At 45.6% G+C, this 278,059-nt stretch overlaps 1 protein-coding gene across 1 annotated transcript; it reads left to right on the top strand.

The window, feature by feature from the left end:
• Nucleotides 1-56,304: 56,304 nt before the first annotated feature.
• Nucleotides 56,305-196,844, top strand: dchs1a (dachsous cadherin-related 1a). Its single transcript, XM_045220398.1, has 27 exons — nucleotides 56,305-58,134; nucleotides 156,347-156,535; nucleotides 158,711-158,942; nucleotides 159,274-159,510; nucleotides 160,546-161,165; nucleotides 161,709-161,852; nucleotides 162,052-162,328; nucleotides 166,899-167,086; nucleotides 167,234-167,330; nucleotides 167,559-167,716; nucleotides 171,502-171,987; nucleotides 172,376-172,739; nucleotides 179,195-179,434; nucleotides 180,504-180,629; nucleotides 180,987-181,196; nucleotides 181,333-181,628; nucleotides 181,884-182,134; nucleotides 182,529-182,661; nucleotides 184,405-184,591; nucleotides 186,403-186,516; nucleotides 186,918-187,129; nucleotides 187,805-187,956; nucleotides 188,268-188,398; nucleotides 189,870-190,156; nucleotides 190,436-191,103; nucleotides 191,227-191,413; nucleotides 191,738-196,844. The coding sequence occupies exons 1-27, from the start codon at nucleotides 56,320-56,322 to the stop codon at nucleotides 193,667-193,669; spliced, it is 9,933 nt and encodes a 3,310-aa protein (XP_045076333.1). The 5' UTR covers nucleotides 56,305-56,319; the 3' UTR covers nucleotides 193,670-196,844.
• Nucleotides 196,845-278,059: the final 81,215 nt, after the last annotated feature.

The following is a 278,059-nucleotide window of genomic DNA, read 5'->3' as shown; positions in this document are numbered from 1 at the left end:
CCTATTCCCTATTTAGTGCACTACTTTTGACTAGAGCCCTATGGGCTATATGCACTATATAGGGAATAGGGTGCCTTTTGGGACACATGCCTGGCCTGATTACAATGTTTGTTCATGTGTCCTTGACTGTATCATAACAGATCTGTCTGTCTGTATACACCATCTGGGTATGACTAATACTGAAACATGACATGCTGATGTTAGGCCTTCCCCTGGGCCCAGTCTCTCTTTATTAGAGATAGGCTACGTCCCAAATGACACTATATGTAATGCACTACTTTTGCACTACTTTTGACCAGGGCTCTGCTCAAAAATAATGCACTATATAGGGAATAGGGTGCCATTTGGGACACAACTTCACTCTAACTCCTACTCCACCCTAGTACCTCTCTTCCTGGCTGCTTCCTGCTTTACTGGGACTTTACTGTTGTCTTGTTCGGTTCCTAAACTTCTCAACGATCGTTTATCTTACGTTCGAAGAATGGGATTTCCTTACTCAATACACTGTTGCATGCAATGTCAAAAGCATGACATTTCACGATATGAAATATACAAGGTCAGGAAGGGCTCATAGTGCTTTGGTAAAAAGTAGTAGGGAGTAGGGTGCCATTTGGGACTAAGATTGATTTGAGTATACAGACAACAGAGATGCTAGGATGTTCTGTTCTGTTGCATTATACAACTCATGGCAGGCCCTGGTGTCATGGTATATTCCTGAGATTCCCACAGTATATAGGGTTACATTTTTGTGGTGCAAAAGAGCACAAATCTGTGTAAAAGTACTGTAAACCTTACTATAATCTGGCAGCGAGATTTAATTTGAAACTTTTCTTTGGAAATGTGCAATAAAAGAAGGTCTATGCATTGTTCAGTTTACAAAACTAGTTAAACAATCGCACATTTTGTGAAGAAAAGTTTTGAATTAAATCACACTGCCAGTTTACTTTGAGTTTTACGGATGTTTTTGCACAGATTTGAACTATTTAGCGGCATGAAAATGTTACCTATATTCATTTCTGTCTAGCAGTAGAGGTCTGATGCATTGAGACCATGCAGCTACAAGGCCACAGAGGGGCTACATCATGCAGCGGAAGACTATGGCCCACTAACATTAAACAAGAGAGACATTGAGGCCCCAATAAGAGTAATTTATTTTCATAGGATTTATAGAATATAAATGTCGTCCATTCAGATCGTGTAGCTATGTGCCACAGAGGAAGCACGTTAATAGAACTTAGACAACATTTTCATTTTCCTGGATGTTGTCTTTGGCTACGTCCCAAATGGCACCCTATTCCCTATATAGTGCACTACTTTTGACCAACCTATGGGCCCTGGCCAAAAGTATTGCACTACATAGTGAATATGGTGCCATTTGGGACACATACTTTGTCCTTGCCCTCAGTTGGGGTCAAACCAGACCCTAGTGGTGTGATTTATTTTTCACGGTAACATGAACAGTATTTTGGTTAGGCTCCATTGGGGATAGGAGGCAATAACAATTATATTACCCAACGACAGCTTTAAGGAGTGATTTCTTTGCCATGTTTAAAGCAAGGAAAATTGATTACTGCTATTTCCTTTAAGAATTGTTGTGGAAATGGGGAAATTGTTATTTATATGTGTGGTGTCAATTGCTCATGAGGTGCTGTCACCTGGAGAGACAGAGAGAGGGAGAAAGAGAAAAGGAGAAAGAGAGAAGGAGAGAGAGCGAAGGAGAGAGAGCAAGAGGACAGAAAGAGATTTAGAGAATTATGGAGAAGATTACCATTACCTGCCAATTACTCCGTATAAGGCCTCCAGTCTCTCTGCTATTTCTACACAACCTCCAGACAACTTTACCATCTGTAACGTCTTTCACCTTACCCTGCTGGAGTCAGAGGCTTAGACTTACAGTCCCACAGTTTACTATAGAATACTATAGTACTTACTATATAATTATGTAGTGAACTGTAGTATGCTCTTGAATGCTATACTCCACACGGTAGTATCCCTCGATCATGTGTGGTACTTACCATATCATTTTGTAGTATACTGTAGAATACTATACTCCACACTGTAGTATGTATCCCTTGATCATGTTTTGCACTTACTATAAAATGTTGTAGTACACTGTAGAATAATATAGTAAATACTACAGTAATGTCCGCAAAAACACTACAAAGTCCGCAAAAACACTACAGTTTTGTAACTATATTAATACTATAGTATTAATTTGCACATACCCCACCCATTCCCCTCCCACACAATCTGACACCCATGAGTGAGAAACCTACATGCCAAATATAGACCATATGTATTGTGTTCCCTACAGATTATAGAAAATAGCAAAAACTCTAAACTATCCGTTCAGACTCCAGTCCTACCTACCTACCTACAGTCTTAGAAAAAAGGGTAATTTGGCTGTCCTGATAGGATAACCTTTTTTGGTTCTAGATAGCACTTTTTTTTCTAAGAGTGTACAGGTTATGGAAAATGTGTTATTTTAGTATTTGTCCAGTAGGTTTCCTCAAGGAGAAACAAAAACACTATAGTAAATACTTCTGTATACTACGTCATGTCCGCAAAAACATTACAGTGAATGCTATATCATATAAATATAGTAATACTATGTATACCATATTATAGTATAGTCTTTTTTCATGCGGGGTATGTGTGTTTCCTAGTGTGCGCGTTCATATCACTGTTGGAGGACGTTAGTAAAGGAAATAAACATAGAAATAAACATAGTTTTTTTAAATGTATTTGATGACAGGTTTAGATGAACTGTAACCACGGATAGAGCTCTTCCTTCCCAGAAACCTTTGGAGTGGTTTGTTTTGATCCTGTTGAGTGGGCGGGACATCATCTGTCTCTGCTCCAGGATTGGACCACAGCAGAGGGAGGAAATGGGTACTGGTACGTAGTGTGTGTGTGCCCGTGTATGCATGTGCTTTCAAACACACTCACACCACTGAGAATGAATGGTGACAAGCTTCAAAGGGTTTTGGGGAGAGAAATTTGCCCCTTGTGCTTTCAAAGGCAGGATGGTTGGGACCGGGCATGCATCCTCCTAACACATACATGAAGGATGGCTGATTTACTGTCTATGCTGCCTACACATTGCAGGCCTACATTGTAGCTCAGGTTCATTGAAGACATCGTTTTTTTTAATGAACTAGAATTAAAAGTGTAATTTCCCCTTGGCATTTGACTCTGGGATTAAATCAGTCAGCCAGGCAGACATTGGTTCAAAAATGATTTGAAATAATTTCAAATACTTTAGCTGGGCTGATTGAGCTTGCCTGGCATAATGTAACCAATAGAATAGTCATAATCAATAGAGATGTGCAAACCCTGCCCACCTGGCACCCCATGCAGGCTAAAGCAACCGCTAAAAGTATCTGAAAGAATGCAAATAGTATTTGAACCCATGCAGGTCTGAAGCCAGGCCATTGTCCCCAGCTGCTCAGTAAAGAGCTATTTATCATTTCTCACCATTCACTCCTTTCATCTCCTCTGTTTCTCATTATGTTAATGTCGGGCCATGACAATGTGTGCATCCTAAATGGCACCCTATTGCCTATAATAGTGCACTATATTGTGCACCCCGGGGGCCCTGGTCAAAGAAGTACACTATATAGGGAATAGGGTGCCATTTGGAATGTAGGCCCGTGTGTGTCACATGACCTGAAAAACAATGTGTTGGTTGGTGAGGTTAGGAAAACAACCCTTCTAGAGGCCTGATGTGTGCGTCTCCTCCCCTTTCCGGCCAGGGATGAAGAAATCTGCATGGGCATTTCTAACACACCAGCCCATTTCTTTCCTTGTGGCCCCCATTATTAGCCAAATAATGCTCAATCTGTACAAAAAAATACATTTAGACTTGCCCACTGGGTTAAAGATGGACCATCCCATCTGGCATTTACCATATTAAATATAGTTGTTGTTCTGCACAATCATATGGGCCTAGTTATGAGGTTAACCACAACCTTATTTACATCTGACTTCTTCCCATTGTTTGCAAAGTAGGGAATCAAACCAGGCCTCTCCTATGGCACGCTCAGAGTGACAAGGTCCGATAGGGTGAGATCAGTTCAGGACAATCTCTATTGTCTTTAATACAATGGCCTACAGATGTAGGTTCTTAATTTGAGCCAGTTTGCTACAGCAGGAAACTAATCCTGCAGCAACAGGAAATGTGAATTATTATGTGGATTATAAATAATGGGAATGTTTGTAGGGGTTGATAAAAAAATGTTGTTAGGGCAAATCAAGTCTGAAATTTCAAAGTGGAAATTACAAACTTTAAAAGCCTTTTTAATCAAATAATTAGCACTATTCTGGGGTGTTATGGTTAGTAGAGATGGGAAGTTCAGCTCTTTTTACTGACTCTGATCTTTTCGACAAATTCTGTTCATTTGAGTCAGTAATGCCCAGAGCACACAGGATCCCCTTCCGACGAACGATGAACCGAAAACTCAAAAGAGTCATGATTCTACAAGCCTCTTGTTCATGTCATTCACCAGGGGGCTTATTGGAGCTGTCATTTGTGACTGAGACTTGTAAAAGTGAGCTTTAAACAATATACATTTGTTGATTGCTAGGCATGGAAATAAGATTATTTCTTGATACATTTGAAACAAGGTCTAGTTTTGGCTGCAACCGGACTAGATTGTGAACGATTCTTGGCGGAATGCGTTGTTTGAATGTCGTTAGCTGACTAAACTTCACTCCATGGTGAAGTGATAAGCACAATATCGTTTGCAAACTGTAGCCCCCCAAACAATTAATTCACGAGTTCGAGTTTGTTGAGCAGAGGCAGTGTATGTGGTCACACTTTAGATAGTCCGGATAGTCCATCTGTAGATGCTCTAACGATGGTCTTACTATCAACAAACTATCTGTTGATAAGTAACTGCTTGCTAAGGTTGCAGTTAGGGTTAGGGTTAGGTTTAGAATAAGGGTAAGGGTTAGAGCTAGGGTTAGGGTAAGTAAGGGTTAAGTTTAGGTTTAGGATAAGGGTTAAGGTTAGGGTAACGGTTAGGGCTAGGGTTAGAGTTAGTAGATAGTTGCAATGTTATTGATTGTCTGTAGATAGTCTGTAGAGCATCTACAGATGGACTATCCAAATAAAGTGTTACCTTGTATGTTTTGGTTCTACAAAGCTGTATCCATCATAACATTCATTAATAATTAATTGCATTAATTCTTGCACCATGCGATCAATTATCAGTTCTAAACATGTATTTTTCTTATCTGCGCTGCCTGCAGCATGATATATTTACCTGCACGCACAGGATAGACAGTTATTGGTCGGAGCACGTCTCTGGAGCCACTGAGCTGGAGGAGCGTGTATCAAGCAAACTACTAAAATGAATGAGTCAGCAGGTCAAATTAACGACTAATGAGTCACTCGAAAAAAACTAATCATCAAGAACGAATCGTTCGTGAACAGCACGTCACTAATGGTTAGGGCCCAGAGTTTTCCCTGGCTAGGAATGTCCTGGCCAGGAAAAACTCTGGGCCCTAGTCATGGTTAGTGGAATTCCAGCAGATGATCCTGAGTGCTTTATATAGGATGATCTGTCCAGTAGCGTGCCCATGATATTGTCGTGTCGCGTCTGCTGTTGGTGGTTATTGCTGTCAACAAAGAGTCCGCTTAGGCTGCACCGTGATTAGAGGCTTTTATTAATATCACACGTTTACAGCATAAGTTACAGACCCGCGGTGTCTGGAGAAGCACCGTCCCAAATTAATCTGAATGCTTCTGACTCCCCCTTTGTCTAGCTCCTACTTATAAACAATGGCAAAAATGGGTTGCTCCCTCTTTCGTCCAATCACCGGTCTCCCCTGGGGCGTCACCCTACAACTGCTACATTTAAACTAAGATAAACAGTTTTTCTTTGTCCCTCAAGACTAGTCATAATCTTCATACACGACATATCCCCCCTTCGAGACTAACTAAAAGTCTCGAAAACAAACAGAATAGGATTATGACCAGTAACAATTTATCTTATTGAGTATCTTTAACATTAAACCAAAAACATTCTCCTCTAGAGTGTAAATACCTTTCTATGAAATATGAATAACTGTTTATGAAATGTGAATACATTACTATGAAATATGAACAAATCTTTATGGAGTGTGAGAGCGAAAAACTGTCCGGCAGCCATCTTTCCAGATATCCATCCATCAATCAAGACAGTAAAATTCTCTCACGGTTCCTCTGCCCCAGGCAACCACCTAGATACTCCCGATAAACTCATAAACCATGTAAATGCACTTGAAACTATGATGCAATTAAATACACATGTAAGCCCCTGCAAACAAAATACTATCCAAAAAATTTCCACTCTAAGGCTGGTCAACCCATTGGACCCTACAGTGGACCTCTCCCTGCCTAGACTCCCTGTCCCTAAGCATCAACGAAATAAACAAAAACATCTAAGATCCCCACATGTATTCAATAACATCAAATATCATTCTACAAAAATTAACACCTAAGAATATGACACAAATTATGTATTACACATGCAAATATGTCTATATTTCATTGCAGACACTGGAATGTAGTCCACTACACTTCATCTCCCCGTAGTCTCGACTTCCAATGGATTGTTGATGATGGAATGGGAACCTTTCCACACCCTCCTTGTTTCATCTCCTCCAGTCATTGTCCTTTCATATTGTCCTTGTTTGAGTATTTCAATCTCCACATATTCCCCCAAATGCTTCTGGAAGAAAAGAAAATACCAAACAGTATCTTTTGCAAAACAACACTTTCAAATTGAACATCAATATCAACTAAGAATATAAAAATTATATATAAATGATACCAATATATAAATGATATCAACTAAGAATATAAAAAATATATATAAATGATGTATGAATCACATTATCCTATTCCCCCCTTTGATTCATAAAATCATACTAAAAATCACACTAATATTTTAAAAAAATGTTGGGGAAAAATGATCAAATAATCAAAAAGGATATTTATCCATTAGTACTCCATCCAGACCCCCTTGTCCATCTTCATCCAGATCAGGAACAGTCAACAACGGCATCTGAGTGTTGTCTCCAGGCATCACAACACCAACCCATCTTAAAATCATAGCTTTCGCAAAGGTCAGTAACAAAGTACAAAAGCAAAACATCACACACAACGCTATCAGAGCTGCAACTAAAATCTGAACCATCACTGCTCCTACTGGGCCTAACTGATCTTGCAACCAAGACTTCGCTGACCATCCAGCTCCTTCAGATCTACCAAATGCATCCCTTATATTCTTCAACGCATCTATAACACTCGTGATATTATCGGAACTATCTGGGATCAAAGTATAACAATCATCCCCCGTCAGATTCATAGCCAAACATAAGCCACCTTGTTTTGCCAAAATATAGTCAAGAGCCATGTCATGTTTCAACAGCGTCAGTCTGTGACTTCTTTGAGTATTTGACAGAAGGTTAAACCCTCTTATTGTTTCATTCGCAAACCCCTGCAAAGTATATGTAATATTATCAATATGATCTGCCAAAAATGTTACACCATACCATGGAAAAAGACCGAGTCCCCACTTCTCTCCCAGACTTATTCTCCAATGGTAGGCTTCAAGACTATGAAACGTAGCCATATCTCTTTTCACCCTATTTTCAACTCTAGTTTCAGATTGATCTGTGTTCGGTGCTACCCCTCTTTTAATGGTAAAAACCTCATATGGAAGCTTCAACGTCGACATGTAACAACATCCTGTCCATCCATAGGGTAAGAATATATATGCTTTATCACCACAAACCCACCAAATATCTCTAAAATTCCCAATAGTTACATTGACAGGCAAAAGCTGATCTTTCACCATCAAAGTCCTGCTCTTCTTACTACCTGGTACATAAAAAGTTACATTATATTTGTCCTCTCTAACCTTATGTTCGTGCTTATCCAAAGTCATCATATAATCATCACAATCTGATATTCCCATGAACATACCCTTTACATCATATGTTTTATTAGAACAAAAACAACTTTTAGCCCTCACTGCTTTCACCTCAAATGCTTCAGGGTTTGCTGTTACCTGACTTTCCTTACCATCCAACAAATTCACATAGGGTAATTCATTTAACCAAGAACACCTAAAACTAGGCTTAAACAAATGTTTTGACAACGACATTACTTTATCTGTCAATGCTCGTTGCTGATACAACAGCCATCTCAACGCATAGGACTGACACACACTTGATAGCGGTTGAGCGACCGTCTCTAAAATGGAACCCCACGTCTCTGGTGCTGGAATTCTCAACAGACATGGACCCTCAAGATTCCTCACTGATCTTACAGAATGAGTTAACTGCTGGAACCAAAGATTTCTCCCTGCCCATTGATCTTTAATCTTCAAAACAGACGAATCAAATCCATATGCTTTCCATTTAGCTTCTCTTTTCCCTAACGAGCGGTATTGATCAGATGTATCTTCTGATGTTATGTTGAACTCAAAGACCTCATCCTGTACCTCCATGATATTATCTTGTACTATTTCAGATGAACTTATATTGTTCTCTACCACTATTTGCTGAGTCATTCCTGCTACATCCTTTAATTTCAGAAAAGTTGTTGTCGGTGTCGGTGTCATACTTCCTACATTTGTTATTGCCGTCGTACCATTAAATCCTTCCAAAGTTACCATTAAAGTAGTTGATTTAGTTGATGAATTAACACCCTTAATTACTTCTAGTGGGAAAGTTACCGATATACTCTGTGTATTATTCATTGTTGGAGTGACTACTGTGATAAACTTATCCTGAACTCCTTTGGTGACCGTGGAGGCTACAACAGACCTCAACTCTTCCATTATAATCGTTACTTTACGAATTACATAGCCTTTTAACCAATAATTCTTAACCGGAACAAATTTTAATGCTTGCACTAGATAAGTACACATATATTCTCCCTGATCTTTCTCTGTAACATTACGCAAAATAAGTGAACAATCACTCATAACCCTCTTCCCCTCCATATTGTTGTACAAAATATACTTCCTTTGACTAGGGGCCACCGCTTCTACATCTGGTCCTGATAACAATACGTCTTCTCCATAATTATCTCTCCATGTGGGAGGAACGTCCCCTCCCCCACTCCATCTCTCACAGCTACACGGAAGATGAGCTGTCTCACCCCTCCTAACCTTAATAACAGTCTTTTCTTCTAAAATTGGTGCTGGAGCTATTGGTTCCCTTGTAATTGAATGCGATATATTTATGGCTTTAACAACTGTCAATGTTGAAAGAGTTAAATTGCTTCCCACTGTTGTTATAACAGACTGAAGTGTTGATGTTATTGTTGTTACTTCATCCCTAGTTTTCGTAACGTTTTGGTCTGAATTTTCTCCTAACTGGTCTAGGCCTACTTTGTCTAACTGAATCACTAGCTTCTCCTGTAACAGAGTTGCCCTTGGTGGTCTCTGCTGCTTCACATTCCACTGAAATATTCCCTGTTGCTTCTGGGACGTATTGGAAATCAATTTCCCCAAAATCCCCTTTCCTTTCCATCCCCTGCGTAGTCATCTCTGGCATCATCAGAAGTGTCACCATTATCAACGTTAACCCCAACATTGACAATCTCTCCCTCTTCCTGTTCTCCCCTATCTCCATCCTCTCTCTCTGCGCGTGGCACCTCTTCTGTAGGTGCTTTAACACAATGTGACATATGATACCACGTAGGAGACCCCTTAACCTGGACAGCTGTTCCAGTACTACGAACCACTTCAAATGGTCCTTCACGACGTTCGTTATACCACTTCCTTCTGAATACCTTTACGAATACTTTGTCTCCCGGTTGTACTGTATTCCTCTTATCCTCCTCAAGCGCCTTCTGCACCTCTTCTTGTCTTTGCCTGTCAGAAACATATGTGGACAACTTTTTTATGAAAATTGGCCATATATGTAACGTACGCTCTCATTTCATCTTCCAACAGAGCCAAGCTTGGACCCTTTCCGCTTGTTCGCAAACAAGGCGTAGGCATCCTTCTTCCTGTTACCAACTCATGGGGTGTCATACGTAGATCACGTAACTCACTTGAGCGACACACCATTAGTGCTAAAGGAAGCGCCGCTATCCAGTTTAGACCTGTATGTTGACAAATTTTCACAATGTGATTTTTCAAGACACCGTTCATTCTTTCACACATCCCTTGACTTTGTGGGTGATAAACTGCTCCAAGACGTTGCTTAATTCCCAATTTTTGCAACATCAATTTAACTGATTTATCCACAAATTCCCTTCCATTGTCCGAGGATATTCGATCGGGTAATCCCCACCTGCTTATGACTTCTTTACACAAGAACTTGGCAACCGACTGAGCATCCTTACGCTTGGTTGGACAAGCTTCTGTCCATCGTGAAAATCTATCTACAACCACCAACATGTATCTTTTCCCATCCACTGGTTTTATCATATCAACAAAGTCAATAACCAACTCACGCATAGGACCCCTTGGTGTAGGAATGTAACCTGGATGAACAGTTATCCCTCTTCGAACATTATTTTTAAGACAGATAGTGCACCTTCCTATCATATAATCAATTTGTTCAAACAAATATGGAGCCCAAAAACCATATTCCTTTGTGATCTTTCTGTTAACCTCCCCCCCTTGCAACATGAGCTAACCCATGTGCTTCTTGAATCATCAGACCTAAGAGGTCTAGAGGCGCTACTATCAACCCCTCATGGTTTCTCCACAGACCAGTAGCATCTTTGACCGCTCCTCGGTCTAGCCATAGCTGTTTGTCGATCATAGAAGCAGCTTCTTGCATCAAAATTACATCCCGAAGCGTAATTTTGTCTTCTAAGTCCACTACATGAGTGACCAGAAAAACCTTTCCCAATTTATCCGCTCCTGCGACGGCTTTTGCAGCTTCATCAGCAGCTTTGTTCCCTTGTGTCACTCTTGACATATCTGTCTTGTGAGCTGCACACTTAGCTATCGCTATCTCTTTAGGCTTCATCATAGCATGCAACAGTTTCATTATTTGCGCATGATGTTGTATCGGAGAACCATCCGTTTTTTTAAACCCTCGACCTTTCCATACTGCCCCAAACAAATGACATACACTATGTGCATATGCTGAATCAGTGTATATGGTTACTCGCTTTCCTTCTGCTAACAAACATGCTTCTGTTAGCCCCACAAGTTCAGCAAGTTGTGCAGACGCAGGCTGTGGTATTACTTCAGCCTTTTCCACAACAAATCCCGTTCCTCTGCCTCTAACTACTGCATAACCAGCACATAATTTATCTCCCACCCGATAACAAGATGTGTAGCATCTTCAGGCCGAACACAGGTGAACGCAGCTCCGCTATCCGCCATCACTTCCAATGGTCGGTTGTTTATTTTCACCTCAATTGTTGGATCTTTTTCCGGTCCTGATGCTACCAGCTGACACCCCCCTTTCGGATCATCTAGGCACCTCTAGAATCCTTGCTCCGGACCCCTGTAGGGGTTCACCGGTCCTCCAGATGATCTTGACTGGCCCCTGTATCTTCCTCTGAAATTCCCTCTGATGTTTCCTCCTGACCAATTGCAGTCCCTGACATAGTGACCACCCTGTCCACAATTATAACACACATCTTGAGATTGCTGGAAGTGTGGCTGAAACCTTCCTTCAAAGCCTTCTCGTCCTCTTCCTCTCCAATTCTGTGTCTGTCCAGAAATTGGCTGTGGATATGAAACAACTGGTGCCGCCATTAGTGGCTGGTACGGTTGGACCGGTTCTGGTTGAAGCTGTGGCAGTGATTGTTGATTTGGTGCACACTGATTCTGCATAACCAAAGCTTGTTTCTTATCCTTTTTATTCTCCCCCAGTTGTATTTGATTGAGTTTTCTGAGAGTTTCTTCGTCCTGTTCTTTTTGATTATGTTCCTTTTTCCTGTACAGATCCACTTGATGGGCTATATGATCGGTATAGACGCCTTTTGTCATGCTTCCAAGTCCAACCACTTCTGCCAGTTTGCTTCTTACTGGTGAGGGCAGTCCCATTTGCAGTTTAGCTCTCAAAATTGACTGCTCAATTTGACTCACATCTGGATCATTTCCAGTAATATTTCTCCACACTTGATGAACTCTTGACACATAGGCTCTCGGATTTTCTTGTTGTCCTAGTGGGTCAATCAGAATATTAACAGGATGCACATTTGTTGGAAATGTATCTTTCAATGCTCTCCACAGACGATTCCTACTTGCAGCCAACAATTCAGGATCGTTCACTGAAGTCCCTACATATCTAATGAGTCCAGCTCTCTGAAAGACTTCTTCCATATCTGGAATCCCAATGAGATTAGCCAACAGTCTCTTAACGTCTCCTATGGCTGACTGTGTTCCCACCGTAATTTCTTCCAATTTCGAAATCCAAGGATAGGCCCCATTTTGAAGAATAGGCAGCTTCTCAAGTATATTTGACATATCGGTATTTTGCAACGGCTTATATTCAAAGTTTTGACCTCGAATGATAACTGGTATCATTTTGCTCGTGGTCTCTTTCCTTGGCCTTAATGCATATTTTGTCTCACCTTTTTTGGATTCTTTTTTCAGCTGTTTCTCCTTCTGTATCCTCAGCGTCTGGAGTTCTTCCTCTAGCTCTCTTACCTCTCCTAAAGTCCTCGCGTTCTCCAGTTCTGATAAGCATCGGTCTATATCTCCTTCTATTTCTTCTGTGCCAGTCTTTGCAGGATAAACTCCTTTCGAATACACAGCACCTTTAGTCTCCTCTTTATCGCTTTCTTCATCTTTGCTTTCCTCAGAACTCGAATATATTGTATCCTTCTTCTTCAAACCTTCCTCAGCACTGTAATATCTTGTATCCTTCTTCTTCAAACCTTCCTCAGCACTGTAATATCTTGTATCCTTCTTCTTCCAACCTTCCTCACCCCTTCTCTCCGTTCTGGCCAACCTCCGTTTGATCACAGGATCATATCCACCCATGATCCCCTCTAAATCACTCTGATCATCATCGTCCTCATCCAGTTTCATCCTACTTAACCTCATTCCACCCTTAGTTTCCAGACTTCTCGTTTTCTTTTTACTTTTGGAGCTTGGATGCATTTTTATGGTCGTTTCTGCTTGTCCTCTCTCTATTATTCGTTCATCTTCATCTCTGATGTAATAATCACCCTGCTGGAGGATCACTGGAAGCTGAGGATAAGCATCCCTAAGCTCTACTTCCTTCTCATAAGGTGGGGGTCTTTTCGCCGAATCCGTATGTGAGAAAGGTATACTGACTTCTACCCTTAGCTTCTCTGTCGACTTCTCTTCCTTTAGCCTTTTCTCCATACCTTTGCTTCCCTTATCGTTGGTATCTTTCATCAGTTTTTGTCCTTCATCTTCAAACAGCTTAAGAACACCCAGCTCCCTTTGTCTCTTTTCTTTACGTCGTTCCTTTTGGTTTCCCTTCTTCTGATCTGCCTTGTAAATTGACAGAAGCACTTTCATGATGTTGATGACGTCAGGGTTAAGAGTCCCTTCCACTGGCCATGGTTGTTCAATGTCAGGCCAATGTTTGTTCCATTTGCCGGATAACCTCGCAATACCCTTAACTAAAGGATTACTATGTTCCACTATATCAACCGGTGTAATAACTTTCATAGCCTTGCTGTCCTTTCTCCCCATTGTAACTACTCTTTTATATTCCTTTATTGTGAAATATTTTATTTTAGCCTATATAGCCTATGGCTTCCCCCCTTTAATTATTAATATAACCTAAACAACCACCCCAAAAAATTTTTTTTTATTTTTATTTAAATAAATCAATAAAAGTATGAATATCAAAAAATTCAATTCAAATTTTTATTCAAAAAATATTTTTTATTAAAAATAAAAAATCAATTAAAAAATCAATTAAAAATTATTAATAATTAACACCAATCTTTTATTTCTACACCTATCTTACCAATTTATCAATTAGTGGCCCACTTACCTTAACCCATCCGGAAAGTGAATACCAGTAGTCAACTTCACAGCAATCCCAAAAACCAACGACTTCCAATCTACAACCCTACCACACTCATAAATTCCATTGTTTAATATGCACCCAAGTATCTTAATTTCACAGAATAATGTCAGTACCTGCTTTCCAACCGAACCCCTAATCAAGCCAAGTAATGTACAGAGACTCCAAAATGCAAATTTTATTCAAATGATCAGTCTGTTGCCAAGCGTCTGCGAAATTGTCATAACATCAAACATCCTGTAGGGGAAGATTTGTAAACAAAAAAGCACTGGCCTGATTTTGACTGATCCTCTGCCTGCGTCACACCTTGTCACGTGACGCACGTCAGCCCCTCCTCTCTCTCTCCTCTGCTCTCGTCCTATCGCCTCTCATATGACAAGGGAACAAAACGGGACAGACAAGCATTTAAAGTTTATACACTTAACTAAGTTATCCACATTCAATATTCCCCCACTCATATTCGCTAAGACTTAACTCAGGACTAAATAGCTCAATAACATTTTTATTTATTTTAATCGTCTTCTAATTCAATTTATTAGAATCCGTCACCATATATCTAATTTATAAATTCACTACATCTCAACAAATAGTTTCCTTTTCGAACAATAGTCACTTTAACGATTAGAAGATTCGTGTCCAAATCTCTCCTCTTTGTGGCTATTTCTCTGTCTCCCCCTGAGCATGCAACCCCACAGAAATATGACCCTTTACCCACAATCCCGTGTTGTAGTTTTAGCAAATCTCCTCGTGTTGTAGTTTTAGCGCCGTAAAATCAAGCGCATGCGTAAATCCATTTAACCATACGATTGCCACACAATAGAACGCCAGCATTCCGCTACAACCTCACTATTTTATACCTTATAATCAAACAATTACACATAACAGAGCTCACATTTGCGTAGAACTCTGAATTCCACACACACAAACAAGTTTAAGAGGCTTATCTCATCGCAATGAGACCTCTAAGGACACCCGTTAGCATGTAGCACGCAACACAATTAGCATTTAGCCTTAGCATTAGCCGCTATGTACAATGTAGCATGAAACCCAATCCAGCATTTAGCATTAACATTAGCCTTAGCCTTTAGCTAACTGTGGCCTACCCCACACAAATAAGCATCCTGCACTGCCCTTTTTCTTTCGACTTATTATCCTACCGTTTTGTGCTACCGTGGATTTAATGACCATTCACCGAGAAATTACACCCAATCGGACACCCCGTCGGATGAAAGTCAAGCAATAATCACAATCAGATAAATTCCATCAACCCGAGTTTTTCTTTAAAAACACACCGACTTGCACATTCTATCGTGCAACCGGATTTGTCGGCCCATTTCTAAATGGCCCCCCTGGGGTCTTAAGCGGTACAGTGCTCTAATGTATGCATATCTGCCTTAATTGTACACCTGCCAATACTTAATTCCTACCGTTTTGTGCTCTAAAATTCCAATTATCTACCGTTTACCAATGGAACCACATTTTAGAATAATTATTACAGACTCTTAGTCGACCACAATAGCACCACATCAACAACGACCCAAGTACTTTTAACTGTACACCTTCAATGCCCTCTCATGAATCAGCGGAATAACTAATGCCCAAATTTTGTGAGTAATCTCACCTTTAAAGCCGGCTTGAGCAGTAGTCAACTCGCGACTCAGGAAGGGAACCAAGAACGATGCAATCAATATCCCGGACGAGCCCCCATTGTGTCGTGTCGCGTCTGCTGTTGGTGGTTATTGCTGTCAACAAAGAGTCCGCTTAGGCTGCACCGTGATTAGAGGCTTTTATTAATATCACACGTTTACAGCATAAGTTACAGACCCGCAGTGTCTGGAGAAGCACCGTCCCAAATTAATCTGAATGCTTCTGACTCCCCCTTTGTCTAGCTCCTACTTATAAACAATGGCAAAAATGGGTTGCTCCCTCTTTCGTCCAATCACCGGTCTCCCCTGGGGCGTCACCCTACAACTGCTACATTTAAACTAAGATAAACAGTTTTTCTTTGTCCCTCAAGACTAGTCATAATCTTCATACACGACAATATCTAAACAGATATCATATTCAGTACTGGTACAGGGAGTGGGCGACTTTGGCTGGGGCCTAATGTCTCTGGGAACCCACATTAAAACAACTCCAACCTCCTCTGTCTGCGAATGCACATAAAGGCTGAGTCCCTTGCCATTTAGGACACACACCAAAACAACTCTATACCAGCCAACCAAAACCATCACAGCTATGACCTCATCACTCCACTCCACTGCTGGTCAGATCTATAACTACATACGAGGTCATTTTTTCGAATAATTAAACTCAGTCCGGGTCTCAAGTTACTGTTGAGAGTTAGAATAGTAGAATACACAAGGTGCAATTTCGAAACTTAGTTGTGCATCAGAAGTTTTCCTCTTGTTATATGTCACTCACTGACAGTCACTCAATTAGCCCATGCCAGTTAACATTTTAAAAAATGTAGAAATTAGTCTAGCCAACTATCTAAACTTGTAGTAGGCCTAATCATGGCCGAATTACCGACCGGGCACGCATGGCACGTGCCCAGGGGCCCTGACCTCCAGGGGGCCCCCAATGATTTTGTTAGTGACTCTCAATCAGATATCATATTAACATGGCATAAGACAATGCAATATCTGCAGAATTACAGGAAATTAGATTTAAAACTGCAAAAATGTCTCCCTACCCAATAGCAAAATGTGTAGAATTGCAGGAAATTAGCTGTTAAACTGCTACAAAAACAATTATCTGTAAAGTAAACTAATTCGTTTACTTTTTCATGATAAAATACATTTCTGCTAACAGATCCCTCTGTATGTATTAAATTATAGTTTTTAATCCCGGTGCTGAGTTAATGTGAGTTAATGTGTAGCAGCTAATTGTATAGCTAATAAGCTATGTGTTTGTAGATCGACTTAGGTGAAGGAAGCTACAGCAACCAATGTGATAATGGCTGAGCTCCAAATAGCATTGGTCTGTCCGGACCTCACTAAAGCTCAGACCCTTGTTACAGCCCTGCTGCTGGTGAAAATAGAGTTTCCATGGATTCATGTTTATTATTGCAGAGCATCCTCTTCCTCCCATAGCATCATCCTCTTCTTCCCTCAGCACGATGCACATGAACACACATCCCAAACATTAGCTGTGGTGGTGAGAGCATCACTGTCTGGAGATCCCCTTGTCTGAATGACTGTAGGTTAGGTCTGTCTATCTCTAAAGATTAAAGGATGGGCCCAAACAAAGGTGTGTCTGAAGTATCCTATTTCCTACATAGTGTACTATGTAGGGAATAGGGTGCTATTTGGGACGCACCCCAGGTCTCGCAGGGATGACCTCATAGGCCAAATGGTGGGTGTTCATTACCATTACCATGTCAACTCCCGTTGTCATGACTTTGTTCTTGCTGATGGACTGAGGAGAATCAGCACTTTCCAGACTCTGTGGAGCAACAATGTTTCAAAGAGTCTCTAGTAATGAGATTAGCGCCATCATTCTCTCTCTGTTGTCTCTGTTTTGGTCGTTGGCAAATAAATATTTACTTGAACAATTTAATGGTTTTTCTAGGGAATTCCTGAGCCAGTCTGTGAAAGGGTGCTTCATTCCAGTGCTAGACTGCTAGACAACAGAATGCATTGCAGGAGGAGAATAAAAGTGATCTGCATCAGAATCGTACTGTTATTTTCAGAAAAAAAATGGATATTTGATTGAAAGTTGATAAATTACCACCAAAGCTTATATCCTTGGACTTCAAGCATAATTTGACTATCCTGAGTGCCAGTCTGTTTTTTCTATCATGCAACTCCCTGTCACTCATTGTAATGTCAAACATGGGTTGACAATGACATCAATGGAGTTGGCAAGAGCACAAAGAAATCTGGGACCAGGTCATCAGTCGATTTTGACTGGACAAGTTGGAGGAGCCTGGTTGGAATTGATCCTGGCTACCTGAATGACTGGCTGTTTTCTGCATCTGAAAACCCCCACAGCCAGTCTGTCTGCCTTTAGGTGCATCACATTATAGCCGCTTCCCTGGACGAGAGAAATCGTTTCCCAGTTCAAATGAAATTAAATTAAATCAATTTTTATTTGTCAAATGCGCCGAATACAACAGGTAGACCTTACAGTGAAATGCATACATACAAGCCCTTAACCAACAATGCAGTTTTAAGAAAGAATACCCCCAAAAAGTCACACAAAATACAATATAAAATAATACGACAAAATACACTGCTCAAATATATAAAGGGAACACTTAAACAACACAATGTAACTCCAAGTCAATCACACTTCTGTGAAATCAAACTGTCCACTTAGGAAGCAACACTGATTGACAATACATTTCACATGCTGTTGTGCAAATGGAATAGACAACAGGTGGAAATTATAGGCAATTAGCAAGACACCCCCAATAAAGGACTGGTTCTGCAAGTGGTGACCACAGACCACTTCTCAGTTCCTATGCTTCCTGGCTGATGTTTTGGTCACTTTTGAATGCTGGCGGTGCTTTCACTCTAGTGGTAGCATGAGACGGAGTCTACAACCCACACAAGTGGCTCAGGTAGTGCAGCTCATCCAGGATGGCACATCAATGGGAGCTGTGGCAAGAAGGTTTGCTGTGTCTGTCAGCGTAGTGTCCAGAGCATGGAGGCGCTACCAGGAGACAGGCCAGTACATCAGGAGACGTGGAGGAGGCCGTAGGGAGGGCAACAACCCAGCAGCAGGACTGCTACCTCCGCCTTTGTGCAAGGAGGAGCAGGAGGAGCACTGCCAGAGCCCTGCAAAATGACCTCCAGCAGGCCACAAATGTGCATGTGTCTGCTCAAACAGTCAGAAACAGACTCCATGAGGGTGGTATGAGGGCCCGACGTCCACAGGTGGGGGTTGTGCTTACAGCCCAACACCGTGCAGGACGTTTGGCATTTGCCAGAGAACACCAAGATTGGCAAATTCGCCACTGGCGCCCTGTGCTCTTCACAGATTAAAGCAGGTTCACACTGAGCACATGTGACAGACGTGGCAGTCTGGAGACGCCGTGGAGAACGTTCTGCTGCCTGCAACATCCTCCAACATGACCGGTTTGGCGGTGGGACAATCGTGGTGTGGGGTGGCATTTCTTTGGGGGGCCGCACAGCCCTCCATGTGCTCGCCAGAGGTAGCCTGACTGCCATTAGGTACCGAGATGAGATCCTCAGACCCCTTGTGAGACCATATGCTGGTGCGGTTGGCCCTGGGTTCCTCCTAATGCAAGACAATGCTAGACCTCATGTGGCTGGAGTGTGTCAGCAGTTCCTGCAAGAGGAAGGCATTGATGCTATGGACTGGCCCGCCCGTTCCCCAGACCTGAATCCAATTGAGCATATCTGGGACATCATGTCTCGCTCCATCCACCAACGCCACGTTGCACCACAGACTGTCCAGGAGTTGGTGGATGCTTTAGTCCAGGTCTGGGAGGAGATCCCTCAGGAGACCATTCGCCACCTCATCAGGAGCATGCCCAGGTGTTGTAGGGACGTCATACAGGCACGTGGAGGCCACACACACTACTGAGCCTCATTTTGACTTGTTTTAAGGACATCAATCAATCAATCAATCAATTTTATTTTATATAGCCCTTCTTACATCAGCTAATATCTCGAAGTGCTGTACAGAAACCCAGCCTAAAACCCCAAACAGCTAGTAATGCAGGTGTAGAAGCACGGTGGCTAGGAAAAACTCCCTAGAAAGGCCAAAATCTAGGAAGAAACCTAGAGAGGAACCAGGCTATGAGGGGTGGCCAGTCCTCTTCTGGCTGTGCCGGGTGGAGATTATAACAGAACCATGCCAAGATGTTCAAAAATGTTCATAAGTGACAAGCATGGTCAAATAATAATCAGGAATAAATCTCAGTTGGCTTTTCATAGCCGATCATTAAGAGTTGAAAACAGCAGGTCTGGGACAGGTAGGGGTTCCATAACCGCAGGCAGAACAGTTGAAACTGGAATAGCAGCAAGGCCAGGCGGACTGGGGACAGCAAGGAGTCACCACGGCCGGTAGTCCCGACGTATGGTCCTAGGGCTCAGGTCTCTCAGTTGGCTTTTCATAGCCGATCATTAAGAGTTGAAAACAGCAGGTCTGGGACAGGTAGGGGGTTTCGTAACCGCAGGCAGAACAGTTGAAACTGGAATAGCAGCAAGGCCAGGCGGACTGGGGACAGCAAGGTGTCAGCATGCCCGGTAGTCCTGACGTATGGTCCTAGGGCTCAGGTTCTCAGAGAGAAAGAGAGAACGAGAGAATTAGAGAGAGAGCATACTTAAATTCACACAGGACACTGGATAAGACAGGAGAAGTACTCCAGGTATAACCAACTAACCCCCAGCCCCCCGACACATAAACTACTGCAGCATAAATACTGGAGGCTGAGACAGGAGCGGTCCGGAGACACTGTGGCCCCATCCGAAGAAACCCCGGACAGGGCCAAACAGGAAGGATATAACCCCACCCACTCTGCCAAAGCACAGCCCCCGCACCACCAGAGGGATATCCTCAACCACCAACTTACAATCCTGAGACAAGGCCGAGTATAGCCCACAGAGGTCTCCACCACAGCACAAACCAAGGGGGGGCGCCAACCCAGACAGGAAGATCACGTCAGTAACTCAACCCACTCAAGTGACGCACCCCTCCTAGGGACGGCATGAAAGAGCACCAGCAAGCCAGTGACTCAGCCCCTGTAACAGGGTTAGAGGCAGAGAACCCCAGTGGAGAGAGGGGAACCGGCCTGGCAGAGACAGCAAGGGCTGTTCGTTGCTCCAGAGCCTTTCCGTTCACCTTCACACTCCTGGGCCAGACTACACTCAATCATATGACCTACTGAAGAGATAAGTCTTCAGTAAAGACTTAAAGGTTGAGACCGAGTCTGCGTCTCTCACATGGGTAGGCAAACTGTTCCATAAAAATGGAGATCTATAGGAGAAAGCCCTGCCTCCGCTGTTTGCTTAGAAATTCTAGGGACAATTAGGAGGCCTGCGTCTTGTGACCGTAGCGTACGTATTGGTATGTACGGCAGGACCAACTCGGAAAGATAGGTAGGAGCAAGCCCATGTAACGCTTTATAGGTTAACAGTAAAACCTTGAAATCAGCCCTTGCCTTAACAGGAAGCCAGTGTAGGGAAGCTAGCACTGGAGTAATATGATCAAATTTCTTGGTTCTAGTCAGGATTCTAGCAGCCGTATTTAGCACTAACTGAAGTTTATTTAGTGCTTTATCCGGGTAGCCGGAAAGTAGAGCATTGCAGTAGTCTAACCTAGAAGTAACAAATGCATGGATTAATTTTTCTGCATCATTTTTGGACAGAACATTTCTGATTTTTGCAATGTTACGTAGATGGAAAAAAGCTGTCCTTGAAACAGTCTTGATATGTTCGTCAAAAGAGAGATCAGGGTCAAGAGTAACGCCGAGGTCCTTCACAGTTTTATTTGAGACGACTTTACAACCATCAAGATGAATTGTCAGATTTAACAGAAGATCTCTTTGTTTCTTGGGACCTAGAACAAGCATCTCTGTTTTGTCCGAGTTTAAAAGTAGAAAGTTTTCAGCCATCCACTTCCTTATGTCTGAAACACAGGCTTCTAGCGAGGGCAATTTTGGGGCTTCACCATGTTTCATTGAAATGTACAGCTGTGTGTCATCCGCATAGCAGTGAAAGTTAACATTATGTTTTCGAATAACATCCCCAAGAGGTAAAATATATAGTGAAAACAATAGTGGTCCTAAAACGGAACCTTGAGGAACACCGAAATGTACAGTTGATTTGTCGGAGGACAGACCATTCACAGAGACAAACTGATATCTTTCCGACAGGTAAGATCTAAACCAGGCCAGAACTTGTCCGTGTAGACCAATTTGGGTTTCCAGTCTCTCCAAAAGAATGTGGTGATCGATAGTGTCAAAGGCAGCACTAAGGTCTAGTAGCACGAGGACAGATGCAGAGCCTCGGTCTGACGCCATTAAAAGGTCATTTACCACCTTCACAAGTGCAGTCTCAGTGCTATGATGGGGTCTAAAACCAGACTGAAGCATTTCGTATACATTGTTTGTCTTCAGAAAGGCAGTGAGTTGCTGCACAAAAAGCTTTTTCTAAAATTTTTGAGAGGAATGGAAGATTCGATATAGGCCGATAGTTTTTTATATTTTCCGGGTCAAGGTTTGGCTTTTTCAAGAGAGGCTTTATCACTGCCACTTTTAGTGAGTTTGGTACACATCCGGTGGATAGAGAGCTGTTTATTATGTTCAACATAGGAGGGCCAAGCACAGGAAGCAGCTCCTTCAGCAGTTTAGTAGGAATAGGATCCAGTATGCAGCTTGAAGGTTTAGAGGCCATGATTATTTTCATCATTGTGTCAAGAGATATAGTACTAAAACACTTAAGTGTCTCTCCCGATCCCAGGCCCTCGCAGATCTGTGCAGATCCAGGACAGCTAAGCCCTGGAGGAATACGCAGATTCAAAGAGGAGTCCGTAATTTGCTTTCTAATGGTCATGATCTTTTCCTCAAAGAAGTTCATGAATTTATTACTGCTGAAGTGAAAGCCATCCTCTCTTGGGGAATGCTGCTTTTTAGTTAGCTTTGCAACAGTATCAAAAAGAAATTTTGGATTGTTCTTATTTTCCTCGATTAAGTTGGAAAAGTAGGATGATCGAGCAGCAGTGAGGGCTCTTCGGTACTGCACGGTACTGTCTTTCCAAGCTAGTCGGAAGACTTCCAGTTTGGTGTGGCGCCATTTCCGTTCCAATTTCCTGGAAGCTTGCTTCAAAGCTCGGGTATTTTCTGTATACCAGGGAGCTAGTTTCTTATGACAAATGTTTTTCGTTTTTAGGGGTGCAACTGCATCTAGGGTATTGCGCAAGGTTAAATTGAGTTCCTCAGTTAAGTGGTTAACTGATTTTTGTCCTCTGACGTCCTTGGGTAGGCAGAAGGAGTTTGGAAGGGCATCAAGGAATTTTTGTGTTGTCTGAGAATTTATAGCATGACTTTTGATGCTCCTTGGTTGGGGTCTGAGCAGATTATTTGTTGCGATTGCAAACGTAATAAAATGGTGGTCCGATAGTCCAGGATTTTGTGGAAAAACATTAAGATCTACAACATTTATTCCATGGGACAAAACTAGGTCCAGAGTATGACTGTGGCAGTGAGTAGGTCCAGAGACATGTTGGACAAAACCCACTGAGTCGATGATGGCTCCGAAAGACTTTTGGAGTGGGTCTGTGGACTTCTCCATGTGAATATTAAAATCACCAAAAATTAGAATATGATCTGCTATGACTACAAGGTCTGATAGGAATTCAGGACATTACATCAAAGTTGGATCAGCCTGTAGTGTGGTTTTCCACTTTAATTTTGAGGGTGACTCCAAATCCAGACCTCCATGGGTTGATAAATTTGATTTCCATTGATAATTTTTGTGTGATTTTGTTGTCAGCACATTCAACTATGTAAAGAAAAAAGTATTTAATAAGATTATTTCATTCATTCAGATCTAGGATGTGTTGTTTAAGTGTTCCCTTTATTTTTTTGAGCATTGTAAAAGTAACAAATAATTAAAGAGCAGCAGTAAAAATAACAATAGCGAGGCTATACACAGCGTACCGGTACCAAGTCAATGTCCGGGGGCACCGGTTAGTTGAGGTAATTGAGGTAATATGTACAGGTAGAGTTATTAAAGTGACTATGCATAGATAATAAACAGAGAGTAGCAGCAGTGTAAAGGGGGGGGGGCAATGCAAATAGTCTGGGTAGCCATTTGATTAGATGTTCAGGAGTCTTATGGCTTGGGGGTAGAAGCTGTTTAGAAGCCTCATGGACCTAGACTTGGCGCTCCGGTACTGCTTGCCATGCGGTAGCAGAGAGAACAGTCTATGACTAGGGTGGCTGAAGTCTTTGACAATTCTTAGGTGCTTCCTCTGACACTGCCTGGTATAGAGGTCCTGGATGGCAGGAAGCTTGGCCCCAGTGATGTACTGGGCCGTACGCACTACCCTCTGTAGTGCCTTGCGGTCGGAGGCTGAGCAGTTGCCATACCAGGCAGTGATGCAACCTGTCAGGATGCTCTCGATGGTGCAGCTGTAGAACCTTTTGATGATCTGAGGACCCATGCCAAATCTTTTCAGTCTCCTTAGGGGGAATAGGTTTTGTCGTGCCCTCTTCATGACTGTCTTGGTGTGCTTGGACCATGTTAGTTTGTTGGTGATGTGGACACCAAGGAACTTGAAGCTCTCAATCTGCTCCACTACAGCCCTGTCGATGAGAATGGGGGCGTGCTCGGTCCTCTTCTTTTTCCTGTAGTCCACAATCATCTCCTTTGTCTTGATCACGTTGAGGGAGAGGTTGTTGGCCTGGCACCACACGGCCAGGTCTCTGACCTCCTCCCTACAGGCTGTCTCGTCGTTGTCGGTGATCAGGCCTACCACTGTTGTGTCGTCGGCAAACTTAATGATGGTGTTGGAGTCGTGCCTGGCCATGCAGTCATGAGTGAACAGGGACTACATGAGGGGACTGAGCATGCACCCCTGAGGTGCCCCCGTGTTGAGGATCATCGTGGCGGATGTGTTGTTACCTACCCTTACCACCTGGGGGCGGCACGTCAGGAAGTCCAGGATCCAGTTGCAGAGGGAGTTGTTTAGTCCCAGGGTCCTTAGCTTAGTGATGAGCTTTGAGGGCACTATGGTGTTGAACGCTGAGCTGTAGTCAATGAATAGCATTCTCACATAGGTGTTCCTTTTGTCCAGGTGTGAAAGGGTAGTGTGGAGCGCAATAGAGATTGCATCATCTGTGGATCTGTTGGGGCGGTATGCAAATTGGAGTGGGTCTAGGGTTTCTGGCATAATGGTGTTGATGTGAGCCATTCTCTCTGCCAGTCCGTGCTGCTGCTGCCAAGAGGAGGGTGCTGACTGAGTGTGAAGAATCAGACCTCAGCAGACAGATGGATGTGCTCACTACAGATGAAGGCTTTATCCCAAATGGCACCCTATTCCCTAAATAGTCTACTACATTTAAGCAGGGCCCATAGGGCTCTTGTCAAAAGTAGTGCACTATATAGGGAATATAGGCCTTGGTCAAAAATGTAGTCCACTATATACAGTGAGGGAAAAAAGTATTTGATCCCCTGCTGATTTTGTACGTTTGCCCACTGACAAAGAAATGATCAGTCTATAATTTTAATGGTAGGTTTATTTGAACAGTGAGAGAGAATAACAACAAAGAAATCCAGAAAAACGCATGTCAAAAATTTTATACATTGATTTGCATTTTAATGAGGGAAATAAGTATTTGACCCCCTCTCAATCAGAAAGATTTCTGGCTCCCAGGTGTCTTTTATACAGGTAACGAGCTGAGATTAGGAGCACACTCTTAAAGGAATGCTCCTAATCTCAGTTTGTTACCTGTATAAAAGACACCTGTCCACAGAAGCAATCAATCAATCAGATTCCAAACTCTCCACCATGGCCAAAGAGCTCTCCAAGGATGTCAGGGACATGATTGTAGACCTACACAAGGCTGGAATGGGCTACAAGACCATCGCCGAGCAGCTTGGTGAGAAGGTGACAACAGTTGGTGCGATTATTCGCAAATGGAAGAAACACAAAAGTACTGTCAATCTCCCTCGGCCTGGGGCTCCATGCAAGATCTCACCTCGTGGAGTTGCAATGATCATGAGAACGGTGAGGAATCAGCCCAGAACTACACGGGAGGATCTTGTCAATGATCTCAAGGCAGCTGGGACCATAGTCACCAAGAAAACAATTGGTAACACACTACGCCGTGAAGGACTGAAATCCTGCAGCGCCCGCAAGGTCCCCCTGCTCAAGATAGCACATATACAGGCCCGTCTGAAGTTTGCCAATGAACATCTGAATGATTCAGAGGAGAACTGGGTGAAAGTGTTGTGGTCAGATGAGACCAAAATCGAGCTCTTTGGCATCAACTCAACTCGCCGTGTTTGGAGGAGGAATACTGCCTATGACCCCAAGAACACTATCCCCACCGTCAAACATGGAGGTGGAAACATTATGCTTTGGGGGTGTTTTTCTGCTAAGTGACGATGGATGGGGCCATGTACCGTCAAATCTTGGGTGAGAACTTCCTTCCCTCAGCCAGGGCATTGAAAATGGGTCGTGGATGGTTATTCCAGCATGAAAATGACCCAAAACACACGGCCAAGGCAACAAAGGAGTGGCTCAAGAAGAAGCACATTAAGGTCCTGGAGTGGCCTAGCCAGTCTCCAGACCTTAATCCCATAGAAAATCTGTGGAGGGAGCTGAAGGTTCGAGTTGCCAAACGTCACGCTCAAAACCTTAATGACTTGGAGAAGATCTGCAGTGGGACAAAATCCCTCCTGAGATGTGTGCAAACCTGGTGGCCAACTACAAGAAACGTCTGACCTCTGTGATTGCCAACAAGGGTTTTGCCACCAAGTACTAAGTCATGTTTTGCAGAGGGGTCAAATACTTATTTTTATTTTATTTATTTATAAAAATGTTGACATGCGTTTTTCTGGATTTTTTTGTTGTTATTCTGTCTCTCACTGTTCAAATAAACCTACCATTAAAATTATAGACTGATCATGTATTTGTCAGTGGGCAAACTTACAAAATCAGCAGGGGATCAAATTCTTTTTTCCCTCACTGTAGGGAATACGGTGCCATTTGGGAAGACTGGAGGAGGGTGTGTGTTTGGGGGATGGGAAGGAGGAGGGGGTTAGCACAAAGGCCCAAAGCAATTTCCTGGCTCCGCCTGGCCTCCAGCCACCTGCAGTCTCCCGTGGATACGGATGGTAGCAACCCAGGGTCGCAGACACCATAAGGACACTAGTTCAAAGCTGGGGCAGAGACATAGACAGAGGTACAGAACAAGGACAGGAGTTAGAGCTTGTTTTTTGTCATTGTAAGTTAACTTCTAATAGTTTCTGAGAATAATAGCACGGTCCAGTAGAACATAACCAATAGACAGTACATTGTATGGTGGTAGGTGTCATTGATAGATCCAGATAAGGAATTTAACACATTTAACACACTATCATTAACAGGTAAATGAGGGAGTAGGATAAAGGTCTAACTTTGCGAGGGGAAATGGGGAACACTATGTCCAGAGGGAAGCAGAATAAAGGGCAGAACACAGCAGCTGACACCGTGTTTATTTATATAGCACTGGATATCTTGTATAAACAGGGAGAGGGTGTTTGATGCATGTATTTGATACTGCAGTCTATAGTCTTTGAAGCCATGCTGGCTGTGGGGACTGGGGAGACCAGTGGTGGGGTTAAGAGGAGATCTGTGTGTGTGTGTGTGTGTGTGTGTGTGTGTGTGTGTGTGTGTGTGTGTGTGTGTGTGTGTGTGTGTGTGTGTGTGTGTGTGTGTGTGTGTGTGATCTCCATATCTCTCTAACTGTAAGTCAACCCTGACTTGGCTCACAACGAGGAACCAATAGTCTCCCTTTTTTCTCCATCCCATAATAACAGATAATACAAGTAATGAAGTTAGTTGGATAGCTGGCATCACAGAGCTGTGGCCCCAGTGAAGGTGTGTCTCTGTGAACGACGGTAGGACCACCCCCCAGGCCGTGTAGATCTTTCATATAAATCTGACTTCCTTTCATGTCCTCCTCTGCTACAGCAGGCTGAAGGAGACATATTTAGTTTGCCCAGGGCAGACTTAGACAAACATTATGGTTGCATCCCAAATGGCACCCTATTCCCTACATAGTACACTGTACCATATTCCCTATATAGTGCACTAATTTTGACCCTGGTCAAAAGTAGTGCGCTATGTAGGGAATAGGGTACTATTTTGGATGCACCCTATGACTCGTATGATGATGGACAGCTAGTCTTTTTTATCCTCTCTGAGGTTAACCACTCTTCAGGGTAGGATTTGGGCCTCTAGCTCTAAAGAAGAAGAAGAAGGAGAAGAAGAAGAAGAAGAAGAAGAAGAAGAAGAAGAAGAAGAAGAAGAAGAAGAAGAAGAAGAAGAAGAAGAAGAAGAAGAAGAAGAAGAAGTATAGACTTGAGGCCACTGTTAGTAAGATATCAGACAACTATCTTGGTGTAGAAATCCTCCAAGTATGTGTTTGTTTTTAAAGGGATGGGTGTTTTGAGTAGGTGGAGTTGAGGTATTCCATTGTTTTGCTGTGTGCACAGAGTTTGTATGTCTAGCACGCTCCTCAGTCAATGGTCAGTCTCCAACTTTTCAGCACGTGTTTAGTAGCTTTCTGTTCACAAAAAATGAGATTTCTTGTAGTATTTTCCAGAGTGCAGGATCCAGAAACCCTAAACAGAGACTCTTTAAAAGCACTTCTTCCTGAAGATGATGAACCAGAAGATGATGAAGAGGCAGGAATGATACACAGCCTAATGGAAACCACCTGTGAACTCTGTTTCTGTCCTTTCCCCTATTACTACACTCTGAAAGCCCACACACACATATGCAAAGCAAGCAAGAAGGCACACACACATGCAGGCACGCAGGCATGCACCCACACACACACGCAACCACACACACACACGCAACCACACACACACGCAACCACACGCACCATAAGTCCACTGATCATGCCACTCCAAAATGTACCTGCTCTGGAAGTTTACTTCACAAACGTGTCGTGCTTCATGTTCATATACTATAGATCCAATTTCTATCCATGCCTATATCCGTGCCGTGTGTGTGAAGTGTTTATATTTCACACCCCAACACAGAGATGAAAGAGCAAGTGTGTGCTGTATTTATCCACACAACCTGCCACACCAATAAGTCTGAGCGTGCATCCCAAATGGCACCCTATTCACTTTATAGTGCACTACTTTTACCCTGAGCCCTACGGCCCCTGGTCAAAGCAGTGCACTATATAGTGAATAGTGTTATTTGGGACACAGACCACATGGTTCTCACAGCTATTAAGAGAACAATAACAGACCCAGGCTCAGGTTGCCTCATAACCAACAGTGTTCTGGGGGAACCAACCGTCCACCCCCTGCTTCTGCTTCGGGTTTCGTCATACAAAATCACACACACACACACACACCATGGTATATCAATAGAGCGGACGGGGGCCCCCAACATCAGAGGGATCAGGAAATAAATTATCCAAAACTGGACTGGGACTTCTCAACTTCTCACCGTAATATAGTGCTGTAGCTAGTCACTGGACTGGAGGAGAGGAGAGGAGAGGAGAGGAGAGGAGAGCGGGGACTCATCAGAACACACTCATAAACCCACAGCTTTCAGTGTCTGCATCCCAAGTGGCACCCTATGAGCCCTGGTCAGAAGTAGTGCACTATATATATACAGAATATATTGGGACACAGACACTAAAAGCTGTGGGTTTATGAGTGTGTTCTGACTAGTGCATGTGCATGTGCAGCCATAGTGTTTATAGGCCAGTTTAATGAACCTGAGAAACAATGAGAAACAAATCCCCAACATGGATAGACTGGCTGACCCACCACCTCTATGGACCTATGAACTTGCTGTAGTTAACCACAGGAAGCATGGAGAAATGTTTGTGGATTGTGTAAACATTTGTCAGTTTGTGTACAACCAGGTGTGTGGGGGTTATAGCAGAGATAGTCTGTTAACAACCTTCTCTGGTTGTAGTTATGATGGAGAACCAGAGAGAGGCATGTGTTATGTTCATGTAGACCCGAATCCAAACTACGTCCCAAATGGCACCCTATTCCCCATTTTCCGCAATACTTTTGTGATGAGTGTGATGGAAGGAGTCAGGCGCAGGAGGGTAATTACCGAATACAGAGTTTATTCCTTCATTACACAAAATACGCTGGAATAGCGACAAACGAAACATGCACAGGGGAAACTATCTACCCTGGCAATACACTGTAACTGTATCTCCATACAATATATAGGCACAGGGGAAATATCTACCATGGCAACAAAATGGTACGAGTAGCTCCACCGAGCTACACTACTCTCACATTCAAACAATCACCCACAAGGACAAGGGGGCAGAGGGAACACTTATACACGGACTAATGAGGGGATTAGAACCAGGTGTGTGTGATTGACAAGACAAGACAAATGTGATGATGATAATTGTGGCGGCAGTGTTAGTAAGCCGGTGACGACAAACGCTGAAGCCTGCCCGAACAAGGAGGGGAGGCAGCCTCGGCAGAAGTCGTGACAACTTTTGACCCCATGGCTTTGGTCAAAAGTAATGCACTACAAAGGGAATTGGGTGCAATGTTGGACGCAGACACTTGAAATGTTGCTAAATCTGGAATGTGCTGAAAACTGCTGTTTGCAAGACCTGTTTTATAGTCATGTTTGGTATTACCCCAAAGACAGAACTGATACAATGTTTGTATACAGCAGGATATAATGTCAAACAACCCAACAACAAACAGATTTTAAAATACATTATAATTGTGTCTTTTCACGCACGGTTTTCTCTAATACAGTCAGTATGTGTTAGCCGGTTCATTTTCGTAACATGTTTGTATTTAGATTTGTTTCATACTGAACTGGTTATTTCCCAAATGGCATCCTATTACCTATATAGCACACTACTTTTGATCAGAGCCCTATGGGCCCTGGCCAAGAGCAGTGCACCAAATAGGGAATAGGGTGCCATTTGGGACACAGACATTGCTAGAAACACTGTTCAAACAGTGCCTGCTCTGTTTCACAGTAAAACCAGTTGACAGAGAAAGGCGGCATATCTCTGTATAGTTCTGCCAAGCGCAGGTTTCCAATATGTGATGATGATCACAATAATATTTGGTCTATTATCTGCTCATACCCCTCTCAAATATAAATATAAAATGACTCAAAGCAACGCTCTGTTTATGGGTTTGTTATGAGGACAATGATATGTACACAAGACAGACTCCAGTTGCCTCCTAAATGGCACCTTTTTTACTATAAAGGGAATACGGTACCATTTGGATCGTAGCCCCCATCTCATTTTACTGCCCAGTCTGAACTCAGGGCTGGTCTGCTCCATGCTATTTCCTCACTGTCAAGCGGCCTGTCTCACGCTTATTAAAGCTACAGTCTGCATTTGGTACATCAATTTTTTTTTTTTGGGCGTTTAAATGTATGATATATAGAGGTTGATTGTTGAAGAATATAGGCTAAACTATACATGCCTCATGTGCTTAGTTCAACTGTCTTACCCCATCAGAACTCAAAATATAAGCTTGTTTTGCAATTGTAAACAAACACTGTATAGCTTTAAAACATGCTTAAAACTATCATTTTGATCTCATGGACGGTCAGTCCTAGCATCCATAGCTCTGTCTATAAACTTCAGAGGGGTTACATTTCTTACATTTCCGCATCCCTCAGTTGTTTACCAAAATTAAGTTGCAGTGCCGCCGGGTTTGTTGTTCTTTCTAATCACAGACTGCAGTTTTAATTTTCTCTCATGATGAAGCTGGCTAGGCTTGCTGTCACGTTCGTTCATTGACGGGTCAGACCAAGGCGCAGCGTGATATACGTACATGTTTATTAAACCAAATAAACACAACGACAAAACAACAAACTAAACGAAACGTGAAGTCCAAGGTAGCACACACACCATACCTTACACGGAACAAGATCCCACAACCCACTAGTGCCAATAGGCTGCCTAAGTATGATCCCCAATCAGAGACAACGAGCGACAGCTGCCTCTGATTGGGAACCACACCGGCCAACATAGAACTACACATACTAGAATAACACCCACTAAATAAACACCACAAAGAATCTACACTCCCTGACTCAACATATAAGAGTCCCCTGAGTCAGGGCGTGACAGTACCCCCCCCCCCCAAAGGTGCGGACTCCGACCGCACCAACCTGACATGACAGGGAAGGGTCCGGGTGGGCATTCCACCTCGGAGGCGGATCCGGCTCCGGGCGTGACGACCACAATCTCCCCGCCCCCCCAATACGCCCCTGGTCCGGTCTGGACCTCAGCACGCTGCTTCCCCTCTCCTTCCTCCCACGATACTCCAGACCCTGTCTGGACTCTGGTGTGAGAGACCCCGAACCTGGAGAGGGGCTGACGTCAGGCTCCGGACTGGAGCCGCTGACCAGAGCTGGACTGGGCACCAGTGGAGCGGACTGCTCTGGCTCCGGAGTGGAGCAGCTGACCGGAGCTGGATCAGGCACCGGTGGAGCGGACTGCTCTGGCTCCGGAGTGGAGCCGCTGACCGGTGCCGGACCAGGCACCGGTGGAACGGGCACGGGCCGTGCCGGACTGGGAACACGCACCACTGGCTTGGTGCGAGGAGCAGGAACAGGCCGGGCCGGACTGGCGACGCGCACCACTGGCTTGGTGCGAGGAGCAGGAACAGGCCGGGCCGGACTGGCGACGCGCACCACTGGCTTGGTGCGAGGAGCAGGAACAGGCCGGGCCGGACTGGCGACGCGCACCACTTGCTTGGTGCGAGGAGCAGGAACAGGCCGGGCCGGACTGGCGACGCGCACCACTGGCTTGGTGCGAGGAGCAGGAACAGGCCGGACTGGCGACGCGCACCACTGACTTGGTGCGAGGAGCAGGAACAGGCCGGGCCGGACTGGCGACGCGCACCACTGGCTTGGTGCGAGGAGCAGGAACAGGCCGGGCCGGGCTGGCGACGCGCACCACTGGCTTGGTGCGAGGAGCAGGAACTGGCCGGGCTGGCGACCCGCACCACTGGCTTGGTGCGAGGAGCAGGAACAGGCCGGGCCGGACTGTGGAGGCGGACTGGAGGTCTGGAGCGGAGAGCTGGCACCACCCGTCCTGGCTGAATGCCTACTTCCGCACAGTATGTGTGAGGCATCAGCACAGGAAGCACTGGGCAGTGCTCGCGCACTGGCGATACAGTTCGTAGAACTGGCGCAGGATATGCGGGACCGAGGAGGCGTACTGGAGACCAGGAGCGTTGAGCCGGCACACCCCGTCCTGGCTGGATGCCCATCTTCGCACGGCACGTGCGTGGTGCAAGCAAAGGACGTACAGGACTGTGCCGGCGCACTGGCGACACAGTACGTAGCTCCGCATAACACGGAGCCTGCCCAGTCATACGCTTCCTCGCGTGAGTAGGGGGAGTTGGCTCTGCTCTGACACTAGGCTCCGCCAACCACCCCGTGTGCCCCCCCAAAACATTTTCTTGGGGCTGCTTCTCGGGCTTCCTCCTCGACCGGCCTCCTCCGTGTTGCCATTGCACCTCTCCTGCCTGGGCATCTACCTTAGCCCATGGTCCTCTCCCCGCAAATATCTCTTCCCATGACCACAAATTGCCCACCTGTGACATGGCTATTCGCTCCGCCTGGGCACGCTGCTTGGTCCTCGTTTGGTGGGATCTTCTGTCACGTTCGTTCATTGACGGGTCAGACCAAGGCGCAGCGTGATATACATACATGTTTATTAAACCAAATAAACACAACGACAAAACAACAAACTAAACGAAATGTGAAGTCCAAGGTAGCACACACAACATACCTTACACGGAACAAGATCCCACAACCCGCTAGTGCCAATAGGCTGCCTAAGTATGATCCCCAATCAGAGACAACGAGCGACAGCTGCCTCTGATTGGGAACCACACCGGCCAACATAGAACTACACATACTAGAATAACACCCACTGAATAAACACCACAAAGAATCTACACACCCTGACTCAACATATAAGAGTCCCCTGAGTCAGGGCGTGACACTAGCTGTGCTTATTATTTCTCTCTGGTACTTCCAGCTGCTCCATAGGAACCAGGCTCTGTGGTCTGCTGTCTAATTCCCGGTCAGAAGACACAGAAATAGCCATCACACCGTCATTACCCCGACCACAGCCCCGTGATGTGGATGACACCGCACTACAGAGTCGAAAAGCAGATCTCTACTCTATTACATTATAGCACCTTGATCTTCCTTCCACAGTGTATGTGTGTGTGCATGCGTGTGTGTGTGATCCTCAGTGATGCAACACACAGCCCACTGCTCCCAATACATCACTGCCTGATCAGGATGAGGCTTCCACTACGGTGGCCCAGCAACAGTCGACCACTAAGGAGCCACCACTATGTATGAAAATGGAACAGAGTATTTATCTTACAGGACGTGCCGTGTGACAGGGGCATCATTTAAAACATGAGTTGTGATGAAAGATGGAGAACCCATCAGTAGCAAAGTGATGAGGATGCAACTGCAACGGCACTGCCTGTCCTATGTTTATACATGATAGTATGCGTCCCAAATGGCACTATACCTATACAGTGCACTACTTTTGTATGGAATATGGTGCCACTTGGGATGCAGTATAGTTTTAGAGAGGCAGAGGCACAAGATTCCCTATTGCAACCTGGGGAGCATGTTAGTACAATAAATATATTCCATATTTCCCCTTAGATTATGGTAATGAAAATATGGTTATTGTAGCAGGTGTATGGAAGGTTGTCAGTACATTTGAATAAATGCTGTTGAGAATATTTGTTTTGGAATTAGTCAGGTCTCAAGGTATTTACAGTGTCACTGGGAAAACACACACTATTGAATGATTTGACAGGACAGCAGAGAGGAGAGAGAGAGAGAGAGAGAGAGAGAGAGAGAGAGAGAGAGAGAGAGAGAGAGAGAGAGAGAGAGAGAGAGAGAGAGAGAGAGAGAGACAGACAGACAGACAGACAGACAGACAGACAGACAGACAGACAGACAGACAGACAGACAGACAGACAGACAGACAGACAGACAGACAGACAGAGAGAGAGAGAGAGAGAGAGAGAGAGAGAGAGAGAGAGAGAGAGAGAGAAAGGAGAGACCGACAGACAGAGAGACAGAGAGACAGAGAGACAGAGAGACAGAGAGAAAGGACAGACAGACAGACAGACAGAGAAACATAGAGAGAGACAGAGAGACAGCAGAGACAGACAGAGAGACAGAGAGCTGAGCCTATTTGGTTGCATTATTTCCCTCCAGTGTTCAACCACATTGTAAACATCTGTTCTCCTCTATCTCCTGATAGATGTCTCCAATCAGATCGCTGTCATCTTACAAACTAACAACAAACCCAACAGGAGATTTATCTGTCGCTGCTGTTGCTCTTTCACACAAGCTTAGTTACCTCCAGTTCTAACTGAGGCATGCAATGGACCTCCCTAATGGTATCCTGTGAGGAGGACGCTAGTCTTTTAAGGGTGTGTACGAAATGGTACCCTATTCCCTACATAGTGCATTACTTTTGACCAGGGCCCACAGCGGCAGCTCCATAGGACTCTGGTCAAAAGTAGTGCACTATGTAGGGAATAGGGTGCCTTTTAGGACGCAATCCAACATGCAGCCCAGTTGTGAGTGGTTCCAGGTTGAGGAGTCTGTTTTGAGTAAAGGTCCCCTCAGTGCAAGGCTCTGACAGGTTGTTGGTAGAGACTAGAGAGGAGAAGCACATAAAATAACTTGGCTGGATACTGTGCTTATTATCCTGGTAATGTAATAGAACAAATATGCAGTGATGTATGTGTGTTTAAGGTCCAAACACAATGATGTGACTTCACAGCGATGGCCCTGTCTCTTGCTAGCTAGGAAGGACTCTCTACCCAGTTATCTAAAGAAGAAGAGTATGCAAAGGAAGTTTAGATGTTACGTTGTAAACTGGTGCAAATGTGATAATGTGTTGATGATTTTGTAACGGAGGTGGTTCAAGGAACTATGTTCACGTGATGAGTAACATTGCCTGAGACCTGGATACTTGTGTTTGTTAGCCTCCCAGAGCTACTGCCTACCTCAGTGGGCTAACAGTCTTGAGGCATGCAGAGGATCTGGGTTCAAAGCCAGTCCGTTGGTTTGTCTATTAGAACAGGGAGGTAGATGACTGTGTAGAGTGATATAATGTTTCGTTGATGAGGATAAATGTAGGAGGATGTTATTGTGTTATTACCGAGTTCAATATGAGAGATGATCTGGTCCAGATTCAGTCTGAAATGTTCATTATTGTCCCACTTGAGTATTAACAAAAATGTATTGAAATATATTTAAAAGAAAACCTTTTGAGTCAGAAGGAGGAAACAATCCTGCATTTCCTGTCTAGCAGAAGACACATCCAAAACGAATAATTTTCTTTATGATCCAACATCCATGAGAATTTACTATACCACTGTGTGTGTGTCTCTTTGTGCGTATGTGTGTGTGTCTGTGTTTGCGTGTGTGTGTGTGAGAAAGAGATTGCCTGTGTGTCGTTGCCAGCTCTGTCTCTCTTCCAAACGCTGTTAATATAAATAAACTGAGCGGTGTGTTTTTCAGGATAACTTCATTTTCTATTTTAATACCCCAAAGCATATAATATCTCAATCTAGTAAACGCATTGAAACATATCCTCTTGATCTCTCTCATGCTAAAACATAGTTACCATCTGCAGACATACCAGGAAGACAGCTGTAATAGTTATTTAAGCCTTTTAGTTGTTCTTGACATGTGGCCAAGCGCAAATTGATCTTCAGTTTCTGTTTTCTGATGGCCAGATAGTGAGAATACGTTACATTTTAATGTATAGAGCCACATAAATGAATGGGAATATATGTGTCTCCATAGTAGGAAATAACTGAAGACTATTTTCACAGTATTGGCAGCTGGAGGAGTTGGGACACAGATAAAAACAGATTCATCTCACAGTAAGGGAAGTGAATGAACGATTAACTCCAACCCATGGTTCCTCGTCCATACTCTTATGATCGGCAGGTTGTGAATGAAGAACGACAGAGGTTTTAGTTTAGCTGTTTCTACTGATTGACAGCACCAGGAAGTGATCCAAGGCCATGGCTCCAGCTCTGTAGAAGATAAAAGCATTGCTCTTCCAGAGAGAACACTGAATCAGGAACATAGAGCGATAACATAGGCTATGTCCCAAATGGCACCCTATTCTCTGCATAGTGCATTACTTTTGACCAGAGCCCAATGGGCCCTGGTCAAAAGTAGTGCACTATATAGGGAATAGGGTGCCATTTTGTATGCATTAACGACTGGAGCTGTAACATGCTCCTCTCAACCAAGCAGTCGCCTAATGGAGAGAAGAACAGGGCTTGGTGACAAGACTCTTAACATGAGTGCTGGGCTGCGTCCCTTTGTAGTGCACTACTTTAGACCAGGGCCAATAGGACTTTGGTCAAAAGTAGTCCTATATATAGAGAATAGGGTGCCATTTGGGACACAACCCAGTAGTCTGGCTCTTTCTTCTCTCTGTTCTTTCTTTTCTAACAGGGCTGTGTCTGTCTGGGCGTCCTACATGTGATGAAAAATATTCCATTGAAGTCCTTCACGCCTTTTATTGTCTGAGAGGGAAACACCCTTCTGTTCTCATAACAATGTCAAACTTGTCATGGAGGTCTACTGGAGCGGAATCTTGGCATGGTCCAAATGTCCCCTTTTCAGTGATGTTGTGTGATATTTGTTGATGGTTATCATAATGACAAATATGTTGCTAATCAATTACATCATTGTGTTTCTGAAGCATTTCATTTAGCCTACTTCACTATGCAAATGAAAGTTAATTTACCTAATACAGGTGGGACAAGTAGCCCAACCAGCTCATCAGGTATGAGATATTTAGAACCAAAAGAAATTCTGATGATAGACCTGTTGGAGGGGCAAATGGACCTGCTTTAACGACACTCCTGAATCGCTATGATCAATAAAATATTTTATTGAGTGTACGTTTAACAGAGCTGAGATTTACTTCAAAGTGCATTCACCTTATTGCTTACAGTGGGGAAAAAAAGTATTTAGTCAGCCACCAATTGTGCAAGTTCTCCCACTTAAAAAGATGAGAGAGGCCTGTAATTTTCATCATAGGTACACGTCAACTATGACAGACAAAATGAGATTCATTTTCTCCAGAAAATCACATTGTAGGATTTTTAATGAATTTATTTGCAAATTATGGTGGAAAATAAGTATTTGGTCAATAACAAAAGTTTCTCAATACTTTGTTATATACCCTTTGTTGGCAATGACACAGGTCAAACGTTTTCTGTAAGTCTTCACAAGGTTTTCACACACTGTTGCTGGTATTTTGGCCCATTCCTCCATGCAGATCTCCTCTAGAGCAGTGATGTTTTGGGGCTGTCGCTGGGCAACACGGACTTTCAACTCCCTCCAAAGATTTTCTATGGGGTTGAGATCTGGAGACTGGCTAGGCCACTCCAGGACCTTGAAATGCTTCTTACGAAGCCACTCCTTCGTTGCCCAGGCGGTGTGTTTGGGATCATTGTCATGCTGAAAGACCCAGCCACGTTTCATCTTCAATGCCCTTGCTGATGGAAGGAGGTTTTCACTCAAAATCTCACGATACATGGCCCCATTCATTCTTTCCTTTACACGGATCAGTCGTCCTGGTCCCTTTGCAGAAAAACAGCCCCAAAGCATGATGTTTCCACCCCCATGCTTCACAGTAGGTATGGTGTTCTTTGGATGCAACTCAGCATTCTTTGTCCTCCAAACACGACGAGTTGAGTTTTTACCAAAAAGTTATATTTTGGTTTCATCTGACCATATGACATTCTCCCAATCCTCTTCTGGATCATCCAAATGCACTCTAGCAAACTTCAGATGGGCCTGGACATGTACTGGCTTAAGCAGGGGGACATGTCTGGCACTGCAGGATTTGAGTCCCTGGCGGCGTAGTGTGTTACTGATGGTAGGCTTTGTTACTTTGGTCCCAGCTCTCTGCAGGTCATTCACTAGGTCCCCCCGTGTGGTTCTGGGATTTTTGCTCACCGTTCTTGTGATCATTTTGACCCCACAGGGTGAGATCTTGCGTGGAGCCCCAGATCGAGGGAGATTATCAGTGGTCTTGTATGTCTTCCATTTCCTAATAATTGCTCCCACAGTTGATTTCTTCAAACCAAGCTGCTTACCTATTGCAGATTCAGTCTTCCCAGCCTGGTGCAGGTCTACAATTTTGTTTCTGGTGTCCTTTGACAGCTCTTTGGTCTTGGCCATAGTGGAGTTTGGAGTGTGACTGTTTGAGGTTGTGGACAGGTGTCTTTTATACTGATAACAAGTTCAAACAGGTGCCATTAATACAGGTAACGAGTGGAGGACAGAGGAGCCTCTTAAAGAAGAAGTTACAGGTCTGTGAGAGCCGGAAATCTTGCTTGTTTGTAGGTGACCAAATACTTATTTTCCACCATAATTTGCAAATAAATTCATTAAAAATCCTACAATGTGATTTTCTGGATTTTTTTTCTCAATTTGTCTGTCATAGTTGACGTGTACCTATGATGAAAATTACAGGCCTCTCTCATCTTTTTAAGTGGGAGAACTTGCACAATTGGTGGCTGACTAAATACTTTTTTTCCCCACTGTACACTTCCCTTTTACATAGCTTGGTGGCACCAGAGTTCTGAAATGTCCACCTCTCCTCTCCTCTGCTCTCTCAGAGGCATCTCTCTCTAGCACGGCGCTGTCAAGCAACATAACCGTACACTTCTGCACGTGTTTAATAAATTAGCACAATCTGAAGGAGGGCTGTCCATAGCCATGGAGAGGTGTCGGGTTTCACTCTGCGCAAGGGGAGGCAGCAGCAGCATCAGCTCTGGAACTAGACGCTCCAGTAACTGTTAGTGTGGATGCTGTCCCGATGCAGAGAAGTTGACAACGTCCTGACTACAAAATTGAAACCATACAAAGGAAACGGTCGCGGAAAAAGTTATTTTTCAATTGCCTATCCCTCGCCACCTGACAAGGAATAGGGTACAGAATAAATCACAAGAAGAGGTTGCTGGAGTGAAAACGCATTCACCATCCAAAAGGATACTTTGTAAAGGATACCACTTTGTCTTTCGGAAATGGATATAATTTAGAAGGTTTTTGACTTTAGTTAACAATTTTTCTCTGCCTTTTTACTCCAGAAGGGATTTGTTTAAAGAAGCGACCGTTATAGTTGGGATATTTGCTAACAGACGTGCGTGCGCTCAAAGAGGCAGAGAAGGAGCAGATGAATGTAAGTCCTCGTTGCAGTGTTCTACTACGGTCAAATGTCTGTCTCACCTCGCTAGCTGAAGACAACGACATAACAATTAGACATTGTGGCGATACATTTGATACATTGTTGCGATACCTTTATACATTGTTATACATCGCACTAGTTGCATGAAAGTTTTATTAGGGTAAAGCTTGAGCGCAAATCGTTGCGTTGTTGTCATGTGCAGAATCGGCTAGTGCATTTGTTATCATGGTCCCTATACATCACACACAGTCAGTCATAAAGTTAACGAGACTATTTTCAAGCTGGGAGGCTTTTAAAGCTGGATGTTTTCGTTTCACTTCTTTTTTTCTTCTTCTTTTTCCCCCCAAAAAATGTCCGGGTCCAAAGTGCAAAAATGAACGTTTTTTTTTTCAAGTGTTTAAAATGTCATAAGTTTTGTATAATTTACTCCAGGAAATGTGTTTAAACATCTTTATTTTGGGTATTTGACCCTGATTAGTTATACAGTTATCAAATATTTTAAGCTTAAATAGATTTATATTTGAGAACTCAGCAGGACCAATGGACAGGACAGCTGTCAGTGATGGATGTTTAGGTCTTGTCACATTATGGATAGGCTAAAGTGTTTATCCCGACTAGTGAAACCGCTATCGACAGGCAGGCAGGACGGTGGAACGGCTGCCTGAAAACTGATTCTCATTATAACCCAAACCATCTGGCCCTGACTGAATGCTCTCCTCTCTGCTACTTGCTGTTCTAACTCTGTGATTTTGTTTCCCTCTGTGGGGGCAAGCACTTCTTTCAGACGGCATAACACTAGTCTGCTGCTGCCAACTCTCCTGGAGGGGGGAGCTTTAAGTCTTGGATGCAGAATGGAGAGAAAAAAAATGGATGGATATGTAGGCTATTTAACAATAGGCACTACATTCTATTGCACTGTATGCGAGAAAAGAGAACATGAGGGAAATTGTCCTCTACCACAGACTGTAAGATCTAGAGCTCTAGCTGAGATCCTAAACTGTAGGCTCTACTAGTTCAACATTTTGAACTTTTAGAAAAACTTTCCAAGCAAACACTAATTATGTAACAAAGAATGACACATTGATAGAACTATATATTTCTGAGGTCAAGCTACCCTTGCGTTGCCAGTTAATATAATTTAAGACATTCTAAAATGAGTCAAAGAGTCATACAACCACACAACCACACACCACTAATATGATTATAACAAAAACACCAAACCTTTAAAGCAATTATTCGTGGTTTTCCGAAATGATTGAGAAATAATATTATGTTTTAGATTATATTTCAAATCTGTGGTAGGCTACCTGTCATGGTCTATACTGTTTTAGAGCACAATTTCATCGGCAACGTCACCATGCAGTCAAAGACAAACAACACAGCATCAATCTCAACCAATTAGCTTAATAATACTCTGTCCACCAGTCAAATAGTTCACTAGGATGTCACTCCACTGTATTTGGTCTGCTTCCCAAATGGCACCATATTCCCTATATAGTGCACTTTATAGGGCTCTGGTCAAAAGTAGGCTAGTGCACTAGGTAGGGAATAGGGTGCCATTGGGTGTTTTTTCTTCCCCCTTTCTATACAAAACATTCCTCTCAAATTGGTTTATCCATGGAATTCTATTGTTGGCTGGGCTGTAATGCTGTGCCATTGTGTCACAATTCATTGTTGATCCTGTAGACTACTACATACTGACAGATGTCAGGAGGTTGTAGTAGGTCATATTCATTACAGCGTCAACAGGGCTCTGTTCATTAGGGTGTGAAGTGAATCACTGTGTTCCTTGCAGTCCTTTCACTAATGTCTAATTAATTAATTTCAACTCAATTGGGTTCCATATCCCTAAACAGGTTGTTTGCACTCGAAATGGCACCCTATTCCTTATATAGTGCATTACTTTTGACCAGAGCCACAGGTCTCGTCTCATAGGCTCATAACCCATATTCTCTGACCATAGGGCTCTGGTCAAAAGTAATGCACTAGATATAGGGAATAAGGTGCTATTCCGGACTCAGCCTCTATCTGTTAGTATGCTGGTTTCCTCCTTCTGTATTATCTTGGAGCACTGTCTGGAATACCAGTACGCTGACGTTCCTCCCTTCTTTTCTCTCTCTCTCCTCCCTCCTTCCCTCTCTCTCTCCACCTATTCATCAGTTAAAACATAATGTTGGGGTTGTCCCTCCTGGGTGTCAGTGTTGTGTCAGAGCACCCTGCAACACTTTGTCAATTTTGAGAGGAGGGCCAAGGCACATTCCTGATCCTCATTGATAATAATTGAATAATAGTTGAGGTAACAATTACAGTCATTAGCTCCCGCTGGAGAGGAATGGCAAATATGTCTCATATCAGTGAAGTTCCAAGTGATAGATAGATAGAGCTCATTGTATCATTTGGTATTCTCTTATAGAAAAAGAGTGCATGCCAAAAGACTATGCTAGCTCACTGAGCTAAAGCCTATAGGGTGTATCTTCGGTAGGCCTGAGTGCTAGGCACATTGTCTGAGTGCTTTGATGATTGGCCCATTCATTTCCTGAATATGATTTCACAAGCAGCCATTGGTTAAATCTGATTTGTTCCAATCACAGGAGGCTAAAGCCAAGGAAAGAGTTGTGCTAAAGCCATTCACAGTAGTGTGGCTGGACTGAGGAGAAAAACTGCATATAGTTTACAAAGAAAACAGTAAAGGAAATGATGCAGAATTGTTGGATGAAACCATTGCCTGAAACCTCGGATAGAGCTTTTATGACAATCCAAGGATTATGTCATCAGTCAAGTCCCAGAAGATCCATGATGAAGTAATTATTTGACTCTATTTACAGTGTGCCTCTGTGCCTGGGGTGATGATGAGGATAAAGGGTTTATAGCATACGGTATGGAGGGGAATGAACACAACAGCACAGCAGAGCCAAGACTTTCTGATTGATTTCCTGGTTGTTGTTTTTTTTACAGCCATAACAGAAGTATATTAACATCGTATGAAGGCTAACTACAGTAATAACAGAAGTATGCAGCTACATTGTACTTTGAAAGTGTCCAGCTCAGTCTTTGATGGTCATATCTACTTGGCAGTCTCTAGTCTTGGTCTGACACAGCAAAGCCAATCATTTATGGATTTTCTGGTTGTTTTTGACAGGATTGTTGTAATAACACAGCCAGAACATTTTCCTCTAAGACTGACCAGGCAGGCCCTAGAATGCGTCCCAAAAGGCACATAGGGCCCTGGTCAAAAGTAGTGCACTAAATAGGTAATAGGGTGCCATTTGGGACGCAGATCTAGTCTTGGCTCCTGATATGGTTTGTCATAGTTTTACTGGCCCCTGGTGTAACAGAGTATGTTTCCCCCAAGGCAGAGAGTTGTGGAGCATCTGCTCAGTAGACAAAGTTGGCCAGTGGAGCCTTCGTGCCAATGGAGCCTTCGTGCCTCTGGACTGGCTTTCCCATCATGGACCAAGGGTGATGGGTGTGTACAGTACACACACAAACACATGCACGCTAGCAGTTTCAGGAGACTTCACCTACATACAATACCTACAGCTAGGTGTTTAAAGGCCCATCATTGTCAGTGTTTCAGACACTTAGACCGAAGTTAAGATTAGGCAATGATTCCACAAGACATGATCTACTTAACATGTGTCTGTTATGATAGTATGACACCAAACATCTGTTAGTATGAACTGTGAATGGTTGGTGATGAGTTCATCTTTAGAACCTCTACCTTTACCTCAACGTCAGCAAAACAAAGGAGTTGATTGTTGACTTCAGGAAGCAGAGGAGGGAAAATGCCCCGATCCACATCAACAGGAAGGCAGTAGAGAGAGTCACAAGTTTTATGTTCCTCAGCGTCCACATCACCGAGGACTTGTCATGAACCAACACCACCACTCTTGTAAAGAGGGCGCAACAGCGTCTCTACTTCCTAAGGCAGCTGAAGAAATTCGTAATGCCGCCCCGGATCCTCTCTAAATACTACCGCTGCACCATCGAGAGCATCCTGACCGATTGCATCACGGCCTGGTACAGGAATTGCTCCTTCCACGACCACAAGGCCCTCCAGCGGGTGGTGAAGATGGCCCAGTACATCACTGGAATCGTGCTCCCATTGAGGACATCTTCTTGAATCAAGGACCCCACACACCCCAGCCATGAGCTGTTCTCTCCCTTACCGTTGGGCAGACAGTATCGGAGCATGAGGTCTGATACCAACAGGCTCAGAGACAGTTTCTATCTTCAAGCCATCAGACTGCTGAACACTTGAACTGGACTGACCACCTGCTCTGATTCTCCGCACCTTAGTACAAATGCACTCACTCATGAACACAACACATACACACACACATATACATTCATGCTTCACACATGACAACTGCTGCTACCAGACTCTTATTATACTGCTCAATTTAAACACTTGTCCCCCATTCCCCTTCCCCAATACACATGTAAATATTGGACTATAAATTGTGCCTTCCTGTATTATACTTATGCTAAAAGATGTATTCTAGTCTACTGAGCAATTAACTTTATGTTCATATTCTTATCTTTTATTATTTCTTATTGTTGTTGCATTGTTGAGAAGGGACCTGCAAGTAAGCATTTCGTTGGATGACGTATACCATGTGTATCCCATACATACGACAAAAAAACTTGAAACTGAAACTGAGAAGATGCTAGAAGATGCACAACAGATAACTTCATCAATTAGTATGACACAGTCTATTACTGTAGTATGAAATACACAGTTTATATTTGATGACGAGATGAGTTCATCTTGTTATTGTGTTAACTAGGGACAATAACAGACCTATAGCAATGTTGATGCAACAGATTACTGTTGTAATAGCTAGTTGCAGTTGAAGCGATACATAGGTAGTCAATGTATTTGAAGTTTAAAGCAAGCTTGTTGTGGAAATGTTGGAATGGAATATGAATACATGGAATTTTTGGTCATGCTACTAACAGTACAGAAGGCCCTGTAGGGTTGACAAGTGAGTCATTCATCTGAAAACAAAACCATAGAAGTTGACCTCTACTCTCAGCTGTTACTGTATGTGGTCAGAAACCAGGCTGCAGCTCCTCTTTCTGATCACTGTGCCCATGTGTTTCTAATGATGCAACCGCCCCAATACACCCACACTCACAGCAATATCAAATCAGACAGGGTCATGTTCAAAGGCCTGAGGAGAAGTGCATGTTTTTCTCTGTTCACTCGCAAGGCATCTTACACAAACACCCAAACCAACAAATACCGTAGGCAGGTCCATCTGATTCTGTCTCCGTTCATGTGGGAAACAGATGATCTTGCTTTTCCTGGACGTGTGTGTGTGTGCGTGTGATGGCCTCACCATGAAAGGAGGCGCCCTGTGTTTTTCCAGCGGTCTGTGTGTTTGTTATGGCCAGGGGAGGGAGCGCATGGATAGCCAGGGAACACACGGCACACACATCAGAGCTCTATGATGGGGATGGCTTTCCCTGGCCCCTTTACCTGCCCCTGTGGAAGCACTTTGTCTGCCGCCCAAATGGCACCCTATTCGCTTTATACTAGTGCACTACTTTTGACCAAGGTCCATAGGGCTTTGCTCAAAAATAGTACACTATAAAAGGAATAGGGTGCCATTTGGGACACATCCCTGACTCTCTTGTCCCCATTACCACAGTACACAGAAATGTGGCACCTCCAAATGTGGCTCCAGACAGCTCTGTTTCAGCCGGGCAACAATATACAGTATTCAGAGTGTTTGTGTAGTTTTACTTCATGCTTGTCATGTTAATATCCAGTCCGTCCGGATTAACAATTCACTCTGTGGTTTCCTTTGTGAACAGACTCTGGCGCCCCAACTTGCCCTGTGCTCCCCTCCCAGCCAAACACTTGGGTCTTCAAGGCTCAGAAGTTTTATTGGAATTAGCTGGAATCTTGACATGGAATTTGAAGCTCATTTTCAGGATTTGTGATCATACAAAGTCCAGGCTGGTGACTAGCTTTGATTAGTCTGTGTCTGTGTCCCAAATGGCACCCTATTGCCTAGATGGTGCACTACTTTGACCAGAGCCCAATCGGCCCTGGTCAAAAGTAATGCACTATGTAGGGAATAGGGTGCCATTTGGAACACAGCCCGTGTGTCAGAGCTACTCTGAGCGTAGACCTTCTGATAAAGCAGCGTTCAGAAACAGATCTGTATTTAGTTGGAACAAAGTGTTTTGAAGAGATACGATGATAATCGGGGGAATATCTTTGGACTTTGGTCTTTACTTTTGTTTAACAAAATATCTCCTATCAAACATCTCTTAAAATGCGGTTAGAGTTTTTCCAAGATTAAATCAAGTTAAATAAGATTAAGATTTACAAGATTAAATAAAGTTCTTATGAGTCTTATTGATCATCTTATTCCCAAGCACTGCTTTACTTCTGCTCAATATTTCACTTTCTTCTTCTCTCCTATGAATTATTCACAAAACGATTATATTTTATTTACAGAGATCCGCCTGTATCACATCTCAGTTGTCTCTGTTTTGTGATTGCAGCATTGAGAGGCTTGATGAGTAATAATAGTATATTCTCCCAAGACTTTGGCTGTTCACGCATACTTACACTGACACCCCAACACACACACACGCACACACAGACACATACACACACACACATATACACACACACACACACACTTTCAGACTCACCACATACGCTGCTGCTACTGTCTATTATCTATCCTGTTGCCTAGTCACTTTACCCCTACCTATATGTACAGTACATAGCTACATCAATTACCTCGTATCCCTGCACATCGACTCGATACCGGTACTCCCTGTATTATTATCATTTTTTACTTGTTATTTTTATTCGTTATTCACAATTCCTCGTGTCACTATTTACATTTCTTTATTACATTTTTTATCTTTAACTCTGCATTGTTGGAAAAGGACACGTAAGTAAGCATTTCACTGTTAGTCGATACCTAAAATCTGATTTGAAATGGCACCCTGTTCCCTATTTAGTGCACTACTTTTGACCAGGGCACATAAGGTTCCCCATAGGGCTCTTGTCAAAAGTAGTGCACTATATAGGGAATAGGGTACAATTTGGGACACAGCCGTGGTTCAGGAGATGAAACAGGCTGGTAGTGGATCGGCCATCTGGGATTGTTTCATCTGTGGGCAGCGCTGTCTATAATGTTCACTATGTTTGACATGGCCTTTATTTCAGATTGTTTAGCTCTAAACTTTAGAAATGTCAGAACTCTGGCAGCCTTCTGTGACGTGGCGGCTCAGGCTAATGGAGGAAGGCAGCAGCGTTTGTTTAGACAGATTATGTGTCTCAGAACTGCGTCCCTAATGTCACCCTAGTCCCTATTTAGTGCACTACTTTTGACCAGGGCCTCTCAAAAGTAGTGCTCTACGTAGAGAATAGGGTGCTATTAGGGATGCGTCAGAATATAACCCCCTCTCACTGAAGGACCGCGGCACAGCAAAGACTCATTCTGCTTTTAAGAAAAAATACGTTCAATTGGTGCGAACAGGTTAATAACACTTGAAGGTTATTTAAAAAACCTGCTTTGATTTGAACAATGAGGCATGTTTTACATTTGCACATTGCCGCCCAGAGCAGATATTGCGGCAGCTAACAAAGTAGCCGTGTACATATTTTCTTTAGCCTTGAACTGGGTCATTTTCTATAATTAGGGGCCACATGTGCTCTGTGAGTGTGTGTGTGTGTGTGTGTGTGTGTGTGTGTGCACGCTCTATAAGTGTGTTGCTTTGCTGTGAGGTTAGACAGCAACAGTTGAAATGGAGTCAAAGGATCAGCTGAAAAAATAGGTGGTCATTATTTAACAGGTAATGTTGAAGACTGAATCAAGATATAAAATACGTAAATGACAATTTTTTAAAAAAAGTAGACAAAAATACTTAATTGGCCAAAATAGTCATATTATCTTAACTTGAAGACAAAGGCTAAAGTGCCTCAACCACAGGGCAACCACCCATGAACTCACATATCTGAGTATAATATGTCAGAGCTACAGTACCAGCATGTTACCTAGCAGTGGCGTACCGCAGTTTCTCGGGGCCGCCTGCAATGACTGAGCATTGTTTTGGGGGAAACAGCTAACTTCCTGCAATTCTATACATATTTCAAAAATCTGCAATTTTATAACTAATCTCATGTTATTCTACACATTTTGCCATGAGGCTGAGAGAAAATGTTGCTGTTTTGAAGCATATTTCCTGCAATTCTACACATATTGCCATGAGGCAGAGAGAAAAATGTGCAGTTTTATAGCTAATCTCATGCTATTCCAAACCAGTCTAATTGGAATGAATGGCAGTAAAGGCATAATCCTGATCATACTTATGCAGGAAAATAAAACAAAGGCATGTGATGTCAGAAATTGTGTAATAGAGTTATTGTAAACCTAAAATATTGTCATATAATCATAGATACAGTTTATACAGGTCAGTGGAGGTTGCTGAGGGGAGGACGGCTCATAATAATGACTGGAATTGAGTACATGGAATGGTATGAAACACATGTGTGATACTATGCCATTCACTCCATTCCAGCCATACACGCCATTCCAGCCATTATTATGAGCCGTCCTCCCCTCAGCAGCCTCCACTGATACAGGTTTTATACAACTGTTCTGTATAAATAGACTCTAAAATATATGTAAACAGACCATAAATGTCTAAATGTTTTTCTTGGAAAGATGAAAGTGCTATTGTATGATACAATATCAGTAGCCTATTTGTCGCATTTACAACTTGTCTAAGCCCTATCATCTACTACTGTCTGGCTAGTTAGCTAACAAACATACAGTGCAGATAAATTCTTCAAATTCATTATTTTACACAATATCCTATCACAGCACTGGCAAACCATGGTTGACCATCTCCCTGACCATCTCCCTTTATCCCATCCTAAGAAGGTTCATGTCTATTCTAGTATTTTAATTCCTTATTATATGGGGGCGACCTCCAGTGAGCCCCCAACACCCCACTTTTTTTTTTATTGGGGGCTGCTGGGTGTGTGGTAGCCAGTGTTATCTAAAAAGCAGTTTCCATAGAGATAGATAGAGGACTCATCTTTATATCTGTGCCATTATAGCATCTGTGACAACATCGGCAGCGGCGTTGAGGCTAAAACCCATAGGAATTCCCACCCAGTTTACTACTTTGACTATTTTAAAATGGCAGAAGCATGATGAAAGCCCTCAATGGGCTTACCATGCTAAAACTACCTTTAGGCCAATAGAGGCCTCTATCATTCTCTATGGCAGCTTCCCAGAATGAGGAGACAGCATCCTAAAAGGACCTGCCCTAACCTGGCATTTAAACCCATGCATCACCTAAACAGGTACATTCTCAATAACAGTGTTTAACACACTTGAAAGGCAATAGTATGGCACTCGTTTTACATAATAATGGCCAACAATTAGCACGTTACTAGAAACAATGACATACTATGCATAAACACTAGAGTTTACAATAAACAATGAAAACACCCCGAAACGGGAGAAACCAACTAACGTGAGTGGCGCAACCTTTACCAGCGATCAACCTAAACCTTTGAACACGACGGTGCGCACTCACCTAGGAAACCAGTTCAGCAGCCATGGTGAGTAGGCCTAGAGAAGTTGGCTATACCAAACAAAAATAAATACAAACGCAAAATATTTCTAAATAAATGAAATGGTAACCAGATTCTTGCTTTTGTGTTCTTATATAATACAAAGCATAATGTTTGAAGGAATATCAGGTTAGGAAATGTTTGGAGGCTACCAAAAAATCAGGCCATTTGTGTGGGGAGAAATGGAGGGAAACGTCCCCACGTGGGGAAAGCTCTCAGGCACATCATCACACTCATTAAGTAATACTCAGTGATATACATTACTAGATCAGAGGTAACGTTTTATAAAGTTTGGAGTAGCTAAGTGTTGTTGGTGAAGGCTAAGTGGCTTTGCCTGGAGGTTGTTGAATGTAGGCCATTATGATTTTGTGGGTGATTTGAGTAAGTCTTCCAGAGTAAGTCTTCCAGAGTAAATCCCTCCAGTGAACTCAGAGAGTGGTTCTGTTTAGCATATATGCCTACTAAGACTCAGAGACCATGGCAAACCAGGAACCAGAAAAGTAAAGCTCTGTTAGAGAGAGAGAAAAAGAGTGCGCGTTCCAAATGGCACCCTATTCCTTACATAGTACACTACTTTTGACCAGAGGCCTATGCACTATATTGTGAATATGTCTGGTCAAAAGTAGTGCACAATATAGGGAATATGGTGCTAATATGCAGCCAGGACCTGCTGACACGCTTGGCTCAGTTGAGGGGATTTAAAGGGACCTGGGTTAAAACAAGCCTGACCAACTGTAAACAGACTTAAACACAGTACATGAAGTATCAGCATTAGTAGGGTTTTAGGGCAAAGTTCACACACACACTAATGCTATTAGACATGATACGAGTATTGAGTCAATGTTTTGTTAAATTGGTGGGTTTGAATGGACGTACTGTATAAGGTATTTGTCTTAGGTTATGTCCCAAATGGTGCCCTGTTTCCTACATAGTGCACTACTACTGACCAGGGCCTGAACACTATATAGGGAATATAGTATATATATATATATATATATATATATATATATATATATATATATATATATATATATACAGTGTTGTAACAATGTGCAAATAGTTAAAGTACAAATGGGAAAATAAATAAACATAAATATGGGTTGTATTTACAATGGTGTTTGTTCTTCACTGGTTGCCCTTTTCTTGTGGCAACAGGTCACAAATCTTGCTGCTGTGATGGCACACTGGTTTTTCACTCAGTAGATAAAGGAGTTTATCAAAATTGGGTTTGTTTTCAAATTCTTTGTGGATCTCTGTAATCTGAGGGAAATATGTGTCTCTAATATGGTCATACATTTGGCAGGAGTTTAGGAAGTGCAGCTCAGTTTCCACCTCATTTTGTGGGCAGTGTGCACATAGCCTGTCTTCTCTTGAGAGCCAGGTCTGCCTACGGCGGCCTTTCTCAATAGCAAGGCTATGCTCACTGAGTCTGTACATAGTCAAAGCTTTCCTTTAGTTTGGGTCAGTCACAATGGTCAGGTATTCTGCCGCTGTGTACTCTCTGTTTAGAGCCAAATAGCATTCTAGTTTGCTCAGTTTTTTTGTTAATTCTTTCCAATGTGTCAAGTAATTCTCTTTTTGTTTTCTCATGATTTGGTTGGGTCTAATTGTGTTGTTGTTGTTGTTGTCCTGGGGCTCTGTGGGGTCTGTTTGTATTTGTGAACAGAGCCCCAGGACCAGCTTACTTAGGGGACTCTTCTCCAAGTTCATCTCTTTGTAGGTGATGGCTTTGTTATGGAAGGTTTGGGAATCGCTTCCTTTTAAGTGGTTATAGAATTTAACGGCTCTTTTCTGGATTTTGATAATTAGCGGTTATCGTCCTAATTCTGCTCTGCATGCATTATTTGGTGTTTTTCGTTGTACACTGAGGATATTTTTCTGCTCTCTCCCTCTGCTCTCTCCTCTCTGCTCTCTCCCTGTCTGCTCTCTCCTCTCTGCTCTCTCCCTGTCTGCTCTCTCCCTCTGCTCTCTCCCTCTGCTCTCCCCCTCTGCTCTCTCCCTCTGCTCTCTCCTTCTGCTCTCTCCCTCTCTGCTCTCTCCCTGTCTGCTCTCTCCCTCTGCTCTCTCCCTCTGCTCTCCCCCTCTGCTCTCTCCCTCTGCTCTCTCCTTCTGCTCTCTCCCTCTCTGCTCTCTCCCTCTGCTCTCTCTCTGCTCTCTCCCTCTGCTCTCTCCCTCTGCTCTCTCCCTCTGCTCTCTCCTCTCTGCTCTCTCCCTCTGCTCTCTCCTCTCTGCTCTCTCCCTCTCTGCTCTCTCCCTCTGCTCTCTCCCTCTCTGCTCTCTCCCTCTCTGCTCTCTCCTCTCTGCTCTCTCCCTCTCTGCTCTCTCCCTCTGCTCTCTCCCTCTGCTCTCTCCCTCTCTGCTCTCTCCCTCTGCTCTCTCCTCTCTGCTCTCTCCCTCTGCTCTCCCACTCTGCTCTCTCCCTCTGATCTCTCCTCTCTGCTCTCTCCTCTCTTCTCTCTCCCTCTGCTCTCTCCCTCTCCTCTCCAGACTACAGGGAGGGAGAAACATCTTTGATCAGCTAGGTAGCTCTCTGTTTGTCTAGCTAGCAGCTAGTAGAACCCAAACCGCTTATCCCTGTCAGTCAGCCAGTGGGGGAAACCATACGTGTTTTCCACATACCATTATATATTTAATAGAGCATTTAGTACAAGAATAAGGAACATTGTTAGAGCTATAAAGCCATAGTACTATGCTGAGTTAGTGTGTCGTTTGTGACTTTATGTTGGGCTTAATATGGCATCATACAGTTAGAGCTATAGTAGAGCTGTAGGACCCAGGCTGGTGGCTGGGTCTGCTAGATCTATTAGGCTGCAGCGGAGTGGTCCTCCAGCCGCAACATACACACACACACACACACACACACACACAGACACACACACACACACACACACACACACACACACACACACGACCAGACCAAGACCAGAGCCTGCATTATTTCTGCTGTGGCATTCGAACAAAGATCCCTGCCTCCTTGAAAAGTCATCCTTTGTTCCTTTGAAAAAACACCTAGAAGTCCTGCCTCAGCATTGCTATAAAGTAAATCATTATTACTTGAAAGTACTTCCATGTTGGCAGCACAATGGAAATCTCTGTGGACTTGAATTGTACCTAATATATGGAGCTACCCCAGACTCTGCCATTAGTGGAGAATTAGTAGTGAAAGCTTTTAAAATCCTGGCCAACTAACATCGCTGTGCCCCATTGTTGAGCTTCAGCTCTACAGTATAAACCATTGAGATTAGGTCTCTGGTCAAACATAGTGCACTATGTAGGGAATAGGGTGCCATTTAGGATGGATCATAGGCAACAAATACATGGAATGGATCCATGTTGTAAACTGCTTCACTGTCTTACCAGGCACTCAACTAGATTAACTTACAAGACATGCAGAGATAAAGACATGTAAAGCAAAGGGTTGAGCATGTCAAATTCAATATTTTAGCCATAGAAAGAGTGAAATAAACAGGAGGCTACAACTTCATAACTCTGCTGTCTACACACAAAAGCTGTCACTTAAGAATGTCCTCACTGTAGGTTTTCACCACAGAACTAGAATGAGTTCTGTTTTTATTTCACTCCAATTCCACTGTTTTCTTCCATCTTCAGTGTGTACTGTGTTTTTGTATGACGGCTCACAATCTGACTGAAATTAGCCTTGGAATCCCATCTGGTGGAGGCAGGCTTCCAGCACCCATGATTAGAGCCAAGCCAGGAGAGAGGAGAAAAGAGGGAGGAGATGAGAGGAGAAGAGAGGAGGGGAGAGGGCAGACTGCAAGGAGCCCTATTACTCTCCTCCTTTGCTCTCCGCTCCTCCTGTTCTCCTCTCTCTGCTCTGTTCCCTCGCTCACTATGTCGCACTATGTCACCACCATGGGCCAGACACACACACGCACGCACGCACGCACGCACACACACACACACACACACACACACACACACACACACACACACACACACACACACACACACACACCACACACCACACACACACACCACATTGTGGCTTGCGACACACACATAGGCTACTCACAAAGACACGCATATACACAGGCATGAATCCCACACGCATGCACACACAATACATGCATGCACAAATCCACGTTCTAAAATACATGCTCACATACTCCTAGTCACTCACAGACACACACATGTAGGACTGTACAGTCTGCAGCAAGGATATTTCCCTGAATGTTGCAGTACTGCCACTAGGGGGAGTCTGGTAGGCCTCTAGTAATATTCTCCTACAGTAAAAAACATAATTCCTCAACATCTAATAAACTCCTGTTTTCATGTTCATAGTTTTCTAGGAGAACATTGAAGTTGATTTTATTTCCGCAAGACAAAATAAATTAGTTATGAATTGGATTTTGTTTAACAGAACCACTGACAACTGGAAATAAAAAATGAGTATCCTCTTGTTATTAGAGACAGACAATAATTACTTGTTTGCCAGAGACGCATTTAGTGGTTTTGGACTATTCTGCAGACGGTGACAGTCAGCTCAGTCAGACAACCCACATTGCTTCATTGTGTCTCACAACAAATTACAAGTCATCAACAGTTGGGAGATTCCCTGCCAAAGCTGTGTCATCTATAATGTGAAACAGTGTCGTCATCCCAAATGGCACCCTATTCCCTATATGGGCCCATAGGGCTCTGGTCAAAAGTAGTGCACTATGTCGGGAATAGGGTGCCATTTGAGACAGACAGTGTAATTGCTCCATTACACAGTATCTCTACTTCAGTGTTTTAGAAATCCTATTTTTGTGTGGCAATCCACATCATCCTCATTCTAACTGTTCAACTTTGTGGTTGTTCAAATGTAGTGCTCTCTTGGCTGTTATGTCTTAAAGAATCGGAGAACTACAGAGAGCGTCAGTACGTATTGTTAAGGATGTCCCCCTGCATAGTTAACTGTACTATCAAAAGTTATTTCTGTCCCTTAGACAGACCTCTGTTATGTATACATTAGAATATATCTGATGACTTTCCACAATTTCTAACTTCCACTTTTCCACCTTTTATGTCAAGAAATACTCAGCTCAGAAACAGAGATTTGGCCCCTTTTTGCCTTCCATGCACTTTATTTAACAATATTTCTTTCAAGTATTCTTTGTTTTTATTTCATACAGAGCCACCATGGAGTTAACCATTGAGTCTTGTAAAAAGGTTAGACCCATCACAGAGACTAAGGCAATAGCAGAAATGTGCTCCCAAATTTATGAACTCGGAATCACTTGCGCGTAATGAAATATAGGTTACAGGAGCCAAGAAGACACTTTCACTTCTGACATAATTACCTGATTTGCCAAAGGTATAATTTATGAAAGGCGGCTGACCGACATTTCAGAAGTTTCATGAACCATTTTAAGGGCATATATCACATGGAAATGGCAGGAGTTGTATGCTTTCAAAACACCACCTGTCTCCACTCAGCTTCCATTCTCCATTAAGACAGGGGAGTTTTACGCCTCTCAAAACAGGTGGATAAAGTAGAGTGTTTTCTCTCTGACGCTATAACACATCTTTACTTTTCTGGGCCCTGGTTTACTCTCCACACATTGAGCTGGGGAGGACATTCCTCAAGTTAACATCCCAATAGAAATATGGGCTCAGGGACCACTCAATATTGTAAAGAGCTTTTCAAACACGGTCCCTCTATAAGAGCTCACACCCAACATTCTCGTAAATTCATCAGTCTCCCTTCCCCTTAACCTGGTTTCATACGTGCAAACACATACCCTGGTCCTAGATGTGCATGTGCTTTAGCAAACTGGCTAAATAAAGATGATACACACACACACACACACACACACACACACACACACACACACACACACACACACACACACACACACACACACACACACACACACACACACGCACACACACACACACACACACACCCACAAGCTCCAGAGGATAGTGTTACAGACCAGAGAACCTGGCTGCATTTGGACCTGTCTCTCTCTCTCTCTGATTAGAACTGAATGTTGAGACCATAAAGCGTCTCCCTCTGTGGCTCTAGCGTACGCCTGTGGGAGATCTGGGTTGAAATACTATTAAAAATAATTTCAAATATTATATATTTACTTGATTGAGCTTGCCTGGCTTACTGGACCAATAGAATTGTACCAGAATGGAAAACCATGCCCACCTGCTGTTCAAGGCAGGCTAGAGCAAACGCTCAAAGTATTTAAAAGATTTAAACCCAGGTGGTCTGGTCTGTGGTCTGGACAGTTCTCTAGTAAAGGGAGGGTTCTCTGTTATGCCAAAGGAACAAGGTGTTGACTTATTAGGTGAGTGGAGGGAGGGGATGAAAATGACGTGATGCAAGGGATCTATTATATGCACTGTGGCTGGGACCACAGCCTGTAGAGCATATGGAAAAACTGACCTTAAGGCATTTTCCTTCATTTTTACACAGCTCACCAAAAGGACAGAAAAAGCCTGTCCCCTCTCTTTGTTATGCCAATAAAAAGCACTAGCTTTTGTTGCTGGATCAGGTCATAAGAGGAGCCAGGAATGTTTCCTGACTACATGACCTGACCAGGACAAACAGCCTAGAGGTTTTCTTGGGCTAACTCCCAAAGGGCACCTTGACTCTGGCACCTTGACTCTGGTCAAAAGAAGTGGACTATGTAGGGAATATGGTGCCAAAAGGGACGGACACATTGTCAGGAAGTAACGATCAGTACACTACACTCTAACATATTTCCCATCTCTCTGTGTTTAGGTTTAGGAAGAAACCGTCAGAATGAAGACCGAGGCCAAGGGTTTTGGGCGGTCTGTGTCGAGGTCGCTGCAGGGTGATGGCCGGTGGAGCCGAGAGGTCCTGTTGCTGGCCTACATCCTCCTGGAGCTGATCACCGTCCACTCCTCCACCGTCCTGGGGAACCTGGAGCTCCAGCTGGACGAGGAACAGCCTGCCGGGACCATCATAGGGGACATCAGCACTGGGTTACCGCCTGGCGTCACCGCAAGTCTTTACTTTATTTCAGACCACGAGGGCACCGGGGTGGGGAGTGACCTGGAAATAGATGAGAGCACGGGCATCATCAAGACAGCCAAGGTTTTGGACCATGAGCTGAGGGACCGGTACAACTTCATTGCAGTGACTATGACGGGCGTGACTGTCGAAGTGACCATCACGGTGAATGACATCAATGACCACGCTCCCACGTTCCCCCGGAGGAGAGCGGCGTTCAAGATCCCGGAAATGACGGCGGTGGGAACCAGGTTCCCCCTAGAGCCGGCGGTGGACGGGGACAAGGGCCAACTGACTACCCAGGGATACCTCATCAAAGACGGGAACACCGGCCAGGCTTTCCTCCTGGAGACCCGGAGAGGATCCAACCAGGTTCTCTATCTGGACCTGGTGGTCAACACTCTTCTGGACAGCGAGACCAGACCGTCTTATACGTTATCCCTGGAGGCGTTCGATGGAGGCTCCCCTAAGAGGACTGGTCAGATGGTGCTAGATGTGACGGTTCAGGATATCAACGACAATGCTCCAGTCTTCAACCAGAGTCGCTACCACGCCATTATCTCAGAGAATCTGCAGCCGGGTAGCAACATCCTCCAAGTCTTTGCCTCCGACGCCGACCAGGGAGACAACGGCCTGGTTCTCTACGAGATCAACCGCAGGCAGAGCGACCCGGAGCACTACTTCGTCATCGACTCTCGTACGGGCGTCATCACGCTCAACAAGCCGCTGGACTTTGAGATGCGGAGGGTCCATGAGCTGGTGGTCCAGGCAAGGGATAACGCCACGCAGCCCGAGGTTACCAACGCCTTCGTCACAATCCACGTCCGGGACTACAATGACAACCAGCCCACCATGACCATCATCTTCCTCAGTGAAGACGGCTCCCCACAGATCTCCGAGGGCGCCCAGCCCGGCCAGTACGTCGCCCGCATCTCCGTCACCGACCCGGACTACGGAGAATACGCCAATGTCAACGTCTCCTTGGAAGGAGGGGACGGGAAGTTTGCTCTGACCACCAAGGACAACATCATCTACCTGATGTGTGTGGACCAGATCCTGGACCGAGAGGAGAGGGACACATACGAACTCAGGGTGATGGCTACAGACGCAGGCACCCCTCCTCTCAGGGCTGAGTCCTCCTTTACGATACAAGTCACTGATGTCAACGACAACCCTCCTCTGTTTGATCAGCAGGAGTACAGACAGGTCATACCTGAGGTGGTGTTCCCAGGAAGCTTCGTATTGCAGGTCACGGCTAGAGACAAAGACCAGGGGCCCAATGGAGACATCACATACAGCCTCCTCCAGGATAGCCAGGCCGGCCTGGATGAGAACCAGGCCCAGTGGTTCACCATAGACCCAGTAACAGGGATCATCACCACGCTCTCCCAGCTGGATTACGAGTCGCAGCCCAGGCCGAATGTGACAGTGGTGGCTACAGACGGAGGGAGGCCTTCCCTGTCCTCCACAGCTCTGGTCCATGTGGTACTGCAGGATATTAACGACAACGAACCTGTGTTCGGTAGCAACTTCTACAACGTATCCATCAAGGAGAACACGGCTGCTGGGACCTGCATACTACAGGTAGGATATTGTCTATTCTGTTCTTCTAGTCAACCTGTCGACAGGTTTATCTCGCAATTGAAAGTTTCAACAATTTTACAAGTCTCGAAAGACTTATCTCCTGCATTTTGTTAATGTGAAGTCCGATATCTATAACTTGTACGTATGCATGCTGCTAGTTTTTTGGTATATGAACTGGGAAATACCAAATGCCAAATTAAGACTACATTGGAAAGAAAACTACGCTCGAGGGTTGAGAGGGGTCTGAAGTTCTGCACTCATTTTGAAGGGATATGGCGAGACCATTACCAAGAGGAGAAATATTACACCGATAGAAAAGGGATTTGTTGGATTTTGCTGCTGTATTGTCAGGCATTAAGTGTTATTTTAACGTTCAAGCTGTTTAGATTGGATTGTAGAGGATAAGAGAGTTTAGAGTGGAGAAAGTGGAGTGAGGGGGTTTAGGTTGGAGAAAGGCTAAGGATGTGTCCCAAATGGCATCCTATTCCCTATTTATAGTGCACTACATATAGTGCCCTACATAGGTAACAGGGCGCCATGTGGGACACATCCTAAGTGAGGAGTTTACCTGGTGTCTACAGAGCTGGAGGATCTCTTCTCTTCTGGCTGTCCTCTCCTTCACCTCTCCAAGGTTTCCAAGGTAACTGATACATTGCAAAGCCCCCTGACAGCTCAAGACAAAAGAGGCTTCCACTTTATTCACCTAATTCAGCTGCAGGAGGACATGGTATGGCTTTATCTGAGAAAACGACATGTCACATGTCACACCTCAACAAAAGACACCTCAAAACAAATGGGTATGGTATACAAAAAAAGAAGAAAACCATTGACAAACCACAGGCCCGCCAAATTTGCTACAGGGCCTCCAGGCCAGATCCCGCTGCGGGGTCAAATCCATAATTACGCCTCATTAAGAGGTATCGTTTTCTCTGGTTGTTGTTGCGTCTGTTATGTTGTTTTCTGCTTTTTATCATCAGTGGCTGTTTCTTCCAGACTTCAAAGCTGCTGCTGCAGCAATCAGACCCTCTAACATACAGGAGCTCTGGGGGAGAGAGGGAACTGTTTCTAGAGACCAGCATTACAGTTAGAGTTTCATTTAATTCCTGCTTCACAAGCATCTGTGTGCCTGAGATGGGGCTGGGGCTGAGACGGCCATGGTTTGGATGAGTTGGAGTTGGATTTAGGGGAGAGGGTTTGGGGATGGGGTTGAGATGGCCAGGGTTTGGAAGCTCTCCGCTGGGCTAACAGAGGGCTGTGCAGACGGGTTCTTGGACCAGTGACTGCCCCAGGGAGAGGGAGGGGTGAGGGGGAGAGGGAGTTAGATTTGTAGGGGAGAGGGGGAGATGGAGGCAGGGAAGTGTGGGAGTGAGGGAACTAGAGGGAGAGAGGGGGATGGAGGGAGGCCCAGTGCTTGAGTTGGGCAGGAGCGCACAGGGGCTGAGTACCGACACCTCACATTTTCTACTGCTTGAGCTCCTATTCCTCTTATAGAATATTAGCTCAAAAGTATTGTGGAGCTCCTGCACCTAAATATAAACAGTACCGGCACCCAACATGAGTACCGGCACCTGTTTCAGTCTGGGGAGGCCTCAACAGAAGACTAAAAGCTGAGACAGAGGCAGTGGTTGTATGGGAGATCTGTCTCTCAATTATACAACTATTGGCAGTAAGGATGAGTACAGAGAAATAATGTACAAGGAAATAGTTAAGAATATTTATGTCAAGCACTTCTATGTTATTCTATCATATTTTCCTTTATGTGTTGTTGAGCAGACTGTCCCCCCCGACCTCGCCAAGCAAACTGCCACTACCTGTCTGTAGACTACAGAGCCCTCTGGGTAGGATGTATACCGCTCGGCCCTCTGGGTAGGAAATGCTCCATCAGCAGCCTCCAGGCTCCCAGCATGCAACACTTCTTCAAAGCCAGCCACTCTCTGCCCGGTCTGTGTGTATGTGTGTGTGTGTTTGTCTGTGTGTGTGTGGTGCCTCCCTGGCCTGTCTTAGTCCTGTTTGGCGGCTGTAGACGTGTACTTGGCGTGCCATGTGATGCCAGACGGCTTGGCTATGGGTGTGTGGGTGTGTCTGTGCATGTGTGTGTGTGTGTTCAGGGTGCCAGCAGCTCCACATCCCAGCGTCTCAGCGAGACATCTGACGACCGACCGACTGCCTTTTCTCTCTGTGCAAGAAATTCCCACAGCCCATTTTTCCACACACTCAATTCTGTCCAACAGCCATTATAGGGGTATTGTAATCATCAGTCCAGCATTTTGAAGTGGGTAAGGTTTAGGGTTTCTGTTCCCTCAATGTTTCTCTAACAGCAGTTCATGATTAGTCTTAACACACTCTGGCACCACACTCTCTCTCTCTCTCTCTCTCTCTCTCTCTCTCTCTCTCTCTCTCTCTCTCTCTCTCTCTCTCTCTCTCTCTCTCTCTGTGACACTCTGGCTCCATGGACTTTGATATTTGAGCCAGGGTTGTTCATTGTCATTGGTTTGGGTGTATTTCATTTGGTGGTGTTGGGGATGGGTGAGTTTCATTTTGTTTGTGTCTAGTGGTGATTGGTCTATGACTCCCAATCGGAGGTAACGAGTGTCAGCTGTCGGCTCGTTATCTCTGATTGGGAGCCATATATATTCTGTGTGTTTTCTCCTTTGTTTTGTGGGTTATTGTTCCAGTGTTGTATGTTCTGTCGGTGTCACAGAGGACTTCACGTATCGTCATTTGTTGTTTTTTCGTGGTTGCTTTAATTAAATAAAGTCATCATGTTCACTCCACGCGCTGCGTATTGGTCCGCTCCTTCAGACGAGCGTGACAGAATAACCCACCAAAAAAGGACCAAGCAGCGCGTCCAGGAGCAAAGGGTCTGGACATGGGAGGAACTGTTGGACGGTAAAGGGTCCTGGACGTGGGAAGAAATCCTGGACGGCATGGATCGCCGTCCATGGAGCGAAACAGAGGAGAGGCGACGGAGAGAGGAGCAACGGCGTCGGCAGAGCCAACGTCGGAAGGACGAGAGGCAACCCCAAGAAATTTTTGGGGGGGGGCACATGGCTTGGGCGACGGAGCAGCAGGAGGCTGCCACAAGGCAGAGTCAGAGGGCTGCCAGGTTAAGGGGGCTGACGGAGGCAGAGAAGGGACGGATTCAGTGGGCTACCAGGTCAAGGGGGCTACTGGGTAAAGCAGGGAAGGAAGGTGTTGAGGCACGGCGTGAGGTACTGGGGTGTGTAACCAGTTCGGTCCGGCCCGTTCCTAGTCCCGAGGTGCAGCCAGTAGTGTGTGTTCCCCGTACGGTACGGCCTGTTCCGGTCCCTCGCACTAAGTGTAAGGTGCGCGTCGCCAGCCCGGTTCGGCCTGTTCCTGCCATACGCACCAAGTATGCGGTGCGCGTCGCCAGCTCAGCCCGGCCTGTTCCTACTCCACGCACCAGGGATACGGTGCGCTTCGCCAGCCCAGCCCGGCCTGTTCCTACTCCACGCACCAGGGATACGGTGCGCTTCGCCAGCCCAGCCCGGCCTGTTCCTACTCCACGCACCAGGGATACGGTGCGCTTCGCCAGCCCGGCCCGGCCTGTTCCGGCCACTCGCACCAGGGATACGGTGCGCGTCGCCAGCCCCGCCCGGCCTGTTCCTGCTCTCCGCACTAGGCGTGAGGTGAGTCCCCAGGGTCCAGCATGCCCTGTTCCGGCTCCCCGCACTAGGCGTTATGGGAGTCCCCAGGGTCCAGCATGCCCTGTTCCGACTCCCCGCACTAGCCCTGAGATGCGTGTCCTCAGCCCGGTACCTCCAGTTCCGGCACCACGCATCAGGCCTACGGTGCGTCCCCAGGGCCAAGCATGCCCTGTTGCTGCTTCCCGCACTAGCCCTGAGATGCGTGTCCTCAGCCCGGTACCTCCAGTTCCGGCACCACGCATCAGGCCTACGGTGCGTCCCCAGGGTCCAGCATGCCCTGTTGCTTCTCCCCGCACTAGCCCTGAGATGCGTGTCCTCAGCCCGGTACCTCCTGTTCCGGCACCACGCACCAGGCCTACGATGCGCCTCAGACGGCCAGAGTCTGCCGTCTGCCCAACGGGGCCTGAACTGCCCGTCTTCCCAAAGCCTGCAAAGCCGCCCGTCTGCCATGAGCCATCAGAGCCGTCCGCCAGACCGGAGCCGCTAGAGCCTTCCGCCAGACAGGATCAGCCAGAGCCTTCCGCCAGACAGGATCAGCCAGAGCCTTCTGCCAGACAGGATCAGCCAGAGCCTTCTGCCAGACAGGATCAGCCAGAGCCTTCTGCCAGACAGGATCAGCCAGAGCCTTCAGCCAGCCATGAGCAGCCAGATCCGTCAGCCAGCCATGAGCAGCCAGATCCGTTAGCCAGCCATGAGCAGCCAGATCCGTTAGCCAGCCATGAGCAGCCAGTTCCGTCAGCCAGCCATGAGCCGTCCAGCCAGGATCCGCCAGAGCCGTCCAGCCGGGATCCGCCAGAGCCGTCCAACCGGGATCCGTCAGAGCCGTCCAGCCAGGATCCGCCAGCCAGCCAGGATCCGCCAGAGCCAGCCAGCCAGGATCCGCCATTTAGTCAGGTGCTGCCCCTTAGCTCGGTGTTGCTCCTTATCCTGTTGCTGTCCCTTATCCTGGTGCTGTCCCTTAGCCTGGTACTGCCCCTTAGTCCGGTACTGCCCCTTAGCCTGGTACTGCCCCTTAGTCCGGTGCTGCCCCTTAGTCCGGTGCTGCCCCTTAGCCCGGTGCTGCCCCTTGTCCCGGTGCTGCCCCTTATCCCGGTGCTGCCCCTTATCCCGGTGCTGCCCCTTAGGCCGATGCTGCCCCTTAGTCCGGTGTTGCCCCTTAGTCCAGGTGGGGTTAGTTGGAGGGTGGTCATTGGGAGGAGGCTACCGAAGCAGGTTGTGACTGTGGTGGGGTGGGGATCACGACCGGGGCCAGAGCCGCCACCGTGGACAGACGCCCACCCAGACCCTCCCCTAGTCCTGATATTGGTGCGCCCGGAGTTCGCACCTTTAGGGGGTACTGTGACACTCTGGCTCCATGGACTTTGATATTTGAGCCAGGGTTGTTCATTGTCATTGGTTTGGGTGTATTTCATTTGGTGGTGTTGGGGATGGGTGAGTTTCATTTTGTTTGTGTCTAGTGGTGATTGGTCTATGACTCCCAATCGGAGGTAACGAGTGTCAGCTGTCGGCTCGTTATCTCTGATTGGGAGCCATATATATTCTGTGTGTTTTCTCCTTTGTTTTGTGGGTTATTGTTCCAGTGTTGTATGTTCTGTCGGTGTCACAGAGGACTTCACGTATCGTCATTTGTTGTTTTTTCGTGGTTGCTTTAATTAAATAAAGTCATCATGTTCACTCCACGCGCTGCGTATTGGTCCGCTCCTTCAGACGATCGTGACACTCTCTTTCTCTCTCTGCCTAAGCGAGGCTGTCACTTGCTGCAGTAGAGGAATACTTATATAGTTATAATTAGGTGTTGTGTAAAAAGAATCATGAATGAAAATAATAGTTTTCCACCTCAATTAGAGTGACAGGTCTTAAACCTGTTAGCAGCCGTCAATCTGGTAATGTAATAGGTCACATCTATGGGGGGGATAGGTCATCTCAAGGAGGGGAAATAGGGAATGACATGAGGAATACCATGTTACAAACCAAGAACTGCATTATGGACTGGACTCCGCTTTATGAGGTGACATTATTTCCATTTATTTTCCCCTATAAGCATCATGCCCTTATTGGTACCTGCTTTCAACTGTGTCTGTGTGGCAAATGGCACCCTATTCCCTATTTAGTGCACTAGTTTTGATCAGAGCCTATAGGGCTCTCCGCAAAAGTAGTACATTGTGTAGGGGATAGGGTTTATTGGGATGCACATTGTGTCGTCTTTATAAGGTAGTTGGTGATTGGAGAGCGTGAAACATACAGTGATTGGCTATACCTACAGTAGGTCTCTATGTTATGTAGGGTCCACAACAATAATGAGGATTGTAATAATGAATTAGATTTATATAGCGATTTTCCACCAGGTGCTCAAAGTGCTTTACATTATAGGATAGAAACACATAGGTAGGTTACACATCTCAGATGCTTATTTAATCCCCTTGTATTCCATAATGGAACATTACCAGGCTAGAGCTTTGTCCCAGCAGGGGGAAGGAACACATGTAAGCTACCACTCCTGAGGACACACACACACACACACGCACACGCACACACACACACACACACACACACACACACACACACACACACACACACACACACACACACACACACACACACACACACACACACACACACACACACAAACATACACTGTAGTGGCTGGATGAAAGGGCTGCAGAATGGGAGCCAAACAGCCACAGTGGCACTGTATTCCCCTGCAGCCGGAGGTGCTTGTTTGTGGAGGACTCTTCACTGTGACCATGGTCTATTCACACGACTCTCTCTCAGACAGGACATGAGCCTGGGCAGTGGGGGTCAGCTCCACTCTATACTGGAGACTTAATAGAAGTAGAAAGAGCTCTTTCAGTTTTAGCAGCTGCAGAATTGTTACATTTGATCAAGATTCCCTTTCTTAATAAATTGAATGGAGGGTGGCAAGAGTGGATGGGTGCTTGTTAGCCCTTTGAGTCTTGAGTACATCATTAATCTGGACCAAGGCTGTGTTCCCAATGGCATCATATTCCCTATATATTCCCTATCGGTCCTGGTCAAAAGTAGTACACTATATATAGGGAATAGGGTGCCATTTGGGTTTGTGTTTGACAGAGAGATGTTTTATTTGATGCATATTTCATCTTTCATGTTTATTTTGGACTGATTCTGTTGGTAAATAACCAGTACTTCACAAGAAGCACAGTGCTGTTCTATTGGATCTGTCTCTCTCTCTCTCTCTCTCTCTCTCTCTCTCTCTCTCTCTCTCTCTCTCTCTCTCTCTCTCTCTCTCTCTCTCTGTCTCCCCCCCTCTCTCTCTCTCTCTCTCTCTCTCTCTCTCTCTCTCTCTCTCTCTCTCTCTCTCTCTCTCTCTCTCTCTCTCTCTCTCTCTCTCTCTCTCTCTCTCTCTCTCTCTCTCTGTCTCTCTCTCTTTCTCTCTCTATCTATCTCTCTGTCTCGGCCCCCTGTCTGTGTGTTTTTGGGAGGTTAGAATTAGGGTTGGGGTTTTGGGGGGTTGGTATGGCTCCAGCGGTAAGACGAGAGGGGGTCCCCTGGCAGCGCGAGGGGAAATGAGGCCCAACGAGCGCCGGCCGCTGGCACAGTTGGCGGAGGTGACACAGGCAGGGGGGCTTCCTCGTCTGTCTCTCCTCCTGCCTCTCTCCATCCCTTCCTCCATCTATCCCTCCCTCCACCCCCCACTCTCTCCATCCTCATTCTCTCCATTGCCTGCCTCCCTCCCTCCTTGTCTTTTTCACTTCCTGCCTCCCTCCCTCCGTCCCTCCGTCCCTCCATCCCAACCTTTATCTGATCTCACTTCAGACCTCATTAACTGGGTGTGAGGACAGGCTAGACCCACTCCACCCCCCTAGAACCACTCCACCCCCCATCACCACCCTGGTGGTTTAGCCCACCACCCCCAGACAGAATGGTGTGTCTGTCATCGCAAGGGCCCCCCTCAGCAACCCCATGCAAACTGAGAAGACCACTGATCGCTGTTGGATTGGCGCTGAGCTGAGAGTCAAAATTGTGCTTTTATCAGTTTCCTCTGCAGCCAGAAAGGGTTCCAGTCTGAACCGTGCTTTGGCACCCGTCCGCCGGTCGGAGTCAGAGTGAACTCACAGGCCTCCCTTCTCACTAGACCTGGCCTTGAAAAGACATCACTGATACGCTGGCCTGCCATGTCTCATCCCTTGGATCTGATTGGTGTGGTTCGATAGACAAAGCTCACAGTGATTCTGAATAGGAAACGTAATAGCTAGCCTTACATCTATCTGCTTCAAGGATTTTCCAATGAGTATTTTTGGTTCAGGATGATTAGAAATGTCACTCATTCCACTGACTTGGAAGAGAGGAAAGGAGGAGAAGAGAGGAGAAGAGAGGAGGAAACAGGAGAGGAGATGAAGATAGGAAAGGTGAGGAGAAGGGAGGGGGAGAGGAGAAGAGAGGAGGAAACTGGAGAGGAGATGAAGATAGGAAAGGTGAGGAGAAGGGAGAGGGGAGAGGAGAAGAGAGGAGGAAACAGGAGAGGAGATGAAAATAGGAAAGGTGAGGAGAAGGGAGAGGGGAGAGGAGAAGAGAGGAGTAGAGAGGAGATGATAGTCTCAGTGAAGTCCATGCCTGGCAACATAAAAACACACCATCTGTGGGAAATTCTATGGGAGAACTATACCGTTGAGCTTCATTCATCAGAGCTCCACTGCACTGAGCCACTATATGGGGCACTGATACGTTGATATTTCAAAGTGGGTTCCTCAGTGTTAGTGTTTCCCCCAAAGCCACAGATGAAATGCAGTTAGGTATAGTGTCACAGTGGGCTGTGGACTGTAACCTGATGGTTGGATCAGGACCACAGAGCCAGGACCAGACCTGATGGTTGAACCAGACTGTAGTGCTAAGTGCCAGCCAGGCAATATATGGTTGATTAGGTACAGCCCACCCTACCATATGGTCCTGGAAGGCTCAGATCAATCACTCCATCTGCGTTTTTCACATCTGATTTGATTCGGTAGAAGCTTCTTGTTTCTCGGCAATCTGCAGATGCTTTCATTCAAAGCAATGTCTCTGTTTCTAAGTACTTGAACTTGGTGCTTCAACGCTTTTTGAACTCCTCCTCAAACCCACAGATTCTGTTTTCAATGTCTCGGTCACAGTTCTTTAGCTGGGACAAAGGACCAGCCTCTCCCAGCTGGATTTAGTCTCCAGCTAACTTTTCACTCCGTGACAAGAGTCACTGACTCAAAGCCACAAGAGGGTAGAACACAAGTCCCTTCACTTTAACAGGAATAGGGTGCCATTTGGGACATAGACACTGTGTTGAATGGAAGCAGGCTTTTTGACTTCCAGCCTGCCTCGCTCACTCTCTGCTGCACACACAAAAACAGAAGTCTGGCTGCACCTGGAGTCTAGCAAACCAAAGCAGCCTTGTCCAATGCAATGAATAGGAGGCTTTGAATAAGACACCTGGACAATCCATCATTTCCCCCAGTCCTCCTGTCACTCTCTCTTCTCTTCTTTCTCTTCTCTCTGTACTGGAATGGGTTCAACCCCAGTAGGCTTCATGTTTTACTTATATTCTATTGTCCCCAGGATACAACCTGTGGGCTAACTGTATTGTCTACTGTAAGATTTACTTACGTAAGACCAGTGGTAGGCTGGTATTTTTATACATGAACTGTGTAATCAATTTTCCAACTTTAGTTTTTCTGAAGAGGGCCAGTGACAATCTAAATGTGTAGTTATCTGTTTTAATGTCAGTGTTTTCTAGTCTCCCTGTGAGGCTGGTTTGAGGCTGGGTTAGCCCCAGGCTAGCTGACACACACGCACACACGCGCACACACACACACACACACACACACACACACACACACACACACACACACACACACACACACACACACACACACACACACACACACACACACCTAGACTAGCTGACTTTTGCTCCCATTTCCCCTGGTAACCACTGTGCTGCTCTGTGGTGACTGGCTGTGTGGTTTCACACAGTATTTACAGGGAAAGGACAAAATTGCAGGAAACTGGGATGTACTACTTAATGTGTTTGCAAATGTAATACTTCCTCGAGCACTTTAGTCCTGGGCCGAACGGAGCGGTGTGGAGCTGTAGCATTGGCGCGAACATAAACAATGATGCACATCTGGAATGTGTGAATGTGTCTGTGTGCGTGTGTGTATGTGTGTGTAGGTGTGTGTGTGTGTTCAGGTCACAGTTCCAGCTCCACTAGAGACAGATGAGTGCGTTTCATGGTGCTCAGACGTCCATCAGCCTTATTCAGTCTGGCCAATGCTACAGGAAGAGGAAAAGGTTGTGGTAAAATGTTTAATGTTCTATGGTTGTGAACAGAAGCACTAGACGCTAGACTAGATTGTTCATTAGTGGCTAACTGCCACACACACACAGAGAGAAAGAACGCAGAGAAGGGAAGAGAAGCATGTGGACACAGAGGTGTAGTTCTCTATTCCTTGTGCTATATCATCTACATACACAGTACCATTCATAAAATGGTCCTTGGGAGGCCAGGCTTGGTCTTTACCAGTTTTACACTGGTGGTCAAGTATACAGGTCTTTGCAGTGACTACCAGTTTACAGTGTTGGATGTTGGATACAGTCTGACTCTGCTTTTAGGCTGAGCCTTGTGAGGGCCAGGGTTGTGATGCCAGGGGTCTGCTGGAACAGAGTGGTTTCCTGCTCACAGGAAGGAGAGGAAGATGGTCTGATCCAGAGGCCTCTCTCAGGGGAGACCTACCTTAGAGCACACTCATTCTGTTTTTATCTGTCTTTGTCTCCAGGAGGGCAGTTTTCATTAGACAGAACAGTCTGTCTGTCTGTCTGTCTGCCTGTCTCTGCCTGCCTGTCTCTGCCTGCCTGTCTCTGCCTGCCTGTCTCTGCCTGCCTGTCTGTCTGTCTCTCTGTCTGCCTGTCTGCACTAGAGTTCTCATCGGGCCTGAAGATCGAGCCCGGTCCGACTCAAGCCCGGTGAGCTGAAGCCTGAGCCTGGCCTGGTCCGACATCACAGAAATGAAATGAGCCTGAACCCGAAAAAAAGCCAAATTTCTAGAAAACAGTATATTGATTTAAACTGGTGTTGAGAAAATGTGGCGGAGGCAGGTGGCAGATGAGTGGGGAGACGATGAAACAGCCATTGGGCCTAGAAAAAGCACAGAGAGGAAAACTCACCTTAGTTATGATCGAGTGAATGACGAACATATTGGAATAAAGTAGACTAATGCAATTGAAGGCATCAAATTGTTGCTTATACTGAAACTCCCAAAGTAATATCCAACCGTTATAAGCTACTAATTTAAAGCAATAGTCGTGTGTGGTCACCTAGATGATCATTTCAGCACCGTTTGGATTGGGACAGCGCTTTTGCTCTGCTTTGGGACTCGTTTTGATAAATCAATCAATGTCAGATTTTAGTTTTCACTGAATCTCCTTTTGGATATTTGGTTACCATTAGGAAATGTTAGCTAAGTTGAGGTGAGTGCTAATGATCATCTTTATTCTAGTTTGCTCATATAATTTATTAGCTGATCAGAAAATGTTTCTGCATGTTACGTAGCTTTTCAAGTGGATTTTGCTCTTCACTCGCGTAGTAGCATGTCTTACTCCCGAACCAAAAGCCTGTGACTTGTCTGATATTCAATCAAATAGATTTTGTTTCACTGAATCTCTGTGTGTATATTTGGTTCATTGATCTGAAACTGAGATGCACTGCCTGTCGTTTTCTTGTGGATCATCATTCCCCCGAGTGCTCTTCAGCCTATTCGTATTACAATTTGAAACATTTCAATCATCAGAAAAAGACGTTTCATCATGGCCACATTCTCTGGATCAGACAATATTGGAAACCTGGCGCTTCTAGTGTCTGCAGCTGCTGCAGCCTAGAGAGCCATAATAGGCTAAAAGGGTTTTCTTAACAGAGCAATTCACAGAATTTAAGTTTGATTTTTTGTCTGCGCTGATGCAGTGTCTGTAGAAGGGTGTGAACCAAGGCTGTGAAAGAGAAAAGAAGAGAGGAGAAGAGAGAAAGAAATCAGAGAGGTGTCCCCAGAGGGACAGCTAGCCCCTGGCAGCCGGGACAAAATCTCAGAGTCAGCGGCTGGATCCAGCTGTGGAACCTTCCTCCTCCGTCTGCTCTGTTTCTCCTCTCCTCTGTGTGAGGTGAATGAATGGAGAGAGGGAGGAAGGAAGGGAGGAAGGGAGGAAGGGAAGGATCCCCTTTATTCCCCCCTCTCCCTTCCTCTCTCCCCTTCTCCCTCTCTCTGCTCTCTTCTTTTCCCTTTCCACTGAACTTTCCTTCTTATCTCTTCCGCATTTCCTTTTCCCCCACCGTATAGTGTCCTCTCCACCCCTCCTCCCTGCGATCGTATTACAGGGATCCACTTCAGACGTGTATCTCCAGGGTGGTGAGCTGGGGAGGGAGCAGGTGAGAGGGCCATCTGCTGGCCCAGGATAGTGAGCCCTGGCTGGGGGAGAGGTCAGCACACCTCCCCCTGGGCCCCAGCCAGCCCTGGAGGTGAATTAACCAATTAAGAGCCCCAGGGTTGGGGATGGGGTGTAAATGACCACAGAGTGAGGTCAGACTGCAGGTGTGAATATCAGGAAACTTTCCCACAGTGTTGTGTTCTGGCTTTACAGACGGAGACTCTTGTGTTTGACCTTGATGAAAAGATAGGGTTGGTTCACTGTGCTCACTGTCGTCGTCCTCCTCCTCCTCCTCATCCTTCTCCTCCTCTGAGAGGCTGGGACAGGGAGAGACTGGCATGGCTAAGGACTGCATGCCAAGCCCTTCTGTTCTAACAGCCAGTTGTAGTCCTCTAGTACATGTGTCAGGTAGTTGGCAGTGGCACTGTGGAACACACTGGGGGTGAGGAAGCCTTGTCTGCTCAGCATATCCATCCCCTCCTCCCTAAAGCAAATATGTGTTAAACCCTCCCTCCATCCATCCAGACTGAGACTAGAGATAGAACAAAGAAACCATACCAGGGAAAAGTCAAATAATAGCCAACTGTACTGAGGTATGTTGATGAAGTGCTAGTCTTGGGATGCATATAGGAGAATATGTTATTGCAGGCATATTGGGTTCTGTGTTCATGGCAGAACTAGCCTGTCCTACAGTATGTGCTATGTATAGGCTGGCCTAAAATATCTCAACCGCAGAACAGCAAATTGTCTCCATATCCAGAAGTTGACTGTTAGAAAGAATGCATCCCTGACGTGTGCCAGCAACCTCAGCCCCCATCAGCCCCCGCTCTACAGCTCTGCCAGTTGAAATAATGAGGCAGAAGAATGTGTGTGTTTGTGTGTGCAGTGCGTGTGTTCGTGTGCTGCAAGCAGCAAGCCTGTGGAAACAGGGACAGAGCATTCAGCCAGAGAAGGGTGTGATCAGATCATCTTCTCTCTGCTCACAATTAGATGAGTGAAGGGTTTAGAACTAATTTAGACTCATTATGTCTGTAAAGGTGGCTGGGAGTAAAGTAGTTAGTCAGTGGTCTAATCCATGGTAGGGAGAGGTGGTGGGTGGGGGACTATCATCAGGGAGGTACACACATGCACGCGCACACACACACACACACACACACACACACACACACACACACACACACACACACACACACACACACACACATACATACACACACAAAAACACAGAAACACAGTATGAAGCGCCTGTAAACATTCCTTAGTGCAGCCTATCTCTCTGTGTGGTCATGCTAACAGTGTGGGACCAGCATGTAACACTGTTTAACTGTAAGATGTTCCACACATCCTTGTTAACTGTAATAACACTATGAAATAACCCACCTTCTGCTCAACATATTGTCATGGCATCCTATTCCCTTTATATGGTCAACCATTTGGAACGCAGACATTGGTTCCCAGTGATTATCATACCTGATCTGGTCTTTCCCCAATCTTCATTAGTCCACTGTTGTCTCTCACAATGGCATTGGGGAACTAACTATTCTGGTTCTTGTTGTCGGTCGGTACTATTGGACTAGTGAGTAGCCTGTTGGATTGTTTTATAGATGATTTAGCTACTGATGACTCATTAAGATGTGAGGCAGATACACACATACATAGAGAGAGAGGGAGGGAGAGAGAGAGATAGAGAGAGCTAGAGAGAGAGGGAGAGAGATAAACCACACAGAAAGGGAGGCTTTGGGAGATACATTGAGTTTTAAATTGTGGCTGCCCTACTCTCTGTCTCTCTTAGCTTCAGACAGAGAGGTACCTAGCCCTCACTCCTCCCTACACAGACACACACACACGCACGCACGCACACACACACACACGCACGCGCGCACGCACGCACGCACGCACGCACGCACGCACACACACACACACACACACACACACACACACACACACACACACACACACACACACGCACGCACAGCGCACGCACGCACGCACGCACGCACGCACGCACGCACGCACGCACGCACGCACGCACGCACACACACACACACACACACACACACACACACACACACACACACACACACACACACACACACACACACACACACACACACACACACACACACACACACACACACACACACACACACACACATACACACTCACTCCCAATCTGTTGCACCACTGTTGCACAGTGGTCCACTCATCTGATTGTCAACCCACTATCTACCTAAAACCTCCCCATCATATAACCGCTAGGCTGCACCATCTGTCACTTTGTTGGGAAACTAACTTTATCCTCCATTATCGCTACGCTAAGCATTGTGTTTCCACTACAGATTAGAGTTGTAGAGTAACTATCTGTCTTGTTGGAGAACTGATTCCCTGTGAGTCTTCAGATGAGATTTAAAGATTTCATTCTCAGAGTACAGCCTAATGATCGTGGGTGCTTCTGCTAAATCACATGCTTCATCCATAGAATTAGAACGATCTTGGTCCGGTGCTGTCGAGCTGATACTGCTGACAGTGTCACTGCTGTTCTTGTCAAACTGTTGAAAGGCTAAATGTGTGTTAACGTTGTTGTGAGGAGCATCGAATACAGTGGAGCTGTAGGCAGAGGTTGTGTCCCAAATAGCACCCTATTCCCTATATAGATCCCAATGGGCCCTGGTCAAAAGTAGAGCACTATAAAGGGAATAGGGTGCCAATTGGGATGCAGTCAGAGAGTGAGTGTGAGCTGGATTATAACTGCTGTAATTAGGGCTGGTCGGTGCACGGTGTAGCAGGGCCCTGGATTCTGTCTCCCTGTGTGATGTGGTATCAGAGAGGGGAACAAAGAGTAAGGGGGTGAGGAAGAGAGAGAGAGAGAGAGAGGGATGGATGAAGGGGAGGAGAGGAAATGCAGTAATCGCTGCCCTAGATGTAGTTTCAGATTGCCTCTCTAGTGGAGTGCACCTGTGGGATCTGAGGCGTTAGCCGAGAGGGAGGGAGGGACCAGGAGGCAAATTTACAGCTCCCTGCGCCCCAAACGTGCATCAAGGAAAATGTTCCTGTACTGTTCTGCTGCTTCACTGCCATGAGCCCTGTTCCTCTCCTCTCCTCTCCTCTCCTCTCCTCTCCTCTCCTCTCCTCTCCTCTCCTCTCCTCTCCTCTCCTCTCCTCCACCATGGAAGGACCACTTTCGGTCTTATCTTGGAATGTGAGAGGAAACCATTGACCTCACATTCCCTTGTTTTTCCTGAGAGCAATCTGTCCAGGGGCTCTCTTTAAGGGCCGGTGTGTGTGTGTGTATGTGTGTATATGTGTGTTTGCGTGCCTCAGAGGATGTATCAAAACTGCTTCATGGTCCAGTGCCTAGATCAGAGGCGTTCCTCATTGAGCTGCTGTCTTTCTAGCCTTTCTCTGTGTGTGTGTGTGTGTGTGTTTGTTGGTCTGTCTGCATGTCAGCTTCATCAAAGCCCCATTCACCACAGATCTGACAGGCCCAACACGAGGCAGTAGCAGAGATGATGGAGAAACAAGAGATCCCGGGGGAGGGGGGGGTTTAAGAAGCCAGCGCCTGCTGTAAAATCATAGACTGTAATATTACCTGGGAGGAGAGGAGAGGTCTCCAGACATCTGGTTCTGGCCTGCCTCCACTCCAAACTGGCTTGGCCAACTCTGTCTGTCCGTGTCCCAAATGGCACCCTATTCCCTTGGGCCCTGGCCAAACGTAGTGCGCCATAAAGGGAATAGGGTGCCATTTGGGACAGATTAAAAGTGGTTTAATGTATTCTCATCATCGTCCCTCGGATGGAATTACAGCACTATTTAAATCCTAGTAACACACACGCACACACACAGACATAGATCTGTCATCCTGTAGCATCTGTTCTTTGAACCAGCGTTATATTGGATGGATCTGTGCTTCTTTACAGCCCAGCCACCTTTACAGTTCAATCATCTAGCTCCTCACCGGTCCGCGAGCTAGCCCCATCACAACACTACTGGGCATACCTTCCACAGGACGTTGTTTCTCTGTGTGTGTGTGTGTGTGTGTGTGTGTGTGTGAGTGTGTGTGAGTGTGTGTGTGTGTGTGTGTCAGTGAAAGGGGCGTGAGGCATAAGGAAAAAAGATTGGTTCTCCCGTGGCTTGGCTGTGGATGATGACGTGTTATCTCCTTCAACAGGACTCTTTGTGTGTGTGTGTGTGTGTGTGTTCGTGTGTGTAGATATGAATGAGCTCAGCGTGTGTCTGATGTCCAGACAAGGACTCCTGCGTCTATGATTGCCAATTTCCACTATCAACCACCGGCTCAACTACAGGCTCTTAGAGTCTGATTGGGCCTGAGTGCAGAGCGGATACCGTGTGTGTGTGTGTGTGTGTGTGTGTGTGTGTGTGTGTGTGTGTGTGTGTGTGTATGTTTGTGTGTGTGTATATAGATACCATGAGTAATAGACAACGTGATTTCCGCTTTGTTTGAAGTCAGGGCACACCAGAGAACCATTGGCTCTTTCAGTAAGAAATGCCCTTGACAGACATGACAGCATTGTTCGAAACAGGACACGTTTGCTCTCTCACAGGCTGTAGTCTGAGTAAGAAGTGCCCTGAATGATTGGTTGGCTTTACACTGACGTCTGAGTAAAAACTGCCTTGATTGGACAGCTTGACAGACATCTGAGTAAGAACTGCCCTGATTGGACAGACGTGCCAGTATCCTCCCGGTCCAGCTGAGATTCAAGACTTTGATCAAATATGAATAGTATTTTTAATCCCCTCGTCTGCCCTGATGTACAATAACACTTAAAGATGAATGATCTCAGTATAGAGTCTAGTGGGTTAACAGTGATTGAGGTGAGGTGTGTAGCGAAGAGAATGTGATGAGACAGCTGAAGAGTATAAGAGATACTGTATATAAGATGTAACACTGCAGGTTGCTTGTAATTCACAGCAGCAGATAATAGTCTGGGTTTTATGTTGCAGGAGCCAGCAAGGCTGTGCCAACTAGGATGAGTCAATGTGGGTTAAATCATTGTCAGCTCCAATCTCTCTCTCTCTCTCTCTCTCTCTCTCTCTCTCTCTCTCTCTCTCTCTCTCTCTCTCTCTCTCTCTCTCTCTCTCTCTCTCTCTCTCTCTCTCTCTCTCTCTCTCTCTCTCTCTCTCTCTCTCTCTCTCTCTCTCTCTCTCTCTCTCTCTCTCTCTCTCACTGTGTGACTCCAGTCTCAGTCTACTCCCTGCTTCTGTCAGGTTCCCTGTCATCACAGCCAGTATTATCTTCATTTTATAGACCTTTCTTTCTTCATTTGACTTCAACTGTGCTAGTCTTATACTCCTAATTGGTCTAGTAATGTGTCTATGTATTTGTTATTCTCTGAAACTATTTAAGATGTGAATAGTCTTTGAATTACTATGTTCTATCTTATTCATGTAGAAATCATCAAGCCTCATTCGGTAAAGTCAATTGAGGTTTGGTTTAGCTAGATTTCTCTCTCTCTCTCTCTCTCTCTCTCTCTCTCTCTCTCTCTCTCTCTCTCTCTCTCTCTCTCTCTCTCTCTCTCTCTCTCTCTCTCTCTCTCTCTCTCTCTTCCTCTCCCCTGAGGGAACATCCACTTACTCCCCACATTTCACATTCTGGTTTCAGTTGGTCACCTTGCTTCAACTGCACATTGCCTAAAGAACTCAAACGAGAAAAAAATGCTGCAAATACAACCAACTCCCCTTCTCTCCGCTTCTCTCAGTAGGAACGTTATCAATCTAAGGAATTCTGCTGCTGTAGTGTTTACTTTGCCTTTCACTGTGCCCACAAACTATAGGCTGTGTCCGGTCTGAGATAATGTCTATGTGTGTTAGTTCACAATACTGTTGTATGTAAGAGATAAGGTATATGTGTGTGTGTGTTAGTTTAAGTGTCTGGATGGTACAGTGGTCTGATTGGACTCAGTCTGAGGTACAGGGGGATGTAAGAAGGGATACAGGGGAGTACAGGGGCGATGTAGGTGTGGGATAGCTGCCTGTGTTTCTAGAAGGAAGTGTTTTCTGTGCTGATAGCTCTCTCCTCCCTGGTGGAGAATGGAGGGTAAATGGAATCTAATCGTGCTGGCAGGCACTTCATTAGGGCAGCCCTGGTCAGTTATCAGGACCCCAGAGAGAAGGGTTACAGGGTTAGCTAGGGCTGTGTTTCAAACGACACCCTATTCCCTAGATAGTGCACTAGTTTTGACCAGAGCCTTGGTCAGAATTAGTGCACTATATAGGGAATAGGGTGCCGTTTGGGACACATACAGGGTTAGCAGGGTGAGCTGAGCCAGGGGAAGTCCCTACTGCCCAGAGCTACTGCCAGACACAAAGCAGAGACACAGCCCAGAGGGAGGATTGGAGAGAATGAAAGAGGGAAATAGAGAGAGGGGGAAAGAGGGAGTAGAGAGATGGTGGCCTACACTCTATGTGTACCACTGACAGTGTGATTGTGTGTGTGTGTGTGTGTGTGTGTGTGTGTGTGTGTGTGTGTGTGTGTGTGTGCGCGTGTTGAAATAACATTGTCAGTTCTCTGTTTCACCCCCACAGACCTCCTCTAAGCTCACTACTCAACAGTGATAGAGTATACAAGATTCAGCTGATAGCTTAGTTTATAAACACTCTGTTTATGAATAAATGTGCCTTCTCTTGCACGGAGATGTGTCCATGGAGATGTGTTCATTACCAAACAGAGTTGTATATAAAGTCTTCTGACACACAGAGCCCTGAGGGACGTAGCCTGCTGGGCTAACACTTCACTGCTCTCTACACTGAGAATCCCATCCTGCTGCCACGCCGAGCCGCCTTACCATTCAAATCCACAGGGTTCTTCTTCATTCCTTGTTTTTTCCTTCCTTCCTCATTTCCCCAGTCACCATGGAAACCACCACTTCAACTTCAACTTCATCCAGCTTTTCTCTTTCACACCATGAGGTATAACCCCCCCTTCCCACTCCCTTCTCTCCCTCTGTCTATCTCTGTCTCCTGCTCTCCATCTTCCGCTCACTTTCTCTCTATTTGTCTCAATCACGTTCCAGTCCAATCACTTCATCAACTCATCTCCACTCCAGAGTGTGCCAGCCACTCATCCCTCTTTCCTGTTCTTTGTTCTCTCTCTCTCTCTCTCTCTCTCTCTCTCTCTCTCTCTCTCTCTCTCTCTCTCTCTCTCTCTCTCTCTCTCTCTCTCTCTCTCTCTCTCTCTCTCTCTCTCTCTCTCTCTCTCTCTCTCTCTCTCTCTCTCTCTCTCTCTCTCTCTCTCTCTCTCTCTCTCTCTCTCTCTCTCTCTCTCTCTCTCTCTCTCTCTCTCTCCTTTCCCAGTTTGCATCCAGAATCTTCAAAACTCATGTTGTCTTTTGTTCTGTGGCCCAACGCTGGTCTCTCACCATGGTGCTCCCTGGGCCTGCAGAGTGTGTGATGATGAATGACTGTCATTTGATACGCGGCAAACATAGATGAATGGTCACATTGGAAGCCTTCCTATCCCTGACAGCTGTACAGTAATTGTTAGGCTTTAAATCACACTGCCGTAGTCTTGTCCACCAGCTACAGTCTAGCCCTTTCTCTGTCTTTGTCTTTAAAAATCCACTTATTGGTTGTTTTCCTCTGAGTGATCCAGTCCCATGGGAACAGTGGGGCACTTCCCCCCATAGATTCAGAAAGAACATACAGTATGTGTCTGTGCCTGCGTGTGTGCTAAACTGGGGAGGAAACAACAGGGTATGGGGTGACTTCCCACTTAAACAGCCTGTTTAAAATTTATTTACAGGATAGCAGTGGGAGAGAGAGATACAGAGAGAAGAGAGAGAGAAAGAGAGAGAGAAGGAGAGAGGGAGAGAGAGAGAGGCAAACAGGCCCCACAGTCCCTATATATATATATATATATATATATATATATATATATATATATATATAGAGAGAGAGAGAGAGAGAGAGAGAGAGAGAGAGAGAGAGAGACAGAGAGAGAGACAGAGAGAGGGAGAGGGACAGAGGCTGTGCAGCAGCTTGCATGCCAGTCAGTCAGTATGTTGTGTTTCCTCCCTGTGTATAGAGGAGGTGGTACAGAGCTGCAGGGTTTGCCTCTGATGTTTCTGATCTGGATGCAGTAGGAGAGGGTTGTATGAGGATGGGGCCAACACACACAAACTGACATGATTTCTAGTATGGGAAAGCTAGCTAGAGACAGCTTCAATCCAGGTTCAAAGGACGTCACGCTGCTTGCTTAGCGAGTACCACTTCCTCCCGATTCGGACCATTACTAGCGTGAACTCGGGACCTCTGCCGTGCTAGCACACGTGATCGCTCTTCTGAAGCGTCTTAGCAGTCGGCACCACGCGAAAAGCGAGCTATTCGCTGGCGCAAGTGGAGAAAATGAAGGCTGAGGAGTACGTTTCACACATCCCCATGTGCTACATGTGCACCGTTTCTGTCTGAGTGGAAATGGAAATGTCTTGCAGGGGGAAAATCCCATCCACTGTGTGTGCGTGAGTGATATGGTCTTTCAGTTATTGTCCAGATGTCCTGAGGCATTGCACAAACAGCATTCTCCTTTATGACCCTCTAATCTATAAATCCACCAGCCTACCAGGGCTCCATCAGGATTACCAAGACTGTATCCCAAATGGCACCCTATATAGTGCACTACTTTTGACTAGGACCCATCAGGCTGTGGTCAAAAGTAATGCACTATATAAGGGATAGGGTGCTATTTTGGACACAAACCCTGTTCTGGTGGTGATTCTACATGGGTTACCCTCCTCGTTTAATGTTATATCTCGCCTGGGAGGGAGGAAGGTCGTAATTCTGTCCTCTAGGTGCCTTGGAAGGTTATGCTTTCACAATCACTTCTTCTACAGTAGTTAGGAGTGTTGAGAGTCCCCTTCAGCTAATATATGCAGCATAACACCACACAGAGCTAGAAGTATGTCCCAAATGGCACCCTATTCCCTACATAAGGAATAGGGTGCCATTTTGGACGTAACCTAGCATTAAATACCACATAGGAGTAACATTTAAGGGTCCAGTGAGCCCTAAGAGTGTCTGAGACTAGCTACTAATTGTGTGGCATAACATTTTCCACTATATATGGCTTAATATTTTTTACATACTCACAATTGTTTTCAATAGCCCTGCGACTCTCTTTCGTGATGGCAGTTAACTAAGTCTGTGTCCCAAATGGTACACTATTCCCTATATAATGCACAACTTTGACCAGAGCACTATAGGAATAGGGTGTCATTTGGGACGCATCCTAACTGACTGGCCTGCTGTAGCTGTAGCTGCAAGGAGCTTTGATATAAGTTGTGTTTTACTGCCGTGGCTCTTCAGCGTGAAGCAGAGTTACAGCCTTGAGTTTTTTCACCGCCAGCCGTGCGTCCCTCAGTCTGTGAAGTTCTTCTCTGGTCTATGTAATGAGCCTCGTTAAGGAAGAGACCTCTGGTGGTGGTGGTGGCATTAGACCCTCTGCTGCAGGGGGACCAGGCAGGTCTAGTGTGTGTGTGTGTGTGTGTGTGTGTGCGTGTGTGTGTGTGTGTGTGTGTGTGTGTGTGTGTGTGTGTGTGTGTGTGTGTGTGTGTGTGTGTGCGTGTGTGTGTGTGTGTGTGCGTGCACGCGCACGCATGTGTGTGTCTAGTGTAAGTGGGTCTCCCCCAGGCCTGGCTAGTGTTGTGAAAAGGATCAGCCATCTGACGTCAGAGATCTCCAACTGGAAAGAACGGTGTGGTGTGTGTGCGTTCAGACTGGCCTGGGTTGGCTGTAAGTTACAGTAGTTTCCACTCTCTGCTGTAGGCAGCCTGGAAGTCTGTCTTTAGAAGTGGGCAGGGTAGGACGCCAGGGGAAATGAACTCCATGGCATCACTGTGTGTGTGTGTGTGTGCGTGTGTGTGCGTTTAGCATCACTGTGTGTGTGTAAGAGAAGGTATGACAGTGAGGAAATTGCAGCTCAAACTGCTCCAACTAATTCCGGGCTTTCAAATCACATCCAGACTCACTGAAGAAGACAGCAGTTCTTCCTATCTCAAATGGCACATATTTCCTACATAGTGCACTACTTTTGATCAGGGTCCATATGACTCTGGTCAAAGGTAGTGCAGTTTATAGGGAATAGGGTGCCATTTGTGACACATAGCATGTTTGTCTATCAACAGGACACGCTTTTTTTGTGCATACTGTAAAAAAGAGGGAAAGTGCTATTGGCCGGTGTCACAGCAAATGAAGCAAACATTTCCTAGTTGTAAATGCCATTCTCCTGAGAAAATTATTCAAATGTATTCAGAATCAGTCATTCAGGATGTCCTCCAAATGTGTGTGTGTGTGTGTGTGTGTGTATGCCCTTCTCCAGAATACCTAGTGTCTCAACCTTATTGAGACACCGGGCTCATTTGGTTATAGTTCTCAGGGTAACCACGGGTGATGCTGGGAGGCTTTTTCTACAACAAGTCTCAAGGCGTGTCCTTGTGACTCTGCATTATGATAAAATATTCTGGGCTGAAAAGAAAGTTGCTTATTATGATAGCCTTCTTATTTGATGTAAATTACATCCTTCACTATGAAATGATATCATTTACTTTTGACTTCAACCTTTTGCATGCAAGTCCCATTGCAATGTGTCAACCCATGGTTCGGTGCACTCTCAAGCCTTGTTGCATGAGTTGTATCTCCATCCTAAGTCTTGCCACTTGAAGCTGTAACATGCTCAGTTAGGCGCCAGGAAGGTAGATAAAATTCCCTGTTTTTCTGGTATTTTTTTTCTCTGTCGATGTTGATGTGATGCAAGGTTCTTTATTCTGAACCAGTCTAGACCCTTTTGACTCTCTGAGCCGGTTTTGTTTCCAAGCTGTTTGGAGATGTCAGAGAGGCTGCCATAGTGTTTGTTAGTAGAATGGCTTGGATGCTATGCTAGCCTGTTCTGTTCTCTAGTAGAATAGCCTATACCACCACCGCACGTCTTGTCTTCGACTGTGTCCCAAATGTCGTGGAGACTGTTGACGTGAGACATGGTCTTTGTGATGGTAAACTGCTTCCTGAAAGCTGAAAGCTGGGGACCCCTGCTAGACAGCCAACAGATCCACATTGTAGCACATTGTACGTGGACTGACTCGACATGTGGGATTAGCTGGTTAAATACAGCAATCTTTTCCCTTCTAAAGTAAAATGGTGACATTTAGAATACACACATCAGAATACAGACAAAGCCTTTTCAACTCAACACTCCGCTCAGGCTTCTTTCTTCTCCCAGAGCACACTTGACAACCTGTGAAGAAAACACAGTCCTGCATGTTGATCAGGAACACTGTGAATACAGAGAGGTTTCTCCAGGGCATTTAGTATCACACTATTCCATATAGTGCCATTTGGGATACAAGTACTAGTTTTCCCTATATAAGGGAATATGGTGCTTCGTTTGATGAAGGAGTTTATTGAGTTGTTACTGTAAAGGAAAGTCCATGGCCACATGATGCAGAAGGCTTGAGATGAGTTAGAATGTATACACAGCACAACCACTCACTGCCAAGCCAGAGACACACAGAAAGAGATAGAGAGAGAGCCCTTGCTGTCTTGGCAAGTGTTGCTGCAAAATAAATACTGCTGAAAAGAAGGGGGGAAAAGAAAGAGAGAGAGAGAGGGTTGGGATCCAAACCAGAAACCGAAGGCTGTGTTGTTTTTTTCTGTCACACAGAGGCTGAATCACGGCTGAACGGCATGAAAAAGAAAGACAATAGGAGAGCGGGAGAGAGAGGTAGAGAGACATAGAGAGAAGGGAGAAGGTATATAGAGAGAGGGGAAAGAAATAGATAGGCGAGAGAGAGAGAGAAAGAGAGAGAGAAAGAGAGAGAGAAAGAGAGAGAGAGAGAAAGAGGGAGAGAGAAAGAGAGAGAAAGAGAGAGAGAGAAAGAGAGAGAGAGAGAGAGAGAGAGAGAGAGAGAGAGAGAGAGAGAGAGAGAGAGAGAGAGAGAGAGAGAGAGAGAGAGAGAGAGAGAGAGAGAGAGAGAGAGAGAGAGAGAGAGAGAGAGAGAGAATGGAATAAAAATAGTCAGGGAAGGGAGCTGGTGTCTGGATGAGGCCGCCCACTAACCTCGACGGCGCCACACTCCCTGGCTCACCCCGGGTCTCCATAGGGAGGGGCCCCACCACACAGCCATCTGGCTGCAAACGCTGCTCTCTCTCTGGGTACGGGGGGTCGCAAGGAGGGTGCCTCTGGAGACTGCTCTCTCTCTCTGGCTCTGGGGCCACTGGAGACTTAACATTGGGAAGTGACAAATGATGCGTCCCAAATGGCACCCTACCCTTATGGGTAAAAAGTAGTGCGCTGAGGTGACGAACTCTGTGTGAGACTCTCACAACTAGGCCCACAGATAGAGCTGGGGAGAGAGGAGTTAGTAGTTAGTTAGTTAGTTAATTACTTAGTTAGTTAGCTAGTTAGTTTAGGTGTGTGGTAGGTAGTGTCCACAAGCAGCAGTGCCAGGTTCATAACCAGGTACTGTACGTGGTGTGATGAGATGTCATGTGTTACTGACTGGAGGGTGAACTAGCTGGCCTGTTGCTGACTCATAGGTTATGTCCCAAATGGCACCCTATTCCCTACTGGCACAGTAGAATAACTTCTAACCTGGGGAGGCAGCACTGCTGAGGACTGGAGGGGGTCTTACATAAAGCACACAGCAGTGTGTGTGTGTGTGTGTGTGTGTGTGTGTGTGTGTGTGTGTGTGTGTGTGTGTGTGTGCTGTGTGTAAGTAGGACTGTAGGGTCGCAGTAGCGAGGGGCCAATAGAACAGACACACACCTGGCAGGACACCACTGAGCTCAGAGACACATTCCTTTATAACACCGTCACTTCCTGCTTCAGTTCCCTGTAGGACTCACACTGAGAGAGTGCACAGGAAGGACACATCACCTCAGTTGCGTCCCAAATGGCACCCTATTCCCTTTACAGTGCACCGGGCTCTGGTCAAAAGTAGTGCACTGTAAAATGAATAGGGTGCCATTTGGGACACTACCTCATCCCACAGAGGTCTCAGAGAGCAATGCACCTGACCACTAAAACAGACTACTTTACCCCATGAAAATACCTACATAAAACATTGAATCCATTTAATTATAAGCCATACCACAGTACTTATAGCCATAGTAAGTACCCTATACTGATTATATGACTATCATACTCTGTAGCTGACGCAGCCATGGTTTGAGATGAACATGTGCTGCATACTGTAGACGCTGAAAGACAGGAGGAGGGAAGAAGAGAGAAACAGACAGACAGATAAAGGAAGAGAGGAACAGACAGACCCCAACATGCTTCTTCATCTGGAGTGCATTCCAAGGAAAAATATTTCCATAACTGTTTGAAATGTTAGATTTTAAGTGGATTAAGGAGACTGTACACAGATTTTTATATATTTTTTATTCTTCAGCTCCAAGAAATCTGGATTGCATTCATTTTTTATGGACACTATTTCATTTCTCTGCGTTTGTCATCTTTCTGTTGGAGCTAGGGGTCTATGCAGTACTGTATGAGTACAGTCAGAGATGGCGGTTAGAGATTATTTTTTATTTCCCTCTGAAAAATGAGGCAAGCACATGCTGTATAATTAAATGGTGAAGAAACGGGACATATATTTTGCTAAACCACAGGGAATTTGCTGAAGAGTCTCAGTGCACAGTTCTTCTGTGTTAAAGCTTTGTAAACTGAGCTTACTCTTTGTAACCAAATGTCTGCTAGCTCACAGACTTACTTCTTGAATCTTTATGAATGCACTTTCAAATGTGCTCTAGTAATATTGACCTCTTTCCGTCTCTGCAAAAAAGAAAGGAAATGTTCAAGTTGGGAAAGTGAAACAACTTGTAGGACATATTGGTTACGTCCCTAATAGCACCCTATTCCCTATATAGTGCCCTAATAGCACCCTATTCCCTATATAGTGCCCTATTGGCCCTGGTAAAATATAGTGCACTATAAAGGGAAAGGAGTGCCATTCGGGATGTACAGATTGTAACCCAGCTCCCCCATTCCCAAGTCCCAGTTTCTCTATTTCATTCATTAAAAACTCCTCACCTCCCCTACCTCCACCAGCCACCACCTCCAACATGGCTGTATGACGTTTTCTCTTGTTGATGTTGCATTTACGCTCAAACTTAACCAGCCTCTAAAGATCCATTTCTCTCTCTGCTGTCTGTCTCTTAATGGCTGGAACTGTTCAACTGTTCAACCACATAATTACGCTTTTTGGGCGACTAGGCAAAGGAGGCTCTTTGTCTCCGCTAACATTCTCACTAAATGTGTTACTCTGCGTCCCAAATGGCACCCTGTTCCCTTGATAGTGCACTACTTTCAACCAAGGAATAGGGTGCCATTTGGGATGCATCCACTGTGTTACGACGCTCCACTCAATGCTTAGCTCATGGCCGGAACATTAAGAACATTAAGAGTGATTGAGATAAATCATGAGATCATGTGATGTTATTGTTCTTCATTTGGAGTGGTCCCTGATATCACTACTGCACTCAACTCCATTCCTCTCCATGGTGAGTAGAGAGTTGCAGCTTCATCCCAACTCACCCTGCTGCCAACACTCTAACACCCCTCATCTGGTAACAATCTCCCCAGCTTTGACCACCCAAAACCCCATCTATCACGCAGGCAGGCACGCACGCATTCACACACGCACGCATTCACATACGCACGCATTCACACACGCACGCATTCACACACATTCACACACGCACGCATTCACACGCGCGTATTCACGCACGCATTCACACACGCACACATTCACACACGCACGCATTCACGCACGCACGCATTCACACACGCGCACACACACACACACACGCACACACACACACTCACACACACACACACACACGCACACACACACTCACACACACACACACAGACACACAGACACATTCATCAGCCACTGTCGTGTTGGCTGAGGGTGAAATGTAAAAGGGCGAGTGTAAACCCTGAGAGAGAATAAATGTTCTTTTAAAATGGAAAATACTCAGTTCAGTTCAACCTTGGTTTACACACACTGTAATTGCATTTAGGAAGAACAGAAATGAATCAGTTGTAAACGCTGTGCATTTATGTTGAGATGAACGCAGCAGAGCTTTTAAATGAAACACGTTTTGTTCTGTTGGAGAAACTGTTGGCTACGTCCCAAATGGCACCCTATTCCCCATATAGTGCACTACTTTTGACCAGGGCCCATAGGGCTCTGGTCAAAAGTAGTGCACTATATATTGAATAGGGTGCCATTTGGGACACAACCACTGTCTGCTCATTACTCCTATGATAACAGTGGAATTAGGGCTAAATGAGAATTCATACACACAACATTGGTTCTGATTGCTCTGCCTTTCATGTCCAACCAGACTGTCACCGCACTGTGTTTGGTTTAGTAGGAAAGAAAACGAACACCAGATTGTTGAAGGCCCAGTGCAAACAGTATCCTAGGTGCTGTAGTGTGTATGCATGCATTGGGTATGATTGTTGCCAGATCAGAGAACATGTATGTTTGACTTCAAAGGACTAGACTGAATGTCTATGTGTGGATGCTTCTCAAAATCATCACTCATTGCAACCATATTTACTGATGCATGCATTGTGAATGATTGTTGCCAGATCAGAGACTTTGTATGTATTGCTTTGGAGCGGATGGGTTCTTCTCAAAATCATCAGGCATTGCAAACATACACTACATGACCAACAGTATGTGGACACCTGCTCGTCGAACATCTCATTCCAAAATCATGAGCATTAATATGGAGTTGGACCTCCCTTTGCTGCTATAACAGCCTCCACTCATCTGAGAAGGCTTTCCACTAGATGTTGGAACATTGCTGTGGGGACTTGCTTCCATTCAGCCACAAGAGCATTAGTGAGGTCGGGGCTCTGTGCAGGCCAGCCAAGTTCTTCCACACCGATCTCGAAAAACAATTTCTGTATGGACCTCGCTTTATGCACGGGGGCATTGTCATGCTGAAACAGGAAAGGGCCTTCCCCAAATTGTTGCCACAAAGTTGGAAGCACAGAATCGTCTAGAATGTCATTGTATGCAGTAGGGTTAAGATTTCCCTTCACTGGAACTAAGGGGCCTAGCCAGAACCATGAAAAACAGCCCCAGACCATTAGTCCTCCTCCACCAAACTTTACAGTTGGTACTATGCATTGGGGCAGGTAGCATTCTCCTAGCTTCCGCCAAACCCAGATTCGTCCGTCGGACTGCCAGATGGTGAAGCGTGATTCATCACTCCAGAAAAAGTGTTTCCACTGCTCCAGAGTCCAATGGCGGCGAGCTTTACGCCACTCCAGCTGACCCTTGCCATTGCGCATGGTGATCTTAGGCTTGTGTGCGGCTGCTCGGCCTTGGAAACCCATTTCATGAACGTCCCGACTAACAGTTCTTGTTGCATGGCTGTGTGCTCGATTTTATACACCTGTCAGCAACGGGTGTGGCTAAACTAGCCGAATCCACACATTTGAAAGGGTGTCCACATACCTTTGTATATATAGCGTATTTACCTACCCATGCATGCTAGCTCACTGATTCCATGCTGTCTGACTCCTACGGATGTGGATAGATGACTGTAATAATGCAGGTTGAAGAGAGGATGAGACGGCCCTCAGCTATCTACAAGACATAAAAACAAATCATATCCGCTCATATTAGAGGACTTAAGAACACCGATAGAAAGTAATACTAGCAGTCTGTCTGAACAACAGATGAAAAGAAAGCTCTGAGCACTCTATCGTCCGGTTTCGCACTCACACATACACACACACACAAACACACACACGCACACACACACACGCCACAAGCTATTCTCTCCCTTACTGTCGAGCAGACGTTATCGGAGCATGAGGTCTGATACCCACAGGCTCAGAGACAGTTTCTATCTACAAGCTATCAGACTGCTGAACACTTGAACTGGACTGACCACCTCCTCTGATTCTCCGCACCTTAGTACAAATGCACTCACTCATGCACACAAGACATACACACACACATATACATTCATGCTTCACACATCACAACTGCTGCTACCAGACTCTTATTATACTGCTCAATTTAAACACTTGCCTCCCATCCCCGCTTCCCCAATACACATGTAAATATTGGACTATAAATTGTGCCTTCCTGTATTATACTTATGCTAAAAGATGTATTCTATTCTACTGAGCCATTTACTTTATGTTTGTATTCTTATATTTTATTATTTCATATTGTTGTTGCGTTGTTGAGAAGGAACCTGCAAGTAAGCATTTCGTTGGATGAAGTATACCATGCGTATCCCATACATACGACTATGAAAACTTGGAACTTAAAACTTGTAACACACACACACACACACACACACACACACACTGCCATCCTGCCTCCTGTCCTGAGCCCTGCGCTCGGAGTTGTCCCGTCAGGAAGTTGGAGGTCAGAGGTCAGGGCAGGCCTGGCCCAGGGGATTTTGGGATGCTGAATGTCTCAGAGTCCTGGTTGTGTCCCAAATTAATTGCCATTTGGGTTGCAACCTGAGAGCCCTGCCTGGCTGCTGGCCGGTCTGACAGTCAGGAGGAAATTAAGAGTGTCTCTATAAAGCCAGCTATAATGAGTCAGACGAAGACAGCAGGCGAGAGCAGGCCAGGGAGGCTTTCACTCCCTCACTCCCCGTGTCAACAGGCCAGACAGGAGATGGAGTGATAGAGATAGAGAGGGGGAGAGAGAGAGTGAGAGGGAGGACAAAGTGACAGACAGAGAGGAGGACAGAGAGAGAGAATGTGGGAGGACAGAGAGAAAGTAAGAAGGGGAGAAAGAGAGAGAGAAGAGGACGGAGAGAAAGAGAAAAAATGTGGGAGGACAGAGAGAGTGAGAGGGGGAGGACAATACCTCAGCTGTTGAAACATGAGTGGTCTGTCAGTTTTCTGTGCTTATTCAATATCTCCAGTGGAAGTGTGAGTGTGAGCTCTGGGGGGTTAGACTAAGCTGTGACAGACAATATGAGACTACACCAACATGAACCACACCAGCTCTGGAATCTTCTCTCTCTTCCAATGGATCCTTTTCCCTCTCCCGCTCTACAGTCAGTAAAATAAAGCAATGTCACTCCACATTGTTTAAATTGTATTTTGTTGTCAATTAATTTATTATTTTATTTTATCAAATGTTTGTTTTTATTTTGTATTATCTCTGCAACCCAGTGGAGGCTGCTAATGGGAGAACGGCTCATAATAATGTCCGGAACGGAGCAAATGTAATGACATCAAACACCTGGAAACCATGTGCTGCATCCTTGTAGCTTTCATTCAGGTCGGTGTGGTTCTCTTATAACTCGAAGAGCTCAAGATGTGAAACATCCCTGTAAAAGGCCTATGACACTAACCGAACACACTGACCAGACCGATCCAATCAATCCTACTCTCTAACCTCCACTTTCTCTCTGACCAGTACTGTAATCCAATGCCTTCCACTGCCAGCCAACTTCACTCTGATAATCACAACAATTTGTCTTCAGTTTATAATTTGACTCAATCTTGGCTGTCTGCTTACCTTTCTCTATTGCATCAGTGAGAGTTGCATATTCACACAAACAACTGGTTTGTATCCAACAATGGCTGACTTAAGAGAATGAGGGAGAGGGAGAGAGAAGGAGTGAGAATGAGGGAGAGGGAGAGAGAAGGAGAGAGAAGGAGAGAATGAGGGAGAGGGAGAGAGAAGGAGAGAGAATGATGGAGAGGGAGAGAGAAGGAGAGAAAGGAGGGCGAGGGAGAGAGAAGGAGAGAGAAGGAGAGAGAAGGAGGGAGAGTGAGAGAGAAGGAGAGAGAAGGAGAGAGAAGGAGAGAATGAGGGAGAGGGAGAGAGAAGGAGAGAGAAGGAGGGAGAGTGAGAGAGAAGGAGAGAGAAGGAGAGAATGAGGGAGAGGGAGAGAGAAGGAGAGAGAAGGAGGGAGAGTGAGAGAGAAGGAGAGAGAAGGAGAGAATGAGGGAGAGGGAGAGAGAAGGAGAGAGAAGGAGGGAGAAGGAGATGGAGAAAGAGAGCATCTGTCCGGTGTTTCATGTCCAACAAACTGTTTGACCTCTTCTTTCATCAGTTATTAGTTTCCGTTCTGTAATAACACGACTGAGTGGATGGAGCAGGGTTAAGTCTCTCTGGAGGAGTCCCGCACAACGCAAGTGCTCTCTGTCTCTCTCTCAGTGAGTGTGTCTGTGTGCTTCACGGAGTGTAGTTTTGATAGGGTGTTACAGTATGTATCTGTTCTGTGTTCCAAATGGCACCCTATTACTTACATAGTGCATTACTTTTGACCGGGGCTCGCAGATTATGTGTCAGGCTGGTTATGTTATGGTTCTACGGCTGCAGGTGCTGAGTGTCCCATTAGTTTCAACATGCAACAGTTAAAGCAGCCCAGCAATGGCACATAATCTAACTCTGTGCAAACACACACACACACACACATACACACGCACACGCACACGCACACGCACACACCCACATACACACACACACAAACACACACACACACGTACACACGCACACACATACACACACACACACACATACACACACACACATACACACACACACACACACACGTACACACGCACGCACACACACATACACACACACACACACACACATACACACACACACATACACACACACACACACACACACACACACACGTGCACACGCACGCACGCACACACCCAAACACACACACACACACACACACACACACACACACACACTCACACACACATGCATGGACCTACACACTGATGCACACTTTAGGCTATTTCTTGCCAATCAAAGATCTGCATGTGACTGATTAACAGAAAATCATTTAGAAACTCAACAGAATTAGTTTGAGTGAGACACCACGACAAAGCTGTGTAGTATCTAGGTATTGTTCCTGTGTTATGTGACTGTACTCTGATACAGAAGCATTGGGCCTCTCAGTGAGCACATTAAGACCCTGTCCCTCCGTCTCCAGTCAAAGCCCAGAGGAAGGCTTGTCTGTGTACCACAGTGTGTAAGTTCACAGCTAATGGAAAAACACTGTCAGGATAAATGAGACCTTTACACCGTTGCTTTACCTCCTGTTTCAACATGACATCTCTATTTCCACTCAGCTCTACCTCGTTAACAGATCTCTGTCTCGTAGTTTCTGCAATCTGCTCTGTTTCTGCTTCTTCTGTCTCCATGTCAGAGTGAAAACCTCTCCTCTCTTCTGTTGTTTTGGCTTCAGTCACATCTTCTCCATGTCCCTGTGGTGTGTCTCTAAGTATGTGTCTGTGTGTGAGAGAGTGTGTTTGTCTGGGTGTGTGTGTGTGTGTCTGGTCTCCTCCACTTCCCCACATCCTGCCTGGCGGTCCTCAGGTTGTTTGTGAAACAGAAGGAGACCAGGAGTCCTGTGGGACGAAACAGAGAAGAGGAGGGCTGCACCTCCCCCCTCACCTCCCCCCTCACCTCCCTGGCCCCAGTGGTCCCTTATGGCCCCTAAAACACTGAGCTTCTTCTCCTAGAGTGTGTGTGGGTGTGTATGTGCTTGCGTGTGTGACCATGCATGTGCCTGTGTGTGTGTGTGTGTGTCTGGGAGGTAGATGTCACACTGAGTTAGTCCAGGAGACTGCTTGGGTCCGGCTAGACCGGAGAACAATATTATTCTTAGATTGTCCCTGAGTGGTGGTAGCCTGTGGAAGGGGATGCTGGCCTAGCTCCTTTACAGTCCCCCTTTATTTCTCCACCTCTACCTCCCTCCAACTCTACCTCTCCATCCATACCTCCCTCCACCTCTCATCTCTCTCTCTACCTCCCTATCCCCATCTCCATCCCTCTCTCCTGCTCTTTCTTTTATTCCCCCGTTCCACTCACATTTTTCAAAAACTTCAGCACCAGCAGTGCTCAATGAATACTACCTATTTTTTCTCAGGCGGCTCCTGAGTAGCTTGTGCCATGGTGGCAGGCTTACTCTACCATGCCTACTGTTATCCTGTATCTACAGGATGCACCAGTCTGACTGTCTGTGTTCCCAGTGCAGCTATAGGAGGGAACGTGACACATTTCAGTGTACCAGAGCAGCTAGAGGGTTAGCTGTGTGCTTTTTTCAGTGTACAAGGTCTTATCTTCAGGTATGTGACTCCTGCACCACTAATAGCGGTAATAGATTTCAATTGTGTTTCAGGGCTCTCACATTACCTTCTATTGGAGTTTTTCTCTCTGTCCCGAAGCTGTTGTGCCTTTCAAACTTGTTAGAGCAGAACTGAGGCAGCTATACTGTTCTGGAATACATTAAAAATCCATTGACAACAATAACCAAATGTTTTCTTGGAAGGAGAGCGAGGCAATGTTTCAGATGAGTGACGTTTTTTCTTGCCTAATGTGTTCTCAACAAAAATATCTGGGATGTCCCACATCTACTGCCAAGCCTGGGAATACCATAGCATGTAAAATCAAAGAACAAGAGACTCAGCCCCCCCACCCCTCTACCCCATCTTGCACACCCACCCTCCCACCCCTCCACCCCTCTTCCCTCAAACCTAGACAACCATGCTATGAAATCCAATAACTCCCTTGCATGGTACATTACAAAATATTTTCATTCGGCCCATGTAGGAGCAGTGAGAAAGGTGTGAATGGTGTCGTGTGATATGATATGGGTTGTAGACTGCTGAGAGGCTGGGTGGTGGGCTGGGTGGGCTCTCTAGGCATGCAGCTGTCTGGTGGTGGTCTCTCTTGCGTTCTCTCTCTCTCTCTCTCTCTTTCTTTCTCCGCCTTTTCTCTCTCGTTCTCTCATTCTCTCTCCCTCTTTTCTCTCTTCTCTCCCTTCTCTCTCTTCTCTCTCTTCTCTCTCTTCTCTCTCTCTCTCTCTCTCTCTCTCTCTCTCTCTCTCTCTCTCTCTCTCTCTTTCTCTCTCTCTCTCTCTCTCTCTCTCTCTCTCTCTCTCTCTCTCTCTCTCTCTCTCTCTCTCTCTCTCTCTCTCTCTCTCTCTCTCTCTCTCTCTCTCTCTCTCTCTCTCTCTCTCTCTCTCTCTCTCTCTCTCTCTCTCTCCTCTCTCTCTCTCTCTCTCTCTCTCTCTCTCTCTCTCTCTCTCTCTCTCTCTCTCTCTCTCTCTCTTTCTTTGCCCATGACTGCCTTTAGACTCTGTCCAGGTGGGAGTATCTGTGAACTCGGCACTACGAGGGGTGCAGGGGGATCGGGGGGATCGAGGGGAGAGGGACACACTTCGGGTGCCAGCTTTAGCAGGCATTCCATCAACACCAGCATGTCTGCTGTCAGCTGGACTAATCTGCAGCCAACTGTTGTAAAAATAGGGAGTTATTTTTCCCCTGGATCACCAGTGGGATAGCTGGGTCTGAGTCTAGGTCTCGGGTGGGCTGGTGGGAGACTGGAGAGGGAGAGCGAGGGGGGAGGGGGGGAAGGGGGGTCTGAGGGGGAGACGGGGGAGTTGTGGGGTATAATCCCCCAGTTGTTCCCCTGATTGAAAAGCAAATACATCTTTCATCGCTGCTGTCATAAAATCTACCGCTTCTCAAAGCCCCATAATTAACAGTTCTATAAATAATAGTACCTCTGTCTACCAAATGGTACCCTATTCACTATATACTGCACTACTTTCTGGTCAAAAGTAGTGCACTATATAGGGAATAGGGTGCAATTTGGGACGCAGCCTAGGCTGATATTGATTATTGATATGATTATTAATGTGAGTTTCAATTCTACTGCTGCTACTACTGCTATGAATGGTACAGTAGCAGTAGCAATATCAAATCAAATCAAATCACATTTTATTTGTCACATGCGCCGAATACAACAGGTGTAGACCTTACCGTGAAATGCTTACTTACAAGACCTTAACCAACAATGCAGTTCAAGAAATAGAGCCAAATATTTGCCAAATTAAAAATTAAATAAAAGTAACACAATAAGATGACATAACAATAACGAAGCTATATACATGGGGTACCGGTACCGAGTCAATGTGCGAGGGTACAGGTTAGTCGAGGTAATTTGTACATGTAGGTAGGGGTAAAGTGGTAGGTGTAGTAGCTGTGGGGAAGAGAGTAAATATACTGCATATTTTATGTTCTGGAAGACACAGGCAGACAGACAGGAGGATTTGGAGTTTAGGATGTGATGATGTTTAGGATGTGATGATGTTTAGGATGTGATAATGTTTAGGATGTGATAATGTTTAGGATGTGATTATGTTGAGGATGCGATTATGTTGAGGATGTGATAATGTTTAGGATGTGATAATGTTTAGGATGTGATAATGTTTAGATGTTTAGCATGTGGTAGCAGAGCAGCTTTAAAAGCTCCTGTTATCTAGTCCTAGATCACCATGCAAGGTGGACAGGGGGTTAGGGTTTAGAGATCAGGGGCTGGCCAGCAGTAGGCCCATTGACTCTACTAGCCCTGTGGAACACCACTAAATCAGAAGGCCATTCTCTAGAGTTAACCAGGCAAGGCTAGACTTCTCTAGTGCTGTCTCTATATATCTCTGTCCACAATGAAACCCAATTAGCTCAATTTCATGGTAGAGCATTCTGGCCTTTGTGAGTTTGTAAGTTACATATCAGCATAAATACAAATTATTCAAGCCAGGCCAAGCCAAACTGTATGTAAACTGAAGTGGCCCCAGTGTAGCTCAGTTGGTAGCGCATGGCGCTTGCAATGCCAGGGTTGTGGGTTCGATTCCCACGGTGGGCCAGTATGAAACAAAAAATGTATGCACTCACTAACTAAGTCGCTCTGGATAAGAGCGTCTGCTAAAGAGCGTCTGCTAAATGCCTAAAATGTAAGTGCTTAAAAAGCAATTTTAGAGTAGAAAGGCTAAGATGGCAGTTTTTCCTCTCGTGCTCTCGCTCTCCCTCTCTCCTTTCATTTCTCTCTCTCTACCCCATTCTCTATTCCCCCCCTCTCTCTCTCTCTCTCTCCCTCTCCCTCTCTCTCTCTCACCCCATTCTCTCTTTCCCCTCTCTCTCTCTCTCTCTCTCTCTCACCGCCCCTCTCGCTCTCCCTCTCTCCTTTCATTTCTCTCTCTCTCACCCCATTCTCTCGCTGCCCCTCTCCTCTCTCTCTCTCTCTCGCTCTCGCTCTCGCTCTCCCTCTCTCTCTCTCTCTCGCTCTCTCACCAACCCTCTCCCTCTCTCCTTTCATTTCTCTCTCTCACCCCATTCTCTCTCCCCCCCCTCTCTCTCTCCTCTCACTCTCTCTCTCTCTCTCTCTCCCTCTCCCTCTCCCTCTCCCTCTCCCTCTCCCTCTCCCTCTCCTCTCCCTCTCCCTCTCCCTCTCCCTCTCCCTCTCCCTCTACCTCTCCCTCTCCCTCTCCCTCTTCCTCTCCCTCTCGCTCTCTCACCGCCCCTCTCGCTCTCCCTCTCTCCTTTCATTTCTCTCTCTCTCTCTCACCCCATTCTCTCGCTGCCCCTCTCCTCTCTCTCTCTCTCTCGCTCTCGCTCTCGCTCTCCCTCTCTCTCTCTCTCTCGCTCTCTCACCAACCCTCTCCCTCTCTCCTTTCATTTCTCTCTCTCTCACCCCCATTCTCCCCCCCCTCTCTCTCTCCTCTCACTCTCTCTCTCTCTCCCTCTCCCTCTCCCTCTCTCTCTCCCTCTCGCTCTCTCACCGCCCCTCTCGCTCTCCCTCTCTCCTTTCATTTCTCTCTCTCTCACCCCCATTCTCTCTCTCCCCCTCCTCTCTCTCTCTCTCTATCAAATCTTATTAGTCGCATACACATATTTAGCAGATGTTATTGCAGGTGTAGCGAAATGCTTGTGTTTCTAGCTCCAACAGTGCAGTAATATCTAACAATACACAACAATACACCAAATATAAAACATATAAGCATGGAATTAAGAAATATAGAAATATTAGGACGAGCAATGTCAGAGTCCGAAATATAAATATATATGTATATGATGGGATGTATAGACATTATGGACAGTATATGGATAGAATATGTAGCATATCTGAAGAATACGCAGGATAGAATAATGTACAGCCATAGTTAAATAGGATAAGCCATGACTAGAATACAGTATATACATATTAATTGGGTAAAACTGTATGTAAACATTATTCAATTGACCAGTGTTCCATGACTATGTACATAGGGCAGCAGCCTATAAGGTGATGGGTTGAGTAACTGGGTGGTCGCTGGCTAGTGACAATGACTAATGTTCAGGGCAGGGTACTGGGAGGGGGCCAGCTAGTGGGGACTATTTAACAGTCTGATGGCTTTGAGATAGAAGCAGTTTTTCAGTCTTTCGGCCCCAGCTTTGATGCACCAGTACTGACCTCGCCTTCTGGATGGTAGCGGGGTGAACAGGCCATGGCTCCTTGATGATCGTCTTGGCCTTCCTGTGACACCGGGTGCTGTAGATGTCCTGGAGGGCAGGCAGTGTGCCCCCGGTGATGCGTTTGGCAGACCGCACCACCCTCTGGATAGCCCTGCGGTTGCGGACGGTGCAGTTGCCGTACCAGGCAGTGATACAGCCTGACAGGATGCTCTCAATGGTGCATCTGTAGAAGTTTCTGAGGGTCTTAGGGGCCAAGCCGAATTTTGGGGGGTGGGGATCAGAGAGGGGGGTTGGTGGGGGCTGAGGTTGAGGGGGTGTGTCAGTCACGGGGCTCTGGGTCTTATTCTATTTCTCAAAGCACAGACATCTGTGACAATTAATGCAACTAAAAGGGGAATATCTCTTGAATAAATAGTGCTGGCTTTGGACGGAGCTACGATGCTGAGAAGCGAGAAGGAGAAACGGAGAGAGGTGGAGATGGAGAGAAGAGAGGTAGACACGGATGGAGGTGGAGATGGAGAGAAGAGAGGTAGACACAGATGGAGGTGGAGATGGAGAGAAGAGAGGTAGACACAGATGGAGGTGGAGATGGAGAGAAGAGAGAGACACAGATGGAGGTGGAGATGGAGAGAAGAGAGGTAGACACAGATGGAGGTGGAGATGGAGAGAAAAGAGGTAGACACAGATGGAGGTGGAGATGGAGAGAAGAGAGGTAGACACAGATGGAGGTGGAGATGGAGAGAAGAGAGGTAGACACAGATGGAGGTGGAGATGGAGAGAAAAGAGGTAGACACAGATGGAGGTGGAGATGGAGAGAAAAGAGGTAGACACAGATGGAGGTGGAGATGGAGAGAAGAGAGGTAGACACAGATGGAGGTGGAGATGGAGAGACATACGTGCTGAGATAAAGAGAAGAGGAAGACAGGATGGAGAATGAATCAAGGGACCCTGGAAGAACAGATGACTTCGCCAGAGAAAGAGAGGGGAGATGGAGGTTAAGGGAGAAAAGAGGGGATAGATTGAGGTTAGGAAGCCTGTGCTGTTCAGGAGACTGTGTGTCAGAATAAAATGATAGGCTCTTTGAAAGATGTTCTTTCCAGCACTACTATACAAGCAATATGTGAATTCAATGACTCATAGGGTATCATCTGCAGTCATCATCCACAGGTGAAAGAAGAGGTTAGAAAGTTCATGTGAAATTATTTTAAGACCATGTGACTTTTTCTAACTCTACAGGTATGTATTCATAAAGCGTCTCAGACTAGGAGTGCGATCTAGGATCAGGTCCCCATGTCCATGTAATCATATTCATCATTATTTAAAAGGCAGAACTGATCCTAGATCAGCACTCCTATTCTGATACGCTTTTCCATTTGATTAGTTTGTTATTTCTTCCACCTACCCCCTTCCCTTCAGTCCCCTACCAATCTCCTATCCCTCCCCTTCCCTACAGTCCCCTACCATTCTCCTATCCCTCCCCCTTCCCTCCAGTCCCCTACCATTCTCCTATCCCTCCCCCTTCCCTTCAGTCCCCCTACCATTATCCTATCCCTCCCCCTTCCCTCCAGTCCCCTACCATTCTCCTATCCCTCCCCCTTCCCTCCAGTCCCCTACCAATCTCCTATCCCTCCCCCCTTCCCTCCAGTCCCCTACCATTCTCCTATCCCTCCCCCTTCCCTCCAGTCCCCTACCATTCTCCTATCCCTCCCCTTCCCTCCAGTCCCCTACCAATCTCCTATCCCTCCCCCTTCCCTCCAGTCCCCTACCATTCTCCTATCCCTCCCCCTTCCCTCCAGTCCCCTACCAATCTCCTATCCCTCCCCCCTTCCCTCCAGTCCCCTACCAATCTCCTATCCCTCCCCCTTCCCTCCAGTCCCCTACCATTCTCCTATCCCTCCCCCTTCCCTCCAGTCCCCTACCAATCTCCTATCCCTCCCCCCTTCCCTCCAGTCCCCTACCAATCTCCTATCCCTCCCCCCTTCCCTCCAGTCCCCTACCATTCTCCTATCCCTCCCCCTTCCCTCCAGTCCCCCTACCAATCTCCTATCCCTCCCCCCTTCCCTCCAGTCCCCTACCATTCTCCTAAACCTCCCCCTTCCCTCCAGTCCCCTACCATTCTCCTATCCCTCCCCCTTCCCTCCAGTCCCCTACCATTCTCCTATCCCTCCCCCTTCCCTCCAGTCCCCTACCAATCTCCTATCCCTCCCCTTCCCTCCAGTCCCCTACCAATCTCATATCCCTCCCCTTCCCTCCAGTCCCCTACCAATCTCCTATCCCTCCCCCTTCCCTCCAGTCCCCTACCATTCTCCTATCCCTCCCCCTTCCCTCCAGTCCCCTACCATTCTCCTATCCCTCCCCCTTCCCTCCAGTCCCCTACCATTCTCCTATCCCGTCCCCTTCCCTCCAGTCCCCTACCATTCTCCTATCCCTTCCCCTTCCCTCCAGTCCCCTACCATTCTCCTATCCCTCCCCCTTCTCTCCATCTCTTCAGCCCCCAGTCTCATATCCTGGCGCTGCCTTCCAGATCTCATTGTTGTGTCTGTGTGGGAGACCCCAGGCCCACCTAACCCTAAACAGCCTGCCTGGCACCGTGAGAAAGCTTTGCCAAGCTATTGGATTAGCTTTTGAGCGCCACATTGGCTAATTAATGAAAATGACCCGGTAGAGAGGGAGGAGGAGAGGGAAACCATTGTCCTCGCTGCGATAAAGACTGCATCCCAAATGGCACCCTGTTTCCTATGCAGTGCACTACATTTACTAGAGCCCTATGGACCCTGGTCAAAAGTAGTACACTATATAGAGAAAAGGGTCCCATTTGAGACACAGCCAAAGTGTCTCCTAACAGGATTTCAACTAACCACGCCAGCCGTTGCTAATACTGTTGGCTGGAGCCACTATGTTAGTAGTAGTATTGGCAGTGGGACTGCTGGAGTGTTCTTTCTGGGTTGTAGTAATGCTCCATTCTCACAACAATGTCTGACCGTCTAAATCATAAAATAGGGAAATAGTCGTTGAATTATGTGGCTGAAAACAAAAGGACAGTGGAGTACTACTATACAGTGTGTTTAGACTAGCAGACCACTAGCAGTAGCAGCAGCAGCAACCAAGATAATATTGTGTCCAAAATGACACCCTATTCCCTACATAATGCACTACTTTTGACCAGAGCCCCATGGGTTACATTGTCTTTCCCTTGTTGTTACTCTGGCTAAACTAGCTAAACTGTTTCCAGCAGCTGTCCTCCGTTTCCAGTTTGCCAGCCAGAGGCTCTCACACCTGCAGATTATGGAAGAGTTCTAGACGTCATAGAGACTGGAACAATCAGAACAGCAGGAGTTGGAGCAGTAACCATGGTTAACAGGCTTTTAATTGGCCCTGCCTTCCAGATCTCATTGGCATGACATAACAATGTACATATTGCCAAAGCTTCCTTTGAGATTAAGTGATACATTTTCAATATTAACATAATTAAAATAATAATAATCAATATTGTCAATGGTAACAAAAATAATCAAGGGACAAAACAACCATACATTGAACAATAACAATAACAATGGCGCTTGCAACGCCAGGGTTGTGGGTTCGTTTCCCACGGGGGGCCAGTATGAAAATGTATGCACTCACTAACTGTAAGTCGCTCTGGATAAGAGCGTCTGCTAAATGACTAAAATGTAAAATGTAAATGATAGAGGACATGTGCAGGTTGGTTGGTTTCTCTCTCTCTCTCTCTCTCTCTCTCTCTCTCTCTCTCTCTCTCTCTCTCTCTCTCTCTCTCTCTCTCTCTCTCTCTCTCTCTCTCTCTCTCTCTCTCTCTCTCCTACTCTTCCTCTCTCTTCCATTACTGTGGCTGTATATGTAAACCTTTTATATAATAGCCAGCCTGTTGAAGTGTGTATTTAGCACACAGTACCTGTCTGTCTACAAGTTAACGATACAAAGACTTCCACTGTGTCCAGCACATCTTCATCATCAGCGCTGTGGCGGAATGGTTGGGTGACCCTGGGGTAATGTTTGACCTCTGTCAGGAGATGTTAGAGGTGATTAAACCACTAGGCTGAGGAAAGAGACTGGCAGGTGGGCTATAGCAGTCAGTAGGGGGGAAGAGGAGTCCCTATGGACCATAGAACATGATCTACTGGTGTGTGTGTGTGTGTGTGTGTGGTGGGGTGTGTGTGTATGACGTTTTTACAGAGTGTTTGTGACAGTGAAAATAATTGTATATTGAGAAATAGGGTTAGCCTGGACATCCAGATTTTGCCTGAATTAATTAAACCACTTCAATTATCACACAAACAAACAAATCATTTATTCATTCACCCTCACTCAGTGAAACATTTCTATGTGTAATAATGACCTTAAATGACCATGTAATTTCTCTTAAACTGAATAATCCCACTATAACAAGATATCCAGGCTATTGTATTGTTTTGGGCCAACTCATTTGAATAGTAATAATGTTCTAGGTAGTCCTGGGAATAGAGGTTTGTAGTGCAGTTGTTCTAACATGGTAGCTGGCGGGCAGAATCTGAGGCTGTGTCTAAAATGGCTCTCTATTCCCTATGTAGTGCACTACTTTTGACTAGGGCCTGTTGGGATGCCATTTTGGGACGCAGCCTGGGTCTATCCTGCTCTGGTCCTGCTGAGATAAGAAGTCTTTGATTTGAGGTAAATCCAGGTAATAGTTTCCAGCTAGCTACATTCAGGACAGAGGAAGGCAGAATCATCTGGTCACATTGGTTCTGCCGCCTGCATAGCAACTTAGTCCTGCAGCTGTCAATCTGAAGCAGGAGATTGTTTGTTCAAACAACTGCCAACTTGACAATGCTTTGCTGTATGTAAGGCAATGCAATGTTTCTCATGTTCTATCTCTCTCTCTCTCTCTCTCTCTCTCTCTCTCTCTCTCTCTCTCTCTCTCTCTCTCTCTCTCTCTCTCTCTCTCTCTCTCTCTCTCTCTCTCCCCCCTCTCTTTCTCTCATTCATACACGTACACGGGTGCATACATGCTTTTTATTAAAATAGAACATTGCGTGGGCCTCAACATAATCACCAAAGCAAAGCCTTTGCTAGATGAATGACATGCCAAATAAAATGTAATCAGTGTGAGTTTGTCATTGTGGTGAATGTGTGGCCGTTAATTTGCTTCTTAACGTGGTTCAGAATGTGTCGTAAGTCCCTCTTTGAGGTTCTTAAGTCTTAACTGAATTTGGGCAAAGCGTGAAAATCACTTCATTTTCTTTGGTGGGTTAGAAAGAAGTTGTTGTGTGTGTGTGTTTGTGTGTGTGTGTGTGTGTGTGTGCGTGTGCGTGTGCGTGTGCGTGCATGCATGTGTGCTTGCATGCGTGTGAGTATGTGTGTGTGTGTGTGTGTGCGTGCTAAGCATTTCAGCAGTTTTTCTGCTTCAGTCTCCTCTAGGCACACACACAATGAACCTGCTCTCTGGAGTTATCGATACCTCTATAACACTATTTAACATTCCCTAAGAAGAAGCAGCACTCTGATGTGACCACTGGAATGGTTATTTGATCATGTGCTGTATTGCTTCTTGTCGAGAGCAGCATACATTCTGTTCACTGCTGATATTGGTTTAAATATTTATCTTGTGTTACACATTTCTCATCGCCCAAGTGCTTCTCTGCAACACGGTCAGAGAGTGAATACCAGAGAGGGAAAGTTGAGGAGAAATAAGACAGAAAGAGAGAGAGAGAGTTAAGGAGAAATAAGACAGAAAGAGAGAGAGAGAGTTAAGGAGAAATAAGACAGAAAGAGAGAGAGAGAGTTAAGGAGAAATAAGACAGAAAGAGAGAGAGAGAGTTAAGGAGAAATAAGACAGAAAGAGAGAGAGAGAGTTAAGGAGAAATAAGACAGAAAGAGAGAGAGAGTTAAGGAGAAATAAGACAGAAAGAGAGAGAGAGAGTTAAGGAGAAATAAGACAGAAAGAGAGAGAGAGAGTTAAGGAGAAATAAGACAGAAAGAGAGAGAGAGAGTTAAGGAGAAATAAGACAGAAAGAGAGAGAGAGAGTTAAGGAGAAATAAGACTGAAAGAGAGAGAGAGAGTTAAGGAGAAATAAGACAGAAAGAGAGAGAGAGAGTTAAGGAGAAATAAGACAGAAAGAGAGAGAGAGTTAAGGAGAAATAAGACTGAAAGAGAGAAAGAGTTAAGTAGAGGTATTGTATTCTAGTATAACAACACCAACTGGGTTGTTAGGAATAGTTCACATCACAGTAGAATGATTGAGTGTAAGTCAATGCTATTTCCCGGAATTTAGATATTGGTGCTTTTTACACTTTTACATTTTAGATGAAACACCTTAAAATGAACATTCTAATAGTGTCTAAATCCCAAATGGCACCCTATTCCCTGCATAGTGCACTATTTATGACCAGCGTTCTGGTCAAAAGTAATGCACTATATATAGGGAATAGCGTGCCATTTGGGATGCAACCAGTGTGTATGACAATAGAAAGCGTCCCAATCCGAGACTTAAACAACATTCATTTTTATGTGTATCTTGCCAAATCCGGGGTTGTTTTTCGCTTTTGACCAGCAGAGTGGATCCAGACAGAGGCCCCTGTTGTAGAGCTGCCTGCCTGGGCCCCTCACTCTAACAACAGCAGCTAAGACAAATGATCTCCTTCCATACTGCTGCTATAATCTGGATGACATCCCAAATGACACCCTATTTCCTTTATAATGCACTACTTTTGACCAGGACCCATCAGGCTCTGTTCAAAAGTAGTGGCGATGTAGGGAATAGGGTGCCATTTGGGACTCAGCCACATGACTACTGCCTCCTTCAGGGACAGCAGGCTGCAAACGTGTGTGTGTGTGTGTGTGTGTGCACGTGTGCATGTGTGTATGTGCATGTGTGTGACTGTGTGCATGCACTGAAGTTGAAAAGGAGCCATAACTGTTCCACAGTAATAGTAAAAAATGAAATGTGAGAGGTGGAGAAAAATGGTCTGGGAGACCAAAAGCATCCTTGCTTGCTGACCTCTCCTGAACACTACCCCCTCCATTATTGCTGTGGAATGTAAACCTGATATGTGTGTGTTTGCTGAGTATGACTTCACAAGGTTGTCTACTGTAGCTAATTCACTGGTGCTCAATATGCTCTAATAAATTAGTCAATTGTGTGTCTTATAGGCAACCAAGGCCGTATATCCACTTGAACGTATTTTAGTTTGCATCCCAAATGGCACCCTATTCCCCTTTTTAGTGCACTAATTTTGACCAGGGCCCATAGGGTTCTGGTCAAAAGTAGTGCACTATACAGGGAAGAGGGTGCCATTTGGGACTCATGCTTTCTATCTACATGAATTACTTCCAACAGAAAGATTTCTTACTGTATATTTCCCGTGATAAACCTTAGGTGAACTTACTTCTGGGTCAGTCTGCTCATGGATCCCACCCAAGACTTTATGAAAGGCATATGGCTGACGCTACGGTTAAACGTTGGGCTGATGTGTATGTGTCTTTATTTTGTCATTTTATTGGGGTTGAGTGTAGACTCTCAAATTTAGACGCAATATTATGTCATTCCTGTGACAGAGTAAACTATTTTTTTTTTGCTCTGCGGTAGTCAACTGAGACAAAAGAGGAAAACAGTGTGAACGTTGTATGTGTGGTATAGCTAACTAACCACAGTTTGAATCGTTGAGTGGTGTTAGATTCCTTACCTTCTGACCTTCTGAGTTTTTTACAGTGTGGTACAGTGATACAGTATGTACAGTGTTATAGAGTATAAGACAGTTTGGTAACATGTCCAGTCAACCTCGGAGCTGCATGGACCTCCTCTCCTCTCCTCTCCTCTCCTCTCCTCTCCTCTCCTCTCCTCTCCTCTCCTCCTCTCCTCTCCTCTCCTCTCCTCTCCTCTCCTCTCCTCTCCTCTTCTCTTCTCTTCTCTTCTCTTCTAATAATAATAATAATATAAATAATATGCCATTTAGCAGACGCTTTTATCCAAAGCGACTTACAGTCATGCGTGCATACATTTTCACGTATGGGTGGTCCTGGGGATTGAACCCACTACCCTGGCATTACAACTGCCATGCTCTAACAATTGAGCTACAAAGGACCAATTCTTCTCTTCTCTTCTCTTCTCTTTTCTTCTCTTCTCCTCTCCTCCAGTCTAATATTCTCATTAGAGTATCTGGACCAGCAGAGTAACGTGTTTTCACAGCCGACATGTGACATCACCACCATGTATCAACATCACCTAATAAACAGACAGGGATCGCCTGAGGTCTGTCTGGCTGGGAGAACCCTAATGGACACACACTGACACACACACACACACACACACACACACACACACACACACACACACACACACACACACACACACACCCATCCTCTCCCTGTCTCTGGAGTGACAGTGATCTAAGGGAACATGAGTGCTGACTGTTCACAGTAATAATTGGAAAAAGTTCAAAGATAAACAGATGACAAAACTAATGTGTGGTGTTGATCCAAAGTACTGCTATTTCATTCTGCAGTTTCCATAGTCTGTGTGTGTACACCAGACCCAGTCTTTAGGTTGGACTATATCCCAAACGGCACCCTATTACCTACATAGTGCACTACTTTTATACCAAGGCATATTTCCTATCTAATGCACTAGTAGTGCACTATATAGGGAATAAGGTGCCATTTGGGACGCAGACGGAGCTTGGGCTCTACACTGAGGAGTCTGTATGTGGACCATGCGGTGTCATACACAGAAACCCAGATTAATTCTGCCATCAAATAACTTCCGGAATGTCTTATTAACTCAGTCTCCACTGAGTCCTGCCTTAATCAAACTCCCCCATTATAACACAAAACAAAGGGCATCTAATGTACAGACAGGCCAAGTCAGTCGCTAGTCAGCCAAAAGGTCATAAAGTCAACTCTGAGTCAAAGGCTGTGTCCCTAATGCACCCTATTCTCTATATTGTGCACTACTTTTGACCAGTGTGCACTACAAGTAATAGGGTACCATTTGGGACGAAACCTAAAGCCGTGAGACGTCTGGTTGGTGAAATGTGTTTTACAACAGCGCTGACCTGTGACCTCCAACACAAAGGCCACACAGCAGGAAGAGAATTTCACAGCCACATATAACAGCCAGATTTGATCTCCAATACAAACAGTGGTGTGCGTTCAGCTATCAAGGAAACGGACAGGAAATAACTGTGTTTTCCCTGGGAACTATATTGTCTGTGGTGAGTTGGCAACGTTATACTGAAATAAAGTCAAATGTTTTTCACTGTGATGGAAAGGGACAGGGAATGTTTCTCTGTGGCTTTGGATTTATTGTTGTAATATGTCTCTCCCCCCTCCCTCGCTCCCTCCCTGTCTTCTGCACATTGACATCCGATCAGAAGTCTGAAACCAGAACAAGATGTCTAAAGCTGTCACAGCAGGCAACATTTGATCAGAGATACATTCTCTGTATTGGATGTAGTTATGGGCACAGAAACATGGGAACTGGTGGACTGTGGTATTATCATAGCTGGTTAATCATTTATAACCTACCTATTAGCCCAGCATCTTCAGCATCGATCTGTCTGAGTCATCATTCAGTGCACTCTAAGCCCTCCTATAGAATGCTGAGGTTGAGAGAACACAACCCCAGTGAGCCCAGGCTCCTAAGCTATGTGTCAGATACAGTCAGCTATAGTGTCAGGCAGCAGAGCACTGACAAGGGAGAGATGCTTGGATGGGCAACTTTGGGAAGTAAAAGACAACTTAGACATCAGTGCATTGGTTGAATGTCATGAAGGAACAGTGGTGCTGGCTGTGTGCTCTCCGCTCTGATAGTGAGGAGAGAGAGTGAGTGTGTGTTTGTGTATCTGTGTGTGTCTGTGTGTGTGTGTCCTCCGGATCCTCCCGTCCCTCTCCGGTTTTGCACCTGGTGGTCTCCGCTAGACCCCCCTCCGTCGCTCCCCACCTCCTCTAGATTAAATATAATCCCCTTGAGGACCAAACTGATCTCAAGCTGATCTCCTTATCGTTTCCCTCCAACACAGTCCCAGCAGTCTCTCTCTCTCTCTCTCTCTCTCTCTCTCTCTCTCTCTCTCTCTCTCTCTCTCTCTCTCTCTCTCTCTCTCTCTCTCTCTCTCTCTCTCTCTCTCTCTCTCTCTCTCTCTCTCTTCAAAGACCCTATCATGTGACAGCATAATCTTTAACCCATCAAATAATCTTACATTCTAACTGGCCAGTGTTCTGTTCCAGAGTTCTACAGATCCCATGATTCTGACATTAATCTTCTCCCCTCCCCTTCTTTCTCCTCTGGTTGGTCAGACTGACAATATGTGGTTTCTTTGTGGTCGTTTCACTATTTCCACCATTAACACTTCCACATACCAGCTCTGGGTTTCTGTAGAAAGCCAGTCGAATCCATAATTAGCCTGAATAAAGGAGTTTAGAAAAACACTGCCTGGGCTTGTAGAACGGCTACAGCTTGGATGTATGTGGTCCAACAGGATTAAGGGATAGGGATTGTATAGCATTTTTCAAACTTTTCTTCACGTATACTATATACTGTAGGCAACACATGGGTATCATGCATTCGCCGATGTGTCCTTATATAACTCTCTCCTGGCTTCAGTCCATGGACTAGTGGGCTTTGTATAGCCAGATAGCATCTGAGATCTTATGTATGTATACAGTACCATAGCTACCATTCATCACAGATAGGCTCCCTCCCAGTGTTGGGTGCCATTTGGGACAACACAGACAGTGTTAGTTTGGTCTGTAGTCTAGTCCATGTTGGACTGAGACTGAGACAGGCTGGCTGTCAGCAGGAAAATGGAAACGTTGTGTAGCTGCTGGTGATTAAGTCCTGGAAGACTACTACACTACTACTACAGACACACACAGACACACACAGACACACACAGACACACACAGACACACACAGAACTGGGAACATGGGCGGATAATAAGAATAGTTTTCTCTGACTCAAGCTTTACTTTTCACCCCCTTTTCTTCTCTTTTCCTCTTCCTTCTCTTGGAACTCGTGTTCAGTTTACTCTGTAGTCTGAACATACACTGTACCTCTATTACGCCCCAAAAGAGCACTTTGAATCAGAGATGTGACTAGCTTTCCCAGTCTCCTGCAGTACTCAGACAAATACAAGACTCCTCCATTTCTGAGCGGTTTGCAGGTTTTATGCTCACATGAAATTTTGCATTGACATTTTAACAGAAAATAACATTTAATCATTAGCACATAAACGGTCACATCTTAAAAACAGAACTGGAGGCTACCATTATGAGCATGTGGTTTCAGTAATGATAATGTATTAATGGTCATGTATTTTCTGCAGCGATGTTGGTGTCCTTTTAATGTGGTTTGATTTCCTTAACCCTAGTTTCTCTGAAAAGACGGCATCAGCAGTTTTTAAAAACCATAATATGGTTCAAGACCATAATATTACTTCCCGTCAGGCAGAAAGATGCTTATACGTACCGAGGTCCACAATTTCAGAGGATCATGGAATTTTCCCATGCCACATGTAATCCTACCAAATGCTTATGTCCCAATTTGAAGATTTCCCTGAGAAAGTTGAAAGCGCCAGTTGAGTTCAGTAGCATCACAGAACAGAGACAGTTTCAGTCTGATATGTGAGAAATGATGGTAAAAGAAATGATATATGATAAGATTAATTACAGAGGTTTCCACTAAGACAGTAAATCAGAGATGATCAAAGACAGTATAGTAAAGCAGAGATAACCAAAGACAGTATAGTAAAGCAGAGATAACCAAAGACAGTATAGTAAAGCAGAGATAACCAAAGACAGTATAGTAAAGCAGAGATAACCAAAGACAGTATAGTAAACCAGAGATAACCAAAGACAGTAAAGCAGAGATTCAATAGGCACCACAGGGAAGTCATGTGTTACTTCTCTCCTCTCTCCCATCGTATTCATACATGCCTTCATCATCATCACCTTCATACATGCCCTCCAGCTGTTACTATCAACTCATTCTACATTTCCAGCTTTTAAGTTACTGTGCATTTTTATCCTAGAAACCAACTCCTTGTGCACAGGGAGTAATTAGTGGCCTTATTTACCCTGTTATATAGCCCCTGGTCTAAAGACATGTAAACATGATAGTGGAATAATACATCCAACTACCTTTTGAAGCCTTGTAAAGCAGTTCGACCCCATATTTCAAAGACATACCTCATCCTTATACAATGATCATAGTTACCAGTACATCAGACCTTTGTAAACCTTGTTGAAACAATTCAATGACCATTTCCCTTTGTGTATTTAGATGAGGAAGTCTCTTTTATCTTCATCTCTCAAGATCAGTTCTCAGACTGTAGTTCCTTTATTGGTGGTGTGTGTATGGGTAGTTTTATATATTAAGTGAATACACTTTAATCTTAGCTCCACACTTTTCTCTTAGTTCCACCCCCTCCATGCACACACAGAGTCAGTGATTCAAAGTAAATGTTAGTCTTTCCCCTCTCTTCCTTGTTAGGTAGCACGACCAGAGGTAACCTGAGAAGAGGAGAATGTGAATGGAGTGTGTTCTCTTTTCTCTCTTCCTCTCCTCCTCTTCTCCTCTACTTCTTCTCGTCACCACTAACTTAATCCCCAGGTTTGAATTACCCATCAGCCCCTGGGTCTAAACAGCCCCACGTCTCTCTTTGATCTGATTAAGGTCCAATGACATCTCTCCTCTGATCCACCCCTCCCCTCTCTGACGACCTCTACCCCGCCCCCTCCCTTCCCCCTCCCTCCCTTCTACCACTCACCCGGCCCCCTAATGAAATCTCAATATGGCTGCTTCTCCTGCTGGTGCTGCTGCTGCTATCTCCAGTACTATGGGCCAGGCCTTGGATGTAGCTCCTTCAATCCAGCCTATAGAAATATACTGACAGTTTTATATCAGGACAAGGGCCTTGCAAAGCTCTGAACCCTTCAGAAGTTCAGCCTAGAAAGCAGACAGACACGATGTACATGCTGCTCAGGCCCAGGCTGCTAGTCATGTAACAGGTGCTTCAAAGGAGTATGGTTGTACTTCCGCTTCTGATATGAAGACCATATGAACAGTCGAGAAATGGATGATAGGTTTATCACGTCAAGGAAGATAAGAAGATCTTCCAACTGTGTTATCACTTTAATGCCTTGTGGTAACAACAGCACATACAGAACATCATACAGAGAGAGAGAGAAAGAGAAAGAGTGGAGGTAAAGGAGAGGTGTGTGACCTTTCTGGAATGGGGTTTCAGCTTGGCCATCCTAGAGGAGATGCATCTGGCATGCCTCACCTTTTACCTCTTAGTTCCCTACCAACGTGACATCACAAGCCACGTCCTCAGAGCATGTGCAGACAAGCTGGCTAGAGTGTTTACGGACATATTCAATCTCTCCATATCCCAGTCTGTTGTCCCCACTTGCTTCAAGATGTCCACCATTATTCCTGTGCCCAAGAAAGCGAAGGTAACTGAACTAAATGACTATCGCCCCATAGCACTCACTTCTGACATCATGAAGTGCTTTGAGAGGCAAGCTAAGGACCATATCACTTCCACCTTACCCGACACCCTAGGCCCACTACAATTCGCATACCACCCCAACAGATCCACTCAATCATCATTGCACTGTACACTGCCCTATCCCACCTGGACAAGAGAAATACCTATATAAGAATACATCGACTACAGCTCAGCCTTTAACACCATAGTGCATTTCAAGCTCATCACTAAGCTCACGGCCCTGGGTCTGAACCCCTCCCTGTGCAACTGGGTCCTGGACTTCCTGACGGGCGGACCCCAAGTGGTGAAGGTAGGCAACAACACCTCCGCCACGCTTATCCTCAACAAGGGGGCCACAGAGGGGTGAGTGCTCAGCCCCCTCCTGTACTTCCTGTTCACCCATGACTGTGTGGCCACGCACGTCTCCAACTCAATCATCAAGTTTGCTGATGACACAACAGTGGTAGGTCTGATTACCAACAACTACGAGACAACCTACAGGGAGGAGCTGAGAGCCCTGGCGGAGTGGTGCCAGGAAAATAACCTCTCCTTCAAGATCAACAAAAAGAATGAGCTGATGGTGGACTACAGGAGACAGCAGAGAGAGCAGGCCCCCCATCCACATCGCAGTAGAGAGTGTCAAAAGCTTCAAGTTCCTTGGCGCGCACATCACTGATGACCTGAAATGGTCCCTTCACATAGACAGTGTGGTGGAGAAGGCGCAACAGAGCCTCTTCAAACTCAGGAAGCTGAAGAAATTCAGCTTGGCCAATAAGACCCTCACAAACTTCTACAGATGCACCATTGAGAGCATCCTGTCGGGCTGTATCACAGGAAGGCCAAGAAGATCATCAAGGACTTCAGTCACCCGAGCCACTGCCTGTTCACCCTGCTACCATCTAGAAGGCAGAGACAGTACAGGTGCATCAATGCTGGGATTGAGAGACTGATAAACAGCTACTGTCTCCAGGCCATCAGACTGTTAAACAGTCACCACTAGCCGGCCTCCACCCAGTACCCTGCCCTGAATCCTAGTCACTGTTACTAGTCGGCTACCACCCGGTATTCTACACAGCACCTTAGAGACTTCTGCTCTATGTACATAGAGCCATTGAACACTGGTCACTTTAATAATGTTTACAAGCTGTTTAACCCACTTTATATGTATATATTGTATTCTAGTCATGTCTCATCCTATATAACTACTGCTGTACATACCTTTTTACATTTTCATTTTAGTCATTTAGCAGATGCTCTTATCCAGAGCGACTTACAGTTAGTGAGTGCATACATTTTCATACTGGTCCCCCGTGGGAATCGAACCCACAACCCTGGCGTTGCAAGCGCCATGCTCTACCAACTGATCTACACGGGACTGTCCATACTGTCCATACTGTCTATACACACCATTATATACTGTCCATACTGTCTATACACACCATTATATACTGTCCATACTGTCTATACACACCATTATATACTGTCCATACTGTCTATACACACCATTATATACTGTCCATACTGTCTATACACACCATTATATACTGTCCATACTGTCTATACACACCATTATATACTGTCCATACTGTCTATACACACCATTATATACTGTCCATACTGTCTATACACACCATTATATACTGTCCATACTGTCTATACACACCATTATATACTGTCCATACTGTCTATACACACCATTATATACTGTCCATACTGTCTATACAAACCATTATATACTGTCCATACTGTCTATACACACCATTATATACTGTCCATACTGTCTATACACACCATTATATACTGTCCATACTGTCTATACACACCATTATATACTGTCCATACTGTCTATACACACCATTATATTCCTGACTCTGACATTGTTCGTTCTGATATTTCTTCATTTCTTTCTTTTCATTTTTTGGATTATGTGTGTATTGTTTTTCATTGCTAGGTATTGCAGCACTGTTGCAGCTAGAAACACAAGCAGTTCGCTGCACCTGAGATTAACATCTGCAAATCTGTGTATGCACTTTGATTTAATTTGATTACCGGTTCTCCATACTTCATTTCCAGGACACGACTCCCTCCTAATGACCTTTCACTCAATTCTCTTTCTCACTTCTCTTTTCCTTCTTACTCTCCTTCCCCCACTCTCCTTCCCCTCTCTCTTTTCCCCTCTCCTCCTTCCCCTCTCCCCCTCTCTTCTTCGCTCCCCCCCTCCTCTCTCTTTCACCCCTCTCTCTTTCCCCATCTCCATCTTCATTCCCTCTTCTATCAAGTGACCTCCTTCCCTCTCCTACATGGTGACCTCTCTGCCTGTTAGTCAGTTTGTCTGTTAGATATGGATCAACTGACATACAAACTGACTAAACTCTCCTATCAGAAACAGGCTGGAAAATACAGACCTCTGTTTGTCAGTTTGTCTGTCAGTTGACCCATGAAGGGTCCCACTCCCTCTGCCCTGGTTTACCCTGGTTAATGTTTCCCCAGTGATCAAACTATCATCTGTTGTAGTCAGTAACTGTTATAGTCCCTAGAGACTGGAGTCATCACGTTCCTCACCCAGCAACACAGGTCACTCCTGAGTCCCAGGAATCTCTCAGTTGGGAATGTCAGCATTTAACCATTCAATGAGTGCATCCCAAATGGCACCCTATCCCCTATGTAGTGCACTACTTTTGATCAGGGCCCATAGGGCTGGGATGCAGCCGCTGTCTCACATTTCATCATTAACCTGGGAAAGGGTGCTCCGTCTTAAAATGGTATAATGAATTACTCCATTACTTGCAAATTGTCTAGACCAATATGCATTACAATACATAATTTGTGATATTGCACAAAGGCGAGCACAGAGACAAAGACTGAGACAAAAGCTTGGACCATGTGGATGGTTTCACCCCCTAGACTGATGTGTTTCTAGGCAGACAGACATGGTATCATCTGTGGTGGGATTCAATCTGTGCTGTCTGCTTCATGTTCACGCTGCTGTAATTCAATCAAACAACCATTAGACAGATTGGAGTGTGTCTCTCTCTGTGTGTGTGTGTGTGTGTGTGTGTGTGTGTGTGTGTGTGTGTGTGTGTGTGTGTGTGGAGGTGAGTAAGGAGGATATGGATGTTTGTGGGTTTTCTAAAGGATCTAACTGCTGCAGCCTTTCTCCGGTCTAATATAACTCCATGCAGATACTCTGTGGTTCCTGTATTACCATGCGTTAGCATTGTCTTGTAGGTCCATTCCTGCAGGAAATTGTTTTTCTTTGAAGTCTTGAGGAATGGAATCCTTCTCTTTATGACTTTTTGTTTCATAAATGTGAACCATTCTTCACAGAAACCAGAAAGCCAGCAGTGGATCCTCTCTGTGGTTCTCTTCTATTAGTGTTAATTTTATTGTGATCAGTTTGATATGATAGATCTGTTTTATCTCATACTTTAAGCTGAAGGAGAATGTCAAGTATTCTATGAAATATAAAACTAGCAGCTGTTTCTATCTCTGCTACTTCAAAAGACATGACAGAATGTCTCCAGAATGTGCCTGTCAGCAGGATAGATTGTTAAAAAGAGACACTTCTATTATTCTCCTCTGAATGTAAAGTGAGAGGAGAGAAACAGCACCATCAGCACACAGAAAGGCTATGTCCCAAATGGCATTCTATTTTCTACATAGTGTACTACTTTTAACCAAAAGTAGTGCACTACAGTATATAGGTGATATGGTACCATTTGGGATGCAGACAAAGACTAACAGGCTGAGGTTACTACGACGATGTGAGGTTACCGAGACAATGTTAAGTTACCATGATGATGGAGTGCTCTCCTGGGAAATTAATGAGAAACAATCCATTATCTATATAATCTACATTATCACTGATCCCCTGTGGTTTATGGATCTGAGAATAATCATACTGTTCTGATTCATGATCTACATTATCTGTAGTGTGTTAGGGATCTGAGGTTAACAATAACCATGTGGTTTTGAATTATGTTTTGTTTGAACAGTGTAGTGTCTGTCTCTAACTGCAACAATAGCAGCAACAGGCCAGTCAGCTAGCTAAGCCACATGTTGGAGGTGATGAGTGGAGAGAGATAAGGAAATGATGAAGATGATGACACGTTCACACAGACTGTTGGACTGGATGTGTGTTTCAATAGTTAGAATGTGTCTCAGCTGTGTGTGTGTGTGTGTGTGTGTGTGTGTGTGTGTGTGTGTGTGTGTGTGTGTGAGCCAAGAGCAGGGGAATGAAGCGAGCAGCCACAGACATGATTCAGAAGGGAATTCTGAACAGAACGGGAGTGAATGTGTGTTTGCCTTCCTTCGTGTGTACATTTGTGCGTAAGTTTGTGTGCGTGCGTTTGTGTGTGTGTTCGAGTCACATTGAAATACAGACTTAACTGGCAACATGATGTAGGAGGGGATATACAGACTGAACTGGCAACATGAAGGAGGAGGGGAAATAAGATTGATCTGGCAACATGATGTAGGAGGAGATATACAGACTGAACTGGCAACATGAAGGAGGGGGGGAATAAGATTGAACTGGCAACATGATGTAGGAGGGGATATACAGACTGAACTGGCAACATGAAGGAGGGGGGGAAATAAGATTGAACTGGCAACATGATGTAGGAGGGGATATACAGACTGAACTGGCAACATGATGTAGGAGGGAAAATACAGACTGAACTGGCAACATGATGTCGGAGGGAAATACAGACTGAACTGGCAACATGATGTAGGAGGGGACATACAGACTGAACTGGCAACATGATGTAGGAGGGAAATACAGACTGAACTGGCAACATGATGTAGGAGGGGATATACAGACTGAGCTGGACTTTACTTTTCCATTCTCAACTGCCATAGAGTGATTTAAAGACTGTTAGTAGTTTCTAGAGGCACACTTAGCTGTGTTTAGTCCATTATGAATGTGACTGACCCCAAATCACTTAAAGATGGAATCCGCAGTAGGGGGAAACAGCGCCTCTGGCCGCCCCACCACCGATGTTATTGTTTTTGTTGCCGAGCTGAGAAGCGTGCTCTTCTATCGCTCGTGCAATTAGGTCCTAAGGGGAAAAACACTGTTTGTTGTTTGCAGTAACTTCCTTGTTGTTGTAATATCGCAACCGGAGGTGGCAGTTTTACCATTAAGGATTCCAGCTTTAAGTGTAATCCTGTTAGTGTTTCTCTGTTACAGAAGCATCTTAATGGAAGATGGCAGAGGTACTGCACACACACACACACAAACATACAGTAACACACACAGTAACACACACAGTAACACACACACACACAGATGAAAGGGCAGGGATATGTGCAGGGTTAGAGGTCAGGGAAGGACAGCTGGCTGTTTGGTTGACCTCTGACCACACATGTTATTCAGACATCTACCACTGATCCCATTAGAGATGCTTCGCTCCCTTTTGTGTGATGGTTGAACACACACACACACACATTGTGCAGAACTAACACACCATGCAGAACACACATACCGTGCAACACACACACACACACACACACACAGACACACAGATACACACACACCATGGAGAACACACACACACACACACCATGCAGCAGCATAAGAGGAGGAGTTTCCATGCCTACCCCCTTCTCAGCCGTAGCAGGGAACCTGTCAGCTTTAACCACCACACATGGCCTTATACCTCCACATCTGTTTAGGAGTAACATTGGCTTATGATGGCTCCCACATAGTTGGTGATGCTGTGGGTATAGGTCCCTCTGTGTTGTGTACTGTTCTTAAATATTGTGTTTTGTTTAATGTCTGTCTACATGAGTATCTGCATGTTGTAAGACAAATAAATAACTTATTTTACTGATATTGTAAAGTGGGCATAATCATCATCTAAGTAATGATGGTTATATGGTGACGCCCTTCTGTTGGGAAACACAGGAGGTGTGGTATAACTTCAATAAGACTAATCTGTTGTTTTCCATCATCATGGAGAACTCTGGGACTGTGTCTGAATAACATCCACTCTGGTCTACAGTAATGTATGACAAACTCTACAAAGATTCACAACACAGTCTGATCGGAATATGGACACACGCATGAAGAGAGGGAGGGAGGAAGAGAGAGAGGAGTAAAGAGAAAGCGCGAGAGAAAGAGCGGGGCAGGTAGCTTAGCGGTTAAGAGCGTTGGGCCAGTAACTGAAAGGTCGCTGGTTTGAATCCCTGAGCTGGCTTGGTGAAAAATCTCTCAATGTGCACTTAACCCTAATTGCTCCTGTAAGTTGCTCTGGATAAGAGCATCTGCTAAATGACTAAAATGTAGAAAGAGGGAGCGAGACAAAGAAAGAGGTAGAAAACAAGAGAGACAGGGATCTGGTAAAAACAGTGAACTACAGGCCTTGTTTTGTTTGTGTGGTCAATGCCAGATGTGATACACAAAAGCATAGCTTGTGAGTTTGGTATAAATTACATCTCTGCATTCCTGGGAAACATTTTACTATTGTTAAAAATATTTTTATATTTTACGTTTTTGATTTTGTATACAATGGCGCCATAGTTTTGGGAGAAGGGTCGTTTTTAGGGTATAAAGGTCCTGACAATTTTATAGAAGAAACAATCTTGTGTACTTTAAAACCAGAAAGAGTGGTCTGGAGAGTCCCCTCTCTCACTGTCCTGTTGCTCTGGAACCAGGATTAAGTTGTGAAAATATAACTAAGGACAAAGCCTGCAGTGAGTGGGTGTTAGTACGGGTTCTGTACTCTCCTGTAGACTTCTCCAGCTTTCAGCACTCTTCACAAGATACTGTACACACACAGAGCTCTCTCTCTCTCCCTCCCCTCTCTCTCTATCCTCCCCTCTCTATATATCTCTCTCTCTCCACAGCTGCACCAGCTGGCCAGGTAATTAATACAGCAGCATATTGCAGGTCCAGACACTCAGTGATAACATCCATATCCTATTTAATTATTCTATTGCTGCACAGAAAGCAGGAAATGTCATCATTCAGTGGAGCCTGACTTTGTGTTAAGCGCTCCTGGAATGTTCTTGGATAGCAGGTGGAACTGAGGTAACCTTAAACAGATTGTACTGTGTCCCAAATTGCAACCTATTACCTATACTGAGTATATATTCGACACCTTCCTAATATTGAGTTGCACGCCCCGCCTTTTGCCCTCAGAACAGCCTCAATTCGTTAGGGGCATGGACTCTACAAGGTGTCAAAAGCGTTCCACAGGGATGCTGGCCCATGTTGACTGCAATGCTTCCCACAGTTGTGTCAAGTTGGCTGGATGTCCTTTGGGTGGTGGACCGTTCTTGATACACACGGGAAACTGTTGAGCGTGAAAAACCCAGAAGCATTGCAGTTCTTGACACAAACTGGTGCACCTGGCACCTACTATCATACCCCGTTCAAATGCACATAAATCTTTTGTCTTGCCCATTAGCCCTCTGAATGGCACACATACACAATCCATGTCTCAATTGTCTCAAGGCTTACAAATCTGTCTTTAGCCTGTCTCCTCCCCTTCATCTACACTGAAGTTGATTTAACAAGTGATATCAATAAAGGATCATAGCTTTCATCTGTATTCAGCTGGTCAGTCAATGTCATGGAAAGAGCAAGTGTTCTTAATGTTTTGTATACTCAGTGTATATACTGTAGTGCTCTGGTCAAAAGTAGTGCATTATGCAGGGAATAGGGTGCCATTTGGGATACAGCCTAGGAGTTCAATTGCCAACACTAGCTTTACTTGTAATATAAATCAAACTTAGTAAGCCCTTCTATCTTTCAAATAGATTGGATATGTTTTGATTCAATGTTTTATATGTTTCTTTTAGTAGGTTGCGTGTAACTTTGTTTAATTACTAAAGTCTGTGGAGCTGTAGGGAGAAACAACATGAAGTAGTTACAGACTACCTTCTCTATACTTTACAGCACACACACACACACACACACACAAAATACACCAGACAGGCGGGAATGTTTTAGATGAATCACTTTACGAGGAGCAGTAGACATGTATATAGGAGAAAATATAATTACTCTGCCACCTAAATATTTTGCTGAAAACTAAATAAATAGTCTTAGGAGTGGAGTATATTGCTTTGGAGTCCTAACTGAAGCTGTCTTAGAAAACTCACATTAAATGTAGTGATATTCTTCTGATGCTCTCTTAAGCTCAGTGTTGGGGAGTAGTGAATTACATATAGTTAAACTAGTAATTTAACTACATTTTGTAGTAGCTTGGTGGTAGTTGAACTAAATTCAAATATTGGTAGTGTTTTCAGTAGTTGCCATGTAGTAGTGTAGCTAATTACTGAAACTACACACTACTTTTTTTGCAAAATAAAAATATGGGTGAAGTAGGCATAGAATTGTCTTTCTTTTTCGGCATCAAACCTGCCTAATTCTCACTTAAAATAAAGTTTTGTGTTTAACATTAGACATTGTTAAAAGCCCAATACGGCCATTTTTATATCAATATCAAATCATTTCTGGGTAAGAATTAAGTACCTTACTAGCTAGGTTTCCATCTAATTGGCAACAGATTTTCATGTGAATAATAACAACATCTGCATAAAAACAATATGTGCATTTTCCCACCAGAGATGTGATTCCATCAAATTGACTTGTTGCAGATAAAAGGCTGTGCGTGATGACGTAGTGCACATAAAAATACCTTTTGCGGGTAAATTCCCATGTACCAAATAGAAAATGCAAGTTAAATGATTCAACTCTACTAATGGTTTTCTCACAAAAACATGTTGCGTTATATAGCGAGTGTACCCTCTCCGGTATTGGCAAGTGCATTCTAGCCAAGCCCGCTGTTGGCTAGAGCGCACGTATAGCCTACATGATGAGATTATTATGGACAAAAGAGTGAGATAATTTTGTAAAACGGCAGCCAAGCATCGATGATCATGTCACCAGAATAAGACCCTCAATATTTATTGGAAAGGAGCATCAAGCTCATCACCTTGCACTATCACCACCCTGTGAAGTTCATCATAACTTATTTCATCTGTAGCCGAATGGGAGGACCACACAACATCGCGTGACCCCAAGTTTATTTGCGCATAAAAGCGTATCCACCGACGTTTCTCGCATAATTCATTTTACCGACACAAAAAGATCCAACCTTGTCTAGCTTATTTTGTTTTGTCGACATTTAGAAAGCTTATCGAAAATGTTCTGTTTCCACCAGGCCTGTCATTACATTTTTTTATCTGACGTACTTTACTCGCATAAAAGGTTGGATGGAAAGCTGGTTACTGTAATATATTTCCATTAAAATAGCAAAAATAGCTTTTTGGAAAAAAAACTAAATCTCAAGCAAGAATCTTGCTAGGACTGTCTGGGAGTGGGGAGAGGAAAACTTAACTTAAAAGGGAGGTTTGGAACTCTCTTTGTTATTGATTGGTCTATTAACTAAATTACCACATGTTGATGTCACCATGGAAAGTCAAAACTCCCACTCAGGCAAACCTGACGATTAGAAGGTCCTGTGTAGATTGTATTTTCAACCAGCAATTTTTATCACACTTTTACAGTGTTGGTTTCATCAGCTGAGAACTCTGATAGAAGTGCGAGAACTCTAAGAGAAGTGCGAGAACTCTGTGAGAACACTGAGAGAAGTGAGAGAACTGAAAACTCTGGGAAAACTCCAGAGAACCCCAGCAGAAGAGATAACAACAAGATGAGAGGTGAAATGATGATACATGGTGTTCTTCTCTTCCTAACTGTGGCCAGATCCTCTCTGTGAGGATGGGAAAACAAGCTGTTGCTTACTGTTGGCAGGACACAGAGTGTTTGGAAAGGTAGTTATTTTGTGTGTTTGAAAGCAAATGTCTGTTTACTTGCAATTACGCGAGCCAATGAAACAGATCCAAACAGTTCAAAACAGATGCTAAGTGCTCGGACCCGGCTCTGTATGCGTGCGTGTGGACGGACCGTCTCTATTACCAGAATGTTTTTTTATACAGCGACCAGGGTCTGGCCCTGGTCTGAACCAGAGTAGGAACAACCTACCATGGGTCTGGACAGAGCTAGTGTGTGTGTGTGTGTGTTTGTGTTAATGACATCCCACACTGCATACACACTCCTAACTACACACACAACTACACACACTGCATACACACAGCTTACAAACTACAACACACACTGTATATACACTCCAACAAACTCCAACACACTCTCTTACAGATACTGTATACACACGCTACAACACAGACTGTATACACATGCCAACACATTTCTGTACACGCTGTATACATACGGCTTACACACAGCATACAGACTCCAGCCCAGAGCCCTGCCCAGGACCAGGCAGCTCCATTAGTCTCAAAGTCTGCGTCCCAACTGGCACCATATTCCCTATGTAGGGCAGTACTTTTGACCAGGGTCAATAGGGCTCTGGTCAAAGGTAGTGCACTATATAGGTAATAGGGTGCCATTTGGGATGCAAACAGTATTTATGGGAAGGTGACAAGGCCTGTTTATGTGTTGGGTTCCAGTGGTTCCAGTAGGATGATGTGGGGCCCAGAGCCTCTCTCTCTCTCTCTCTCTCTCTCTCTCTCTCTCTCTCTCTCTCTCTCTCTCTCTCTCTCTCTCTTCTCTCTCTTCTCTCTCTCTCTCTCCCCCCTCTCTCTCCCCCCCTCTCTCTCTCTCTCTCTCTCTCTCTCTCTCTCTCTCTCTCTCTCTCTCTCTCTCTCCCTCTGTTGCTCGCTCTGGCTCCCTCCCCCAGTATTTTCTCCCTCCCACAATTGTTCTACATCTCTCTCCATCCCTCCCTCCCTCTCTCCTCACCATCCCTCCAGGCTCCAGACTCGAATGAAACCTCAGCTCTTCATCTCTCCTCTCGTTTCATCTCTCTAAGCCCAGGAAATGGAACTGAGAAAGTGTCCCACATGGGACACGTCCAAAACACATGATCTGCATCTGAAAGGGCACTCTATTCCATATATAGTGCACTACTTTTGACCACGGCCCATAAAGCTCTGTCGGAAAGTAGTGCACTATAGGGTGCCATTTCGGGTGCACCCATGAAGATTTCCTGGTCTGTTTTAATGGTGGAGATTTGAGCCCCAGTCAGTGTTTAGTGACAGTAAGCCTTCCATTGTAATTTTGTACGTTTCCTTCAGGAGGAAAACAGTCATTAGAGCAGACAGTGTCAGAGCAGAGACTGATTCATGTGGAAGCTTGGTGCTAAACTAAACTATATGTTTAAACCTGCTAGTTTACATATGCAGGGAGAATACAGGGAGAAGCAGCCATGATGGGAAACCACTCTTTCATAGTATGGTCTGGCCAAAGATCCTGATAGTAAAAGATTCTGGTTTAACCTGGAATAATACGTTTGTGTTCCAACTCAAACTGCTAGGCTGTGTGTTTATCACAATCTAATCTTTCTTTACAGTCATTTAATTCACAACTGCCTTTCCTGTTGTCTTCCAAACAGTCTTTTTTTATTTGTTGTATTACACTTCACATTCAAAGGACACATGTGGAAAGTAACAAAACAAACAAAGACATGACCAAATCGTTCTCCCCGTGAGTAGCCAAGGTATGTCTGAACAATTAGCTATTGTGTTCATATTTAACATTTAAGATAATGAGACTAATTGCCCCCACTTAGCCTCACTCACTGTAAATGTAAACAAATAATCTCAGAACCAAATCTCAAGAGATTAATATACTGTCATGAGCCCTCTCACTCCACCGGGTTACCACCTTAATGTGTTTCCACTATCTTCCACTCTGCTCATCTCTCTCTCTCTACTCAGCCTAACTAGCTCCACCTGTCCCTGCTCTGCTCGGCTCTAATTACTCTGCCAGCTGCGCTGCATTACCCACTAACCTCTCCCAGTATTTAAAGTCCTGTCTTTCAGCTCTCCTTTGTCAGATCGTCTGCAAAGCTCACACCCGGAACCTGTGTGCTCGCGCTTCTGGCTCACCCTTGTTTTGTGACCCCGGACCTGCCTGATTCTTGGATACTCTTCTGCCCCAGGAAAACCAGACCTGCTTTCTGCCATTACGACTCCTGACTACTCTTCGACCCCGGTAACTCTGACCAGCCTTCTGCCTTGCTACAACGTTTTTGGATTTCCCTTGAACTGTACTTCTGCCTGGTTTCATCCGCCCCGTTGTGTCTGTGTTTCCTCCCCCAGGACTTCTGGACCACCAACCACCGGCGTCATCGGACGCATCGCTGCCACTGGGGGGCACAGACCCAGCACACTGGACGGGATAACCCCTGGAGCCTTCACTCACTCCCTACTTCCCTTTTCCCTTAAGTTTTAATAAACTTTCTGGTGTGACGCAATTGTGGTCCTCTTGTCGTCTGTCTGAACCGTGACAGTACGATCTGACCATCATGGACTCAGCGCACACTTCCCCCCGACATGGAAACCGAAGAACCTGAGCAACCCACCGCCATGCTACGCCTGGAACACACTGAGAGAGAGCTAGGCCGCATGAGCGGCGACATCACCTCTCTGCTTCAGGTCGGCCACCAACAGCATCAGCAGTTCCAGCAGCACCAGCAGCAGTCCCAGCAGCAGCAACAACAACTCGCCAGGATCATCCAACTCCTCACCAACCTTACCCCAGCCAGTCTGCCCACCAGCCCTGCCTCCGAGTTACCTGCCCCGGTCATTGCAGCCGCTGCCCCGGAACCCAAGATTGGAAACCCCGAGCGGTTCAACGGCGATTCTACCCAGGTCCGGCCATTCCTGACTAGCTGCCGACTTCAGTTCTCCTTGCAGCCAAGGACCTTCGCCACGGAGGGGGCTAGGGTCGGGTATGCCATCACTCACCTGACGGGCCGAGCTCGACTCTGGGGAACAGCAGAGTTCGAACGTCAAACCCCCGCATGTGCAACCTTCGACCTGTTTGCTGAGGAGATGCTGAAGGTGTTTGACCTGGATTCACCAACCGCAGAGGCGTCTCGTGAACTGTTCAGTATTCGACAAGGCAGACGTACAGTCGCAGACCATTCCATCGACTTCCGAACCCTGGCAAGACGAAGTTCTTGGAACACACCATCGTTGGTGGACGCGTTCTTCCATAGCTTGGCTGACTATATCAAGGACGAGTTGGTCTCCCATGAACTGCCTTCCACTCTTGATGAAGCCATCGCACTGACTGTCCGGATCGACAGAAGGATACAGACCCGTCGTCGTGAGAGGGGCGCCAAGGTCCACCAACTACCGGCATTCGGAGAGATCCGACTGGGCTCCTGTCAGCTACTGCCACTCACCCAAGTCAGCTTGATCAGTCTGAGCCTATGGAGATTGGGCGAGCCTCTCTCACTCCTGCAGAGCGCCAGCGCCGCTTCACCTCAAACCTCTGCCTCTATTGTGGAGGTGATGGACATCGTGTGGTAACCTGCCCTTTAAAAGCCGAAGCTCACCGGGCATAGGGGGAGTCCGGTTGAGCTCAATGACCATCCAGTCCTCCGACCGCAAACCCTTGCTGCAAGTTCACCTCCGCCTCTCTGACTCAACTCACACCCTGGCTGCTCTGGTGGATTCGGGCGCCGAAGCCAACATAATGGACATCAAGCTGGCACGCCAACTGGGACTGGAGAACCTCCGTTTGACACCTCCTATTCCTGCCCGGGCACTGGACGGACACTTACTCGGATCGGTCACTCATGTCACGGCCCCGGTCTTGATGGGTCTGTCCGGAAACCATCAAGAAACTATCCAGTTTCACCTGCTCCCCTCTCCAGGCCAACCCCTCATCCTGGGTTACCCATGGCTCCGCCCGGCACAACCCTCAGCTCGACTGGGTGACCGGGGTGATCAGGGAGTGGGGAGAGGACTGCCACCGAACCTGCCTGCTTGCTGCCGCACTACCCCCTCGGCCAGTACCTACTAACTCCGCTCCTGACCTCTCCCATGTCCCAGAATGCTACCATGGTCTCAGAGAAGTGTTTAACAAAGCAAGAGCCACATCTCTGCCCCCTCACCGACCGTACGACTGTGCCATCGACCTCCTCCCTGGAACAGCCCCTCCTAGGGGCCGTCTTTATTCGTTGTCTGCTCCTGAAAGAAGGTCCATGGAGGACTACATCAATGACTCTCTGTCCACAGGATTGATCCGTTCATCTTCATCTCCGGCTGGTGCTGGCTTCTTCTTTGTGGGGAAGAGGACGGATCTCTTCGCCCCTGCATCGACTACAGGGGACTCAACGACATCACAGTGAAAAACCGTTACCCTCTCCCTCTGCTCACCTCTGCTTTTGAGTTGCTCCAGGGAGCCACTGTTTTTACCAAGTTGGATCTCAGAAACGCTTACCACCTAGTGCGGATCCGGGAGGGAGATGAATGGAAGACCGCATTCAATACACCAACAGGCCACTACGAGTATCTGGTTATGCCTTTTGGCCTCACCAATGCTCCTGCTGTGTTCCAGGCTCTAGTGAATGATGTACTGCGGGACATGTTAAACAAGTTTGTCTTCGTTTACCTGGATGACATCTTAATCTACTCCAGAAACCTGTCTGAACACACCCGCCATGTCCAGCAAGTCCTTCATCGTCTTCTGGAGAATTCCCTCTACGCCAAGGCAGAGAAATGTGAGTTTCACGTCAAGACAGTGGCCTTCCTGGGGTACATAGTGGCAGAGGGAAGTATCCAAATGGATCCTGCCAAAGTATCAGCAGTCACTTCATGGCCAGTTCCGGAGAACAGAAAGAAGCTGCAACAGTTTCTGGGGTTTGCTAACTTCTATAGAAAGTTTATCCGGAACTACAGTACCGTTGCTGCCCCTCTCACTGCTCTAACCAGCACCAAGCAACCCTTCACCTGGACCCCAGCAGCCGACAAGGCCTTCAGTACCCTCAAGGTAAGGTTCACCTCCGCTCCCATCCTCCAGATGCCTGACGTGGACCGGCAATTCATTGTGGAGGTGGACGCCTCGGATGTGGGAGTTGGTGCTGTGATTTCTCAGTGGGCTGCGGAGGATAGGAAGCTCCATCCCTGTGCCTTTTTCTCACGTCGGTTGTCCCCCTCTGAGTGCAATTACGACATAGGGAACCGAGAGCTGCTGGCTGTGAAGCTTGCCTTGGAGGAGTGGCGTCACTGGCTGGAGGGGTCCACCATTCCATTTCTCGTTTGGACCGATCATAAGAACTTGGAGTACATCCGCACGGCCAAACGGTTGAACTCCAGGCAGTCCCGCTGGGCCCTGTTCTTCACCAGGTTTAATTTCACTCTGTCATACCGGCCTGGATCACGCAACACCAAGCCAGACGCCCTCTCCCGTCAATTCCAGAAGGATGACAACCCCTCCAAGGATCCTGTGTCGATTCTGCCAAGTCCCTGCATCGTAGCAGCTCTGACCTGGGCTGTTGAGGAACAGGTGCTGGAAGCTCTCCGTAACCAGCCCGGTCCCAGCACTTGCCCAGCTGACCGCCTTTTTGTCCCCGAAAACCTAAGGTCCCAGGTCGTTCAGTGGGGACATGACTCCCGCCTAGCTTGTCACCCTGGCTCCACCCGCACTTACAACCTGCTCGCCCAGAGGTTCTGGTGGCCCGCTCTGAGAAAGGATGTACGGGAGTTCGTCCAAGCCTGCCCCATCTGCAACCAACACAAGTCGTCCTGCCAGCCCCCAGCCGGATTGCTGCAGCCCCTGCCTGTGCCCAGACGTCCCTGGTCTCACATCGCCCTTGACTTTGTCACGGGGCTGCCCCCCTTCAAGGGGCAAGACCGTCATTCTCACCATAGTTGACCCGATTCAGCAAGATGGCACACTTCATTCCCCTCCCCAAGCTCCCAACCGCCAAGGAGACCGCCCAGGTGGTCCTGGAACACGTCTTCCGGATCCACGGACTGCCAAAGGATGTAGTTTCTGACCGTGGTCCACAATTCTCCTCCGCTTTTTGGAAGGAGTTCTGTCACCTGTTGGGAGCCACAGTCAGTCTGACTTCCGGATTCCATCCCCAATCCAATGGGCAGTCAGAGCGGGCAAATCAGGAGCTCGAGAAGGCACTGCGATGCATGACCTCACGCAACCCCCACTCCTGGTCGCAGCAATTGACATGGGTGGAGTACGCACACAATTCTCTGACCTGCTCTGCCATCGGTATGTCCCCTTTCCAATGTGTTTATGGATACCAGCCTCCTCTATTTGCCAGTCAGGAAGGGGAGGTTACTTGCCCATCTGCACTTGCGTTTGCCCGTCGATGTCGCCGCACCTGGTCACAGGCCCGAGCCACACTTCTCAGATCCGTTGCCAGCTACACTACCGGGGCCAACCGTCGGAGAATCCCTGCTCCCACCTACCATGTTGGTCAAAGGGTGTGGTTGTCGTCAAGGAACCTGCCACTCAGGGTGGAGTCGCAGAAGTTGGCACCTCGGTTCATTGGCCCATTCCCTATCATAAGAGTGATTAGCCCAACTGCTGTCCGGCTCCAACTGCCTAATTCCATGAGGGTGCACCCCACTTTCCATGTGTCTAAGATTAAGCCCATTCATGAGAGTCCGCTGGTCCCTGCTGCGCCTTGTCCTCCTCCTCCACAGCTCGTCGATGGTGGTCTGGTTTACACCGTCCGCCGCCTGCTTCGGTCCAGACGGAGGGGTAGGGGTCTCCAGTACCTCATTGACTGGGAGGGCTATGGACCTGAGGAGAGGACCTGGGTGCCAGCTAGTCGGATTGTGGATAGGACTCTCATCACCGCCTTCCACCAACGGCATCCTGATCAACCTGCAATCCGTAGGGGCCGCCCCAGAGGGATCCCTAACCGTCCTGCCCGCTCGGCTTCCTGTCCTGTGCCTGATCCTGTCTCGGGACCTGTCCCATCTCCCGACCCACGGCCCTCCGGCTTCCTCCGAGGATGAGGGCGTTCGCTCGGACCGTTCGGAGGAGTTCTAGCCCTCCTCCGGCTCCCCTCCTCCCGCCCGGCGTGGTGTTGCTCTTGGGACTTCTGGGGCCGTCCCTTGGGGGGTTCTGTCATGAGCCCTCTCACTCCACCGGGTTACCACCTTAATGTGTTTCCACTATCTTCCACTCTGCTCATCTCTCTCTCTCTACTCAGCCTAACTAGCTCCACCTGTCCCTGCTCTGCTCGGCTCTAATTACTCTGCCAGCTGCGCTGCATTACCCACTAACCTCTCCCAGTATTTAAAGTCCTGTCTTTCAGCTCTCCTTTGTCAGATCGTCTGCAAAGCTCACACCCCGGAACCTGTGTGCTCGCGCTTCTGGCTCACCCTTGTTTTGTGACCCCGGACCTGCCTGATTCTTGGATACTCTTCTGCCCCAGGAAAACCAGACCTGCTTTCTGCCATTACGACTCCTGACTACTCTTCGACCCCGGTAACTCTGACCAGCCTTCTGCCTTGCTACAACGTTTTTGGATTTCCCTTGAACTGTACTTCTGCCTGGTTTCATCCGCCCCGTTGTGTCTGTGTTTCCTCCCCCCCCAGGACTTCTGGACCACCAACCACCGGCGTCATCGGACGCATCGCTGCCACTGGGGGGGGGGCACAGACCCAGCACACTGGACGGGATAACCCCTGGAGCCTTCACTCACTCCCTACTTCCCTTTTCCCTTAAGTTTTAATAAACTTTCTGGTGTGACGCAATTGTGGTCCTCTTGTCGTCTGTCTGAACCGTGACATATACAAATCAATACATCATCAAGTACCATATTTACACTGTAACACTAATTACATAATGCTGTTTGTTTCTCTGCATGGCTATACCAGTCTCTGCTCTCTCTTTCGGTCACACTTTATTTGGATAGTCCAGATTGTCCATCTGCAGATGCTATACAGATGGTCATACTATCAACAAACTATCTGTTGATAAGCAACTGCTTGCTAAAGTTACGGTTAGGGTTAGGTTTAGAATAAGGGTAAGGGTTAAGGGTTAGGGTAAGGGTTAAGGTGTGATGGGTGATTTGAAGGAGTCAGGCGCAGGAGGGTAAATCACAGAATAACAGGATTTATTCCGGAATACAGAGTACGCAGTAAAGCGTCAAAACAGTCCAGTGTGCAAAACAGGCGCACTGGAACAAACAAAGCATACGGGGAAAAGATCCCAGCGAATACCAAATACAAGGAGCTCCACCGAGCTTCACTATCCTCACAAATAACAATCACACACAAGGGGGCAGAGGGAACACTTATACAGGTACTGATGAACCAGGTGTGTGTAATAAACAAGACAAAACAAATGGAATGATGAGATGAGGAGCGGCAGTGGCCATAAGGCCGGTGACGACGAATGCCGAAGCCTGCCCGAACCAGGAGAGGAGGCAGCTTCGGAGGAAGTCGTGACATAAGGTTAGGGCTTGGGTTAGGGTTAGTAAATAGCTATTTAAAATGTTACTGATAGTCTGTAGATAGTCTGTACAGCATCTACAGATGGACTATCCAAATAAAGTGTTATCTTCATTTCTCCCCTCTGGGAATGCATGCTCCACATCCAGACAACAATGAAAAGGTACAGTAGTTTACTGTAGTACTGGGGCCTGGGAACCAGTATAGCTAAACATATCTTTACTGCTCTACTTTTTAATTACTCTCAATCAGAGAGGAAATTACTCTAACCCCTCTCACCATGTTTGTGTGCAGTGTGTCTTGTGTGTGGGTGTGGGTGTGTGTGTGTGCCGTATGCGTGTCTGTGCTATACCTGGCACCTTATGTCAGTAGCATTCCAACACTCTCCCTGTGTTTCTCCTAAAACAGCCATTGGGTTTTATTGTAAGTAGCTTGATGGTAAAATACTGCTGTTTTCTCCCCGTTCCTGTTTTCACAATGCCAGGGACCAGCCGACCTACGCAGCATGGCGAGGCGCCCACTCGGGATCTTTAGTGGCACGCACACACACACACACAGACGAACACACATACACACACACACACAGGGAAGTGGGAAGATGGCGCTGCCTGCCAAGTTCCTGGCAGGACCAGTGGTGCCGCAGCAGCTGAGAATAGTATACCCATGTACTGTAGGCAGACATCTTAAATACACAGACACCTTAAATATACCTACATAATACACTATTTCTGGCAAGATTCCTATTTAGAGGAAATACATTAGCACTGAAAACACCCCTAAAAGTATGGAATACATCTAAATGCTATGCTAAGGGATCTGTTTAATATGACATACTGTACACACACTGTTTCTGTTTAAAACCCTGTCATCCTCTTGGTACACCTGTCTGTCCCTGTCATCCTCAGGTCTGTCCTGCACTTAAGCAATTTACAAACACCTGTGGGTAATGTTATAGTGTAGTGACCTGAAGACTCCTTCTCCTGAACTTATAACTACTCATAGTACACATAATTACTGATCACCAGTCTCCCATTCATTCAAGTACCTCCTCCTGCTCTTTCAATAACACACACAGAGAAACCCAGACAGAGTGGCTGTGTTGGAGAGGTTCAGTGTCTCTATAAACACTGTAAAAAGTCTGTTCATCTATGACGATGTGGTGATGATTACAACCCACCTCCAAACATCAACAGTATCAGCCTGCCTTTACCGCTCTGCTCCCTCATAATGTAATCACTGCCTGGAAGGGAGCTAGGGAACTCAATCAGGACCTAATGGGCGCGTTCGAGCGGATCATTTTTGTCAAGACGTTGACCAACGTTGGTCACTGCCTTTCAAGAGTGTTGCATTATGGGTATAAAAATTGTCCGACTTGCGACTACATGTCAACTGCATGACCTTTACAACAACCATGTGATCAAAGGTCTCGAACCTTCGACTGCAGTCGACTGGACATGTCTGCGGTTGCTCCCCACCAACTGCAACTTGAAGTCGGAACCAAAGCATTGTGGGAGACAACCTTCTTCTGTTTTTTTGGAAGCAAAAGCCACTACATTCTCATAAATGGCTGATGTCGCCACCTACTGTATCATTGGTTATTATCAATGCAGGTTTACCATTTTGGGTGGATGACTATTTAAAGCTTAAATACATCTTTATTCTTACATCCTTACAATCTAATTACATAGGCCTACATGTGATCCAAATTTCTAACATAAATAAATTAAATATCCTACTTGTGATAATATAGCTAATGCATTTATCTAGATGTTACTGTAATATAGTGTACCATGGTATAGCCTACAATTTGTCTTGTCTGTAATATTGTTGTCACCAAATAAATTCAAATGTGTTGATTGTCTATTAAGTGTGAATAAAATATTACATTTACATTTTACATTTTAGTCATTTAGCAGACACTCTTATCCAGAGCGACTTACAGTTAGTGAGTGCATACATATACATTTTTTCAAATATAATACATATTGTAGGCTACACATGGGTTATTGTAGGGGATTTCTACACTGGCAATTTTAGAGGCTTCATCTGTGTCTGGGAAACCGGCCCTTAATGAGCAAGTACCCCAGACACCAATTGTGGGGTCAATACCAAGTGCATTTGACTGCTTGGCATTTTTTTTACCCAGTAATTTATGTGAACTGATGTATATGTAGTCTAATCCTTTTCATATTGTTTACCCAGTAACTGCAAAAACACCTGTATGTTCTCATTCTAGTACCCTATGCATTCACTACCTGGTTATATTTTGAGAAAACATCACAAAAATACAAAATAAGTCTTGTGAATGTTAGAAATAGCTTGGGCTGGTATCTTATGTCCTTATCATCAGGATATTCATTCCTTGGACCATGTTGATCATGTTCAGCTTTGTGTAGGAGAAGTGGAATTTGCCAGTTCATCTGCAATAACAAAGGCGAATGCCATGTCTGCCATTGTCACGTTTCCTAGAAACAGCAGAAGTTGTCTGACTTGCTGTCAGTGCATATGTACAGCACCTCCCCCGACTTTACTTGTCGACTTCCGTCTACAGTCGGCTACTTTCAGCTTATCACTCAAACGCGCCCAATGTCTCCCTACAGCCAGGAGAGAGGGGGGAGAGAGAGGTCGGTGCCACAACACAGATCTGGCTACCTCTGCAGCTCTAAGAACCAGACCAGTCAGCCTGACTGTAAACTGCTGACCTCAGCCAAGCTTTACCCTACATCTGCAATGGCACTCTATTCCCTATATAGTGCACTACTTTTGACCACTGGGCACAGACGTCAATTCAACGTCTATTCCACTTTGGTTCAACGTAATCTTATTGAAATAACGTGGAAACAACGTTGATTCAACCAGTGTGTGCCCAATGGGAGGACTTATAAAAAATAGTGCACTATATAAGGAATATGTCTATGTATGTCTATGTCTACAGTATATCTATATGCCCGGAGCCATCTCTGTGTTTGTAATTCTATATGTACAATACACAACCAACTGTTTTTCCATGCAAATGTAAAGCCCCTGAAAGATCAGTATTGCATAACGGGAAAGATTTGCTGTCACGCCCTGGCTCTGGGGACACTGTTATGTTGAGCCAGGGTGTGTAGATCAATGTGTTTTGGTTCTATGGGTGCTATTTCTATGTTGGCCAGAGTGGCTCCCAATCAGAGGCAACGAGTGTCAGGTGTTGCTGGCTGTCTCTGATTGGGAGCCATATTTATACAGTCTGTTTTTCATTCGTGTTTGTGGGATTTTGTTTCTAGTCGGTTGTGTTAGACCGTGAACTGTCACGTTTTCGTTTTGTTGTTTTTGATCGTGTCTCTAATAAAGAGTATGTTTGCCTGCAACGCTGCGCCTTGGTCCTCATCTCTGTTCGACGTGCGTGACAGAAAATCCCACCACAACTGGACCAAGCAGCGAGTCGAGGAGCCATCGCCAGGGAAATCCCTAGCAGATCTCCGTGGCAGCCTCGACTGGGTCAAGCCGAGTGAAGAGCAGAGAGAGTGGACTTGGGAACAATGGAGGAAGAGCTTCGACTGGGTCAAGCCAATTGAGGAGCTGAATAGCGGGAGTTGGAGGCAGAAGAGCGAGAGTTGGGCGAGAACTATAGAGGCCTGGCCCACGGGGAGGAGAGACCCCCAGAAAATTTTTAGGGGGGCTCACGACGTCGGGCAGCAGGAGGCCGCGATAGAGCGGTCCAGCGGGTTGGCAGAGGAGGCCGCCAGGTTACGGGGGCCACTGGTCGAAGAGGGGATGGAAGGTGTAGAGGCACGGCGAGAGGTACTGGAGTGTGTTACCAGTCCGGTCCGCCCGTTCCAGATCCCGGTGTAGGGCCAGTGGTGTGTGTCCCCAGTACGGTCCGGGTCTGTTCCTGCTCCCCGCACCAAGTCAGTGGTGCGCTCGTCAGCCCGGCTCGGCCCGTTCCTGCTCCCCGCACCAAGTCAGTGGTGCGCTTTGTCAGCCCGGCTCGGCCCGTTCCTGCTCCCCGCACCAAGTCAGTGGTGCGCGTCGTCAGCCCGGCTCGGCCCGTTCCTGCTCCCCGCACCAAGTCAGTGGTGCGCTCGTCAGCCCGGCTCGGCCCGTTCCTGCTCCCCGCACCAAGTCAGTGGTGCGCTTCGTCAGCCCGGCTCGGTCCGTTCCTGCTCCCCGCACCAAGTCAGTGGTGCGCTTCGTCAGCCCGGCTCGGCCCGTTCCTGCTCCCCGCACCAAGTCAGTGGTGTGCGTTGTCAGTCCAGCACGGCCCGTGCCTGTTCTCCACACCAGGCCAGTGGTGGGCGTCGTCAGTCCGGCACGGCCCGTGCCTGTTCCACTGGTGCCTGGTTCGGCACTGGTCAGATGTTTTACGCCGGAGCTAGAGCAATCCGCTCCATCAGTGTGCAGTCCAGCTCCGGCCAGCGGGGCCAGACCGGACCAGGGGTACTTTGGGGGGTTGGAGAGGGAGCGGGGATCAGGCCCGAGCCGGATCCGCCCGACTAGGCGGAGTGCCCACCCGGTCCCTCCCCTGTGGTATTTGGTTGACGCGGTCGGAGTCCGCGCCTTTAGGGGGGGGTACTGTCACGCCCTGGCTCTGGGGACACTGTTATGTTGAGCCAGGGTGTGTAGATCAATGTGTTTTGGTTCTATGGGTGCTATTTCTATGTTGGCCAGAGTGGCTCCCAATCAGAGGCAACGAGTGTCAGGTGTTGCTGGCTGTCTCTGATTGGGAGCCATATTTATACAGTCTGTTTTTCATTCGTGTTTGTGGGATTTTGTTTCTAGTCGGTTGTGTTAGACCGTGAACTGTCACGTTTTCGTTTTGTTGTTTTTGATCGTGTCTCTAATAAAGAGTATGTTTGCCTGCAACGCTGCGCCTTGGTCCTCATCTCTGTTCGACGAGCGTGACATTTGCTTTCATGATCTGCCAAAATGTCAGAGCAGACAAGACAATCCAAATCTGATGTCTGCCGTGTGGTGGTATACATTACATTACAAGAGGTAATGTGTCCTGCATTCAGTTGACCACCAAATAACCTAATTAGCATGAGGTTGCACGTCACTTTATTCTGAATATTCCAGATGCAGAATATGAATCCATATCAAAGATGTTTGGTGTTTATTCTGTTAGGGAGATTCAAACTAAGTGACACTCAAACTGCTTTTGTGGCGACTGCAGAACTACACAACCTTCTCCCACTGTCCCACTGCCAGTAACCACCCACGGGAGTTTGGAAGATTGCAAAATCACAGGGTTCTACCAGTCCATACACCAGACCTGGCAAACACTGAGAGGAGAGGAAAATAATGGAGAGAAGGAAAGGGGAGTGTAGAGGAGAAGAGGGGAAGAAGAGAAACCTCAGCGTCATCGGAGGTGGTCTCCCTTGCACGTTCTCTTCCACCTCATCCAACGGTTCTGTGGATCCGTGGGTGAACTGAATCACTTTACTTACTGCTTACAAAAAGTTATTCAGCCTGCCATGATTTAGCCTGCCATGATTTAGCGTGCCATGATCTAGCCTGCCATGATCTAGCCTGCCATGAACTTTGCTCTGGTCTGAACTGACACGTTCTGTAGCGTGTTAGAGGCAGACACACACAGACAGACAGCTGGCCTGGGTCTAAACCACCCCAGACTGCCCAGCATCACAAAACTCCTCCACCTCCTTAACTTCTCCTCTACAACCCAGCCAGCCAGCAGAACCAGGAAGGAGTCTATAATGCCTGGCTGCCCTGGGTTCAGAGTAGGGGGTGGGGAGGTGGACCATAGATGGCAGCTCAGAAGAATGGACCCAACCCAGGCTAGCTTGACATCCAGTGGTGTTATGGAGGAGGATGGTCATCGATGTGATGTGCTATCCTGCAAATTGGCCCAGAGTTGATCTCAGAGCCCCAGGGCCTGGCTTGGTTCCAGCCAGCCATTCCCCTCACCTCCCTTGGCCTTGTTCTGGAGCCAAGCTGGGCCCTTGGCCTGTGGAGAGAGAGGGAGAGGCTGGGGTATGTTGGGCTGTGGAGCAGAGCATATAGAGGCCTGGAGCCTGGGTGAGAGAGGGGGTCTAATGGTAACCATCCCCTGCCAAGGGAGCAGCAGTGATGTGGGCTAGCGCCACGCTGCAGCTGCCTGCCTGCCATGGGTGGTGGGTTAGGGTTAGGGTTAGGGTTAAGATGAGTGGTGGTGAATGATGGGGTTGTGGGGATGCCCACGTAGCATAGCATGCAGTAACATGCTAACTAACACAGTCAGTTTGTAGTGGTGCTTTCTGGTTCTTTCTTCAGCTTTACTTCCATGAAAAGAGTAAGTACCCTAACTGTTTTAAAAAGCTCAATTGAAGGAATGTACCACCAGCTTTCCTTCCCAGCATTTTCTCCTCAGTATGCGCATCTGTGAGGCTCTGTAAGCCATGTAATGGCCAACTACTTTACAACCGTTGGTAATATTAAACCCTAGGTATACGACAAGGCACCCCAACCACCCGCTCTGGTTTCAAACCCCAGGTATAGAACAAGGCACACCCCTCCCCCTCTCTCATTTCAAATCTTAACGTCCACATCTGGGTTTGGTCTTGTCAGTCAAAACGACTACCCTGCAACGCTCTGAACTCAAACACTCCAGCTAGTAATGTCCTTGATGTTTTCTTTCCCTGGGCTGAACCAGGGAGCAGCGTGTGTAAGAAAATAGCGGCAGGCTTGTTTCTCCCATCTGACCCATTGTAAATAAACAGGTTAATACCCAGAGCAGAGACCAGCCATGTGTGTGTGTATGTGTGTGACCAGCCCTGAGTCACTGAGGACCTTCTGTCCAGCTCTTCTGGGTTAAACTCCATTCCACAGCCAGCTCTATATCTCCAGTTGAGTTTTTGTCATATTTATTTTTCTAGTCATAGTAAAACCTTCCTTGAGAATGATTCTTGAGATCTTCTGTGCGTTTTGGCGAGCAGGTCCACTTTAGCCCTGAATGGATGTCACAGGGGTACACACACACACACACGCACACACACGCACACACACGCACACACACGCACTCACACGCACTCACACGCACTCGCACGCACTCACACGCACTCACACGCACTCACACACACACACCCACACACACTCACACACACTCACACACACACACACACGCGTGCGCGCGCGGCTCGTGTATCCAGCCTGCAGGTCGTTCCCAGGACCCCCCATCGTTCTCTTACCCTTAACCCCCCTGTCCCCCTGCCCCCCTCTGCACCCTGTCTTTGAGGTGGAAATTGCAAATGGTTTTATAACATTTTAAGCCGGAGCCACAAATCAAATCCATCCAGAGAGAGTTTCCCTTCAGGCGCTGCTGGTCTTAAGTCAAGTACTGACCAGGGGGTTAGTGGCACTACATGACTGGTAAAACACACCTGGATACATCCCAAATGGTTCTCTATTCCCTTCATAGTGCCTTTATGGTGCACTACTCAAAAGTAGTGCACTATATAGGGAATAGGGGGCCATTTAGGATGTAGCCCTTGAGTTACATCCAAGGTGCTCACCTTAGTTGCATTCCCACATGGTGATGTGAAGCAACTTGTTCATGCTACTCCAGTGCACACACTTACAGCTGTTATATCACTATAAAGTAGCAACTGCTGTGATGTTTGTGTATTGTGTGTTCAAATAAAATCAAATCAAATGTGTCACATGCTTCGCAGACAACAGGTGTAGACTAACAGTGAAATGCTTACTTTTCCAACAATGCAGAGTTAAAGATAAGATAAAAAATGTAATAAAACATAAATGCACAGTGAATAACGAATAAAGTAGAAAAGGGAGTAGAAAATAACATGGCTATAAACAGGGAGTACCAGAGTCAATGTGCAGGACTACGAGGTAATTTAGGTAACTTTGTACTGTACATTTAGGTAGGGGCAAAGTGACTAGGCAACAGGATAGATAATAGACAGTAGCAGTGTGAAAGTGTGTGTGTGTGTGTGTGTGTGTGAGTGTGAGTGTGAGTGTGTGTGTGTGTGTGGCGTCAGTATGCATGTGTGCGCATGTAATGTGTGTGTGGGCGTATGTAGTGTGTGTGTGTGTGTGTTGGGGTGTCAGTGTAAGTACAGTACCAGTCAAAAGTTTGGATACACCTACTCGTTCAAGGGTTTTTCTTTATTTTCACTATTTTCTACATTGTAGAATAATAGTGAAGACATCAAAACTATGAAATAGCACATATGGAATCATGTAGTAACCAAAAAATTGTTAAACAAATCTAAATATATTTTATATTTGAGATTCTTCAAAGTAGCCACCCTTTGCCTTGATGACAGTTTTGCACACTCTTGGCATTCTCTCAACCAGTTTCATTAAGTAGTCACCTGGAATGCATTTCAATTAACAGGTGTGCCTTGTTAAAAGTTAATTTGTGGAATTTCTTTCCTTCTTAATGCGTTTGAGCAAATCAGTTGTGTTGTGACAAGGTAGGGGTGGTGTACAGAAGATAGCCCTATTTGGTAGGACCAAGACCATATTATGGCAAGAACAGCTCAAATAAGCAAAGAGAAACGACAGTCCATCATTACTTTAAGACATGAAGGTCAGTCAATCCAGAAAATTTCAAGAACTTTGAATGTTTCTTCAAGTGCAGTCGCAAAAATCATCAAGCGCTAAGATGAAACTGGCTCTCATGAGAACCGCCTCAGGAAAGGAAGACCCAGAGTTACCTCTGCTGCAGTGGATAAGTTCATTAGAGTTACCAGCCTCAGAAATTGCAGCCCAAATAAATGCTTCACAGAGTTCAAGTAACAGACACATCTCAACATCAACTGTTCAGAGGACACTGTGTGAATCAGGCCTTCATTGTCGAATTGCTGCAAAGAAACCACTACTAAAGGACACCAATAAGAAGAAGAGACTTGCTTGGGCCAAGAAACACGAGCAATGGACATTAGACCAGTGGAAATCTGTCATTTGGTCTGATGAGCCCAAATGTGAGATTTTTGGTTACAACCGCCATGTTTTTGTGAGACGCAGAGTAGGTCAACGGATGATCTCCTCATGTGTAGTTCCCACCGTGAAGCATGGAGGAGGAGGTGTTATGGTGTGGGGGTGCTTTGCTGGTGACACTGTCAGTGATTTATTTAGAGTTCAAGGCACACTTAACCAGCATGGCTACCACAGGATTCTGCAGTGATACGCCATCCCATCAGGTTTGCGCTTAATATAATATGCCATTTAGCAGACGCTTTTATCCAAAGCGACTTACAGTCATGTGTGCATACATTTTTACGTATGGGTGGTCCCGGGGATCGAACCCACTACCCTGGCGTTACAAGCGCCATGCTCTACCAATTGAGCTACAGAGGACCATCATTTGTTTTCCAACAGGACAATGACCCAACACACCTCCAGGCTATGTAATGGCTATTTGACCAAGAAGGAGTGATGGAGTGCTGCATCAGATGACCTGGCCTCCACAACACACCTCCAGGCTATGTAATGTGCATAGAGTCAGTGCGAGAGTGTTACTGCAAAAAAGGGTCAATGCAGGTAGTACGGGTAGGTATTTCATTAGGTATTTAGCAGTTTTGTTTAGATATCTTATGGCTTTGTGGTAGAAGCTGTTCAGGGTCCTGTTGGTTCCAGATTTTGTGCGTTGGTACCACTTGCCATGCTGTAGCAGAGAGAACAGTCTGTGGCTTGGGTGGCTGTAGTCTTTGAAATTTTTTTGGGCCTTCCTCTGACACCGCCTGGTATAGAGGTCCTGGATGGCAGGGAGCTCTGCCCCAGTGATGTACTGGTCCGTACGCACTACCCTCTGTGTACAAGCAGTTGTCATACCAAGCGGTGATGCAGCCAGTCAAGATGCTCTCGATGGTGCAGCTGAATAACTTTTTGAGGATCTGAGGGCCCATGCCAAATCTTTTCAGCCTTCTCAGGGGGAAGAGACATTGTTGTGCCCTCTTCACGACTGTGTTGGTGTGTTTGGACCATGATAGATCCTTAATGACGTGGACACTGAGGAACTTGAGGGTCTCAACCCACTCCACTACAGCACCATTGATGTGAATGGGGGCGTGCTCGGCCCTCCATTTCCTGTAATCCACGATCAGCTCCTTTGTCTTACTGACGTTGAGGGAGAGGTTGTTTTCCTGGCACCACACTGCCAGGTCTCTGACCTCCTCCCTATAGGCTGTCTCATCGTTGTTGGTGATCAGGCTTACCACCGTTGTGTCTTCTGCAAACTTAATGATGGTGTTGGAGTCATGCGCGGCCACACAGTCATGGGTGAACAGGGAGTACAGGAGGGGACTAAGCACGCACTCCTGAGGGGCCCCCGTATTAAGGGTCAACGTGGTGGATGTGTTGTTGCCAACCTTTACCACCTGGGGGCGTCCCATCAGGAAGTCCAGGATCCAGTTGCAGAGGGAGATGTTCAGGCCCAGGGACCTTAGCTTAGTGCTGAGCTTCAAGGGCACTATGGTGTTGAACCTGAGCTGTAGTTAATGAACAGAATTCTCACGTAGGTGTTCATTTTGTCCAAGTGAGAAAGGGCAGTGTGGAGTGCAATAGAGATTGCATCATCTGTGGATCTGTTGGGGCGGTTTGCAAATTGGAGTGGGTCAAGGGTGTCTGGGATGATGGTCTTGATGTGATCCATGACCAGCCTTTCAAAGCATTTCATGACTACAGATGTGAGTGCTACGGGGTGATAGTCATTTAGACAGGTTACTTTGGCGTTCTTGGGCACAGGGACTATGGTGGTCTGCTTAAAACATGTAGGTGTTACAGACTGGGTCAGGGAGAGGTTGAAAATGTCAGTGAAGACACTTGCCAGCTGGTCAGCGCATGATCTGAGTACGCGTCCTGGTAATCCATCTGGCCCTGCGGCCTTGTCGTCCGGAACAGCTGGTGCTCTCACACATGGTTCAGTGTTGCTTGCCTCTAAGCCAGCATAGAAGGCATTTAGCTCATCTGGTAGGCTTGTGTCAATGGGCAGCTCGTGGCTGGTTTTCCCTTTGTAATCCGTGATAGTTTGCAAGCCCTTCCACATCTGACGAGCATCAGAGCCGTTGTAGTAGGATTCAATCTTAGACCTGTATTGACGCTTTGCCTGTTTGATGGTTCATCGGAGGGTGTAGCGGGATTTCTTTTAAGCGTCCGGGTTAGTGTCCTGCTCCTTGAAAGCGGCAGCTCTAGCCTTTAGCTCAGTGCAGTTGTTGCCTGTAATCCATGGCTTCTGGTTGGGATATGTACACACTGTCACTGTGGGGATGATGTTGTCAATGCACTTATTAATGAAGCCAGTGACTGATGTGGTAAACTCCTCAGTGCCATCGGATAAATCCTGGAACATATTCCAGTCTGTGCTAGCGAAACAGTCCTGTAGCTTAGCATCCGCTTGCTTCATTGGACCACTTCCTAATTCAGCGTGTCACTGGTACTTCCTGTTTGAGTTTTTGCTTGTAAGCAAGAATCAAGACGATAGAGTTATGGCCAGATTTGCCAAATGGAGGACTATGTGTACATGTTTGTACTGTGCAGTGTTTCTGTTTGTATGTGGATGTACAGTATCTCGTAGATACATAGAGAGTAGTTAACTGTACAGGCATCGCATCCATATTGCCTCTATACCTCTTCCCTCTCTGTTCCCCTTTGTTTTCCCTGCTCTATCCATAATTTCCCCAAATTTTTCCTTCCTCAGGATCCCTTCTTCCCCTTAAATGGCTTGTTGATTTAATCACTCCCAGATGGAGATGCCAGATAAAACATACACTGGCCGTTACAGAGAGAGGAGGATTAGAGGAGAGAGAGAAGAGATGAGAAGAGAGAGAGAGAGGAGAGAGGAAGAGAGGAAAGATAAACCTTACCCTCCAACCCCTCTTTGCACTCTGCCTCCTAGTGTCATTACACCCTGTCTTCTATATTAACTCTCCTCCTCTGTTCCTTCATCCCCCTCTCCCTCTCTCCATCACTCCTTATGTTCCTCTGCCAATTATGTCCCAAATGGCACCCTATTCCCTACATAGGCTGTGTTTACACAGGCAGCCCAATTCTGATATTTTTTCCACTAATTGGTCTTTTCATCAATCAAATCAGATCTTTTCCCATCAGATATTTTTCAGAGCTGATATGATTGGTCAACAGAACAATTAATGGAAAGAAAATCAGAATTGGGCTGCCTATCTAAATGCAGCCATAGTTCACGAGCCCTAGTCAAAAGTAGTGCACTATGTAGGGAATAGGGTGCCATTTGGGATTCAGAGTATGCTAACTATACCTGCTGCCAACCCAGTCCAGCACAGCCTCGGCAGGTTTATGTCAACACTACACAAAACCACTGTTGTTCTAGTAACCAATGCCTCAAGGTATCTCTACAGCTAACTCAGACAACTCCATTGCTTAAGACTGCAGAATCCATAGATACTCATGAGAAATGTCCTGGGTTTTTCCTAACCCTGGCTGAGTCCCAAATTGCATCATATTCCCTTTATAGTACACTACTTTCAACCAGGGCCCATTTGGGATGCAGACCTTGAGACCCAAACAGGAAAACACTAACTGATCCAACCTTTAGTGAGGTCAACACTGAATTTAGTAATGTTTACTTGATTATTCTTGGCTGTCATGAAAGTGTCATTGAACTATAATTGAAAGCTCACACAGCTCTGTCAGTCAGTCAGTATTCATCAATAGCGATCATCTGGTTGCGTGCCCAGACCAGCAAGGACAGTTGGAAATCATTTAAATATTGAGAGGACAGAGCCTGATGATGATAGTATTTTGGCCCGACGACAGTATGACAGTATACTTCTTGGACGGGAGAGAAAGAGAGGTCATTGCATCGGCGCTAAATAAAGACGCTAACTGATACTGACATATATATTATGTTTTACAGAGATGCCATAATGCAGACATATTCATTTTAATCGACATCTGGACGGACCAGAGCACTTCACAAAGCTGGGTATGCGTCCCAAATGGACCCCTGTTCCCTATTGTGCACTACCTTTAGCCAGGGCCCTTCCCCCTATTCCTTCGTGCACTACTTTTGACCAGGGCCCATCCCCCTGTTCCCTATATAGTGCACTACTTTTGACCAGGGTCCATAGGGCATTGGTCAAAGTAGTGCACTATATAGGGAGGGAATAGGGTGACATTTCAAATAATGTTCTGGTCGTGATGTCAATCAAAGTCCATTACTCATGGGGCGTGTTGTGAAAATATGGACCATTAATTAGTCATCAGCAGAATAACTCCCATCAGCCATTAGTTCTGTAATTATAAGGAATAAGTGAATGAGCCAGAGGTCCCAAAGGGGGAATCATTGCCCCTATTAGAAAAAACACTTAGATTAGACTACGTGTATTAGTTATGAGGCATGGTGTGTGTGTGTGCAAGGCTCATTTTAGGGCCTGTTATCTGATAAAGTGCAGTGGGAGAAGTGTTTTCTCAAAACAGTATGCAGTTTTCATCGCATCTCCTGCCTATAGACTAGTCCTACTCAGTGGACAACTACAGTGGTCATGTCTCAGTGAGCCTTCCTTCCTTCCACTAGACTGGTAGAGGGCCTCTCTCTCTCTCTCTCTCTCTCTCTCTCTCTCTCTCTCTCTCTCTCTCTCTCTCTCTCTCTCTCTCTCTCTCTCTCTCTCTCTCTCTCTCTCTCTCTCTCTCTCTCTCTCTCTCTCTCTCTTGCTCTCTCTCTTGCTCTCTCTCTCTCTCTTGCTCTCTCTCTCTCTCTCTCTCTCTCGGGAGCCCTGGTGGAACCAGGAGTGAGCAGCTGGGAACTAGTTTGAGCATCTTATCGTCAGTCTTTCATCCTCCTCCTCACTACACAGATACCCTGGGCTGCATTCAGACATGTACAGTAGTTAGATACATACAAACAATACAGTACTAACAATCTTGATCAGAAATGTGCATGATGTGGTTAGAAGTATTGCAGTACAGTATACAGCAGTGGGATGGAGCCCAGGAGGCAGTTGGCCCTGTGTGGTGTTTATATATCCGTCAACAGTGTGTGGCCTTCCTCTCCTCATCCCTCTCTTCCTTCCCCTCTTTCTCCCTCTTCCTCTGTGTTCATCTCTCTTACCACCCAGCTGGTGTGTCTGTGTGTTGGGGGGGACATGGGCAAAGCTGTTGAGCCCTCAGCTGTTGGGGGTGTGTATCGTGGTGGGGAGCTGTGTTTCTGCTGGTGGCTGTTGGACTGAGTACCTGCTGCTTTGGAGTGAAGGCTCAGTGAAAGAGGCTGAGAACTGCAGGAGGTTTCCCTCTCTCTTCTCCTCCTACACCCCTCCTCCCTTCATTCTCTCCCTCTCTCCTCTTCAGAAGTGATGCCAGGACAATACAGCTGGAAAAGCTCATAGGGTTTCACTGTCCAGATTTCACCATCCCTCTCTCTTTCTCTCTCTCTCTCTCTCTCTCTCTCTCTCTCTCTCTCTCTCTCTCTCTCTCTCTCTCTCTCTCTCTCTCTCTCTCTCTCTCTCTCTCTCTCTCGCTCTCTCAAACACACTCTCTCTCTATTTCTCTCTCTCTCTCCCTCCCTTCCTCTCTCTCTTTGTGTTTGTGTTTGTGTTTTCCTATTTCTCTGTCTGCTAACTGTCTCAATATCAATCCATCCATCTGAGCCTTAGCTCTTTAGGGACTAGTACAATTGCAGCCTTGATGGATTGCGCCAATGAATCTGTCACAGTAACAACACATGGGATATTCACCATTTGTGGTGAGAAGGTACGAGTCTGGAGAGTGTCATTCTTAGAACATTAATGTGTGCTGTCATCCTAATGTGTAGGGATGGACGGCCCTCGGATCAATCCCCCCCCCCCAAAATAACAATAAAAATACAAATGTAGGAACTCAGTCGGGCTCTAAACTCATTGTTACGAGTTAGAATAGTAAATAAACGTGCAAATTCCAGATTTGGTTGTGTATCAGCAGTTTGGACCATTAATTAGTCATCAGCAGAAGAACTCCCATCAGCCATTAGTTCTGTAATTATAAGGAATAAGTGAATGAGCCAGAGGTCCCAAAGGGGGAATCATTGCCCCTATTAGAAAAAACACTTAGATTAGACTACGTGATTTAGTTATGAGTTATGGTGTGTGTGTGTGTGCAAGGCTCATTTTAGGGCCTGTTATCTGATAAAGTGCAGTGGTTTTCTCAAAACAGTATGCAGTTTTCATCGCATCTCCTGCCTACAGTAGGGAAAAAAAGTATTTAGTCAGCCACCAATTGTGCAAGTTCTCCCACTTAAAAAGATGAGAGAGGCCTGTAATTTTCATCATAGGTACACGTCAACTATGACAGACAAAATGAGGAAAAAAAATCCAGAAAATCACATTGTAGGATTTTTTATGAATTTATTTGCAAATTATGGTGGAAAATAAATATTTGGTCAATAACAAAAGTTTCTCAATAATTTGTTATATACCCTTTGTTGGCAATGACACAGGTCAAACGTTTTCTGTAAGTCTTCACAAGGTTTTCACACACTGTTGCTGGTATTTTGACCCATTCCTCCATGCAGATCTCCTCTAGAGCAGTGATGTTTTGGGGCTGTCGCTGGGCAACACAGACTTTCAACTCCCTCCAAAGATTTTCTATGGGGTTGCGATCTGGAGACTGGCTAGGCCACTCCAGGACCTTGAAATGCTTCTTACGAAGCCACTCCTTCGTTGCCCGGGCGGTGTGTTTGGGATCATTGTCATGCTGAACGACCCAGCCACGTTTCATCTTCAATGCCCTTGCTGATGGAAGGAGGTTTTCACTCAAAATCTCACGATACATGGCCCCATTCATTCTTTCCTTTACACGGATCAGTCGTCCTGGTCCCTTTGCAGAAAAACAGCCCCAAAGCATGATGTTTCCACCCCCATGCTTCACAGTAGGTATGGTGTTCTTTGGATGCAACTCAGCATTCTTTGACCTCCAAACACGACGAGTTGAGTTTTTACCAAAAAGTTTTATTTTGGTTTAATCTGACCATATGACATTCTCCCAATCCTCTTCTAGATCATCCAAATGCACTCTAGCAAACTTCAGACGGGCCTGGACATGTACTGGCTTAAGCAGGGGGACACGTCTGGCACTGCAGGATTTGAGTCCCTGGCGGCGTAGTGTGTTACTGATGGTAGGCTTTGTTACTTTGGTCCCAGCTCTCTGCAGGTCATTCACTAGGTCCCCCCGTGTGGTTCTGGGATTTTTGCTCACCGTTCTTGTGATCATTTTGACCCCACGGGGTGAGATCTTGCTTGGAGCCCCAGATCGAGGGAGATTATCAGTGGTCTTGTATGTCTTCCATTTCCTAATAATTGCTCCCACAGTTGATTTCTTCAAACCAAGCTGCTTACCTATTGCAGATTCAGTCTTCCCAGCCTGGTGCAGGTCTACAATTTTGTTTCTGGTGTCCTTTGACAGCTCTTTGGTCTTGGCCATAGTGGAGTTTGGAGTGTGACTGTTTGAGGTTGTGGACAGGTGTCTTTTATACTGATAACAAGTTCAAACATGTGCCATTAATACAGGTAACGAGTAGAGGACAGAGGAGCCTCTTAAAGAAGAAGTTACAGGTCTGTGAGAGCCAGAAATCTTGCTTGTTTGTAGGTGACCAAATACTTATTTTCCACCATAATTTGCAAAAAAAAAATGTTTTCCTCAATTTGTCTGTCATAGTTGACGTGTACCTATGATGAAAATTACAGGCCTCTCTCATCTTTTTAAGTGGGAGAACTTGCACAATTGGTAGCTGACTAAATACTTTTTTCCCCCACTGTATATACTAGTCCTACTCAGTGGACAACTACAGTGGTCATGTCTCAGTGAGCCTTCCTTCCTTCCACTAGACTGGTAGAGGGTCTGGGCACCCAGTAATGCTCTGTTCCTGTGTGAGCACAGGGGGGCCATCCAGACCTTCAGACCCTAAGTCTCTCTCTCTCTCTTTCTCTTTCTCTCTCTCTCTCTCTCTCTCTCTCTCTCTCTCTCTCTCTCTCTCTCTCTCTCTCTCTCTCTCTCTCTCTCTCTCTCTCTCTCTCTCTCTCTCTCTCTCTCTCTCTCTCTCTCTCTCTCTCTCTCTCTCTCTCTCTATCACTCTCTCTCTGCTCTCTCACACTCTCTCTCTTTCTCTCTCTCTCTCTCCCTCCTCCTCTCTCTCTTTGTGTTTGTGTTTGTGTTTTCCTATTTCTCTGTCTGCTAACTGTCTCAATATCAATCCATCCATCTGAGCCTTAGCTCTTTAGGGACTAGTACAATTGCAGCCTTGATGGATTGCGCCAATGAATCTGTCACAGTAACAACACATGGGATATTCACCATTTGTGGTGAGAAGGTACGAGTCTGGAGAGTGTCATTCTTAGAACATTAATGTGTGCTGTCATCCTAATGTGTAGGGATGGACGGCCCCTCGGATCAATCCCCCCAAAAATAACAATAAAAATACAAATGTAGGAACTCAGTCGGGCTCTAAACTCATTGTTACGAGTTAGAATAGTAAATAAACGTGCAAATTCCAGATTTGGTTGTGTATCAGCAGTTTGGACCATTAATTAGTCATCAGCAGAAGAACTCCCATCAGCCATTAGTTCTGTAATTATAAGGAATAAGTGAATGAGCCAGAGGTCCCAAAGGGGGAATCATTGCCCCTATTAGAAAAAACACTTAGATTAGACTACGTGATTTAGTTATGAGTTATGGTGTGTGTGTGTGTGTGCAAGGCTCATTTTAGGGCCTGTTATCTGATAAAGTGCAGTGGTTTTCTCAAAACAGTATGCAGTTTTCATCGCATCTCCTGCCTACAGTAGGGAAAAAAAGTATTTAGTCAGCCACCAATTGTGCAAGTTCTCCCACTTAAAAAAGATGAGAGAGGCCTGTAATTTTCATCATAGGTACACGTCAACTATGACAGACAAAATGAGGAAAAAAAATCCAGAAAATCACATTGTAGGATTTTTTATGAATTTATTTGCAAATTATGGTGGAAAATAAGTATTTGGTCAATAACAAAAGTTTCTCAATAATTTGTTATATACCCTTTGTTGGCAATGACACAGGTCAAACGTTTTCTGTAAGTCTTCACAAGGTTTTCACACACTGTTGCTGGTATTTTGACCCATTCCTCCATGCAGATCTCCTCTAGAGCAGTGATGTTTTGGGGCTGTCGCTGGGCAACACAGACTTTCAACTCCCTCCAAAGATTTTCTATGGGGTTGAGATCTGGAGACTGGCTAGGCCACTCCAGGACCTTGAAATGCTTCTTACGAAGCCACTCCTTCGTTGCCCGGGCGGTGTGTTTGGGATCATTGTCATGCTGAACGACCCAGCCACGTTTCATCTTCAATGCCCTTGCTGATGGAAGGAGGTTTCACTCAAAATCTCACGATACATGGCCCCATTCATTCTTTCCTTTACACGGATCAGTCGTCCTGGTCCCTTTGCAGAAAAAACAGCCCCAAAGCATGATGTTTCCACCCCCATGCTTCACAGTAGGTATGGTGTTCTTTGGATGCAACTCAGCATTCTTTGACCTCCAAACACGACGAGTTGAGTTTTTACCAAAAAGTTTTATTTTGGTTTAATCTGACCATATGACATTCTCCCAATCCTCTTCTAGATCATCCAAATGCACTCTAGCAAACTTCAGACGGGCCTGGACATGTACTGGCTTAAGCAGGGGGACACGTCTGGCACTGCAGGATTTGAGTCCCTGGCGGCGTAGTGTGTTACTGATGGTAGGCTTTGTTACTTTGGTCCCAGCTCTCTGCAGGTCATTCACTAGGTCCCCCGTGTGGTTCTGGGATTTTTGCTCACCGTTCTTGTGATCATTTTGACCCCACGGGGTGAGATCTTGCTTGGAGCCCCAGATCGAGGGAGATTATCAGTGGTCTTGTATGTCTTCCATTTCCTAATAATTGCTCCCACAGTTGATTTCTTCAAACCAAGCTGCTTACCTATTGCAGATTCAGTCTTCCCAGCCTGGTGCAGGTCTACAATTTTGTTTCTGGTGTCCTTTGACAGCTCTTTGGTCTTGGCCATAGTGGAGTTTGGAGTGTGACTGTTTGAGGTTGTGGACAGGTGTCTTTTATACTGATAACAAGTTCAAACATGTGCCATTAATACAGGTAACGAGTAGAGGACAGAGGAGCCTCTTAAAGAAGAAGTTACAGGTCTGTGAGAGCCAGAAATCTTGCTTGTTTGTAGGTGACCAAATACTTATTTTCCACCATAATTTGCAAAAAAAAATGTTTTCCTCAATTTGTCTGTCATAGTTGACGTGTACCTATGATGAAAATTACAGGCCTCTCTCATCTTTTTAAGTGGGAGAACTTGCACAATTGGTAGCTGACTAAATACTTTTTTCCCCCACTGTATATACTAGTCCTACTCAGTGGACAACTACAGTGGTCATGTCTCAGTGAGCCTTCCTTCCTTCCACTAGACTGGTAGAGGGTCTGGGCACCCAGTAATGCTCTGTTCCTGTGTGAGCACAGGGGGGCCATCCAGACCTTCAGACCCTAAGTCTCTCTCTCTCTCTCTCTCTCTCTCTCTCTCTCTCTCTCTCTCTCTCTCTCTCTCTCTCTCTCTCTCTCCCCCAATAGAAATGTTACTCACGTAGCTTGGGGCAAAACCACCCAATCAGAGCCTCTGCTGCCAAACCAAACAGACCAATGATGGAGTGCGTGTGCAGCGGCATACCAACTGGCCAATTTACACACACATCAGCCAGAAGCTCCACCCACACAAATATACAAACTTCAGAGCTAAAATATATTACCCAAAGGGAGGCCAACAACAGTGTAGAGAGAGAGAGAGAGAGAGAGAGAGAGAGAGAGAGAGAGAGAGAGAGAGAGAGAGAGAGATGGGTTTGGGGCTTTGATGGAGACCCCAGGTTGTGTTGGCTTATACCAGAGCCCTCCATGGTCTCAGCTCTACACCATGTATTGCCTCTACTCCCAGACCTCTGCTCCAGACCTCTGTTCCAGCTCTGTCCACTGGGGTCTGCTTCAGGCCTATGTAATGGTAGTAGCAGGGTTATACGAGGTCACACATACTGTATTAACAGTCATTATGTTAATTCTTAGTGAAAAAACATTCATAGTTTAAAACAGTCATAGTGTAGAGAGGGAAAACATAAGGGTGGTCAATCTAAGCTCTCGTTCAGTCAGTCAGTCAGTCAGTCTTCCCACCAGTTCTCAGTGTTCTGTTCTGTAGGGAAATGTATTTCTATAAATAGTTCCCACCCAGAGCTAGGACGTGTTCTCCTCAAGGCCAACATGGCTTCTTCTGGCTCCTTCTACAGGGACCAACCACAGATTGAGAACCAGAGTGGGCTAGGACAGCACAGAACACAGACAGAGGATGCGTCCCAAATGGCAACCTATTTTCTGTTTATAGTGCATTACACTATGTAGGGAATAGGGTGCCATTTGGGAAGCAGACAGAGCATCCAAACCCTTCAGGCACATTAGACTGGAAGTGTACAGCAGAAATGTACCATCTCCTCTTCTCTCTCCCATGACTATCCAGCCAGAGAGAGAGATTGTGCGACAGTGTTGGCTGGAAAGAAAGCTCCATACAGCAGGAATCTGATGGGTGAACTGAACTCAAACCGCATAGTGCCTCAGTTATCTTTGGATCCTCCTTCAGCTTGTTTAACTGAACGCCAAAAGTGAATCTCTCCCCCAACTCTTTCTCTCCCTCTTCTCCCTCTCTCTCTCTCTCGCTTTCCCTCTCTCCTCCCTCTGGCCTGTCTCCTCACTCTGGCCTCTCTCCTTCCTCTGGCCTGTCTCCTCACTCTGGCCTCTCTCCTCCCTCTGGCCACTCTCCTCCCTCTGGCCTCTCTCCTCCCTCTGGCCACTCTCCTCCCTCTGGCCTCTCTCCTCCTTCTGGCCTGTCTCCTCACTCTGGCCTCTCTCCTCCCTCTGGCCTCTCTCCTCACTCTGGCCTCTCTCCTCCCTCTGGCCTGTCTCCTCACTCCGCAAACTCTCTCATCACCTGTCCCTTTTCTTCTCTCCCTCCTCGCTGTCTCTCCCTCTCGCTTAACACCTCCCTCTCTCCAACCCCCAGATATCTCCCACCAGGCTCTACTCTACTCTTCTCTCACACTGAGTGGAGACAGAACTCTGCTGGCTCCCGACCATCATCTAACAACTCTCCTGCCTTTGAACTTCTAATCCAATAAAAAGGAAACGTTTGCACAATCCAGCAGCACCACAGTGGGCAGAGCAGAGACCACGCGGGAGAGGAGAGAAGCCTGTACAATACAAAACAGACTCAGAGGATCACAGTACCAGGTTATGTCCCAAATGGCACCATATCCCCTATATAGTGCACTACTTTTGAAGAGGACACAAAGGGCTCTGGTCAAAAGTAGTTCACAATGTAGGGAATAGGATACCATTTGGGATGCACAGAGAGTATCAGAGTACATCAGAGGTCACTGTAGAGGGATCAGGAGATGGTGATATCAGATACCTGTTAATATTACATGGGAAAGTGTGGGAACTCTCCTAGCCTGGTTACCAGGTCTGTATGTAGTTATTTTCTAGCCTGGTTACCAGGTCTGGATGTAGTTCTCTTCTAGCCTGGTTACCAGGTATGTGTGTAGTTCTCTTCTAGCCTGGTTACCAGGTCTGGATGTAGTTCTCTTCTAGCCTGGTTACCAGGTCTGTATGTAGTTATTTTCTAGCCTGGTTACCAGATTTGGATGTAGTTCTCTTCTAGCCTAGTTACCAGGTCTGATGGAGCTCTCTTCTAGCCTGGTTACCAGGTCTGGATGTAGTTCTCTTCTAGCCTGGTTACCAGGTCTCTGTGTAGTTCTTTTCTAGCCTGGTTACCAGGTCTGATGGAGTTCTCTTCTAGCCTGGTTACCAGGTCTGTATGTAATGATTTATCCAACACCTGTGACTGACTCTCATTGTCAATTAAATTCAAGAACTGTTGGCTGAAGCACACACATACTTAGCTATTGTTTACAAGCATTTGAACAAGACAGCAGCTGATTGGCTAGTGTCGACAGGTTGGTTTGTATTGGGTCAGAGTTCAAACACCCTGTGTAGCAGAGGTTAAAGTTCAGAGGTCAAATCATCAGCTTCACAGACACCTGACTGTGTCCCAAATGGCATACCTATACCCTATTTAGTGCATTGCTTTTGATCAGGGCCCACTATATAAGAAATAACGTGCAATTTGGGACGTAGCCCTGGGCCTTATTCCATTAGCTGGAGGAGAGTGTAACTGTTACGTTACTCAATGATGGAAACCATGGATTCAAGATGGAAATGTATAACACAACACACATACATCCCTGCCAAGACTTGAACTGAGCTGCACTGTTGGTTAACGTAAGTACAGTATGTGTTCACCGCTGTGACTGTGGGTGTCTCCCAAATGGCACCCTATTCCCTATATAGTGCACTACTTTTGACCAGAGCCCTATGGGGGAATAAGGAATAGGGTGCCATTTGGGGCACATACTGTATAAAGGGAAGGAACGGTCTGGCTGTGATTATAATTATGACAACACAACACCAGATACCAGATTTAAATACTCAACATTACGACATGGCAGGCGCATGGTGAGCGGATATCAATCTTAATCACAGGGGTTTTATTAGTCTTAGCACAATGTGAGTGATTTACACCTTCCCCTCATCTTGTTCTCTCCCTCTTCTGCTTCCTCTCTCTCTCTCTCTCTCTCTCTCTCTCTCTCTCTCTCTCTCTCTCTCTCTCTCTCTCTCTCTTCATCTCTTTCACCCTCTCTCTCTCTCTCTCTCGCTCCCTCCATCTCTATTTCTCTATCTCTCTTACTATGTATGATTTACTGCAACTCCTTCCATCAGGACTTTATAAATACTTTTTTATGAACGCCAGAGACTTTATTTGATTGGGTTAATCTTCCTCGTCACTCTGGGTTGTCTGTCTGTCTGTGGTTTGGCTAATTATTCTGGCTGCGTGCCAAATGGCACCCTATTCCAGTATTCTCTATAGTACACTACTGTGCCATTTAGGACAAAGACATTCTGTCTCCATCAGAATGAGGCTTCATTATAAACCAAACCTGTCCGGCTGAGTGGAGATGTGATATACTGTCATCTTCTTGGCTGCATCTGAAATGGAATCCTATTTTCTATATAGTGCACTACTTTTGACCAGGGCTCATAGGGTACTTTGTAGGGAATGGAGTGCCATTTAGGACACACATCTCCTGGATAGGCAGACCTAGTCCTCAACCTCAGCTCCAGGCTTCCAGCTCCATGTCACTGATATGCTGTTATTAACCTAGAATGAGAGAAGACTCCAATTAACCTAGAATTGGAGAAGACTCCAACACCATCATTAAGTTTGCCGACGACACAACAGTGGTAGGCCTGATCACCGACAACGATGAGACAGCCTATAGGGAGGAGGTCAGAGACCTGGCCGTGTGGTGCCAGGATAACAACCTCTCCCTCAACGTGATGAAGACAAAGGAGATGATTGTGGACTACAGGAAAAAAAAGAGGACTGAGCACGCCCCCATTCTCATTGACGGGGCTGTAGTGGAACAGGTTGAGAGCTTCAAGTTCCTTGGTGTCCACATCACCAACAAACTATCATGGTCCAAACACACCAAGACAGTCGTGAAGAGGGCACGACAAAGCCTATTCCCCCTCAGAAGACTGAAAAGATTTGGCATGGGTCCTCAGATCCTCAAAAAGTTATACAGCTGCACCATCGAGAGCATCCTGACTGGTTGCATCACCGCCTGGTATGGCAACTGCTCGGCCTCCGACCGCAAGGCACTACAGAGGGTAGTGTGTACGGCCCAGTACATCACTGGGGCCAAGCTTCCTGCCATCCAGGACCTCTATACCAGGCGGTGTCAGAGGAAGGCCCTAAAAATTGTCAAAGACTCCAGCCACCCTAGTCATAGACTGTTCTCTCTGCTACCGCACGGCAAGCAGTACCAGAGCGCCAAGTCTAGGTCCAAAAGGCTTCTTAACAGCTTCTACCCCCAAGCCATAAGACTCCTGAACAGCTAATCATGGCTACCCGGACTATTTGCATGCAGGGTTATTATAGTCAAACATAGGATATCCAATGGATATGTTTGTCAATGTGTGTTTCCCTGAAATCAAATGTGGAGAGATTGTAGATAACAGTTGGATCAGTTCATCTATCTCTATCATGTATAACAGGCATCTGGCTGGTGAGAGCATGCTAAACTGGAGATGTTCACACATGCCTCCTATTCCTCCTGATATCTGTCTTCACAGCATACAGTCATGGTCAAAGGTTTTGAGAATGACACAAATATACATTTTCACAAAGTCTACTGCCTCAGTTTTTATGATGGCAATTTGCATATACTCCAGAATGTTATGAAGAGTGATCAGATGAATTGCAATTAATTGCAAAGTCCCTCTTTGCCAAAAAAAAACATTTCAACTGCATTTCAGCCCTGCCACAAAAGGACCAGCTGACATCATGTCAGTGATTCTCTCGTTAACACAGGAGAGAGTGTTGACGAGGACAAGGCTGGAGATCACTCTGTCATGCTGATTGAGTTAGAATAACAGACTGGAAGCTTTAAAAGGAGGGTGGTGCTTGAAATCATTGTTATATCTGTTGACCATGGTTACCTGCAAGGAAACACATGCCGCCATCATTGCTTTGCACAAAAAGGGCTTCACAGGCAAGGATATTGCTGCTAGTAAGATTGCACCTAAATCAACCATTTATCGGATCATCAAGAACTTCAAGGAGAGAGGTTCAATTGTTGTGAAGAAGGCTTCAGGGCACCCAAGAAAGTCCAGCAAGCGCCAGGACCGTCTCCTAAAGTTGATTCAGCTGCGAGATCGGGGCACCACCAGTGCAGAGCTTGCTCAGGAATGGCAGCAGGCAGGTGTGAGTGCATCTGCATGCACAGTGAGGCAAAGACTTTTGGAGGATGGCCTGGTGTCAAGAAGGGCAGCAAGGAAGCCACTTCTCTCCAGGAAAAACATCAGGGACAGACTGATATTCTGCAAAAGGTACAGGGATTGGACTGCTGAGGACTTGGGTAAAGTCATTTTCTCTGATGAATCCCCTTTCTGATTGTTTGGGGCATCCGGAAAAAAGCTTGTCCGGAGAAGACAAGGTGAGCGCTACCATCAGTCCTGTGTCATGCCAACAGTAAAGCATCCTGAGACCATTCATGTGTGGGGTTGCTTCTCAGCCAAGGGAGTGGGCTCACTCACAATTTTGCCTAAGAACACAGCCATGAATAAAGAATGGTACCAACACATCCTCCGAGAGCAACTTCTCCCAACCATCCAAGAACAGTTTGGTGACGACCAATGCCTTTTCCAGCATGATGGAGCACCTTGCCATAAGGCAAAAGTGATAACTAAGTGGCTCGGGGAACAAAACATCAACATTTTGGGTCCATGGCCAGGAAACTCCCCAGACCTTAATCCCATTGAGAATTTGTGGTCAATCCTCAAGAGGCGGGTGGACAAACAAAAACCCACAAATTCTGACAAACTCCAAGCATTGATTATGCAAGAATGGGCTGCCATCAGTCAGGATGTGTCCCAGAAGTTAATTGACAACATGCCAGGGCGGATTGCAGAGGTCTTGAAAAAGAAGGGTCAACACTGCAAATATTGACTCTTTGCATAAACTTAATGTAATTGTCAATAAAAGCCTTTGACACTTATGGAATGCTTGTAATTATACTTCAGTATACCATAGTAACATCTGACAAAAATATCTAAAAACACTGAAGCAGCAAACTTTGTGAAGACCAATACTTGTGTCATTCTCAAAACTTTTGACCACGACTGTACAACAGCCTCAAAGCTCTCAATCCCTGGACTTTACTGGACTTTACTATCTCTCCATCCTCACTCTCTCTCTCTCTCTCTCTCTCTCTCGCTCTCTCTCTCTCGTTCTCTTTCTAGCCTTGACCAGATTCGTATTCAGATGTTGATCCAATCACCTCTGAGGCAGAGCTGTGGTTGTGTGCGTGTGAGCTGTGGTTGGTGCCGTGCACTTCTTGTCTCTCGGCAGTCATGTAGAATGCTAATTCATTAGTTCAACATTCACAACAGGCCTGCTCTCTCTCTCTCTCTCTCTCTCTCTCTCGCTCTCTCTCTCTCTCTCTCGCTCTCCTCTCTCTCTCCTCTCTCTCTCTCTGTCTCTGTCTCTGTTGCTGTCTCTGTCTCTGTCTCTGTCTCTCTCTGTCTGTCTCCCTCTTGATCTCCTCTCTCTGTCTCTGTCGCTGTCTCTCTCTCTGTCTCTCTCTCTCTCTCTCTCTCTCTCTCTCTCTCTCTCTCTCTCTCTCTCTCTCTCTCTCTCTCTCTCTCTCTCTCTCTCTCTCTCTCTCTCTCTCTCTCTCTCTCTCTTTCTCTCTCTCTCTCTCTCTCTCTCCTATCACCCTATCCATCTCTCTACTTGAAGAGACATTCTTCTCCTTGCTCTGCTTTTCATATGTTATTCTTGGGGCCATGAGTTTTTCTCAACCACATGACCTAGCCAGGAATAACTCTAGGTCCTAGTAATACTGTTCCACCACTCCACTGTTCATCCAGGCTATGCAGCCACAGGCTAACATTTCTCGCTTCACAGTTTGTGTTAGGAGACCCTCACTGTTTCTGTGTCTGACACTTTTTTTAATGCTATGCTACAGGAGAGTGTTTTCCCTCCAGCTTCAGTATTGCTGCTGTACTGTAACAGTATTCATATGAGAGTAGCGAACTCTATAGCCTCTACCTCTGAATTCATAGTTCCATTCTTTCCCCTCCACTGTAAATCCCAGGTGCATTCTACCAGTTCATTTGTCAGCCGTCATATCATAAATATTTAATGTGAGTATTGTACAGGTGCCATTTTTTATGATGGTGGTATGGGCTAGGAAAATAAACATTCCTCCATGCCTGGTTGTGGCTGAAATGGAAAGTGACGTTTGGGTCTCCTCATATAGCTCTCTCTCTCTCTCTCTCTCGCTCTCTCACTCTCTCTCACACACACACAGACACACACACACAATAATCAAGCTGTCTCCTACAGTATGCCACGACCAGCTCTCAGTGTTTAACTTGTCCAGGTTCAGTCATGCTACTGTGGTGAGAACAAGAGCAGCAATGCAGTAGTTATTAATAACTTGCCCCCTGCCAGATAATATAATATTGAAGTAAAGCTACAGGCCTAGAGGGCTGCTGTGTTTGAACAGAGCAGCTCTCCTCTCCTCAACAAGCTCCCGGTCTCTGTGCCCTCCCGGGGTTTACCATCCTTCTCTTTGGTGTGTGTCTCTCTCTGCCAACATCACAGGCTCTCTCGCTGGCTCTCTCACCATCCTTTGGCTGTCGTTAGGCCAAACACACACACACACACAAAAACATATACTCCAGAATGCATGCACACATACACACACACAGCTCCGCAAGACCACCATGTGCTACAGGATACATACAGAACAGAGATCCTGTTTCAGTTGAGAATCATCATCACTTCTAATGAATGGTTTCCATCCTCGTACACTCACAGGAGCCAGGGCCAGGCCAGGACAGGGAAGTGTGTGCTTTTGATAAGCATGACTGGCTGTATTTTCCTTGGCCCAGACTCTCATAGCTCTCTCCTAGCTGCCCTCTTAGGCACAGAGCAGCCATACTGCAGTAGTAGTAGTAGTAGTAGACGTTGGAGACTCTATTTCATTTAATCCACTTCTCCTTTCCTTCCCAGAGAGATCCCCCCCTTTTTTTGAAGAGATGGAAGGAAAGAGAGAACTCTAATCAACTTGTGAGGCTTAACCCCATCTGTAAACTCTTTCTAGCTGCGATCCCGAGCCAACACTTGCAAACGATTACCCTGCCAGTACCCAGGAGGCTCTCTGATTGGCTTGTTTGGTTAGTGTAATCCAGGGAACTGCTACAGTCTCCTCTCCTCAGCTGGCTGGTGGCTGGCTGTGTGGGGAGTTGGGCTGAACTGAGTGGAGGCTGTCTGTTATGAACCCACCAGCCCCAGCTCTCAGCTCTCTCTGTACTGTAGATGTGAGGTGTATTAGAACCAGACGTTGAGGGGTAGAATGTTAGAGTTATAATGTGGTGAGGCAGGGAGGCAGTGAGGCGTGCTGTGGGGGGTACACTGCTGCTCCCAAGTCCACCCTCCCCATCCCCCCATTCCCCCTCCCTCCCTGTCACTGGGCTGTTCAGACAGACGCCATTCCACTCCTGGACCAGCCTGGCTGTCTCTACTGCTGGCATCTCTCCCGGCTAAACGCAGGCAGGGCTGGGGAAGTCATCCACTCCTCCTCTCTCCCTCTCTCCTCTCCCTCCTCTCCTCTCTCCTTCCCCCCAGTGCCTCGCTCTACCAGAGGAGACGGTTTGGCTTGTGCTCTAACTCAAATAAACAACACAGATGAGAATTAAAGACTCACTCCAACAGCACCTGGTGCCCTGTACTGTCCTGTACAGTACTGTACTGTACTGTACTGTTACTGTCCTGTACTGTCCTGTACTGTTACTGACCTGTCCTGTACTGTCCTGTATGGTACTGTCCTGTACAGTCCTGTCCTATACTGTCCTGCACTGTCCTGTCCTGTCCTGTACTGTCCTGTACTATACTGTCCTGTAATGTCCTGTACTGTGTGGGTTCTCGTTCATACTAGTGGTACTATCCAAAATGATCCTACAGGGTACATACTGAAATACATTGGTCTAACTAGAAATTGTGTGCTTGCTTCAGCTGTCCAAAAGTAATTTATGGTAGTGGAATAATAGTATTTTTTAAAGTCAACATCCAATGTCGTCCAAGAGTTGCTGAATATTTCCTTATCTTGTCTAGCTCCTAAGATGTATTCTTGTGTCTTCCTCTCTGTAGGTGTAACAGTGAAAGGTCCCCTTAAGACAAACTGTCTAACCCATACATCCTCTAAGACAAACTGTCTAACCCATACATCCTCTAAGACAAACTGTCTAACCCATACATCCTCTAAGACAAACTGTCTAACCCATACATCCTCTAAGACAAACTGTCTAACCCATACATCCTCTAAGACAAACTGTCTAACCCATACATCCTCTAAGACAAACTGTCTAACCCATACATCCTCTAAGACAAACTGTCTAACCCATACATCCTCTAAGATAAACTGTCTAACACATACATCCTCTAAGACAAACTGTCTAACACATACATCCACTTATTTTATCTCCCTCTCTGCAGGTGACAGCGACAGATGCAGATGGTGGCTCCTTCGGCTCCATCAGCTACTCTCTGGGGTCAGGCATCAACAGTGCTGTCCCTTCCCAGTTCTCTGTAGGGAAGGAGACAGGACAGATCTGTACCAACGTGGCTCTGGACAGAGACCAGGGACCAACCAGCTACGACTTTACTGTCACCGCCGTGGACGGGGTGAGTCTCCGCACATCTCCTACTGTATCTGTCCACCCTCCTGATCTCTCCTTCCCTCTGCACTCTTCCCTCCATTTACCCTGCACTAACCATCTCTCCCCTCCAGGGTGAGTCTATTCTTCTCCCTCCCTCCACATCTCTCCACCCTCCTCTCTCTCTAGACCCACTTCTTGGCTATCTCTCCATCCTCATCCAATGTCTACATCCCAAATGGCACCCTATTCCCTATATAGTCCATTCATTTTGACCAGAGCCCTATGGGAATAGAGTGCCATTTGGCACATAGTCTAATATCTCCCTGTAAGTACATTAAACCCCTAACAGTGATCTCTTAAACAGTGTTTTTCCCAGTGTTTATCGCAGCAGGGTTAAAAGAAGAAAAACTCCAGCACACTGGTAATATTGATGCTTCCAACAATTGAATGGATATTTTTATAGCAGGGTTCACAGCAGACAAATAGCTAGCAGAACCCTGGCTATTAGACACAGCTAAAGAGCCAGAGCCAGGATAGCTAGTAGAGAGGGTAGCAGCTCCTCAGCCAGGCAGAGCAGAACACAGTAGAGCAGCAAGTCTTTCATTAGTGCAGCCAAATAGTCTGAATGAGTTTCCCTGGCAGGGCTGTGCTGTGAATGAGTTTCCCTGGCAGGGCTGTGCTGTGAATGAGTTTCCCTGGCAGGGCTGTGCTGTGAATGAGTTTCCCTGGCAGGGCTGTGCTGTGAATGAGTCTCCCTGGCAGGGCTGTGCTGTGAATGAGTTTCCCTGGCAGGGCTGTGCTGTGAATGAGTTTCCCTGGCAGGGCTGTGCTGTGAATGAGTTTCCCTGGCAGGGCTGTGCTATGAATGAGTTTCCCTGGCAGGGCTATGCTGGGATAGCATGCTGTAGCGCCACACGCCAAATCATACTTGAAAGTAAAAGGGTAGAAATGAAAGGAAATCACTGCAGTCATGGTAAAACAATCAGATGGAGAAGAGAGAGGGAGAGAGTGATAGAGAGAGAGAGGGAGAGAGGGAGAGAGAGAGAGAGAGAGAGAGAGAGAGAGAGAGAGAGAGAGAGAGAGAGAGAGAGAGAGAGAGAGAGAGAGAGAGAGAGAGAGAGAGAGAGAGAGAGCAAGAGAGAGAGAGAGAGAGAGAGAGAGAGAGAGAGAGAGAGAGAGAGAGAGAGAGAGAGAGAGAGAGAGAGAGAGAGAGAGAGAGCAGAGAGAGAGAGAGCGAGAGAGAGAGAGAGAGAGAGAGAGTGAGAGAGTGAGATGCCTATAACGTCAGGCAGACTTGCAGACAGACGGAAACGCAGGCAGGCAGGCAGACAGACAGTCAGTCAGTCAGACAAACATAGACAGACATGCAGACATGCAGACAGACAGACAGACAGACAGACAGACAGACAGACAGACAGACAGACAGACAGACAGACAGACATACATACATACATACATACAGTCAGACAGACAGGCAGATAGACAGACAGGGAGGCAAGGAGTCAGTCAGGCAGCAGTAATATTTAATAAGTTGGACCGCTTCTCCCTCCTCCTCCTCCCTCCTCCTCTCTCTCACCAGTCCGGCCAAATGAAAAGCCTGCTCTGTATTCTGTTCAGAATGAGCCGCCAGGGAAACAGAGCTCTCTGCTCTGTGGCGGCGGTAGCGAGCCCTCTCACCCCCCACAGATCCTGACAGATTGCTGTTTCCCTGGGGAAGTTATCAATCCCTATCCCTCCACCAACCTGCCAGGACTAGATTTTAGAGTCAGACGTTTTTAACAGGGTTCCTGCTGATTCTAACTTGCTCCATTAATGTGGTCAAACTCATTTTTTCAGTTCTTTTACCACTTTGTCCTGCTGATATACAACAGCATGTGAAGTCTAGTAGAACAGAGGGCTTTTTGTCCTTAGAAGCAGTGCATACCCAACACCTAACTAACTTCAGCTGGGCTTTAATATAAAGGGGGAAAGGTGCTCAGCTTAACTGAAGCATGTTGAAATAAAAAACATTCCTACCCCAGGACACTTCACGTGGTGACTGTCCCAGAAAATACTGGTTTTGTCTAAATGTTTTTATTGATTTCACAGAAATCTCCAACAACAACAATCCAACACAGAATGGCAATGACACATCTAACACATTCCAATGAGCGTTGTCTTTTTGATTCATTGTTTGATTTTCCTTTCTGTTCCCCTGCAGGGCGGTCTGAACTCCATGGCCTACATCAGGGTGGACCTGCTGGACATCAACGACAACAGACCAGTCTTCTACCCTGTGAGCTACGCCGTCAGCCTCAGCTCCCAGAGTGCACCTGGCACCTCTGTCGTCAAGGTTACAGCCCTTGACCCCGACACTGGGGAGAACGGGAGGGTCACGTACCGAACCGTCCCCGGAGGCAACTCCCCCTTCTTCACGCTCAACAAAGACACAGGTTGGTGCTTTTACTGTAGTACAGCTTTAACAACAAAGACACAGGTTGGTAATTTTACTGTAATACAGCTTTAACAACAAAGACACAGGTTGGTGCTGTATTAACTTCTTATGTAGTTACAGGTGTATCAAGGAAAAAAACATTTTTGTATGTTCCACAATGTGTTTAATGGATCTTACAGATCCTGGAATTTCATTTTTCTGGAACTACATAAAGCGTGTATGTGTGTGTTTGTATGTGTGTGTGTGTGTGTCCGTCCTCATGTCTCTGTGTGTGTATTTTGAGCTGTGTCTGACCTTGACCACTGTATTTTGTGTCCTTTCTCCACCAGGTGTGATCTCCCTGTCCCGGTCGCTGCATGGCAAGGCCAACACGGTGATCCCCATGGTGGTTTCAGCCCAGGACGGAGGGCGTCTGGCAGCACTGGTCAACGCCCGGGTCAACATCAGTGTGGTGGCAGGCCTGGTGGCGCCCCCTGTGTTCGAACACAGTCAGTACAGCTTCTCTGTGTCTGAGAACGTACTGCGAGGGACTGAGGTTGGCGTCGTACAGGCCATCAGTAAGAACGGTGGGTGTGACTTGGAATTGGAACTTCTGATTGGTTAAGGACTGCTAACACCTGTTTGAAAGCATGCATATGTGTGTGGTGTGTGTGTGTGTGTGTGTGTGTGTGTGTGTGTGTGTGTAGGTGTGTGTGTGTGTGTGTGTGTGTGTGTAGGTGTGTGTGTGTGTGTGTGTGTGTGTGTGTGTGTGTGTGTGTGTGTGTGTGTGTGTGTGTGTGTGTGTGTGTGTGTGTGTGTGTGTGTGTGTGTGTGTGTGTGTGTGTGTGTGTGGGCAGTATGTGCTGAAAGGACTCACTGGGGCGTTCTGTGCTCCCTCTGTGCTCCCTCTGTGCTCCCTCTGTGCTCCCTCTGTGCTTCCTGTACCAATTGTTCAAATAGGCAGCGAGCCACTGTACACACCTCGTTTAAAAATCACATGAATCACAAATTCCATCCCAGCACATTGTTTTTATAATCCTTACTTTGGATATTTAGGGCTCTCTGTCATAGTGTAAAAGACTTGACAAATGACCGAGGGGGAGTATATTGTAACTGAAGTGCTCTCTGCCTGGTCTGGTCCTGGTCTCCTCATCTGGAGTGGCTCTGGATTTTGTCACCTTGCTTCAAAAGATACAAATAAAATAAACTCTCACACACACACACACACACACACACACACACACACACACACACACACACACACACACAACACACATTCATACTACACACACATCACAACTGCTGCTGCCAGACTCTTATTATGATCGCTAAATACTGCACAATTTAAACACTTGCCTCCCATCCCCCTTCCCCAATACACATGTAAATATTGGACAATAAATTGTGCCTTCCTGTATAATACTTATGCTAGAAGATGTATTCTATTCTACTGAGCCATTTACTTTATGTTCGTATTCTTATATTTTCTTATTTCTTATTGTTGTTGCATTGTTGAGGAGGAACCTGCAAGTAACATTTCGTTAGACGGTGTATACCATGTGTATCCTGTACATACGGGATAATAAAACATGAAACGTTAAACTTCCCCTGTCTGTCCTCAGGTGGCCCCAGTAAGGACATCCTGTACACCATCTCCTCTGGAGACCCTTCTGGCTACTTCACCGTGGACCAAGAGAGCGGCGCCCTGCGGACCAGCCTTCCCCTGGACCACGAGGCCCAGCCCTCTCTAACCCTGGAGCTCCAGGCTCGTAGCGGCAGCCCCCCTGCCTTCGGTCAGACCTTCGTCCACATCACCATCCAGGACATCAACGACAACGCTCCTGTCTTCCTGCCCTCCTCTTCTGAGTCTCTCCTCCTCCCGGAGCACACAGAGATGGGGACCGTAGTCTACCGCGTCCAGGCTCAAGACCAGGACTCTGGCCTCAACGGCCAGATTACTTTTGACCTTTCCTCCACTGCGACCTCAAGCGGAGGTCAAATAACCTTTTCCATGGAGCGCAGAACGGGAGAGATCCGGCTGGTTGGCGGGCTGTCATATGACGTAACGCCGCGCTACGACCTGAAGGTGACAGCTAAAGATGGCGGCACGCCCCAGCTGAGCTCTACCATGATGCTTGTGGTGCACGTCCAGGCGGAGAATGACCACGGTCCCGTGTTCGACACCCTGACCTACCGCGTGGAGCTGAGGGAGAACACGCCGCTCAGCACACGCTTCCTACAGGTATGTTCAGTAGATTGTTCAACTAACTGTCAACAACATTTCCACTAACTATCCCTAACCGTAACCCCAGCAAGCTGTTATGTATCAACAGAGTTGCAGTTGATAGGTTGCTGATAGTTTGAGTATCTGTAGATCATCTACAGGGGACTATCCAAATAAAGTGTAACCCTTTATCGTCCCCAAGAGGGGGGAAAACTGTCTTGGATACAATTCTGCTGTATATAAGAAAAGGATATTGAGGGCAGGTTTCCCAGACCCAGACTACAGTAATCCTACCCTGGAATAAAAACAATTTGAATTTCCATTGAAAGCGATTTTGTTGTCCAAAATAGGCTTCATCTGTATCCGGGAAACCGTCCCAATATCTGCTACACATCATGTATACTGTTCATCCACAGGTTGAAAGGGGAACATTGTCTTGGACACATTTTTCTGTATATAACAATAGACATAATATCTCACATATCAAACAGAACTGTCAGTTCTCTGATGTTTTGGCTGTATATGTATTTCTGATTAAGTACTTAATTCATCCATCTACAGGTGCGAGCTCTGAGCCGGGACACCACGGGTTCAGGCTCCTCCTCTCCACTGGCGTACCACCTGAGACCTGACGGAGACGCAGCAGGGTTTGGCATCGCAGCAGACAGCGGCTGGCTGTTTGTGAAGAGCGCCCTGGACAGAGAGGTGAGGGACATGTGACAGGAAGATATAGAAACTTGTCCAGACCCGCACACTGAATGTTCCTGTGAACCACTTTGATTGATATCGATCATGTAGATCTTATTCATCTTGACATTAGACTTCTTTAGAGGCCTGAAAACATCTGACAAACTTTAATTTAAATGTAATGTTTCTTTAATGTGCGTCAATTACCTTTGCCCAGGTGAAGGACATGTACATGTTGATGGTTCTGGCCACAGTGGGCCACGGGCAGCTGAAGAAGACGGGCAGTGCTACGGTGAGGGTGTCGGTGACAGATGAAAACGACAACTCACCCCGTTTGACCCAGGAGAGGGCTTTCCTGGCCGTGAGAGAGAACCTTCCGGCAGGGTCAGGGTTCGGATGGGTGTCGGCTATGGACCGTGACTCAGGGCTCAACGGCAGGCTCAGTTACAGACTCCTACACCCAGACAGACACTTCCAGATCAACTCACACACAGGTAGTTAAAAGACTGGTTAATGAAAGGAATACAAAAAGATACACTGAGCGTACAGAACATTAAGAACACCTTCCTAATATTGAGTTGCAACCCCCCCCCTTTTGCCCTCAGAACAGCCTCAATTCGTCTGGGCATGGACTCTACAAGGTGTCGAAAGTGTTCCACAGGGATGCTGGCCCATGTTGACTCCAATGCTTCCCACAGTTGTGTCAAGTTGGCTGGATGTCCTTTGGGAGGAGGACCATTCTTGATACACACGGGAAACTGTTGAGCATGAAAAACCCAGCAGCGTTGCAGTTCATTACACAAACCGGTGTGCCTTGCACCTTCTACCATACCCCGTTCAAAGGCACTTTGTCTTGCTCATTCACACTCTGAATGGCACACATACACAATCCATGTCTCAATAGTCTCAAGGCTTAAAAATCCTTCTTTAACCTGTCTCCTCCACTTCATCTACACCAGGTGTGCCCTTCTTTGACGTGATATCTACTTTTTCATTTGCCAGCCTGATGAGATCTAAATCTAAACCAACCAACAAAATGTATGAAACGCAACACACCACTGAGTATGGACCTATGATACCTATTTGATACCCAAATATAATGTGGACCAATAACATGTTTTCCACAAATAAGTGCAACTAATTTCATTTCCTACCTTAGTGTGACTTTTGGCTTTGGGTGGAGGCAAGTAGTTTTTCATTGTCAGGGCTGTATCAGCTTGTTGCAAGTCTCATGCAGGCCACAAGGTAGTCGTCAGTCATAGTAGATCTGTACTTGGACTTTATGATCTTCATGTGAGAAAATGCAGACTCACAGAGGTAGGCTGATCCAAAAAGGGCTGATAAGTTGAGAGCACATCTTCTTATGTTGGGATACTTCTCCTCTAGCAGCAGCTCCCAGAACTCTTCCTTCATCTCAGTGGTTGCCCTGGATTTCAGCTGAACGTCATTTGAAGGGTGAGAATTTCCGTTTCTGCTATAGTTGTGTCCAACGGAAAAAGTGACCCCATTTTGGAGGCAATGACGTCCACATTTACGTCTGTGCCAAACAGAAAGCACATGTAAGTGGCAATAGGCTCAAGTGATGCAAAGTCAGTGAACCGACTGTCAAAATCAGATAAGATGCTCTGGACTTGCTGCACGTAACGTGCACTGTCAAGCTGTGCTGTATCCTTGCCCTAACGTTCAACTTCTGAACGCATGTGTTGAAAGAAGTGCAGGTCCTTACGTTGCAGTTTTCTTGTGAGCAGTTGTAGTTTGCATTTAAAAGTGTTCACAGAGCTGATCATGTCGATTACATGTTTGCCTTTTCCTTGCAGCTCTACATTCAATTCATTAAGCGTGTAAGTTAGGTCAGTGAGAAAAGCTAAATCCAGGAGCCACTGTGTGTCCTCTAGCTGTGCATATTCTGCATGTTTGGAGACCTTGAGAAACTCCTTGATTTCAGGCAACAACTCACTGAATCTCCCTAAAAATGTACCTCGGCTCAGCCACCACACATCCGTGTGCAGCAGCAGGTCTGTCTGCTCCGCTTCAGTCTCTTCTAAGTGAGGGTGAAATAGCCTCCGCTGTAGGCTTCTTGCTCTAATAGAACACACAATCTTCATCGGAACATCCATCACCTCTTTCATGTTTAACATCTTCCCCGCACAAAGCTTGCTGATGAATTACGCAGTGATAACTAAGAAAGTCCCAGAAAGAATCATCTCGTTTGCACAATGCAACGAACCCACTAATGCGGCCTACCATAGCGGTGCCCCATCGGTAGTAATGGAGACAAGCTTACAAAAGGGCAGTTGGAATTTGTTAGCAAACTCGAGCTTGAAAAATATGTTCGCCCCTTGTATGTCCTTTCAGTGGCAAAATGGCAAGGAGTTCCTCCTTTGTACTCATGTTGTCAAATAGCATTCTGATGAAAATGCATAACTGTGCCACATCTACCATATCTGTGGACGCATCAAACTGGAGGGAAAAAACTCGCAGTTGTCAATATCCTTCTTCAGTTGATCCTTGAGGTTCTCCGCTATTCCCTCACATCTTCTTGTCACCGTATTTCTGGACAACTGAATGTCATTGATGGCAGCCATAATTTCAGTCTTATTCTTAAAATCCCCAAACAGCGAGTCTGCAGCCGCAATAAATGCTTCCTTGATCATCTCCCCATCTTTGAACAACTTTTTATGCTTCGGAAGAATGCGACTCACACGATAAGATGCTATGGTTGCCGCCTTCCCTTTGGTCACAGGCCTTGTGAAAATTGACTGCTGCGCTGCCAGTTGATTTTTTAGTTCTTGTACCTTTCTTCTTCATAATTCAGTCTTTGCTGGAAAATCTCTTTCCTTGGTTTTGTGTGTGGTTTTAAAATGTCGTTCTATGTTACCTTTCTTTGGGATAGCGATGCTATTATGGCAGATGAGGAACACACATTTTGAGTATGACATCACAAAAAAATGATCCTCCTCCCATTCCTTGTGGAAATGATACGTTTTCTGTTTTTTGGTATCCTTCCCTTCACTCATTATTGCTGCTGTCGACCACACAACTTAAGAACAACTTAAACTCTTAAGGATCGGACCCTTTTTATAAATTTTCGCCTAAAATGACATACCCAAATCTAACTGCATGTAGCTCAGGACCTGAAGCAAGGATATGCATATTCTTGATACCATTTGAAAGGAAACACTTTGAAGTTTGTGGAAATGTGAAATTAATGTAGGAGAATATAACACATTAGATCTGGTAAAATATAATACAAACAAAAAAACATGCGTTTTTTAAATTTTTTATTTTTTTTATGATCTTTGAAATGCAAGAGAAAGGCCACAATTTAATATTGCAGTTTAGGCGCAATTTAGATTTTGGCCACTAGATGGCAGCAGTGTGTGCAAAGTTTCAGATTGATCCAGTGAAGCGTTGAAATGCTGTACTATTTTTTATCAAGTCTGCCCAAATGTGCCAAATTGGTCAATTGATACATTTTCAAGTACATAACTATAGAGAACATACAAAAATGATATGGTAATACAAAATGTAAGTTTACACACTCCCAGGAATGTCATATATGATGGATCATTAGATGGCTGGGCGGGGTGGGTGTGGAGCCAGAGACAGCAAGGGTTCAAACTGTAGAACCCAGTTCCTACATTTGAATATAAAAATGGATTTATCAAACAAAACTGTGCTACAGTTTATCTCTGGGACTCTCAGGATGACAAATCAGAGCAAGATTACTGAATGTAAGTACATTATTTACCTTAAGAGGTGAATGTATCAAGCCAGTTGCCATGATAAGTTTTTTATTGTTGTGCACTCTCCTCCAGCAATAGCATGGTATTTTTTCACTGTAATAGCTACTGTAAATTGGACAGTGCAGTTAGATTAACAAGAATTTAAGCTTTCTGCCCATATAAGACATGTCTACGTCCTGGAAAGTTTGCTGTTACTTACAACAGTCATGCTAATCGCATTAGCGCACGTTAGCTGAACCATCCGGTGTACGGCCGTAGATCCCGTAGAGGTTAAGAACTAATCTGGCTACAAAGTTAGCTAGCTAGCTACCTGCCTGGCATCACCGTGACCTCGACTTGGAGTTGGCGGGTGGCATCTGACCGCGCTAACTAGTTATACGTCAATAAGTGGGCAGGAACTGGTCATAGTTTATGTAAATCACGTGACTTTTCAGACATTGCTGTGAATGGACTGTCAAATGTTAAAACAGAAAGATTATAGGCACTGATTTGTGTGGCTGAATTTTTATGTATAATCATCTCACGATCGACTGGTTGGGCACCCCTGATCTACACTGATTGAAGTGGATTTAACAAGTGACATCAATAAGGAATCATAGCTTTCACCTGGATTCACCTTGTCAGTCTATGTCATGGAAAGTGCAGGTGTTCCTAATGTCTTGTACACCAGTGGAGGATGCTGAGGGGAGGACGAGCAAATGGAATGGCTGGAACGGAGAAAATGGAATGGTATCAAACACATGGAAACCATGTGTTTGATGTATTTGATACCATTACACCAATTCCACTCCAGCCATTACCACGAGCACGTCCTCCCCAATTAAAGTACCACCAACCTCCTGTGTTGTACACTTAGTGTATAATAACTTTATATTTACCACAGGAACTAATAGACACACAACACCACAATTTACATGACCATTCATCCTCACTCATTCTCCTACTGCAGATGCCTGGCCTGTCTGTTCTCTGTGTTAATAAATCAGGTTAGCTGCTGTGTTGAGGGTCCTGCTGGGCCCTAATTGGCCTGCTGTGAGACTGTGTGTAGCCTCTCGCCAGGGGCTGATAACTCTAACCTCCACTGCAGCTGTTCAGGTTCCTGCCATGCCTGTGTGTGTGTGTGTGTTAGTGTGTGTCTGTGTGCGTGTATGTGTGTGTGTGTTTGTGGGTGCTTGCATGTGTGTACGTTTGTGTGTGATCAAAGACTACTGGCTCTCCCTTTAATTTCTCATCATTACTCCTCTCCCTCCTATCTCTCTGACTCTCTCTCTCTCTCCCTCCCTCCTCCCTCCCTATGTCCTCTCCCTCTCTCCCTCAGGTGAGATCAGTACCCGTGTAGGTCTGGACAGGGAGCAGCAGAGTAGTTACCAGGTGTTGTTGGTGGTTCAGGATGGAGGTACTCCCCCACGCAGCGCTACAGGGACAGCCTTCATCACCATCCTGGATGAGAATGACAACACTCCCTCCTTCAGACACAGCCAGCCTGGCAGAGGACTCACCATGCAGGTATTACTGAGGCTGCATCCCAAATGGCACCCTTTCCCTATACTGTACGCTACTTTTGACCAGAGCCCTTAGGGCATGGTCTTACATGATATGTTAGTGGTCAACGTTGAGAAGAAAACGAAGTCACCTTGTGGTTTCCTTCTGTAGGTGACGGAGGGCCAGGCGTCAGGTCTACTGCTGGGGAAAGTACAGGCCAAGGACCCTGATGAGGGAGAGAACGGCACTGTTTACTACTCCATGTCAGGTGAGAGGGATGGAAGACGGGAGAGAGAGAGGGAGAGAGGGAGGGGATTGTGTGTAAGTTAATGATTGAAGAGTAATTTGCTATTTTCTGCCATTGGGTGATTATGTGAGGAATGCATTGTTTTCTTCTGGCATTGTTTCCAAAAGGAACTCTGTGTAACAATTTATAGCTGGACTTCTCACTCTCTCTCACTCTCTCTTTTTTTATCCCTCCCTCCCTCCTCTACAGGTCCCAGAGCAGAGCGCTTCTCTCTGAACCCTACTACAGGTGAACTGCGTTCCTCCTCTCCTCTGAGTCGCTCTGACAGAGCTGAGTACAGCTTCACTGTGACTGCCACTGACCGAGGTCAGCCCTCTCACAGCACTACCTGTTCACTACACATACAGGTGAGACCCCTACCTCAGACTGCTATCTCCTACATCATATACCCTATCTCCTATCACCTACCACCTTTCTTCTCACAGATTTAGCTGTATCCTAATCATAAAGGTCTGAAAACTACTAGATCATAGCCAACACCTATCTATCAAATATCCCACATTTAACTAAAGTACTGGGAGAAGTACTATGTCAAGCTTGCTCTAGATGTGGATCTAGAAGTCTGGCTCCTCACAACAAAGTTGTTCCAAATAGACGTGCCAGGCTGAGTTCTGACAAACTTCCTTCCCTCCCTCCTTTTCTTTCTTCCATCCCTCCTCTCCCTCCATCCCTCCCTCCTCTCCCTCCCTCCCTCCCTCCCTTCTCCTCCTCTGTGACTTTTCAAAATGGGAATTTCTCTTTGAGTAAGAGATGGAAAACTAGGTATGAATCAAGTGCTCCCATCTTGCCCATGATGATCACCAGCTGTGATTCCTCTGATCAAGGCCATACTGAATGACTTCAACACTTTTAATACAGTAGCCTCACTTCAATACGACACCGCCTGGGATATGCACCCACATAAAATATACCATTCAAGTTAATTTAATTAATATTTAATATACAACTAAACAGTGACCAACCAGGCCAGCACAATGGAAGGAACTCTGTAGCTGTAAATCCAAAGTGCGTCCCTAATGACACCCTATTCCCTATATAGTGCACTACTTTTGACCAGTGCCCTATGTAGGGAATAGGGTGCCATTTGGAACGCAGATCTTTAAGGTTCCAGGAAAATAGAAGGGTCTTGTAATGGCTGCAGTAAAACAGCGTCTCTGTGTTCCTTATTTCTAAAAAAAAATCCTTCCCTCATTTCTCCTGTTCTTCTGACGTGAAGAATATGAGTAATAATTAGTGTGTAATAGGATTCAACAGGGCTGTGTTGTTCTTGTCTGTTGATGCATTTCTATCACGCCATCATTTCAGACCCTCGCACCATCCAAGACAAGTACAGCAATAGGGACAGGGTATGATCTCACAAATTCTAACGCTTGTTGACATACAATTTGCCATCTAATGTGGAGTTAATTAACAGATATTATGTTTCATAAAGAGCAATGGGTTGTTTAGTGACTACCAACATAGTGGTGCTGTATAGTGTAACTGTGGTTTATCGAGGTATTGTAGGTTGTAATTAATTAAGCATCAGCAAGGATTTGTTGAGGAGAAAAATGGAGAAGCGCACAAAACTATTTTCTTTCTGCTTGTCTTGCTGTCTCTCTATCTCTCTTTCTCCTGGTCTAACTCCCTCACTTTCATTCATTTATTCAGTCATTCTCTCGCTCTCTCTCTCTCTCTCACTCTCTCAGATATTTAAACCCTGTGACTCCATCCCCTGCTTAGAGCTGAACTGAAAAACAGGCTTATTAGAACAATGTGTCATATGTTTAACTTCTGGTGCCTGTTTCCATACAAAGGGAGCGTTGCGTCAAAGCTGTGGTCTTTCATGTTCTTCTGATTGGTCATCAAGGGAGGTGTAAAAACTCAGTACTGTAGACTACCGAGCCCCGCCTACTGCAGTGAGATCTGAAAACTCATTACAATTTCCTTTTCTGATTATGTTGACTTTTATCCCTTATTATTTTTCCTGGCAGTGACATGCCTATCTGATTAAATGTGATTAGCGCTAGCAGGCATGTTGTTGGAGTTTATAAAAAACTCTTAAAGCGTTCCGTTTATTTTATTCCCAATGAGGAAATAGAGTGGGTGGGTAGAAATCTGTTTCAGGTTAACAGCGTCCCATTGAATATTTTGATTCTTTAGCATTGTATTGGAAAATGTAGCTCCAACTGCCACTAGGCATGTATAATGGTCATTTTTAGACACATAGCGTGAGTCTGCTGAGTGTTGATGTTCAGCTATCTTGCTAAATGGATTATCATTAACTGTCAGGATTTTCATAGTTGCTAATAATGTTCCTCAATGGTTAACAGATTGTTTGAAGATCCCAGTTATAAGAAACATTGATTAGCTAGCTACTAATTTTGTCCTCCAGCCGGCTCTCGCAATTTAACCTGGTAATGAGTTAGCTAGCTACAAACCTTTAACACCAATATATTGATGATATACAGTGCCTTCGGAAAGTATTCAGACTTCTTGACTTTTTCAACATTTTGTTACGTTACAGCCTTATTCTAAAATGGATAAAACATTATAAAAAAAATTATCTCAGCAATCTACACACAATACCCCATAATGACAAAGCGAAAACAGATTTTTTGAAATTTTTGCAAATGTATAAAAATTTAAAACAGATATACCTTATTTACATAAGTATTCAGACCCTTTGCTATGAGACTCAAAATTGAGCTCAGGTGCATCCTGTTTCCATTGATCATCCTTGAGATGTTTCTACAACTTGATTGGAGTCCATTTGTAGTAAATTAAATTGATTGGACATGATTTGGAAAGGCACACACCTGTATATATAAGGTCCCACAGTTGACAGTGCATGTCAGAGCAAGAACCAAGCGATGAGGTCGAAGGAATTGTCCGTAGAGCTCTGAGACAGGATTGTGTCGAGGCACAGATCTGGGGAAGGGTACCAAAACATTTATACAGCATTGAAGGTCCCCAAGAACACAGTGGCCTCCATCATTCTTAAACGGAAGAAGTTTGGAACCACCAAGACTCTTCCTAGAGCTGGCCGCACGGTCAAAGTGAGCAATCGGGGGAGAAGGGCCTTGGTCAGGGAGGTGATCAAGAACTTGATGGTCACTCTGACAGAGCTCTAGAGTTCCTCTGTGGAGATGGGAGAACCTTCCAGAAGGACAACCATCTCTGCAGCACTCCACCAATCAGGCCTTTATGGTAGAGTGGCCAGACGGAAGCCACTCCTCAGTAAAAGGCACATGATGGCCCGCTTGGAGTTTGCCAAAAGGCCCCTAAAGACTCTAAGACCATGAGAAACAAGATTCTCTGGTCTGATGAAACCAAGATTGAACTCTTTGGCCTGAATGCCAAGCGTCACGTCTGGAGAAAACGTGGCTCCATCTCTACGGTGAAGCATGGTGGCGGCAGCATCATACTGTGGGGATATTTTTCAGCAGCATGGACTGGGAGACAAGTCAGGATCGAGTCAAAGATGAACGGAGCAAAGTACAGAGAGATCCTTGATGAAAACCTGCTCCAGAGCGCTCAGGACCTGAGACTGGGGCAAAGGTTCACCTTCCAACAGGACAACCACCGTAAGCACACAGCCAAGACAACGCAGGAGTGGCTTCAGGACAAGTCTCTGAATGTCCTTGAGTGACCCAGCCAGAGCCTGGACTTGAGGCCGATCGAACATCTCTGGAGAGACCTGAAAATAGCTGTGCAGTGATGCTCCCCATCCAACCTGACAGAGCTTGAGAGGATCTGCAGAGAAGAATGGGAGAAACTCCCCAAATACAGGTGTGCCAAGCTTGTAGCGTCATACCCAATAAGACTCGAGGCTGTAATCGCTGCCAAAGGTGCTTCAACAATGTACTGAGTAAAGGGTCTGAATACTTATGGAAATGTGATATTTCTGTTTTGTTTTTTTATATATTAGCTAAAATGTCTAATATCCTGTTTTTGCTTTGTCATTATGGGGTATTGTGTGTAGATTAATGAGGGGAAAAAAACAATTTAATCAATTTTAGAATAAGGCTGTAACGTAACAAAATGTAGGAAAAGTCAAGGGGTCTGAATACTTTCTGAATGTCTATAGGTCCTGAGTGGTGTATTGAGGATATACAGTATGCTTACCAAATCTCCATCTTGCTGTCCACAGGTCCTGAGTGCGAGCAGAGCTCCTTCCAAAGCCAACCCCCTCTCCATATACTTCAACTCCGTCGAGGAGGCCAAACCGGGCTCTGTGATTGGCTCTGTGAGGTCACATGACGGCTTCGAGCTCCCTGAGGATGGTCACGTGACCTACACGTTGGTGGGCGGGTCAGACCGAGACGGAACGTTCATGGTGGACCGTCAGACAGGTGACGTGTACCTGACAAGGGAGCTGGACTACGAGCGCTCCGCCCGCTACACATTACAGATAGAGGTGGACGACTTCTCCACAACGTTACCCAGCAGCCACCTGGTGCAGCTGGACATCGAGGTGGAGGACAGCAACGACCACGCGCCCCGCTTCCCGGAGGACCCCGTAACCTTGGTGATACCTGAGAACATGGAGCCTGGGGCGACCATCTACACCTTCCAGGCTTCGGACCAGGACGGATCAGGGCCCAACAGCCTGCTGACCTACTCCATCCTGCACCAGGTAGGGTTAGGAGGTTAGGGTTAGGACACACAGGTTAGAGAAGCAAATCAGTAACAGGAACGTTGCTGTTTCAAATTCTAGACCGGTCGTGAAAATTGGAGATGAACTCACTGGCAACTAGACCATCTCCTGCCGTTGTGCTCTTTAGCAAGGCACTTAACCACATAAAGTAGCAGTTTAGGGAGTAGAGCAGAATAATGATTTATATCTCTGCAGATGGACTAATAAAGTTATATTCTCTTCTCCTCTGTTTCAGTACTCTGGACCAATAAAGTTATATTGTATTCGACTCTGTTCCAGTACCCTGGACTAAAAACTTTATATTCAATTCTGCTCTGTTCCAGTACCCTAGATTGATCAAGTTATATTTAATTCTACTATGTTCCAGTACCCTGACCTCCCAGACCTCCTGACCCTTCACCCTTCCACTGGCGTCCTGACCCTTGCGCAGGAACTGGACCATGAGGTCACTTCTTCCCTCATCCTGGTCGTCCAGGCGACAGACTCCGCCCTGAACGCCAGCCAACAGCGCTGGGGCTCGGTGACGGCGAGGGTGTTTGTGACAGACGAGAACGACAATGCTCCAGTTATTAGCTCGCCTTCCGCGGTCAGCGTCATGGAGGACCAGCCTGTGGGCTTCTTTGTTCTCTACGTCGTGGCGCGAGATGCCGACCAGGGGGAGAACGGACGGGTCAGCTACTTCATCGAGACTGGGAACGCTGGAGGGACGTTCAGCCTCAACCTTAATACTGGTGGGTCATTTAAACAACTCCTAGTGTAATGGAAGTGGTTTGGTGAACCACGCTCACAGAAAAGGTAACCTTGTCTGAGACCAGGAGACTTTTGTCAGCTCCCCAAGCTAATGCCTAGGCTTTAGCTCAGCTGGATAACACAGCCTTGTGGCATGCAGACGACCGGGTTCAAACCCGGTCGGTAACACTGGCATACGTTATTGTTTTCTCACGAGAGCAATCATTTTGTTGCTAGCTGTGCTGTAAACACATGCTGTGATGTCAGAAGGCCATTGGTACCATATTCCAAGCTTGCATGTGGTTGGGTATGTGAGAGAGTCTCATAAGGTTCAACCTATAATCAGGCCCCAGCACAGTTAAAACAGTATAAACAGGGAAGTGTGAATAGATGTCGTGTGAGAGACGAATCAGAGTTAACGAAGTTACCCCAGTGCATTGCGTAGGCCTGCCTACCTGAGCACTAAACCCTACCACCACCAACACTGCTGCTGCTGTAACAACCACCACCACTGTAAGTAACGATCCAGCTATCTGGCTGCAGTTTAACAACTTTTTCCACAGCAGAAGGCCGCAGCGAGGAGAGGCTGGCAGTAAACACACACTGCTAGACACGCAACTGGCAGGGCTGCCGTGCTGCGCTGAGATTACGCACACACACAGACACACATACACACCAGGCCTGCCGTGCATCGCTGAGATTAGGGCTTCCCTCTCCTTCTCATTACCTGGCCCTGGGAGCAGAGCAGAGAGAGGGCACAGCACTGACTCCATTTCGATTTCATGGTTAAATGAGCCGCAACCGTCAAAGAGAGAGTGAGGCAGGAGGGGATGGGAGGAGGGGGGTTGTGTTGGTTCTGTTTTGGGGTTTGTTGTTTTCTCTCTGTATCTCCGTACTCTGAGATAACTTGCCCCTGAGCCTTTAGTATGGTCAGAGTTAGTGGCTGGAATAGTTTCAGCCGCTGTGACTCCTCAGTGATCCCGTCCTAAGCCTGGTCACTAATAACACATGGGTAAGAGGAGGGGGGATCGAGAGAGAGAGAGAGAGAGAGAGAGAGAGAGAGAGAGAGAGAGAGAGAGAGAGGGGGGGGAGGGGGGCAGAGAGGGCAGGGGAGAGAAAGAGAGAGAGAGATAGAGAGGGGGGGCAGGTGAGAGAGAGAGAGAGAGAGAGAGAGAGAGAGAGAGAGAGAGAGAGAGAGAGAGAGAGAGAGAGAGAGAGAGAGAGAGAGAGAGAGAGAGAGAGAGAGAGAGAGAGAGAGAGAGAGAGAGAGAGAGAGAGAGAGAGAGAGAGAGAGAGAGAGAGAGAGAGAGAGAGAGAGAGAGAGAGAGAGAGAGAGAGAGCGAGAGAGAGAGAAAGAGAGAAACATGGAAAACATATTTTGGATGTTTCCAATTCCAGTCTCTTTGGTTTACGTAGTGTTGTACTGTATATGTATGGTTGTATTAGAGTAGAGCCGTCACAGTTCTGAAGACTGGGGTGAACTAAGGTAAAGATGTTTCCTTGCTCTCACATGTTTCTTCTCATGTTAGACATTCTATTAGTTTCTTCTATTAATCGGATTAGTCTAGGGAACAGCGTCGTCTTACACAAGTTGATAAAAAAGAACAAGAAAAAAACTTTCAGGGGCGGATTCTCAGACCTAGATTAAGCCAACACCTGGACCAAAGGTGTTCCCAAATGGAGAGGCTTAGTCCAGGAGTTGACTGGGATTAATCTGGGTCAGGGAAACTTGACACATAGTTTGATTATTTAATATTTCCATTGAGCCTGGTGGAGGGGGAAAGAACCCCTAATAGAGTTAGGAGACACCCATCCTCCACCCAGAAGGATTCAAGGTTACCATGATCTGTACTAGGCTTCTCCTACACAGAGCTCTGTTGTGGTGGTGTAATGGGAACATAACCAAAACAGAATGTGTAGAGATGGGACCATTTCTCCTGTCATCGTAGACCCTGGCCTGGGCTGGTGGACAGGATAGGATAGGAGCAGACCAGGTGGTCAGAGGATTAACTCATGACATTAACTGTCATTATACTGACTAATTACCTGCATGGCTGGAACCAGTTCAAGATGGGCACCACACACACACACACACATGCGCGCGCACACACACACACTCACATATACTGGAACCAGATCAAGATGGCCGCCCTCTCTCTGTGACACACCTGATAGATCTTGACAGCTTCCTGTTTCTATCCCCTCGGCCGACCAGGGGATTCCTTGGTTCCTGATTGGTGGGGCGGTGGGGGAGGGGTGGAGCCAGGGTCAACGTGTGTATCACACACCACAACAAAGCCCAGAAGAACAAAATACCAAATATTGTGCGTGTGTGTGGGTGTTATCAAAGTGAACACACACACACACACACACACACACATGCAGTTCTAATCGCTACTTTAATGGTTCCCAGCAGTCTGAGGTTGGGGTTCTTTGGTGTTTTGTTTCTGCCTTTCATGGGAATAGATCCACACACACACACAGATGACTGGGTGGACAGGGTGGGTGGGTGTGTGTAAGTAAGTAAGTAAAGCTCTTGGCAAGGAGCAGCGCTTGGCCTCCGACGGAGAGGGAGGAATGACTGGTAAATATGAATCTAGCAGAGAAGTGACGCTAGCAGTGAAAGCTGAAGCTAGCAGAGTTGTGAAGCTTGCAGTGCAAGTTGAAGCTAGCAGAGTGTTGGAGCTAGCAGTGAAAGTTGAAGCTAGCAGAGTGTTGGAGCTAGCAGTGAAAGTTGAAGCTAGCAGTGAAAGTTGACACTAGCTGAGGGTTGGAGCTAGCAGTGAAAGTTGAAGCTAGCAGTGTGTTAAAGCTAGCTGTGAAAGTTGAAGTTAGCAGAGAAGTGAAGCTAGCAGTAGAAGTTGAAGCTAGCAGAGTTGTGCTGGACTAGAGAGCACTGGGACCTTTCACAGGGTGTGACTGCATACTAGGTAGGGAGAGGGACTGGCTGAGGCTGCGTCCCAAATAGCACCCTGCATCCCAACTAAGTTCACTGCATCCCAACTAAGGTCAACATTCACAAAGCCGCAGGGCCAGACGGATTACCAGGACGTGTACTCCGAGCATGCGCTGACCAACTGGCAAGTGTCTTCACTGACATTTTCAACCTCTCCCTGTCTGAGTCTGTAATAACAACATGTTTCAAGCAGACCACCATAGTCCCTGTGCCCAAGAACACTAAGGTAACCTGCCTAAATGACTACCGACCCGTAGCACTCACGTCTGTAGCCATGAAGTGCTTTGAAAGGCTGGTCATGGCTCACATCAACACCATTATCCCAGAAACCCTAGACCCACTCCAATTTGTATACCGCCCCAACAGATCCACAGATGATGCAATCTCTATTGCGCTCCACACTGCCCTTTCACACCTGGACAAAAGGAACACCTATATGAGAATGCTATTCATTGACTACAGCTCAGGCTTCAACACCATAGTGCCCTCAAAGCTCATCACTAAGCTAAGGACCCTGGGACTAAACACCTCCCTCTGCAACTGGATCCTGGACTTCCTGACGGGCCGCCCCCCAGGTGGTAAGGGTAGGTAACAACACATCCGCCACGCTGATCCTCAACACAGGGGCCCCTCAGGAGTGCGTGCTCAGTCCCCTCCTGTAGTCCCTGTTCACTCATGACTGCATGGCCAGGCACGACTCCAACACCATCATTAAGTTTGCCGATGACACAACAGTGGTAGGCCTGATCACCGACAACGACGAGACAGCCTACAGGGAGGAGGTCAGAAACCTGGCCGTGTGGTGCCAGGACAACAACCTCTCCCTCAACGTGATCAAGACAAAGGAGATGATTTTGGACTACAGGAAAAAGAAGAGGATCGCGCACACCCCCATTCTCATCGACGGGGCTGTAGTGGAGCAGGTTGAGAGCTTCAAGTTCCTTGGTGTCCACAGCACCAACAAACTAACATGGTCCAAGCACACCAAGACAGTTGTGAAGAGGGCACGACAAAACCTATTCCCCCTAAGGAGACTGAAAAGATTTGGCATGGGTCCTCAGATCCTCAAAAGGTTCTACAGCTGCACCATCGAGAGCATCCTGACTGGTTGCATCAATGCCTGGTATGGCAACTGCTTGGCCTCCACAAGGCACTACAGAGGGTAGTGCGTACGGCCCAGTACATCACTGGTGCCAAGCTTCCTGCCATCCAGGACCTCTATACCAGGTGGTGTAATTGTCAAAGACTCCAGCCACACTAGTCATAGACTGTTCTCTCTGCTACCGTACGGCAAGCGGTACCGGAGCGCCATGTCTAGGTCCAAGAGGCTTCTAAACAGCTTCTAAGACTCCTGAACATCTAATCAAATGGCTACCCAGACATCTAATAATATTTTTTTTATGCTGCTGCTACTCTCTGTTTATTATCTATGCATAGTCACTTTAATAATTCTACCTACATGTACATATTACCTCAATTACCTCGACTAACCGGTGCCCCCGCACATTGACTCGGTTCCGGTACCCCCTCTATATAGCCTCGCTATTGTTATTTTTACTGCTGCCCTTTAATTATTTTTTACTTTTATTTCGTATTATTTTATATTGTATTTTTTTGGTATTCTTTCTTAAAACTGCATTGTTGGTTAAGGGCTTGTAAGTAAGCATTTCACTGTAAGGTCTACACCTGTTGTATTCGGCGCATGTGACAAATAATATTTGATTTTATTACTTTTGACCAGGGTCCATAAGGACCTCTCCACTCCCTAGGATCTCTCTTCATCCTTTAATCTGTATCTTCTCCTCTCCTCCACCCCAGGCTCCCTCTCTAACCCCTTCTCCTCTCCTCCACCCCAGGCTCCCTCTCTAACCCCTCTCCTCTCCTCCACCCCAGGCTCCCTCTCTAACCCCTCTCCTCTCCTCCACCCCAGGCTCCCTCTCTAACCCCTCTCCTCTCCTCCACCCCAGGCTCCCTCTCTAACCCCTCTCCTCTCCTCCACCCCAGGCTCCCTCTCTAACCCCTTCTCCTCTCCTCCACCCCAGGCTCCCTCTCTAACCCCTTCTCCTCTCCTCCACCCCCAGGCTCCCTCTCTAACCCCTCTCCTCTCCTCCACCCCAGGCTCCCTCTCTAACCCCTCTCCTCTCCTCCACCCCAGGCTCCCTCTCTAACCCCTCTCCTCTCCTCCACCCCAGGCTCCCTCTCTAACCCCTCTCCTCTCCTCCACCCCAGGCTCCCTCTCTAACCCCCTCTCCTCTCCTCCACCCCAGGCTCCCTCTCTAACCCCTTCTCCTCTCCTCCACCCCAGGCTCCCTCTCTAACCCCTTCTCCTCTCCTCCACCCCAGGCTCCCTCTCTAACCCCTCTCCTCTCCTCCACCCCAGGCTCCCTCTCTAACCCCTCTCCTCTCCTCCACCCCAGGCTCCCTCTCTAACCCCTCTCCTCTCCTCCACCCCAGGCTCCCTCTCTAACCCCTCTCCTCTCCTCCACCCCAGGCTCCCTCTCTAACCCCTTCTCCTCTCCTCCACCCCAGGCTCCCTCTCTAACCCCTCTCCTCTCCTCCACCCCAGGCTCCCTCTCTAACCCCTCTCCTCTCCTCCACCCCAGGCTCCCTCTCTAACCCCTCTCCTCTCCTCCACCCCAGGCTCCCTCTCTAACCCCTCTCCTCTCCTCCACCCCAGGCTCCCTCTCTAACCCCTCTCCTCTCCTCCACCCCAGGCTCCCTCTCTAACCCCTTCTCCTCTCCTCCACCCCAGGCTCCCTCTCTAACCCCCTCTCCTCTCCTCCACCCCAGGCTCCCTCTCTAACCCCTCTCCTCTCCTCCACCCCAGGCTCCCTCTCTAACCCCTCTCCTCTCCTCCACCCCAGGCTCCCTCTCTAACCCCTTCTCCTCTCCTCCACCCCAGGCTCCCTCTCTAACCCCTTCTCCTCTCCTTCACCCCCAGGCTCCCTCTCTAACCCCTCTCCTCTCCTCCACCCCCAGGCTCCCTCTCTAACCCCTCTCCTCTCCTCCACCCCAGGCTCCCTCTCTAACCCCTCTCCTCTCCTCCAACCCAGGCTCCCTCTCTAACCCCTCTCCTCTCCTCCACCCCAGGCTCCCTCTCTAACCCCTTCTCCTCTCCTCCACCCCAGGCTCCCTCTCTAACCCCTTCTCCTCTCCTCCACCCCAGGCTCCCTCTCTAACCCCCTCTCCTCTCCTCCACCCCAGGCTCCCTCTCTAACCCCTCTCCTCTCCTCCACCCCAGGCTCCCTCTCTAACCCCTCTCCTCTCCTCCACCCCAGGCTCCCTCTCTAACCCCTCTCCTCTCCTCCACCCCAGGCTCCCTCTCTAACCCCCTCTCCTCTCCTCCACCCCAGGCTCCCTCTCTAACCCCGTCTCCTCTCCTCCACCCCAGGCTCCCTCTCTAACCCCTTCTCCTCTCCTCCACCCCAGGCTCCCTCTCTACCCCCACTTCTCTCCTCCACCCCAGGCTCCCTCTCTAACCCCTCTCCTCTACTTTTCCAGGTTCTCTCTCTATCCTGAAGCCCATCGACCGGGAGGAGCAGGACCTGTTCAACCTGACCATCGTAGCCCAGGACCACGGGGTACCAGTGCTCTCGTCCAGCCAGCTGCTGTCTGTCCAGGTTATCGATGTGAATGATGAGGTGCCCTGGTTCCAGGAGAACCAGTACCAAGCCCAGATTACAGAGAACCAGCCTGCAGGAACCACTGTTCTGGTGGTGTCGGCCTCTGACCTGGACCAAGGTGAGAGATGCTAGGCTTGAGCTCAGTGGGCTAACACAGGAGATCCAGTCGTTACATACATAGTGTACAGTACTGACAAGCACATAAGACTGCATTGCCCTCATCATATACTATATGTTATGGTGGCTTTCTTTATGGCATAGTAATATACAAAGTACATATGATGACACACAGTTCTTCTACGTATTTGCTGTACTGTTTCTTAAACAAAATAGAACTCAGTGTCAGCCAGCAGAGCCTGTTGTTCTAAGTGTTGATCCTCCATGTGTTCAACGCATGTTCACATCATCAGCTTCACCAGTAACAGTTGGTTTTAATTGAAGACCGTGCTGAGGGATGGTGAGTGTGTGTGTGTGTGTGTGTGTGTGTGTGTGTGTGTGTGTGTGTGTCTCTGTGTGTGTGTGTGTGTGTGTTCACATTCCCCTGGAGTTAGTCAAGAGCACATAACCCAGAAGGATTATAAAGTTTCTCTCCAGGGTGATTAGTGGGGTAAGGTGATGGTGCCAGAGTCTTTCACTGTTAGCACGCTATCACACAACACACACACACACACTCAATCTCCCAGCCTCCGCCCGCCCGGTGCAGCCCAGCCAACCGCTTACACAGCAAAACCAACTACAAACAAATGAAAACAGGAATGCTGCTGTGTTTGCTCTTTCTTCGCAAACACTTATTTGCGAATGTTTTCAGTGCCCGGGGGTAGAGTGGGTTGAAAGTATAACATGACTGAATGGAATAGGACTCTGCCGGCCCAACACCCTATGAAAAGTGATGTCCATTTGACTTGCACAGCCGGCTCCAATCCTTCTCCCTACCACTTCCCCTTGGCCCTAACCCTTTGATGTTTGCAAACTGTATCTGTAAGATGGAAGCAGTATGGTGGAAGCTCCACCACTACTACAGTGTTTAGACCTACCCAGACCCTTCAGATCTTCAGAACATTGAAGGGTAAGGGTCAAGGGGATGGTGTAGGGTGCGGATTGGAAGCCACTGACAGATAGTATTAGGGTTTGACTTCATATGCTTCTTCTCTCTCTTTCTTTTTCTTTCTGTCTCTCTCTCTCTCCAGGTACCAATGGCCAGTTGACATATGGAGGCATCTCTGAGGAGGGTTTCAGCATTCACCCAGCTACAGGTGTTATAACCACCACTAAAGCCCTGGACAGAGAGGAACAGGAACAATATACACTGACAGGTAACTGGCTCTGACCATAATATCTAACCCTGACCCCTGACCCTTAACCTGTAACCCCTCAGCCTAACTCCTGGCCCTAACCCTGATCCTTATCCCTGACCCTTAATCCTAATCCTAACCACTAAAACAGTTAACTGGCCCTTTATATGAGTAACACACAACATTCCAAACTGGCCATGTTTTTATAGTTCTGATTTGATGGGATACATGAGTGGTACAATGATAATGTTGGTATTATTTTCTCAGTTTTTCTTAAATATCTCTAGGAAACACAATATGGTTTAGTTAATAAATATATAACGAACACTTTTAGACTGCTGAAGCTTTGTTTAATTCCTAATCTTCCCTTTTGTCCAGTGTATGCCCGAGACGGTGGCGTGCCTCCTAACTTTGCCCGGGCATCAGTGAGGATCCGGGTGTTGGATGAGAATGACAACGCCCCAGCGTTCAGTAGACTGTACTACAGCCTGGAGGTGCCTGAGAACATGGAGGCTGTTGAGCTGTTCACTCTCAGAGCTACTGACCTGGACACTGGGGACAGCGGAGAGATGACCTACAAGATTACAGGTAAGAGCCAACTACTTGTAGATCCCAGGAGTCCAATTGAATTCATAATTTACTGATTGATTGATCCATTGATCGCAATGTTGTGAGATTTACCTTTCATCTTCTGTTTCTCCCACTTTCTCCCTCCCTCCTCTAGCTGGCGACCCATCAGGTGACTTCTGTATGGACAGGAAGTCAGGTGTTCTCTCCACCTCCAGACCGCTGGATAGGGAACGTAGGGCCAGGTACAGTCTGACAGTGACAGCCCTTGACGGGGGCTCTCCGGCCCTGAGCAGCACAGCCACAGTAGAGGTCACGCTCCTGGATGTCAACGACCACAGCCCCCAGTTCACCAGCCCCAGCTACACCGCTGACCTCTCTGAGGACGTTCCTATTGGCTCCCTAGTGCTGGAGGTCTCTGCTACTGACCTGGACGAAGGGTCTAACAGCCAGGTACACAGACTGAACTCATAGGTTGCGTCCCAAATGGCACCCTAGTCCCTACATAGTGTACTACTTTTGACTAGAGCCTTATGCCTCCTGAGCCCCCTTAAGTTTTGCCAAATGTAGCATAACACTTTTGCCACCCTTTATGAAATTTTGCTAACAAAAGGAAGCCATCTATCTAGACCTTCAAAGGGTTAATTAAGGCTTCATTAAACCTAACAGTGATTTTATCTAATCTACTATAATCTGTTCTAATCCCAGGTGCTATACTTCCTGTCGCGTGGTTCAAAGGGCATGTTCATCATTGACCAGCACACGGGACATGTCATTACCGCCGCTCCGCTCGACCGGGAACGAACCGCGTCGTACACTTTCGATGTCTGCGCCATAGACTCGTCCCCCGCCAGCCCTCGCAACTCCACCGCCACGGTCAACGTGTATGTACAGGACGTGAACGACAACGCTCCATTCTTCATCCAGGACCCCCTGGTCATCAACATCTCTGCCTCCAGGTAGGTTTACTAGAGGTTAGCGAAGCAGGACAACAACAGGAAGTTTGCCGGTTCGAATCCCATGTCTGACGGGGAAGAATCTGTTTTGGAGTGGGCTTGCATCCGGAGGATTTATCTGTACAGTTTTGTCTTTCACATGTCTTCTTTGTTGCGTGCCATCACCTGCTGTTGTGTGTCTTAGATGCCATCACCTACTGTTGTGCCCTTGAGCAAGGCACGTAACCCCTAAACTGCTAAACGGGCATAGTAGTATGGCTGCCCTCTGCTCCAACCTCCCTCTGTATGTGTCTTTCGGAGGGGTTAGAATAAAAGCAGAATAAGTTTTAGTTGGACATCCATGTACAGGAATTTTTGTAATTATAATAATATTCTTGTTCTTGTTCTTCTTCTCCAGTGTCTCCTCTCATCGCGTCCTGGCCACCATGCGGGCGGAGGACCGTGATTTTGGGGCCAACGGCTCAGTGTTCTACCGCTTCGCCAGCCCTGTCCGGGGCTTCACCATCAACTCTCTGACTGGGGACATCCAGGTATTGTTACATTATTAATCAGGGTATTTACAGTGCCTTGCAAAAGTATTCATCCCCCTTGGCATTTTTCCTATTTTGTTGCATTATAACCTGTAATTTAAATGGATTTTTATTTGGATTTCATGTAATGGACATGCACAAAATAGTCCAAATTGGTGAAGTGAAATGAAAAAAAGTACTTGTTTAAAAAAATTCAAAAAAATAAATAATGGAAATGTGGTGGCATATTGTATTCACCGCCTTTGCTATGAAGCTCCTAAATAAGATCTGGTGCAACCAATTACCTTCAGAAGTCACATAAATAGTTAAATAAAGTCCACCTGTGTGCAATCTAAGTGTCACATGATCTGTCACATGATCTCAGTATATATGCACCTGTTCTGAAAGGCCCCAGAGTCTGCAACACCACTAAGCAAGGGGCACCACCAAGCAAGCGGCACCATGACGACCAAGGAGCTCTCCAAACAGGTCAGGGACAAAGTTGTGGAGAAGTACAGATCAGGGTTGGGTTATAAAAAAAAAACGGAAACTTTGAACATCCCATGGAGCACCATTAAATCCATTATTAAAAAATGGAAAGAATATGGCACCCCAACAAACCTGCTAAGAGAGGGCCGCCCACCAAAACTCACGGACCAGGCAAGGAGGGTATTAATCAGAGAGGCAACAAAGAGACCAAAGATAACCCTGAAGGAGCTGCAAAGCTCCACAGCGGAGATTGGAGTATCTGTCCATAGGACCACTTTAAGCCATACACTCCACAGAGCTGGGCTTTACGGAAGAGTGGCCAGGAAAAAGCCATTGCTTAAAGAAAAAAATAAGCAAACACGTTTGGTGTTCGCCAAAATGCATGTGGGAGACTCCCCAAACATATGGAAGAAGGTACTCTGGTCAGATGAGACTAAAATTGAGCTTTTTGGCCATCAAGGAAAACGCTATGTCTGGCGCAAACCCAACACCTCTCATCACCCCAAGAACCCCATCCCCACAGTGAAGCATGGTGGTGGCAGCATCATGCTGTGGGGATGTTTTTCATCGGCAGGGACTGGGAAACTGGTCAGAATTGAAGGAATGATGGATGGCGCTAAATACAGGGAAATTCTTGAGGGAAACCTGTTTCAGTCTTCCAGAGATTCCAGAGGTTCACCTTCCAGCAGGACAATGACCCTAAGCATACTGCTAAAGCAACACTCGAGTGGTTTAAGGGGAACATTTAAATGTCTTGGAAGGGCCTAGTCAAAGCCCAGACCTCAATCCAATTGAGAATCTGTGGTATGACTTAAAGATTGCTGTACACCAGCGGAACCCATCCAACTTGAAGGAGCTGGAGCAGTTTTGCCTTGAAGAATGGGCAAAAAACCCAGTGGCTAGATGTGCCAAGCTTATAGAGACATACCCCAAGAGACTTGCAGCTGTAATTGCTGCAAAAGGTGGCTCTACAAAGTATTGATATTGGGGAGTGAATAGTTATGCACGCTCAAGGTTTCTGTTTTTTTGTCTTATTTCTTGTTTGCTTCACAAGAAAAAACATTTTGCATCTTCAAAGTGGTAGGCATGTTGTGTAAATCAAATGATACAACCCCCCCAAAAATCCATTTTAATTCCAGGTTGTAAGGCAACAACATAGGAAAAATGCCAAGGGGGGTGAATACATTCGCAAGCCACTGTATGTGTTAAATAACCCCTGTAAGGGTGGGCTTACTTAGGGAGACTTCAGACGAAAATATTTTTCATTCATCCCAGGCTACAGAGAAGCTGCAGGGACTGACCCAGGGCCAGAGGACTCTGATTGTAGAGGCTATGGACCAGGGTAGCCCAGCCCAGTCCTCTCTAGGGGTGGTGGTCATCTACATCAGAGAACAGACCTACAAGGGGATCCGCTTCTCACGCCACGCTAGAGACATCAGTCTGCAAGAGAACGCTGCCAAAGGTAGGAACAGGCGATTTTTCTTTGATTCAAAGAGTGTGATACTAAGGTGTATCTGTTTTGTTGTGAGACTGAGGTGTGTATAATGTAAGTAATCAGTGTGAGACTGAGGTGTGTATAATGTAAGTAATCAGTGTGAGACTGAGGTGTATATAATGTAAGTAATCAGTGTGAGACTGTTGTGTCGTCGGCAAACTTAATGATGGTGTTGGAGTCGTGCCTGGCCATGCAGTCATGGGTGAACAGGGAGTACAGGACTGAGCACGCACCCTTGAGGGGCCCCCGTGTTGAGGATCAGCATGGCAGATGTGTTGTTATCTACCCTTACCACCTGGAAGTCCAGGATCCAGTTGCAGAGGGAGGTGTTTAGTCCCAGGGTCCTTAGCTTAGTGATGAGCTTTGAGGGCACTATGGTGTTGAACGCTGAGCTGTAGTCAATGAATAGCATTCTCACATAGGTGTTCCTCTTGTCCAGGTGGGAAAGGGCAGTGTGGAGTGCAATAGAGATTGCATCATCTGTGGATCTGTTGGGGCGGTATGCAAATTGGAGTGGGTCTAGGGTTTCTGGGATAATGGTGTTGATGTGAGCCATGACCAGCCTTTCAAAGAACTTCATGGCTACAGACGTGAGTGCTACGGGACGGTAGTCATTTAGGCAGGTTATCTTAGTGTTCTTGGGCACAGGGACTATGGTGGTCTGCTTGAAACATGTTGGTATTACAGACTCAGTCAGGGACATGTTGAAAATGTCAGTGAAGACACTTGCCAGCTGTTCAGCGCATGCTCAGAGTACACGTCCTGGTAATCTGTCTGTAATCCTTAATCAGTTTGAGACTTAGGTGTGTGTAATGTAAGTAATCTGTGTGAGACTGAGGTGTGTATAATGTAAGTAATCAGTGTGAGACTGAGGTGTGTATAATGTAAGTAATCAGTGTGAGACTGAGGAGTGTATAATGTAAGTGTTGTGGAAATTCTAACACAGGGACACTCAAAGTCAATCTTAAATGAATAATTGTTTATTGTCAGCGTGCTGGAGAGGTTCCAACCAACTCAATGCACCATAGTACACATGTCAATCAGGAGCTCTGCCGGGGCAGTCCCAGCAGTTATCTTATATACGGCTATACACAGACAAGTTATATTTGCATGATTTAGCATAATTAATTCATCATTAACGTTTTGTTTCATTCATGTGACCGACCAATACTAGTTCATAACATGTGACAGACCAATACCTCACGAGGCTTCTTCTCTCTAAGCTGAGACCTTGAAACTGAGATATATTTCGTTGTCAAAACAAAGGTCTGGGCATACTGCCAAATTGCAGCTACTGATAGTGAGGATTCGTTCAGTCAGTCACTTGCATGAACACAGGAAACGGTTATTAGAAAAGCACGTGAATAGAACACAGAAATGAGTTATTAGAAAAGCACAAACATTAAACATTTCCAGCACATAAGTAATACGTGTGAGACTGAGGTGTGTATAATGTAAGTAATCAGTGTGATAGTGAGGTGTGTATAATGTAAGTAATCAGTGTGATAGTGAGGTGTGTATAATGTAAGTAATCAGTGTGATAGTGACGTGTGTATAATGTAAGTAATCAGTGTGATAGTGAGGTGTGTTGAGAACACAGTGTGATAGTGAGGTGTGTTGAGAACACAGTGTGATAGTGAGGTGTGTTGAGAACACAGTGTGATAGTGAGGTGTGTTGAGAACACAGTGTGATAGTGAGGTGTGTTGAGAACACAGTGTGATAGTGAGGTGTGTTGAGAACACAGTGTGATAGTGAGGTGTGTGTTGTCCTCCTCCAGGTACCACCGTGGTGCAGACTCAGGCCCAGTACCCTGATGGATCCCGTAGTGGGATCAGTTACAGCATCTTCAGTGGCAACACATTACACTCCTTTGGAATCAGCTCCTCCACTGGTAAGCCGCTGGGCTGGGGAATGATATAAAACACATTTTTGTGATTCACCGTATGAAAAAGGTGTGTAAACAGCCTTTACACTCCACTACATCCCTGATTAATATCATAAGGAATAGGAGAAGGATGAATATCCATTGCCCAATTGGTTCTCAGCCCCTTGTTATTGTTCTAAAGTGGTGAGATCTGTCCTTGTTATTGTTCTAAAGAGGTGAGATCTGTCCTAGTTATTGTTCTAAAGAGGTGAGATCTGTCCTAGTTATTGTTCTAAAGAGGTGAGATCTGTCCTAGTTATTGTTCTAAAGTGGTGAGATCTGTCCTAGTTATTGTTCTAACCAGGTGAGATCTGTCCTAGTTATTGTTCTAACCAGGTGAGATCTATCCTTGTTATTGTTCTAACCAGGTGAGATCTGGGTACAGAGCTCCATGGGGCTGGACTATGAGGAGACCCCTAGACTCCGCCTAGTGGTGAAGGCTGAAACTGCATCCTCCAGTTCCTTCATGGCGGTCAACCTGAACCTGCAGGACGTCAATGACAACCTGCCACGCTTCCAGCTTCAGAACTATGTAGCCTACATACGAGAGGCACAGGGATATCATTTCCCTATCATACAGGTAGGTACACTAACGAGCGTGCACACACTCATACACACCTGTATTATGCTTGGCTGTAGATGGAGTGTGAGGTTGTGGGCTAGAAGATGCTCTGCTCAGACAGTAGAGACGATCTGGATAGTTTCAGTGCTGCTGCGGTAGTTCTGAGAGGTGACTGTCTGTTCCTGTCCCTATACTACAGTGTGTTTCCAACGTCCCTGTTGAGTATATAGACTCAGCTGTATGCTGAATGAAGCCAAGGCCATTTAGAACCTTTTTTTAACTCTCTGTTCCAACAGTTCCAAGACCAATATCCATCACCAGGTCCTGTTACTGTTCCACAGCTGTTGTACATCTGTTCTTTGTTTTGATTTATTTCCTCTCTGACCATGTGACTTCCTGTCTGTCCCCAGGTGTTGTCAGATTATTATTATTTTTGATATTTTTTTTGTATTGCTTTCAAAAACAAAACAAAACAACATTCAAAACAATTAACAGCAGGGGAAGGGTGAACAACAGCCAATGACAGCAAAATCAGTTTCCTACACAATAAAACTGATTGGAACTGGCTAACCATAAACACAAGTACATTTTGCTTTTAAGACAAAAGAAAACCAGTGATATCAGAAGACTGCTTTTTTTGTTTAGATTTTCTTTCTGACCTCGGTCATGTGATTTCCTGTCTGTCCCATGCAGGTGGTGGCTGATGACCTGGACCAGGGCCAGAATAGTCAGGTGACCTACAGCCTGCAGTCATCGTCTCTCAGCGGCCTGTTCAAGATCGACCCGCTGACCGGAAGCATCACCACCGCCGCTATCATGGACCGAGAGATCTGGACACAAACCAAGTGAGGGGCAGGGCCTTGGGATGTGTGTGTGTGTGTGTGTGTGTGTGTGTGTGTGTGTGTGTGTGTGTGTGTGTGAAAGTATGTGTATGTGTGTGTTTGTTCACAATCTGCCTGCCATGTGGTTTCCCTCAGCGGGCTAACCTTTGTTTTCAGTCTATAAATACTCTCACTGTTCCTGTACTCTCTCTCTCTTTTGTATTGGAAACTAAATATCTGTCATGCTCTGGGCTACAACAGGTTATGATGTAAGACAGCAGGAGATGAAAGGTTATGAAAACTGACAGTTTATTTTTTCATTTCCATGGCACCAGGCTGGTTGTTACGGCGACGGACTGGGGCACGCCACGATTGGCCGGCTCGGCGACCCTCACTGTGATCATCGTGGACCTCAATGACAACAGTCCTACAATCCCCCTGCCGCGCGAGATCAGAGTACCAGAGAGTAAGTCAATGATCCACGGGTCTCAACCGCAGACCCGGGTTAAAATATTATTTGAATTTATTTTAAATAAGTACAAACCCCGCCCATCAGACACTTCAGGCAGGCTAAAGCAAACACTCAAAGTATTTGAATGATTTGAAATAGTAATTGAACCCAACTATGCTTAACTGACACCCTATTCACTATGTAGTGAACTACTTTTGACCAAGGGGTGTACAGTTGAAGTCTGAAGTTGACATACTCTTAGGTTGGAGTCATTAAAACTAGTTTTTCAACCACTCCACATATTTCTTTTTAACAAACTATAGTTTTGGCAAGTCGGTTAGGACATCTACTTTGTGCATGACACAAGTAATTTTTCCAACAATTGTTTACAGACAGATTATTTAACTTATAATTCACTGTATCACAATTCCAGTGGGTCAGAAGTTTACATACACTAAGTTAACTGTGCCTTTAAAAAGCTTGGAAGATTCCAGAAAATGATGTCATGGCTTTAGAAGCTTCTGATAGGCTAATTGACATAATTTGAGTCAATTGGAGGTGTACCTGTGGATGTATTTCAAGGCCTACAGTGGCTTGCGAAAGTATTCACCCCCCTTGGCATCTTTCCTATTTTGTTGCCATACAACCTGGAATTAAAATTCATTTTTGGGGGGTTTGTATCATTTGATTTACACAACATGCCTACCAATTTGAAGATGCAAAATATTTTTTCTTGTGAAACAAATCATTGAGTTTAAATGTATTTGGCTAAGATGTATGTAAACTTCCGACTTCAACTGTATGTATCAAGTGTCTCAGACATTTGAGACGCAGTCAATTTAACAGTGAACCTTTAGTTCAGTGATCTTATCACTGATCCTCACTCCTCTCTCTAGCAGCACTCAGCAGCTCTCACTGATAAACTGACCCTTTTATGAGTCGTTCTGAAGCCAAGTTCCCCTCTGTTCATATCCTGCTGTACATCTGAAGTCTACAGTTTCCTGTATAAAGTATCCAATAAAAAAAAAAAAAGAAATCAGAAGTCTGCAATATATTCATAAAAAGCAACATGATGTAATAAGATATGTTATGAGGTGGGAGCTAGTTCTAGAGCTATAGTGTTGTTCCCATATATAACAATATCACAAGCCCTGTTCTCTCTCTCTCTCTCTCTCTCTCTCTCTCTCTCTCTCTCTCTCTCTCTCTCTCTCTCTCTCTCTCTCTCTCTCTCTCTCTCTCTCTCTCTCTCTCTCTCTCTCTCTCTCTCTCTCTCCTCTCTCTCTCTCTCTCTCTCTCTCTCTCTCTCTCTCTCTCTCTCTCTCTCTCTCTCTCTCTCTCTCTCAAGGGGCTTTATTGGCATGGGAAACATATGTTTACATTGCCAAAGCAAGTGAAATAGATAATAAACAAAAGTGAAATAAACAATAAAAAAAGTATCTCCCTCATTCTCTCTCCCTCCCCTCTCCCCTCCCCCCTCTCCCTCCAGACACTCTGATTGGCTCGGTAATAACCCAGGTGACAGGAAATGACGTGGACTCAGGCCCCGCCCTGTCCTACACCCTCCACCTGGACCCGTCCTCCCAGGGCGTGTTTGGGATCCACCGCTATGGGGGCGGGGTGTCTCTGACCGCCCCTCTGGACTATGAAGATAGGACCTGGTACACGCTGACTGTCAGGGCTACTGACTCCAAACACCAGACTGAAGCTAACCTCACTATACTGGTGGAGGATGTCAATGATAACGCTCCTACGTTCACACAGGATCTTTACCAGGTAGTCAATCCTCTAACTGGCCTCCACTAACCTTGGAAAATCTGCGTTTGTGATGGCAGGATGCAATAATGCCATAAGAGACGATGAGAACTTGATCAGATTTAGCTGCATTTTTCTATGTACATGCAGATCAATAATGATGCCATGTGTGTGTATGTATCTATCTTCCTCATTTAGTTTACTAACCCTGCCTGGTACCATTAACCATTAACCTGCCTGTCCAACATGCCTCAATTATTCTGAATACATCCTTGTCATGTGTGTGTTTGTGTTTCCCAGGTGACTCTGGCAGAGCACTCCCCAGCTGGCAGTGCAGTTGTCACAGTGACAGCCACGGATCGTGACTCTGGAGAGAACGGCCGTGTCACCTACAAAGTGATGTCATCAACCCGGGACATCTTCTACATCGACCCCAGCAATGGTACCCTGTTCATCACCCAGCAGGCAGAGTTGAACTCTGAGAATCCTTCTATCCTAGTGGTAATAGAGTCCAGAGACATGGGAACACCAGCCCTCTCCTCCATCGCTACTGTACAGGTCCAGGTGACTGACGTCAATGACAATGCACCCGTCTTCCACCAATCAGAGTACAGAGCCACGGTTTCAGAGGACGGCCTTCCGGGCGCCACCATCTTGACCCTGGAGGCAACCGACGGTGACGCGTCACGCGACAACTGCGGCTTTGACTTCACCATAGCCAGCGGAAACGAAGGCAATGCCTTCCAGATCGAGAGCAGCGTGCGCTTCCTGGAAGGACGGGGCTTCCAGACAGTAGGCAGCCTGGTATTGACCGGTGAGGGGTTGGACTTCGAGGCGGTGTCCAGTTACAACCTGACCGTGGTCGTGTCGGACCGCGGCGTGCCCCAGAGGAGCTCGGCTGTCTCTGCGCTGATCAGTGTGACGGATACTAACGACAACCCTCCGGCGTTCAGCAGGGCAGAGTACAGGTAATTTGGTACTTTGTTGTTTGTTAAATGTCCTTAATTCCTCTATTACATGTGTTTGCACTGGGGAACCAAATGTCATGTTTTTTGTAAAAGTGATTAATAAAACCCCCTTGAACCCTGCAGTGTGGTGCTGAGTGAAGGAGCAGCCACAGGGACTGAGGTCCTTAGCCTGTCTGCAACAGACCCAGACTCCTCGGCCGTAGGGAAGGTGCAGTACCTAATCAGCTCTGGGGATGAGACGGGTATGTTCCAGGTGGACCGCTGGACCGGAGCCCTGAGGCTGCAGAGACCACTGGACAGTGAGAGACAGGTACCATGGCACTTTCTGGCTTGGGATGTGCCCAAAATGGCACCGTATTTCCTATATAGTGCACTACTTTTTAAAGAGCCCTATGGGCCCTGGTCAAAAGTAGTGCACTATGTAGGAAATAGTTGACACAGAAATAGATGCAGACTTGGATTGGTCATTGGTTATCCACCTGTTTGTATATTCTGCTGCTGACAATTCATTTCCCTTCAGCGATAAAGAAAGTATTAATCTCTCTCTGTCCCCCTCTTTCCCTCTCTCTCTCTCTCTCTACACCCCCCTCTCTCTGCTCTCTCTCTCTCCCCCTCTCCCTCGCCCTCCTACTAGGCATCCTATGTGATCATTGTGCAGGCGTCAGATGGACAGGGTCACTATGCACTGGCTCCAGTCACTGTGGAGGTGAAGGACATTAATGACAACAGACCTTACTTCCCTCTGCCCATCCTCACCGCCAGCGTCAGAGAGAACCAGCCTCACAACGCCCTTGTCACCATGCTGCACGCCATCGACCAGGACACGGGAGTCTTCGGACAGCTGAGGTACTACATGTTGGACAAGACTGGAGAGGGGAAAGACGCCTTCCTGGTCAACCAGATGTCAGGCGAGGTCCGGACTCGCTCCACCTTCGACTTTGAGAAGGTCAACTTGTTCAACTTTGTAGCTCTGGCCATGGATGCAGGGAACTACTCTGCCACGGTGACCGTCCAGGTGTACGTGACGGGGGAGGATGAGTACGACCCTGTGTTTTCCGACTCAGAGTTCTCCTTCCTGGTTCCTGAGGGGGCAAAGAAGGGCCAGAGCATCGGTCAGGTGACAGCCAGAGACGAGGACGAGGGGGTGGACGGGATTGTTCTGTACTCCCTAGCTGACCCCTCGCCCTACTTCCAGGTCAATGCATCGACGGGCGTGGTTTCCCTGAAGATGGACAGCCACGTCCGACACCTGGGCAGGTCCAAGAGGGAGGTCCGTGTGATGACCCTTGACCTGAAGGCCCACAGCCCTTTGGAGACGTCCCGTGTGGCCACCGCCCGCCTCACCGTTGACGTGACACACACCTCCTTTGGCGTGGCGTCGGACATGAACCTGCTGCTGGTCAGCGTGATCGCTGTGTCCCTGGGAGCCATCCTCATCCTGATCTTCATCGCCATGGCTCTGTTCTGTGTGAGACTGAGACGTCAGAGGAAGGAGCAGCAGAGTCGCTGCAGACCTCCAGCCTCTCCCGGCCACGGCACCATGCTGCACAAACTAGAGGAGACTAAAGTCACTGGCACCGACCGGAACGACCGCATCTACAACCAGGCCTTACCAGGGTATGCTTCCGACCAAACAGGGAGTGGTGGGGGAGGGCCATACCCCCGCGGGGGCTCCCTGGATCCATCCCACTCCAGCGGGCGTGGCTCAGCGGAAGCGGCGGAGGACGATGAGATCCGGATGATCAACGAGTACCCCCGTGTCTCCTCCATCTCTTCATCCATGCAGGAACACATCTCAGCCCGCGGGCCAGACTCTGGTATCCAGCAGGACGCTGACCAGCTGTCTGATGTCTCCTGTGAGCCCAACATGGACGCCAACCAGTGGTTCAAGGCCAAGAAGCTGGCCAGTCTCAGTGGGACTCTGCTGGCTGGCCAGGTGCCAGTCTACAGGGAGGATGGAGGAGGTTATCTGGGGGTAGGGAGGGGGCTGAACATTTCCCATCCTAAAGACTATGCCTTCCCAGTGGATGGTAAACCCACTGTGGACGGCTCTCTCACAGCCATAGTGGCCAGTGACGAGGAGCTGAGGGGCAGTTATAACTGGGACTACCTGCTGAACTGGTGCCCACAGTTCCAGCCACTAGCAAACGTCTTCACGGAGATAGCGAGGTTAAAGGATGAGACGGCCCCCCCTAACCCTCGCAGACCGCTCCAGCACAAAGCCAAGGCAGACCCCAAACCCCCTCGCATTGACCCCCCGCCCCTAATCACCTCCATAGCCCACCCCGGGGCGAAGACAGTCCCAGTCAAGCCTGCTCCCGTCAAGCCCTCTGTGGGGAGGTCCTCCTTCCCCCACCTGGCCTCCCTACGGAGGTCCCCCATCAGTCACGAGGGCTCCCCCTCCTCAGTAGCCATGTCCCCCAGCTTCTCCCCCTCCCTGTCCCCCCTGGCCGCCCGCTCCCCAGCCATCACACCTTTCGGCGTCACCCAGGGCCCCTCAGCCTCCATGATCAGCACCACTGAACACAGCATGGAGCACAGTGAAGAGGCCGAGATGAGGATATAGACTCTATCGACTCACAGATGAGGATATAGACTCTATCGACTCACAGATGAGGATAATAGACTATCGACTCACAGATGAGGATATAGACTCTATCGACTCACAGATGAGGATATAGACTCTATCGACTCACAGATGAGGATAATAGACTATCGACTCACAGATGAGGATATAGACTCTATCGACTCACAGATGAGGATATAGACTCTATCGACTCACAGATGAGGATAATAGACTATCGACTCACAGATGAGGATATAGACTCTGTAGACTGAGATGAGGATATAGACTCTATAGACTCTGAGGTACTGGAGATTGGAAGACTGACACTGAGTTATTGTTCCTCAAAAGACAGAGGTGTTGTCAAAATTGACACCCTATTTAGGTTGTAGGGTGGTACCCCTCCTGATGTGTAATGGTCACAGTATCTGGTGTCAATAGACTGTATCGTACAGTGTACCCTCCCTTCTGGCCAGAACACTGAGAGTGTGGTTAGTACTGTAGTTAAATAATGAAGTAACTCTCAAATGGACTCTCAAAGGTGGCCGCTGCATCATAAACTAATGGGACTCTCAAACTGAACTAGAATCAAAACTGAGGCCAAAATGGATGTTGCCGTTTCCTCAAGACTCCCTCTTCCCTCAATACAATCAGTGTCAAGAGAACTAAACTACCCAGGATTTGCACATTCTAATGGGGAGCCATGATGTCAATATTCTGTAGAAGATATTTTTATACTGACTTTGGTTTCTGACTAGAAATGGCATTAACTCTGTGCCAGAGGGCTGTTATAGCCTCAGAATATATTTCCATATGTGTATATTTGTAGCTATGTAACAGTATGTTTGAATTGTACGTTGGTTCTATCTTATGTACTTAACCATTAATGTGTTCTTGGAACGAAAAAAAGCTCTTTATTTTTATTAGTGTGATTGATTGGGGGGATATGCTGTCATTTCTTGTAAATATTTATTACAGAGGAGCGTAAAAAGAGCTTGCCTTGCTGGAAGAACATAATACCAGTATCAATACGGTGTTTGGTCAAGAAGCTTTCAAAAATAATCTGGTAAAGTGTTGGATCCCTCTCATACTAATTCAGTGTGCCATATGTGTGTATCCCAAATGGCACCTATTGCCTATATAGTGCACTACCTGGTCAAAAGTAGTGCACTATAAAGGAAATAGGGTTGCATTTGGGATGCAACCATAGTCTTTTGAGTCTTGTTTGAAAGGATCAGTCATGCATGTTCTCATGTCCTACACACGTTCCTTTGTTTCTTCCTTCAGTCTAGTTTAGGTGAACTTGACATCCATTGATCATGTCCTTCTTTTCAGGTGTCCTTGCTGTGATTTTAATCACAATGAGCCTTACAGGTCTACTTGGTATTGTAGTGGCATAGTAGACACAGACAAGGGCAGAACCACTCAGACACAGACAGACAGGGGAGTTCAGGAAGATTATAGAGTCCAGCTGCACTATAATTACAAAGTTGTCAGCAATAGAACAAAGGAAAATAAAAACTAATGTCATGTAAGTCAGCAGACAGGTCTAATTGTTATTATAGTGCCAGTAGAACCATCCAAACACAGGTGACAAAACAGCTGACATGAGGTTTGAGTAGGGGTTGTGTGTGACCTGTGAGGTGTGAGTAGCAGGGTTCTCCCTATAATTTTTTTACAAGGTGGTGCTGCTGAGCATGGCGGGGGTATAACAAATAAAGTAAACCGATTATTATTATTTTTTATTTGTGTTTTTTATATAGTGGCACAGCCAGTACACATGGTGGCGCATTGCCCTCTTACATTCTTTGTGGACAACCCTGAGGTTTGAGTAGGGGTTGCGTGTACCTCTTGAGGTTTGAGTAGGGGTTGTATGTGTACCTCTGAAAGACTGAATAAAGGTTGTGTGTGTCCGTCTGACAGACTGTAGCTCACTAAGCTCATCTCAGTATCGATGGGATTCTCTCCAGCATTCTGGACCAGGAGAAGCTCGTTGCAACAGATATTTTCATCATTTCTTTGCAGGGGACATTGTGTTGCACAAAGCCAGATGAATCTCTGAAATACAGCTTTTCAAATCACATGCAGGACTGAGACCAGAACACTAATCAAAATGGTGTTGTTGAGATTGGTTTTCTGTTCTCTCTTAGTTCCTTCTCTGAGCTACGGTATTGTAAGTTATCAGTATTGTTAGTTTAGTGGATTGTTAGTTTTCACTACTCCTGGAGTTAGGTGTAACTAGCTACTAACTGGTGTCTGATGAGACACCACTTCTTGGTACCAGAACGTAACACCAATTCTGAGTCCCAAATGGCACCCTATTCCCTATATAGTGCACTAACTTTGACCAGGGCCCTATGGGGGTATTTTCCTCCTCAAAAGGAGTGCACTTCTCTATACAGTAGCTCACTAAATAGGGAATAGGGTGGCATTTAGGACGAAACCCATGTAGACCTGCATGACCTTTAGCTCGTAGCTTACTGTCTGTTGTCTGATGTCTGAAAAACAAGCTCAATTTAAGCGGTTTTGGCAGCCTGTACTAAATACCCCTGTGTAAGGTTGTATTTATGGCTACCTAGCCTTCTGCCATTGACTAAATCGGGAGACTTCATTTTCCTTCATTTGTCACAGTAGAGCTTCTTCAGGCTGACAGTTTTGGAGTCTTCATACCATTTTTAATTGTTAACATGTTAGTTGAAGAAACGTTACCTTTATTGGCTCTGAGAAACTACAGTAAATCCTTGAGACACAGAGGCTATGTTCCAAATGGCACTTTATTCCCTATAGAGTGATCTTCAAAAGTAGTGCACCATGTAGGGAATAGGGTGCCATTTGGGACGCACAAGAGACAGAAGCTAATTAGTACTTAGCTCCACTCCAACTTAGAAACCTTTAAGACTGTTTGTTAAGCCATGTTAAACTGCCCCTAAAACACAAGGCTATCTATGTTTAAAATTAAGAAGCTGGGATATCATGTTGTTGTTTTGAGCTTTTACTTTGTTCATTCACCAGTTTCTACAGTTTGTTATTTATAAAATTGTACATCCTCTTTCTTACCGAACGTAGCCCATAGTATATAGTTCCCCGAATGCCCACGCATATCATATATCTTCCCTGATGTGCCAGATGTTTTTTCTTCTTGTCAAAGTGCCTGATTAAAGTACTTATGTGAATACAATACAGTGTACTGTCTCTATCTCTCTTGTTCTGATTAACAAAGAGTGGTTGTTAAATATGAGGATCAACTACATGACTAGATTAGAATGAAGACCACTAACTGAGAGCTCTAGTGAATGAAGACCAGATGGGATGGGATTGATATGGTCTTTAATTTATTGTTTATGACCAGGGCTAAATGTAAATGTGTGTTTCCCAAATGGCACCCTATCCCTTAAATAGCACCCTATCCTTTATATAGTGCACTACTTTTGACCAGGGCCCATACGGGCCCATCTTTTTCTGGTCTAGTTACACACTAACCTCGTTATTAGGAGCAGACAGTCATGGAAATGAAGTGGAAGGGTTCTCCTCCAGACCATTCAGAATGAAGTGGCAGGGTTTGTGTTCCTGGTAGGTTAATGTATGTAGCTAGCTATATGGAAGGTCAATGGTAGGTATATAACTACCCAGCTAGGGTGTTCCATGAGTGAGTCTGATTGAAGCATAATGGTGGTTTCAATATGTGATGTGTTAGAGGCCTATATAATGTAGGATGCTTTTCACTCTGTGCATTATGCTATTGAAAAACATTGAGGGCCGCTTTCCCAGACAGATACAGTATGAAGCCTAGTCCTGGACTAAAAAGCTTGTTCATTTTACATTTACATTTTAGTCATTTAGCAGACGCTCTTATAGTTAGTGAGTGCATACATTTTTTTTTCTTTTCTTTCAATGACGATTCTCCATAGAAAGTGCTTCTTAGTCCAGAACTAGGTTTAAACTGTATCTGGGAAACCAGCACTGAGAGTATAAAGTCACCATATAAAGTCAAGTACAGAAGTCTCCGACAACAGTCCCATCTCTCTCCAACCCATCAAAACCATATAAACTCAGCAAAAAAAGAAATGTCCCTTTTTCAGGACCCTGTCTTTCAAAGATAATTCGTAAAAATCCAAATAACTTCACAGATCTTCATTGTAAAGGGTTAAACACTGTTTCCCATGCTTGTTCAATGAACCATAAACAATTAATGAACATGCACCTGTGGAACTGTCGTTAAGACACTAACAGCTTACAGACAGTAGGCAATTAAGGTCACAGTTATGAAAACTTAGGACACTAAAGAGGCCTTTCTACTGAAAAACACCAAAAGAAAGATGCCCAGGGTCCCTGCTCATCTGCATGAATTTAGGCATGCTGCAAGGAGGCATGAGGATTGCAGATGTGGCCAGGGCAATAAATTGCAATGTCCGTACTGTGAGACGCCTAAGACAGCGCTACAGGGAGACAGGACGGACAGCTGATCATCCTCGCAGTGGCAGACCACGTGTAACAACACCTGCACAGGATCGGTACATCCGAAAATCACACCTGCGGGACAGGTACAGGTTGGCAACAACAACTGCCCGAGTTACACCAGGAACGCACAATCCCTCCACCAGTGCTCAGACTGTCCGCAATAGGCTGAGAGAGGCTGGACTGAGGGCTTGTAGGCCTGTTGTAAGGCAGGTCCTCACCAGACATCACCGGCAACAACGTCGCCTATGGGCACAAACCCACCATCGCTGGACCAGACAGGACTGGCAAAAAGTGCTCTTCACTGACGAGTCGCGGTTTTGTCTCACCAGGGGTGATGGTCGGATTTGCGTTTATCGTCGAAGGAATGAGCGTTACACCGAGGCCTGTACTCTGGAGCGGGATTGATTTGGAGGTGGAGGGTCCGTCATGGTATGGGGCGGTGTGTCACAGCATCATCAGACTGAGCTTGTTGTCATTGCAGGCAATCTCAATGCTGTGTGTTACAGGGAAGACATCATCCTCCCTCATGTGGTACCCTTCCTAAAGGCATGACAATGCCACCAGCCATACTGCTCGTTCTGTGCGTGATTTCCTGCAAGACAGGAATGTCAGTGTTCTGCCATGGCCAGCGAAGAGCCTGGATCTCAATCCCATTGAGCACGTCTGGGACCTGTTGGATCGGAGGGTGAGGGCTAGGGCCATTCCCCCCAGAAATGTCCGGGAACTTGCAGGTGCCTTGGTGGAAGAGTGGGGTAACATCTCACAGCAAGAACTGCCAAATCTGGTGCAGTCCATGAGGAGGAGATGCACTGCAGTACTTACTGTTACTTTTGACCCCACCTTTGTTCAGGGACACATAATTCCATTTCTGTTAGTCAAATGTCTGTGGAACTTGTTCAGTTTATGTCTCAGTGGTTGAATCTTGTTATGTTCATACAAATATTTACACATGTTAAGTTTGCTGAAAATAAACGCAGTTGACAGTGAGAGGACGTTTATTTTTTTGCTGAGTTATTTATTGCTCTCTCCAGACATGTGTAATTACTATTAATATACTTTAACATTAATATCAAAATGACCATTATGCCAATGTTCTCCTCTACTTGACTTCAATGTCTAATCTATTTGTAGATCAGTAGCTTACACACGTTCCCCATTATCTAATATTCTTTCTACACTACATTACCAAAAGTATGTGGACACCTGCTCATCAAACATCTCATTCCAAAATCATGGCCATTTATATGGAGTTGGTCCCCCCGTTGCTGCTATAACAGCCTCCACTCTCCTGGGAAGGCTTTCCACTAGATGTTGGAACATTGCTGCAGGGACTTGCTTCCATTTAGCAACAAGAGCATTAGTGAGGTCGGGCACAGATGTTGGGCGATTAGGCCTGGCTCGCAGTCGGCGTTACAATTCATCCCAAAGGTGTACGATGGGGTTGAAGTCAGGGCTCTGTGCAGGCCAGTCAAGTTCTTCCACACCGATCTCGACAAACTATATCTGTATGGACCTCGTTTTGTGCTCGGGGGCATTGTCATGCTGAAACAGGAAAGGGCCTTCCCCAAACCGTTGCCACAAAGTTGGAAGCACAGAATCATCTAGAATGTAATTGTATGCCGTAGCATTAAGATTTCCCTTCACTGGAACTAAGGGTCCTAGCCAGAACCATGAAAAATAGCCCCAGACCATTATTCCTCCTCCACCAAACTTTACAGTTGACACTATGCACTATGCAAACCCAGATTAGTCCATCGGACTGCCAGATGGTGAAGCATGATTCATCACTCCAGAGAACGCATTTCCACTGCTCCAGAGTCCAATGGCGGCGAGCTTTACACCACTCCAGTGATGCTTGGCATTGCGCATGGTGATCTTAGGCTAGTGTGCGGCTGCTCGGCCATGGAAACCCATTTCATGAAGCTCCCGACGAAAAGTTCATGTGCTGACGTTGCTTCCAGAGGCAGTTTGAAACTCAGTAGTGAATGTTGCATCAGAGGACAGACGTTTTTACGTGCTTTAGCACTCAGCTATCCCGTTCTGTGAGCTTGTGTGGCCTACCACTTCGCGGCTGAGCCGATGTTGCTCCTAGAGGTTTCCACTTAACAATAACAGCACTTACAGTTAGCAGGGCAGAAATTTGACAAACTGACTTTTTGGAAAGGTGGCATCCTGTGACGATGCCACGTTGAAAGTCACTGAGCTCTTCAGTAAGGCCATTCTACTGCCAATGTTTGTCTATGGAGATTGCATGGCTGTGTGCTCGATTTTATACACCTTTCAGCAACAGGTGTGGCTGAAATAGCCGAATCCACTAATTTGAAGGGGTGTCCACATACTTTTGTATATATAGCGTATGTTATTAGATCATATGTGTGTCCCAAATGGCACCCTATACCCATTGCTGGTCGAAAGTAGTGCACTAAATAGATAATAGGGTGCCATTTAGGATGCAACCATAATGGAAGGTCAGTTGAGGAGAAGTTCTTAATTTTCTATGCCTAGCCTGCTGTGGGTTCACATTGCGTCACTCTGCGAGACGGCCTGGTGCTGGCTGACGTTCCTCTAGCCAGGCGCTGGCTGGTGAACACTCCACTATTCAGGCTGATGAAACAGGGCTGAAACCGGACCAGGGCTGGGCTGCTCTCCAGGGCTCTGCTCTGCTACACTCCTGGAGATGTAACCCAAAACAGCACTGTATTACACACATTGCATACACATATGCAAGTACGCACGTCGTACAGACAGACAGACAGACAGACAGACAGACAGACAGACAGGTTCATTTGTACTCCTCACAGGGCACCGTCATACAGGGGGGTTAGAGAGGGAGGGGTGACGAAACACTGGGCAGGAGTGTAACATAGACCCACACACACAAACACACACACAAACACACACAGCTGGACTCCCGTCATGATGCTATATATGAGTCATAAGGCAGGAGTGTAGTCATCACACACAGTTTAAATGAGAGACTCTGGGCAGAACCATATGAAACATATCATCTTTACATTTACATTTACGTCATTTAGCAGAACTTCAACAGCACAGTCACTAGAGATGGTTGTTCATATTGGCTGCTCCGCTCACATGCAATAGCAGCCTATATTTGTCTGACGGAGATCTTGACTTGAAATATTACTTTCACCCCTGTGTCCTCATTCCTTGGGCATCCCAAATGGCACCCTATTCCCTATTAAGTGCACAAAATTTGACCAGGGCCCATGGGACCTTATTCTTAATATATTGTGCAATGGGCCCTTGTCAAAAGTAGTGCACTAAATAGGGGATAGGGTGCCATTTGGGATGCAATCCTAGTTTAGTTAAAATAGACTTCTGTTCTGTTAAACTCAAGTCATTTTCACTTACTTTCTTATGAATTACTTTCAAACACACAGACATTAGTAAGTCAGTGTGAGTCTCATGTTATAATTACTCTGATCTTATCGTTCCTCTCCTCCTGAGAGATGGAGCTCTTTATATATATTTTATGTCTATAGATTCATTAAGACACCTGTGTTCCCACTGAGTTGTTTGAAGCTGTTAGTTTACAACTGCATAAAAAGCTTTTGAAATGCTGAAACTCCTGGAATTACTGGAGAACAATATGCCAATATTCCTTTTGTTCAGCTCCACGGCTTTGATCATAGACGTTAGGTTAAAAGTATTTTTCTTGTTCCTTGAAAGATGTTAACACACCCAGCATGGAATAAAAGGTGGCTTAACAAGGCGAACAGTATAATACCAAACTCCTAGGGTGAGAAACCCTTCCAAACAAACAGTATTATACCCTCCAACATAGTTACATCTATCCAGCAATGCTCTTTTATGACAGGGTTTATGACGTTGCTCTTAGATACCCACACATGCATGTAAAACATTTTACTTTAGTAAAACTTTTCTGAACTGGCTGAAAATGATGTACAAAACACCAAATGCCAGAATAAGTGTAAATGGTAAATTATCGCGCTCTTCTGACCTCCTAAGGGGGACAAGACAAGGAGATCCTCTGTCATCTTTAATCTTTATTTTAAGTGGGAACTGTTAGCCAAAAATATAAGAAACAATCAGAAAATACAATGTCTACAGATCAAGGAAGAATTTAAACTATTAAAATGAATGTCCCCCCAAGATTTGTATTCCTGTTCCAAAATCTGTTAATAACTATTACTTCAAATACTTTTATACAGTGAGACAAACTCTTGAGTAAATTAACCTGGGGAGGAAGAAAAACCTGAGTCAAACTTCAATCAAACAATGTAAATGAGCAAGGGGACTAGCACTACCAAACCTAATGAATTACTACATAGCCGCCCAACTAAAATAAATTATTGTATGGATGAACCCGGCATCAACAGCTAAATGGAGACCAATGGAAATCTTACAAATGGAAAAACCAATAAGTACAACTACAGTGGGGAAAAAAAATATTTAGTCAGCCACCAATTGTGCAAGTTCTCCCACTTAAAAAGATGAGAGAGGCCTGTAATTTTCATCATAGGTACACGTCAACTATGACAGACAAAATGAGGGAAAAAAATCCAGAAAATCACATTGTAGGATTTTTTATGAATTTATTTGCAAATTATGGTGGAAAATAAGTATTTGGTCACCTACAAACAAGCAAGATTTCTGGCTCTCACAGACCTGTAACTTCTTCTTTAAGAGGCTCCTCTGTCCTCCACTCGTTACCTGTATTAATGGCACCTGTTTGAACTTGTTATCAGTATAAAAGACACCTGTCCACAATCTCAAACAGTAACACTCCAAACTCCACTATGGCCAAGACCAAAGAGCTGTCAAAGGACACCAGAAACAAAATTGTAGACCTGCACCAGGCTGGGAAGACTGAATCTGCAATAGGTAAGCAGCTTGGTTTGAAGAAATCAACTGTGGGAGCAATTATTAGGAAATGGAAGACATACAAGACCACTGATAATCTCCCTCGATCTGGGGCTCCACGCAAGATCTCACCCCGTGGGGTCAAAATGATCACAAGAACGGTTAGCAAAAATCCCAGAACCACACGGGGGGACCTAGTGAATGACCTGCAGAGAGCTGGGACCAAAGTAACAAAGCCTACCATCAGTAACACACTACGCCACCAGGGACTCAAATCCGTCAGTGCCAGACGTGTCCCCCTGCTTAAGCCAGTACATGTCCAGGCCCGTCTGAAGTTTGCTAGAGTGCATTTGGATTATCCAAAAGAGGATTGGGAGAATGTCATATGGTCAGATGAAACCAAAATAGAACTTTTTGGTAAAAACTCAACTCGTCGTGTTTGGAGGACAAAGAATGCTGAGTTGCATCCAAAGAACACCATACCTACTGTGAAGCATGGGGGTGAAAACATCATGCTTTGGGGCTGTTTTTCTGCAAAGGGACCAGGACGACTGATCCGTGTAAAGGAAAGAATGAATGTGGCCATGTATCGTGAGATTTTGAGTGAAAACCTCCTTCCATCAGCAAGGGCATTGAAGATGAAACGTGGATGGGTCTTTCAGCATGACAATGATCCCAAACACACTGCCCGGGCAACGAATGAGTGGCTTCGTAAGAAGCATTTCAAGGTCTTGGAGTGGCCTAGCCAGTCTCCAGATCTCAACCCCATAGAAAATCTTTGGAGGGAGTTGAAAGTCCGTGTTGCCCAGCGACAGCCCCAAAACATCACTGCTCTAGAGGAGATCTGCATGGAGGAATGGGCCAAAATACCAGCAACAGTGTGTGAAAACCTTGTGAAGACTTACAGAAAACGTTTGACCTGTGTCATTGCCAACAAAGGGTATATAACAAAGTATTGAGAAACTTTTGTTATTGACCAAATACTTATTTTCCACCATAATTTGCAAATAAATTCATAAAAAATCCTACAATGTGATTTTCTGGATAATTTTTTCTAATTTTGTCTGTCATAGTTGACGTGTACCTATGATGAAAATTATAGGCCTCTCTCATCTTTTTAAGTGGGAGAACTTGCACAATTGGTGGTTGACTAAATACTATTTTTCCCCACTGTATATTTATGAAGAAAATTAATACACACACTAGGAAGATAGAAAATACCTGTATAAATAACATCATAAAGTCCGGACAAAGATCACCAAAACAAAATACATCCAAACAGACCTGATATACCTGCGAGAAATTGAAATGGACAGCGACTTTAAGCCAAGTATGATTGATGATACATTTACAGTTGAAGTCAGAAGTTTACATACACCTTAGCCAAATACATTTAAACTCAGTTTTTCACAATTCCTGACATTTAATCCTAATAAAAATTCCCTGTCTTACGTCAGTTAGGATCACCACTTTATTTTTAAATGTAAAATAAATGTCAGAATAATAGTAGAGAGAATTATTTATTTCAGCTTTTATTTATTTCATCACATTCCCAGTGGGTCAGAAGTTTACATACACTCAATTAGTATTTGGTAGTATTGCCTTTAAATTGTTTAACTTGGGTCAAACATTTCGGGTAGCCTTCCACAAGCTTCCCACAATAAGTTGGGTGAATTTTGGCCCATTCCTCCTGACAGAGCTGGTGTAACTGAGTCAGGTTTGTAGGCCTCCTTGCTCGCACACGCTTTTTCAGTTCTGGCCACACATTTTCTATAGGTTTGAGGTCAGGACTTTGTGATGGCACTCCAATACCTTGACTTTGTTGTCCTTAAGCCATTTTGCCACAACTTTGGAAGTATGCTTGGGGTCATTGTCCATTTGGAAGACCCATTTGCGACCAAGCTTTAACTTCCTGACTGATGTCTTGAGATGTTGCTTCAATATATCCACATAACTTTCCTTCCTCATGACGCCATCTATTTTGTGAAGTGCACCAGTCCCTCCTGCAGCAAAGCACCCCCACAGCATGATGCTGCCACCCCCGTGCTTCACGGTTGGCATGGTGTTCTTCCGCTTGCAAGTCCCCCTTTTTTCCTCCAAACATAACGATTGGCCAAACAGTTCTATTTTTGTCTCATCAGACCAGAGGACATTTCTCCAAAAAGTACGATCTTTGTCCCCATGTGCAGTTGCAAACCGTAGTCTGGCTTTTTTATGGTGGTTTTGGAGCAGTGGCTTCTTCCTTGCTGAGCGGCCTTTCAGGTTATGTCGAAATAGGACTTGTTTTACTGTGGATATGCAGTGAGGGAAAAAAGTATTTGATCCCCTGCTGATTTTGTACGTTTGCCAACTGACAAAGAAATGATCCGTCTATAATTTTAATGGTAGGTTTATTTGAACAGTGAGAGACAGAATAACAACAAAAAAATCCAGAAAGCGCATGTCAAAAATGTTATACATTAATTTGCATTCTAATGAGGGAAATAAGTATTTGACCCCCTCTCAATCAGAAATATTTCTGGCTCCCAGAAGTCTTTTATACAGGTAACGAGCTGCGATTAGGAGCACACTCTTAAAGGGAGTGCTCCTAATCTCAGTTTGTTACCTGTATAAAAGACACCTGTCCACAGAAGCAATCAATCAATCAGATTCCAAACTCTCCACCATGGCCAAGACCAAAGAGCTTTCCAAGGATGTCAGGGACAAGATTGTAGACCTACACAAGGCTGGAATGGGCTACAAGACCATCGCCAAGCAGCTTGGTGAGAAGGTGGTGCGATTATTCGCAAATGGAAGAAACACAAAAGAACTGTCAATCTCCCTCGGCCTGGGGCTCCATGCAAGATCTCACCTCGTGGAGTTACAATGATCATGAGAACGGTGAGGAATCAGCCCAGAACTACACAGGAGGATCTTGTCAATGATCTCAAGGCAGCTGGGACCATAGTCACCAAGAAAACAATTGGTAACACACTACGCCGTGAAGGACTGAAATCCTGCAGCGCCCACAAGGTCCCCCTGCTCAAGAAAGCACATATACATGCCCGTCTGAAGTTTGCCAATGAACATCTGAATGATTCAGAGGAGAACTGGGTGAAAGTGTTGTGGTCAGATGAGACCAAAATGGAGCTCTTTGGCATCAACTCAACTCGCCGTGTTTGGAGGAGGAGAAATGCTGCCTATGACCACAAGAACACAATCCCCACCGTCAAACATGGAGGTGGAAACATTATGCCTTGGGGGTGTTTTTCTGCTAAGGGGACAGGACAACTTCACCGCATCAAAGGGACGATGGACGGGGCCATGTACCGTCGAATCTTGGGTGAGAACCTCCTTCCCTCAGCCAGGGCATTGAAAATGGGTCGTGGATTGGTTTTCCAGCATGACTATGACCCAAAACACATGGCCAAGGCAACAAAGGAGTGGCTCAAGAAGAAGCACATTAAGGTCCTGGAGTGGCCTAGCCAGTCTCCAGACCTTAATCCCATAGAAAATCTGTGGAGGGAGCTGAAGGTTTGAGTTGCCAAACGTCAGCCTCGAAACCTTAATGACTTGGAGAAGATCTGCAAAGAGGAGTGGGACAAAATCCCTCCTGAGATGTGTGCAAACCTAGTGGCCAACTACAAGAAACGTCTGACCTCTGTGATTGCCAACAAGGGTTTTTCCACCAAGTACTAAGTCATGTTTTGCAGAAGGGTCAAATACTTATTTCCATCATTAAAATGCAAATCAATTTCTAACATTTTTGACATGCGTTTTTCTGGATTTCTGTTGTAGTTATTCTGTCTTCACTGTTCAAATAAACCTACCATTAAAATTATAGACTGATAATTTCTTTGACAGTGGGCAAATGTACAAAATCAGCAGGGGATCAAATACTTTTTTCCCTCACTGTAGATACTTTTGTACCTGTTTCCTCCAGCATCTTCACAAGGTCGTTTGCTGTTGTTCTGGGATTGATTTGCACTTTTTGCACCAAAGTGACTCCCGAGTGGTGCAGTGGTCTAAGGCACTAGAGATCCTGGTTTGAATCCAGGCTCTGTTGCAGCCGGCCGCGACCGGGAGACCCATGGGCGGCGCACAATTGGTCCAGCGTCGTCCAAGGTAGGGGAGGGTTTGGCCGGCAGGGATGTGAGTTTGTTTCCCACGGGGGGCCAGTATGAAACATTGTTTTTTTTTTATGTATACATTCACTAACCGTAAGTCGCTCTGGATAAGAGTGTCTGCTAAATGACTAAAATGTAAATGTAAGTACGTTCATCTCTAGGAGACAGAACACGTCTCCTTCCTGAGCGGTATGACGGCTGCGTGGTCCCATGGTGTTTTTACTTGCGTACTATTGTTTGTACAGATGAACGTGGTACCTTCAGGCATTTAGAATTTGCTCCCACGGATTAACCAGACTTGTGGAGGTCTACCATTTTCTTTCTGAGGTCTTGGCTGATTTCTTTTGATTTTCCCATGATGTCAAGCAAAGAGGCACTGAGTTTGAAGGTAGGCCTTGAAATACATCCACAGGTACACCTCCAATTGACTCAAATGATGTCAATTAGCCTATCAGAAGCTTCTAAAGCCATGATATCATTTTCTGGAATGTTCCAAGCTGTTTAAAGGCACAGTCAATTTAGTGTATGTAAACTTCTGACCCACTGGAATTGTGATACAGTGAATTATAAGTGAAATAATCTGTCTGTAAACAATTGTTGGAAAAATTACTTGTGTCATGCACAAAATAGATGTCCTAACCCACTTGCCAAAACTATAGTTTGAAAAACGAGTTTTAATGACTTCAACCTAAGTGTATGTAAACTTCCGACTTCAACTGTAAATTATGGGCTGAAAAAGGATATCATACTAATCCAAGATGGCATAGCATTGCGGTCATGTTTTCTGTAGTGTACTCATGTAAATAGCCTGTTTTTGTTGTTGTTTTTTTTGTATATATTTCTCAATTTCACTTTCCATCCTTTAACTAAATATACTTTCCTGTAACCCGCCTCACCCAATGTGGAATGGATTATATTATTTCTTCATACATTTTTATCCAGAACCTCTGGCTGAAACTAGCCAGCTAACTAGCTACTTGCTATTAGCCACCGTTAGCAATTTTCACCATTGTCCGTGGCCGTGGCCTGCACTACCTACCAGCCAGCTCTAGCCTGGACAATTATCGGCCAGTCTGCACAGTCTGCACATCGCGCTATCGAGCCAGAGCATATTGGATTTTCTGCCAGAATCACTGAATCACTGGACCTTAACACCGGATCATCGCAACTAGCTAGCTGCAACCGAATGGCTGTTGTCGTTGTTGGCTAATCACCACTAATCACCACTGTCCTGAAGCTATCCCAGTTAGCCTTGAGCTAGCCTCGAGCCAGGCCCATCTCCCGGCTATCTACCTCTCTGTCAACCGGACGTGACCTCCTAGTGTTGACATGGAGCCCCGCCGATCCATCACGACTGGTCTGCCGACGTAATCGTCTGATGTGGTTTCAACAGGCTTCCCGTTGCGACGACCACGAAGATCCATCTGCTAGCCCCGGCTCGCTAGCACACACAATCAACAGCCGTGCCTGTAGCGTAGCAGCCACTGAACTGCTCCCGGACTTACTTATTGCTGTTCACTGGACCTTATGATCACTCAGCTACACAGCTGATGCCTGCTGGACTGTTCCTTTATACGGTACCCCATCCTGTTGATCTGTTTAGCCTCAGCTCAAACTTCCGTCGCCATTACCAGCTGTTGTTTTAGCGCTCTCGAATAATACCTGTGACTGCTTTATGCCTATCTCCCATGTCAATATGCCTTGCCTATTGCTGTTTTGGTTAGTTCTAACTGTACTTTTTCAATGTAGAGCCCCCAGTCCTGCTCAACCTGTCTCGGATAGATCCTTTGTCCCACCCCCCACACACGCGGAGACCGGCTCAATCGGTGCCTCCAGTGATGCTATCTCTTTCATCCTTACCCCGCTTAGGTTTACCTCCACTGTACTCATTTCCTTCCATATCCTTGTCTGTACATAATGCACTGAATCTATTCTACAACGCCCGGAAATCGGCCCCTTTTTCTTCTCTGTACCCAACGCACTAGAAGACCAGTTCTTAAAGCCTTTAGCCGTATCCTTATTCTACTCCTCCTCTGTTCCTCTGGTGATGTAGAGGTTAACCCAGGCCCTGTAGCCCCCAGTATCACTCCTGCTCCCCAGGCGCTATCATTTGTTGACTTCTGTCATCGCAAAAGCCTTGGTTTCTTGCATGTTAACATCAGAAGCCTCCTCCCTAAATTTGAGTTATTCACTGCGTTAGCACACTCAGCCAACCCTGATGTTCTAGCAGTGTCTGAATCCTGGCTTAGGAAGGCCACCAAATATTTCTGAAATTTCCATTCCCAACTACAACATGTTCCGTCTAGATAGAACTGCCAAAGTGGGCGGAGTTGCAATCTACTGTAGAGATAGCCTGTAGAGCTCTATCATACTATCCAGGTCTGTGCCCAAACAGTTGGAGCTTCTACTTCTAAAAATCCACCTTTCCAGAAATAAGTCTCTCACTGTTGCCGCTTGCTACAGACCTCCCTCAGCCCCCAGCTGTGCCCTGAACACCATATGTGAATTAATTGCCCCCCATCTATCCTCAGAGTTCGTATTGCTTGGTGACCTAAACTGGGATATGCTTAACACCCCGGCCGTCCTACAATCTAAACTAGATGCCCTCAATCTCACACAAATTATCAAGGAACCTACCAGGTACAACCCTAAATCCGTTAACATGGGCACCCTCATAGATATCTCTTCAAAGGGGATGACACTCTAGATCCAAACTGTTACAGACCTATATTCATCCAGCCCTGCCTTTCGAAAGTATTTGAAAGCCCAGTTAACAAACAGATCACCGACCATTTAGAATCCCACCCTACCTTCTCCGCTATGCAATCTGGTTTCCGAGCAGGTCATGGGTGTACCTCAGCCACGATCAAGGTCCTAAACGATATAATAACCGCGATCGATAAAAGACAGTACTGTGCAGCCCTCTTCATTGACCTGGCCAAGGCTTTTGACTCTGTCAATCACCGCATTCTTATTGGCAAACTAAATAGCCTTGGTTTCTCAAATGACTGCCTCGCCTGGTTCACCAACTACTTCTCAGATAAAGTTCAATGTGTCAAATCGGAGGGCCTGTTGTCTGGACCTCTGGCAGCCTCTATGGGGGTGCCACAGGGTTCAATTCTCGGGCCGACTCTATTCTCTGTGTATATCAATGATGTCGCTCTTGCTGCTGGTGACTCTCAGATCCACCTCTTCGCAGACGACACCATTTTGTATACATTTGGCCCTTCATTGGAGACTGTGTTAACAAACCTCCAAACGAGCTTCAATGCCATACAACACTCCTTCCGTGGCCTTCAACTGCTCTTAAACACTAGTAAAACTAAATGCATGCTCTTCAATCGAACGCTGCTTGCACCCGCCTGCCCGACTAGAATCACTACTCTCGGCGGCTCGGACTTAGAATATGTGGACAGCTACAAATACCTAGGTCTCTGGTTAGACTGTAAACTCTCCTTCCAGACTCACATTAAGCATCTCCAATCCAAAGTTAAATCTAGAATCGGCTTCCTATTTCGCAACAAAGCCTCCTTCACTCATGCTGCTAAACATGCCCTCGTAAAACTGACTATCCTACCGATCCTTGACTTCGGCGATGTCATTTACAAAATAGCTTCCAACACTCTACTCAGCAAATTGGATGTAGTCTATCACAGTGCCATCCGTTTGTCACCAAAGCCCCATATACTACCCACCATTGTGACCTGTACGCTCTCGTTGGCTGGCCCTCACTACATATTCGTTGCCAAACCCACTGGCTCCAGGTCATCTATAAATCCCTTCTAGGCAAATCCCCGCCTTATCTTAGCTCATTGGTCACCATAGCAACACCCACCCGTAGTATGCGTTCCAGCAGGTATATCTCACTGGTCATCCCCAAAGCCAACACCTCCTTTGGTCGCCATTCCTTCCAGTTCTCTGCTGCAAATGACTGGAATGAACTGCAAAAATGAAGCTGGAGACACTTATCTCCCTCACTAACTTTAAGCATCAGTTGTCAGAGCAGCTTACCGATCACTGCACCTGTACACAGCCCATCTGTAATTAGCCCACCCAACTACCTCATCCCCATATTGTTATTTACATTGTTATTTATTTTGCTCATTTGCACCCCAGTATCTCTATTTGCACATCATCTTCTGCACATCTATCACTCCAGTGTTAATACTAAATTATACTTGTAATTATTTTGCACTATGGCCTATTTATTGCCTTGCATCCATAACTTACTACATTTGCACACACTGTATATATATATTTTCTATTGTGTTATTGACTGTCTGTGTTGTTTATTCCATATGTAACTCTGTGTTGGTGTTGTTTTTTCCGCACTGCTTTGCTTTATCTTGGCCAGGTCGCAGTTGTAAATGAGAACTTGTTCTCAACTGGCTTACCTGGTTAAATAAAGGTGAAATAAAATAAATTAAAATAAAAGTCAGATGTTCACAGACAAGGGGTAGATACATTTGAGAAGTACAATCTCCAGAACTCTCAGTTTTACAATCACTTACAAGTAAGAAGTTATCTTACTGGGACCTAATAAAATGCTTAATGATATACATTCTTTAATTAGATATACATGTATAGCAAAGACATATAACAAGGTAAATGCAAAGAATGTGCTGGGGACACATATACAGAATTATCGAAAAAGAAACTAAAGATAAGAATATTACAGCGGTAACAAATTGGGAAGACGAGCTGCAAACCCAAGAGGACTGGGAGGATGTAGAAACACATCCAAGACAACCAACTCTCTAAACTGGAGGGAATACTCTTGGAAAATTCTGTAAGTCAAAGTACAACTGTGACATCCCGCCAAGTTACTAGCATAACTGTAGGGAGAGCATGGATAACCTCACCCACATACCACAGGAGGCTGCTGAGGGGAGAACGGCTCATAATAATGGCCGGAATGGAGCAAATGGAATTGCATCAAACACCTGGAAACCATGTGTTTCATGTATTTGATACTATTCTGCTCCAGTCATTACCACGAGCCCGTCTCCCCAATTAGGGTGCCACCAACCTCCTGTCCCACATACTGTATTCCTGCCCAGTCCTCTCAATACAAAGTATTGGATGATATGTTTGAACGCTCACATTCTCTAAATCCAGAACACATACTTCTGGGGAGAACCCCTCATGCACTGGTCCTCGAATCTGATAAGTAGCTCTTCAGAATTCTGAGAATAACAGCACTTAAACAGATGACTAGAAACTGGCGTTAACCTCTGGCACCACAAAGAAGCAATTGGAAAGAAACAATCAATGCAATCTATAGTATGGAAATTATAACTCATAGAATAAGAAACCAAATGACTCTATTTGGATACGATTATATATATATTTTAAACAGACATGATATTATGAAATATTTATAGGCCCTAACAGGAAATAAAATGTATGTTTTAAACGGACAGGTGTGGGAGGACACGTGAGTGTGCGTGAGTGTGTGAATGGGTGCATGTCAGTGAGTGTAGGAGTACAAGTACATGAGTGGGTGCGTGACTGCGTGTGTGGAGAGAGAGTAAAGGGGGAGAGTGTGCGTGTGTGGAGAGAGAGTAAAGGGGGAGAGTGTGCGTGTGTGGAGAGAGAGTAAAGGGGGAGAGTGTGCGTGTGTGGAGAGAGAGTAAAGGGGGAGAGTGTGCGTGTGTGGAGAGAGAGTAAAGGGGGAGAGTGTGCGTGTGTGGAGAGAGAGTAAAGGGGGAGAGTGTGCGTGTGTGGAGAGAGAGTAAAGGGGGAGAGTGTGCGTGCATAATGACCATCGTTATGTTTGGAGGAAAAAGGGGTTTGCTTGCAAGCCGAAGAACACCATCCCAACCATGAAGCACAGGGGTGACAGCATCATGCTGTGGGGGTGCTTTGCTGCAGGAGGGACTGGTGCACTTCACAAAATAGATGACATCATGAGGAAGGAAAGTTATGTGGATATATTGAAGCAACATCTCAAGACATCAGTCAGGAAGTTAAAGCTTGGTCGCAAATGGGTCTTCCAAATGGACAATGACCCCAAGCATACTTCCAAAGTTGTGGCAAAATGGCTTAAGGACAACAAAGTCAAGGTATTGGAGTGGCCATCACAAAGACCTCAATCCCATAGAAAATGTGTGGGCAGAACTGAAAAAGCGTGTGCGAGCAAGGAGGCCTACAAACCTGACTCAGTTACACCAGATCTGTCAGGAGGAATGGGCCAAAATTCACCCAACTTATTGTGTGAAGCTTGTGGAAGGCTACCCGAAATGTTTGACCCAAGTTAAACAATTTAAAGGCAATGCTACCAAATACTAATTGAGTGTATGTAAACTTCTGACCCACTGGGAATGTGATGAAAGAAATAAAAGCTGAAATAAATCATTCTCTCTACTATTATTCTGACATTTCACATTCTTAAAATAAAGTGGTGATCCTAACTGACCTAAAACAGGGAATTTCTACTAGGATTAAATGTCAGGAATTGTGAAAAACTGAGTTTAAATGTAGTTGGCTAAGGTGTATGTAAACCTCCGACATTTGACCAGGGCTCATAGGGCTCTGGTCAAACTAGTGCATTATGTAGGGAATAGGATGCCATTTTGAACGCAGCCCTAGCATTCTGTAGTGAGACGACCAAGATGGGAGGGCCTTCTAAGGTAGAGTTAATCCCAGGCAACCAATAGAATCCGATAACAATTCTGCTACTTTTACAATGTAGTCAGTGTTCCCATAGCCATGATGACATATTTCCTTCCAACGTTTCGTGACGTTTTGCAGGGTCTTAGCTGTGATGGGTGGAGGTGGACTGAGGATCCTGCAGCTAGGGGTTCCTCTACAGTGGTTGTTTGTTGAGGAGATCTGATGCTGTCTGGGGAAGGGGTGGGGGTCTGTGCATCTACTGTTTGTTTCTTTGTTTGTTTGTTCCGGGACATGGTCTAGGGCTGCCTCCCAAATGGCAGCATATGTTCTATATAGTGCACTCCTTCTGACTAGATCCCTATTGGCCCAGGTCAAAAGTAGTGCACTACATAGGGAATAGGATGCCATCTTGAGCCGTGGTCTAGGTGTCTAGCTGTCTGCACTGCAGGACCTGTAGGTGGGGATCATACGTCTCCCTGGCAGAGAGGACAGCTACTATCCATCTCCAACCAGGCCTGATCTGGAGAATACTCTTTCCACTGCAACCAGGATTACCCATAAGCCCCTCATACCTGCAGCTCGCACGCCAACCCCACTCCTCCATGCGCCCCTCCCCTTCTCTCCCCATTCTCTCCCCCCCCACCCCTCCCTCCCTCCCTCATCGGAACGCCCGGCTCCAGGGATGCTCCCTCCTTGTCTCCCACAATCCTCCTCTCCTCCTTCTCTCCTTCTCTCCATCCCTCCACATGGACTTTCTCCTTCTCCCTCCTGTCTTTTACGGCCTCTGTTTTTTCCTTCTCTCTAACTCAAGGTCTTGCCAGGATACTTGCGTGACTGGAGGGAGTAAAAAAAAAGTTGCACAACCCACTGGCACGCGATCCCCCAAATCTATTTTTGGAACTTGTTCTTTCTCTTTTTTCTCTCTCTTCATTTGAAAACCAAAAAAAAAGCCACAGGGAGAAAAAAACAATAGTGGGCTGAAGGCGATCTGTTTCTCATTTGGCCAGGCCCCGCCCTCCCTGCCTCCTGTCCTGCCCTGCCACCCTCACAACCACAGCACTATGGAGAGAGACAGAGGGAGGGAGAGAGGGGGAGGAGGGAGAGCGAGGGGGAGAAGAGGGTGGGGTGGAGGTGGAGGGAAGGAGGGAGGGAGAGAGAGGGGGAGAAGGGGGGAGAGAGACAGGGTGGTTGGGAAAAGAGGAGGTGTGTTTTTCCTGAACAACCACGGGCCAAACTCTGAGGCCGCATCTCAGGCCTTGTCACTTAGCAACCGGCCCAGCCTGCTTCTGGTTAGCCAGCAAGTTGCTAGTGTTTCAGGGCTCCTCCACGCTGTGCGTGTGGGTTTGTGTGCGTGCATGTGTGTTTGTGTGTGTGTGTATAAGTGAGTTTCAGCCCTGCTCCACGCTCTGCTCTGTTTTTGTTTTGATTCCTTTCTCCCCCTTTTAACATTTGCCTTAAGTTAACCATGATGAAGTTCCAGTGTTTGTGTTCCCCTTTTCATTGTTAATTCATTTCCATCAGGCGATGTTTGGTGGAGGCGGTCGGCACAGAGCTGCCGGAGACCTAACAAAGTACTAGAACAGTGATTTGTAGCTGTAATTGAACACAAGAAAGACTGTCTGCTTACTAAATATGCATTCAACAAACAGTAGAAGGGCCCTTTTCATTATAGTAGGTTCCCACGTGGCACCCTATTCCAGAGTGCACTGCTTTTACGATTTGGCACGCATATATTGTATACATACATTCAACAAATTGTATATAAAATAATACAAAATAAAAGTAACAAATAATTAAAGAGCAGCAGTAAAAATAACAATAGTGAGGCTATATACAGGGGGTACCGGTACCGAGTCAATATGCGGGGGCACTGGTTAGTCGAGGTAATTGAGGTAATATGTACATGTAGGTAGAGTTATTTAAGTGACTATGCATAGATAATAAACAGAGAGTAGTAGCAGCATAAAAGAGGGGTGGGGGGCAATGCAAATAGTCTGGGTAGCCATTTGATTAGATGTTCAGGAGTCTTATGGCTTGGGGGTAGAAGCTGTTTAGAAGCCTCTTGGACCTAGACTTGGCGCTCCGGTACCGCTTGCCATGCGGTAGCAGAGAGAACAGTCTATGACTAGGGTGGCTGGAGTTTTTGAAAATGTTTAGGGCCTTCCTCTGACACCGCCTGGTATAGAGGTCCTGGATGGCAGGAAGCTTGGCCCCAGTGATGTACTGGGCTGTACGCACTACCCTCTGTAATAATAATAATAATATGCCATTTAGCAGACGCTTTTATCCAAAGCGACTTACAGTCATGCGTGCATACATTTTTTGTGTATGGGTGGTCCCGGGGATCGAACCCACTACCTTGGCGTTACAAGCGCCGTGCTCTACCAGCTGAGCTACAGAGGACCACCCTATTAGTAGTGCCTTGCGGTCGGAGGCTGAGCAGTTACCATACCAGGCAGTGATGAAACCAGTCAGGATGCAACCAGTCAGGATACCCCATAATGTCAAAGCAAAAACAGGTTTTTAGAAATGTTTGCTAACTGAAATATCACATTTACATAAGAATTCAGACCCTTTACTCAGTAATTTGTTGAAGCACCTTTGGCAGTGATTACAGCCTTGAGTCTTCTTGGGTATGACGCTACAAGCTTGGCACACCTGTATTTCGGGAGTTTCTCCCATTCTTCTCTGCAGATCCTCTCAAGCTCTGTCAGGATGGATGGGGAGCGTCGCTGCACAGCTATTTTCAGATCTCTCCAGAGACGTTCGATCGGGTTCAAGTCCGGGCTCTGGCCGGGCCACTCAAGGACATTCAGAGACTTGTCCCGAAGCCACTCCTGCATTGTCTTGCATGTGTGCTTAGGGTCGTTGTCCTTTTGGAAGGTGACACTTCACCCCAGTCTGAGGTCCTGAGCACTCTGGAGCAGGTTTTCATCAAGGATCTCTCTGTACTTTTCTCCGTTCATCTTTCCCTCGATCCTGACTAATCTCCCAGTCCCTGCCGCTGAAAAACAGCCTGATGCTGCCACCACCATGCTTCACCGTAGGGATGGTGCCAGGTTTCCTCCAGACTTTACGTTTGGCATTCAGGCCAAAGAGTTCAATCTTGGTTTCATCAGACCAGAGAATCTTGTTTCTCATGGTCTGAGAGTCTTTAGGTTCCGTCTGGCCACTCTACCATAAAGGCCTGACTGGTGGAGTGCTGCAGAGATGGTTGTCCTTCTGGAAGGTTCTTCCATCTCCACAGAGGAACTCCGGGGCTCTGTCAGAGTGACCATCGGGTTCTTGGCCACCTCCCTGACCAAGGACCTTCTCCCCCGATTGCTCAGTTTGGCCGGGCGGCCAGCTCTAGGAAGAGTCTTGGTGGTTCCAAACTTCTTCCATTTAAGAATGATGGAGGCCACTGTGTTCTTGGGGACCTTCAATGCTGCAGAATTATTTTGGTACCCTTCCCCAGATCTGTGCCTCGACACAATCCTGTCTCGTGGGGCTCTACGGACAATTCCTTCGACCTCATGTCTTGGTTTTTGCTCTGACATGCACTGTCAACTGTGGGACCTTATATAGACAGGTGTGTGCCTTTCCAAATCATGTCCAATCAATTGAATTTACCACAGATGGACTCCAATCAAGTTGTAGAAACATCTCAAGGATGATCAATGGAAACAGGATGCACCTGAGCTAAATTTCGAGTCTCATAGCAAAGGGTCTGAATACATATGTAAAGGTATTTCTGTTTGTTATTTTTAAAACATTTGCATAAATGTCTAAAAACCTGTTTTCGCTTTGTGTGTAGATGGATGAGGAAAATGTTTTATTTAATCAATTTTCGAATAAGGCTGTAACGTAACAAAATGTGGAAAAAGTCAAGGGGTCTGAATACTTTCCAAATGCACTGTATATAGGGGATAGGGTGCCATTTGGGACGCAGACTAGTCAGTAGAGAAGCTACTGTTGTAGATTACAGTTGAAGAAGTAATTGTTTATGAAGGATTTTAGAGTGGTTACTATTACTGCTGACTTTTGTATGTTAGTGGTGGATGATGATGACTGTCAGTGTGTGTGTGTGTGTGTGTGTGTGTGTGTGTGTGTGTGCCAGATCAGCCTGTGTCGTCAGACAGTCGGACCTCTATGGTACGACTGGAAATAGAGATCCTTGTGGTCAGAGAGGATGATTGACAGCAGTGAACTGTTTGTGTGTTTGTGTGTGTGTGTGTGTGTGTGTGTGAACCGCTGCCCTGATGATGCGGTGTTTCACTGATCAGGGAAACGTGCAGATGAGGATGATGATCTTGATGATGATACTGTGAAGAGGCTGTTTTTTTAAAACCACCATTGCCTCAACTGGCAGACAGGCCAACAAGCCAAAACAAAGGAGGAGTCCCTCCTCCTAGCATTGGAAGTCAATGAGCTGTGTGTTTATACATCCTGGTTTGGTTATCACAGCCTGCTGCCATGCATACAAATAAGACTGTGTATTTATTTACCCAAGCCTAATTAACTATCTTAGTTTCCATCAGTGGTGTCACAAGTTCATATACACTCATATACCAGCAAAAAATAAACAAGTATGTTATTTAGATAGTTTGACGTTTGAGGCTAGGAAAGTCTGACTTCTTCACTGCAATGGTATATTATTAACCAACTGTCTTCTGTTGTAGGCCTATTATTTGTCTCCTATAATCAACTGTCTTCTGTTGTAGACCTATTATTTGTCTTCTATAATCAACTGTCTTCTGTTGTAGGCCTATTATTTATCTTCTATAATCAACTGTCTTCTGTTGTAGACCTATTATTTGTCTCCTATAATCAACTGTCTTCTGTTGTAGACCTATTATTTGTCTTCTATAATCAACTGTCTTCTGTTGTAGGCCTATTATTTGTCTTCTATAATCAACTGTCTTCTGTTGTAGGCATATTATTTATCTTCTATAATCAACTGTCTTCTGTTGTAGACCTATTATTTGTCTCCTATAATCAACTGTCTTCTGTTGTAGACCTATTATTTGTCTCCTATAATCAACTGTCTTCTGTTGTAGACCTATTATTTGTCTTCTATAATCAACTGTCTTCTGTTGTAGGCCTATTATTTGTCTCCTATAATCAACTGTCTTCTGTTGTAGACCTATTATTTGTCTTCTATAATCAACTGTCTTCTGTTGTAGACCTATTATTTATCTTCTATAATCAACTGTCTTCTGTTGTAGACCTATTATTTATCTTCTATAATCAACTATCTTCTGTTGTAGGCCTATTATTTGTCTTCTATAATCAACTGTCTTCTGTTGTAGGCCTATTATTTGTCTTCTATAATCAACTGTCTTCTGTTTTAGGCCTATTATTTGTCTTCTATAATCAACTGTCTTCTGTTGTAGGCCTATTATTTGTCTTCTATAATCAACTGTCTTCTGTTTTAGGCCTATTATTTGTCTCCTATAATCAACTGTCTTCTGTTGTAGGCCTATTATACTTGACATGCTGCCACGTGCAAGTGAGGTGAGATGCAAGAGTACAGCTTGACTGCAGTAGTATAGTGTTGTTCTGTAGGGACAATAACTGTTCTCACCCCTGTACACTTATCAATCATTCTCTATGCCAAAACAACACATAAATAATAGAAGAAATGTCCTGATGTTTTCAGTGTTTAGACGAACACTGGGGTTTTGAATATCCCAAAAAATAAGTTGTTTTATTGTCACGTTGTTTTCCTTGAGTAGCTACCATGTTGATGTGACCTTGCTAGTGAGAGCTGGGGTTATTTTCTTTAGTTCGGTATCTCAATGGGACTCTGGCTCTCGTATTGGGAAGGGCCCTCATTCCTCGCAGGGCTGCAGTGAGAGCAGGATTGATGGAGTGAACAAGGATGGCTTCCAGCTCCACTCTACGACATGGTGAAATACTGAGAAGGAAAGAGAGAAAGATTGTTTTGTTCTCTTTTTTTGTTTAAATGGGAGTAGCCTCACACAATTTCCAAGATGGCGTAGTGCAGTTGTGTTTTTATCGTATGTCTGTAAATAGCCTGTAAATACCCTATTTTTCTGTATTTTTCGTACATATTTCCATATCAGACTTTTCATCCTTCTACAAAATATACTTTCCTGCAACCCGCCTCACTCAATGTGGAACGGATTCTATTATTGACTTACCTTTATCTAGAATCTAGAATCTCCAGTTGAAACTAGCTAGCCAGCTAGCCAGCTAACTAGCTACTTGCTATTAGCCTCAGCTAGCGGTATTTCACCCAGAACATTGGATTTTTTCTGCGGGATTAATTTTAATCACTGGACATTAATCACCGGATATTCGGCCAGTCTGCACAGCGCGTTATCGACCCAGAACATATCAGTTTTTCCGCCGGAATCACTGAATCACTGGACCTTTAACTCCGGATTCATCGCTATCAGCTAGCTACAACAAAACGGACGCTGTGGTCTGGCTAATCATCCTGAGCTAGGCCCATCTCCCGGCTATCTACCTCTCTGTCAACCGGACGGGACCACCTAGTGTTGACACGGAGCCCCGCCGATCCTACACGACTGGTCTGCCGACGAAATCGTCTGATGTGGTTACGACGTTAACCACGAAGATTCCATCCATCTGCTAGCCCCGGCCCGCTAGCACACGCTAGCCGTGGCCTCTTACTCACTAGTTTACCACCGGACCTTATGATAACTCAGCTATACAGCTGATGTCTGCTGGACTGTTCCTTTTTACGGTACTACATCCTGTTTATGTTTAGCCTCAGCCCAAACATGGTTAGTTTATTGTTGTTTCGGTTATTTCTAATTTTACTATATCACTGTAGACCCCCAGCCTAGCTAAACCTGCCTTAGATAGCTCCTTTGCCCCTCCCCCTATACACGCGGAGACCGACTCAATTGATGCCTCCAGCGATGCTATCTCTTTCATTGTTACCCAACGCTTAGGTTTACCTCCACTTTACTCATATCCTTCCATATCCTTGTCTGTACATAATGCCCTGAATCTTTTCTATAACACCCAGAAATCTGCCCCCTTTATTCTATGTACCCAACGCACTAGAAGACCAGTTCTTAAAGCCTTTAGCCGTATCCTTATTCTAGTCCTCCTCTGTTCCTCTGGTGATGTAGAGGCTAACCCAGGCCCTGCAGCCCTCAGTATCACTCCTACTCCCCAGGCGCTATCATTTGATGACTTCTGTAATCGCAAAAGTCTTGGTTTCTTGCACATAAATATCAGAAGTCTACTTCCTAAGTTTGACTTATTCACTGCGTTAGCACACTCTGCCAACCCTGATGTTCTAGCAGTGTCTGAATCCTGGCTCAGGAAGGCCACCAAAAATTCTGAAATTTCCATCCCCAACTATAACATTTTCCGTCTAGATAGAACTGCCAAAGGGGGTGGAGTTGCAATCTACTGTAGAGATAGCCTGTAGAGCTCTATCATACTATCCAGGTCTGTGCCCAAACAGTTTGAGCTTCTACTTCTAAAAATCCACCTTTCCAGAAATAAGTCTCTCACTGTTGCCGCTTGCTACAGACCCCCCTCAGCCCCCAGCTGTGCCCTGGACACCATATGTGAATTGATTGCCCCCATTTATCCTCAGAGTTTGTACTGCTTGGTGACCTAAATTGGGATATGCTTAATACCCCAGCCATCCTACAATCCAAGCTAGATGCCCTCAACCTCACGCAAATTATCAACGAACCTACCAGGTACAACCCTAAATCCGTAAACATGGGCACCCTCATAGATATCATCCTGACTAACATACCCTCTAAATACACCTCAGCTGTCTTCAACCAGGATCTCAGCGATCACTGTCTTATTGCCTGCGTCCGTAACGGGTCCGCGGTCAAACGACCACCCCTCATCACTGTCAAACGCTCCCTAAAACACTTTAGCGAGCATGCCTTCCTAATTGACCTGGCCCAGGTATCCTGGATGGATATAGATCTCATTCCGTCAGTAGAGGATGCCTGGTTGTTCCTTAAAAGTAATTTCCTCTCAATCTTAAATAAACATGCCCCATTCAAAAAATACAGAACTAAGAACCGATATAGCCCCTGGTTCTCCTCAGACTTGACTGCCCTTGACCAGCACAAAAACATCCTGTGGCATACAGCATTAGCATCAAATAGCCCCCGCGATATGCAACTTTTCAGGGAAGTTAGGAACCAATATACACAAGCAGTCAGGAAAGCAAAGGCTAACTTTTTCAAACAGAAATTTGCATCCTGTAGCACTAACTCCAAAAAGTTTTGGGACACTGTAAAGTCCATGGAGAATAAGAGCACTTCCTCCCAGCTGCCCACTGCACTGAGGCTAGGAAACACTATCACCACCGATAAATCTACAATAATCGAGAATTTCAACAAGCATTTTGCTACAGCTGGCCATGCTTTCCATCTGGCTACCACTAACCCGGCCACCAACTCTGCACCCTCTGCTGCAACTTGCCCATGCCCCCCGCTTCTCCTTCACACAAATTCAGACAGCTGGTGTTTTGAAAGCGCTGCAAAATCTGGACCCCTACAAATCAGCTGGGCTAGACAATCTGGACCCTTTCTTTCTAAAACTAGCCGCCGAAATTGTCGCAACCCCTATTACTAGTCTGTTCAACCTCTCTTTCATAACGTCTGAGATCCCCAGAGATTGGAAAGCTGCCGCGGTCATCCCCCTCTTCAAAGGGGGTGACACTCTAGATCCAAACTGCTACAGACCTATATCCATCCTGCCCTGCCTTTCGAAAGTATTTGAAAGCCAAGTTAACAAACAGATCACCGACCATTTCAAATACCACCGTACCTTCTCCGCTATGCAATCCGGTTTCGAGCTGGTCACGGGTGCACTTCAGCCACGCTCAAGGTCATAAACGATATTATAACCGCGATTGATAATAGACAGTACTGTGCAGCCGTCTTCATCGACCTGGCCAAGGCTTTCGACTCTGTCAACCACCGCATTCTTATTGGCAGACTAAATAGCCTTGGTTTCTCAAATGACTGCCTCGCCTGGTTCACCAACTACTTCTCAGATAGAGTTCAGTGTGTCAAATCGGAGGGCCTGTTGTCTGGACCTATGGCAGTCTCTATGGGGGTGCCACAGGGTTCAATTCTTGGGCCGACACTTTTCTCCATGTATATCAATGATGTCGCTCTTGCTGCTGGTGACTCTCAGATCCACCTCTACGCAGACGACACCATTTTGTATACATCTGGCCCTTCATTGGACACTGTGTTAACAAACCTCCAAACGAGCTTCAATGCCATACAACAATCCTTCAGTAGCCTCCAACTGCTCTTAAACACTAGTAAAACTAAATGCATGCTTTTCAATCGAACGCTGCTGGCACCCGCCCACCCGAATAGAATCACCACTCTCGACGGGTCTGACCTAGAGTATGTCGACAACTACAAATACCTAGGTGTCTGGTTAGACTGTAAACTCAACTTCCAGACTCACATAAAGAATCTCCAATCCAAAGTTAAATCTAGAATCGGCTTCCTATTTCGCAACAAAGCCTCCTTCACTCATGCTGCCAAACATGCCCTCGTAAAACTGACTATCCTACCGATCCTTGACTTTGGCGATGTCATTTACAAAACAGCCTCCAACACTCTACTCAGCAAATTGGATGTAGTCTATCACAGTGCCATCCGTTTTGTCTCCAAAGCCCCATACACTACCCACCACTGTGACCTGTACGCTCTTGTTGGCTGGGCCTCACTACATGTTCGTCATCAAACCCACTGGCTCCAGGCCATCTATAAATCACTGCTAGGCAAATCCCCGCCTTATCTTAGCTCATTGGTCACCATAGCAGCACCCACCCGTAGCCTGCGCTCCAGCAGGTATATCTCACTGGTCATTCCCAAAGCCAACACCTCCTTTGGCCGCCATTCCTTCCAGTTCTCTGCTGCCAATGACTGGAACGAATTGCAAAAATCTCTGAAGCTGGAGACTCTTATCTCCCTCAATAACTTTAAGCATCAGTTGTCAGAGCACCTTACCGATCACTGCACCTGTACACAGCCCATCTGAAATTAGCCCACCCAACTACCTCATCCCTATATTGTTATTCATTTTGCTCTTTTGCACCCCAGTATCTCTATTTGCACATAATCTCTTGCACATCTAGCATTCCAGTGTTAATACTATTGTAATTATTCTGCACTATAGCCTATTTATTGCCTACCTCCATAACTTGCTACATTTGCACACACTGTATATATATTTTCTGTTGTATTTTTGACTTTATGTTTTTTACCCCATATGTAACTCTGTGTTGTTTTTATTGCACTGCTTTGCTTTATCTTGGCCAGGTCGCAGTTGTAAATGAGAACCTGTTCTCAACTGGTTTACCTGGTTAAATAAAGGTGAAATAAATAAATAAATAAATAAACACAGGCTGAGAGAATAGAGGATATTAGACACTGAAGTTCCCTTCCTTTTTTTCTTTATTTCTGTCTGTCGGTCTGTCCATTGGTTGGTCTGTCTGTCGGTTGGTCTGTCCGTTGGTTTGTCTGTCTGTCGGTTGGTCTGTCTGTTGGTTTGTCTGTCCGTCGGTTGGTTGGTTAATTGGTCTGTCTGTCTGTCTGTCTGTCGGTTGATCTGTCTGTTGGTCAGTTGGGCTGTCTGTCTTTTGATCTGTCAGTCTTTTGGTGTGTTGGTTAGCTTGGCAAGCTAGCCAGGAAATTATAATCCTCCTCCTCCCTGCAGTCTGTTGCCAGGTGCTAAAGGAAAGGGCTTAGCTACTAGGTCCTCACAGTAGAATAGACCTTTTATTATTTCCACCTTTCATCTCTTTTCCAGGTGGGTGTTGTCAGCACAGTCCAGCAGGTAGCTCAGCCAATCACCACTCAACACCTGTATCCATATATATCTCATCAGCCCTGTCCAGCCTAGACTCTATCACTCTGTGCTCTATTACTACTGTACTGTGTCCCAAATGGCACCCTATCCCCTATATAGTGCACTACTTTTGACCAGAGCTCTAAGGGCCCTACTTATGTTTAGCAAAGTGACAAATATGAAAAGCCCAAGGGATGAGGAGTCATGTCCATCCCTCTATCCCATCAGTAATATCCATTCATAATAGTGATCAAGTAAAATGTCATAAAACCAAAAAACATTCCTTACCCCAGGATACTTCAACTTGTGACTATCCGGGAGAATAAAGAAAAAGGAGCACTATGTTGCCGGGTAGATCTGATAGATTTATTGACGGGATAAATAAACAATAGGCTTACGTTTCGGCATGGCAGTAAGTAAAAATCCCTCTCGAATTGGCACTAATCTGCTGGCAACATGCGCTGTGCACAGCACCTCAACGTGCACTGTTCGTGGTCATGCCATCTCCAGAAGATCAATGTGATGTTAATATGTTGGTGAAACCCAACCCAGGGTGAGACGAAACAACTATGTGTGTGCATACGTGTTTGTGTGTGTGGTGAGTGTGAGTCTGTGGTTCAGGATTGATTAGGCTGCTATTTAGACATTTCTCTTGGCCATCGTGACATTGTGAAAACACTGAAACATAAGATGATATAGTGAGACTGGAACAATGGTGGAGAGCAGAGCAGCTAGCTGTCTGGTGTTTGTTTGAGAAGCGTGACAGGCAGGCCTGAACCCAACGGCTCGCTAGCCTGGCCAGCTTCGCAGGAAGTTATAATCTGGACCCTTTGGGATTCTGTGACTCGCTACCTGAGAGAGAGAGAGAGAGACAGAGAGAGAGAGGGACAGAGAGAGGGGGGGGGACAGAGAGAGGGACAGAGAGAGCGAGAGAGAGAGAGAGAGAAACAGACAGAGAGAGAGGGACAGAGAGAAAGACAGAGAGAAAGAGAGAGAAATAGAGGAAGATGAGGAGAGAAAGAGTGAAAAATAAAGAAATATGATCTTTTGCGAAAATTCCTAATTAGCTTTCCAAACATCTGCTGATAGTTGCAGTCATCAGGCATTGGTGATGTAGCAGAGAGGAAATGGATTGGTATTTGACCTGACGACTGCTGAGGAGATTTCTAAATGTTAGTTTAACAGAATTTCCTTTTAAGGCCAGGGTTAAAATTGTTGGTGTGTTTTCTGTTGATGGCAGAGAGAGAGAGAGAGAGAGAGAGAGAGAGAGAGAGAGAGAGAGAGAGAGAGAGAGAGAGAGAGAGAGAGAGAGAGAGAGAGAGAGAGAGAGAGAGAGAGAGAGAGAGAGAGAGAGAGAGAGAGAGAGAGAGAGAGAGAGAGAGAGAGAGAGAGAGAGAGAGAGAGAGAGAGAGAGAGAGAGAGAGGGTTCTCTCCTGGTTGCTGAGTTTCCCCTGCAGAAGGATGAGAAAAGTAGATGTAATGGTCAAATGTAGTGTACTATATAGGGAATAGGCCCTTTCAAAAATAGTGCACTATATAGGGAATAGGGTGCCCTTTGCGACAAAACTAAAGTATTTAACAATGGTAACTAGAAAGGTACTTACCATGTTGTGATGATCCTTGCTGAAGTGTGTACAATAGATTCACTCATCTCCATTGAGGATATATTATAGGATGTACAGTACTCAAGGGTTTTTCTTCATTTTTACTATTTTCTACATTGTAGAATAATAGTGAAGACATCAAAACTATGAAGTAACACATATGGAATCATGTAGTAACCAAAAAAGTGTTAAACAAATCAAAATATATTTTATATTTGAGATTCTTCAAATAGCCACCCTTTGCCTTGATGACAGCTTTTCACACTCTTGGCATTCTCTCAACCAAAGACACGGCGGTTAGAACCAAAAATCTCAAATTTGGACTCCAGACCAAAGGACACATTTCCACCGGTCTAATGTCCATTGCTCGTGTTTCTTGGCCCAAGCAGGTCTCTTCTTATTATTGGTGTCCTTTAGTAGTGGTTTCTTTGCAGCAATTCGACCATGAAGGCTTGATTCACACAGTCCCCTCTGAACAGTTGATGTTGAGATGTGTCTGTTACTTGAACTTATTTGGGCTGCAATTTCTGAGGCTGGTAACTCTAATGAACTTATCCTCTGCAGCAGAGGTAACTCTGGGTCTTCCATTCCTGTGGCGGTCCTCAAGAGAGCCAGTTTCATCATAGCGCTTGATGGTTTTTGCGACTGCACTTGAAGAAACTTTCAAAGTTCTTGAAATGTTCCGTATTGACTGACCTTCATGTCTTAAAGTAATGATGGACTGTCATTTCTCTTTGCTTATTTGAGCTGTTCTTGCCATAATATGGACTTGGTCTTTTACCAAATAGGGCTATCTTCTGTATACCTTGTCACAACACAACTGATTGGCTCAAACGCATTAAGAAGGAAAGAAATTCCACAAATTAACTTTTACGAAGGCACACCTGTTAATTGAAATGCATTCCAGGTGACTACCTCATGAAGCTAGTTGAGAGAATGCCAAGCGTGTGCAAAGCTGTCATCAAGGCAAAGGGTGGCTATTTTAAGATTTGTTTAACACTTTTTTGATTACTACATGATTCCATATGTGTTATTTCATAGTTTTGATGTCTTCACTATTACTCTACAATGTAAAAAATAGTAAAAATAAAGAAAAACCCTTGAATGAGTATGTGTGTCCAAAATTTTGACTGGTAGTGTATGTTATATTGGGAAAATATGGAGGAGCTTACCAAACATTCATCCTGTGGCACACCATGCTAGGATTGGAGGCAGGTGAGAGGAGATGTGGGATACGCTCCCTGTCACTCTGGATGTTTCCCAAATGGTACTATTTTCCTATGGTGCACTACTTTTGACCAGGGCCCTGGTCAAAGGTAGGGAACTATATAGGGAATAGGGTGCCATTTGGGACGCAGACATTGAGTTAAAACGTTACCATATGGGGAGGTGTATTTGGAAACAGACACACTTAAAATGTCTGTAATCAGTTAATAACACTTAACATTTATGTAATCAAATGTTACTGCTCACATCCTGTTGAATAGCTATGAGGATGTTTAAATAAGACTTCAGGTTTTAAAAACATTACAGTTCAACCAATTAGACCAACTCGATCCAAAATAGCTTTATCATAGGGATTTTTCTTCACCCTCTTCTCAACCACTTCTGAAATGGTAAAACTCCTATCCTAATGTTATAGTTCTAACAGAAATGTGTGTAATACCAGCAGTACTGTGTGCTCGGCTCCATCTTCTCCTGTGGGGCAGTTCTGTGGTTATTCCTCCCAGCTACAAGATCTCTTGGCTGGGCTGCTGACTCTTGGCTGTAGACTGCTCCTAGCTGCCTGGGAAAGAATGTGTATGAGGGTGGGATTACGGTCTAGTGATGGAGGTGTTAGAAGAAGGCTTGCCCTGGTCTCTGGTCTGGTCTGATGGTCCTCTCCTCTCTAGGAGCCTAACAGGCCTATGAATGATAAATCCCTTGCTTGCATCCCAAATGGCACCCTATTTCCTATATAGTGTCCTGAGTGGCGCAGTGGTCTAAGGCACTGCATCGCAGTGCTAGCTGTGCCACTAGAGATCCTGGTTCTAATCCAGGCTCTGTCGTAGCCGGCCGCGACCGGGAGACCCATGGGGCGGCGCACAAATGGCCCAGCGTCGTCCAGGGTAGGGGAGGGAATGGCCTGCAGGGATGTAGCTCAGTTGGTAGAGCATGGCGTTTGCAACGCCAGGGTTGTGGGTTCGATTCCCACGGGGGGTATGAAAAATGAAATAAATAAATAATGTATGCACTCACTAACTTTAAGTCGCTCTGGATAAGAGCGTCTGCTAAATGATGTAAATGTAAATATAGTGCACTACTTTTGACCAGATCCCTATGGTGGTGGCTAAGCTGTAGTATGCGGTTCTTAGGCTACTGTAGGCGGTTGGCATGGTTACTGTAGGAATTGGCTAGGCTACTGTAGCTAGGCATAGTTGGCGTGGTTACAGTAATCTCCAGTGCTGGTCCAACCTTGCTGCTGTTTGTGAGAACAGTAATTTAGAGATCAGGTCGGATAGAGTGGAGCTGGAGCTACAGTAGGAGCCGCAGCAAGATGGATGTTCCCTCTTAAGTGGGGTTTCTGAGAAACTGGCCGGCTTCACATCACATCAGCACCATGGCCAATGTCTGAGTCAGGAGCAGGAAACACCATCTCCATCTCAATCTGCGTCCCAAATGGCACCCTATTCCCTAAACATTGCACTACTTTTGACCAGAGCACTATGGGCACTAAACAGGGAATAGGGTGCCACTTGGGATGCACCTGTCTGTTAGGGCCCTGCTACCAGGGACTCTCCCAACTTTCTCACAAGAAACTCACAGCGTTTCAACATTTATTTGAATCTTTTGGAATTTCTCTTTGGGAAAAAGGAGCAGTGTTTTGCTGGCTGAACGGATGGTAAGTCTCCCTGGCAGGCTCTCAGAGGGTATAGGGCCGATACCTTTGGGAGAAAAATGCATATAAACCTTAATGGTAAATCCATGTGATGTACAAAGAGCTGGTTTATACTTCACATGAGTTTCCATGCTAAAGTGAAGAGGTAAAGTTAGCAGGACCGCTGGGAATAACATTACATCTTATTCAGCACTCTCTCACTACTTTATTGTACATAGAACTCTTCAATACATGTTTCTAACACAATATGCTATAGGTTACCTAGCCTATGAAGAAGACACACTATTAGTGCATCTCATATGCAAGGTATAATGACAGTTTTTCATGTACCTACCATGAGATGTACAGTATATGAGATGTCTTCCCATGAGAGGTCTTCCATTATACTGTAAATCTACAAAATCATAGTTTTTTTTTCAGCTGGAGCTGAATGTCACAGAACACATTTTTCCTGTTTTACAATGTATTGTTCCTATCCTTGCCTTGGGATGGTTTTTCAAACTCATATGACACATCAGAGTCAAATCTAGAACTTACTATGGATACAGCACAAACCGACTTAAGCTTACTGGACTGACCAAGAAAAGCATTCGTCTGACTGAGACCCTAGTTTCTCCCTACAAACCTTCACTGTGAGGCCGGAGGAATGTCGGTGGTTTCAGTGAAGACAAATGAATACAGAGTCCAGGTGTTAAGAACACAATAGTGGGTACAGTAAGAGTTAGCCTGCATCCAAAATGGAACCCTATTCCCTATACAGTGCCCTATAGGTCCTGGTCAAAAGTAGTGCACTATATAGGGAATAGAGTGCCATTTGGGACGCCCCCTAAGAGTTGGCCTCTGGGCTTCAGAGCAGTTTGAACCAGCCAGACAGGTGATTGATGGAGCCCAGGGCCCATACAGGGTAGGTAGGCCTAAGTCTCAAATGGAACCCTATTTTCTATATAGTGCACTACTTTTGATCAGAGTTGACAGGGCCAATAGGGTGCTGGTCAAAAGTTGTACACTACAGTAAATAGGGAATATGGGGGGCATTTTGGAGGTAGATTAGGTTGTATAGAGCAGTTGGTCCTGCCTCAGAAACAGCTTAGGCGCCGTAGAGGGTTCTACCTGACAGCTCAATGGACTCTTTTCATACTCCGTAGTGCATAGTGTTACAGTGCATTCGGAAAGTATTCAGACCCCTTGACTTTTTCCACATTTTGTTACATTACAGCCTTATTCTAAAATGTATTTAATTGTTTTTTCCCCTCATCAATCTAAACACAATACCCCCTAACGACAAAGCAAAAACAGAATTTTGGCAAAATTATTAAAAATAAAAAACGTCCTTACATTTACATAAGTATTCAGACCCTTAACTCAGTACTTTGTTGAAGCACCTTTGGCAGCGACTGGGCCACTCAAGGAGATTCAGAGACTTGTCCCGAAGCCACTCCTGCATTGTCTTGGCTGTGTGCTTAGGCTCATTGTCCTGTTGGAAGGTGAACATTCGCCCCAGTAAGAGGTCCTGAATGCTCTGGAGCAGGTTTTCATCAAGGATCTCTCTGTACTTTGCTCTGTTCATCTTTCCCTCAACCCTGACAACTCTCCCAGTCCCTGCCGCTAAAAAACATCCCCACAGCCTGATGCTGCCACCACCATGCTTCACAGTAGGGATGGTGCCAGGTTTCCTCCAGACGTGACGCTTGGCATTCAGGCCAAAGAGTTCAATCTTGGTTTCATCAGACCAGAGAATCTTGTTTCTCATGGTCTGAGAGTCTTTAGGTGCCTTTTGGCAAACTCCAAGAGGGCTGTCATGTGCCTTTTATTGAGGAGTGGCTTCCGTCTGGCCACTTTACCATAAAGGCCTTATTGGTGGAGTGCTGCAGAGATGATTGTCCTTCTGGAAGGTTCTCCCATCTCCACAGAGGAACTCTGGAGCACTATCAGAGTGACCATCGGGTTCTTGGTCACCTCACTCACCTAGGCCCTTCTCCCCCGATTGCTCAATTTGTCCGGGAGGCCAGCTCTAGGAAGAATCTTGGTGATTCCAAACACCTTCCATTTAAGAATGATGGAGGCCACTGTGTTCTTGGGGACCTTCAATGCTGCAGAATTTTTTTTGTACTCTTCCCCAGATCTGTGCCTCGACACAATCTTGTCTCGGCGCTCTACAGATAATTTTTTCGACCTCATAGCTTGGTGTTTGCTCTGACATGCACTGTCAACTGTGGGACCTTATATAGACAGGTGTGTGCCTTTCCAAATCATATCCAATCAATTGAATTTACCACAAGTGGACTCCAATCAAGTTGTAGAAACATCTCAAGGATGATCAATGGAAACAGGATGCACCTGATCTCAATTTCGAGTCTCATAGGGTCTGAATACTTATGTATTACATTTGCAAACATTTCTAAATACCTATTTTTGCTTTGTCTTTATAGGGTATTGTGTGTAGATTGATGAGGAAAACATTTCATTTAATTGGTTTTAGAATAAGGCTGTAACGTAACAACATTTGGAAAAAGTCAAAGGGTCTGAATACTTTCCGAAGGCACTGAATGTGTCATGTCTACATCCCAAATGGTACCCTTCAGTATTCCCTATATAGTGCACTACTTTCGACCAGAGGCCCTGGTCAAAAGTAGTACAATATATACGGAACAGGGTGCCATTTGGGACACAGACCCTGTTTTATGTGTTATATTTAGTCAGCCATAGTGCATAGTGTAATGTGTTATGTGTTATACAGTACATGCCTCGTTCAGCGTTTTGGGCCGATGATGAAGTGAAGACAGCCACTCCATCACACGTGAACCCATGAACATAGTGTACTAGCTACTAGCAGACATACAGGCCAGACTCACCATACTGTGTCTGCATCCCAAATGGCTCCCTATATTCCCTATATAGTGCACTACTTTTGACCAGAGGTCTATGGGAGTGGACATTTCGTTTCACTGTACAGTACTTTACATGCTCAGTACATAATGTGGGCAGTATTTTACTAGTGGTCTTTGTGACTGTTTTTTCCACTCCACTCAAAAGTCTCTCCTCAGCACTCACACTGTAGGATGTGTGGTCCTCTGTAGCTCAGCTGGTAGAGCACGGCGCTTGTAACGCCAAGGTAGTGGGTTCGATCCCCGGGACCACCCATACACAAAAAATGTATGCACGCACGACTGTAAGTCGCTTTGGATAAAAGCGTCTGCTAAATGGCATATTATTATTATTATTATTAGGATGTACAGATGTAGGATCTTCATTTGATCACTCTTTTGATGCTGAGAATTTTCCTACACAGCATGAAATGCAAACTTGTATTTGAGTTTTCAAAAGGCTTCTAAAGTTTGTAATTTCCACTTTGAAATTTCAGACTTGATTTGCCCTGACAAAAAATTGATCAACCCCTACAACAATGTCCATTAATTATAATCCACATAATAATTCACATTTCCTGTTGCTGCAGGATTATTTTCCTGCTGTAGCAAACTGGCTCAAATTAAGATCCTGCATCTGTAGATATCCTAGGATGGGTGTGTTGTACAGCTAATAGAAAACAGTAGTGTGCCATTTGGGACGCAGGCCAAAGGATGTAGAGAATGTGGGATAAAAGACCATAGAGCAACAGTTGGTATTGTAACTCTGACTTCTCTTTTCCATCCCTGAGAGAGATACCTGTGGGTTGGGGTTGGAAACAGGTCCGGCTTTGTGGTGGATATAGTTTGGACAAGCAGAATTCCTGGACATATTTGAGTCCATTCATGATGTGAGCAGGCCACAGGCAGACGAGAAGGGAAAATAACCCAGAGATCTCAGCTAGAGTTGAGACAGACTAGGTGAGACCAGGGTTGTATTGTGAGTGTGTTTGTTAAGGACAAAACAGACCATGCCGACGAACGGTTAAAAGCAGCATAGTAGCTGTCGTGCTGCCACAGAACATCGGCCATCATTTTCTGTTAATTTCCTAATGATTATATGTGTTGAATCAGAACAGAAACTTTATAGGAGCAGCGCTGACTGGTGGTCTAACTATCATTAAACCACTGCAGAACCTTTTGTTCCCGGTCTGATAAAGGAAATAGTTTAATGACTACCATAATAACAGTCCTGTAGTTTCATGACTACCCTAACAATTGTCCGTCTGTAGTTTCAATGACACTTTAACAATAGTCCTGTAGTTTAATGACCACTTTACCATAATAATAGTCCTGTAGTTTCATGACTACCCTAACAATAGTCCGTCTGTAGTTTCATGACCACTTTACCATAACAATATTCCTGTAGTTTAATGACCACTTTACCATAACAATAGTCCTGTAGTTTAATGACCACTTTACCATAACAATAGTCCTGTAGTTTCATGACTGCTGTAGCATAACAATAGTCCTGTAGTTTCATGATTACTTTACCATAACAATAGTCCTGTAGTTTCATGACTGCTGTAGCATAACAATAGTCCTGTAGTTTCATGATTACTTTACCATAACAATAGTCCTGTAGTTTCATGATTACTTTACCATAACAATAGTCCTGTAGTTTCATGATTACTTTACCATAACAATAGTCCTGTAGTTTCATGACTGCTGTAGCATAACAATAGTCCTGTAGTTTCATGATTACTTTACCATAACAATAGTCCTGTAGTTTCATGATTACTTTACCATAACAATAGTCCTGTAGTTTCATGATTACTTTACCATAACAATAGTCCTGTAGTTTCATGATTACTTTACCATAACAATAGTCCTGTAGTTTCATGATTACTTTACCATAACAATAGTCCTGTAGTTTCATGACTGCTGTAGCATAACAATAGTCCTGTAGTTTCATGATTACTTTACCATAACAATAGTCCTGTAGTTTCATGATTACTTTACCATAACAATAGTCCTGTAGTTTAATGACCACTTTACCATAACAATAGTCCTGTAGTTTCATGACTGCTGTAGCATAACAATAGTCCTGTAGTTTCATGACTGCTGTAGCATAACAATAGTCCTGTAGTTTCATGATTACTTTACCATAACAATAGTCCTGTAGTTTCATGATTACTTTACCATAACAATAGTCCTGTAGTTTCATGACTGCTGTAGCATAACAATAGTCCTGTAGTTTCATGATTACTTTACCATAACAATAGTCCTGTAGTTTCATGATTACTTTACCATAACAATAGTCCTGTAGTTTAATGACTACTTTACCATAACAATAGTCCTGTAGTTTCATGACTGCTGTAGCATAACAATAGTCCTGTAGTTTCATGATTACTTTACCATAACAAGTCCTGTAGTTTCATGACCACTTTACCATAACAATATTCCTGTAGTTTCATGATTACTTTATCATAACAATAGTCCTGTAGGTTCGTGACTACTGTACCATAATAGTTCTGCTGTAGTTTCATGATATATAGCATCTATATACATTTTTGTGCGGGAACTCAGTCAGGGTCAAAACGTATTGTTAAGAGTTAGAATATTAGAAATACACAACGTGCAATTTCGCCATTTGGTTGTCCATCAGCAGTTTTTCTCTTGCTATGTCAGTCAATGACAGTCACTCAATTAGCCCATGTCAGCTAAACATTTTTAGATTGGTAAATTAGTCTAGCCAGCTATCCAAACTTGTAGTAATCATGGTTGAATTATCAACCGGGTAAGAAGGGCACGTGCCCAGGGGCCCTGACTTCCAGGGGGCCCCCATTGATTTTGTTAGTCACTCTCACTCAGATATCATATTAAGATGACATAAGTCATGGCAAAATGTGTAGAATTGCTCAAAATTAGCTGTAAAACTGCTCCTGTTTCTCTCCGCACCATGGCTGTAACGTATACGCCGGGAGTCAGGAAACAGGTGCAGAAGGTGATTTTAGCAAATGAACAAACATGAGGATCGTATATAACGTGAGAGAAAGCAACAACACCTAGTGACTGAAGACAACTGAGGGCTAAATAAAGGAAAAAATGATGAGCAGGTGTGCGCAAAGTGGGTTGACAGGACCGGTGGTTAGTAGACCGTTGACGTCGAGCGCCGGAGGGAGGGAGCAGGAGTAGGCGTAACAATGGCAAAATTAGTAGAATTGCATGCAATTAGTTGAAAAATGCAAAATATTCTCTCCGTCCCATGGCAAAATGTGTAGAATTGCAGCAAACTTGCTTTAAAACTGCAACATTTTCTCTGTGCCCACGGCAAAATCTGTAGAATTGCAGGAAATTGCACAAAAAATGTGCTTAGGGTCCCCAAAAGGCTAGGGCAGGCCCTGTCAATCATCACAGACACACACTAGCCTGGAAGCGTTTTGAGGCCTTTTCTATATATAAATATTTATTTGTACCCAAGAGAGTGTTGTCTGAATGTCTGCACCTTCCTCTCACGCTGGCTCCTCTAGTACAGTGGTTGGTTGGGTTCAGACCTGGGTTAAAATACTAATTGAAATCTTTAAAATACTTTGTGCGTTTGTTTTACTCTTCCTGGAGTTCCGGGGCAATTCTATTGATCCATTAAGCCAGGCAAGCTCAATCAAGCACAGGTAAAGTATTTGAAAATATTTTTAAATAGTATTTGAACCCAGGTCTGGTTGGGTTAGAATCAGGTGGAGGGGTTATTGGGATCTTTTTCCACAAGGAGATGTTTAAATGTGGCTTTCAGAGCAGAGATTGACAACACTTCTCCTGTTTCCTCTCTCTAATCACCTCAGCTTCAGACTCAGCTTCAGACACATTAACTCTGGCTGAGTCACACATGGCACCCATAGGGCTCTGGTCAAAAGTAATGCACTATATAGGGTGCCATTTGGGACGCAGACACTGTTTGGTTAATGGCTCTGCAGGTAGACAGTCCCATCTATTAGCCTGTTGGCTATTTCCATTCATATCAGGAGAAAAACTTTCCAACAAAACAATAGTTGTTGACCACTGAGTGAGAAACATGCCTGCTTGAAAAACGTTCACACAAAGAATGTAAACTGAAAGAATGAAAATGTCATGAACGCACCATGCACTCCGGTTTTGCACAAGTTTTCTTACTACTGTTTTGAAAGTTTATTCGGAGAGTTTATTTCCATGCAGTGTTTCTCATGAGTTTTGTTGCGTAGTGTTTTCAGAGTTTTGTAATGTTTTCATAATCATGTTGGAGTCCCTTGGAGATCGTAAGCGAGATGCAGGTGACAGCGGCCCAGTGAACCCTGTAACAGAGTGCACCATGGGTAACCTGAGCCCAGAACCATGGCCTGGTCTCTCAGCGTACTCAGTGGGAATGCACTTTGGTGAACTCATTATTTTGGCAGGTGTCGCAAGTGTGATATGAACTGAGCAAGAATAACTTGTGGAATGTGGTTGATAGAAAGGTGCAGAATGTAGTACAGACTGTACTCGTTTGCTTTACATATTGTACTGTATTTTGTTCTTCCTGTGGACTTGTTTCAATTATGCCTCTTTGGGAGCTATTCATACAACAAGGCAATGACTGTAACTACCACGTTATATTCTGATAAGGCAATATAACTTGGGAAGTTTACTAATGAAACCGCATATCCTGAGGCCATATTTATTATAGCTGGGGACTTTAATAAAGGGAATCTGATCAACACATCTTCTGTGCTACTTGCGCATTGAACATTGCTACTCCCCCTTCGGGGACGGCTACAAGGCCCTCCCCCGACCTCCCTTTCGGTAAATCAGATCACGCCTCCATTTTGCTCCTCCCCTAAAGGCAGACATTTAAACAGGAAGTACCCATGGTAAGGACTGTTCATCGTTGATCTGACCAATCGGAATCTATTCTTCAAGATTGTTTTGATCACACGGACCCGGAAATGTTCTGGGTTGCCTCTGAGAATAGTATTGACGTATACACTGAATCGGTGACTGAGTTCATCAGGAAGTGCATAGAGGATGTTTCTCCCACTGTGATGATTAGAACTTTTCCAAACCTAAAACCGTGGATAGATGGCAGCATTTGCACAAAACTGAAAGCGTGAACCACCACATTTAACCACGGCAAGATGACTGGGAACTTGGACGTGTACAAACAGACCAGCTATGACCTCCGTAAGGCAATCAGAGGCAAAACGACAGTACAGGGACAAAGTGGAGTCGCAATTCAACGGCTCAAACATGAGACATATGTGGCAGGGACTCCAGACAATCACAGATTATAAGAGGAAAGCCAGCCACGTCACGGACACCGACGCCTCGCCTCCTGGACAAGCTTAACACCTTCTTTGCCCACTTTGAGGAAAACACAGAGCCACCGATGTGGCTCACCGCCGCTCACAAGGACTGTGAGCGCTTGTTCTCCGTGGCCGACGTAAGTAAAATATTTAAGTGTGTTAACCCTCACAAGGCAGCCAGCCCAGACAGTATCCCAAGCCGCGTCCTCAGAGCATGTGCAGACCAACTGGCTGGAGTGTTTATGGACATATTCAATTTCTCCCTATCCCAGTCTGTTGTCCCCACTTGCTTCATCATTGTTCCTGTACCCAAGAAAGTGAAGGTAACTGAACTAAACAACTATCACCCAGTAGCACTCACTTCTGTCATCATGAAAGGCTTTGAGAGGCTAGTTAAGGTTCATATCACCTCCACCTTACCTGACACCCTAGACCCACTACGATTTGCATACCGCCCCAACAGATCCACGGATGACACAATCGCCATCCCACTGCCCTATCCCATCTGGACAAGAGGAATACTTACTGTATGTAAGAATGCTGTTCATCGACTACAGCTCAGCCTTCAACACCATAGTGCCCTCGAAGCTCATCACTAAGCTCGGGTCCTTGGTCTTAACCCCGTACTGTGCAACTGAGTCCTGGACTTCCTGACGGGCCAACCTCAGGTAGGCAACAACACCTCAGCCACGCTTATCCTCAACGTGGGAGCACACAAGGGTGAGTGCTCAGCCCCCTCCTTTACTCCCTGTTCACCCATGACTGCGTGGCCACGCACATCTCCAACTCAATCATCAAGTTTGCTGATGACTCAACAGTGCTAGGCCTGATTACCAACAATGTCGAGACAGCCTTCAGGGAGGAGGTGAGGGCCCTGGCGGAGTGGTGCCAGGAAAATAACCTTTCCCTCAACGTCAACAAAACAAAGGAGCTGATCGTGGACTTCAGGAGACCGCAGAGAGAGCATGCCCCTATCCACATCGACGGGTCCGCAGTGGAGAGGGTGAAAAGCTTCAAGTTCCTTGGCGTGCACATCACTGACAACCTGAAGAGGTCCATTCACACAGACAGTGTGGTGAAGAAGGCACAACAGCACCTCTTCAACCTCAAGAGGCTGAAGAAATTCGGCTTGGTCCCTAAGACCCTCATGAACTTCTACAGATGCACCATTGAAAGGGAAAAGGGATACAGTTGCACAACTGAATTAATTCACCTGAAATGTGTATTCCGCATTTAACTCAACCCCTCTGAATCAGAGCATCCTGTCGGGCTGTATCACTGCCTGGTACAGCAATTGCAGAAAGAAAGAGAAGGAGGCCCAAACACCAGCAGTATACTTCAAGTGGAAAATATTCCAGCCTTTTCCTCCATCTGCTTCCACTTTACAGCTTGATTCCCCACCTCAGTAGATACTGTCTAAATGTGCGTCCCAAATGGCACCATAATACCTATTCAGTGCACTGCTTTTGAAAAGGGCCCATAGGTCTCTGGTCAAAAGTAGGGCACTTTATAGGGAATAGGGTGCCATTTGGGACACATCCCGATACTGTATATAGCACTCAGCTGTAGTGGGCTGTAGATTTTTTCCTTTCCTTGTCAACAGTATTTTTACAGGATGAGGCAGCAGACTCTGCTCAGTACCCCCCTGATCATATAAGGAGAATCCTAGGTCCCTTTCACACTGTTTATATCACACAGGAAAACCTCCAAAAAACAAGTAGCTTCACTAGGATGGATGTAATAATAATAATTTGCCATTTAGCAGACGCTTTTATCCAAAGCGAATTACAGTCATGTGTGCATACATTTTTACGTATGGGTGGTCCCGGGGATCGAACCCACTACCCTGGCGTTACAAGCGCCATGCTCTACCAATTGAGCTACAGAGGACAGAGGGAAGGGCTTCAGTATGCTGCCCTACCAGAATACATTACTGTAGCTACCATTGGAAGAGTGCCCTACAGAAGACGCCACTGTAGCTACCATTGGAAGAATGCATCTCATTTTATAGGTTTGACCCGTGACATATATTTTTCTACAGAGAGATAATTGCTTACAGTTGGCTCTGACCTTCACCAGACTGACCATCTACACTGGGCTGTGTTCAGAACAAACACACGAGCACACACACAAATGCACGTACACACACAGAAAAAACACACTCCTTTAATTTTGTGCATTGGAGATTTTTTTTTTTTTATCACAAAAAATAATGTGTTATTGGTATTTCAAGGTCACTGTGTGGTGACCTCACCCACATTGGATGTATGTAACAGTCTATATATTACTTAGTTAATGTGACATTTAAAATGTAGACTCGCTCAGCTTTGCAGCTCCACCAACACCCCATTAAATCCCCAGGAGGGTTTCCAGCACTCTGATCCTCAGGTGCGTGTGTGTTTGTGTATGTTTGGTTTTGTGTGTGGAGGGAAAGAACTCTTGGATGAACCCTTGGAAGGAGCACCTGACTTTACTACCAAATGCAGTGAGAATAATAGCTACAGTACAGGAGAACCCGTAAGTATGTAACACAATGGCAACAGAATCTACCATTGTTGTTGGTCTTTCCCACCCTGTATTACAAAACCTAGTGGGTTTATGCTTTAATTGACGCCCAGAGCCAGAAACTGTCACTACGGATTAGAGAGAAACCATTTGACTGCGTCTGCGTCCCAAATGGCACCCTATTCCCTATATAGTGCACTACTTTCGATGGGCTCTGGTCAAAAGTTGTGCACTATATAGGGAATAGGGTGCCATTTGGGACACAACCTGCAACCCAATGAAATCATAGCTAACAATGCACACATTTTATCACCAGTATGTCATTTTACAATACAGTAGCACCAACACTACTGTTCCCAGGTGGTTCTTATGACTTCTGGATGGAGCCTGCTACATCTACCTGTGTGTGTTTGCTATACTAGAATACCTCGTTTGACTGGTATGCTGTCCATCTGGCATGGCTATAAGGGAGCCATAATCTGGTTTGTATTGTTATACCCCAGATCTAGGTTATATCCCAAGTGGCACCTTATTCCCTACATAGTGCACTACTTTTGACCAAAGCCCTATGGACCTTGGTCAAAAGTACTGCACTACAAAGGGAATAGGGTGCCGTTTGGGACGCAGTTCTGTATACAGAATGTGGTTTGTATTGTTACGCCCCAGTCAGACCTGGATACCAGCGGGCCAGCAGCAGAATGGGCAAATCAAAGAGGAGTGTAGAGGAGTTTAGCAGGCCAAACATTGTATCACTACTGCCTGTAAACCTCCCATACTCTGGACCTGAACAACATTCATCATCGCTGGTTAGAGACAGGTTCCTTCCGGGCCTTATTTAGACACACCAATTTCGTCCCAACTGGCACCCATAGGGCTCTGGTCAAATGTAGTGCACTATATAGGGAATATGGTCATTTGAGACACACACGAAGCAGACATTTACACTACTGTTGCTCAGCTTCAAACACCATCCCCATGCTTCCATAATTGGGTGGTTTCGCCCATAAACTATATATATATATATACATCTCTGTTTTTCCCTCACTATCTTTCAAGTGAGATAAGTAATATGTTCCTCCTCTCTGTAAAGCTGATGCATAAGCAGCCTAGATTAACTGCGTGTATAATTAAGCAATAAGGCACGAGAGGGTGTGGTATATGTCCAATATACCACGGCTAAGGGCTGTTCTTATGCACAACGCAACACGGATTGCCTGGATACAGCCGTTAGCTGTGGTATATTGGCCATATACCACACCCTCTCGTGCCTTATTGCTTAATTATACACGCAGTTAATCTAGGCTGCTTATAAACTGGTTACCAATGTAATTAGAGCAGTAGAAAGAAATGTTTTGTCATACCCGTGGTATATGGTCTGATATACCATGGCTGTCAGCCAATCAGCATTCAGGGCTCAAACTACCCAGTTTATAATAGTTTATTTATTTATTTATTCTTACCAAAGTTTTGAGGGAGGTGCACTGTGAAAGATCAATCTACAAGAAAGCCTCCATACCATGGTTGAGAGTTTGGTGGTGCCCCCCCCACACATACACACACAACCACAGTGACCGATTACATTTTCCCGTTCTCCACACAACTGGACCAGGGTTTCACCCTCTGATTGGCCAATTGAAAACCCTTCAGACAAACTGACAGAAACAGCTGCAATACAATACTATACGAGTTACCATGGAAAACCATTTCCATTACTACATGTCATCTTAAAACACAGACTATTTACAAAATACCCGACAGTACTTTACAGAGCAAAACTATATATAAAGGAGAATGACTGTAAATTGATGACCTAGACCCAGTAAAACGTAATGTGGTATGTAACGGTTGGTTGCTCCTTCTTTTTCCCTAAGACTTGACATTGTACTGCAATTCTAGATACGCATTAATACACAAAGGCAAAGCAACAAAAAAGACAGTGACTCTGCTGTAAATCACATCTAAACTCCCCAGATCCTTCTAGCTGCTATAAACCTAAAAACACCCTGTAGAACTGTGATGACTTGAACACCTGGACAACACTGTTAGCAATGGTAGCCAGGGTCCTGTATCCCAACTAGATACCCTTTTCCATATGTAGATTATGATTTGACCCAATGTGGTGATTTTTCTGCAGATGTTTGAGAGTGAAAAGGTGTGTGTTGGAGAGCATGACTGAGAGGTCTCTGTGATCTCTCTCTACAAAGAACTCATTACAATGTCTTTCTAAAACAATAAGAATATCTATACTGAGTGATTTTTCCATATTTCCCACGTTTCAAATTTTCAACAAATATATTTTTTTCACATTCTTGACAAGTAGTTCCTTTATTCCACCACTTGGCACTGTGCGTTCGCATGGTCATGGCTGTTCATAAATGTACGCACTCTCAAGCAAACGTTCATATTGATAAATCGCACACTTTGTGTGGAAATGATCCCACGCATGGTTTAAGCACAGAGTTGTGGCTACGCATGATTGCTAAACGATGCCTCTGTTCTTTACCCTTTACTTCTGTGTTCTTAAGCCAAAGATTAACACATAGGCAATTTATTAATCTCCCTTGGTGACCGAGAGAGAGAGAGAGAGAGAGAGAGAGAGAGAGAGAGAGGGAGAGCGGGGTGAGAGAGAGAAAGAAAGAAGAAAGAGTGAGAGGAGAGCGCAATAGAGAGGGAGAGAGAGAGAGCGAGAGAAAGTTCATATTTGAACTCTGTATCCAGACCAGACACCTCCATTAAAGTAGGGTGCCAAGTGTGCACGTCTGTTCGGAGGATGGGATATAAAAGGCTTCCTCCCCCAGAAGCACAGTCAGGTATTCATCACAGATCTATAAATGAATGCTCAGGGAGAACCGGTGAGATGGTCTTGGAGACAGAGGAGTAAGAGGAGAGAGGGTATTGGAGAGATGGTCTGCGTCCCAAATGGCACTCTATTCCCTACATAGTGCACTACTTTTGACCAAATGGCACACTATTCCCTACATAGTGCACTACTTTTGACCAAATGGCACTCTATTCCCTACATAGTGCACTACTTTTGACCAAATGGCACCCTATTCCCTACATAGTGCACTACTTTTGACCAAATGGCACCCTATTCCCTACATAGTGCACTACTTCTGACCAGAATCTGATGGACCCTGGTCAAAACTAGTGCATATGGAGAAAAGGGTGCCATTTGGGACACAGACAGATGTAAAAGGAGAAGAAAAGGAGAGTTATACTACCTGTCCACGTACGCCTAGAGAGGAGACAGGTGGAGGGTGGGTATATTTAACGATTAGTCTGCAGCACCAAGACCTGTGCTAGACTTGTTAAAATCACACATGAATAATGGTCCGCGGTCGTCTAAATCCGGTGTAGTTTATCATTGAATAAAATGGTCAGTTACAGCTGATGCATGGGGTTTCACAGTGTTGGCTTGGTCTAATCTAATGTCTTTACCTGAGGAGTGAGAAGATGACCTGAACATACAGTAGTAGTCAGTAGTATTAGTATTAGTAATAGTAGTAGTAGTAGTAGTAGTAGTACAGTAGTAGTAGTAGTAGTAGTAGTAGTAGCAGCAGCAGTAGTAGTAGCAGTAAAAGTAGTGTTAGTAGTAGTAGATTAATAGTATAAGTAGTAGTAGTAGTAGTAGTAGTAGTAGATTAATAGTATAAGTAGTAGTAGTAGTAGAGTAGTAGTAGTAGTAGTAGCATATACTGGAAAAACAACAGTTGTGCGGGAGTAAGAGTGCATTGGCTGTCTACAAACTCTTTTCAGTCACATTTGCGTTTCATTGGCTAGTTGTTTGTTTGTTACTGTATCCCAGCATGTCTTTGATTATACAGATGTGGCGTGAGGAGGCGAGAACTTCAAAACAGAGGAGGAGAGAAGGTGTTTCTATTTGAACAAATTATTTGACTTAATTTGCCCATCTGGGGCTATGTGTTCTCAGCCAAAAGAAGTGTGAGGGGGAAATAAACAATACATTTTAGGGCAACAAATTGTGTCTGCAGCTGGCTGTCGTGTTGTTCTCACATGCAATGTATAGCTGTGTGCTGTGCTGTGAGCACTGAGTACAACCTCGCAGTAATAAGCAGCTCTCACAGACAGGTTGAGGTTTGGTTTGGAATGGAAGAGCGAGGGGTGTGTGGTATGTGTGCATTTGCGCATATGTGTGTGTGTGTGTGTGTGTGTGTAAAGATGTTTATGCTTGTTGGAGCCCTGGAAGAACTATAGGTCCTGTTCTTACTGTTCTACTTTTAGCACTAGTGGCCCCATTTAGCTAAATCATTTGATATAATGATAACTTTACCGGACCTCTTTAGCTGTACTAACGATTATTTCAAAATACCTCCTCTCCTCTCTGTGAGTTCTCTCAATATTAATCTGCTCCCAAATATTTTTTACAGATTCTTTCAAACGTATTAAATAGCCCTGGTGGTTTTAGATCTTTCAGCATTTGGGGGGCGCCAGCCAAAGGGTGCATCTCATAAAGTGGGGTAGGAAATCATAGTCTTGCAAAATGGCTCTTTTACTATCAGGACGTGCAGAGGGTCTGCACTTCAGGCATTACACATGTCAGTCATGTCAGCCACGGCTATAAATAACTGTGTGGTTAATGCCTGGAGGTGTGACAGGATCTGGTGAAGATTTGGAGGGCCTGGTGCCGTCAGGCGGAGAGGGGCCTGGGGCTTAGGGGGAGAGGAGGACTGGGGGTCTGGGCAAGAGGGGGACTAGAGGTGGGATGAGGCTTGAGATGGGGATGGTACTTGGCCTGGGAGGAGATGGGGGACTGGACGGTGCCGTCGAGGGCCTAGGGTTTAGGGGGAGAGGGGGTCTGGGGGTGGGATGAGGATTGAGATGGGGCTTGGGATGGATCAGGGGCTGGGAGCAGAGGGGGTCTGATGGCTGGATCAGGCTGGGATAATGCTTGGGATGGGGTTGAGGAGGAGAGGGCCATGGCTGTAAATCACAGTGTGGTAATACCTGGACGTGTGACATAGGAGAACCCTTTTTGGTTCCAGGAAGAACTCTTTTGGGTATAGAACCCTCTGGGGAAAGGGTTCTACGTGGAACCCAATAGGGTTCTACCTGGAACCAAAAAGTGTTCTTCAAAGGGTTCTCCTATAGAGGACTAAGTGTGAGAGGGGGTCTGGAGGTTTACAAGCTGACAAGACCAGGCGCACGCGTGCATCCGCAGGCGCAGGCATGTTGATTTTGTCCATCCACACCAGACACGATCAGAACACGCAGGTTGAAATATCAAAACGAACTCTGAACCAACTATATTAATTTGGAGACAGTTCGAAAAGCATTAAACATTCACGACAATTTAGCTAACTAGCTTGCTGTTGCTAGATAATTTGTCCTGGGATATAAACATTGGGTTGTTATTTAGGTGGTTCTGAGAGGGAAAAGGGTCCTGGACGTGTGACATGATTTGGTAATTAGCTGGATGGATCAGTGCTTGGCCTTAATGTGACAGGGGGACTCCGGCTAAGGCTTGGGGTTTACTGGGAGAGAGGGACTGGGGGCTGGAATAGGGCAGGGAGGGATGGAATGGAAGGAATGGGACTGAGAGGGAGACTATGGGGGTAGATAGGCCTGTGTCTTAATGTAAGTGTGTGAGGGGGACTCGTGGTGGGATGGGGCTGCATAGGTCTAAGTGTGAGACGGTGTCTGAAGGGTTTATAGCTGGAGGAGAAAAAGAAATAGCACTCTATTCCCCAAATAGTACTCTATTCCCTATGTAGTGCACTATATTTGACCAGGGCCCATACCCTTCCTAACCCTAGATTCATGTCCACATCCTAATTCATCCCTAACTCTAGCCTCAACCACAACCCTAACCATAGATTCATGTCCACATCCTTGTTCATCCCTAACTCTAGCCTCAACCACAACCCTAACCCTAGATTCTTGTCCACATCCTAGATCATCCCAAACTCTAGCTTCAACAACAACCCTAACCATAGATTCATGTCCACATCCTTGTTCATCCCCATCTCTAGCCTCAACCACAAGCCTAACCCTAGAATCATGTACACATACTAGTTCATCCCTAACTCTAGCCTCAACCACAACCCTAACCCTAGATTCATGTCCACATCCTAGTTCATCCCAAACTCTAGCCTCAACAACAAACCTAACCCTAGATTCATGTCCACATCCTAGTTCATCCCTATCTCTAGCCTCAACAACAACCCTAACCCTAGATTCATGTCCACATCCTTGATCATCCCTAACTCTAGCCTCAACCACAACCTTAACCCTAGATTCATGTCCACATCCTAGTTCATCCCTATCTCTAGCCTCAACAACAACCCTAACCCTAGATTCATGTCCACATCCTTGATCATCCCTAACTCTAGCCTCAACCACAACCTTAACCCTAGATTCATGTCCACATCCTAGTTCATCCCTAACTCTAGCCTCAACCACAACCCTAACCCTAGTTGCATGTCCACATCCTAGTTCATCCCAATCTCTAGCCTCAACAACAACCCTAACTCTAGATTCATGTCCACATCCTTGATCATCCCTAACTCTAGCCTCAACCACAACCATAACCCTAGATTCATGTCTACATCGTAGTACATCCGTAACTCTAGCCTCAACCACAACACTAACCCTAGATTCATGTCCACATCCTAGTTCATCCCTAATTCTAGCCTCAACCACAACACAAACCCAACATTCATGTCCACATCCTAGTTCATCCCTAACTCTAGCCTCAACCACAACCCTAACCCTAGATTCATGTCCACATCCTAGTTCATCCCTAACTCTAGCCTCAACCACAATCATAACCCTAGATTCATGTCTACATCGTAGTACATCCGTAACTCTAGCCTCAACAACAACACTAACTCTAGATTCATGTCCACATTCTAGTTATTCCCTAACTCTAGCCTCAACCACAACCTTAACCCTAGTTTCATGTCCACATCCTAGTTCATCCCAAACTCTAGCCTCAACCACAACCCTAACCCTAGATACATGTCCACATCCTTGATCATCCCTAACTCTAGCCTCAACCACAACCATAACCATAGATTCATGCCCACATCCTGGTTCATCCCTAACTCTAGCCTCAACCACAACCCTACATCTAGATTCATGTCCACATCCTAGTTCATCCCTAACTCTAGCCTCAACCACAACCCTACATCTAGATTCATGTCCACATCCTAGTTCATCCCTAACTCTAGGCTCAACCACAACCCTAACCCTAGATTCATGTCCACATCCTGGTTCATCCCTAACTCTAGCCTCAACCAAACCCAAACCCTAGATTCATGTCCACATCCTAGTTCATTCCTAACTCTAGCCTCAACCAAACCCTAAATTCATGCCCACATCCTAATTCATCCCTAACTCTAACCTCAACCACAACCCTAACCCTAGATTCATGCCCACATCCTAGTTCATCCCTAACTCTAGCCTCAATCAAACCCTAACCCTAGATTCATGTCCACATTCTAGTTCATTCCTAACTCTAGCCTCAACCAAACCCTAAATTCATGCCCACATCCTAGTTAATCCCTAACTCTAACCTCAACCACAACCCTAACCCTAGATTCATGTCCACATTCTAGTTCATCCCTAACTCTAGCCTCAATCACAACCCTAACCGTAGATTCATGTCCACATCCTGGTTAATCCCCATCTCTAGCCTCAACCATAACCCTAACCCTAGATTCATGTCCACATCCTGGTTCAACCCTAACTCTAGCCTCAACCACAACCCTAACTTCATGTCCACATCCTGGTTCAACTCTAACCCTAGTCTCTACCACAACCCTAACCCTAGCTTCATGTCCACATCCTAGTTCATCCCTAACTCTAGCCTCAACCACAACCCTAACCCTACATTAATGTCCACATCCTAGATCATCCCTAACTGTAGCCTCAACCACAACCCTAACCCTATCTTTAACGCTTACCATAGCTTCATGTACACATTCTGGTTCAACCCTTAACCACTACACTAACCCTAGCCTCAATCTTCTACAACCACAACCCTAACCCTAGCTTCATGTCTACATCCCGGTTCAACTTAAACCCTCAACCACAAACCCTAACCCTAGCTTCATGTCCACATCCCGGTTCAACCTTAACCCTAGCCTCAAAGGTCATGGACTATACAGGGAATATAGGGTGCCATTTGGAACAAACACAAAGAGGGAGGTATTAATCAGCACATGCTATGTCTGCTGGCTGTGTGGATGCTTCATCACATCTGGCCTGCTGCAGTGATTTACAGGAACACCTGCAGGTGCTGCTCTGCTCAACTCTTTTCCTCACAGCATTCTGGGGAAGAGGGAGAGAAGAGGAGGGAGATGTGAGGAGGGAGAGAGGAGGAGGAGAGGGGAGGCAGGCCCTCCATTCTGGGGGAGACAAAGGCTGCGTCCCAAATGGCACCCTATTCCCTATATAGTGCACTACTTTTGACTAGAGTCCTATGGACCCTGGTCAAAAGTAATGCAATAAATAGGGAATAGGGTGCCATTTGGGAAGCACAAGAGAGAGGCAGATCCCTTCTACAGTACAGTCTGCCATGTGTTTCCACGTGATAAGGAAGAGAAAGAGGGAAAGGGAGGTCAGACACAATGCTGGAGTCAACAGGCCCCTCTCCTCCTCTCTTCCCTCATCCCCCCCTCCTGCATGTAGATTTATGTGGGTCTCTAAATGGAGCAGAGGGGGTCTGAGAGGGGACTGTGTCTGGGGACTGGGGTGCCTGGTCCAGGAGGATGTTATTCGAAACGGTATCTCAGGGAACTAGAGAAAGAATGAACAGGACATTACATAGAAACAACTTCCTCTTTGACTATGTCCCAAATGGCACCCTATTCTTTACACAGTGCTCTACTTATGACCAGAACTCTATGGGCTCTGGTCAAAAGTAATGCACTACACAGGGAATAGGGTGCCATTTGGGACACAGTTTGAGTGTTTCTGCAGCACAGTATAAATTAGCCTGCTGATGGCAATCTACAAGGCAGTATGTGTACAGTATATGTTTGAGCAACATTACAGGAATCATAATCTCCCACAGGGTGCTGTAGGGACTAGGGAGTGTGAGTGTTGTGATTCCCCAGTAGTCATTAGCAGTGATGTAATATTCAGGCTGCTGTTTAGAAGTGCAGTCACTGGTTATGAGCCTACCTGATATCATCACTCTGATATGACAGCTATTTCCTGCTATACTGTATGCATCCCAAATGGCACCCTATTCCCTATATTGTACACTACTTATGACCAGGGCTCATAGGGAATGCAGGGAAAATGGTGCCATTAGAGATGCAGTGTTTCACTGTATCTGTGGGCTCTCCATTAGAAAGTCTCCAAACTTGGTGTCAAAATAGCCACAAGTGTTAAGCACCAATATACTTCACTGCAGCACAACTCTACTTACCATACGTTAATGACCGAATTAAAAACGGCAATGTAAATGTTAATGTAGAGGAGGACCATATTGTATGATGTACATAAAACATGCTGTATAAAAGTTTTTATTTGCCTCTGAGAAGTTGTTAAAAATAACATGAGAAAACCTACCATTATCGTGAAGCTGTAGCTATACTGTACTGTGCCTCAGAGTGCTGCACATTCTATAAGAAATCAGCTTGAATTGTTCCAAGAAGTTTCAATTCCATCAAATGAGATTCCAAGGTCTTTAATTTTCTGTTTCCCATTGGCATTCCAAGGCTTCTATGGTTCAATCCACCCTACTTTTATTGCATTCCTCGGTCCAAGCAAAACTACTACAGTCATCAGTGGCGAGCAGTGAACACATTGCCATTGCTTCACTTCATTGAGATCCGTCTGTCAAAATACTTTAATTGACAATGAGGTTTAGTTCTGTATTTGAACTCAGGAGTGGTTTCAGTGGGTTGTTTGTTATCCTCCTGAGGCCAGTAGCAATGCACAGTACAGCTGGTTCAATATTACTACTGGTTCAATCCCTCTGACAGCTACTGTCTAGTTAGAAGACTTCTGGCATGTTCTAGATCTCGGTTCCCAAACCAACTTCATGTTATATTGGTCTCCAAAACCATTTTTTGAAATATGTAGGTTCTCTGAGGAGCAGAACATCAGACATAGAAGGAACAGAGCATCTTTGTTCCAGACATTTCTATCAAAAGGATTATAAGGAGAGTCTATCACCCCAGGTGGATCCTAATAGCTCAGATCTGTCTAAGGGGGTTCTGTCTAGTTTTCAAGAAATATTCCACTGACAGTATTTCATAATAACTTTCAATCTTACAGGGTGAAGATAAAAAAATATAACAATAGTAAAATTAATGTGTTTTACCCAAATAGGATAGCATACAATCTAACGTCCTTATTTGGCTAAATGTACAGTGCATTCGGAAAGTATTCAGACCCCTTGACTTTCTCCACATTTTGTTACGTTACAACCTTATTCTAAAATTGATTAAATTGTTTTTTTTTCCTCACACCATAACCCATAATGACAAAGCAAAAACTGTTTTTAGAAAATGTTGCAAATGTATACACAATTAAAAACGGAAATATCACATTTACATAAGAATTCAGACCATTTATTCAGTACTTTGTTGAAGCACCTTTTGCAGCGATTACAGCCTCGAGTCTTCTTGGGTATGATGCTACAAGCTTGGCACACCTGTATTTGGGTAGTTTCTCCCATTCTTCTCCGCAGATCCTCTCAAGCTCTGTCAGGTTGGATGGGAAGTGTTGCTGCACAGCTATTTTCAGATCTCTCCAGAGATGTTCGATCGGGTTCAAGTCCGGGCTCTGGCTGGGCCACTCAAGGAGATACAGAGACTTGTCCCGAAGCCACTCCTGCTTTGTCTTGGCTGTGTGCTTAGGGTCGTTGTCCTGTTGGAAGGTAAATCTTTGCCCCAGTCTGAGGTCCTGAGCGCTCTGGAGCAGGTTTTCATCAAGGATCTCTCTGTACTTTGCTCCGTTCATCTTTACCTCGATCCTGATTAGTCTCCCAGTCGCTGAAAAACATCCCCACAGTATGATGCTGCCACCAGCATGCTTCATGATAGGGATGGTGCCAGGTTTCCTCCAGACGTGATGCTTGGCATTCAGGCCAAAGAGTTCAATCTTGGTTTCATCCGACCAGAGAATCTTGTTTCTCATGGTCTGAGAATCTTTAGGTGCCTTTTGGCAAACTCAAAGTGGGCTGTCATGTGCCTTTTACTGAGGAGTGGCTTGCGTCTGGCCACTCTACCATAAAGGCCTGATTGGTGGAGTGCTACAGAGATGGTTGTCCTTCTGGAAAGTTCTCCCATCTCCACAGAGGAAATCTAGAGCTCTGTCAGAGTGACCATTGGGTTCTTGGTCTCCTCCCTGACCAAGGCCCTTCTCCCCCGATTGCTCAGTTTGGCTGGGCGACCAGCTCTAGGAAGAGTCTTGGTGGATGATGGTGGCCACTGTGTTCTTGGGGACCTTCAATGCTGTAGAAATGTTTTGGTACCCTTCCCCAGATCTGTGCTTCGACACAATCCTGTCTCGGAGCTCTACGGACAATTCCTTTGGCCTCATGGCTTGGTTTTTGCTCTGACATGCACTGTCAACTGTGGGACCTTATATAGACAGGTGTGTGCCTTTCCAAATCATGTCCAATCAATTGAATGTACCACAGGTGGACTCCAATCAAGTTGTAGAAACATCTCAAGGATGATCAATGGAAACAGGATGCACTTGAGCTCAATTTCGAGTCTCATAGCAAGGGGTCTGAATATTTCTGTATATAAGGTATTTCAGTTTTAATTTTTTGTCATTATGGGGTATTGTGTGTAGATTGCTGAGGATTTTTATTTATTTAATCCATTTTAGAATAAGGCTGTAACGTAACAAAATGTGGAAAAAATCAAGGGGTCTTTCGGAAGGCACTGTATGTGATTTACAGGGTGAAAATGAAACATTCATGGTCCTGTAAGATTAAGACCGTAGCTTACACAGCACTGTGCAATACAAATAACTGGGTGATCAGAGAGTGAAAAAGCAATAGCGATAAACTGAAAGTAAGTAAAAACATAAAACAACTAAAAGATCTGCTGCTGCTACATGCGTGCAGGGCCCCTGTTAACAACCCTCTGTGTGCCAACCACAGGTAGCTAGCTAGAGCTCACAAAAACAAAATTAAAAAGGGTTGTAACGCTTCAGTGAAAATGCCAACAGACCCTTGGTGGGATTTACGACGTCTAAATTGCTCAGTGTTTACTTGCTGCCGGCTTCTGACTAGTCATGGGTCTGGTGGTCTGTTGCTGCAGGTGAATTGGTGGGGTCCGGTGGGGGGTGGGGTGGGCAGCTGCTCTCCTACTGGTTGGTGAATTCCCTGGTTGGGTTTTATAGGCACCAGGCTCACATGGCATCCACAGGGTCAGACTGGCAGACTGACACATCAAGCAGCCTGTGAACCACAGCAACACTGCTGTTAATGAGGAGGAATGGAGAGGAATGAGAAAATCACTGTTGAGAAGGGCCCTCATGCCAGTTACTCTAGTTACAGGGATTGTCCGAAATGGCATCATATACCCTATATAGTGCACTACTTTTGAACAGAGCTCTACGTGCCCTGGTCAAAACTAATGCACCACATAGGGAATAGGGTGCCATTTGGGACACACACAAAGTCTTTATACCCATAAGCTATTTTTGTCCTCCGAAGAGGATGGGGTTAATAAAATAAAAATACCCATTCTCTTTGTACCCACTCTCCAGTTCAGGCCTTCTCTGAGAATTTTCTGTAAGTAAAATGTTAAATAGAGTGTGAAATGCATCACTGAAATTCCAATACTTTGGAGAGTAAGATTTTTGCCTTTCATCCATTTGATCTGTTTTCTGATTTTTTCACTTGTCAGGGACGGTTATAAAAGTGAAAACTCCCAGTTCCTCTTGACAGTTTTTTATGGTTCTGGAAAGAAGAAACCTTGAGAGAGGAGAGGACGAAGGGGAGACAGCGAGCGAGCGAGAGAGAGAGAGAGAGAGAGAGAGAGAGACAGAGAGAGACAGAGACAGAGAGAGACAGAGAGACAGAGAGAGAGAGATACAGAGAGAGAGAGAGAGAGACAGAGACAGAGAGAGACAGAGACCGAGAGACAGAGAGAGAGAGATACAGAGAGAGAGAGAGACAGAGACAGAGAGACAGAGAGAGAGATACAGAGAGACAGAGAGACAGAGAGAGACAGAGAGAGACAGAGAGACAGAGAGAGACAGAGAGAGACAGAGAGAGACAGAGAGAGACAGAGAGAGACAGAGAGAGAGAGAGAGAGAGAGAGAGAGAGAGAGAGACAGAGAGAGAGAGAGAGAGAGAGAGACAGAGAGAGAGAGAGAGAGAGAGAGACAGAGAGAGAGAGAGAGAGAGAGACAGAGAGAGAGAGAGAGAGAGAGAGACAGAGAGAGAGAGAGACAGAGAGAGAGAGAGAGAGAGAGAGAGAGAGACAGAGAGAGAGACAGAGAGAGAGAGAGAGAGAGAGAGAGAGGATAAACACACTGAGTAAATACTGTTTCATATCTTCTACTCTGCCAAAACAAATGTTATTTCAATCTAAAGAAACCAAAACAAACACCAGATATTCCTTGAGGTTGAGGTCTAGATTAATAAGTGCCCCACGTCGATATGCAAAGTACTAATAAGTTGGGTAAAATAGGTTAAAATCTGTTTCCCTATCCAGTTTCTACTGGAGAGGATAAACGATTATGACAGATCAGAAGTATCTCCCTTCTGTCGATGGCTTCTGTCCATATAGCTAAACTACTACCAACGGATATAGCTGATATATATCATTGCTTAAATGAATACTTGAGTAGTGCTGAGTACATCTGCAATCCACAACCAACATCTTACCATCTGTTAACAGCCTATTAATATCTCAACACTTTGGGATAAACATATATATTAAGCTTGATACCTCGCTCTGTACTCTATATATCAACTCTACTCACTACTACTCAATATATGAAGTGTGGTCTCATTGCTCCATTCTCAACCAGGTCAAGCTACAGGACTGTTTCGCTAGCACAGACTGGAATTTGTTCCCGGATTCATCCGATAACATTGAAGAGTTTACCATAACAGTCACCGGCTTATATATATAAGTGCATCGACGACGTCATCCCAACAGTGACCGTACTTACGTAACCCAACCAGAAGCCATGGATTACAGGCAACATCCACTCTGAGCTGAAGGCTAGAGCTGCCGCTTTCAAGGAGTGGGACACTATTCTGGATGCTTATAAGAAATCCTGCTAATGCCTCAGACGAGCCATCAAACAGGCAAAGCATCAATACAGGACTAAGATCGAATCTTACTATGCAGGCTCTGACGCTCGACGGATGTGGCAGGGCGTGCAAACTATCACGGATTTCAGAAGGGAACCTCAGCCGTGAGCTGTCCCTCAACACGACCCTACCAGATGAGCTAAATGCCTTCTATGTTCGCTTCGAGGCAAGCAACACTGAACCATGCATGAGAGCACCAGCTGCTCAGGACGACTGTGTGATCTCACTCTCCGTAGCCTATGTGAGTAATACCTTTAAACAGGTTAACATTCACAAGGCCGCGGGGCCAGATGGAATACCAGGATGGGTACTCAGAGCATGCACTGACCAGCTGGCAAGTGTCTTCACTGACATTTTCAACCTGACCCGGTCTGTAATACCAATTTGTTTCAAGCAGACCACCATAGTCCCCGTGCCCAAGAACGCCAAGGTAACCTGCCTAAATTACTATCGCTCCGTAGAACTCACATCTATAGCCATGAAATGCTTTGAAAAGCTGGTCATGGCCCACATCCACACCATCATCCCAGACACCCTGGACCCACTCCAATTCGCATACCACCTCAACAGATCCACAGATGATGCAATCTCTATTGCACTCCACACTGCCCTCACCCACCTGGACAACAGGAATACCTATGTAAGAATGCTGTTCATTGACTACAGCTCAGCATTCAACACCATAGTCCCCTCCAAGCTCAGGACCCTGGGACTAAACACCTCCTTCTGTGACTGGATCCTGGACTTCCTGACGGGCAGCCTATAGGGAGGTGGTCAGGGACCTGGCAGTGTGGTGCCAGGACAACAACCTCTCCCTTAACGTCAGCAAGACAAAGGAGCTGATCGTGGACTACAGGAAACGGAGGGACGAGCACACCCCATCCACATCGATTGGGCTGTAGTGGAGCGGGTCGAGAGCTTCATGTTCCTCAGTGTCCACATCACTAAGGACTTAACATGGTCCACAAACACCAACATAGTTGTGAAGAGGGCCCGACAGTGCCTCTTCCCCCTCAGGAGGCTGAAAAGATTTGGCATGGGGCCACAGATCCTCAAAAAGTTATATAGCTGCACCATTGAGAGCATATTGACTGGCTGCATCATTGCTTGGCATGGCAATTGCAAGGCACCCGAACGCAAGGCGCTACAGAGGGTGGGGAGTACGGCATAGGGCCGAGCTCCCTGCCATCCAGGACCTCATTATTGTTATTCACTGTGTATTTTTTCCTCGTGTCAATATTTGTATTGTATCTTTTTAATTTTTATCTTTAACTCTGCATTGTTGGAAAATGACCCATAAGTAAGCATTTCACTGTTAGTCTACACGTGTTGTTCAACCTTCCCAAGTTCTCTCACGTCACCCCCCTCCTCCGCACACTCCACTGGCTTCCAGTTGAAGCTCGCATCCGCTACAAGACCATGGTGCTTGCCTATGGAGCAGTGAGGGGAACGGCACCTCTGTACCTTCAGGCTCTGATCAGTCCCTACACCCAAACGAGGGCATTGCGTTCATCCACCTCTGGCCTGCTGGCTCCTTCCTCTGCGGAAGCATAGCTCCCGCTCAGCCCAGTCAAAACTGTTCGCTGCTCTGGCACCCCAATGGTGGAACAAGCTCCCCTCACGACGCCAGGACAGCGGAGTCACTCACCACCTTCCGGAGACATTTGAAACCCCCACCTCTTTAAGGAATACCTGGGATAGGATAAAGTATTCCTTCTAACCCCCCCCAAATTGTAAAGTGGTTATCCCACTGGCTATAGGGTGAACGCACCAATTTGTGAGTCGCTCTGGCTAAGAGCGTCTGCTAAATGACGTTAATGTGCCCTTGAGCAAGGCACTTAACCCTAATTGCTCCTGTAAGTCGCTCTGGATAAGAGCGTCTGCTAAATGACTAAAATGTAAATGTAAATGTAAAAATACAATTTGATTGATTAAGGTCAACCAGCCTTTGGTATTAAAGCAGCCCAGCACAGCAGAAGCAAACAGAGTGCTGTATCTGCATGCCAGCCAGCAGCGGAGCGGACTGTAGCCCCAGAGGCAGATAGTGTGAGAATAGCAGCAGGCAGCAGCATGAGTAAATGAAAGCGGCACTGCCTCACTCCCACTACACCCCTCTTCCTGTGATTGTTATCCTGACTGGAACCTCAGGAATCCTGGGTTATTACTATGGAACAGAACGCTCTGCATCTTGTTACCACGGCAACACCCACATCTTCTGTCTAGCAGCCTGGACCTCACCTCTCCCACGATTGGTCCATTAGTTCAACCACTACCACGACCCTGAAGCAGGTCAAGAATGGGTTGTGTTGGGGACATGAGTAGGGCTCCTTTTGGTCTAACCGTCAACACGTTGTTTTTTCCCGTAGGAGACCCGCATTCTGGTCCCGTCCATGACAGTTGTTTCCCAAATGGTAACCTATTCCCTTTATAGTGCAGTACTTTTGACCTGGGCCCATAGGGCTCTGGCCAAAAGTAGTGCACTATAGGGAATAGGGTTCCATTTAAGATGCACACATGGTCAATGCCACTGTGGGCAATAGGTAACAAAGCATACAGGATCAAATAAACCACATTTACAGACTACAGTAAGAATTTGCAGGCTAAAGTTTGAGCTTTGAAGGTCCATTTCAAGGGACTGTTGTCATTCTGTTCAGGTAGCAGGTAGTGGATCCTTGAAAAGCTTTTGTATTGATGCTGCATGTCACGTCTGCCTTGCTCCATCCTCCAAACTCAAACAAGCCCTTCAGCCTTCAGCAACAATTATGCTGCATTTCCTCTCTTTCCTTCATCTGTTGTTTTCAAACCCTTGAGAAGAAGACCACATTCAAGGCTTTGATGGATATAAACGAAAATAAAAGAATAAATAATTGTTATCTGTCTGGTCATTCATTCTATTCCTATTGTTGTCTTTTCAGGGGTTTTAAAGCTGGATGTCCACTACAGTCACGCAGAATACAGATCTATAATGATGATGTACTACTCCCTCCCAGATACAACACTGATTAAACCACTGGGTGGAAAAACCCCTTGACAGCTTGTTTGAAATGGCACATTACAGATACTATAAAAGGATCATCTCCATATGCTACATACTATAAACACTGTGCTGTGTTTGTAATTGTTTTCCCGGCGAATAATGACATAGCAGGCAAGACATCCACAATGTGGTATTTTGCCATGTTTTTCTGAGTCTCTCTCTCAATTCAATTCAATTTCAATTTCAATTTAAGGGCTTTATTGGCATAGGAAACGTACACTACCGTTCAAAAGTTTGGGGTCACTTAGAAATGTCCTTGTTTTCGGAAATAAAAGCACATTTTTTTGTCCATTAAAATAACATAATATTGATCAGAAATACAGTGCAGACATTGTTAATGTTGTAAATGGCTATTGTAGCTGGAAACGGCTAATTTTTAATGGAATATCTACATAGGCGTACAGAAGCCCATTATCAGCAACCATCAGTCCTGTGTTTCAATGGCACGTTGTGTTTGCTAATCCAAGTTTATCATTTTAAAAGGCTAATTGATCATTAGAAAACCCTTTTGCAATTATGTTAGCACAGCTGAAAACTGTTGTGCTGATTAAAGAAGCAATAAAACTGGCCTTCTTGAGACTAGTTGAGTATCTGGAGCATCAGCAATTGTGGGTTCGATTACAGGCTCAAAATGGCCAGAAACAAATAACTTTCTTCTGAAAGTCGTCAGTCTATTCTTGTTCTGAGAAATTAAGGCTATTCCATGCGAGAAATTGCTAAGAAACTGATGATCTCGTACAACGCTGTGTACTACCCACTTCACAGAACAGCGCAAACTGGCTCTAACCAGAATAGAAAGAGGAGTGGGAGGCCCCGGTGCACAACTGAGCAAGAGGACAAATACATTAGAGTGTCTAGTTTGAGAAACAGGCGCCTCACAGGTCCTCAACTGGCAGCTTCATTAAATAGTACCCGCAAAACACCAGTCTCAACATTAACAGTGAAGAGGCGACTCCGGGATGCTGACCTTCTAGGCAGAGTTGCAAAGAAAAAGCCATATCTCAGACTGCCCATCTTAATATTTTATTTTTATTGGCCAGTCTGAGATATGGCTTTTTCTTTGCAACTCTGCCTAGAAGGTATTAGGCTTGATGGGGGACTCAGGTGCAGAGACGGACACACGGACAACAGAGGGTGAATTAGGATGTCGTTTATTCAGCGTGAATTGGCAGAGAGAAACAGTTCAGGGTGGAATAGCTTCAGACCGGGGTAGGAGCTGAGTGGGGGGGAGAGCCAGTAGTCCGGAGAGCTGGATGACGAGGATATCAGACAACAGATGAGCAGGTTGCGGCGTGGGAATGGCAGGTAGGCAGGCAGCAGGAACAGACGGGATCTGGTCGAAGGAGAGACAGGTTACAAAACGTGGCAGAAACAACTATAATGCTGAGATAGTAACAACTAGACTGAGATTGCTGTACGGGGCCAAGTTACCACAGGTAGTGTAGGAACGAACTGGCGCTGGAGAGGTGTCCAGCCCGGGTAGATAACTGCTGGTTGATTGATGACAATGAGCCGCAGCTGGAAGTAACGGAGCATGAGAGAGAATGGCCACGCCCCCTGACCTAGATCCTCTGACTGGGCTGCACAGCAGGGGGAGACAGACACAGACAACACACACACACAGGGGAAAAAGGAAAAGGGAAACAAGCGGGAACCGGACCAACAGTGCCGAACCGTAACAGTACCCCCCCCTCAACGGGCGCCACCCGGCGACCCACCCGGCTTGTCAGGGTGGTCCCTATGGAAGTCAGCCACCAGCTGCGGATCCAGTATAAATCGTCGGGGAATCCAGGACCTCTCCTCGGGACCGTATCCCTCCCAGTCCACCAGGTACTGAAGCCCTCTACCACGCCTCCGGACGTCCAGCAGTCTCCGCACCGTGTAGGCTGGATGGTCGTCAATATCTGCGGTGGCGGAGGGGGATCCACAGGCGGACACAAAGGGCTGGAGGAGACCAGCTTCAGCTGGGACACGTGAAATGTAGGATGGACTCTCATGGCCTGGGGAAGCTTCAACCGAACAGCCGAAGGGTTGATGATGGAGTCGATCTCGAAAGGACCCAAATACCGGGGCGACAGCTTCACGGGAGTCAGTGCGCAGGGGGATGTTGCTGGAGGAGAGCCAGACTCGCTGACCAGGCTGGAACTGGGGAGCGACTACCCTGTGCCTGTCCGCCACCCTCTTGTTACGCTCTGCTGTCCGTAGAAGGGCCTCACGGGTGTCCACCCACACCTTGCGGCAGCGACGAAGGTTATCCTGAACTGACGGGACGGCTAACTCCTTTTCTTGAGACGGGAACAATGGCGGTTGGTACCCCAAAGCCGCCTCAAAAGGTGAGAGGCCGGTGGCAGATGAGGTGAGGGGAATTGTGGGCATATTCCGACCCACGGGAGATGTTTGGCCCAGGTGGACGGGTTCTGGGATGTCACACAGCGTAGAGCAGCCTCCAGGTCCTGATTAGTCCTCTCAGTCTGGCCATTGGACTGGGGATGGAAACCTGATGAGAGACTGACAGAGGCACCCAGAGCCGAACAAAACTCCTTCCATACCCGAGAAATGAACTGTGGACCTCTATCGGACACTATGTCCACAGGTATTCCATGGGGACGGAATACATGTAGGACAAAGAGGTCGGCTGTCTCACTGGCAGACGGTAATTTTGGTAATGCAACAAAATGGGCAGATTTAGAGAATCTGTCCACGATGGTGAGTATGGTGTCATTACCCTCAGACATAGGAAGTCCAGTGACGAAGTCCAAGGCCACGTGAGACCAAGGACGACTCGGGACTGGGAGAGGCCGCAGCAGGCCCGAAGGAGCCCTGTGGGAAGCCTTATTTTGGGCACAGATGGAACAGGCCGCCACGTACTCCCGGACGTCAGCCTCGGCGGATGGCCACCAAAAGTGCCTCTTAAGTAGCGACAGTGTACGGTTCATACCAGGGTGGCAGGAGAATCGTGAGGTGTGGATCCAGTTGAGCACTTGCGGCCGCACGGCTGCGGGAACATAGAGAAGGTCGGGGGGCCATCGGCCGGTCCAGGTTCCAACTCTTGTGCCGATCGGACGAGGGACTCGATTTCCCAGTGAACAGCCGCCACCAAACAGGAAGCGGGCAGAACAGGTTCAGGATTGCTGAAGTCTTCATTGTCTGTAAACTGGCGAGAGAGAGCATCAGGCTTGACATTACGTGTGCCAGGACGATATGTTAAAATAAACTTGAACCTGCTGAAGAACAGAGCCCATCTGGCCTGACGGGAGTTCAGCCTCTTGGATGACTGGATGTAAGCCAGGTTCTTGTGGTCTGTCCAGACTATGAAGGGTTGCTCTGCTCCGTCTAGCCAGTGCCTCCACTCCTCCAACGCCAACTTGACAGCAAGCAACTCCCGGTTACCCACGTCGTAGTTCTTCTCAGCAGGGGTCAATCTCCTGGAGAAAAAGGCCACAGGATGGAGCTTCTGGTCCGTGGGGAACGTTGTGACAGGACTGCCCCCACCCCGAATCAGAGGCGTCCACTTCCACAATAAACTGCAAACTAGTGTCTGGATGAATAAGAACAGGTGAGGTGGTGAACAGTTCCTTCAATGTACTCACAGCTGACTCGGCCTCAGGCGTCCACAGGAATGGCACCTTAGGGGAGGTGAGCTTGGTCAGGGGGCAACCACTCGGCTGAAACCCCTGATGAAGCGGCGGTAGAAGTTGGCGAAGCCCAGGAAGCGTTGTAGCTGCTTCCGAGACGTGGGTGTGGGCCACTCCACAACCGCTCTGATCTTGTCAGGGTCTGGTGACACTTGTCCCCGCTCGATAATAAAGCCCAAAAAGGGGACGGACTGCCGGTGGAACTCACATTTTTCTGCTTTCACATACAGTTTATTTTCCATGAGGCGTTGGAGAACCAGACGGACGTGGGAGACGTGTTCATCCTGTGACTTAGAGAATATTAGAATGTCATCCAAATAGACAAACACAAAACGGTGTAGAAAATCCCTCAACACATCGTTAACCATGGCCTGAAACACTGCTGGGGCGTTAGTGAGACCGAATGGCATGACTAGGTATTCAAAGTGTCCGAGAGGGGTATTGAACCCAGTCTTCCATTCGTCTCCCGGCCTGATCCTAACGAGGTGGTAAGCGTTACGTAGGTCGAGTTTGGTAAACACGGTGGCACCATGAAGGGGTTCAAATGCTGAGTTGATGAGAGGCAGGGGGTACGTATTTCTGACTGTGATGTTATTAAGTCCTCTGTAGTCAATGCAGGGGCGTAATGTTTTGTCCTTCTTCTCTACAAAAAAGAACCCAGCACCAACAGCGGAAGATGAGGGACGAATGATGCCAGAGGCTAGGGAGTCGCCTATGTAGGTTTCCATAGCTTCTCTCTCAGGACGGGACAGATTGAAAAGCCGACTGGACGGCAAAGGGGCTCCAGGCAGTAACTCAATAGCGCAATCGTATGGCCTATGAGGTGGTAATGAAAGTGCCTTGGACTTACTGAATACCTCGGCCAGGTCCAGGTACTCCTCAGGGACTGAAGAGAGGTCTGGGGTTTTGACAGGGGAAGCAGGGGAACCTACCGAGGGCGGAATAGCCGACCCAAGGCAAACAGAATGGCAGTGAGTGCTCCAACTGTGTATTTTGTGGTTTTGCCAGTCAATATGGGGGTTGTGAATGCTAAGCCAAGGGAAACCGAGGATAAGGGGGGAGGCCGAGGAGGAGACTACTTTAAACTGGATGGTTTCTTTGTGATTGCCGGACAGCATGAGAGAAACGGGGACAGTTTGATGGGTGATGTTGGCAAACTGATGGCCGTCAATAGCGGTTACTGTTATAGGCTTAGGCAGGGGCTTAACAGGGATCTCAGCCTGAGTGACCAGGTTAACGTCAAGGAAACTATCCTCAGCACCAGAGTCGATGAGAGCAGCTAGTGGGAGAGATAGATTCCTGAACTGGACTGTAGCTGGGATAACTAGACGGGGTGCTGTGGGCATTGAGTCAGGTGTAGCACTCGCAAGTATGCCCACTTTTACCTGCGAGCTTGGTCTTTTGGGCGAACCGGACAGTTAACCAGGAAATGAGTGCGGTCCCCACAGTACATGCACTCACCAGCCCGCATGCGCCCGTTCCTTTTCGGCAGGGGACAGACGAGCACGGCCCAGCTGCATGGGCTCGTCTAGTTCCGTGGAGGGATCCGCTGCGGTGTGTGGGCGGTGTCCGAGTGGTGGTGTAGCTCGGGCTGCAGAAAGCGAGGGGGCCCCGCCTGCGTTGTGGACCCGACCGCCCCTCTCCTGTCTCCTCTCCCGTAGCCTGTTGTCTATTCGTGTAGCAAGGGAAACGAGAACATGAAGGTTAGCAGGCTCATCACGAACAGCTAGTTCATTCTTAATCGTGTCACTTAGACCGTTAACAAACGCTCCCTGAAGAGCTTCGTCATTCCACTTGGAATCGGCTGCCAAGGTCCAAAAATCAATGGCGTATTCAGCCACGCTACCCGTGCCCTGTCGTAGCTTCAATAGTCTCTTTGTGGCGGTCCCGGCATGGTCCGGTGATCAAACACAACTTTCAATTGAGAGGAAAAATCGTCAAACGACAGGCTGGCAATCTGCTGAGTAGAACAAGCCGCTTCTGCCCAAATCAAAGCTTTGCCCCTCATTAACCCCAGTGCGTAATGTACCTTTGAGGATTCCGTGGAGAAAGACAGGGGCTTCTGTTGGAACACCAAGCGGCACTGAAGCAGGAAACCACGGCATTTGTTCAGGTCCCCGGTGAAAGGTTCGGGTGAGGTTGTAGGGGGGTTCCCGAAGGGCAGGAGCGGAAGCTGAGCCTGGAGCCACTGTAGGAGGAACAGGCGGAGGAGAAGCAGAGGGAGGAAGGGTAGTGAGTGTTACCAGGTTAGCTACCTGAGAGGTGAGATGAGATACTTGATCCAACAACTGCTGGTTGTTATCCACAAGAGTCCGGATGAGTTGGTCGTGTTGTCCCAATAACATTCCTTGTGAATGGAGGGCGCGTTGTACGCCATCACCCGTTGTTTCATGTGGCATCTCTGCTGAGTCCATGTTTGGCCAGTTCGTTCTATTAGGCTTGGTGGGGGACTCAGGTGCAGAGACGGACACACGGACAACAGAGGGTGAATTAGGATGTCGTTTATTCAGCGTGAATTGGCAGAGAGAAACAGTTCAGGGTGGAATAGCTTCAGACCGGGGTAGGAGCTGAGTGGGGGGAGAGCCAGTAGTCCGGAGAGCTGGATGACGAGGATATCAGACAACAGATGAGCAGGTTGCGGCGTGGGAATGGCAGGTAGGCAGGCAGCAGGAACAGACGGGATCTGGTCGAAGGAGAGACAGGTTACAAAACGTGGCAGAAACAACTATAATGCTGAGATAGTAACAACTAGACTGAGATTGCTGTACGGGGCCAAGTTACCACAGGTAGTGTAGGAACGAACTGGCGCTGGAGAGGTGTCCAGCCCGGGTAGATAACTGCTGGTTGATTGATGACAATGAGCCGCAGCTGGAAGTAACGGAGCATGAGAGAGAATGGCCACGCCCCCTGACCTAGATCCTCTGACTGGGCTGCACAGCAGGGGGAGACAGACACAGACAACACACACACACAGGGGAAAAAGGAAAAGGGAAACAAGCGGGAACCGGACCAACAGTGCCGAACCGTAACAGAAGGTCAGTATCCCGAAAACAAGGACATTCCTAAGTGACCCCAAACATTTGAACGGTAGTGTATGTTAACATTGCCAAAGCAAGTGAAGTATATAGTAAACAAACGTGAAATAAACAATACAAATGTACTTCAAATGTCATATTATGCATACAGTGGGGGGGAAAAAGTATTTAGTCACCCACCAATTGTGCAAGTTCTCCCACTTAAAAAGATGAGAGAGGCCTGTAATTTTCATCATAGGTACACGTCAACTGTGACAGACAAATTGAGGAAAAGAAATCCAGAAAATCACATTGTAGGATTTTTTATGAATTTATTTGCAAATTATGGTGGACCTACAAACAAGCAAGATTTCTGGCTCTCACAGACCTGTAACTTCTTCTTTAAGAGGCTCCTCTGTCCTCCACTCGTTACCTGTATTAATGGCACCTGTTTGAACTTGTTATCAGTATAAAAGACACCTGTCCACAACCTCAAACAGTCACACTCCAAACTCCACTATGGCCAAGACCAAAGAGCTGTCAAAGGACACCAGAAACAAAATTGTAGACCTGCACCAGGCTGGGAAGACTGAATCTGCAATAGGTAAGCAGCTTGGTTTGAAGAAATCAACTGTGGGAGCAATTATTAGGAAATGGAAGACATACAAGACCACTGATAATCTCCCTCGATCTGGGGCTCCACGCAAGATCTCACCCCGTGGGGTCAAAATGATCACAAGAACGGTGAGCAAAAATCCCAGAACCACACGGGGGGACCTAGTGAATGACCTGCAGAGAGCTGGGACCAAAGTAACAAAGCCTACCATCAGTAACACACTACGCCGCCAGGGACTCAAATCCTGCAGTGCCAGACGTGTCCCCCTGCTTAAGCCAGTACATGTCCAGGCCCGTCTGAAGTTTGCTAGAGTGCATTTGGATGATCCAGAAGAGGATTGGGAGAATGTCATATGGTCAGATGAAACCAAAATAGAACTTTTTGGTAAAAACTCAACTCGTCGTGTTTGGAGGACAAAGAATGCTGAGTTGCATCCAAAGAACACCATACCTACTGTGAAGCATGGGGGTGGAAACATCATGCTTTGTGGCTGTTTTTCTGCAAAGGGACCAGGACGACTGATCCGTGTAAAGGAAAGAATGAATGGGGCCATGTATTGTGAGATTTTGAGTGAAAACCTCCTTCCATCAGCAAGGGCATTGAAGATGAAACGTTGCTGGGTCTTTAAGCATGACAATGATCCCAAACACACCGCCCGGGCAACGAAGGAGTGGCTTCGTAAGAAGCATTTCAAGGTCCTGGAGTGGCCTAGCCAGTCTCCAGATCTCAACCCCATAGAAAATCTTTGGAGGGAGTTGAAAGTCCGTGTTGCCCAGCGACAGCCCCAAAACATCACTGCTCTAGAGGAGATCTGCATGGAGGAATGGGCCAAAATACCAGCAACAGTGTGTGAAAACCTTGTGAAGACTTACAGAAAACGTTTGACCTGTGTCATTGCCTACAAAGGGTATATAACAAAGTATTGAGAAACTTTTGTTATTGACCAAATACTTATTTTTCACCATAATTTGCAAATGAATTCATAAAAAATCCTACAATGTGATTTTCTGGAAAAAAAATGCTCATTTTGTCTGTCATAGTTGACGTGTACCTATGATGAAAATTACAGGCCTCTCATCTTTTTAAGTGGGATAACTTGCACAATTGGTGGCTGACTAAATACTTTTTTCCCCCACTGTATGTGAGGAGGGAGGAGGACAGGGAGAGGAGAGCAGTGGTCGAGGAGGTCTCACTCTCCCCTCACATGCATGCAGGCAGCGGCTCCGTGACATTGGCCGTCGCCAGGGCTCCATATATGAAGCATTTAATTTTAACAAGACCTTGTTCTCTGTTAATGGCTGCCAGTAAACTCACTTTTCTCCTGTGTGTGGCTTTTTGTGTACTGGGTTAACCTCAGAGCCACAGAGATTGATACAGTATTTGCAATACAATCATCTAGGGAGACCATTGAGGTGTTCTGACTGTTGACTTTTACATTGAGATTGTGTTCTCAGCCTTAAATAAATGAAATGAATAAAGAATTTAACAACCAGGACTGTACAATATATTACTCATAATAAACATTATCATGCAATGTGATTAAAGGAAATCTCCACCCAAAAACAATTTTTTGGTATTTGTTTCATTAGTCCATTGTTGATATCACAGGAGGTTGGTGGCACCTTAATTGGGGAGGATGGGCATGTGGTAATGGCTGGAGCGGCATAAGTGGAAAGGTATCAACAACATCAAACACATGGTTTCCATGTGTTTGATGCCATTGCATTCGCTCCGTTCCAGTCGTACCAGTCATTATTATCCTCCCCTCAGCAGCCTCCACTGGTTGATATAGTCCCAAAATGTTTTGCATATCAGCAATCAAGTTTTCAAGATATGTAACTTTCAAAATACAGAAATCTGGCCCATATGATGAGTCATACGGGCCAGATTTCTGTATTTAAAAAAGTTACATATCTTGAAAGCTTGATTACTGATATGCACAAAAAATGGGACTATATCAACAATGGACTAATGAAACAAATAACAAAAGATAGTTTTTGGGTGGAGTTTTCCTTTAACACAGTCATTGAAATATACAGGATTAAATCACTTGTGCTCTGTAGTCCTTGGTATTAATCGCATATAAGTGACATAAGTTTAATACGTAAGTAGTTCAATAATAATGGTTATTGGCCTGGCTACAACTCTTGATCAACTTTCTCATGCAATGTTATTAACATTGTTATAACAAAACACATGATCATAACAGGAAGGTACTGTATATTGCTCTGCAGTTCTGGGTTTTACAGTGAAAGGCCAGTACAGCTGAGCATTTCCAGTTTCCTCTGGTCCTGTGCAACTCAAGCCAGGCAGGTAGTTCTTGTCCTGATTTCCCTCTTTTCCGCTTGGAGAAAGAAAAACAACTGGTTTATAACTTCAGAGCAGCGAGTCCATAAGCAGAGGACCAGCGAGCCCAGCCCCGAGAGCACACCTCTTTGTGGTCCATGAATAATGCTGGAGGTCAAGGTTTGCGGGTTAGAGGATGTTGAGTCTGTCACTCTCTTCAAACGCTAAGTAAAAACATACTACATGCATTTTTCACTGGCTAACACAGACAGAACTACTGGCACGCAGGCAGCCGGACCCTCCAAACTCTTCCAAACACGCAACATGTGAAATATTTTAACATCCAGGTTCAAAACAGCTTGAGGAGTGACATTCTTTCACAGGACTTTATTTCAGACACTCCCCTTAGTCTCCTGGGTATCTGTTTATAGTAGCGTTGTATACTGTATACTGTAAAGGGGGTGTCAATCATATGGCCCACGGGTCGGATAAACAGTACCAGTCAAAAGTTTGGACACACCTACTCATTCCAGGGTTTTTCTTTATTTTTCACATTGTAGAATAATACTCAAGACATCAAAACTATGAAATAACACATATGGAATCATGTAGTAACCAAAGAAGTGTTAAACAAATCAAAATATATTTCTTCAAAGTAGCCACACTTTGCCTTGATGACAGCTTTGCACACTATTGCATTCTCTCAACCAGATTCATGAGGTAGTCACCTGGAATGCATTTCAATTAACAGGTGTGCCTTCTTAAAATAATATTTGTGGAAATGCTTTCCTTCTTAATGCGTTTGAGCCAATCAGTTGTGTTGTGACAAGATGGGGGGGTATACAGAAGATAGCGCTATTTGGTAAAAGACCAAGTCTATATTATGGCAAGAACAGCTCAAATAATCAAAGAGAAACGACAGTCCATCATTACTTTAAGACATGAAGGTCACTCAATCCGGAAAATGTCAAGAACTTTGAAAGTTTCTTCAAGTGCAGTCGCAAAAACCATCAAGCGCTATGATGAAACTGGCTCTCATGAGGACCGCCACAGGAAAGGAAGACCCAGAGTAACCTCTGCTGCAGAGGATAAGTTAATTAGAGTTACTAGCCTCAGTTAGTTACCAGTTTGCAGCCCAAATAAGTGCTTCACAGAGTTCAAGTAACAGACACATCTCAACATCAACTGTTCAGAGGAGACTGTGTGAATCAGGCCTTCATGGTTGAATTGCTGCAAAGGAACCACTACTAAAGGACACCAATAATAAGAAGAGACTTGCTTGGGCCAAGAAACACGAGCAATGGACATTAGACCGGTGGAATTCTGTCCTTTGGGCTGGAGTCCAAATTGGAGATTTTTGGTTCCAACTGATGTGTCTTTGTGAGATGCAGTGTAGGTGAACGGATGATCTACGCATGTGTAGTTCCCTCCATGAAGCATGGAGGAGGTGGTGTTATGGTGTGGGGGTGCTTTTCTGGTGACACTGTCTGTGATTTATTTAGAATTCAAGGCACACTTAACCAGCATGGCTACCACAGCATTCTGCAGCGATACACCATTCCATCTGGTTTGGGCTTAGTGGGACAATCATTTGTTTTTCAACAGGACAATAACCCAACACACCTCCAGGCTGTGTAAGGGCTATTTGACCAAGAAGGAGAGTGATGGAGTCCTGCATCAGATGACCTGGCCTCCACAATCCCCCGACCTCAACCCAACTGAGATGGCTTGGGATGAGTTGGACCGCAGAGTGAAGGAAAAGCAGCCAACAAGTGCTCAGAATATGTGGGAACTCCTTCAAGACTGTTGGAAAAGCATTCCAGGTGAAGCTGGTTGAGAGAATGCCAAGAGTGTGCAAAGCTTTCATCAAGGCAAAGGGTGGCTACTTTGAAGAATCTCAAAATAAAAATATATTTTGATTTGTTTAACACTTTTTTGGTTACTACATGATTCCATGTGTTATTTCATAGTTTTGATGTCTTCACTATTATTTTACAATGTAGAAAATAGTTAAAATGAAGAAAAACCCTTGAATGAGTAGGTGTGTCCAAACTTTTGACTGGTACTGTGTATATTATTATTTTTTCAGTAAGAAAAATAAATATATATATACATACAGTGCCTTCAGAAAGTTTTCAGACCCCTTGACTTTTTCCACATTTTGTTACGTTACAGCCTATTTCTAAAATGGATGAAATCGTTTTTTTCCCTCATCAATCTACACACAATACCCAGTAATGACAAAGCAAAAACAGGCTTTTGGAAATGTTTGCAAATGTATTAAAAATAGAAAACTCAAATATCACATTTACATAAGGATTCAGACCCTTTACTCAGTACTTTGTTGAAGCACCTTTGGCAGTGATTACAGCATAGAGTCTTCTTGGGTGTGATGCTACAAGCTTGGAACATCTGTATTTGGGGAGTTTCTCCCATTTTTCTCTGCAGATCCTCTCAAGCTCTGTCAGGATGGATGGGAAGCGTTGCTGCACAGCTATTTTCAGGTCTCTCCAGAGATGTTAGATCGGGTTCAAGTCCGGGCTCTGGCTGGGCCACTCAAGGAGATTCAGAGACTTGTCCCGAAGCCACTCCTGCGTTGTCTTGGCTGTGTGCTTAGGGTCATTGTCCTGTTGGAAGGTGAACCTTCACCCCAGTCTGAGGTCCTTAGTGCTCTGGAGCAGGTTTTCATCAAGGCTCTCTCTCTACTTTGCTCCGTTCATCTTTGCCTCGATCCTGACTAGTCTCCCAGTCCCTGCCGCTGAAAAACATCTCCACAGCATGATGCTGCCACCACCATGTTTCACCATAGGGATGGTGCCAGGTGTCCTCCAGACATGACTCTTGGCATTCAGGCTAAAGAGTTCAATATTGGTTTCATTAGACCAGAGAATCTGGAAATATTGAAATAAATAGGTGAAATTACATGAAACAATAATATATGTTGATGCTAATGTTATGCTAATGCTAACAATGGCATAATATATTCAATATGCTGTGGGCTATTGTCTTTTAACAGTTTCGCTCAATTCATTCTGATCAACCTAGCCATTACGACACACCAACATTTTGGGATCATTGTGCCTTCTTCAGGGTAATGTCATGAATAGTGAGGGCACTATTGTCATTGGTTGCACTAATTGCACTGTTTGTCTACATAACCTGGTTCAAGCATTCATGACATTACCCTGAAGAAGGCACAATGATTCCAAAATGTTGGTGGTTTTTTACCCAGTAAATTACTGAGAGGTTATACATATGGAGTGTGCGACTCTCTTTGTTTTTATAATTACATGATTCTGACATGCAAAAACTTGGTATAATTGGAAAGAAGACATCTGGGAGATTATGAGGAAATGATCAGAAGATAGATAGGAGTTACATAGTTCAGAATACACAAGACCAAGCACACACAAAATAACCATTTTTTATTTTTTCTATTTTGAAAGTCATCTTTCATTGACAAGCTATAAGTGAATTATTGATGACCAGAGCTGGAAACACATCAGATGCCTTCCACAACATGTGAACAATATCAGAAAAAAATGGGATTGATAGACCTAACATCTAGAAATTAGCAGATGTTTTAGTAAGTGGTGTCAGGTGTGGTCACGGGACATTTCCAAGTGTCCGTAAACCTCTCCAAAGTGGCATATGTCTGTAAATTAGATAATTCCAGTACTATTACATATTTGCAATCCCTAAATGCTATTTGTTCAGTATAAAAACACAATTTCTACCATACCAACCTCACTCAAACATCGTAGTGGTGTTATGGGGTCTCCAGGGTACATTCAAGTGTCCTTTCAACCTCTCCAAAGTGTCCGCATGGGGTAATTGCACTGTTTTTGCACACTGGATGTCCCTAAAAGTTATTATTCACTATAAAAAATACATTTCTACAACACCAACCTCTCTCAAACATTGTGGTAGTGTCGGGGGACATACAGGGGATATGGATGCCTACAGCATGTAAGCAGGCAACATCACATTTTTGATGCGCAAAGATATAGTCACTCGGTGGACATTCGATGTTGCCATTAAGTCATATATCATCAGATAACATTGGCAATATGCTAGATGTGTTCTTACCAACCGAAGGATTAATTTGATACCCCCCGTGTAGCTATAGCTTAAACACAGACCAAATCAAAGCTTACCTTGTAAGATGTTTGCTGTTTGGTGAAAACGTTGTGTAAAATAAACATTTTGACTCTCGGGGCTGGTGATCATTAACGGTAGATCACAGGTAGACAAATAAGATATCCTCATGATCTGTGGAGTCCCGGCTTTCGGTGTGTATCAACGTATTCCGTGTTTATTTCGTTTATGCTTCACAACGCTAACCGGAATGTAGGTAGCAGCCATCTTGAAATGAGGTCATCGGCTTGGCCTGCCCTTATAAATTGGTATGCCCATATATGGTAGTAAGTCATACCAAAGATTTGAAGGCACTGATCAACAGCCAAGATACTCCGCTTTTCGCAGACACCCTGATTTTGGAGATAGGGGCTACCGTTCTCATACCAGGCTGAATTGAATTGAAATAGGGTTCCCAAATATGGGGACTTTACATTTAAGAGGTCAGCTTCTTGATATGGATGATCTTGGCAAAGAAATGCTCACTAACAAGGATGTAAACACATTTGTGCACAACATTTGAGAGAAATAAGCTTTTTGTGAGTATGGAACATTTCTGGGATATTTTATTTCAGCTCATGAAACATGGGAACAACACTTTACATGTTGCATTTATATTTTTGTTGAGTATTATCAGTGGCGATTTTAGCATGTCAATCTTGGTGGGGCAAACTCAACTTTATTTTTATTTTTATGCATGCCAGGAAAGCCACTACACAACACAACACAACACAACACAACACTAAACAATACATTAATTGCACTACAACGGTGACAAACGGTGCCCACAAATGTTTAAGGCCTACATAAAGCTGTTCTAACAGCAGAGCTTTCTTTTCAGCACCATGGAGTGAATCCTTACCACCGCTACACCTGGCTATCAGCGGAGCCTTGTCTGGCAGCGAAACAGTTCATTCAGCCTCAATTACTGCCTTTTTTTAAAACATAGCTGATATGGCTGATTTGCTTAAACTAATGTGGTTTCTACTGACAATTGAGGTGTACAAACTATGGCATGAAAGCTCTTACAACATTCAATGAGGACATTTCTCTAAAACAGGCTATAGGCTACATGTGCACCACCAAGTCAAAACACTAGTCTCAGTTATGAGGGGGAAAGGGACCAAATTATTAAAGTGAGGCACATGGGCTACTAACAGCTTACTACACAACATACACTTAGTATTACTTTCTTAGCTATAGTATACATATGTCCCTGGCATATTACATCATTTATGCAGCAGCATACAATACATTGTTGGATCACCGTTGTGCTGTGCTCACTTGAACAGGAAGGTGGCGCGGCGGTCCTTCTCGGGGGCAAATTTTGTCATCAAAGTCTGGCATGCTCTGGATTTATGATGCTTTCAAGACAACTGGGAACTCGAGAAAAAAAAAAAAAAAGGTTGAATCATGACATCAGTGATCTTCAGGTCATAGCTCTAGAAAGAGGCCCGATTTCCCGACTTGGAATTCCGAGTTGGATGACCGTTCAAAACGTATTTTCCCAGTCGGAGCTCGTTTTTTTCAGAGTTCCTAGTTGTCTTGAACTCACTGAAGTCTGAGATTTCCCAGTTCCAAGTTTCCATTTGTTTTGAACGCAGCAGAAATCATGCTGGATTGACAGCATGGCCAATGTATTCAACCTTTTCTGGCCCATGGTGTTGCGTGTGAATGTTTATCCTTTTAAGCTTGGAAAAGAGACCCTTAAACCCAGACTTGGACCACACACCCTCTCCACCAAATAGCAGGCAGGGGAAGCAAAATAGTGATTGCTTTGCAACGCTTGCAGTTAGCCACTGATTCCTTCTGAACCACTCATTGTTAAATTTGCGATTTCCAACTTGTTGTGTAATGTTTATGTCCAATGGCTGATGAGCACCGATACGTTTTAGCTATAATTTCTCTTCATATGACAAGGATTGAAAAGGATTTGCCAGTAGATTGTCAACGTGATTCATGATGATGACTGCTTGTCTAGATTGCTAGCTAAGATTTTGAAAGTATGATGTTGACATGATCAGTCCAATCAAAGCTACGGTAGATATATAACCTGATTTGACATCATTTTATCTGTGGCCAATGACCTTCTTGGATGGGCACTTCTAATGTAAATCTGTGGCAGCACCCAAGGAGGCTTGAACTTTCTAGCTTTCCCTGTAGATTTTGCGGTGACGTAGTGTCCCAATCAGTGGCGGCTCCTGAAAAAATTCTCAGGGGGGGCAATTTTTCTGATGATTTAGGTGACCTACACACATTTTAAAAAAGATATGTCCAGCAACAACATGAAGACAGGGGCAGCATATAAGTCAATACCAGAAGCATTTATTGACTGATCTCAAAAGTGTTGGCTTACCAGGGTTGGTGGAGCCCTCAGTTTCATCTTTGCCTCGCAAAGCTAACTCAAACACTCCGCAAAACTTCACACACTGGATTAGCCGGCTGAGGATGTGGCGGTTCTTGCTAATGTCGTAGTAAATATATTTGTTATAGTGAATATGGAATATGATATGTTGAGTAAAATGTTGTGCTAAGATCTATTTAGGTCAGGAGCTGGTTATAAGTTCTGTTCCTATCCAATAACAATGGACAAAAGGGTCCTATCTTGTCAGCCTTGTCAGCAGGTGGCCAAGGACAACACCCACGCCATAGGCCTCTCAGTTCTTCCAACTCACGAGTTCTTGCTCTGAGGACACACACACACACACACACAAACACACACACACACACATCATCACTGTTAAACACACACACACACACACACACACACACACACACACACACATCATCACTGTTAAACACACACACACACACACACACACACACAAAAATCCCCTCTCTTAGGCTGAACATTTGAAGACAGAGAACCCGACTCAGAGCCAATGCAACAGTGACAGTAGCCTGGAGGGGACCTCGCCCAACTCATCAGGACCAATCAGAAGATCAGAACTACTAGATTCAACCTACTTCATTTATTGCATAAAATGTCTGCACACAATGTTTCGGGGCTCTCTTCAGATAATAATAATAATAATAATAATAATAATATGCCATTTAGCAGACGCTTTTATCCAAAGCGACTTACAGTCATGCGTGCATACATTTTTGTGTATGGGTGGTCCCGGGGATCGAACCCACTACCTTGGCGTTACAAGCGCCATGCTCTACCAGCTGAGCTACAGAAAGTGGATACTCATGGATGCGCATCGCAATTGTAAAATGTCAACACAATTGGAGACACCACGTCATTTTTGGAGACATGTTATTGACAGTAAACTATTGTAGATGCGACTGCTAACTAAATAAAACATTTTAGCTGGCTAGCTAATCATCTTAGCTAAATGTGGGGCAAACAATTCAGTTATTTACCGTTAATTTGAGGGATTGGGGTGAAAGAAATCGAGTTACATAGTGATACTTTACGATATACTGTATTGACAATATCGCAATATTTTAGCGCTAGTTGGCTGTACCTGCACCAAAACACCATTATTGTTCCTTCATAGCTTGTTCTCAATCTTTTCACATTGGGAGCCAATTTGTTTTCAGCACTTTTATTTCCATGACTGATCAAAACTCGTTCTCATGGCTTTCTGATCCCTCTGCAACAGACATATGGTGCGCAATAAAATCACAGTATCGAATCGCAATACGTATAGAATCATGAGACTCGCAATGTTGATGCATATATCTTATCGTGAGGTTCCTGGCAATTCCCAGCCCAAGTTCATTTGCCACAACAAATCTCTTCGCTAGCAAACGCGATGTCTTCTCCAAAACGGCAATGTGTCTCCAGCAATGTTTACTTTTTTGACGTTCTATGGCATCTCCACTTTCCAAGCATATATGACCACATGTAATATTTTGGTAAGTGATGCAAATAGTGAACTATGTAGGGCCAGGATGTAAAATATATGTAGCTGCAGCAATTTCTCTTATCTGATATGGTAAGTAATGGGGCTTAATTTATAGCTCCCTAAGAGTTTGACGAACGGGTCCGTGCACGCGATTCCAGATATCTTTACCTCTGAATAAACTGCCTTTATTATACCATATCCACCCTGTCCAAAGTCTCTACTTGGTCTCAGTTCTCCAGTAAACTTGTGATTATCAACACTAACCTCATCGTTGTGGCGGCGGACAGCTAGCCTGTATCCCTCATCAAGTTGAGTGGCAATGTTATTTTTCCGTTCGTACCAATTTTTGGAAAATCCTCGGGTGTAGGACTTTCCGCCTTTAGTAGAAACCTGTTGAATTATTAAATTTGGTCTGGGAGGTCCTAATTGTTTCGTTGCCAATTTATCTTCATTTGTTCGCCGACAAAAAGGAACTTCTTTCAAAGACACAATCCGCTCTTTTCTCAGTTACGTTCATGGTTACGTTACGTTACGTATGACGAAAGCGCGTAAGTGCAAGCCCTCAGACACCCATAGAGATTGTATTGAAGGCTCTGAAATTTGAAAAAAATAGATTTTACATTAGAGGCTATGAGAGACTTCTGGGCGATTTTCAACCTGACTGAAATCGCCCCAAAAGGGGGGAGCCATTTGAAGCACGACTTTAGCCTGATTCGACATTTAGTGGCAGTGTGGCACTGTGGCAGATCAGACGTTATAGATTACAACACTGATAACTACTGTTGCCGTGATATAATTGATTAGAAAAAAAATCCCTTCCTTTTCCCGTTTGGCAGTGCGTCGCCCATATCGCCCTATTGAACAGGCCGCCCCTGGTCCCAATGATTGACAGAACACTGAGCCAATCATGGCGCAACTAGAGAAGATTACCAACCCCTACGCTCTGTATTTTCTGCTGGCTGCCCCTCCACCACAGAAAGCACTGAGCTAGGCTGAAACACCTGCATTTTGGAGCTGCCTTACTCAAGAAAGCAAAAAAGAGACCATGTTTGTATGCGGCTTTATTAACTCAATACAATTTTTTTTTACATTGTTTGCGAACTGATATGTGACGCGTATTAATGCCAAAGTAAACACGCAACAAAAATAAAATAAATATATATTTTTTAGCTAAACAGGTGGGGCTCAAAGATTGATTGCTGATGAGTAGTGTATTCATTCAATGTGAAGTCTATGGCGTCTCTAGGTCCTTTGCTTATCTGCTTCATGTTTTCTCCAATGATAAACATCCTGGACCTAGTATGTAAAGGTTTGTAATGTCTCTCGATCAGCATCTCTGCTTACAGTCTCTGCTGGGCATTTGCTTTGAAAGATGAGCTACACAGAGAGAGATTATTAACAAAGGAGATATATCACATGAACAAAGGAGACCTATGCATCCCAAATGGCACCCTATTCCCTTTATGGGATATTCCCCTGTAGGCTCTGGTCAAAAGTAGTGCACTATACAGAGCCTTCAAACTCAACTCTGGACCTTTCATTGTTTCCTCTAATCAGGAACTGATTTAGACCTGGGACAGCAGGTGTGTGCAATTAATTATCATGTAGAACAGAAAACCGCTCTGAGCCACATAGGGTAAGAGTTGAGTACCCATCATATAGGGAATAAGCTGCCATTTGGGCCGCACACCAAGCTTCTCTTCTAGATTGATATTAATGCATTTCAGTCCTGTGGCCTGTTGCTTTATGATGTTATCGAGATGATAGGAGGTCATGTTCCGGAGGAGGCAGGCACCAGCACCAGCCAACTGTATCATCTACATTCATGAACAGACTGACTCACAGCTGGAAGCAAATGCGTTCCAAATGGCACCCTGTTCCATATGTAGTGCACTTCTTCTGACCAAGGCCTGTGGGGCTCTGGGCAATAGTAGTGCACTATGTAGGGAATAGGGTGTCATTTTGGACGTGCCTCTGATAAGTCTCACCGACGTAATAGACCTCAAGATTGGGACAGGGGTTTATTCTGGGGTCATTGAGGTGCTCTTTCTTTGTTTACTTTTTTAGAGTCGCTCCGATTTCTCATCTGATGGATTTGTTCACACTCATTTGCTTAAACAGAATATTATATATACATTCGTGGTCAAAAGTTTTGAGAATGACACAAGTATTGGTCTTCACAAAGTTCGCTGCTTCAGTGTTATGAGATATTTTTGTCAGATGTTACTATGGTATACTGAAGTATAATTACAAGAATTCCATAAGTGTCAAAGGCTTTTATTGACAATTACATTAAGTTTATGCAAAGAGTTAATATTTTTAGTGTTGACCCTTCTTTTTCAAGACCTCTGCAATCCGCCCTGGCATGCTGTCAAATAACTTCTGGGCCACATCCTGACTGATGGCAGCCCATTCTTGCATAATCAATGCTTGGAGTTTGTCAGAATTTGTGGATTTTTGTTTGTCCACCCGCCTCTTGAGGATCGACCACAGGTTCTCAATGGGATTAAGGTCTGGGGAGTTTCCTGGCCATGGACCCAAAATGTTTATGTTTTGTTCCCCGGGCCACTTAGTTATCACTTTTGCCTTATGGCAAGGTGCTCCATCAAGCTGGAAACGGCATTGGTCATCACCAAACTGTTATTGGATGGTTGGGAGAAGTTGCTCTCAGAGGATGTGTTGGTACCATTCTTTATTTATGGCTGTGTTCTTAGGCAAAATTGTGAGTGAGCCCATTCCCTTGGCTGAGAAACAACCCCACACATGAATAGTCTCAGGATGCTTTACAGTTGGCATGACACAGGACTGATGGTAGCGCTCACCTTGTCTTCTCCCCAAACAATCGGAAAGGGGATTCATCAGAGAAAATGACTTTACCCCAGTCCTCAGCAGTCCAATCCGAGTACCTTTTGCAGAATATCAGTCTGTCCCTGATGTTTTTCCTGGAGAGAAGTGGCTTCTTTGCTGCCCTTCTTGACACCAGGCCATCCTCCAAATGTCTTCGCCTCACTGTGCATGCACTCACACCTGGCTGCTGCCATTCCTGAGCAAGCTCTGCACTGGTGGTGCCCCGATCCCGCAGCTGAATACATTTTAGGAGATGGTCCTGGCGCTTGCTGGACTTTCTTGGGCGCCCTGATGCCTTCTTCACAACAATTGAACCTCTCTCCTTGTAGTTCTTGATGATCCGAAAAATTGTTGATTTAGGTGCAATCTTACTAGCAGCAATATCCTTGCCTGTGAAGCCCTTTTTGTGCAAAGCAATGATGACGGCACGTGTTTCTTTGCAGGTAACCATGGTTAACAGAGGAAGAACAGTGATTTCAAGCACCACCCTCCTTTTAAAGCTTCCAGTCTGTTATTCTAACTCAATCAGCATGACAGAGTGATCTCCAGCCTTGTCCTCGTCAACACTCTCACCTGTGTTAACGAGAGAATCACTGACATGATGTCAGCTGGTCCTTTTGTGGCAGGGCTGAAATGCAGTGGAAATGTTTTTTTGGGAGTAAGTTCATTTTCATGGCAAAGAGGGACTTTGCAATG

The sequence above is a fragment of the Coregonus clupeaformis genome, chromosome 6 (genome assembly GCF_020615455.1).
Source record: "Coregonus clupeaformis isolate EN_2021a chromosome 6, ASM2061545v1, whole genome shotgun sequence".
NCBI classification, from domain to species: Eukaryota; Metazoa; Chordata; class Actinopteri; order Salmoniformes; family Salmonidae; genus Coregonus; species Coregonus clupeaformis.
The sequence above is the reverse complement of the archived record's forward strand: the minus strand, read 5'-3'. Positions and strand labels throughout refer to the sequence as shown.

Coding starts and splice junctions, on each gene's coding strand:
- dchs1a (XM_045220398.1), top strand. CDS start 56,320: ATGAAGACCGAGGCCAAGGGTTTTGGGCGGTCTGTGTCGAGGTCGCTG. Junction 161,166..161,708: donor TCAGCACACGCTTCCTACAG/GTATGTTCAGTA, acceptor ATCCATCTACAG/GTGCGAGCTCTGAGCCGGGA. Junction 184,592..186,402: donor GCAAGAGAACGCTGCCAAAG/GTAGGAACAGGC, acceptor GTCCTCCTCCAG/GTACCACCGTGGTGCAGACT.